General features: G+C 39.5%; 2 protein-coding genes across 6 annotated transcripts; one reads left to right on the forward strand and one right to left on the reverse strand.

Annotated features, from left to right (window-relative positions):
- Positions 1-67,655: 67,655 nt before the first annotated feature.
- SIPA1L2 (signal induced proliferation associated 1 like 2) lies at positions 67,656-195,317 on the reverse strand. Of its 5 annotated transcripts, none has more exons than XM_054279500.1 (23): positions 195,294-195,317; positions 167,117-167,189; positions 138,756-140,464; positions 132,519-132,652; positions 130,948-131,136; positions 126,010-126,184; positions 122,160-122,263; positions 115,726-115,883; positions 113,609-114,185; positions 109,130-109,404; positions 97,976-98,233; positions 94,319-94,402; positions 92,712-92,815; positions 92,390-92,493; positions 90,585-90,973; positions 88,932-89,156; positions 86,873-87,026; positions 84,651-84,870; positions 77,789-77,920; positions 72,390-72,443; positions 71,311-71,434; positions 69,600-69,681; positions 67,656-68,895 (listed from the first exon to the last, which is right to left on the reverse strand). In XM_054279500.1, the coding sequence occupies exons 3-23, from the start codon at positions 140,218-140,220 to the stop codon at positions 68,749-68,751; spliced, it is 5,154 nt and encodes a 1,717-aa protein (XP_054135475.1). In that variant the 5' UTR covers positions 140,221-140,464; positions 167,117-167,189; positions 195,294-195,317; the 3' UTR covers positions 67,656-68,748. The 5 variants fall into 5 exon arrangements, with proteins under 5 accessions (XP_054135475.1, XP_054135474.1, XP_054135477.1 ...); XM_054279499.1 differs by lacking the exon at positions 195,294-195,317 and adding an exon at positions 192,096-192,284; XM_054279502.1 differs by lacking the exons at positions 77,789-77,920; positions 195,294-195,317 and adding an exon at positions 192,096-192,284.
- Positions 195,318-263,919: 68,602 nt separating this feature from the next.
- On the forward strand, positions 263,920-266,474 carry MAP10 (microtubule associated protein 10). The gene has a single exon (XM_054280157.1). It carries the CDS (start codon positions 263,923-263,925, stop codon positions 266,320-266,322), a length of 2,400 nt encoding a protein of 799 aa, XP_054136132.1. The 5' UTR covers positions 263,920-263,922; the 3' UTR covers positions 266,323-266,474.
- The last annotated feature ends 21,884 nt before the right edge of the window (positions 266,475-288,358 follow it).

Raw genomic sequence — 288,358 nt, forward strand, 5'->3', positions numbered from 1 at the left:
AGAGCCTGGCCAGAGCTACACCCAAGATGGATGACGGGTCACACGTTTTCACACTTTTATTAATTTTGGTCCATTTACGTTTTGGGGTTCATTGTTCAATTACAGCTTCAGGTTATGGAGTCCCATCTTCCAGTTTGCTCTCCTCAATTCACTGCTGTTTACACTTTTTGCGCCTGAAGCTGAAGCAGTGTCCTTGGTTCTCAGGCTGGAAAAGGATTGTTTTGTCTAACTAAACTGTGAGGAGAACTTGCTAATACTTTATGTGAAGCTCAGAGTTATATACTAATGCACTACAGAATCTGGATAATATGAAAGTTAAAGCTTAAGGCATCAATGCCAGCACATAGTCAGTTACCCTGGGAGGCTCCCAACAGGGATAAGAGTCAACAAATTAGATATTTCCATGTCTATGGTGGTTGTTTCTAGGCAGGCACTCTGCACCTCAAGGTCCCACAACACCTTACAGGAAGGAGGCTGGAGCCCATTATCCCAGAAATGGAAATGCATAGGTAGCTCTTATGACACCTTTTCATCCATAATGATCATATAAGACTTTGGCATCATTGACCTCATTTTACAGTTGAGGGAAAACAAGGTTTGGGCCTGAAGTGAGTTTTCCCCCAAGGTCACCAATGAGCCAGTGGCAGAGGTAGAAATGTTCCCAGCTCCCTGAAACTCAAGGTGGTGTTCTGTGCATGAGAGCACATCTTCCCCCAAAACCTGTTCAGTGCAGACATCCAAGCCTCACTCATTCTGTCTAGGCTGCAAAGGGAAGAAGGCAAACAGAGCATCTACAGATTCCTACTTTCCATCATAACTCTCTGAGGTGAGACTTTTGTCTGCGTAATTTCTCATGAAGGGATCATATTCTAATAGAAAAGAGCAAAAAAGCTGATCTGGCTGCTGCTGGAAGATGACAATACAGAAACAATTAGGTATCTATCCACCCTTTGTTAAAATCTTTAATAGCACATGTGGGGAACGTACCCACTCAGATGACTGGAAAAATAAATTTTCTGGTTTTGCAGATCTTTTATTTAAATCTTGCAAGTAGCAAGAGAAGCAGTTTTAATAAAAAATGCAATGCACAGAAGAATTGCTGCTTTTCCTCTGAGAAGTGAAGAATTTTCTTTATTTTTACTAATTTTGAATTTGATGCAGATATGATTCCAATGCTAATTATGCCCCCCATTGTCTCTATGCTCCAGTGAAATGTGACTCCCTGATGTTTCTCATTGTCTTTTGTTTACAATTATGAGAAGTTGATGGAAATCATCTGGTTTTTGCTTCTGTACTGCTGTGGGATTTGTACAGCAGCAACCTGTCAAATTAATGACCTCTAGCACGAGAAGCTGTGGCAAATTCAGGCTGCAGCCACAGCTGAAATCTTAGCATTGCACTGTTTCTCTCTCATCCCCCACATATCTATGAGGAAACAGTTCCTGCATCATGGAAGGCTGATCTTAGAATTAAAGGTAAACAAGTAGGATCTTCACAAGTAAATATCCATACCAAATTTTGCTAAATGCTGTCTTGCTCAAGTCCTCTTTTCCTCGTGCCTCAGTTTTCTCCGGGGAAAAAAAAAAAAAAAAAAAGAAGAAGAAAAGAGCAGAATAATGCAGATGTGTTCTGAGCATGATCTCATTAATGTTTCCAGTGCTTTGGGACAAACTGGAGACCAGAGGGTTCTCTCAGCACCTACGCACTGAATGAAAATGCCTATTATATAATTTGCTGGTGGCCTGCTCGTGACAATTCCCAGTCTGGACTGCCTGTGAATGTGTTTGCATTTTCTGGAACTGTATGGCTCTGTGAGGCATCAGTCTTGCATCTTAGGGACATGCAAAGCTAATGTTTTAGGAAGATAAATAATTTAATTCACCGCTGATTATATATAATATATCTGAACATCTTGTGCATAGAAATACAATTACAATCTTTGTACTGGCAATGAAAGCATTACCAGGAAAAGCATTCTGGATTTCAGAAACCAGGAGACAAACACAGCTCTCTATCTAAAGGGCTGGTTCAATTAATCCTTCAATCCCAATTGAAGTGAAATATCAGATTTCCTTCTGTGCAGAGGAACAAGCGAAGGCTCTTTTCCCTATTTCTTTGGGGGGTTTGTCCTACTTTACCTTAAATCCCATTCTCTTTTTCTACAGTTCCCTGTTCTCCCAGTGTTCCCAGTGTTGCCCTCCTCGCAGCTGGTGCTCTGGGCTGGCTGGTGGCCAGCACACACTGGTGGCACTGGTGCTGCCATTGCTGCAGGGCCAGCAGGGGCAGGCTGGGCCAGGGGTGGATGGCTGCTCCTCTGCAGGGACTGGGAGCCCCACTTACAGATGCACGATGCCAGTGGGCCTCTACTCACCTTGCTTCTGCATTCTCCCACTGACTTTCACAAAACAGCTGGGAATTTATCCCATTTTAGTATCCAAAATTACCTCTAAAGTTTCATCTAACATAACTGAAAAAAGGCTAACTTTTTGGAGAGTAAATAATAGCTATAAATGTGCATCCTGACATTCAGCCTGCTAGTTTTACTCTTTGTGGTATACACCAATTTATATGAAGTCCAGCAAGGGCAAAAACTGGAGGTTTGGATACCAGAATTGCTTAGTGGCAATTTGTCTCAGTTCAGCATCTTCGGCCACCCCAATGGGTCACAGTTACTTTACATAAAATATGAATATTAATAACATTTAATAAGAGGAATAATGATATCACCATCTGTATTTCATAGGTTCAGTTGGGAGCACAGATAGCTTGAATAACAAAGTCAAAACTGGATAAAGGTTTTAACTTACTGGAAAAATGTGGCAGTGAGTGTTGAATAGCAGACAGATGTTCCCATGACCCTCTGTTTTGGCATGTTCTTCCTTTAGAAGAAACCAGGGACTGAGCCAACATGGCAAACTAATCACTTTAAAATGCTAGAGGGTAAATCCGAAAAGATTTCAATTTTATGTTGCAACTTGCAATCATCCACACTTTTCCAGTGCTAACCTCCCTGAGACCGAAGGCACAGACCTTAAACCCACTACAGTTTCAAACTGGTGGTATGAATTTAACTTCAATGTATATTTGAGACTTAAGCTACTATAAATAAGAGAAAGACACATACCATCTTAAGCATACTAATGTATAAACATTTATGCTATTTTTTCCAAGAACTAATTCATGTGACAGGAATTTCTTCATAACCTGAAGTTTATGTCTGCATTTCTGACACATCTACACTTCCGTGGTGTCCTACTGTCATTTTAACCAGTTAAGAGTAATGAATGACCAGTTTTCTGCAACATTTATCCAGGTAGCAACTTCCTTCCAAGCACCAAGGATGCCAATATTCCTTATTCTCCAGCTGGTTCTTCTCCTCACTTTAAGGCTGTCAGAAATAGCAGGGCGTGTGTTTTGCTCTTGATGCACCCTGGTCAGCAATCTGACCTTCAGAAGGCCTGTCCCACCTGTCTCTACAGCTGCTTCACCTGGAACCACGCTCAGTGAAACTCACTGTCTTGTGTCCCACAAACATGGATCTGAAGCGTCTTCCGTCTCAAAGAGAGCGCGGCAAAACTGGGCCTCCCTGCACTACCCAAGCATCACAAGATAGATTGTCTGCAAGGAGGGAGGTGAAATAAAAGACAACTGGCAAAATCAGTTCTGTTGAACCAGGCTCCCTGCTGCTGGTAAGAACTCGAAATATGTAATATTTGAGGGAAAAATGACTTCCAGTGCTCAAGTGTTATCAACCCCTGCTGCTGTATCCACCTGCTGCTGCCCTCCTTCAGGCCTTTTCACCTGCTGGTGCCCTGATGCTTTATCCTGCAGTCCCCAGCACCTCCTAGCAGCCTGATGTGAACCTCTCCTGCCCTGTTTGCCTTTCCTCTTAAAAAGCATGGCCTGTTTCTGTTGGGAAACAACCACCTAGGAGCTGCTCACATCAGGGAGGTGTCTCCAATTTCAGTCCTAACATCTTTAGGTCAAACCTCTTCAGTTTTTGGAGGCTTTCATGTTGTCCAGCACAAGCAGCCAGGCAAAGCCCCCTAGTACAGGCTGGGCCACAAAGGGTCACAAAGTAAATTCAGTTGCAAGGGGAGACAAAGCTCAATACAATCTCTGTGAAAACGTGTGAAGTGGTGGGGCAGTGGCTGGGGAAGGGCCATATGAACCTAGGCCATGCTCCCAGGTGGGCACCTGAGCACCAGAAGTTCCCTAGGTGTCTGCTCAGGCTGTGCAGCCTGCTCCAAACCAGCACAAAGTAAGAAAGACAGTGCAGAATGAATGTTCTTTTAATTCACTCAAAATTAATTCTTAGTGACGTTGCTGAGCATCTGGGGATCCCCATTCTAGGAACTGACAGTGTCTTATCTTGTGAATCTTGGGCAGGACTTGCCCATGTCTCTGTTAGCAAACATACAGTGTTCAAACAGGATATTTGTAATTCATGTGAAGCAGAGTGTTTCACAAAGGACATGGAACATGATGGTTCTCACTTGACATGGGGTAAAAGAGGCCCAGAGACTCTAAACCAATCGCCCAAGGTCAAACAGGAGCCTGATGGCACATCTGGCACAGCAGATCTCCAGTCATTTAATAATCCTGCATTCACGAGATGGAATTGCCTCCCTAAAGCCAATATAATGATATTCACTAATGAGGTTGTTAGGTTTAATTAAAGCTAGTAAAGCACATTACGTAGAAGGAATGAAATTATTGTTTCATTATTGTATATTAAAATAATTACAGAATAACTAGACTTATACATTAACCACAGAAAAAGACTAGCCAAATTCTGTATCAGATAAATTTTTTGACAGATGACATAGGGATTGCAATGGACAAAAAACCTCATGTTCTCAGTGTCATCCTTAAGTGCTTGCATTCTTCTGGCTCACTGTATTTTTTAATAAATAAAAATAAAATTTAAATTAAAAAAACTTAAAATAAATTTAGTTCAAAATTAAATACTACTCACTTAAAAGGCTGATTCCCTGAATTTCCAGCTTGTTACTGGCAGTCTGTTATGCTCTATCTATTGCCACATGATAAAATATTTAGGGGTGGGAAGACTTCAAAACATTGGAATATGAGGTATAGGATTCTTTCATTTTTGAATAAGATATTCTCTTTTGTTTCCCATTCAAACTGAGACCTAGCTGGAAAACGTAGACAATTTAGGGAAAAGCTGAAGATAAAATGGCTATAATTGAAATAGAAGTTTTCTAAATTACTCTATTTGGATCTGTTTAGACCTCTATTATAACTTTACAATTGCATTGCTACAGAGTGATGTGTGTTCTTTTACCAGATGGATTTCCCCTAGAACCAGAGTTTGATCCTATACGTGTACTTTCAGAGAAGATAAATATAACTTGCACAGGAAGATCTGCAGTCCTTTGCTCCTTGTCTCTGAGGAGTGCCTTTTTCCACAGAAATTATCCCTGAGACTTTTTGTGCTCCTTTATGTAGAAAAGGGTGTCAGAAAGAAGTCCATAACTTACTGTCTTAACAATTTGCTCATCTTTATCCCTGAAACTCTATCTATCAGACAGCAACATCAATACTTTTTGCTCACATATTTTCTCCCTCTCCAAGACAGTCAATGCGAGGACCATGAGCTGGGGGATCAGAAACCATCACAGTGGTCATGCTTAGGTGTAGGCATAGTGTTGAAGCACAGCAATGCTGCTTGAACCATCTTCAAATTCCATGAAAATGGCATGAAAGGGAACAGAAAAACTAGTTTAGAGTCAGCAGCCTGGAGATCATACAAATAGCGTCTGTTCTTCCCTTTCCTACCCCTTCCATACAAACGAAAACCAGGAACAGGCCCAACAGACACAGGAATCATGCAGAATAGTGTTGCTCAAGTCCCGTGTTCCTTCTGGCAGCTAACAGCACAGGCAGTCAGAAAGTGCTGAGATGACATTGGCCCTGTGCAGCGTCAGTGCTCACACACTTCAATCCCCCAAAATAGGGCAACATCCCTAAAGCCTAAACACACTTCCCATATTCACTACCCTTATTGTTCACCTCTTTTCCTCCCATCTGTATCGACAAAACTTCCCATTTCTGTATGACTGCTCAGACTCTTATTGGTTCTCAGCTGAGTCACAGATATTTGTGGTTTATCTCAGGACTTCTTTTTAGCAGATCCCTTAATTCTTCAAGTACATTAGACAATTTCAGTCTCATGCTGACTGTGGTCAAAAACATGCAGACAGAAGCATTCACAGGCATGTGAATAAAGAAATTCATATTCCTGGGTTCACAGAATAACTGCCTGCTCGTGACAGATAAGGAAGTGTGCACTTGTGTCTACTGCTGGATTTGCTAGTGCAGTCAGGAATTTGGGTGTGCAATTTCCCAGCAGCTCTCTTGAAAGACCAGATTGAAACCCAAAGAACCACAGCAGAAAAATTTTAACTTTCCAGCTTAGGAATATGCTGTGGCCTCTGTTTTCTTCAGAGAGCTTTGAGTTCAATGTAAATCAACACCTGGAACAGAAATGCTCCTTAAATAACAAACATCTTATAGAGCACTTTGCAGAAACTGTGAGAAGTCTGAGACTGTCCCTGAAAGCCACCAGAAAGCAAATAAGGAACTCTGTGACCAAAAAGAGGGTTATGTGAGGGTGCAACATTCAGGTGTGTCTCTGCAAGTTTGAGCCTAGGCTGCAAATGACAATGATTCAGGTGTCACACTGATGTTTCCATCATCTGCATCCCAAAGCCAGAGTCTCAAAACCTGCCCAATGTCTCAGTCCTGTTTTTTTCTAAGCTAATATCCTCTCCCAATTTTTTCGCACAGACGGGGCTGGTAAACACACCCTTGGGAGGTCAAAGTTCTTCTGGAATGATGAACAATACCCTGTACAGGATTGTTTTTCTTGGACACACAGGATCAGGGTTTTGAACAAATGAATCTTCCCTTCCTGAGCCATACATGCCCCCAGCTTCACACAGCTCCCTGAGTTACATGGTGCTGAAGATCCAGTTCCACTTTCCCCCATCCACCTGATCAGGGAATCCACAGGAGCACAGGAAAGTCAACACCTGGTGCCATGGGTGTATGAAACCCAGAGCAGACCAGTAAAACTTAGAGGGAGAGATCCTGAAAAGATCCGTCCCTTATGAGTGGTGAGATCAGACAAGAATTGCCTGGGAAAGGTGAGACACGTGGTGCTGGGGGCTTTGGGAACAGATATTTGTTCCTGGAAATAGTTCTTCACAGGGAGAAAAAAGCCACAGCTTTCTGCATGAAAGGGCTGATCTAGCTCAAGGGCTGACTTGACAGATAAGCTTCATGCCAGATCCACCCCCTTTCCTCAGCATTTTGTTTCCTACCATACAACACTGATCTATGTCTGATCAGCGTGCTGGCATTCACAAATCTCATTCACAGCTCTTTCCATGAGTTCAGACCTCTCATGGAGCTTCTTTTCCAGTGCAAGAGGCCATTCCCTGGGCACAGGGCAGGAGCCAGGCCACAGCACAGTGTGGCAGACCGGGTGAGAGGTAACCCCAGAGAGAGCTGCAGGGCTGGATGAAGCTCAGCCTGACTCTTGCCAGGTCTCTGCATCCCAGCCCTGAATTCCAGAGGGCACCTGAGGTTACAGCACAGAGCCCAACCACCTGCTCCAACTAAACCCTTCTTCCTGCAGAGATCAGTATCAGCCAGCACACAGCCCATATGAGTGATCCCTGCATTTAATCCTATTACCTAAACACAAGGAGTTGAGCAGTGTGTCACACTGAGCCAGGAAATGGGGGAGCTTTAACAGTTTGTGTTTATGCAGGAAATGTTTCTGTGCCCATGGCAAATCCACATCAACCCACAACCCAAGACAAGCTTCCAAGAATGATGAAGATAACATCTTGTTAGCAGCAAATACAAAGACTTAATTAAATTATAATGTAGCAGCTTTTCAAAATGTCTGGGAAACCTTACTGGAAATTAAATACAATACAAAAAACAGAAAAACTAAATCTGTAGGTATAAGGCAGAGGAAATTCTAGGTATCCACACTTTTCTTATTCTTACTCTGTTCATCCTTCCCCTTACTTGTTCTTCTCACCTTCATCTTCTCTTGAAAGTGTTTGCACCACTATGAAGATGAAAGGGAGAGAGGGGGGAAATGGTGAGGAGGAGATAGATTCCTCATGACCTGGGTCTAGCTTCATAGCAAGATTGTTCATAATGAAAGTGTTAATCTGTGGCCTGGAGGAAAGCCTGGAAGGAAAACAGGCAAAGCAGGCAAAGAACCAGTAAAGCAGTTTAATTAAAGGTGTAAGAGAAATATCTTGAGCATCATTGCAACTCTAAATAAACTTCCATACTGGTTCTTATGCTCTTCAAGGGGTTGTTTCTGGTTCCATCCTAAGACTGAGAAGAAAACTCTTCTGTCAGATTTATACCTCAAATATTCAATGTCTTGTTCTTCAGTGCTTCATATTTATAGAAGAAGAAAATATTGCAGTGGAGATACACTGTGTGGTAAGGATCCAAGAGGGAATTTAAATTCATGACAGCTGTGATACAAGAAATGTATTTTGCTTTTATAGCTGGATTTATTTTTCACTTGAAAGGAAAAAAAAAAAAAAAGCAGAATAAATTGCAGACAAAAATTGCAGTTTTTCTAGAACTGGGCCACCAGTAGTTATTTCTTCCAAGCTAACCCCTCACTTACAGATACTATTCAAAAGAAGCACAGAAAAAACCTTTTCTTACATTACACAATGTAATAATTTCTTGCAAATGGATTACTTTGCACATAAAACAAAATTCTTACATCCACAGCGTAAATTCTGAATAGGATTTTCTGCCCTCCTATTCTGTATTGTGGAGCTCAATGATGGCAATAATGAAGCAGAGCACAAAAATATTATGACCTTTGGTAGGGACTTGTTTTTGCAATGTGAACCACATGTGCTGCTTACAGACCAAACTCGGGTAGGCATCCTGCTTGTGAAATGTCACCAGATTAATGGTATCAGCAGCAATTGGCAAAACAATGAAGGAGTCTGCTCTTCAGCATACCTGGAGGGCAGCTTCTCCAAAGCAGAGTGAAGACACATTACCAGAGCACCAGCTGGCCCAGAAAAAGCCTGCTGGGCTGGGCAGCCTCAGGATCTAAAAGCTAGGGTCTTCACTCAAACACTCAGGGCAATTCAGCGCAGTCTCTTGCAGAACATTTACATTTATCTAAATACATCTCTTAGATGGGTCTCTCACAGAATTGCCAGCTCTAGGTGTAATTCAGCAAGGTTTAGAATCAGATCCAAGCTCCTCTCCATCCTTATTATTTCACATTTTCACACAAGACTTCGTGATTATTGGTTTGGAACATTAAAATGCAAATGATAGAGGAAGCAATACATATTTAAATGTACAGTGTCAGCTTGGTATAAAAGCTCTTCTGGAACAGAATGACACTGTTTTCTTCAGTTACTTCTAAAAGTGGCAAAATAAAAATGAAAGGAGGGGGAAAAAACTTCAGGCCTATTTGCATTCATGCTTTATTGGTCATGCTGAAAGAAAAAGCTTAGTAAGCTTGGAGGGGGAGGCAGAGGGAGAAAAACAGTCATTAGTGTAAATGCAACCAGCAGCTCTCTGAGACTTCCCAGGCAGCATTAGGAGGAGGAGGAGAGCATGCCAGGAGCAGTAGATTTGGAACAAGGCTGACCTCCTCTCTACAGCAAAACAAAGAGGAGCTTTAAGTTACCTTGCCTCTGTCACTTCTGGAATCAATATCCTCTTCACGTAAACACAAAGGAGAAAAAGTGAAGAAAGGGCAAAATCAGGGCAGAATACAGAAAGCCTCTCTGCCTCCTATCCCATCCTTGTGGGATGCCCTGTTATTTTCTGAATTTAACTTCTAGCTAAAGAGTGACAGGAGGTCACTTATTCTCATGATGGTTTCCACAAAGCTTGTATGGTTACCAGGGCAATGAAGAATGTTTCTCATTTTACTTTTTTTAATAACACTTACCCACTGCCATATTCAGTCTTTCCTGAAGAGGCAAAGCAAGACTTTAGAAGTGTGGAAGATATTTTTCATAGTCTAAAGTGTCAGCTCACAGCTGTGTGCCTTTTCATTCCCCATTTTCTCTCCAGACTCGGCATTAGGACTTCAGTGTTACGTGCTGGTTTTTTGGGGGTAAAGGACTCAGGTGGCTGAGCTATCACTACAAGCAATTTCTCGTGCTATCATAAAATATCCATGCACTTACCACCATGGATATATTTTTGCTTCCCAAGGACGGACTGCAGAATTCAGTTCTGCTTTAGGAAGAGCAGGTGTGAATACAGATTGCAGACAGTCCCAAAAGGTAGCTCTGTATTTAGTCTGCAACTCTGCTGTGAAGCTGAGGAGCATCTGGACACAGGCCTGGACTGGCTCTCTGTTGTGGAACAGCTTGTCTTGATGAACTGACAAACTCAGCAGAAAATCTAATTCAGGCCCCTCTCCTGCATGCACCCACACACTCAGGCACAAACAGTCCCTCTCAGGTATACCTTAAATCAGTTCCCAGAATTTAGTCTTAACATGTCAAAAGTGTTTTTGCTGGAGGACTTGTGTCTGCATTAGCTTTTGGCAGCATAGTGAGGAGAGATGGGAAAGTAACACCCTTGGTTGAGGGAGCTAATGAGTTGGCAAAACTCCTGTCATGTGTACCAGCCTCTAGTGAGAGCACAATTAGGAGCTTTGAAACTTGTAGCCTTTGCAAGTATTTACATTTCAATTATCACAGGATTGGAAGCCAGAAGATTACAGTAAAACAGAATTGAAAGAAAAATAGGAAAACTTCCTCTCAGGGAGCTAGTCGCTCACAATTTCTTAGCTGCACTTGTTTCTAAGTTGCGGATAATCAAGTTTCAGAGGGAATTAGCTTGTCAGAGCCCACTGCTAGCATTTCCCTTTATTAGCACTTAGGCTGCCTTGTGCTCACTCCAAGGATGTGGTCACTTCAGCTGGACTGTGGCCAGCAGCTGTGGGTGGGTGCCTTGCTCTTTTCTCTGCCGTTCTTTCCCTTCAGTACAGGGAAACCTGAGACCCTCTATGTCTCTTACCCTTCAAAAAGACATCTTCCATTATGTGGATTTATTCTTTTAAATGGAAATACATTCCAAACAGTGCCATCCAGTCCTCTGCCCCATCCCTGCTCTGGCATTATGCAAGTGAAAGGCCAGCTGTTCCCTGCTGCCTGAGCTGCAGTCCTTTCTGCCCCCAGCTTGAGACAGGCAAAACTTGCTGCTCTGTGCCAGTACATGAATCACACTGGAAATTATGATGAGTGTGAATTAAAATAGCCCATGAAAATGCAATAAAAACCTCCTCTTCATTAGCTGAATGTCAGCAACAGGGTAACAGTCACCAAAGGGAATCCAAGGCTACATCCCGAAGGATCCAGCCAGTTATCTAATGTCTTTCTGGAGGCGACACTGTCCCAAAAGCAAGTCAGTCACTCATTTGTATTCCCCTCAGTAAGGGTCAAACTGGGTAATCACCATAACTGTTTCCCTTTAAACTAATAACCCCTTTCTAAAACTTGTTTTGGTTTAGCTTGTTCTGGAAATCTTTACAGCCAATTTCTGGTAATAAACTTCTTTCTGAGATGTAATTACAAACAGTACTGCCTAGGCTGCAGTTTATCACCAACAGAAGAAGTTTCTCCTGCTTTCTTCATCCTAGAGCCTTCTCATCCAGCAGAGTGCATGGTGGTATTGCCCTTCATTTGTACTTACACCTTTTTTCTTTATAAGCTGAGCTTCTTTTTTATATATATATATATATGCATGCATATATGTCCGTGTGACCATTATAATTTTGACATATGTTCATATGTTTGACTTTTTTCCTAGGTGTTCCATAGATTGCTGAGATGTAATGCATCTGCTCTATTGAGTGCTTCTGCAGCATTTCTCTCTTCCAGAACTCAAATCCTAGTACTTGAATTCACAACTCTTGACCTCTGTAACCACTCCATTATATCCTCTGCGTCTTTTTGAAGATCTGTTTTACATTGTGTTTCCTACCTGCTGTTGTTCTTTTCAATAAATAACTAGCTTGCAGTCTAAAGAGTGATGGAAATTTAAAAGAACCTACCTTGTATTTAGCTAAGAAGTCTCCAGAGGTGCAGTTAGCAGTTGTATTAGTGGAGCTAATAAAATGGAGCAAACTACTATTGACTTGAAACACTCTGAAATCCCAGGAAGGAAGAAGACAACAAGGTTCATTGACAATCAAAATGTAAAATTGAAGTATAGGTTGCTACACAGAGGAGCAAAGAGAGGTTGTACCAATACTGTTACATGTCCTTGTTCCAAAAATACCTGTTTTCACAGATATTTCATTGCAGTTACTCAGAGAGAGATACTGGTAAATGTCATCATCAGAGTACAGATCTGGTAGAAATATATTTTAGCTAATAATTAAGCATAACCAGAATGCAAACAAGACGTTTCTCTTTAGCTTTCCAGGATATGGGATGCATAGGACATCTGAAGCTGCTGAACAAAGCACTAATTATGCAATATGCACAATAACCTGATAGACATCTAGTCACATTACACCTTGATTTTAAAAGAAAAATATTCTAGATGTGTATATGGACTATAAAACCACTTGAATTTACTAAAATTTGAATTTTGGGGGTTTTTTTAAGCAGGAGTACACAGGTTTATGTTTCTATGGAGAAGTTTCATTATGAGTAGCTACAGTTCAATCATAGAGCACAGGACCTACCCCCCTTGTGCCTGAATGCCAGAGGGTAAAGATGATGGTATCCTTTGTGACTGAGGACCTCCAGGCTTGGATGGAGTGTGGATTGCTTCCCTGTGTTAATCATCAGTGCTGTACTTCTCTGCTCCAGCCTCATCTGGCTGCTCTCAGGTGGCTTATGCTTCCCCTGGGAAATTCACCCAAGCCTATTTTTCTTTTTCTTTCAGCATCCAGCTCTGTGTTCCCAGACATGTAGGGAATTGGCCCAGTGTGTCACAGGGAGACACATCAGCCTGCACATTAGGTGAACAAACGGGTTGGCTCAGCTCCCTCTGCTTTTGCTGTAGTCACAGGAGACACCCAGGCTCAGGGATCCCAGGAAGGTGTTCCCATGGGCCAGGGGGAGCCTGGCCCCTCAGCCAGCACACAGAGGGCTTCACCTCACCCAAATTTACCTGGCCAGAAGTGAAGTCTCTCAGCTGAACTGGTGTCTGTACCGCCTTTGTAGCCAGAGGCAATGGAGGGAGGCAGCTCTTGTTGATTCATCCCTTTGTATTCCGGGTACATGGGTAGGTGGGATGAATCATTGTCTGGCACCACCTCCATTGACTGCAGAAAGAATTAGGCAACCAACTTAGGTGAGATGCTTAATTTCTAAATGAGTACAGCGAGGTTAAATTAATCGCTCCCTGTGTTGCACTCTAATGGGGAAGGCTAATGACTGCACATTATTTGAAGAGAGAGGCTGTTCCTCACCTTAGTAAAACAAAATCACTTTGTTACTTGTTTTCAAGCTGTGCTATTTGTTCTGATGGGCGGATCACCGCTCTCTAATATAGCAGGTAAAATGAGGGGAGAGGTCTAAATCATTGATACAATATTGCCAAGTGCTTGTATCTTCTGCTGACATCTCACAGCCTGTTCTGTTTCTTGAAGCCTTAGGCATTGAAAGCAAATGTGAATACCACCTTCTCTTTTTTTAATATAAACCAGAATTTTATGCTTCTAGTCATGCAGAAAACAAGGATGAAAAAGCATGATCTGAGTATGCCATACAAAGAAAAAAGTTAAAAACAAATAAAAAGTACCAAAGATATACTAAAAATAACAACTCCCTCATTTTAACCCGTTTTCCAAGTCCAACACAGGATTGTCTTCTTTCTGCTTTCAGTAGTTTTGCTCTATAATAAAACAGAATGAACCCTTAACTTTTTTGTGAACTTAGAATTAAAAAACCCAACAATGTCCAGCTGGAGTATCCACTACAGCACAGTCAGTGAAAAACACCAATGACGTTGGCTTTGTCACCTGTTCCTTCACCAGATGGACCCTCCAAGAGTTTCCTTCTATTTTCTTTCACACATGCAAAGTTCAGAGACACCTCTGGCTGTTGCTTGTTGATTGGGCTGTTGTGTGAAAGTAGAAGAGAGTTCAGAAAGGTCGGGCTGTAACAGATGCCAGCGAGGTTTCACGGGTCCCCCAGTCACATGGAAGACTCACACAGTTGTGGGCCAGACAAAATGCTTCTACTTCTACTTGTTATCTCATTAGCTGTTCATTCCTTTAGGCCACAGGTCTCCTATAGTCAGCTGCAGGTTAAAACATTTGTCCCGCCCAGATCAAGAAAATGTATTCTATTTCAGCATGTAACAAGGTTCTTTCCAAATCTTGAGGAAGACAATAGAAGCAAGACTTTAAGAATGGGAATTAATGAAAGAATGCACTCTAGATATTGAAGGATAATTCAAGAAAGCACAACAAACGCCACAGTGAGCAGGTTCTTCACTTAGGGATTTGGCAGAGGAAAAACACATAGAAGTGCAGTTCTCAGTTTGGAAGCAATGCTGCATAAGCATGGGGATGATGGAGTAGGAGTCAAAGAGCTTTCTGTTACTATTTTTCTAACTTAGTAGGGTTGTTGGTACATGTATCTTAAAATGAAATTAGGAAGAGGCTTAATGCAAAAGGAGTGTTTATATCACCCAGCAGTTGGAGATTCGGGACTCAAACCTTGGCAGTCAACTTCTGTCTTACCTGGGCAAATCGCTGCTCTCTCAACCTTCATTAAGTAGCTACATTTGAAATGGACCTATTCCATTTCATCTTCCATGGATTGTGGATATTTTAAATCATCTTTGAAACAGTCTTTGAAATTCTGCAAGGCAAGGAATTATAAGCAGCGCAAAGTATGACTAATGTTTGTGTGAGTCATTGATCGTGCTACCGAAAATAGTTTGAGAGAAATGAATATGCACAAAGTAAGGCTGATCCTGCAAATTTCAAAGATCTCCTGCCATGTGTATGGTGGATGTGAGTACATCAAACAAAGTGCTGGGATTTTCCCAAGCGCCCCATGATAGCCTGCTCCAGCCTGCTGTCCTGAGAGGGAAGACACTGACTGCCAAGCCAAAGCTGAGTGCTTTGGATGTCCCGCCATGACCTGTGGGAAAACAAGGAAGCCTGGAAGAGGAAAAGTGCATCTCCTGCATAAGCAGAGGAAATTTTGGGAATACTGACCTAAGATGCCCTGCCTGGCCACACTGCGCGCAGAAGCACTGGTGGAGAGCTGACCCCGACGAGCCAGCCATCTGGTACACGCAGCGTGCTGCAGCGGGAAGAAAGGGGTGCTGTGTTCCAGCAGCACTGTGGCCAAACAACCAGCAGCAGTCTGTGAAATGGCCTTATTCTCCTGGCAAAAGCTTCTCCATGTATACATGTGTCTGTTCTCTCACCCACCCCCTGTCTGAATGAGAAATCAGGGCCTTCTTGACATGAGGCAGCACATGCCAGATGCCGAGCAGTCAACAAGACAGATGCTGCCAGGAGGACAAAAGAGGTAATCATATAAATACTTAAAAGCTCCTTTTAATCAAAATGTTCATTGTACTTTTTAAAAGGAAAGTACTTTTTAATAGCTATTTGATTCCTTTCAAAGGCAAGGAAGGGGTGGAGGAAATATTTCTTTAAGAGGATGAGGCATGCCCTTTTTTCCCCCATAAATATAATAACTTATTTGAAACTTTCTTCCTTTTCTTTTCACAGTGTTTTTTGCCCATGGGAAATTATAACAGAAGCAAACTTGGGACTACTTCTTTGCACATACATATTTCAATTTTGTGTACAATATGAATGGTGTGTATTCTGAGGAAAAGTGTTCTCTGGACAGGATGGGAGAGCCTTGGAAAGAACTGATCCCCCAAAATGCCCCCAGCCTTCTGCAACACCCCAAAATCTGCCAGGGGCATTAGGCCTGCAGAAATCTGCCTAACAGTCTCCAATGTCTTCTTTCATTGTATATATCTGTATTTATTTCTAATACATCTATTGACTCACAGTCCTGATTGTAAGGGCAAATAAAAGGCTTATGCCTTTCCTCAATACAGAGTAAGCACGAAATGGAAATGGCCTGCCTCAACATGCAGTGCTCAGACCATCAGACATCAGCACGGCCGCTGCTGTTATAGATCCTACAGGTCAGTACTCACTGGAGTGGGATTCTTTGCTCTCCCATACCCAGGTATTGTTGCAGTCACTGCCTGGGCTGCCAGAGAGGACAAAGATTTTACAAATAAGAAGTGGATACAACACCTACGCTTGCTGCTCCCTCACCAGAGCACCTCCTTGCTCTGAGGAAGGCAGGGCAACAGCTGTCTAAAAGTTTCATTTTAAGGCCCAGCTGCCCTCCCAGTCTTTGGGAATGGCATCATTGCCTCTGCCCTTTTCAGCTGTGCAGAGAAAAGCAAAGAGGGACAGCGGCAGCAGGACGTGGCGTCCCCAGACTCCCAGAGGCTCCTTTCTCCCAGCCTCTCTGCTTCCCTCCCCTCTCCCTGTGAGGATACTGGCATGGATCATGAGCAGGCTGAGGTCCCAGGGGATGGCACCATCTGCAGTGAGGCTGATGAATTAGATTCTGCTCACCAGTGGCAGGCGGCACAGACAACACCCTGCCTACTCAGCTGAGGCAGAGGTAATGATGGGGGAAGAAACCTTGTTTTGTCATTGTGTCTCTTCCTGAACACATTCCAGACAAATGTTTCCCTACCTTTTCTCATTTGTGAAGGCAGTCTCTGCAACGACTCCCACAGCAAATTCACTGCTAGCTTCCATCTTTAGGACTCTGCAAGTCCTAAGCATGCTCTGTCACCCTTTGGGTACATAAATAGCATAAGATCAGAGTCATGTCTTTTTTTCTCATAGTTTGTCTCACTTTTGTGTAAAGTAACTTTTTCATGTGTCACAAAGAATTCAGAAGTAGTTTGTAGTAGTCATGTCCAACACAGGTGCTCTTACTCAGGTTTTGCTTTGCATTTCTCTCAGAAAGGGATGCTAGACTTTTATCTGGTGATGGATGTTGTCAAACCTGTGGAAAGCTTTGCAATGCGACCCCAGATGATTACTCAAGAGTGTGTTCCAGATGTGGCACATCTCCATGACTGATGGCTGCCAGATGGCTGCTTAGGTGAGGGCAGAAAAAAGTACCGTTTTAACATGTTTTTGTCTAACATCACCCCTTGATCCTCAGGAGAAGGCAGACACAAGAGGCAGTGTTCCTGCAGAGTTTAAATACAGAAGATCATTTTGACTCACACCACGGTCACTTTCTATGCTGTGTCCCAAATCACGAGGGCTGGTTTCCTGCATAGCCAAGAGCAGAAAAGCAGGGAGAAGAGGAAAGCCAGATTGTTCCCATCCTGACAGGAGCTGAGTCTTTGCAGCACACAAATCCCAACAAAACCCTTTACAGAAATCACAGTGAGATCACTACCAGGGCAGATGCAGCCCTTGGGGGCTACATCTCTCCTCAGTGATCAGAGGATGCTCAGGTGGTGGGACAAGGGGGCTGCCAACTTCTCAGGGTCCTGCCATGCAGGAGGGGCATGGCCCAGCTACAGCTCCAGGCTGGCCTGATGGGCTTCAGTCACTGTTTTTCTCATAGCATCCCTCAGTCAATAGGAAATGTCATTCAGACCACTTTCACAGAGGAGGAAAATGCTAGGAAAATACCAGCTGATATGAGTATTGACATATTTAACAATTGCTGTTTAATTTCACATGACGCCCTCCATTCTGAGGGACTGCCCCTCCTAAACTTCTTAAATTCTACATGAAAAAAAAGCAGAAAATCTGGAAAAAATTATTTGATTTCTATTCAGACCGAGATCTAGTGGTGATATTGCCACTAACAATGTCAATAATGAAAAGCAGTTTGTCTTTCTGTACAAACCTCACTACCAGCAACTCAGTTGAAGAGATCAAACCAACTTGTTCCAGTAGAGACACCATGAGTTAACAAGGCATAAACCTTCCTGTAGCAAAACTTCCTATGCCAAGCTTTTTTCTGTGCCAGCTAAGTACACTAAGAAGTATTTAATGTTCAATGAACAGCCTGGTTTGATAGAATACCAAAGAGCTGAAAGGTGCCTGTTAATAGCAGAGAGCCCTACTGTATGGGGGTAGCACAGAGCTGTTCCCATCAAACCTTCCAGAAGGGTGGTCCTTCTACCCACCCTAACCTACCTCTTGGGGCTGGGGCAGGAAAGCGCTCTCACCTCCTTTTTGCCTCCAGACCCAGGCTGCTGGTTGAGATTCTGGGGTAGCTTCCTGCAGGGTCAGAATTCAATCCCTCTAACATGAACTGTCAGGACTAGAGCACCTTGAATTGTTTGCTGTTACTAAGCTATACAACGAATGCCACTTATTGTTCCCATTCATGAAGTTTCTCAAAGAGGAAGTGACTTTTCAAGCATGGGCTTTCTTACAGGAGTTTGCATTAGTTCAGGGTTTGTTTTAGAGTTCATGGCTCTGAGCATTAGAAATCTTTTGCTGTGCAAGCTGTGACCAAAGCTGCCATCCAAGTTCTCCTTTAGTTGGGACAATCGAGGAATTGCAACTAGGACTTGCATTCTCTCCCACTTAAAATTGTTGAGTACGTGTACCATGATTTTTAGAGGTTTAATAAAAATAGACGCAGGAGTGTTATGTGGGCACAGCTTTTTTTGTCTGCTGGTATTTATGATGCTTGGCTTCTGCAGTAATTCTGCAAGTCAGAACCCATTCATGCCTGTAAAAGGTAATAAAAGGGACTAGAGGCACCAGCCATGTGAGTCAGCAGCTTTTATTTTTACAGGCATTTTTGAATACTCATTGGTTGTATTAACCAAAGGGTCTTTCCTGCCAACTGAACAAAATGTGGCATGTTGTATGGTAGAGGAAATACTGTCAAAGAGGCTGTGTGCAAAGCCAGTCCAAGCAGAGGGCCAAGTTAGGTGTGTACTCAAAATCCTTTGTGGTAGCTTGAGATAGAAAACTGATTGCAAAGTGAGCATCCCTCCAGCCTTTCTGTCCACTACCAGAGGAATGAATGGGTCAGCAGAGGGGATCCAAAATTGCTGCTTTGCCTCATTGAGCTCTTGATGGTTGGCCACACTCCCCTCACAGCTGCACACAAATGTGGAGGAGGCACTTGCATACCTCTTCAGCAGTTGTCCTGGTAGAGCTGACAGGATTCAATGCACAAAATCCACACTTCTTACTTCTCCAAACAGCACAAGTGATGTCAGTGATTCCTATCGTGTCCTGACCTGGACACTGTAAAATCTCCAATGACATCTTCTTGAGTTCTGTGGAAGCTGGATCAGTTCAGACTTTTCCCTTCCTATCAACAGCCTTTCACAGTTCTGAAATGCTTCTCTGAAGTCTTAATTTCAGGTGTGTTTATATTTTCAGTGTAAAAACAAGGAGACTGCAGATTGACTGTGCCTGCAGTAGCACGTAAGATATTCAGCTCTTCCTTGCAGTAGGAGGCAGCTGATTCATGCTTCATTAACCTGAACAAAATTTGTAATCTCCCCTCTATCCCTAAGCAATAATTAACAGCTGAGTGCTGTAATGACTTCATGTTTTACTAAGGCTTCATTTTTTACTAAATATAAACCAGCACATTTACTGGCACATTGAGGAGTATTACCATTAATAATTAAAAACTGAACTACAACTGTCCAAATAAATGAAAAGAGCATGTTTTATAATGCATGATTTTTGCTCCTATACTGCATTTAGTCACTTCCTAATTTGCAGCATCTACTGGTTAACTGCAAATTAATGCTATTCTGATGCACATACGTTTTAGCAATGAATTTTTAACATCTGTAGTTATTCTCTCTCTTTGAAAAGTACTGGTGAATACAACTGGGAGGGAAAGTAACTGGCCAGAAGAAAAGAATGAAGGGTAAACAGAACAGAAGAAACCCACAAGACGCCCAGGAAATACCCTGCTTTGCATTTTGTCTTTTAATCACCAGAACTCACCAGAAGATATTTTGCTTTGCAGGATTTCTGAGTTCTTAGCCTTGTGGAAAATTACAACAACCTCATAAGAACGAGACCTGATTTTGTCCAATTATTTAGAGAGCAACACACAGATTAACATGTGGACTTGGGAGAAAAAAAATGAGATAGAAAAGAAGATTGATAATCATAATTAAAGGTCTATGAGACACATATTTGATGCTTTGTTACTGAGGTAGGTTGTATTGTCTCAGTGCCAGTGGAACTTAACAGCAAGTCATTAAGCATCAAATCACTAATACTGATTTTAAATCAAATAATGTCTCTTTGAGATTTATCTGTAAGAGCTTGGGTGTCTGAAAAATAATGTGGTACTTAATCATTAGACCAATTAAGGGCTGCAGGTTAAATATGCTCCACAAAAGAGAGCCAGTGTTTTCTGCAAGATAGAAAACTCTGATTCTGATTTCATTTACCAAGAGAACTCCTGCTAAGTCAAATATTTTAAGTCTCATCTATGAAATCAGAATTGGACCCAATCTTTCAGATTTTTATCTTTTTTTCCACCAGGAGATTAAAGACAAGACTTCATTACATGTGATGAACTTCTGAGTGTAAGAAAGAGACAAAAAAAAATAGATTTAATAAAAGCATGTGTCTTTCTTTTTTACCTTCTAGTATAATGTACATATACTCACCTTCCTGTTTACATTGTAAAAATAGCCAAAATCAATGAAAATAAAATCACTTCCTAGCTAGAACTTTGAAAGAAAGCTTGAGCCTGGAGGAAATTTCACAGCTGAGCCGTAGGCTCATGGGGAAAACGAGGCTTTATAACACCAGTGCTGCTGACACAACCTTCAGTGCAGAGATGCTGGCAGTTCTTACCATGTGTGCAAGGTCTTTTAGTTTAAGAAGTGATAAAAAAAATTGAAGGCAGCTGCTTTCAAAGGCATGACTTTAGGTCTTGCTATGAGTGGGTTGCAGTGAGGGAGATACATAATTGTAATGCATGATATCTCTCTTTCTCTCTCTCTCTGACCAAACCCTCTTTAACACTTTTTTTTTTTCAGACAGAATTTCTTTTGCAGTGAGGAGTAGAGAAGTTCTGAACAGAGTATTATAATATATAGCTATACAGCAAATTGACCAATGTAATGGGGAGGACCATAAAAGCTGCAAACACCAGCATTAAGAAGGAAAGAGGAGTCCCAGATACAATTCTTTCTCTGCTTCCAGCATGGTACAGATTCTCTTCCTTGCTACATCTCCGTGGAGGATTCAAAACACAATCACAGTGCAGCCAACTGTGCTCCTGCCACTTGGGCTGTACAGTCCCCATGCATCCTGTGGAATGACAGATTTTTCTAGGAGACACTGCAGCTCTCTTTCTTTGCTCAGTGGAAAAAAAAAAAAACCCACCTAAGTATTTTATCCCAAAGGTCAAGCCCAGGAAGAAAACAGAAGAGTGAATGAGGACATGGATTTACAGATTTTCCTACTATGGCTGCATGTGCTTTCCTACAGGGCAGTTCAGGTTAGCACAAATACGGCACCTTTTGGTGCCTCCATAGAAATTGAAATAGCAATGATTGGCACTTCTCATGCTCTTTTCCTGGGGGTAGCTCTAAGCTGTTTAATGTCACCTCGCTGAAAATCCACAGCAGTTCTCTCTCTAAGATGCATTTGGCTAACCTTTTGCAGCCCTCCAGGCAGGAAGGCTCCAGGAGAGGGGCAGGAATTCGAGGTGGGTGGCAGGGGCACAGAAGCAATCTTACATGATTTTACAGTGAGATCCTTGGGGAATACAATTGGGTCTCCATGACAAAGAGTTGCACTGCTATAATGTGTGCCAGAGTACCAGGAATGGTGCTTCCCACACCACTGCCCTGCAGCTCCCCTGACAAAATGCAACACCAGCCACACAGGTGTTTATTCCTGTTGCCCCTGGGCTTATTGGTTTAGTAGTTCGGCATGAATCATCATAATTATTTCCCACTGGCACCTGCTTGTTTGTGGCACATCCTTATAAGAAGCATAATGAAGGAAATGCACCCAATCCACAGCAGTGTGCAGCACATGGTATTAAACATATTCCCTTTAATGCCACCCGAGGGACTCTCATCAGAATACCTTGCAGTACATCAGCCAGGGACATTATTCCAGGCCTTCTTCTTGTTGGAATCTTTGAGTCTGAATAGAGAGCTGAGATTTCTGAAATTATAACTACCCACTGCCAAACCCACACCAATTTTCACGATGTGAGCTGTGGGCCACATTTCTAGATTACATGTTTGTAATCTAGAAAGTAGAAATCAAAGATCTCCTTACCTGTCATTTAGCCTCCAGTTTCTAAAACACTAGCTTTGGTTCTCTACCCTATTAACTGTTTCCTCACTATTTATCTGTTACAGGATTTTTGCTGTGGGGAAACTTTCATCTTTTACACCAGAATTTTGCAGAAACCAGCGTGGAGCCTTGAGGGTATGTCTGGGAAGCAGGCGATGTCTGCCGTGTCACTTGGTTTCACATCTCTGGGAAGTCACGGAGCGGTGAAGGCCTGAAATGGAAATGGCCTTTCCCATGCCTGGGGGTTATGACCCCATCTGCTGCCTAGGCCACCGACCTTCCACTCCATACCCTGAATGCCCAGCTCTGCTGGAGCTCCTGCCTCAAGGACTGACTGCAGATGGTCCATGGGAGCCATCCTGCTCCTTCTCCTCTTGACTCCATCCCTTCAGGGAGGAAATGCAGACCTCGAGCTGCGAGAAGAGTCAAGGACATGGTTCATCCTTACCTTAATTGGAAAATGCTGGAGTGACATAGCCAGCCATCTGGCTTCTCCATCAGGTTGTCAGCACTGTTTCACAGAGGAGTCTTTTAAAGTCAGGATCACTGGTGAGGATCACTGGATCACTGGTGAGGAAAGGAAGGGGCTACTGGCCAAGCATTTCTGATTTCAGCTTCTTGTGACCCCAAGAATACCACAGATCTTTGCTGAGGGTTACAAATCAGCCCATCAGAGAGAAAATTTTTATTCAGAGACCAAAGTTACTTTAAAGATCTGGATTTTGGAAAAGAATGAAACAGAGGTGAAAGATTCATTCCTGTTCAGCATTTCTGTCCATCCACAAGAAGCCCAGGAGTTAGTAAATCTGTCAGAGTTGTTTTGATAAGTCTCAGCTAAAGCCTAATTCACTAAATCTGTCGATACAGAAAAGCTTTATTGCTGTGGAAAAGTAGATCCACTTAGTGCAAGCATGTATTTTGCTAAATGTAGGAGGATTATGGACATGGATAATCTCCTACTTTTGATGCCAGTTTATATTGTTTATTACCTGTCCTGTATTCCAGAAATCCCTCTTCCCATTTGCCAGAATTTTGTAGTGTATGTGTGTAATTACACAGAGACATCTGTACACACAGAGTTGCACATAAATGTGTACCTACATGGAGAGTTTTCCACATTGCTGAAAGTGCTGCCCAGGCATCTCCATGAAAAAAAGATAAATTATATCCCTCTCTGAAATCTCTATCAGTTGTTAAACTTTTCGGCTGAATTGTGGCAAATTTGAGCAAGTTGTTATATCTCTCTTCTTAGCTCCATGGCTGGAAATGGGAAGAACAGACCTATATATACAGCTCTTTAAAGTATCTCAGGTGCTGGAAGGAGGGCAGAAACTCCCAGGATAAAAATAGAGGACATGACCTGGGGCATGCTCAAGGTTACACACAAGTTCCTGGTGACTGATGCAGGTGTTTCATCAGGATCTGCATGAGGCACCAGGCCGACCATTTTCAGATAAGGCTAGAAAGAAAACCAGAACAGGTACACTGTTCATTGCACAGCTGCACAGTGTCTGTCTTTCCAAAGGAAGAGCTAAAGCTTCTGACAAAACAATTATGTGAGGGGGAAGTGAAAATCTGTGTTTGCATTGGGTATATCCACACATGCATGCACAGGGTTACTGTTGTAAAAACTCCAAGGGCAACTCTGTCACAGTCATTTCCCTGCAGCTTTGCAGCCATGAAAACCTAAATGCTCTTCTAATATTGGACTTTTGCTACAGTGTTTTATGACTTCATTTGTCATGTAGTTTTTTCTGAGGTACTGCCTTTATTTTTGCTTTAAACTGGAGGATATATTGAGAAGGGGTGATAACTTGCCTATAATAGGGGGCAGAAAGAACAATTTCTCTGCCCACTTTTGCACAAAACAGAGGCAAAATATTCAGTGTAAGAGAGTTTTGATGACACCATATCTTTCAAGTCTTTCTCATATTTTCCAGTAATGGTGCTATTATGTATCTTTGATTCCTTTTATGATTACAGTGTGTGACATCCTAGTGCAGTGCATGAATTTATCCTTTTGCAATGATATGAAAGCTTTCTTTTCCACTTCAGTGCTTCCCTTATCTACCAGCTGCCCATCATTCTCTGTCTCTTTGGTGCCTTCTCTTTTTCTTCACTCCTTACCCTCCTTCCCCCAAAAAGAAGGAATAAATTTTCCGTTGAAAAATAATCTTGGTGTGATAACTTTCTGACCCTGGGTGGAAATACTTGTTATAAATGAGACCTGCTTGCCCCACATCCATGAAGGGGAGATGAGCTAGACAGCACCTAAAATGGAGAGTGTGTAGAAGTCCCACAGATGTGCAGCAGGAGTTTTCCATGCAGGACTAGGAAGCCTGCAAAAATATCTGTCCCTTTGCTCACATGGGTGCTGCAATCACAGTGGCCAAAACAGCAACGATTTCCTTTATAGCATGGTAAGGGCACAGGTGGCCTGGGAAAATGATTATTTTGGTGTTGCACAGGAATGACAATAACTGATACATCAGAGAGCTCTGATGTGTCCTAACTAAACCCAGATCCCTAAACCCTCAAAGAGTGCTCTGCATGCTGGGGAAAGGGAAGGGAATGGGGAAGGGGAAGGGGAAGGGGAAGGGGAAGGGGAAGGGGAAGGGGAAGGGGAAGGGGAAGGGGAAGGGGAAGGTGCCATCGATGTGGCCCATGGACATGGTACTGACCTGCTTCAGGATGATCACACACTCCAGCTGCAGGCAGCTAGTGGGATGAATTTGGATCTCTATTTTGAGGAAATCCTCTCACCTCTCTGACCATAGACAGAGTCTAGGAACAGGTCTCTAGCCTTGGCAAATAAACTAAAACACTGTGAGCATTTACTCTTTCAAACCTCATTCTTCTTTCCCACATGCTAAAATTCTTTTTAGAGAAATAGTTTATTTTCATTTTATGGGATTTTTATGTTTGCATGGGGAGGGGGTTGTTTGGTTTGGTTTTTGTTTGGCTCTTTTTTGTTTGTTTTTAAATAACAAGGATAAAAAAGACTGAGGCAAGAGTCAGGCACTTCTGACTGTATGCAATGAAAGGCACTCCCTGTAGAAATTTAACTCCCTGTAGGGATGTCTGCGGGTCTGAACCTCAGTCCTATAATCTGCCTGCCCTAAGCTGCAGAAAACTGCCAGTGGTGGCTGGGCTTGTGCTTTTGGGGATGATGCCACTGCTCCCCATTGTCACCTTGGCCAAGTCCCTGGAACACTCCCAGTGCCTCTCCTTGCTGCTGTTTTACTGGACCCCATCTGCTTCCAGGAAAGGGGAGGATGGTGCCAGCCCCAGAGGGCAGAGTGATCACCACAATTCTCACCCAGGGAGGTGCCAAAGTGAAAGCAACCATGACACCCTGGCAGTGGAGCTCCTCTGCTTCTCCTCTCTCAAACAGCACTCAGCAGCCTGCAGACCACAGCCACTCCTGCTGTAAAAGGCTGCTCCATTGATCCCCGTGAGCACTTCAATCCTGTCCACAGATAAATTAACCACAGGTGTGTTTTATCTCCACATACTTTTCTGGAGTTACACAAGGCCTTCCTAGAAGTAAATTTGGTTCATTGGGTTTTATCCTTTGATATATCCCCTTACGCAAAATGTAGCTTAGAAAATATGTATTTATCATGTTCTCAGTAAAAGTAAAGAGAAAAAGCCACAATTTCTTCAGAGGAAAAAAAAAAAAAAAAGAAAAAGCTGCTCAATCTTCAAAATTTCCTGGACGAAAATGAAATAATCAGCTTACGTTCTATTTCCTATTCCCTTCCCCAGAATAATATTAGTTTCTGCTTTCACAAAGCACGTAGATCATCCTCAGCAGGAAGCCAGGTAGAGTACATTAAAGAAGAAATGATAGAGTGGAGTGGGGTTTATGAAGAGAAGAGCAGTACCTGGTGGTCTAACCATGAAACATTGTCTGACTGAGGTAGGTTTAATCTTCTGCTACACAGACACCTTCTAAGCAACTTATCTACTTATGGGATACTTTTAATAGCTTTTTGGAAGCAATGAATAAGATCTTTCTTAGTGTCATGCAGTGATCCAGTATACTGCAAATAATTCCAACTAGTAAAGGTGCACAGACCTCAGTATTTTCACTTTTAAAATAAACATTTGCTCACTGAATCTTGCTTAGAGCTAGCCATAAAGCAAGGTACTACTCCAAACCAGAACTTTGTAACTACAAGTCTAATTTACATAGATACAAAAAAACAGAGATAAAATCTGGATTCCTGTCCAGATCAAAAGCAGACTAAATTTAAACATCATTTGATTTGAAGGCCTTTATAAAAACATGCAGTAACCATATATTATAGCTCATATATAATTTCAAATAGATGGTGGGAAAAGAGAGATGTTTATGTCTAATTCAGGCCTAACATTGAGATTGGCCATGTTTCTGATGAAAGGTATATCCATGTTCTAGTAAGAGCTGGAAGTGTTGTGGAAGAAGAAAGCAACAACCCTTATAGCACAAGCAAACCAAAAAGGTTGTTGCTTGTCAAAAGGTTGTCAATCAGGAAATGTCACTCTGGGCTGTGTCTCTGCTTTTCCATCATTTACCTCCACCAACGTAGATCTGAGGACTTGACTCCAAGAAGAAGCCTGGGACACCAGCCCCTTCAGTATCATGTCCCAGAAGATGATGAAGGTGCTGGGTGGGTCTTGCACTTCAGCTCGTGTGATTCACAGGGACCTTGTGCTGGTGCTGACAATACACCAGCCATGGGTGCAAGGCACTGTTGGAGAGCTACCAGCACCACGGTGGGCCACAGACACACTTGGGCCACAGCTCCCACCTGGCTGGTGAGCTGGTGGCCCCAAGGAGCGGATCCATTTGGTTACAGGCACCAAACACCCATGGTCACCCTGTGCAGAGCTGTTACCCCCCAGTCAGGCCTGGAAGTGCATTTTTCTTATCAAAACTGAAAGGGCCATTTGTGAAATCAGCTTTTTCTCATCTTGCTGCTGTTTTGGGCCATGATACAAAAACAACCAAAAAATTGTTGCAGTTGGATACATCTGAGTCAGCTTCCCTTAACTCTCTTTACAGTCCAGGGAGAGAAGAATCCATGTTAGGTTAGCTAAGCTTCCACTGTTTCTGTGTGTTGACACCTTTGAAACAAACCATTGGTGACAGGCTACTGCTTTTATTGCCACCTTCAAAATGGAAAAATACTGTTGCCTGTCTCCGTCTCCCAAAGGTTTCACAAGTCTTAATTCATCCACTCCTCTGCTCACTCCTCTTGTAAATGGCTTTGAGATTCCTGAAGAGTAGGAAATTAGCAGATATATGTAAGGTCATTTTAGCTCACCCACCCTTTGTTATGATGTGGCTCTGTGTGATCAAGTTTAAGAGGAAATATTGTGCTCAAACCAGTGCTAAACTCAGCAGGAGTGAAAATCTTGCACTGCTTAAAAAGTAATGTTTCTCTTTTGGCGTACTCTGATATACTCATTCCTCATAAATGTTCAAGTTATCACTTCTGCTTGCTTTGAGATCTCAGCTGTAAGTAAAATCATTGCTAGAAAAAAACAACAAAAGAGCTTTCTGTACTGATCTATAATTTCCATTTACAGTGTTGCAGTCTGTGTGTGTTGAGGTTTAGAGGGTTTCCCTGGAAGCTGGTCTGAGGAGTGTCCTTTTTCCTGCTCTGTCTTCATCTTTATGACTTGTTGTGCTCTCCCACTGCCAGCCCAGGGGCTGCCTGAGTGCCAACAGCACCTCATCCATGCTTTTGTTCTGGCAGCCTCCGAGGGCCGGTGCTGTCAGCAGGCTGGCAGTGGTAGGACACATCCAGCAATGCCCCAGAGAAAGTGCTCTTGTCAGGAAGCATTTTCATGTTTCTTTTTTGGCTGTGGTTGGTGGTAGGGACACAGGCACACTGGTGAAGCCAGGCAAAGCACCTGCTTCACTCACTCCAGCCCTGTACCTTTCCCTACCTCCCAGTCCAGGTGTTTTCCAACATGAGAAATGGGGCTTGGGCAGTCACACAGGAAGATGTGGGATGCCAGTGACTGCCTGCATTCTGAGAGACCCTGCAGCTGCCAGCTGTGACCTGCCAAATCCAAACCTGAACCTGAGTTCTCCCAAGGGGGCTGAGCATGAAGACAACTTGTGCAAACTGTCCAGGTCCCTTGTTCCCCAAGGGCAGGTGACTTTGCTCCAGCACAAACCCTACACAGAGTTTCCTTGGGTCTTGGTAAATGGTGTGGCGTTCCTTCCTCCCTCCCAGCATTTAAAAAGAAGGAAAATAACAGCATCATGTTTTTAACTGAGGCAATTCTGGTTGGTATCAAGTTTTACTGTCATCTATGTTGTTGGTTTTTATGATAGAGCCACTGAGCTGGATCCTTCACTGCATGCACACACTCAGCACTGGCTTGGCTGGAGCTCTGGCTGCTGCCCTGGGTATGGGTGCTGTCAGAAACACAGCAAGGATGCAGTCACAAACCTTTACTCTTTTGCACCTCCAAGATAAGAAAAGTTTATGAAAACTATTTGAAAATGAAATATGAACATTTTTTTACTTCTGAGGGCTTTATTAGTCTTTTCTTCCAGCAGGTTCCACATAATGCAGTTAAACCAACATGAGGGAAACAAGAAAGCAGATATAGGGTCACAAAAATGGCCAGGATAGGGCTCATTCATGTTTCTCTTGGCTTCCCCTGTGACAGTGTTCACAGGGGTTCTTAGACTGGGGAAGAGACATGGATGTTTCAGAAGGCTTGATTTATTATTTTATAATATATATTACATTAAAACTATACTAAAAGAATAGAAGAAAAGGTTTCATCAGAAGGCTAGTTAAGAATAGAATAGGAAGGAATGATAACAAAGGCTTCTGTCTCAGACAGAGAGTCCAAGCCAGCTGACTGTGATTGGCCATGAACTAGAAACAACTCTCTGAGACCAATGACAGATCCACCTGTTGCATTCCACAGCAGCAGATAACCATAGTTTACATTTTGTTCCTGAGGCCGCTCAGCTTCTCAGGAAGAAAAATCCTAAGGAAAGGATTTTCCATAAAGGATGTCTGCAACAATCCCCTGTATATGTGTGACAGAGTTGGTCTGAGAGCATTCACCTCTCTGTGAGAGCAGATATGTACTGCTTGGGCACAACTTGCCTTTTGTAGGAGGGGGCTCTGGTTCTTGGCAAAGCTCCTAGAGCTTGGCTTGCTCTGGGAAGCACTGCTAGTGCACCGAGTTTTTTCTAGGGGAAAAAAAAAAAATCATCTTTTCAGCTGAAATTACCATTAAGAACCTTCTGCTGCCAGGCTATATCAGTTTATATGTACACGAATTTAAGGTACCACCAAAAGCAAATCTACTGCCATGAGGAAAATGTCCGAGGAGATTACAATGCCCACTAACAACGATCCCATTCATTAATGGCAAGTGGCACGGGAAGGCAGGTTTGATGCGGGACCATCTGCTCGGAGCTGCGGCAGTCCTGCAGCGTGGGGCGCGCAGAGCGCGGGAGCCGTGAGTAAGCAAGGTCTCCCCGCTGCCCTCTGACGCAGGTGGCTCTGGAGCTGAGAGAGATTTTTGAAGGACATGGGAGTTTGCTAATTAAAAAGATAAATCTCCTGAATTGCACTCCTATAATTACATTGTCATTACAGCAAACGCAGCAAAATTAACTTACAGGAGCACGGCTTTTGCCTTGCCCCGTTATGTTTATTTACAAATCCCTCCATGTAGCAGCCCCTCAGCTGCTTTGCTGGCTTGTTCAGTACCATATGTTTCATCCTGTACACTCCAATGGGCAAATAGAGTCATCTTAATAATCCCAATAACTATATCACAAAATCCAGAACATTGATTTTGGTCATATGGTGCTGAGTCTCCACAATGACAGGAGAGTCTGACTCACTGCCTGAGTTCAGATCACCTGTCAGAACTCATCTTTTCTCCTTAAATTGTTGCATTTGCTATTCTTCTGCCACAGCAATACACTCAGACATTTTCTTCCTGCAGAGATCAGCCATGATTCCCCACAACTCACAGCTGTGCCTTGGGATGGCTGTGCAAGGTGGCTGTGATTTAAGTGAGGGTGATTTGCACCATGGGAGGCAACACAAGTTGGTGTTGAAGCTGAGGAAGGAGGGAAATGTTCATATTAGGAGTAGAGAAAAGGAGCAGTAATACTAAAATCCTGGGCTTTGAAATGAGAAACACAACCATGGTTAACAGTCCATTTTTTCCTCCTGTGCCATTTGGGTGATGCTGTCAGACTGTGAACTGGCAGGAGGGCATAAGGGATGTGCTGCCAGGAGCACCATGTGGGACATAGAAAGGCAACACCTTGTAAATGTGTTTAATATCAAATGCTAGGAAATAAATGCATCTGACTTCCACAGAAGGATATACATGAGACAAATAACAATACAATTCTAGTCCTCTTCCCTCTAATGATAACTTTTAAAAGCTTGATAGACCTAAAAAATTGTTTATCACCATAAAAAGGTGTTAAACTAGTATTGGCCCGAGATGGTCCTGTAAAGCAAGGTTCCATTGGAGGATGCCAAACCCACATACCTCTGTAAGAGCTGGGTTAGCTGTGGGCTGCCAGCTCACTTAGCAGCTCACAAATGCTGAGGGCAGCACTGCCTGCCCCAGCTCAGGGAGCCCACAGTGGATGAAGCCTCTACTGATGCCCAGCATGGTCCAGCTGCATCCCCTGAGCCAAAAGCAGTTGTGGAGTCACTGTGAGGGCAGAACAAGCTCCCCAGAGGCTCCTCCACTGCCAGGCACAGTTTCAAGGGCACCACTGGATGTGCTGGCCAGAGCTGAGCTGGGAGCCAGGCAAGAGGGGAGCAGAGCTGAGCACTGCATCCCTGGCAGCCTGAGGGCAGTGGCCATAGCTGCCTGCCACTGCTGTTGGCAGCAAATGTGAGGCCTGGGACTGAATCCTGCCTCCCCATCTCCCCTGAGTAGATTTCTGATGTAGTGGAGAGGGGAGCCACTTTTCAAAAGCCTTATTAAACTATCTGGGTTCACAGAATGTAACATGAGGGGTTAGGAGTCACATAAATTTCTAATCCCAAGATTTTTAAAAACCTGGCACTAGGGAGGAGCCTTTCATTTTGTGTTGCTTTGTGGACTAAAATGTCAGTGCAATAACAGCTTCAAGTTCCTTGCATGCCTTTGCAAATCTTTCTTCTCTGAAATGAAGCAAAGCAACAGGATGATAACTCTCATTGTTTGGCTGGCTCAACATCCACCTACACTTCAGAATATCCATAGGTCACACTCATACAGGGGAGACTCCCTCACTGTCTGCACTCTTTTATAGGCATAGCAGCTTGGTTCTAGGATGCAGGATTTTATGCCTTGCATAACATGCTGTTAATAATCAACAAAGTCAGATGTTCCACTAGGATGGGGCTGTGGAGTAATCATGGCCTTTGGTAGCCAGGTTTCAAGAGAAGTGACACTCCCCTCCATCCCTTCTGCTGCCCTGCAGGAAGTGTGGGTGGATGGAGAGGAGAGAACAGCAGGAAGGAGGACAAGGAAAGCACCAAGGAATCATTGCTCATAAAGGATCTGAACCTGCCACACCTTTTCCAGCATTTGGCCTGCTCTGAAATGGGCAAGTTTGATTGTGTCATTTAATGGTTCAGGCTTCAGAGGATCTGAAGCTGAGTGCCAGCCTGGGAACTTCCTTCAGATAGTTTTATTCCTTCAGATAGTTTTATTTCTGACCTCAAAATGAGAAACAAAAGCTGAATGTTTGGTTCTGCCACTGCTATTTGCAATGGTATTTTGTCTTGGGTCACTTTTGTCTGGTCCACTGTCTTCGAGAGCTTCCCTTTGTGTTCAGTGTTGGCAACTGCAAATAATTTCTTCTTCCATGCAGTTTTTCCTATGGGATTTAGAGAACATGGTCATCATAAAGAAGAACAGGGAGGTCACCACCTTCGCTGTTAACTTGTGGACAAGTCTATACATTGCACACTTCACTGCCCTTCAGTGTCCATGATGAAAGTAAATAAAGGAAGCTTTGCAGCGCTGGAGGTGCACAGGTGCATAAACTGGAGACTCAAAAGCACAAATTTCAGTTCCCCTGTTTCCAGGAGCCACACACAGAAATCAGACAAATGATAGCTGTGTCAGCTTCTGGCTTCATATTTCTCCTCCATAAGTGCATCCAAACAGGTCAACAACACAGCCCAGCACAAGCTTTTCAGCACTACCTGTAAATATCCTGGAATTACCAAATTGTCCTGCTGTACTCATTCCTCACTCGGCAAACCAGGGACCTTTGCAGTTCCTCACGCTGCCGCTATGATATATTTGTATCTCTGCATTGCCCACCAGCTCTCCCCATGAATCCCACAATTGTTAGCACCATATGGAAATAAAATGAAAAATGATCTGGCATACAGATGGAAATAAAAGAGGCAATCATAGGTGAAAAGTCTGCAGCAAGGATAAAATAGAAATAAGAGGCTGGTCTGAAAGCAGTCAGTGATGGCATTGTTCTTGCCCATTCTTCCTTCCTGCTATGAGGCACGGGCATCACTTCTGACTCCCCCTGGGCTGAGGGCAAATAAGGTGCTATTCTGATTGAGGAAGTGCCTCAGGGCACAGTGTACTCCCTAGCTGTCTTTGATCCCTGGAGGGCCCATTCTGCAGCTGTCCTTGGCCAGGAGGTGAGGCCTTTCTCCTCTGCTCAGCCCTGCTACCAGTTCCGCAATGCTGACTGCTGTAGGCACTGCCAACATATTATTCATGACTGCTCCACCTCCTCCCCACTGCTCCCCTGGCCCACCTGTGTGGCAGGAATCAGAAAGGCAGGCATGTTCAGCACAGTCACCTTCCAGTCACTTCTCCTACATGGCAGCATGGTAGAGGCTCATGCCCCTGTCCCATCCTCAAGTGATGGAGCTGCAGAAATAATCCTGGTGCCTGGCAGTTCATATGGTGACTGAAAGCAGATTCACCCATTAGGAAACTTCTGCAAACCCCCATTGCAGACTGGGGCAAGGGAACCATTTCCTAAGGGAAGTGTCCATGTACTGAGGCATGTGTATGCTTCGGTAAATACTCAGGCAATGTAGTTACTGTCAGCCACAAAGATGGAAAAGAAAAAAAAAAAAAAAGGAAACAAAAAAAAGGGCAGGGAGAAGAAAAACCAAGCATTTCCATGCCCATCACCATCCAGTGAAACAAGTCATGCATTCAAATATGGCTTCAGGCCTGGGTATTCTCAGAACAGGTTTTTACTTACAGCATTGCTCCATTTTTATTCTGTATTTTTGTACAGTAACCCTGGCAGTGGAAGGAGGAACAAGTCCATGTTCCTATCATGTCCTTGCAGTCTGATGTGACCAGCACCAAGACCTGTGCTGCTGTATCTGCACAACTACCACTGCTATGAGCTGCTCAATCCAGTCCTGGCTCAGGAATCACACACTAAACTCTGCTGCCTGTCCCAGCCAGGCACTGCAGGAGTGCACTGGGAGCATCCCCACCCCAGACTCCTGGCCATGAATCCTGAGAGCAGGGTTATCTCCAGTAGATGTGGCCATGGTGGCCAGGTGTGGTCACCTTTCCCCTCCCTGAGGGAAGGAAGAGCTTGTGATGCAAGGGTCAGACGAGTGGTAGAGGCACACCGTAATGCAGATTTCCATCCCTCCAGCACATCCATGAGCTGCCCCTTGTGTGGAGACCCAACACCACTGCCAGAGCTCTTCAGCACATTGTGGGGGTCTTTGAAGAGCCCCAGGAAAGAGTTTCAAGCATGGACACAGCCCTGCCAGGAACACTGTCTGTAGTTACTGTTTGCCAAAGCACACAAAGCACCTGGCTGTCCTCAGACCTATTCAGCTCTAGTGTTCCGCCCATAGGGTCACAGCTCATGAGAATCTTGATAAGCTGTGGTGCCCTTCCTCATAAAGGTTTTTTAAAGACAAAATGCAAAAGTCTGGAATATGCTGGAGATGCATGCTCCTGGAAACTAAAAGGCTAGCAACAAAATTGGTAAAGTTTCACTGTCTTGAGTTTTTAAAGACAAAATCATATTTTCATGCCTTCATTTCACTTAGTGAGCAGCAGCAGGCTGGAAAACTTTTTTTAATGTATTTGCAGCCAATGTGCAGAGCTCAATAGTTAAGAACAACACCATATTCAAGACACATTCAGCAAACCTTGATTACTATAGAGTCTTCTCCTCAGTTTAAACTCAGTTGAATCTATATTTAACAGGTTTTGTGCTATTGCTATTGTCATAGAAAAGTTCTTGGCAGTTGCAGGGACCATGAAGAGCTGGAAGAAGGAGTTGAGCTTTCCTTTCACATCCTCTCCTGCTAACTTTTTCTTCCTCTGCTGCCAGAAACCCACACACTTCTCTGAGAGGTAAAGTACATAAGTACTGTAGCAACTTAATCTAGCAGAGTATATGAGGCCTTAAAAAAATCTATTTTAGATGTATTTTAAGCTGAACTGGTAGAATTATTTATTGTTGAGGCCACTTATGCTTCATGATATAAGCCCTTTCTGTCTGCTGCTTAAAACTTGGATAAATGCTTTAGGTCATGAAATTTTCCATGCTCCAGTGTCCTTGCCACAGTGAAGGAGAGATTCAGCAAAAAAGTCTTCTCTGTTTTTTAAAAAAACCTCCAAAACCAAAAAGAGCGTAGCCAAGCAAATACCTTCCTCTAAAAAATTACCTACTTGGGGTTTAAGGAACCCACAGCATCCTAGTTCAAAGTCAAAACCTGAAACCTACAGCAGGGGTTGCCTTTTGTGAGGGACAATTTTCATTGTATCATTCCCATCCAAAGCTACCTCAATTTGACCATAATGTCAGTTTGATGAATCTCATTAAAGACTGCTGGGTCCTGGTTAGCTGTGGGAGGGTCCAGCCCAGGGAGAGCAGGACGTCCCTGCTGTGGCTGCTCTGTGCTCCCAGCAGCTGTGGCACAGTCCTGCCCTCCCCCAGAACATCTGGCTGCCTTACACTGGTGTCGTGCCCCATGTCAAGTCCTCTGCCCCCTCCATGTGGCCTCAGAGGGGCTGATGGGGCAGAGCTCTTGCACAGCAGGTTTTGGTGCAGAACCTCTGCACTTCTGGGACTCTGGAAGATCTTGCAGGACCCTGTGGTGCCTCACAGACCTCAAAACATCCTCGTTGCTGAGAGGGAAAGCAGATGGCTGGGCTGTGGCAGCCAATCCTTTCAAACCTTCCTGGAGGCAGCAGGAAAACCTTTGGTGGGCAGGGCAAGGTGTGCTGCACCTCTGGGCCTCAAGCATGGGCAATGGCCCCAGGCTGCACAGCTGAAACTTCATTGTTGCCACTGCTGAGTGTGAGGGTGCTGCCCATCTCCAGGCAAAATGGGCATGGAGAGTTACTCTGGAGAAGCAGGAAAGGCAGGGGAATGAGAAAGATTGAACTAGTCACCACACCCATTCCCCACCATACACCCCCAGACATTCCTCAGTGCAGAAAAGGGGATTCAGAGCACAAATTGCAGGTATTCAGAGACTAGAAGATGCCTGTATGAACCCAGTTTTTTAGTTTTGTGTGCTTATTAATAGCATACAATCTTTAGAGCCATTGATTTGGCCCCAAAAGCACACAGTATGTGGACATCTTGTGGATGCCTCACGGCCAGAGAGAGAGGGAGGCTCCTTTGGTGAAGAAGCTGTGTAGCGAATGAGGGAGGGAAGGCACTGCAAGAGGAGAAGGAGCAATTTCATGGTGGTTAGCTGCTCTGAATGTTGCCTAGGAGCACCAGATGTCAACACTGCCTTTGCCACAAGGTTCCCACACAAAGCAAAGGTCATGGTACTTCCTTGTTTTCAGTGTGTCTGACTGGAAATTTGGGCCCGGTTTGCTGCAGAGATGAGCCTTCAGAGGCACAAAAACCTCCTTTTGTTTCCTGTTCCTTATTCTCACAGAGCAGTTCTGGGAAAAATTTAATTGATGTCTGAAGTTGTCCCATGTCATACTGATGAGTCCCTTAGAAAAGCCTGGAGGAAGCAAATAGCTCCCATTTGACAACAGTGCTTACACAGCAAACTGCAAATAAGTCACTGGGCCATGTGCTGCACAAAATAGCAGTCTTCCTTCTGAGAACACTCCTATCTTTTCTGTGCACTCAAGCAGGCAGGGGTGTGTAAAAGCAATTTAAAATTTCTCTTCCTTGCAATGCCTGCAGGAATTTTGACAATGATAAGGAGACTGGTTCTCTAGGATCCTGGCTTGCTTGCCAAGCTTTCCTCTTCTTCCCCTCCCTCTCATATTCAGATCCATTGCTTGCCTTGTCTACCACTTTGGGGCAGGGATGGGGCAGGAGTTGGCTCTGAGCCAAACAGTGGCCCCAGCTAAAAATAAGTTCCAAAGATTATTTCTGCTGTGATTCATGGGTCTGTCCTGTGTAGGGCCAGAAATGAGACCTTAGTGGTCCTTGTGGGCTACTTCCAACTCAGAACAGTCTATGATTCTATGATTCTGTGCATGTATCTAATGACTGGGATAATATAAGCATGTACACAAACCTCAGGCCAATCTTCTCTCTCGTGTGTAGTTTCCTCTTTGTCTCCTGTTTTCTCCCTTTGTTTCAGGGAACCTGTAATGTTAAACTTGGATCACCTTAGCACTCTGGCTTATAGCCAGACAGGGAATGAGTTGTGATGGTAGAGATGGCAGGGCACGAGGCTGCAGCAGGGCAGGGTGGGCATGGGAGCAAGGGCAGCTCCATGTGCTGCTTAAAGCAGCATGCAGGAAACCCCTGGAGTGAGATTTGAGTCTGCTATCTTGAGAAACATTAAATGAGAGCCTCAGATCTTGGCCTAGTAAAACTTAACATCACTTTTTATCTTCAAAACACTTCATAAACATCAACCATTACACCATCATAACACCACCCTGAGCAGGGTGAGGAAGTCAAAGGCTCAGTAAGGACACAGATGAAGGAGCTGGATGCTTGTGATTGATTCCTAGGGTTTCTAAATAATTTAGTTCCTCTGAAGTGCTTCACCAAGAGTCAGATTTTGAGATGGGCACTGAATGCAGCTGCAGACCTTCAACAGGGCTTCAGCAGTGCCTCCTGGAAGATACTTCTGGGACTATTTGTCTCCAGATCAGATTTGCACAAGGAGGCAGCACTGCCACCTCTCACAGAGACAGCTTGTCCCTTCTCAGGGACAGCTCCTAAGGATTTTTTTTCCTTTAGTCTTCCCCAGTTCTCAAAGTGAGAGCCCTTCTGGTTTCCCCACACTGAGGGTCACTGACCCCCCCGCCCTGTGCTGAGCTTTATTATGCAGGAGCAGTGCTGACACCAAAAAGGCCTCTCAGCATGAAAAACGTGCCCTCTGGCCTCTGGCTCACCCTGCCCTTGTCATGGCAGCATTTCCTCTCCACCACTCGAGCTGTTGCACCAGCAGAGCAGAACCTCATTGTTCCCCAGCTTCCTGCGGCCTGCCTGCCCTCTCGTAGAGCTCGGGCTGTGAGGGCAGCTCCCTCCCCTCGTTCAGCACACAGAACACAGCAGCATGCTCATGCCGGAAAGATCCAGGGCAGCAAGGGCTTTGCAACCCTCTCCAGCCTGTGGAGAGGTGAGGAGAGGACGAGTCCAGGATTTTGGCATTGGTGAGAATAATAATACCTAAATAATTTTCCATTTTGTGGAGTACATCCTGAGTGTGCAGCCCAGCTCAGGGCTCCTCAAGTAACATCTGAGGCCATTACTTTCTTCCATTCTCATCCCAAGGGCCTCTCCAAAGTCCAAGGGAAAGAGCCAGGGAGGCTTTTCAAGAGCCTGAGCATGCTTTTAAGTGGAAGCTACATTTTGTCTGCAGCTCCCAGAGGTTCAGTGTGTGAGAGCTATTGCACTGAAGAGAGGGTAAGCTGGGACACACAAAGAGGGGCTGGCCCTTCCCACAGAACACATAAAGGAAAGACACCTCCAGGAGCTACACCTCAGTGGGACACAGCAGGTGGGATGGGATTTGGGAATATTGCAACATGGGCAGGGGTGCTGAGCAGAAGGGGAGAGAGCCTGCCAAGCCTCACACATCCAGCAGCAATGCATGGATCCAGCAGTGAGAGAGGCTCCCATATTTTTGGGGTTGCATACAGTGACCTATTGCAAATTTGGGAGGAATGAGGCAGTCAGGCAGAGAGACCTGCCTTCCCTCCACAGAGAGACCAGGAAAACTGCAGTGGGAGGCAGGGTTCTCCCTCCCCTTGCAGGGATCTCAGCGCTCTCAAGCAGCCACCTACAGACAGCTGTGCTCACTCTGCTCAGGCACCAGCTTAATTGGTGACACGGCTGTTTATCTTCAAAAATACACACTTGCCCTTCCCATGCAGCCTGTCAAGGAACACAGCAGCTCTGACCTGACCTAGAGATATCAACAAAAAGCCCTTCCCTTGCAGTTCCTCACTCTCTGCCTGCCTTGGTGTGGGGTTATGTCTTGGCAAGCCAAAGCACAGTCAGCTGTGCCACTCCACAGGGAAAAATTTGGCTGGCACACATCCCAGTGCTGCACCCAGGAATCACCAAGAACTCTGACATACCTTACAGAAATGGTGCTGCTTTCACCCAGCTCATGACTTAAGGATGGCTTTTCAGAAAAACAGAAATACAGAAATACATAAATATTGCAATTTGCAGATAAGCAGCAGCTTTTCTTGAAAATCCACTAGGCACCTACATGCTCTAAACCCTTAGGTTTCTAAATACTTTTGGAAATACTGTTCCAGAGATGTTTAAGCAGCATTCCCAATAGCCCTCCCTCCCCCTGCTACCCCAACTAGCTTCCACACATTTCTCAAACTGACCCTTGGCAGCTCCCAAATGGACTGAAATGCTTTGCCCAGGCTGAGATTTTTAAGGAAACAAAACAGCAGCTGAGAACATCAGTCACAACAAAGCCTGTTTTGGCAACATAGAGAAACTCTGGGTTAGGTCATGTGCAAATGCCACATGTGATTGCTCTTTTAGTCACAAACTGAAATTTATGTGTCTCATACAAAAACAACATCACTTCCCTCCTTTGCTCAACTCAGCATTATAGGAGTTTTTAAGTTAAAACAGCAGAAGAGGAGATGATGTGAGGAGTGTTTTCAACATGTAATTAAGTTGTGGTCCTCTCATGTGTCACATGTCTCATGTGAGAGGTTGGTGAGAAGGATTACATGGCAAAAAAACTCTCAAGAGGAGGCCACATCCCCAAACATAGCCAGGCAAATGTGTGCATGTGTATATTTGCCTGTGCATAATGCACTGGCAGGATCCAGCTGTGCCTGCTGACCCTCCAAGAGGTACTAGAGCAAGGTTTTTAACCAGGAAAATGACATGTCTTTAAGCCAAGAGAGAGGCAGGCATGGAAATTAGGCAGGGCAAGTGAGATCCTTTAACAGCAGAGCGAAGGGAGAAAAAGGTGTTTTGCTTTTGTGTCTTTGCAGGAAGACTGGCCTTGCACATTGCAATGTAATGAGATTCTGCACCTCTTCTCTTTTCCTTTCCAGTTTTGCTAGTTTTGCTAGTTTTTGCTGGGGAAGTGGCAGGGCCCAGACAGCACTCTGCTTACAGCACAGTCTGTGATGCAGCCATTACAGAGACCCTCAAGGATCCAGGGTGTGCAGTGACATCTATCAAACCATTGCAGCAAATGTGAGCCAAATACACATCAGAAATCTGCGTCACAAGGCTATTCCTAGCAAGTGCTACTTCTGTCTCATTAAAGGTACACGTCAGAGCTCCTGCACTGTCTTGCTGCTACTCAGGAAGGGACCCTGTCTTTCCTCCCAGATGCACAACATGGTGCAGGATCATGGGAAGGGCTGAGAGGCAGGGTGGAGCAGAGAAACAGGGTATGTTTCCAGTCTCCACGGGAGCCACTGAATGGAAAATGCAACTCTTCCAGTCCTGGCATGCAAAGGACAAAGGAACTGAACTACTCCCTCGAAAAGTGTAAGAGAAAAATTACAAGTAAAATCACTGTTGTCAGGACACCTCCTTAGGATGAGATTTTTGTTTCATTTTCCTTATTTATTTTTCACTATCCCAGTTTTGTTTCTATTTTACACCTGCTGTGTGGCTCCAGCAGTACCTTCCTGCTGCAGGGATCAGACTTCCAGAACCCACAACCAGCCTCCATGGCCAACACTTGCACAGGGCTCCTGGGACACACAGCTGGCCACCAAGCATCCCATGGGATCACCAAGTTTCCTGTTGGGGGTGTGAGAACTCAGTCAAGTTGTGGCCCAGGACGAGCCCAAGGCCAAGTGTTTAATAAGCAAAATAGAGGCCCAGCAAGTATCTGATGTTCATAATTCAATACCTAGGCTGTAAACCTGCTGCTTGGATAATGATGCTCTTCCTTGTGTCTCAGACAAAACACCACTGAAGTCTCACAGAATCAAATTATTGTCTACTTCTTCCAGTGCCCAGCTACAAAAAGATCCAAGATTGCTGGAAGGCTGGAAGGACACAGTACTGCAGCCTATAGCTCCTTTAATTAGAAATTATTTAGGATTTCTGCCATGTGACTCCTGACAGGAAAGCAGGCCACTTGGGCTGAAGGGTTTCCAAGCATCCAGCTCTACCCACAGCTCCTCTGAGGTTACATATTCAGTAGCACAGCAAAGGAAGGAGTGGTAGGGTCACCAAAAGGGGACAAAAGGGTTGGAGATGGGTAAAAATCAGAACCCCACCAGAACCTCTGCCTGGTTCTCTATTTCCCCCAGTGCCTTGGTGGTAACACAGCCACCTCTTGGGCCAGGAGTAACATTCAGGTTTCAGCACTAGAGGCTGGAATTAACCTCCGTCCTTTTGGGGTTTAAGGTTCAATCTGCATGGGTGCCCTTAAAAGCTATGGGAGAACAACAGACAATGACTTGTAAAAGTCAATATATGTCACTTATTTGGACAACCTATTTTATGAAATAGGTGGGCTGGTGAAAGGATAAGCTTCAGAAAATAGATTCAAGAAGCTAAAGGACCTCTGTAGATAAAAGAAGATCAAACATGAGCTGTATCTTTCAGACCTTCAGTTTGTCACTGGCCACCAGCAATATCATGGGAATGTGAGTCTACATAACAAAATGAGCTCTCTGTATTGGACTGCCCTCTAAATTAAGGAGGTGCAATTAAATGACTGAAAAAAAATCAATAAATATAAAGGAAAAGAGATTTCCATTCATTCTGCTCACTAGAAACCTCTGGGATGCCTGTTGCATTAGTGATGGACCAAAATGTTATTTAGTTGCCTTGGGAAAATGGCAGACAAGCTTATAAGAGCAAAATATGAGAGCTTAGCATTGCCACTGCAGTGACACTGGCATGCACAGGAGAAGAAAATCATCAGTTATTCTGCTTAAGGGGAGAAAGGCAAAGTCCAGGCCAATTACCTTCAAGGTAGCTCAGAAAACTTGGCAGCTGCACAAGGAAAGCAAAGAAATCAAGAGAAACACCAGGCTGTGGGGGATCAGCCATGAGAAACACAAGCCAGGTTCTCAGTCCTTCTCTAAATAATAACTTTGGAACAGAGTTAATCTCTATGACACTGATCTAATGTAATACTATTGCTGCTCCTGAGCCCATAGCCAGAGATGGTTCTGCATGGGACTGGAAATAGCTGATGTGAGCCCAGATTGTAACAAGGCAGAGCATGGGCCAGCTCCTGGTCTGGACACCTCCAAGGTGCTCCTGGGAAGAGCTGGCTCCAGAATCGGAGATGAGAAAATCAAACTTTGAGTTCACAGATGAAGTAAATTTTTGTCACCTGGAAGGTGGCAAGGCAGAAAAAGATTCTCCTTAAAATTCCTCTCTGACTTGGAGCTCCTAATATTCTTCTTCTAGCACAGCTCAGTTATACCAAGTTTTTCTCTCACTGGACTATCACTGAGTGTTGACACCTACACACAAAAGGCCACCTACTTTTCCTGGTGGTGACACAGCCTTCCCTCCCCTTTGCTTTGCTCTCACTGGGAGTTTCCATGAAGCAGCTACAGCAGATATTACTGCAAAAAAAGGGAAACCCAGTGAGTGATGTCAGCCACTATCAAGCAGAAAGAGGCAGAAAGAGCAGGGAGAGCTCTGTCCTTGCTCTGTGGCATTATGGAAGCCACTGTGACATTTCTCCATCACAGCAATGCTAATCATAAAAGAGTTTGGTTTGAAAGGGACATTTAGAGGTCATCTAGTCCAATCCCACTACAATAAGCAGGGACATCTTCAACCTGGTTATATTGCTTAGAGCCTAAACCTTGAATGCTTCCAGGGATGGGGAATCCACAATTTCTCTGAGCAACCTGTTCCAGTGTTTTACCACCCTAATTGTAAAAACCTTCCTCTTTAAATTGAATTTCAATCAACCTTCCTTCAGTTTGAAACCATTACTCCTTTCCTATCACAACAGTCCCTGCCAAAAAGTTTGTCTCCATCTTTCTTTGTGAAAGGCTGCAGTAAGTTCTCCCCAGAGCCTTCTCTTCTCTAATGATGAGCTGCTGTCTGCATCTCAGTCTTAAAAACACTGGATATCTTCAGCTCCTGAGTAGCTGTTATATCACTTTTATGGTCTCACACTTGTGGGATGCTGGGCTGCAGCATCCAGCCAGAGACAGGTACTCCACACCACTTACCACCACATCTCAGAACAGGTGGTGCAAGGAGATATGACTCAGATTGAAATTGAGGTGTTTACCTTAGGGAAAACTGCAAGGAAAAAAAGCCCACCCAGATTTAGAAAGCTTTTAACACCATAAATTGGAGGTGAGCTCACCACAACAGAGCTTGGGGTAGGTGCTGGCTGTGGGAATGTCTCTGGAGGGGAGGATGGCAGGCAGGGGCAGCATTCCAGAGGACAGGTGCAGTGTTTCCCCACTCTCCCCACGCAGGAAGGTGCAGGCTGGCTGCAGCTGTGAGCAGCCTCTGACGCCCAGCAGGGCTTCCTTGTCCCTGGGATGAGCAGGAAAACTGAGTAAACAGCTCCTTGGGTGGAGCAGTCTGTTGATGATTATTTCAAATGAAGTAACTGGGGAAAGCTTGACCCTTTTTTTGCTGCTTCCAGGCCGTCCCTGATCACAGAGCCAGAGCCTGACGTGCCGTGCTGGTTAGCTCTGCCCAAGGACTGCTGACTCTGCCTGTACCTCCAGCTCTGGGTGATGGCAGTTCCGCCAAATGTTGCAAGGATCCCCTGGGGAGCCCCAGTCCTGCTCACCCACTCCTTGCCCCTGTGCAGGGGTTAAAGCAGAGAGCCTGCCACGTCCCCAGACTCTGCTGAATTAGCACTGTGCCTCATCCCTTTCCCGAGGACAATCTTTGCTGCATTTAGAAGTGCTGCTTCCTTATGAGCACAAACAGCTGCTGTGCTTTTCAGGGGAAAGCAACAAGCTGTGCCTGAAAGCTCTCAGGGGACAAGGGTCTTGTGTCACAGAGGAGAGGCAGACAAGAAAGCAAAGCTGTGAGTGACAGCCCAGCCATCAGGCCAGAGGAGGGAGGTCCCTCTGGGTCTCGCTTCAAAGAAGGAGCTGAGAAAAGACCAAGTGGAGAGCAGAAGCACTGACCCAGAAGGTGCCTGGCACCTCTGCAGGGGCTGGATTGGTGGGAAGGAGAGAGGAGAAGAGTCTGAGAAGAGGTTGGGGAAAGCAGACATTTTCTCACACTGTGTTTAAGTGGTGTTTGGTGCCTCTGTAGCACTGCATTTAAAGTATTCAGGTACTACTACTAAAGTTAATATCTTTGTGCTCTGTTAATGAGCTTCATGCTCCTGGTTATTGCAGCCTTCTCCTGGGGCTGAACAAGCACCTTTAGCAGAGGGTTTTGTGCATTTCTGGTGAGTGAAGCTGTGCTGGCTTCTTGGGGCGGGTTGGGCTGGAGCAGATGGCAGCACCTGTGTGCTGTCACTATGACAGAGCAGGGGGACACATTTCAGGTTTGTCATCCCTGTCCCTCCAACACTGACACCTCTCCTTTCTTAGGAGAGACTCAAAGCTTGTTCAGGGGAGGCCTGGAACAAACTTAATGCTGCTGTAAGTGTCACTGCTTTCTTCTACCAGAGCCCAACAGTTTTGTGGCTTGGTTGAGGGACAAGGCCTGTCATCAGCTGGAGTAGCCAGGGGATAATATTCCCCTCTTTGTACATGCCTTTATATGTATATTTATGTGTATTTTCATCCCATAGTGGCTATCATTGAGATGCATTTGGCAACCAAGAGAGGATGAGGGTTTATGCAGATGTTGAGAGAGAAGAAAGCACCGTTAGACTGAGGAAGTATAGGCAATAGTAATTTTGAAGAAAACAATAACAATTTTAACAGTAGCTGACATTCTATTTGAAAAGACAGCAGGAATATTTGTTATCTTTTCTGCCAGTGGCCAAGTCCTGATGTATTGATATTATCTTGAAGATGACAGGAAACCATATTAATCTACTTGAAATGAAAGCTTGGGCTTTGAGAACAGCCATAGACACTTTCTGAGGGGTGAAGCGATTGAAATCAATCATATTTTATGACTCACAGCATTTTCTGTAAGCAACTTGAAGATCCAGCTACCCTGCTAGTACCAGGTTTCCATGAATGGCTGCAATCCAGCTCTCAGAAACAGCTTCTCAGTACAAGTTACCCTTGCAGTAATAGTGGCAAACGGACAGAACCATGTGACCTCTCCACACAAATGTCTGGCCAGTATTGCGAAGATGCAGATCTGGCTGAAGACTACAGAATTTTTCATCCCAAGACTAAGGCATACAAGAAGGTACTCCTGGCACATGAAGGGTGAGCTAGAGGGAGGAGAAAAGGCTGAGTTGTGCAGGCTGCAAGTGGAATGGGAAGTGATAGTCCAAAAACATAGCCATGGAGTAATTTTTTGTGGAAGGAGCCTCTCAGTTCACCCACTTCTCAAAGAGGCCCAACTTCAAAGTAAGAGCTGGTTGCTTAGAGCCTTGACAAGCTGACCTCTGAACAGATCAGTGGCCGCTGGCACAACAGAAGGAAGAGATGCCATCCAGGGGGACCTGGACATGCTTGAGAAGTGGGTCCACACGATCCTAATGAGGCTCCACCAGTCCAGGTGCAAGGTACCCCACTTGGGTAGACACAGCCCCAGACATGAGTACAGAGGGGGAGAAGAACCCATTGGGAGCAGCCCTGTGGAGAGGGACTTGAGGGCTCTTATGGATGAAAAGCTGAACATGAGCCAAGAGTGTGCACTCACAGTCCATCCTGACTGAAACAAAAGCAGCATGGACAGCAGGTTGAGGCAGGGAATTCTGATCCTCTTCTCTGCTCTGGCAAGAGCCCACCTGAAGTGCTGCATCCAGCTTTGGGGTCTGCAGCACAAAAAAAGAGCATGGACCTGTTGGAGGGGCTTCAGAGGAGGGCTATAAGGATGATCACAAAGGTCTCTTCCAACCCAGGCCATTTTATGAATTCCACCAGAGAAGGAGGTCCAGCCTCCTCAAGGGGCAAAATACTGTCACTGCAATTTCTTTTCATGACACTTAACCCAAATTTCCCTTGTTGCATGTTGTGATGGTTGCATCCTGTCCTTTCTGTACCTTGTAAAGAGTCTGGCTCTTATCTCTCTATAATTCCCCATCAGCTCATGGGATCCTGTAGTTATTTCTCCATCTAAACTGCTCTTATCCAGGCTGCACAAGCCCCTTGCCCATCTCTTTTAGCCTCTTCTCATTTGTTATGTTCTCCAGCCCCTTAACTGTCTTCATAGTCATCTTCTGGCTTTGTCCCATTCTGTTCAAAACTGGACACTGCTTCTCATGTGCCCTCAAAAGTGCCAAACAGAAAGGCACAATGTTCTCCTGAGCTGCTGCAGGGCTCTTGCCCAGAGTGTGGTTGCCCTCCATCTCTGCTGGGAGGTCCTGCTGGCTGCTGCAGCCTGTGCTCACAGTCCTCTTCCACAGAGGCTCCTGAGGCAGGGGGCTCCCAGCCTGTTGTATGAGCTTGTTCTGTTCTACATGCATTTCTGTGTTGGTCTTCATAAGGCTTTTATCAGCCCATTTTCTTTGATAGTTGAAGTCCCTCTGAATGACAGTCCTAAAGTCCAAGCAGGCAATGTCTCCCCACCAACATAATTTGCTGTCATTCACATCTCTTCCAATTTCTATCTTCCTCCATGTGTAGTCTTTTACTTGGTTTAGTATTGCATGTGAAGATGGACAAAATGACTGACAGAATGTGCAAATGTATCCTAGCATCACACATTTTTCCTGCAAAGTAGCATCTCCATTTTTATGTCTGGCAGCACTGCCTGTGCAATTCCCTTCTGATTTATTAACACTATCAGTGGGAGACATCAAAAATTCCTAAGAAATACAAAACCCAAGACAGTTGTCTCAGCAGGTACCAACCTCACATGCAATGCACATACTCTCCTCTAATGCTAAAGCCAAAATGTGGCTGATTATTAGTTCTTATCAACTTATTTGCATATAGATGCGCAGAAGTCCCACTCAAGAGACTCAAAGAACAACTTTTTGTTTATCACGGGTCCAAGGGCAGCAGAAAACCACCTTCAGCATTGCCTCAGCTCTGAAACCCAGGGACTCTCTAAAGCATTCAGCTTCACATGACATAAGGTCCCACACTTCCACGGTCATTAATCAGTGCTTCACTATCATGGTGATGTAGAGCAGATTGAGGAGAGATAGTGGAAGACGAAAAGTGCTAATTAGTGCTAGGTGAGGTACAAGCTCCTGCCCACCATTACAGAGACTAGGACTCTATTCCTGCTTGCCTGTTTAAAACTTTGACTCGTTTTACCCGTTCACACAACACGTGTCTTGCCGGGTGCTTAGATGGGGCTGACGGCAATCTGAGCTGTCTGCTGTCACATGTACAGCCACAGCCTGAGCTGATGGATCTGATACTATACCTCTGACCCCTTCTGTCAGCAAAAAGTGACAAGGACAGCATCATGGTAAATCCAGAAGGTTAACAGGGAGATAAAACACCATTTGTGTATGTCAGCTCTTTACCGTATACACTTACCATGTCTTTGCTTATGAAGTGCAAAGCACGCAGGTACCGAGCACAAACATTTTGTTATTTCCATAATCTTCGTCTTATAAAAAGTACACCTGATTTATATTGGCTGAAATCAGAGACTTCAAGGAATTAATTTTAAGTCCACACTGTGCTCTGAATCAGTTTTGATTGAGCAAAGTCTGTTATGTCAGGCGCTCTCCCTGGGTATGCAAGGAGGAATGCAGGAGTATGGGAGGGAATTAAAGCCTCCCCATGCCTGGTGCACGTTCTGCAGCCAGTGGGGTTGAACACAACCATCTCATCAATGGTGTCTGCTTGATTGGCTTTGAGGCAGCACACTGGAATATCAAAGTACTTGGATCAGGAGAAGGTACGAGCAGGGAGATGAGGAAAGTAAGGAAAGCATCAGCATGCTGCTGCAGCTGCCACAATGCAAACCTCAGCCAGCGCAAATGCACATGCCAGCCTGCTCACATACTCAGCCTGAGAGCTCCTCTGAGTGAGAGCCACATAATTAATTAATTAGTCAAAAAATACACACTTAGTTACTGTCTTTTGGTCACCAGTCATCATGTGGAGATATATTTACCCAATACCACTAGAAAGATACCACCAGAAAGCCTTGACCCCACCCTGTTGGGGGTGACCTCAGCAGAGATCAGGTTTAGGGACTGCTGCATACCAGTGTGACCAGCTGTTCTGCCTTTTGGGAATGGTTGAACCAATCCAAACCTTTGCTTTGAGGAGATACTTGGTTGAGACATAGGTCAGTTTTTCTTATGCAAATTGGTTACCGTTTTCCATCTGGAAAAGTTGGACCCAGCCCTTTAATTCTCATGATGCTGACAAAGGGATGCCAGTACTTCTTCATTTTCCATCAGCAGGAGTTTGGCTAAGTGGAGTTGATCACCCACTTGCCAAGTGCTCCCTTTCCCACCTGCACAGGAGTGTCAGCTCCATAGCTGAAGACCCTAAGAACTTCCTAGAGGATAGAAAAAACTGGTTACTTTTGTGTCCTGGTGCCTCACAACTGAGGCTGCAGTAAATAAACATTTTAATACTTCCCATTATCTTTGCCTTGAAGAATGTCGTAATATTCCATAATCCATTTTAATTTGGATAGGAACAACATGGTCCTGGAATGCAATGCTTCTCATGCTCTAATGTGCTCACTCAACTGCAATATTCAGAGAACTGAGAAATAGCAGCAATGTATAATCCTAATACAAACTGTGTGGTGGAAGGGTAATCTAAATTGTGTTTCTGAACAGGTTCTTTATTAAATTCAGGTAAGACTGAAAAGAAATTCTTGGCTTGCTGCACAATAGCCAGGCCAGAACATGGCCTTATGTGTTTTGAGTTAATTTTATCCTGAGTGAACAGAAATTTGTTGCTCTTTCCAGAGCAGCAATGGTTATCATCTGCCCTCTGTGTTTTCTGATTAATTTATTACACCCAAGGTAGCATTTTTAATATATGACTCAATTTTTTTCCCCATTACTTTGTTTCTGTCTCATCAAATGGACTTGAGCATATTATTTATGGCTCAAACCCAGACAGTTTTCAGTGTGTATTACACAGACTTGGTACACATGTAGTAATTAAGTAATGAAGTGATTGCTGTGGATGGAGCATGCCTTCAAGCATCATGCTTGGAGCACTTCTGCCCACTTTGCAAGCCTCATCATACATCAACATGCTCTGTCACAACACATTCAGAAGTTGAAGATGCCTGTACAAATTTGGAAAAGACATATCATCTGTGCCTGTAAGCACAGCAGAGGCTTAAACTGACTGGACCCAAGGCAGGAGAAAACCTTTAGCCCTGTTTGACACCAGAGGTCAAATGTGGCAGCTGCTGGGCTCCATTTGAGTCTGACCATTTATGAATCAGCTCTGTCTCCCTATGGAGAGCTAGGCCTGGTCAGCCTGCAAAGGAAGAGCAACACAAGTGACTCATAAGAGATGATTCACTCCTGCTGAGAATACAGATGTCCTCATGGAGATGCTGCAAGTGCTGAACTGTGGAAAGCCCTCAGTTCACCAGAGGTTGTTGTCTGGATGCTCCAAAAGAGAAATGCCAGACCTTACAATGCATCTATATCTACAGTGTTTTCTGCCTCTGTAATCCAGGGCAGGATTGAGTCAGAGCCAAAACACAGCTGGTCTTGTTTAGTTTGTGTTCACCACTTCCCCCCTGAAAATAAAGAAAGGATCCCTTACCCAGGCACACTTTTTCTCACATGCCCAATTTTGTGCGTCCATTACACCAGGTGCAAAGCAGCATGGCCACCAGTGCCCTGAGAAGAGTCTCTTGCTTTTCCTTTTGGGGTATTTCAGGTTCTAAGGTGATGTCTTAGCCTGAATCTTAACACTTTATAACCCCTTCTTGGACCCCTGTTTCAAAACCACTGCAAATCCTACACTCTGCCCTTTCCTCTTTTACAAAGGGACAAGTGACAAGAACCTGTACAAGATAAAACTTACTGAGTTTCCCGGTGAGGCATTCCTGCTACAGCAAAAGACCTAGTCCTTGGATGCTGGCCAATCTGAGAAGAAGGACAGGGTGAGAATGTGAATAAGTCCCCACAGAGAAAGAAAATAATGTTCTGGATCAGTGAGAGAACAGAAAGAAACATTTATTAAGGTGTGTGATAAATTGTACCTGTAAGGTACTCCCATTGATTATTGCTATTATCCCACTGCTATCCCTTCAGGTATTGCATAGGAAGTTCCTTGAGAGATGATTATTTCTGAAGTTATCCTGCTAGTTTCATCCATTTTATTATACTGCATGCTGTCCAGTCACCTTGAAGACAACTGTTTGTGTTGTAACACAAAGTCATTAAAAATCAAACAAAAATACAGAGCCTGTCCTTAGCTACATTATTTCTGCACTTTTATCTGGCCAGCCTCTGTACTGCAGGAGGCAAAGGTCCTGGGACAAACCATGTGTGACCAGACTGCTGCCTCTGGAAGACAGCCCAGAAGCCCAAACCACAACCCAGCTGCCTGGAAAGTTTGAGAGGTGTGGGCAGGGTTTAGCTCTCTCATCCTTCACCACCCCTAGCACCTGCAGGTGCTGAAACCTGCACTTAGCAATGGCCATGTTCCCTGATTTTTTGTGTTGCTGCCAGCTTTGGAGAAGGTTAATGAAGGAAAACAACATCTGTAGCAGTTATAAGTGAGCTAATTCTAGAACAGAATGTGGTGGGTGAAGACAAGGTATATCTGTAGATCAGCATCTCTCCAGATGCCAAATTCTAACCATCTCCTATGGGCAATTACAGAAAAATAAATCCTTAAAAAAAAATAATTTCTTGTATAGGGAAACTGCAGCAGCCCAACTATGTAGTTAGGTATCAGCAATCCCCAAGCTGTACTATTTATAGAAAGCTTAGGAAAATGTAGAGGAAAGCACCACACATAACTCTTGCTTTATTTGAGTTCCTGTTTTTCCAGTACCAGAAGAAGAATGATATAAAAACCTGCCAGTAAAAAGTTACTTGGATATTTCTTTTTGAAGAAATTCAAGTCAAGCCAGTGAAGGTGTTGTCTTTGCTGGCATGCAAACATTATTCCAAGGCATTGCCATGCAGATTTGAATCTTTCTTACTGCAGCCCACTGGCTTTTCTCAATAGCCTTTTTTTGAGTTTTCTGCATGCCTGTGCATTAACTGCTGGGAGCAATCCACACAAACCCTATACAGGCAGCACTCCTATGTAGGTGCTGGCAAAACTCTCAAGTGTTCTACAGGGCTTTCAGTGCTGCGGAGATGTCTGAGGCCAGAGACCACAGTGCTGAACTAGAAAACTGGAGAGGAGCTCTTCAGACTGACAATCAAGAAGGCCAAAAAGAAAAGAAAAGAGAAACAAAAGAAAAACGAAACTTAAAATATTATTGGGAACTCTACCTCACTGAGCACTCAACAGTATTTTTAATATTTTAATAAGGACTCCTATGACATTTGGGACAGATAGATCTTTAGATCTTTCTTCATACCCCCCCCCCCCCCAACACATACAAACACACGCTTTAGGACACAGGGCAGTATTTTTCTGTTGTCAGATCTCACTGAAGATTAAAACAAGCCTTTTTACTAATATATTATTACTGCCATTATTCAAGCAATTCCCTCTTTAGAAGTTATGAAATATGGATAATAAATAGAATCTGAATAAGCACATATTTTCTTTGTTATGTTAAAGGCCTGGCTGAAGTCCACCAGGACAGTATTATGTGTGTGACTGATTGCTTTGTTTCAAAACTCTGGATACTTTATAGGAACAGGCTCAAAAAAGGGCACTTTGCACAGACCTGCTCATTTGGTGCTACTTCAGCCAGGAGAAGACCCCTGTCTGAAAACTGTTTTTTCAACCAAGACATCCTTACAGTAATGAAAATAAATTCATAATTGGCACTTGGGGAAAAAAAAATTCTTGCAATAGGCAACAGGAGACGTGTTGAATTCTGAATTCTCCTATAAAATAGCTTATTTCTTACGTTGATCAAAGCCCAATCCACGGACAAGAGATGATTCATATGGATGAGCCAGTTACCCAAAAAGGTCCTAGTTTCTGGAATATGAAAACTTCACCTGACAATGAAAGTACAGTTAAAGGACAAGCTAAAGCAATGGGTATAATTCCTGGAGGGGACTAGGAATTTGGTCACTAAATTCTTTCAAGCTACGCCACCACCTTCGTTTAGAAAAAGTGCTTTAAATAAGTTTCTCCAAGATTCACAGCATTTTTTTTTTGCCTGATTTGAATAACACAACAGTAAGAATACTCTCAGTTTTTCTGCCTCCCATTTTGGTGTCCTTCCTTTCAGCCTGTCCCTGATCACCATCCAGGTCTATAACCATGTTTTCACAGACTTCAAGTTTTTAAGAACCTCGCAAAAGACCATCATGAACAATTTTTTCCCAAGGAGCTGGTCCAGCCATTCAACTGAGTCCTGTGCAATGTTCAAACACCTGGAAATGGAGGAGATGTACGTGGCCAAAAAAATATAACTGCTCTTCAGTCTTTGAAAATTTCCAGGAGGAAGTGAGATCATTTCCTGAAGTGTTTAAATGGCAAGCTCTTTTCATCCACAAAATAATCCTGTGAGCCCTGGAAATTTGCTTTGCTTTAATGAGTTGATTGCATCCAGCAAGACTAATAAGAGAAGCTACCCCAGATAATCCCTCCTGCCACATGTGATGTTCACCTCTACATGTACTTACATCTTACCAGAGCCTCCAGTTCCCACTGCTGTGTGAACTCAGGCTGGTAAACTCACCAGCAACCTTCACTTCTGTTTTGTTTCACTGGCATGGATGCAGAGCTCGTGAGAGCCTCCCCAGAGCCAGCTGTGACACAGCAGCATCACTGCACATGGTCACACAGAACATGTGGGGCCTGAGCAGGGAGAGCAGAGCGAGGAACTCCCTCACATCTCATGTCTGAACTGGGCAAGAACATTTGGGTTGTGTCCAAGCACACTTGGGTTGTGGCCTGTCTGTAAGTCAGCTTTTAGCCTCTCTTCCCAGACTGACAACAGAAGTGCCCACTAGCATGAGTTGTGATGCTGATACCTGGTAGAGGCATTTCTAGCACCTAGCTGGAGCATGAAAACATATTGCCTCACAAATCTGGGCTACCAAAACCCTGCTGCTGTCTGTGCTCCCTGCAGCTCAGGGAGGAGCACTGGAGTGGGGCAGGGAGGAGGAGGTAAGAGTGTTGCTCTTAGAATGTAAGGCACATTCAAACTCCTTGAAATCCTCCTCCTTCCCTGTCCTTTACTTTATTCTCAAGCCAGGAGTAGTTACTGTCTTTCTGAGCACAATATTAAGCCATCAAAGGTGCTGTGTCTGCCAAATTGTTTACTGAAGAGGGAGTTCCTTTGGGTGATGCTTCTCTGAAGCTATTGTCTCCTCAAAGCACAATGCTGACACCACACCAAGTAACCAAATAAGAGAACTAGTTCCCAAGGATTTGCAGGTTGTGAAATCCGACTCTGCTTTTGCATCCCTGTGTAAATCAACAAAAATGCCTGTGTGACCTTAGATCCCAGCTCCCAAGTGGAGACATTCCACCTCAGCTCTTAAGAAGAAAAGGCACAAACCCTTGAGCTATAAAAGTGCAAGCCATTTGGTGAATTTTCCCATCCAAAAGTTTCAGAAGACATAAATACAGACCTGTAGTTTCCCTTTGGGCTGGACAGATGCCATGTGTCCAAAGGAGACACCTGGAAGTAAAAAGAGAGAAGGATGAGCCCATGTTAGACTTTTCACCCAAAGCAAATGCTGTCTGTAGTGCCAAAATTGTTGTTTCACCTGCTGTGTCCTGCCCGCCCTTTTCTTCTTTCAAGATCCCATGCTGGCAGAGACGAGTGAAACTCTCTGTCTGAGCTGTCCTGTGGGTGAGAAGCTTTCTTCAAGGAAGTTATTCTACTCAGGGAACCTGGCAGTCCATAAATCACAAGACTAATGCTCATTCCAAATTAATGCAGGATCAGCCAGGCAGAAAACTCCAGTGGCTATAACATTTCACACGATATAAATAGGAGTAGTTGCTTTGTACAACATGAAATAACCAAGGAACAATAAGACATCTCTTAAATTGTGGCTGCAAAGACTCCTTCCATGCACCTGAAAAAAGTAATAGCATCATTTATTTAATGATCGATGTTTAGGCTTCAAAGGAAAAATCAGCTTCTTCTTCTTCTTGGCTGATCTCAGGTGAAATTGAATTTGTTGTTCACCTCCTGCACTAGAGAGAGAACAAAGCTTTATGCATTGTTCATCTTTTGTCATCATGAGAAAAAAAGAAACAACAAATTTCCATATAACTTTTACCTGGCTGTAATTCATATCAAAGTGCATTGAGCCTGTTAACAGGTTGAGGTTCAATGACAGACCAATGGAACCATCCAAATCTGACCCACGGCTTCTCCAGGGTCAAGAGAGAGCCCTAAAGCTCAGGCTTGGAGCAGGTTGTCAATGGAATATATGATGGGGAAGGCAGTGGCTCTGGCCTGCAGAATGGTCTCTCCACCTCCTGCTCAGTTTAATACAATTTCCCCTCCCAGGTCTGGCTGTCCAGGGCTCTGGCACAGGCAGAGAAAACACTGAGACAACTCTCATTTATAGTCCATCACCACCTCAGCTGTCTGCAGCTTCAAGCAGCAGAAATCAGCTGTTGAGGAAAGAGGTATAGCTTGGGGAACAAGCTGGATGTCTGGTATTAATGAGTTGTGTCATTGGTTTTCATTCTTTAAACAAATTTTGTATGCCTTTATGCACAGTGATGGTGCTTGCATCACATCTGGCTAAGGCAATCTGCATCTTGGGTACTCCTGGGAGGTAGCACAGCCTGCTCCACCTGGGATGGGAAGCCCCATGGGACCCCCAGCAGGGAGGTTGTTGTGTAAAAACACATCAGGCCAGAGATCCAGGAGGAAAAACCGAGCAGACCCTGTCACTTCCATGCTCTCCATTGCCTCCCTTTTGTGTAACTGTACTTGTATTCCCCTAGCCTTTACCTTCTGTTTTTAAAAAAAATCTAGACATTTACAGTCAACTGCCTTGGAATCTCCCCTGACCTTCCCATGTGTGCACAACTCTTGCCAGTGCCTTAAACAATGAAGTCAACATCAGCTCAGTAAAAACTCAGATGAACACCTGCAAACAGGCAAAATGGAGGCAGCGTTCGCACTGCCGAACATCCAGAGAGCAGAGAACAGGTGACAGTGACTCTGTGCGGAGGAATCTGCTTTCATCGCCCAGCTGTGGCTCTATGGGTTTTGCATCAGCTGCCAGCTTGACCCCCTATTTAAATAAGTGATGTTACTTATGTAGGAACTAAAAGGCACAGCAAATAGGGAGGTACCCAGCTCCACTACAGTCAGTGAGGGCTAGATGAGAAGGAGCAGAGAATTCAAATGCTCTTGCTGTATCAGGTGAAATGAAGCTTCAGGATCAGCATGGGGCTCCTCAGCTCTCTTAGCTGACAAATGTGAAGGAGTTACTTGTCTGGGACCACTTGGACTGTGTGGTTGCAAATGCAGCATGGGGACTGCCTGGGACCCTGCACCCTCCCACAGGATGGTAACTGGAGAGGTGGAGATGGCACCTCAGTAAATCTGATAGCTCACAGATCCACAGAGCAGAGTTGTTTTTTTTCTCCTTACTTGCACTCTTCTTTATTTTTGAGTGTCATATTTCCCTCAGCAGTGGTGCAGCTTACTCCCAGACTGTCAATGAGCTCTTCTTGAGGCCTCAGGAGATGAAGTCATTCTGTGAAATCCTACACTCTCTAAATCTAAAAGGACATTTGATAAATTGGTAGGTATTATTATAAAATATACATGTCTGGTCCCCAGTTTGGCCTTGGAAAACTCTTGTATTCCTTCTCTAAAAGATTGGAACCCAATATAGACCAGAAGTCAGGTACAGTGTGGCTCCCCATACTCAAAACCGGTCTCCTCTACCATGAGACTTGCAATGTGTATTTGTACTTAACAACAAAATGGGTGGGGGTGGAAGAGAATGGTGCAGATTTCTGCACTAGGAGCCCAAAATATTACATTCAGGCTTCAGCTGGTTTGGTTTTCTCCTGCAGCAGTGCCTGAAACAGCTTTCTGAAAATGGGAAATGGACATTTTCTCAGTCATAATCAAAGAAACTCATGATTTCCCAGAGACACTGTGACTGTGGCTGTCATCTGTGTGCAATGAGGCAAGCAAGAGAAACACCATGTCTTTTGCTACTTATGCTTTCAGTGTGTCAACACATTCACCCATCTGTACCTTACATCACCCTGTGTATATTGGCTCAAACACAATTATTTAGAAAATCTGTGGAAAAGTTGTGTGATGGAAAAGCTGCAATGTGGTATAATCCTAATAACTCTTCGGTAACAGCACAGAGCTCTTATCACAATCTCTTCACGCATTTGATTTTGCCACTAAATCCCTCATGCTCTCTCAGGCTAGTTATCCTTAAAGCCTGGAGGTCAGGTTGCATCCAGAATGGAAGATTCTTCTCTGATAGCACGTCCAATATGAGGGAGATTCCCTGCCTTCAGCAAGTCTTTTAAATGAGATTATTGATTTCATTTTGCAAGTGAATCAAAGTAGATCACCTGACCAAGAGTGCTGGGATTTCATTATAGGGGTAAGGACAAAAGGTGAAAGTTTTTTCCATGAAGTGGTGAGCAGAAGGAGCAAAGAAAGACCCCTCCAGTTTTGAAACTCTCAACTCTGCTCTGGACATTTTTGCAGAAAACCAAGAGTAACAGAACCTCTGGTTCTTTTAGCAGCTCATTGAGTTGCAGTTGCTTAATATAAGTTTTCCTTTAAGACATTCACCTTATACTAGGTTACCTTCCCTACACTGGTTATCAGATTTATGAGATATGTAAGTTCAAAAGGGCCTTCATCTCTGAAATGGTGGAGAACATGAGAGGAAGGTAAAATCATATGAAATACAGGATAGTGCCAGAAGGAGATTCTCTGTGAGGTTTGACAGATAAATTGATGCATCCCCCCATAAATCCATCTCTGCTACTGAAAAAATACACATAAAGGAAAAAATATTTTATAGGCTAAAATTAGCCTTGCAAAAAGGAACTCATTTTGGAGAAACAAATATGGTGTCTTCACAGGGGATTTCACACATATTGTTTCCATAATCGCTGTTGGATTATGGATCATTTGTGCCTGGCACCAGTACACTCACCTGAGGGGTAATGGGCTCTACCTGCAAAACCAAAGATGCTGTGCCCTCTGTTTTCTGGAGGGAGTGACAGAAGAGCTCAGGCTCCACAGAGCTGGGCAAGTTTTCCTGCCCCAACACCAGCGTACATCAAAGGCCTGATGGTGTTTCCTGCCGGATTGAAGGCAGCGCTTCTTGACGCCCATTTCTATTTAGGGAATGTGTGCAGCTCTCTCCAGGCTCTGATGAAAGGAGACTAAACTGCAGCAGCCTGGCCTGCCCCAAGCACAGCCCCATTTTAATGTCAAAATAACTACATTCCCAGCCAAAATCTTCCATAGGTACCAATGGAAGGGATGGTGAGCCTTAGCCTCTCCACATGTCGGTGGGTGAGTCACTCCAGCCTGCTGGGATTCCAGCCCCTGGCACATATCCTAGCTGGCTGCAGCAAGGAAGCCCAGGGCATGAAGAGGGGGAGGCAGGCAGACCTGTTGCTCTCTCAGTTACTCTGGCTCTTGTGATCCTGGCTCTGTTCCCCAACATAATTTCCATTACCTTGAAGAATGATCCAAACAACTTCAGTAACATGATCAACTGAGTATGAAAAAGATGCAGAGGTGATTCAGTACGTCGGTGCTACGGAGGCACAAATGTAATGGTGAATCTCAGTAGCTCCCCTTCTCTCCAGTTCCTGCACAGCCAAGGGACTCTCAGCACCAGCCTGCCCTGCAGTAACAAAGACAGCACAACCCCCTGTATTTGGCTGCTGCATTTGGCTGCTGATGGCTTCCTCTGGAGAGGGAAAACCTATAAATGCTCCATTGTTTCGCATTATTGTGCATTAGAAATAACCAGAGGATTTAAGTTCAACTCAACACAGAGTTGTTAGTTTTGTATATTTTTGCTTTTTAGGAAGTTTTACCTGTGGAGTGTAAAACAAAGACATAGCTAAAAAATCCCTAGTATTGCCTATTTTTTTGTTTGGTGGCGCTTTCTCCTTTGCATTTTGCTTTTGCACTGTCATTTACAAACTGATCACAACAATGAATTAATTTACTTGAATCATGTAGCATATTGAGTTTCATTACAAGTATCCACAAAGCAGTTTTCCTCAGATAATCCTTTATGGCTTTAATGTTTGAGGATCAATTTGTCTCACAAGATGAAACAGAGGTCAGAAATGCAATGCAGTGTGACAACACTGTGTTATTCCACTTATTATTATGGCAACATCCTCTGGTATAACAAGTGTTAAGACTTGCATAAAAATTCCAATTTGAAATCTTATTTTGAGAGATCTGCAGCTCAGTCATAGAGATTTGCTGTAGGCAGAACTTGTCATACAAATATTCAGCCTAGAACTAATTTTCTTTAACGTGTTTTAACATCTTCCAAAACAAACAAAGACTCAGCACTTTTAAAAATACAGCTCTCTGTATCTTGATCAAAACACAGGACTTGATTCAACAATGAATAGCTGTAGTTTGAAGCTAATATAAAGCATAGCAAGGTTAAGTGAAGTGAATTTCTCTAGAGGCAAACTAGAATAACACACTAGTAGATCAGGCTCAAAGTCACTTTGTTTATTAGATACTCTGTTAGGGCCTCCACCAGATTTTACTTTAATACCAGGTTGAATCCAGCTGAACTCTGCTCCTCAGAACAATGTGTCCAAAAAGGATAGCAAACCTGTTTTGTAGAAGCCTGTTTCCAGATGATTGTATATCATTTACTGAGGCATCCAACAATGCTTCAAACCTGTTTCAGCTAAGACAAATTGGGTGAGTGCATCTCACATCTCCTGTTTTCATTTAATCAAAGTGAAAAATCACCTTCAAGGGATAATACCTTGTGTCAAACACAAAGCAGGCTGACTTCAAATAATTCAAACACCGATCTAGCTTGTAGCTAAAACAGGTCAGGGTGTTTTGCATTGTGTTCAAGATCTTCATAACATTCATTTAAACATCAAAGGAAACAAAAGCAATGAGAAATTAAGAACTTCAGAAAGCATACTATAGTGCTGAACTCCACACCTGTGCTCCTTTTCTGTGCTCCTCTTGTATTGAAGGGAGAGAGAAAGGAACTGTCAGTGGGTGACTCTGGGATATCATCCAGCTGAACCACCTTCTGGAAACCCTTGTTTTCCTTCTCCAGCTGTTAAGAAAATGTACATGGTGAGTTCAGATATAGGGGGCTTCATCCAGACAGATCTTTGAGAATCTGCAGCAGAAACACAAGTGAGAGGATTGCTACCAAGCAATCTTTCTTGGATTTGCAACAAATAGCAACAGCAAGTTCGAAAACAACCTTGAACTAAAGTTTATTTTTCTTTCAGTAACCACACTCCTCTGAGGAGTTTCAGTGAATGTGCATCTCACAGAAGGTGTACATATGTGTTTTTTTATTTCAACTTCTGCCCAACACCAACATTTTTGACTGTGTCTATCAAGAGTAGGTGTGCCTCTGCAGAGGTGACTTTGTGGCCATCTCCACAGATTACATCAACAGCAAAGCATCAAAGCATCTGCTTACCCCAAACCGTAGCCAGACAAACTCTCAGAGGTAACAAAAGGAAAAAAATTAAAAAGCTGCATGTCCAGAGAGCATTGAGGTTGGTGGGAAAGAGAAGGAACAGTGCAGAAACTACAGGTGTGCTGCATGTCCCTGGAAAATTGGGTTAAATAACTGTCTGGTAAAGCTTCAGCTGGAATATTGTGTTCTTTTTTGGTCTTCCAGTAAGAGATGGATGATGAAAACTGGAGAGAGAGCAGCAGAGAACTGCTAAAATGGTCAGGAGCCTTAAGGAAAAAGTGGCAGTTGAGAGAATTGAATTGTTTAATCTTGTTTAATCTGATAAAGAGACTAAGGGATGATTTAATAATAGTCTACAACTATTTTTGGGGTATTTACACAAATGAAACAAGACAAAATTCTGGTATTGCCAGCAAGGGGGAACATTCAAAGATTGTGGCTGGGATGGATCTTAGAAAAAACCTCCAGCTTTTGTCAGGGATAATGCAGGGTACTCAGGGAGGTTGTGGATCCTCTGTCCTTGGAGGTTTGTAAGATTTAGCTAGACAAAGCCATACCTAACGTGGTAAAATGGCAGTGCTGCTTCAGGAGGTTGGACCTGATGACCTCCAGACATTCCTTCCAGCCAAAATTTCTGTCACAAATTTTAAGTCCTGTTAATTGACAGTGAGTGCAACAGCTTCAAAAGGAAATGTGGTTCCTCACAGGGGAGGAAAAAATATCTCTGCCTGTACGAAAAATGGACTTTCAACTTTCTGAATCCATCAAGACCAAATGATGTAAATGCACTTGGAGATGAAAGAGAGCATTTACTTTTCTAGAAATGTTGTCTTAGCAAGTTTAAGGTCACCAGATTATTTTAAGAGAACAAAAAGCAGCCTCATTAAAAAACAGAATTCTCCATACTTCCTGCTTAGAGTGAGAACATAAAGCCCCAGTTATAAAAGGTTCATAGAGAAGGGCATTTTTAGACAGTGTAACACTTAATACATATTGGGAGTTAAATATATTTTCAAAGGGATAGCTATTCAGCTGTACAGGCCACTGCTTTGGACATTAGAAAAGATACTTCATGCACTTTAAATATAGATATAGCTCCTATGGTTACCTCCAAAATAACCTAGGAACCCTGAATTTATTTGTCTGCCACTAGAAAAAGTTCTACAAAATGTTTGAATCATCTCATAGCTTCTGCAAAAGTTTGTTTAAAACTAAAACCATATATTAAAAAAAAGGAAAAAAAATCATGTGTAGCCAGTGAAGATCATGTATCCAAGAAATAAGCCGTTCGTCAAAGTATGTGAAGTTTCTTGTGCCACTTTTCCCTTTCGATGACTTTCATCAGACAAAGCTGTTTACATTTTTTCAAGCCCGCTTGATTTCCTGCATTTCCAGCTGTGATCCACTGAACTTGTGCTCAGCACTGGTAACACCAGATTGCCCAGAGTTACCATTAAATGACCACAAGGAAACGTTTCAGAAACACTTAGGTAAGTGGGAAGGACATAATCTCCTCTATTTCACAGAATACCAGGTTGGAAGTGACCTCAAGGATCATCTGGTCCAACCTTTCTCGGCAAAAGCATGGTCTGGATGTGGCACCCAGTGTTAAGAGTGGGCAGTTTGAAAGGAGGACAGCACAGGGGCTTCTGCTTTACTCCAGCATGCAAGTAAGCAGCTGCAGCACGTGGGCCAGATGAAGCCAGTGGAGGACAGGGGGCAAAAGAGAGCATGAAGCTTGCAAGCCAGCTGGGCACTCAAAACAGGAATGGGAGACTTGTCTGTAACAAAAGGACTCATAAAATAATCTGAAAGATGCTAGGGAAAATGGCACTTTCCTCAGGTGCCAGATGGGACCATGCAATTTAGGAAGCTGCTCAAAGCTCCACAACAGAAGCAGGAGGAAAAAAGCAGCCCTCGTGAGTGGGGAGGAAAGATTTGATTGTGAATATGGGGTAAAAACAATCTGTCTCCATCAGAAGACCAGAGCACCTCTGCCAGCAATTACCTTGCTCTCATCTGTATTCTGATCAAATCAAGCATTAGACACTAGACACCCTTTTGTATTTCTGGCGTATTTCCTTCAAGGAGAAGGTGCAGGTGTATCTACAACTCTGATCTGCATCTGCATTTAGCATCAGCACAGCTTAGAATGAGCTCAGAATGCTCACTCTCATTCACAACACCAACTAATGGATGCATGCTATCAACAGAAACTGAATATCTCCATATTACTCTAAGAAGTGCAGCTTGGGTATTTCTGAGAACTTCCCTAGAGATGAAAAATAGTGATTTTTATTGAAGGAATTTGTAGTGTTTCTTGTAAAATGTGGACAAATCATTATTACCATATGGTACCCATTCACTGCAATGGGGTTTGCTGTACACATGGTGTGACAGAGAAACTGTGGTGTGTTGAGGAATGATAGACTGGCTGTTACATATGCAAGCCTAGTCATTTTTCTCTTCTCTCTAAGAGGATTATGAAAGCATCTCTGTGACAATATAAAAACATTTTAAAAGGATGCTCCTCTGTGTTAGTCTGCAGATTGATTTCCCTCTCTTTCCTTAGGTTTCTTTCAGACTCTCTTCTAGTTCATGTTTAATTTATTTAAAAAAAAACAACAAAAAACAAAACAAACCAAACCAACTAAAAAGTAATCAGCAGCTGAGCAATGCTAGGATGTTCTGCAATAACAAACTAGGACAGACTGGAAAAGAAGGTACTGACACACAGTCATAGCAAGAATTCGCACTTTAAAAACCCAAGGGGATTTTATGCCTGAGCCTTAATAAGGCTATTTACAGATGATGAAACTCTCCTGTCAGCATCCCTTTAAAGTTTCTCTGTATACATCAACAATCCTGCTGGACAATTGGCGAGACGTTAGGAGGCTTATGGCATGCTGTGCTGTAAAGCTATCTAGTTTTAAAGAGCAAATGACTCATTTAATAGATATGGTTCTGTTGAAAGAACATTCTTCAGAGCTTAGTAAGATGTTCAAACCACATTAACATTAGAAATCAATAAGCCAAACCACTGTGGACTACTGAGGTCACGGTTAATAAAGAATGACTTCAATTTTATTTTCATATCCTGTTTTTGGTCTAATCACTTGACCTCATTTTAAAATATGGTCTGGATGTAATTCACCATTCCACACAAAGAGACTGATTCTTTTCCCAATTTTACTCTCTTCAGTAATTTCTATTTTATTAAGTCTGATTTACACCAGAGGAACTGAATACATTTTCTCATATTTTTAAAGGAAATCAGCCTCCCAGTTTACAAAGCACAGCTCGATTTAATGGTCCCATTTGGACCTTTTCTGGCTACATGATATACAGCTTCTGTTTAGTATGTGACATAAAAATATGTAGGAATTGTTTGCCCATTGAAATTGAAAAATATGTAGGAATGAGCCCATTGTTTGATTTCTCCTTTTGAGTGGCAGGTAACTCAATTGTCCAATTCCTCATTGTCCAAACTGCATAGACTGCAACTGATGGAATAGCATTTCCCCCACTGGAAGCAAAGTTGCCTCTGGTCTGCATACAGTCTGAAAGCACACTGAACATATTTGTATATTAATTAGAGCTCGTGTGGAAGATCCCCTACCCATAAACAAGTATCTCAGTATTTCAAACAGGCTTTGAATTGTTCAAGTATTGAGCCACCCTGAAGTTCCTTGCTAAGCCATCTGACAGGAAAAGACACCGAAAGGAACATCAAAGGATGTTTGTACCTGTGCAAAACTCTATGTATTTCCTAAAAAATGAAGATGCTGCCAGTCTGAAAGAGCTTTTTGTTTTGTGCTTGTTTTTACTGAACCCCCCTACTGAGAAACTCAGTTTTTAGCAAACAAAAGGAAGACCAAGAATCTAGAAGCTGTGTGGCAGAAGACAGAGAGTCTGCTGTCTGTCCTTCAGCACAAACAGCTAAAAATTGCACTACTGCTAGAATATACTTCCTGGAGCTCTGGCCTTATACACAGGAGAAACACTGCTCGTTGGAAAGAAACACTGTGTCTTGAGTAAGGAATATCCATCATCTTGAATAGAATGTCTATGCAGAGGCAGAAACACAGCACTGACAAGAATGCAGATACCTCAGGTTGCCATAAAAAATCCTTCAGAAAATATTATCTATCAAACTTATGCCTGATCTGAAAGCAAGACTATAATTTAGTGGTAACAAGAATCTCAGATGATCAGACTATTATTTGCTACTGGGCAGCCCTGGGGTCATTTATTTATTCTATTACTAACAGCTCTTTAGTTACTCAAATAATCATACATTTTCATATGTTTCAAAATAGGAATCAAAGAAAAAAAGGAATGCATTTCTAACACTTTAAATTTGTGTTCAGTATAACCTCACAGCTGAAATTCAGTCATAACTATCCGAGTTTTGCAGACCTTCTCCCATGATTCTTGTCAGGACTAATACATGGGTTTTCTCAAGGCAAGCTGACAATTGTTTTCTGGGTTCCAAACAGTGGATTTAGAAAACATAAAACAGGTTGTGAAAATTTCCTATTCTTTTAAAGTTCTAGTCTTTGGACATAGAGTCATCATTTAATATATTGCCCATGATTACTACTGCTGCACTTCACATATCCCACTTTTTACATGCCATGGTTTTGTCTCCTTACTTTCCCATGATCACTCCTCAGAATTATTTTAAACACCTCCAGCTGATGTCTACACACATGGGCACCTGAATCAGTATCAACAGCATATTCAGTAAATTATAATTTTTTAAAAATTTTTAATGACTTTGTTCAGAAAATGTTCGTCTACTGTATTTTGGCAGCAGCTCAAGCTGTGTCTGTGATAGTGCACTGTGAATAAATGGCTTCACGGAACAAGACATCTGGGACTCTGTCTTGGGAAAGCTGGGGTTGCACTGGTGAGGAAATATGGTCTGTGCCAGGGGGATGTGTGGGAGCCAAGCAGGGCACCTGTCAGCTTCCTGGAGCCACCCTTTGGAAGGGGCTCTGGTGCCAGCAGTGAAAGTCTCTTGGGAGTGTGACTGCCAGGGAAACTCATGAATGGGTAGACTGGGGTGTTTCCTTAACAATGACCTCTACTAGAGTAATTCTGTGATGTATAGAAAGAAGCTTTTAAATAGTCGTGGTAAGAGGAGGACAAAAAAATATGAAACAAAGGACATAATACAATTTCCCTTGAGAAGTCAATAAAATAAATGGGATTCCAACACTAATAGGTTTGAAGCCTTCCTGTGATTTCTGAATTAGAAGGCTATGAGCAATTTGGTCTCTCATTTCATTCCCTACAACCTTTTTGTACCAGCCTTGCTCTCTGTTCTGTGGCCACTGTGGAGCTGATCCAGCAAAATACTTTGGCTCTGCCACTCTATGGCTGGCCAGACCAGGCACCTAACACAGAACTTTTCCTTCTACCATTGGATTCTCCATGAGAGAAAATAAAGGCAATATGGTGAAAGACAGAAATAAAGGAAGTGCAAGGAATCAAAGGAAAAATAGCTGTGGGCATGGATAAAAGAGCAAAGATCAAGATTTGTATTTGCTTTTGAGTTGGAAGATATTATAGTCTTTGCTGTAGAAGAAGGAAGATGGGATGAAGAATAACTTGTTTTGGCAATAATTCATGGCTCTGATGGTTTCAAATTGTACAACACAAATTCCTGAGTTTCACTGACTTTCTTCTACATTAGAACCAGTCAGCATAGAGCTCAAGTGCTGCAACGACATAATGCACATAACAATTCTCTTTTTTTCCATACCAAAAAAATTTTTCCTAAACATCTGTTCTACAGTTAGCTAGTTTGCATTACAAATATTCTAAACATTGTCCCACATTACTGGATTTTAGGCACAAAAAAAGATGAACTATTTTGAGAATTTACATCGACTAACACGCAGAGGACTTAAATAGTTTCCATATAAAGCTTTCACATGCCTAAATCAAATACACTACCCTCTCAGAAACAAAAAAAAAATACTTGAAATTATCCCTATGTTTGTAATAGTGGCCTCAGAAAAAAAACTGTACATACAGTGCACATTGTGACAAATGTCTCAGTAAGGATCCCTTCAATAAAGATATGCATATAAATCTTGATATGTCACTTCTAGGGCAGAAACAGAACATTTTGTAATTTTCCTTATTGGGGTTTTTTCCTCTTACAGAAGTAAACATCTGCATCAACTTGTATTTGATTTTGGCCCCTCAGTACTGCATAGCATGGCTTGCTGTGCTGGGAGGGCTTTGTTGATGTTTTAAATATTTCCACATTACTGTTTTAATTCAGATCACAAACACAGCTTTGAAGTCAATTTCCCAATCACCTCCACTACTTGGCTTCAGATCATACAGAATGGTCTTAAGAGCACAGAGCCTTCAGACAGAGCCAACCCAACATGATTTCAGCCCCTAAAAGGCATCCAGTCATGGAACTGGAAAAGGAAGAGCCTGAATGATCTCCAAAATCTGAGTTAGCCACACCCTGAATTTTCCTGGTGCTCCACACTTGTTGCTCATGTAAATGTAGTCTTTGCCTTCATGTGTCTAAACCAGGCTTTTTTTGTGAGTACAATGCTTCCAAGAGGATTATTCTTAAAAACCCCAGTTAATTAAAAGGTCCAATTAAACATCCTTCACCTATGCCAAAACCGTATTATGGTCTCTGATAAATACTGTATTCCCATGTCATCAAATCACTAACAGCCAGACTAAAAACTTTTCCCCATGGTGAAGGTTAATTAAAGAAGAACCATGTGCCCCAACACAACTGCTTTTGTCAGCAAAAGAAATAGGAGCTCTGTAGACAAAGCTTTCTGTCACTTTTGGAAATCAAACATTTTCAGTTGGATGGGAAAAATGGAAAAATAGGTACTGGGAGTCCTTTTTGTGTGTGGTTATAACTGCTGGTTTTCAATAACTGAGATAAAGAACTAAAATGAATATTGGACTATAAACTCTTACACAAACACAAGTGTTCCTTCAGAAGCAGCTTACCCTCGAGTTCATTTCTGCTAGCACAGCTTTTCGAAGGGAACAGACCAATCCTCACAGAAACGTGTTCACAGACAAATTGCCCACGCTGTTCAGCACTGGTATTTGGCAAGGTCTCCAGCCAGATGGGTTTGCTAATGACTTCTGTAAGGTGCTTAAATCAGAAGCTACCGTAACACATGACTGCCATGTCTAATTACCCTGCTAATACAGCTTAGTGGATTTTGTTTGGTATGTAAAAGTCAGAGTTTTTGATGAAAAGTACAGTACAAAATGGTCTTTTAAATTTCAATGTAACCAAAGGCTTGATTGTTTGCCCATATACAACCTTTCCTAAGAACCGTCTCTCAGAACAATTGTTACAGCAGTGACAGACATTTCTTCAATTTATAAAATATTTCTCAGCCAATGTGCACTAACAATAGACATGGAATTTTAGTTGCATGAGTCAAATATATTTTTTAATTATTCAATAATTTTCCATAGGTTTGCCTGAACACATTCAGCAGCCAAGAGGAAACTGGGATAAAACTATGGTCTTGGACTTTTTTTTTCATCAGGGTAACTCAAATGTGCTCATTAGCTTCATGTCATTTTGCAAAGGTATCCTTTTTTTCATGTAGACTTGAAGCTCAGTACTGTACACATACTGTTACATATTTGCACATATGCTAACACTGCAATCAAATTCTCAGTTGCTGGCACAAGAAGATGGCAAGTTATTTCCTGCTACAACTAACATATAAGGAAATATGAAGAAACTAAACCTCTTTTCAACATTTTCTCAGGATGTGTTTGTCAGCAAAGCAGGATTTTTCTTCTCCTAGGCCACTAATCAATGCCTATGACCAGCCCAAACAGCTTTTGTTCAGACTGGGGAAGCCAACTCCTGGGTTCCAGGACAGGATGCACCAAAGAAAATAACTGGTAATGGTGATAATGGTGGCAAACCCTCCTCAATAACAAGGGATCCTGACAGCTCTGAGGGGTGGAACTGCCTCTGGATGGAGAGCCCAGGGACTGAGCTGAACAGAAACCTGAGTAGTTACTGGTAACAATGACTTCAGATAATACAAGATAAAATATTTCAGGTTTAGATTTTTAACATTTATTAAAAAAGCAGGATGTATGTTCATTTCAAATTAAACAGTTAAAAATGTTAAAGCATACAAACAAATCAATTGTGTACTAGCAGCATCCAATTGTTAGAATTTTCTAGAACTCCTCCGTACAGTCTTGGCAAGCTCAAAATATTACAACTTGCAACCAACTGACCTCACCATAGTGCAGATAAAACAAACTTTATAAAAACAACAATTTAAGGTTAAATAAGCTTAAATAAAGGTGTTAAATACAAGACACTTGATCAAAGCTTCTGTACAAAGATAAACAAATTTGGCATTGTACAACTGATTGGTTGGCTCACAGCATACATGATTTCCATAGTTAAGCAGTGTAGCTGTTTAGCTGAACATCAACTATACAAAAGTAACTGAAGTTGGGAGTGGGCTAACCCCAGTGAGCCATTTACAAGGCATGTGTATTTTTAGAAAATCAGAACACTGTTTATATTCAGGCACCATTTGTTCCTGCAAATAAATAATCTCTAATGTATCTGCATCCAAACTAGTGTTAAACACGTCAGTGCTAACATTTTATAAACACAGCTCTGTGACTATTCACTATACCTCCATTCTTATTGCTATGACAATGTGGACTGTGGAAATAAAACTACTGTACATACAAAAAAATAGAGCACCTTTTAAACATTAAAGTATATGTCTGGTTATTCTTTTTATCTTACAATACTGAAGCCCAAGCTAATTTAAATTGCTTTAACATCTTCACCAGCACACCTGAAATGCAGGAACTAAAACCCCAAATATTCCTCTTCAGGCAAGCCCCAGCCAGAGCAACTTCTAAAAATGTCTAAAATGACACTAAGGATTTTTTACATTCATCTGCACACAAACAAGTATCTGCTATTCTCTGCTTTCTTCATATGAATTTAAAGACAGGTTGCCACAGTTCTCTCTCCTTTTCAGATGAATAAAGCTGGACAGAAAATGTAGCAGAAACACCTAAAATGGATTGTGAACACAGTGAAATTATTACCCTGCTATTTCAAAGATACAGCTGTTAGGTTGTTCAAATAAGTATTTTGCAGGGCCCCAGCCATTAGGATTTTTTGTCTATCGTATTAAAAAACCATTCTGTAAATTTCCTCAGTTGAGCAGCTGCTGTTTGAGACTCTTCCTGAAGTCTCATGTTATCTTGTCTCAGGTGCTGCACCTCTGCTTGGAGAACTGCCTTGTCCTGTTTTTCCTGGTTAACAAAGATACAAGTTGAGCAAAGTGAGTAGTTGTGATGACAACATTTATTTTTTTGTTAATATTTCTATGTGAGTCACAACTGTTATATTTTGTTGAGCTCCCTAATCCATTCTGACAACTGTTAACTGTAAGTAATAAATCATATGTGAGAGCCCAAGTTGTAAGTAATCGATTTCAAACAAGGAAGAACAATATCTAATTTCAAAATTTTCCCTTACATGATTACTTTCCTACCAAAAGCAGCCTCATTTCTATTATCCTGGCAATATCTCCAGCTCAGAATTTTGACAGCAAATGAGGCACAAATCAAGTCGTTGCTACATGAGCAAGGTAGCACAAGGCAATAAGTATGACAAAACTGGGGTGCTTACTACTTACCAATGGTGCCCTGTCCATATCCCTATCCTATGGTAAATCCAAAGTACCATAAATAAAGATGAAGTGTTTCCTTTTTTCTGGGGTATGACTATTTGTAGGATTGTTGTTCTGAAGTAAAGAACCATAAACTACTTTGCCTTGGGCCAATTTCCCCACATAACCATTCCCACAGGACCTTCTGCACCTCAGTGCTCCGAGCAACCACTGAGTCCTCCTGTCTAGTTTAACTGATGTACTTCTTTCATGCCCTTGGTGATCTCTCTGCAAAAATAAAACTACTAAAACTGGGGAACAGTTATGGTGCTTGTGGTCTCTTACCTTTCTCAGGTCAGTTTGTAGCTGCCTGAGGATGACTTCCAGCTGGTTTACTTTTCCAGTCAGAGTACTTGGAGCATGTTCCCTGTAAAGTAAACCACTACCTTCACTCTGAGTTAGTGAAAAACATCTTCTTCCCAGCTTTAGCAGAGTTACACTTTTAGTAGTAGCAAAGGAAACCAATCATAGTTAGGAAAATAGAGACAAAACCAGCATCAATAAAAGACTATTACTAGAACATAGAGTCCAACAATATCTGAAATACGGCACTGCTTCTCATGCAAATCAGGCAGAAGTAACAATGATTTTAAGAAGCAATTTTTAGGAATGACTAGCACATACCCTCACAGTGCAAGTCACACTCACTGCTCCATGGTGTGCAGGCACTGTGGTTAACAAGCTGCTTTCTGATAAGCACTAATCTCAAGCAAGATGCAGCAGCAATTACTGCAAACCAAAAGAGCTGTAAAAAGTTCTTTGGTCTGCTGTGCAATAGTGTCATTTGCAGTAAAGGATAAACCTATAGCTTAATGGAGACAAATATTTTGTTTAAAGGTCAAAACATAAAATATTGCCACAGGTTAATCAAATGCATGACTGAGGGAAAATACTGAGATAGCTTCTGTTTTCTGAATGACAATGAGTACTGTGGGAGACAGTCCCGTGTACATTATAGATGCAATTAGCCATCATGTGAGTAATTGTGTCTAAAAGAGAGCAGGTGAAGAGAGAGGCTTTACATTCAAAGCTGAATCAGCTGCTTCATGCAATTGCACAAATCTGACAGGTTTGCCATGGCTAAAAGGGAAAAATCTTTAACAGCCTTTTGCAGTCCTTACTGATCATTAGCCTCAGGAAAGATATGGACTTAAAAGTCATTACAATAAATGTGCTTTACCATATAAGCAAGCTAATTTGTGTAAAATTGGTTCAAATTAAAATGTGATAGTCTAACAAGCAAGAAGACTGTTCCCTCTATTTCCCATTCTTCCACTCCTACAATTGAAGAGCAAAACTAATCAAAGATGTGTTTTTCTTTTAAAATGTAGTGGTGGACAGATTATACTGCTGAATCTATAACAAGAATGATCTTTAAATGAACAAGTACACTCCTTAGAGCAGGATAGGTGGAGAGTCAGGGGGAAAAAAAAGCAATCATTTCTCTCACAGCACTGGGAAGAATTTGGAGAATTGGGTAGTTTGGCATAAAATCTGCAATCCTCTGTTACAGATTCTCTTGATTAATTTACCTCCGTATAAAAGAAAAATTATAGGTTTGCAAATAGCAAATATTTGCTAAGATAGGATAGACCCTGCTCCAAGGTTTGAGATACTTGCTGCCAATTAGATTATTGCATCCTACAGAGTTGAGCTCCTGTTATTAGTTCTATGAAAAAGAAAACAGAAATAAATGTAACAAAAATTATTATTGTAAAGGAGGAATACAGTAAGAAATTTGATTATCTGAAATTCTGCATCTAACCTTGATCTGCATTACAGACCTATTGCAGTGAGACAGAAGTTGATTTGAAGAAACAAAATTTTTCAAAATTAAAGAAATTATAAGTCCAGGCAACAAGTCTGCCATCAAACAGCCATGAAACATGCATACAGGCAATTTGACATGCAACATTAAAAGAAAATCTTTCCTTAAAATAAGAAAAATTAAATAAATCATGCATTTTGAAAGAAACATGCCTCAATTCTGACATACCCCGCATCCTCAAGAAAATCTTTTCCATCTGGGGGACTCTCATCCAAAGGTAACTCCTGTGCTCCTTCCAAGCCCTGAGCTTGCGGCATATCATTCAAGGTGCAGAAAGACGCTACTCTCTGATCTGTAAAAAAGTAACATAAGGATACCTCTAAAACTGGACAAAATAAAAGTCTATATTACAGCCATTATCCTGGTTCGGTTAGCAAAAACGGATGTAGGCTTCTACATCTCAGCTTTGAAGATAACCAGCAGACGTATGCACCAACTAGTTGGCTTCCCCACACCTGCATCCAAAGGCAACCCCAAAGCAATTTTTTCATGTCTATCAGCAGTATGACAGTTTTGTTCAGATCACTTAATGCTGATATGAACAGTAAATTGGTTTTGATGAAATATGCAGAAAACCATTACAGAATTCAGGTCCACAACCAACGACAGTAATAATTCAGCAAAAAGGTTTGCATTTTTTCCATGGACCTAAAGCCCTCAGATTCCCCAGAAATCTTCACTTTTCTTTTCATACTACTTTACTGTCTCAAGCATTTGCAAAAGCTGATGGTAATCTGCATACTTGAAGACCAATAAATTCATACTATTTTTATCAATTGAGCTTTTATTATAGGTATTACTAAAGCACTCTGTTATCTGCATTGAATTTCACTAGAACATAATCTAACAAGCACAGATGCAATTACCTATGGATATACAGTGTGGTTGCCAAAATACATCAGTCACCACATAATAGAAGTATGCCATGCAGATCATCATTGCACAGAACAGGAGTAAATGATGCATTCATTAGGATTTAATTTGTCTTCTTTAAGGGAAAAAAAAAAACAAAACCAAACACCCAAAATCCATATTCTGTGGAGATTGATTTAGCTTATTTCTGCCAAACAAAATCCATGTCTGTAGGCTTGTATGAATTCTGGCGACAACATGCCTGCCTTTCCCTTTCTCCCCTTGCTGTACCACCCCACCAGGCCCAAAGCTTGCATTATCATGCAAACGTGCAAACATAGGAAGTATCAAAAAAAGTTTACAAAAGGCAAAAGCCATCAATCCCAGACCATCACCTAGAAACGGCGTCTGATGACAGAACGGCCCAAATTCTTCATCTGAGTCAAAACCTGGAATAAGATTTAGAATGTTCCTATAAACAACAGAGTCCATCTCCACTGGAGCAGCTGTGGCCCTTGCAGCAGTGGGATGTTCCCGTGCAGTTCCTGCTGTGCTCACTCCCAGCCTTGCCAGGCCATTTCTACTCAACACCAACATCACAGTAAGTATGAGGCGCCGCACCCCACGTCTCTGATAGCAACACCCAGTGTTGTGACGCAGCCTGGCTACTTGTCAGGCTACATAACAACAATCCTTCAAACTCTTAAGGACACAAACAGTGAATACAGGCCTGATCTCTGCAGACAGGAAGGACAAGTTCTACCAAACAAAAATAGGAAATCACTAAAATGCTCTTTGTTGGTTTAAAAAACCCCTTCAGCATAGCACAGATCGCCAATTCATTCTATAATACAATGAACAAAAGTTGCATTTCTGATTTTGTCCAGTTTCAAGACTGCAGCACATTTCCCCTGCTTTTAGCCTTATTTCTGACTACTGATGGTTCTCAACAAATATGAACATGACTATTCCATATGTGCTGACAATAAGGTAAGACTGTAATTTTAAACACATAATCAATGACATCATTTGCAGATTTGAAACCTACTAAGATAAATAGATTTACTTTGTACAGATAAATAAAACTTGGTTTCCCAGAACAAACACAGTATGTAGCCCAGAAACAAGACAGTGTAAACAAGTAGTCTGAAGTACACAGATAATTAATTTCACCTTCATAGTATTAACATTTTCATTAAAACAACTAGTTTTGATAAAGAAAAATTAAGTGTATTTCTGGGTATGATGCTGTAGACCTAGATTCTGCTTCCTCCAAATTACAGATACCCTTCCTATTCAATTGAATCAAAATGTATATACTAAACAGAAGATAATACATGTAAATCTCAGAGGTCTTATTTTTAAATGAGATGTCCCTGCCAAACTCCAAAGAGAGTCCACCCACAGAAAACTATTTACAAATAATATATTGGTCTTTATATCAAAAGTTTAAACAACTGACTTAGCGAGACCAAAGATGAGACAAAAATGAATGTTTAAATTTACAGTAAAAGAGTCATACAGCTGTAACCACTAAGAGTTTGAAGCTGTATTTTCATTGTTCCAGACCACTAACAGAGGCCAGAAAAAACTCCAGGCAATTTTGATGTACTGGAAGAAGAAAAGGCTAAAATGAGTATAGTGCATGAAGCCACTCTCTCATTGTTAAGGTAAAGTCTACCCACAAACATATACTGACATATGCATTGAAGCAAAAAGAGTTACACATGCATGCCCTAGAAATCATCAAATGTTAACTAAATATTGTTATTTTTTCTTTTTCTAGCAGTTTAACACACTACTTTAGTTAAAATAATTATCTGTCATGCTAAATGATCCACTTCTTTCTCATTATATTATGTGTAGCATTACATTTAGCTATGAAGAATTTAAATCAAAGTATTAAAATAACATTAATTATAATAGCACAGATGTTTCTGCAAAGATAAATTTGCATTAAGAAACACTGCATTTTGATTGGCACCAGTAGACATTCATAAAAATCACCTGGAAAAAAAATCAGGAGTTGAAACCACCAATTTTAATGAACAGGGATGTCAGAAGGACTATCTTAGGCTTTTAATGCTCACAACATGACTTATCAAACACTAAATAATTATATTTTAAAGCATAATAAACCCACTTTGAAATAGAACAAATAGTACAAAATTCTACTAATAACAATATTCAATATTTGGTTTTGTGTCAGTTGTCTTTTATGATTGCAGTAGCAGGTATGGACATCCAAAAATGCTTCTCTTTTTTGCCTTTTCCAAAACATGGAAAAGATGGAAAAAGTCATCAACACATGTTGAAAGCCAGTCCTTCTTCCCTAACTTGAAGATCTGTTGGAAGGATAATGTAAAAAGAGAATTGAAAAATTAAATAGCTGATTTTCCCTTAGTCTTCTCTGGGATTTCTACTTTTCCAAATTTGGCATTCCAATTTATTCTCCCATATCTTTATCTTTACTCAGTTGAGTGTGCTTTCTTTCTTTTTGGTTCTTTACCTTCTTATTTTTTCACCCCAACTACTCTCCCTCTTTTGCTGTACAGTCACATAGAATCCTATCTATTTTTTATTCTTTGCTCCAGGGATGGACACAGGAACATTACAACAGAGTATTTCCATCATGTGAACTCCTCCCTGGTTATGTCTCTCTGCACTTCCCAATTAAATAAGAGACAGAACTGGAAGTAGCTGATCCATGTATGGCAGAAATGGGAGGATTCCCCTTGCTACTGACTGGACTTATGTTAGCATGCATGCCAAACATAATCTCTGGAGAGATATCAGAATCAAAACCATGTCTTGCAAAGGAAGAAGTGCAGAGTGTTAAAATAATGCTCCACTGTGCTCCAGCTTATGGGCACTGACCCTCCACAGAGGCAGCTCAAGCAAAGAACCCTGCAGCTTCTGGAGCTTGTGGATTTAATGCATGCACAGCTCTCCATTACACTGTGAACACCTGTCTTAGGAATAACAGAGGATTTTCAGAAAAAGCTTGAAGTAAAATATTCAGCTTTGCACAAAGGTTTTTCTCAAGCAAATGCAGTGAAAAATTAAATCCTGACAAAGAGAAAAGCATTACCACCATACTTTCAATTAAAAACAAAACAAAACAATAGTAATAGCATCTTCCATCAGGATCAAGGCTTCAGCTGAATAAAAGCTACTACTAATAAACAGCCTTGTCCACTCTTCCTCTGAGGAGAGGAACAAAGTGAAAAATGAGACTACTGCTCTTGCTACACCCACACGTAAACTCTGAGTATGGATGATGGTAGCAAAAATCTTCCTACTAATTTAGTTCTTAATCCAACTGACGGCAACAATATAAGCACCTAAAAAGTCTACATCTAACACTAATCAAGATACAAATGCTTTTTAAGACAGAGATGAAAGATCATAAGGCCCACACTAGGGTTGTTGAACTGATCAAATGATATAAATTGTCAACACATAATCTAGAGAGATAACAAGGAAAAAAGTATGACCTTGGAATCAGATTGGTAATACTGATAAACTCATATTAAGAAAAGACATTGTACAAAGAAAAAATTAAAGACCAATTTTTAAGACCAATATCTAGGTTCTAGAAGAGAACACAATTTCAAAATATCAGGCTGGCAAAGCCAAACTAGAGAAAACCTCTAATTTCACGGGTTCAGTATTAAAAAATTCTTATCATTTTAGTGATCCTTTTCATTGAAAGTGGGGAGGCAGGTATTTTGTTTACTTTTTTGGGTTTTTTAATATGGTCCTATATGAAATGTCGTCCCATTTTCATCGAGTTTAAAAAAAAAGATCAAAGCAGTTTTATATTCAGAAGTGGACAAACTTTAGAATCATCCACTCTCTTTTTCTCATTGATGGAATGCAGAACAGTAATTCCAAGCTATTTTTAAAAAGAATGTTGAAGCAGCTTCTAAGTAAACAATATTAAAATACACATGGAAACTGTACTGTTAATTCATATGCAACACATTTCTTTCCAGTGATCTTTTATGACATGCCATCAGTTATTCTTTTTTAAATTACTTTCAAATTGCAAGACATAGGATGAAGTTGAATAAGGGTTTAAAAATTCCATTCCCTGAAAAGGTTTCTAGTTGCAGCACTATGAATTTAGTCAAAACATTGTATAAATCATCTACCATATACAGAGATATTTGTACTGTAGAGTCCTAAACAGAAAAGAATTATATTCCTTCATACAAAAATAGATTATTATTTACTACTCAAAATCTTACAATAAACCAAAAAACATATAATAAATAGCTTCTGTCTTACAACTCAGACCATCAGTTCTTCAGCATTATCTACAGCTATATCTAAGTTATTTGCAATTAAAACCCAACAAGTCAATACCCTTCCTCCCTAGGATACAGCACTGTAGGTTAGCTGTATTGTTCTACCTCTCATTCTCAAATTCAAATGTAATTACACTTACATAACACTTAGCAAAGTGAAATTATTTTAATCATGATACTATGTAGTAAAAAGAATGAAAATCTATTAGTTTTCAAAGAAAGCTAAAAATAGAGGAGCATAACTGGTACAGAATGATCTTTCACTCAGCTGAAATCAACATTTTTATTAGCATTTTAAAATATTCTTCAAGTACAAAGTTACAGAGCTAGTCATTTACTGATGTAAACCTTTTTTCAGTAGTTGAAGATGTCAGTAACAAATAGCAAGGTGTTCCCTGAGCGATTGAACATAGGAATGCATGGGAAGAGCTGTCAAGATTCTCAGTGTCACAGTAGTTCCTGCCAGCTACCACAGCCATGTTTGAGCAGTATTGAATAGTAATGAATGCACATCAGGTCAAGAAATAATGCAGTTCTTCAAATTCCTAATCATTGCTGTTGGTTTGGGTTTTCACAATGCCATTTAAATTAGTGCAACAAGTAGTTCTGAAGAGCTTTTGGTCAAAGTGTACTATAATCACTTTATGCTTTGGGAAGGAATCAGAAAACTGATTAAAAGAAGTTAAGAAAAGATCCAAATCACTAAGTTCACAGACAGTTTTCACAAAGTTAAGACCTGTATCTTACACAATGATGACTGTGGTAACGTCATCCCTTATTCATAGATTACATTCAGTAACGAAAGCAACACCAGTTAATGAGGGCAGCACTAAACAAACACCTCTCAAACAACAAAACACCAACACTCAAATGTGTATATTCATATAAACACTCAAACCAACATCTGCTTTCTCTGCTTAGACATTAAGTGTAGGTTTAGCTCCCAGAGGCAGATGAGGTTTTTTTCCTTGGTTAATCTGGTTCCATAATTTAATAAAGCACACCCGGTCTGCATCCTGTACCCCAAATCCTGCTACTGCAAAATACACTGTACATTTCTCCTGGTCTTCAAGGGCTTATGAAAACTGACAGGGAGACAGGGATCACAACATCATTTGGACTACACATGCCCGTTTATAAACACAACACAACAAACTCTGTGTCATTCCCAGTTTCATTTTAAACATCTAACTTAAACTGTTTTGAATCTCTCCTTCAAAGATCTGACCTTGCAATTGATTACAGAAGACACTTAGGCACTAAAGTAGAGGAATTGCATCTAAAATGGATATAGAGAGTATCATGAAGACCCCAAATTTTCAGTGACAATCTTCCACACTGAGAATTGATATTGCCAAAAGAACTAAAGGGCTACAGAGGCAAACACTATATTTTTGCAATTCAAAATGTGGCTAAACAATATATATTAAAAAAAAAGTTTGTGTACTGAACATTGATCTTTATTCAAATTTTCCTGTTACCTTCAAACGCTCGTGCAGCATCTACCAGGTGAGACCAGTCTAGCCCTGTGGCAGTGTCTGGCAGGGGCATCAGGCCAGGATCATTGAATTTGGCTTTATCAGATAAGGACCCATCTGAGAACCAGAATTCATCTAAACAATAAACACAATAATTAGTCTTCCTATAACAATTATGTACAATTAATTTTGAAGCTACTATAATGATCTGTAAAAAATGTATAAGCAAAAAGTGCTTGCCTTGATTTGCCTTGTGTTTGTCTTTTCCTGTTCAATACTCAGTAGGGGTGGAACAATCTCTAAATGTTGGCAAAGTAAGATGGCACAGTTTTAAGGGGTATTTTTGGTGCCACTGCACATGGTGTGTCCCTCACATTTTCATATGAACGCTATGTGAGCAGGCAACATCCATTCTAAAGCACAGCATGTTACACCTGAATACTGAGCAGAAAAGTTGCTACATACACCAAGTTATATTTGTGAAGCAACATGAAAGATATATACATGCAGAGTTTTACTCTGAAACTGTAAATATTCCTGTTCCAGAAGCAATTAAATAAACCACGTGCTTTTCTTTTAATGCATTTGTAAATTCTAGCCTATATCCAAATCTCCCTTTCGCATTGAAAACATTACCCTATTAGTTTAACATCTGCAGCTGTATCTCTGAGGATGTAAGACTTGGTGAGATTTCAGAGTGAGCCGTAACACACTGTAAAAGGTACACAGATCATATATTAAATGAAATGCATACACTATAAACTGTTCAAACAAACCTCTCAGTTATGCACATTCTAGAATGTACTACAAATATACATTTCCGTATAGGAGATGCTAATTTTCGTAATTTTCTTGAATATCTTCACATGTTCCTAATTTGTCCATAGCAATCTCCACTCTGATCAATGTGAATATGTTAAAAAAAAAACTGAACAGACACACAGTTTCTTAAAACTGATCATAAACCAAAACTATTGTTTGCAATCACATTTCATCTTAACCATAAAGCCAGCAATGGAATATAATAATTTCATCACATAGTATTGTCAGGCAAAGAGAATTTTTGTTTCAAACATATCCACTCCAATGAAACAAAAAGGTCAAAATAGTAATTTTTTTCTCAAATATTTCAGGAGGAAATTTCCATCTAGTCATTCCAGTGATTTAAACTATAATACTGAAGATGAGTATTTTTTTCCCAGGAAAAGACCAAACACAAAAAACAATGAAGGAAGAAATGCATTCACACAAGTGGAAGATACATTAGCGTTTAAGGAAACGGCATGCTGTCATTGTCCTGATATTAATGTCCATTTGACTTAAAGATTCTGACCTAAAAATCCAAAGAGAGTAGGCTGTTACAAACCATTCCACTGCACAGAGCAATGATTCACACATATGATATGCTCTATTCTTTCCAGAAACCTTGCTTAAAAAGAATACAAAATACGAGGAAAAAGAAAGTGAAGGAGGGTTACAATCCTCTGTCAAAAATTGGAAGTCCCTGCAGAAGAGGTTGCAATTCTCTTTACTGTGGAATTTATCTTGTTCTACACTTTTATGAAAGATGCAGTATTGTTACATTACATTTGGAAGTGGCTTGACAAAACTCTGTAGAAATGTCCTTCTCAATATCTACTCTCAGTATGTAAAAGTGGATGTTACATGACATGGAAAATATAATATAGACATATATTCTACTCATATATCTGTACTAAGATTTTATTTTCAGTTCTGTATAAACATACATAAAGCCTTATCTAAGGCTGCCTTTGTGCAAATACATTGAAAGCTGAAAGTCAGAGCAGGCTCTGAGATTCTGTATATGACTTGGGAATGGTGAGAACCTTATTTGTGCAAGTACAAATGTTTCATACATCCCTGTTGTGGAAAATAGACAGAATACCTTATTTGAAAGACTGGCAAGCCAGCTTTTGGTTCTAGACCAGCAGGCAGGCCCTAAGGGACAGCCCTTGCTTTTGTGTGATCAGCCTGAGAGGCTGATTGTGAAACCTGTCAGGAAGAAGCCTGCTCCCAGCGCAACGCTGCCAGCTCTCCAAATTAAAGTGTAGGAGTGATATATTCACCAGTAGTCATCCTTCCTTATGCATTGTCTCTGTGAGAACCTCAGTTCACCTTAGGGTGGATCCTATTCAATCCTGCATAAGCCCTGACAGAGCCACTCAACTGCAGAAAGCCTGCCAGGGTAGAGATTTGAATATTGATAGCTCTGAAAATGCAAGTGCTCATGCTGATGGCTGAAAGTCTAAGTGGAATAACTGAACAGGCATAAGTATACCACCACAGAATAATTCATTTTCAAGACATAAATTGTGTTCTTCTGCAATGGGGGAGCAAAAAGAGAGGGAAGAAGAAAAAGAATAAAAATGCCAAGCATGAGCTCTAATAACATGGGCCTTGGTGCCTTTGAATTTCAGAGAATATTGTTTGCATTCCAGGAGTGCTCTGGGCGAGATAAATTATTTGTGGCCTCCTGTACTTGCATTTCTTCTCTGCTCCTCTTTACCTTGCTGTTGCCTTACTCTGTCTGTGTAGGACTGCCACATCAGCAGCTGTTGCCTCTTTCCCTTTTTGATTTGTGCAAAGGTGACAAGTGATGCTTAAGCATTCCCACCTCTGTACATCCAGAAGGACATGCCTAATCTAGTAGGCCACTACTTTACTGTGCACAAGACTGACTTTTGAAGCAACAAAATTTCCTTTGAGGAAACATTTTCAGTGTTGTCTTCAGTTTTAAAGATTGTTTTATTTGTTGTACTCCTTTTGGCATAAAATTATTAATCTTGTAGTTTCCAGTCTTTTCAGTTGTGTCACTTCCTACACTTAGGAATTCTATTGATTTTTATTACTGATGCATAAAAGTATAAAGCACTATCAAGAAATATTTTTAAAATTTTGTGGTCAGTTCAGTTTCCAACACAGCTCCTGAAATTGGTGGTTATTGGTCCCACATACATCCATATACAAAAAGTAACTAGTTATGCAGAAAGAAGAAGGATTCACCTGACTTAACCTATATTACTTCCAAGACAATTATCCTGCTTTAGTTGGAACTGCTACTTTTATGCAGAGACTGTAGATAATGAAAAAACTATCATCTGCTAAGTACTCCTTGCTTCAAACTAGACATGTCATTTAACAAGTAAATTCTCTCCAAAGAAGCTGCGGGTGAAGAAATGTATCAAATCTCACACAAATGTAAATCCCACACTCTATGGGATGTCTGTTTTTCTTTCCTGCAATCAGTAATTATATCTCTATAGTCCTCTTATGCAAAAAAATCCGTCTGCTGAACCCTTTCCTTCTTTAGTTTTGCCCAGGGTTCCCCTGCTTCAAGGATGCCAGCCTGTTCAAAGGCCCTCAGGCACATGTGCTCCTGATAACTGCGTTTTCCTTCCCTTCTCTTACTGAAGACAGCCTCATGTTGTAGTAAGGTGAACCATTCACTGTGTGAGAACAGGTAACACCAAACATGCTCTCCTTCAGTTGTGTGAATTAATCAACAGCCTTTATCTGCTTGCTGACAAACTGATTTCCAAACTCCTGCCACTGCACATCACCAATATACAGTGATGCTCTTTCATTTTAATACTGCTTCTTATCAACAAGTTTAGTTTTGGATTGAAGTTAACATGGGCAGTAAGGCAGTTTGAAGATAAGACTTTCATCTATGAACATAGTTGCAGAGACAGTTCCTGCACTTCTGGCATCTTTTTCCTTATGCCATGTATAATCTGAGAACTTTCAGAATTTGTCAGTATGTCACTGTAAAATATTCCCTTCCTTATGACCCTCTTCACTGCAACAGTTCTGCACCTCACTCCTTTCCTCACAGCACAGGAACATCCTGCCCTTATCACTTAGGGCATTTTCTTTCCCCTCTCTTTTTGTGCTTCATGATAGACTGAACCATGGTGCCTGATGTGTAAATCAGATTGTCTCCATGTGTTTCCCTGGGTTCCCCACCTAAGTTATTACACTAGTTCAGTATCAGTGGTTCTCATTGTTTTAATTCTTTCCCTGCTCATTCACCTGCCATGAATTTGCAAGAAGGGCATAGATTTGTACCTGCAACTGCATGTTAGAATCACTCAGTAGGAACAGCACTGTCTCAGTAAGGGAATCCTTAATGTCTCCAAGGTAAAATTACAGAGTTCTTACCTACACAAATTCTCCTTTCTGGTTTCATTTAAAAATAAGATAGAATTAAGTGAATATTTCTACATTTGTGTACTGTTTGCAATCAACAGCACTTGACTGCCAGACTTTGCAATTCAGGCTTTACTGAAAGCAATTTGTTTTTTCATGTCGCTTCCCCAGTGATAAAACAATAATTAAAAAGCCCTATAGCTTCACTTTTCCCATCATTTTCTTACAGTCAACATCACACACAGATGAAGTTTCTGTTTCTTTATTTGTGTGGTCATTCTGTCTCATAATTCTGATTTCCCAGTAAACTGAAAGCCTTCAGGGTCACCTATTACTCTTTGGTTTTGGTGCTGCCTTGCTTACCACCTATTAATCACACTCTTTGCCTTGCTAGAGGGGTCTCATGAGATTTGGTGCTGCCACAGTATTCCATGTGGCTAATGTGCAAGAATATACCTTTCTAAAATTGATTTCAGTCAAAACCATGCTATTTCCACTGATATCTATAAACATTAAATATCAGTAAAATTAAAATGCTTTGAGATCATACACAAAAGACATTATCATGACAGGATATGAATCCTGATATCTGAAACCATAACCTTATGTTAAAATTATAAATGAAAAAGAAACCTCTCACATCACTGCTGTAGAATGAAAATGCCTACTAGGCACTGACTACATACAGCCTTCCTAAAAAGAGCCAAATTAGTTTCTCATATGGAGATACTGACTAAACTTATTTTTGAAACATAAGTGGGCAAGCCATGATGTGTTTTTTTCAGAGTAATTACAGATAACCAATTAAATCATCCTTGAAACAAACACCACAAAAGATCCTATATAGGTGGCATTGATAAGCACTTTTAAAACACAGAACCAGAAGCAGAAAAATAGAGGTTGCATATGAAAACAGCACGAATTGCCTTGGATCAGTTTTTGACTGACAGGGTACTGATTTAATGGGGTTTTTTTCCAGTTACATGTATGTGTATATATAACTTTCTGTATCTAAGAAGCAGCAAGAATGAAATATTAGGTGTCTAAGACAGAACTAATACAAAACCCACTAAAATATCACTGCTGGAGGAGCCGCATAAAGCTTGGATGTACACAGTTAATTGCCTTGTGCCAATCTCCTGAAGAGAAGAAAGCTGAAGCTTTGATCTCATTGCATGTTTACATGCACAAGAAATGATTCTAAAAAACAAGGCCTAACATAGAGGAAAACAAAAAAAGAAAATACAAGCAGGATGCCTGTGTACTATACAGCTCCTTCACAAACAACAAAAATCCACTGAATTAATCTCCTGTGAAACAAAATGGATCTCCACTTGCTATCCATGAAGGAAAAGAATCCTCTCAGGTTAAATTTATAGTAAAGAGTTTCACTCTGATAGAAGAATATTTTTAGAATGGCAAAAGGCACACCAAGCATGCATTCTCACCTGAGGCAGGAATTTAGCACTTGTCTGAGATACCAATTTAAAATTAACCAGTGGTTAGTGACCAAAACTTGGTCTCATGGCTGAGGCCACTCTAACAAGAAAAGTGTTTTGTATATAAAGCTTATTTCTCAAAGTTAGGAGATGACTGTTATTTCCTGAAGGACATGATGAATGACAGAGCCCTTTTTATTGCTACTTCTTTTAAATCATCTGGCCGCATTCTACCTGGACATGGGCCTAAAATGTCCTTAATGCTTTCAAGAAATTCACCCACATCTTCTTAAGTACGGACTTCAGAGTCCATTTTTTAAATTGCAGTCAGCTGTGATGCAAAATTAGCGTAGCTAAAGAAAAGAGGGATTTTTTTTCAGATTCCACGTCAACTCCAGGTGTCCACTAAACATCAGCCTAAACTAACTGAAAAGCATATATATTCAGCATTTTTGAAAAAACAATTCACTCTTATTAAGTAAACAAAAATAGATATTTAACCTAAATATACATATCTGTGTTGATTTGGGCTTTTCATTTGATTTTTTTTTAATTGCTACAAACTTCACAGTTCATCCTGGAATTATTGCATGCTAAGCATTAATAAAGGTCTCACGTACAAAAACTTCAGAAGTAAAAAACCACATTCATAAAACAGCTTTAACTTAGCACCTCAGACTACTCTTCTGCTACCATTAGAAATGAAATGTCATTTGTAAAGCTTTTACTAGTATGTTTAAAAAAGTACTAGCAAATTCAATTTGGAAATAGAATTCAAAGACAACATTTATTGCACATTTCCTTTTAAGAAGTTACTAAAAGGATCATCTAAACAAAAGCTGTTCCATTTAGCTATTGTTTCAAATATATTTGTGAATATTTCAATAATTCAAATGTACACAAAATTTAAAAAAAAACCAAAACAACAAAAAACAGGCCAACTTGGCTTAATTAGGTCACCACTGGAAAATAAAAGGATAACTAGAAATATCTTCAGACACAGTTCTTTGCATATCAGTGGTGTCATGAGAATTTTTTGGGAAGTAAAGTGAATACTGTCTCCAAACATGATAAATATGAAATAATGGCAAGCATGAGCATGTACCGCTGACCAAATATGTTTTTTTACTAGGGTAACTAGAGCAGTGACATTTCTTAATTTCACCTTAAAAGTAAAATCTCACATAATACCTGGTGATTTGTTTGAGCATACTACAAATATTCCAAACTCAGCAATGACAGTGACAATGACTTACTTCTCAGATTTCCCATTCCAGGAGTCAGGCTCATTCTGGGAGGCAGAGTGCTGTGGTATGGTGGGGTAGTGCTGAACAAGATGTCATTTGGCAAGGCCTGGTCTATCATGGAGCTCCGAGAGCTGGCATAGGAAGATCCCCTTCGATTGCTACATATGCTTTCATCAGAGAGCGTGCGGTACAGTGTCCTCCGGGGGGAAAGGTTTCCATAACATGAAAACTAAAGATAAAAATAAGAGCATGTATTGCTGGTTGAAGTGATTCATACAATCATATCCTCATCACCAGCTCTTGGGAGTGTTTTCCTGGACAGGCACTCTGGAATTCTTGAACTAATACAGAAGATCAGAGATTTCTTCTGCCATATCAGATCTACTGGGGCCTCAAAGGAGTTACTGAATTGGATATTCAGACTTCCTCCCAATATTTTGGAATATATCACCATGAATTCATCAGATACTGTGCTGTTTTAGTAATCACGAAATGTTAAATGAAAACTTCATAGCCTTATGACAGCAGTGTTTTACAGAAATGTATATAAGGTTACCAATTCTGGCAACACATATGCAAGACTATACACAGAACTGTTTGATTTTAATTTGAAATGACTGTGCTTTACTGTTAAGCATTCTGAACTGATATATGTTGCCACATAATTCATTGGATGATAAAAATTACTTGAAGCACTGCATCTCTATGGATATCACATAACAGACTTAGAAAAGAGGGTAACAGGGTTCAGTGAAAACTGCTTATGCATTTCAAAAAGTTACTTCGGCCACAACCCAAATATCTACAGTAAAACAAGATGCTACTTTATTGCAAAGCTGGATCCTTCCACTTTGTACACTTTGTAAATCATTTCTCTGCACTGCAAATACAGTTTTCTTTACATCTACAAAGCACAGTTAATGCTTTAATTATTCTACTGGTTTGTCCTGCACACAATTACATGTTTCCTTTGTGATTAATTGTGTGTTCTTTGTTTCCTATGCAGATCAAATACTTAAGAGGAAACAAACACTGTATATACCATAGAATCTTTTTGGAAACACTGAATATACCATAGGATCTCACATATTCATTTCTGACTTCACTGTCAAAGGTAACTGGCTCACCAATATCAAGATTATTATCCTCTATGAAGGCATAGCCAGACTGTCCACTGCCAACTCCTGTGGCTGGGGCTCCTTGTGGGTCAGGGCCCACGGTCTCACTTACTTAACTTTTGTCTAGGTGCCTTGGAGAGGAAGGGACAGCAGTAATTTATCTGAGCCACACCTCCTCTCTCTTAGTTGATTCCTATTTAGGCAGCCAGAAACACTGGCAGTTCTTGGAATCTCCACAAAACCCCTCCAATTACTGTATCAACCATAAATCATAAAAACCTCTAGGGCATGACCCACAAAAGCACGTATAATGCACACATAACATACCCCATATTATAAAATATATATGATCTGAATTTTAAATTCAACTCTGCACTTACAAGATTCCCCTATGTTACTTTTGTTCAGACATGATGATTATGCTATTTAGCATATTGTATAAACACAGTAGGTTAAGAGAGCATTGACTTAGTATGGAAGTGTGGCAATTATCTCAAGTAATTTAATTGCTTAGTTCTTTATTCCACATTAAGCACAGCATTTAGAACCATTTATTTTGGGGAGCAGCAAATTTTAAGATCACTATCCACTTACTGTGAAACTATTAAGCATTACCAACTGTCTTCATACTATAAGGATTAGATCCAGGCTCTCCAGTAGCACTGACAATTATGCCTTCAGAGCACCTGCCACTGATACCCACATGAAACTGATTTGGATTTCTAGCAAATTGTTGGTACTATTACAGGGCAGAGGAAAGTGGGCTACTTTTATTCATGTGTTTTGATATCACACAAAATGTACAAATTTAGGTCCCCTTCCATGAAAATGTCACTTTTAACCTTTCAAATTATAATGAAGTTGCTCAACCTACACTGGTCAAGCTAAGCAAAGACATACTTAAACAAACACTGGATTTTATAAATAATCATCAAACAAACATTTCTCATCCTCATGGGAAATGATATTTTGGGATTATGGTCATCTCCATAGAATAAACTTAGCTTGTAGAAAACAATATTGCACTCTGTATAGCAATTTTGGGCATACCAGAAAACCATTTCTAAGGTTACTGAAAGACTGAAACACATGGAGCCAAAGGAAGTAGCCAACCTTTCTTCTCCCTTCCTCCATAGAGAGGCTGTCTGGCAGCATCAACTTCAGAAAATCTTCTTTGGACAAGACTTGCTGGCCTTCAACAATAGCATTCCTGACAGAAGTTTGGAGTGGACTCGATGCAGACACAGCATCAATATCATCATACACTCTGTTGAGAAAATGGATGTTTTTAGCAAGAAATCGGATTTGAAAGACTGCAATAATTTTCTGTCAAAGTGAAAATATCTCCTGACACAGTACACTGTTTAGAAATTTTTTTTGATCTCTTAACCTTTATGAAACTGTTTGTGGGTACAAAATGAAATTCTTTAACCACTGAGAAATGGAGCTTAGGAATTCTAAAGAACAATTTCAAAAAGCATAATCCTTGTTTCACCTAGCTTGCCTCTCTCTTTTTTACACACCACACTTCTCTATCAATACAAAAGTTATATTTTTTCCAACATTTCCAAAGGTTCATTGCAAAATACTTTAACTTTTACTTCCATAGCAAGTAAACAACCTGATATTTTATAATACAATATTGCATCCAGCTTCACAATCTGGCAAAATTACTATGGTCATCACAGCAATGTTTGAAGTGTATTGGCAATCAATTGGCCAGTGTAAGTATATTTTATTATCAGCAATTTCATAAAGCTATTTAGATAAATTAAACAGGTGTCTTCTTTAACTATCAGCACATAAAAATCTAGTTACAGTCAACAAAAGACTGTCAAACTGAATTATTAGCCTTCTGCTCCTTCCAGTGAGAAAGCAGAGACAGGGATTTAACAGGCTGAATGTAATGGAAGGAACTGGAGACTGCGACTCACAGAGAGCACACACTGGAAGCCATTGCTCTCCGCCAAGTGCAGCCTCATCAGTGCCTGTCTTCAGCAGAGAGAAAATAACCTTTGCTATGGTAAGGTGTAATTCTCACTGAATTATAACCTACAGTGGCACAACATTCAGCAATTGACCTGATATTCATCATCACTGCTAATTAGAGATGCTATTTTATTTCAACATAATTATCCTCAGAGAGATATTTCCTCTCTGTGATATAGAGAGCTTTCCCAGAAAGAAAGAGGTGAGGAAAAATCTGAAAATATTTTTGATATAGGAAGTGTTGTCATATTCAATTAATAGTTCTTGAACAGAACTTTCTCTTGAAGATAATTTTTCAATTTTTAGCCTAAATACCCCAATTCATGATGCAATTTTATTTTAAGGCTGCCATTCAAAATAAGAAGACATTGTTTCAGTAGTTCATTGATTTCAAATATTTGTGGGAAAACCCTGAAGCTAGCCCACTATGACCAAACAATTTATGTAATTAAAACATTAATTAGTGGGAGAGAAACAAAATCATTCCTCTGTTAACAAAAAGGAACACATATAACCAGAATATCTTCTCCTTTAAGAATTATGAGTGTAAGAGCTTAACTTCAGATTCATATTTCATAGCATATATATTCTAGCATATGTTTTTAAATATTACTTTTGCCATAAAGTAATGCACACATATGCAAAATTAGGTATCACATAAAAATAACCCATTCCTATTAAACAAAAAATAGTCCCAATTAAACATTTGAAAATGTTACATTACATCGATTGCAAATGTTACATACAGTACTGCATGTCATCTTGTCAATTTATTGAGATAGACAGTGACTGGCTATGGTTTATTGAGAAACAGCACCAAAAAAAAAAGGAATCACAGACATTATCCATGAAGAATATTTTTGAACCAGCAGGAATTTCAAGGTCAGCTTTAACCAGCAGATTCAAACATAATTTATTACGGATGCACCACTGTGAAAGTATTATCTCTCTATATTTGAGGTTCTGTATGTTTTCTTTTGAGTTCAAGACTTTTTCTTCTACCTAAGAACAACACATTTCTCATGGACTATTCCAATGTTAAGCAGCATTAGATACATAAAGGTACAGAAAAAAACCCCTGAGCATTTAAAGGCAAAACAGAATTTGCAATTTTTTTCCATCCTATTTTAAAATTGATTTTCACTACCCTTCTTCCCTCAATGAAGTAAAACAGAGTGCTTACTCATGACATTCTGAAACTTCAGATTCTTCAGGTGTAGGACTTCCTTCCGATTTTTTCCATCCAATGACATATTTACTCACTGCTCCTTGTCTGTGGTAAGGTTTTGAAATCGACCCAGACATCTGTTGACTGCTATTCTGTGACACTATATAAACTTTGGAGGTATCTAGGGAGCCACTCTTTTTAGAGCAGTGTGTTGATGGGCTTCCTGAATGATGTGACCCACTGGAAAAGTGAACCAAACACACAAAGGGAAAAATTAAATGTGCTATGCAACAACAAATCAGAAACGCTTTGCCTGGTATGCGGCAATAATTCCCAGTTAAGTTTTTCTGAAGGTTAAAATCAATGAAGCAAAATTGGCACAGTAATTTTCTACACACCAACTGTGTACACATTAAAGCTCTTTGAGAACAGAATTGTGATGAGTTTCTAGAACAAACAATGCATGGAATTCAGCCTGCTCAAATGCCAATGCAAACTGATGTGAATCAAAACTAAAAGCCTCAATTCAATATATATATATATTCAATTTGTGTGTGCAATTTTAAGTAAATGTGTACACACACATTTACATAAAGAACTACATAGGGAATTAATGAAATATCTCCCTAATCATAAAATCTATGTGCTTTTCCATTTCACAATAATTTTGCCAGTTGATGCAAGATTAGGCTGTGCCCTTCAATCACACACACTAATATTAAATTACCAGCAAATTTAACAGAAGTAAATTTCAGTTCAACAAGACAATCCTCTGGATAATTTTAACAACCTCTTTTATTATGAGTAATAGCACCAGTAGGTACTAAGACATACTTTTAGTGAAGACTCTAAAACCTATTTCAAATAAACAAAATAAATACTTCCTTGAAGAATAAATTTCTTCAGAATAACCAGAGAAGACAAATTTACTCATGTCAAGCACATAAGTAAATCAGTACACAAGATATCATTTGGTTATTTTCCTGTACTGATTGACACTGAAAACAGGAAAATCAGAGGGAAAGAAGAACAAACAATTTCCTTCTATCCTTTACAGAGTAAAAACCTTAACACATAGACCAAAGCTTCAATTTCAAAGTAATCATAAAATGGGAACTGGAAGACAAAGGCAACCAGCTATAAAAGGGTACTTTCAACAAGCTTTACAACAGATGTACCATGCACATGTTTCATTGGTATTAAAAAGAATAGCTGAAAATCAATCATAAATGCCATTCAACAAGCAAAACTGTAAAGCATACATCAGAATAATGTAAATCTGGGGGGATGGTATGCAATGCAGTTTCTTTGTATGTAAAAATCATCCAAATTTTTCTGATTTCCCTCAGCAAAGCAAAAGTATGTGAAATAAGTTCAAGTGCAAATGTCCATTTTATTCAAGGATGCTTCCCAATTTTAAAAATCCTTGCAATTTGCAAGGGTCACGTATAAGGCCTCCATCAGATCTGGGAGGTCTGGCTATGCTGCCCAGGCAGATTCACCAAAAATTGCTTGAAAACTGCTCATACAGGCATTTGAATACAACAAAAACATTAACATCTTTTAAGTTCAGTTTCAAAGAAGGGCAAACAGAATCAAACCAACACAGAAGCGCTACCTGTATGTTAACCCCTAATCCATAACCCCTGTTTTGTAAGAAACACACACCTGGAATGAGAGGAGATCTCGCTCAGGTCCCCCATGCTGCCCTCAGCCACGTGGCTGGCGGAGATAGCAGAGGCGTAGCCATGGACAGCGTAGATCTTGGCTGGCTCCTCGTCGGGCCCGGGCGGCTCCGAAGGCTCCGGCCAGGGCTCCGTGTGGCAGTGCACTGCGGACCTGCTGCCGGCCAGGTGCAGCGGGGCCAGCAGCGGCGCCGGCATGCAGGGCGCCGTGTCGATGCCGCTGTCCGTGGAAGCTCCCTTTATGTACGTCAATCCCAGAAGCTCGGGATCCATCAGGTCTCCAGAGCCAAAGTGCTTCTCATCGCTGTTGCTGGATGTATTGCTGGATAAGGTGTTGCTGCTGGAGTGGCTGGAACAGCTTTTGTCCCCAATCTTAACAACAAGAAAACAAACCAAAAGACATCCCCCTCAAATTAAATAGTAAGAGATCTATTTTCATATAAATGACGGCATTTGTGCTATTCAAAGACCATTTTATTATTTTTTTTACAGTATGCTATCATATAACTGCAAAGTATGAAAAGAGCCAATTATACCACCAGTTTCTGTGAAATGAATTGCACAGCTGGCTAGACACATTAAAGGTTGATGTCACTGCAAATAAAAAGGCTCTAGTTCCATCTTCAATCACAAATCTTAAAATCAGAATTGAGTTTTCTGATTATAGGACCTGCTTAACATCCATAAAATTGCATTTCTGAACAGTTAAAATAAGCATTTGTTAAAGCTAGAAGCCTTAGTTATTATTTGTTTAAACAAGCTCTACTGCAAATCTGAAAATCACCAAAGATTGAATTATTGTTGGCTTTTTCTCAGTGTGGGTGAAGTATGCAGTTCATTGGATCAAATCCAATTGGATGTGTGGCTAGTTAAATTGAAGCCAATTGTGATGTATGTGTACCAGATGAAAGTAACTCAAGTCATAAGGCCCTAAACTAAGCATGGCTATTGAAGTGGAATAATTATGTCAGACTTTTGTGCCAATAAAGTCCAGGGGTTTTGTTATTTACCTTTTAAAATAAATTTTATAGAGAGCTGGATTAACTTATGTCTGTGACAGTAGCCAGAATAAAGGCAGATGGACTTCTACTAGGGCAAATGGACTTCTTTTAGGTAGGATATAAATGGGAAGGGTGACTAGCTTTTTCATGAGATCCTTCCCCTAGCAGGTACTAGAAGATGCTGTTGCTCACACATAAAATCCAAGTTTACAGTATACAGACTCCTACTACATATAGCAGATTTTCCTGGTAACAAATATTATGTACTTTCCATCACTAGGCTGTCGAGGATTTTGCCATTACTGAAGACAAGCTACTAAACTAGGTAGACTAGAAAATCTGTTCAGCATTCCCAGCACACAACTTACATTTTTATAGTGCTTATTGATAATTACACTCCATGGGTATTTCACATAAGATGAAAGCAGTATGGTAAATATAATTTTATTTTCTTTTAAAGGATAATTAAATACTCCACATCCTAACCAAGACAGTATAAATGAAGCTATAAATTCACAGTTGAGTAGAGACCATACTAGTTTTATCTACTCAATGCCCCAGATCCAAGGTCTCTTGGAATTCTGAGTTTGTAAACAAAGATTAGGCATATTAGATTCAACCCATATGAGCATAATGTTTGCCTCCCAAAACACACAGTGGTCTTTATAAATAACTAAAATGTATTTTTAAGATTTATTTCTCTAAGTCCAGAGTAGTTTTTTGTTGTTGCTATTTTGGGGTTTGTTTGTTTTTAGAGTTCTGAATGACATCCAAGGAAAAGACTTACATGTGAAAGCTTGTTTGGCGACTCCTTGCCACTGCCTTCCTTCTGTAAAGCTCGCTCTTTGTAGGAGCTCAGGACTTTGGTTGATGGTGCATGCCACTTGGCTTCTGCCAAAAATAATGGAGAAAGGCACACCACTCAGCATCAGCTTTCAAACCTGCACACTCTGCAATCAGACACAGGTATCTTTGCAGAATGTTGTAAGTTCTACTGCCACATCACACATTCTGTGTGAGTCAAACCTCCACAAGGGGAGGTGGCTGCATTTCAACAGGCACTGCATTGCAAAGAACATGTACTTGAAAAATACAGTGGGTTTTATTACCAGAATGTCTAGTTCCTTCCAAAGTTTCCTCTCGTTCTCTGCCTCCTTCACACTCCAGTGAGCCTGAACCTTGGTGATGTTCATGGAGTAAAGGGGACTGGCATCTTTTAATGTAAGCAGAAAATTAGGCTGTTAAGGTTTTTATTCTGTAAGATTAGCTACATGATGAACTATGCCACTTTTTACTCTTAAAAGCAAGTATTTTGTGACTTTTAATAATAATCATAACTCCCAAACATTTCCAAACACTGCATAGAAATATTTATATGCCATTTTTTCAAAAGCACACTGCTATATCTGAAGTGTGAACATGCCAAGAAGAGACTGAACTTTAAGATGAAATGTATTCTTGGGGCTATAAACCCAAAAGCTTTTGCAGTAATGGTAATGGTAATACATGCTTAAACTCCTTGTGATCCAAGCCCCACAGAAAGTAATCGTAGTTTTGCAGGGTTTCACACTGAGAATATTTAAGTTAGTACCAGATCCACTGTTTTGTATTACACTGCAAAAGTTTAAACATTTCACAAAGCAACAGACTAAAACCTGGATTGTTATTAGAAATAACTGTGCTGGAAAAAAAATGGCACAATATGCATTTTGATGAGCTGACTGTCAAAAAAAAAAAAAAAAAGAGCTACGGTTTTATTTGAATTATTACCATCTATTTAGCTGCCAGAGATTTCACTGAGTTATGTGAAATTCCTTGAAGAGTCTACAAGATACTGCAAATATATCTGCTACATGGAATATCCTATCCACAATCAATCATGCCAAAGCATTAATAAGCTTCAAGGAGCGAAGCTGATGCTTTCAATATTCACATTTTTTTCTCTGAAAAGTAGCTTCTGAAAGCCACTTGGCAAGTCTGGAATGCTTTTATATTACTCTATTGTAGATACTGCCATAGCTCAATATTTTATAACAGGAGTGTTTTCAGTAGCTGTATATACACAACAAAGTCCTAAATTTAAACTAGTTTAGAACAGATGTCTCACATAATATTCTTATGAGATGAGTTATATTGGAGTGGTCTTTTATATACAGACAGCTAACTTCTGAAATTTCAGTACCAAGGGATTAATGGGGATGCAAACAGACCATCTATGCACATCCTTTTAGAAAGAAAAAACCTCTGAAATTCCTACTTTTTTGAGGACATATGCTAGGGAATGGGTGTCACAAAAAAAAAAAAAAAAAAACCAAAAAACATAGCAGAAAACAAAACCTTTAAAGACCATAAAGATTTTTTTTATTTAGTCAAACACCTTCCTCCTGAGGCAGGAGGAGGAAGCATTATTATTTTATTCTAGTTCTGAGTTACTAGCTGATTTCTGGTCTTTCACAGGGAAAATACATCTAAGAACCATTTCTCATTTACCTGAATTTAAAAATATGATCCTAAAGAGATAAATTAGGATGACTTTAAAATTGCAGTTGCATGCATCTTACATAAAAAAATCAGTAAACCTGTACATCTTAAAAGATACTAACAGTGTTTGAAAAAAAATACATCTAGAAGACCCATACAAATTTTGCTTAAGAAAGCAAAGATGCATAGAAGCTCTTGCAAGATTTAAAAAAAAGCTTTTAAAAATCACCAATACCCGTCATATCCCACTTGCTGTCTCCAGTGGCTGCTCCCGCTGGGCCCTGGGTCACTGGATGAGGACTGGTTGCTTGGAGAACTTCTGTAATGTTGATTTTAGAGTCACTAACAGTGCACTGAGGTATTTTTGGTGCTTCAGATTTGAACTGGGCTGTGTTTTTTTTTATCAAATACATTCATTTTCATAAATAATACACATGCATTATGAACAATTAGTTACATCCATTTGGGGAATTTAAAAGGCTTATCTCAGTTTCATAAAACTTTAACAAGAAATTTGAAAGTATAGTATTTATTCACAAATAAAATATTTCAAACTGAATATATAAAAAGGCACAAAAAGAGAAAGACTAAGTGCCAAATCCTATTTTCTCTAGATCTGGCTTTAGTTCTGAATAAGTGGGATTACTTAGGAGTCAGAGCAGCTGGATTAGGTCTCTAAATTCATGTGTGGGAAGCTCTCATAGTGGATCAGAAATGATTGTTAGTTCCTTGGCACTTATTCCAATTTTAAAGCTAGTAAAATTGGAAGAGGCAATTCTAATACTTCTAAAATTTTTATTTTATTAATCCTTTGACATAGAAAAGCAACAAAAAAAATTTTCTTGAAGGGTAGTATTTTGTACTTAATTATTTAAACTTTTAAGCCTCATGTCTTAACAATGTCTCTAAGCAGTTTTGTTAGATTTCCAGACAGTTGAAATTTAATGCTTAAATTTGGATTTGATCACATCCATTCCTTCACTTCTGTGCAAATCATTCCATAACTACAATACAATTTCCTTCAATTGAAATTATCTTGAATTCAATTCCCTGTGTTTATCTTTTTTGCTTTTCTCTCCCCTCTTTTCTTTTTCATGTAGAAATGAATGTATGTACTCAGGGAGGAAATGAAGAGGTGTTTTTTTCTTTATGCAAAATACTTTCCCAAGAACGTGACCTTTTAATAAGCAAGATTACTGCTCAGCTTGAAAATTTTAAAGACAGTAGCTATATATTTTGCTTTTTAAAGACATTAGGTGTTACATTTTGTCTAATAGCCAATGTACAATAGTGTAGTACCTTATTTTTCAGCATGTCTTTCTCTGAGAAGTATTGACAGGAGTGAACGTCTCTCAACTAAGTGAAGTAATCAATAGGCTCCAGCATAATTCAGTTCCATGAACTTGTAATTACTGCCAAGAATTATGCATTTTGTGCACAGATTAAGTGACCCAGTGTTAAGGAATGGATAAATTATGATCTCCTATGTTTCCATCCTCCAGGCTGATGTTTAGGACATTGTCCTCAAAGCCGGGATATTGCTTTGTGCTGTTCCAAGGCTGAACAAAACATGTCTACCTCCCATTTGCTGGGCAAGTGTGAAGCCCTTAGCCTAGTAAACAAGGAGTAGCCACAAAAGGAGAACCACAGAAATCCAATCAATGACTGCCTCACACAGTTCCTTCACACAAAAATTACAACCATCTGCTCTCAGGAATGCATTCCAGACTCCAGGTGATAGGATGCATTGTCAACAAGTGTGACTCAGGGACTAAAGCACACAGAGGCTTCTTGGTGCAAAAATCAGAAGAGTGAGTTCACCTAAAGCTTCACTTAGGCACATGCTATGAGTAGCTGTCACAGAATTAGCCACTTTGCGAAAACAGAAGAGCTTAAGGATAACCTTGTATTTCTAAGTAGAGGAAACTTATGAACAACACCAAAATACTTGGACTGCCTTCTCAAAGCACTTAATTCTCAGGAATTGTATTCAGAGCATAAGCATTCAGCTCTCAGTCTCTAATTTCCCTCCAGGGAATGGGCACCTAAGTATTATATGTCACAGTAGTTGAATTTTTGCTGCTTAAGTCTCTTAGTGTATCTAGTCCACATTTCTTCTGCTTCTCCCTCTTTTTATTTCTAAATCAAACAATTTTATTGCTGATTTCACCCTTAGCTTATTTTCAGATCTGCTGTTGAATCTTCCCTGTTTTATCAATCTGCTTCTCCCTGCTTGCACGCTTAAACCAATTCTGGGTCTTTGACCCTCTAAAATCTCTTCATCATTTTCCTAGCCTGAGTACACTTTCACGCTCGCAGGACTACTAATAAGTACTACTGCACCTTACTTCAAACTCTTCTGTTTTAAGCTCATCTCTCTGCCAAATCATCATACGCCTCTTCCCATGTGGAAAGACTTTGCCAATTAGGTACCTTTCTTTACATGTTTCATGACCTACAAGCCAGAATCCATAATTTTCCTCTCTTTTCATTATTTATACTCTAAATAATGTCATCCCCATAATAGCACTTCTGCTATTGTTTTGCTTAAAAGATACAGAAATTTCTTCATGACAAGAATAGACTCAATCTAAGCATTTTTTTCACATGCTTTGCTGAATGTTACGAGAAGCACAGCTTATGTTTGTCTTTTTGGAATTGAGTAGCATGTCAGAAAGCTTTCATTTCTTTTCTGTATCAGTATACAGTATGCTTAATAAGTTTCATAAATTATGAAGTATTTCTAGACATTTGATACATTGTCTTCTTATGTTAGATGTTATCAAGAATTTAATTAACAAGATACTTAGGTGAAGGTTAGGTTCTACAATGGTATTTAAATGCTTACAGAAATGCACCTCTCAGTTTTTCAGGGGATAAAGATGGGGGTAGAGGAGAAGGAGAACACAAATTATAAATAGTCATAACTGGGAGTCTTCCTTCCCCAGACAATAAATGAGACTTATTTTCAAATACATACTACTATTACTGCTGTACATTTCAATGTAAGAAGCCATTAATTCTTTTCTACTAAATAAGGTAGTCAATGTAGCCATAGTGGCATTTAATGATTTCATCTAGAATTGTTTTAAACCCATTTAAGACCAGTATTTCAGATTTTTGTATCATTCAGATATTTTCAACATGCAATAATTATTTCCTTGGAAATTAGAATTACATCACCCCATAAAGGCATAAGCAGAAATAATTAGAAACAATAAGACAAGACATATGGTTTTCCTAAATAATTCAAAGGTCAAATGTATTTGCAAATTTTTATCTTTAAAAACGAAGTTTCAGCTTACGAAGAATTATGATTAAATTAGAACAGAGCTAGCATTTAAGAACACCATCCCATCATCTATGAGGTGTTACATATTCAAATCACAAGCTCTGCTTTGTTTAATTAAAAGCAAAGCAAAGCATAAGGGCTGGTAATGAGTTACAGAACCCTTTGAAACTATGCCAATACCTTGGTAATGAGATTAAATAATTAATTTTTAAAGGAATGAGTTCATTTTATTTACACTCATTTGTTTAAATTTACACTATTTGTTTAAATAGTCTTCCAAAAGGTGGGGAACAGAACATTATTAAGATTCAAAAGTTATAAGGCAGTTTCCCACTTCACTGATTTGGGACTAAAGGGAAAGGTCAGCTGTCCTCAGCAGTGGGGTCCTCAGTACAGCCTGCTTCCAACACAAACACCAAAAGCCACTTGTTTCAAGCAGACTGGTCCAGTGAATGCTACTTAATACAACCTCGGAATTCAAAATATGCCAAAACTCAGTAAAATAAGTTTAAAAAAGAAGACATCAAGGTTCTAGAAAGCAGAGATTTCAAAATTAATACCATTAGGAAGGTGACAGGCATTAACCAGAGAGAGCATTACCTTGCACCATCTGGCAGTTTTCTATCAAAGGAAGTGCTACGAGGAATGGCTGTCTGAGCCTGCTGGAGAAGCTGCTGGCACTGCAGTCTGTCAGATGTTCCTAGGATTGGAGAGGCACGAGAGAGAGGCTGCCCAGCGGGAGTCGGCACCCGATGCCAAGTGGTATTCCTTCTGAAAGGGGTTTTATACTCACATGGGGTGCCTTCACTGTCAAGTTTGTATTCCACCATGGGGATACGACAAAGTTCTGAACAACCCCTGTGGGACAAAGGAAAATGCTCATCAGACTCACAGCAGGGAACAGAGAGAGGAATCATGCATTCACGGTCAGAAGTATATACATATTTTGATTTCAGGTGCCCAAAGGTGTTTATGCAGCATTGTACTTTGAACACTTCAAAACTGTCAGGCCAAGTAGGTAGAGAACATTTCAAAATAAAATATTTGCCATCATGTGCTCAAAGATCTTTGAACTTTCTCTTCACCCTTCAAAATGGGGAACATATTAAACTTTTATAAATTAATCTGCAGCTGGAATTTTACAAAAAAAAAAACTTTTAGAGACAAGGCATTTGGAAATCATAAAGCATCAAGTTCTTCTAAAAGAGCATTGATTTGTTTAAATTTCAGAAATAGGTGCATTGCTTTAGAGCAAACTAAACATTTCTTGGTGGAGTTGCAATCTCCCCTTTAGAATCTCACCTTGTCCCCACCAAATGACAGAGTGCATAGACTACAATGCAAATGAATATTTGGCACCTAAATATTTTTCCCTGTGTTTTCAAAGTGTACTTTCTAATGTCACTTTTCCCAGGATTTGTAAGCCTGGATGATAAATGGGGAAGTGGAAGGAAGAGACAGATCAGAAACAGTCTGCCTTACCTCCTCTGCCTGAAGTTTGCAGTGTGGTTAAATACTAACAGTATTCACAGACAGTGTAAACCCAGGTAAAAGTACTGGTAGTGTTCCACAAAAGATCAGTGTGCCTTTGGGATATTTGCTATAGACTCAGACTGCACTCAATAATTAAGCGTTACTGTTTCAGAAATTGGTTAATAGAAGCCTCACATACGCTTTAAGTCAACACTGATTATCACTGGAGGTTTTCTATAATCTCAACATTCCATCTCCATTTTTCTGATAGGCAGTGTGTACTAAATCAATATCTATGAAGAAAACACCCTAAATACTTCCAAAGCAATACATTAAGTTTAAGTAAGTAACAGTGGAAATTTGCTCCTCTGTCTCAACTACAATTCTGCTCCATTCCTTAGCTGAGTCTTGATCAAGCTTTGCTTGAGTTAAAAACTCAACATTTACCAATTGCAACTAAATTAAAATCACCTAGAGAAAGTGCAATAGAGTGTAAAGAGTTTACAGTCTTAATCCTGAAAACATCTTGGCATAAATGATGTAACAGAAATGTGCAGTGCAAGTAAATTGCATAAACTCTCACACATTAAATAACTGCGCACTAAAGCTTCTGAATCAACCCTCCCAAAGAATATTTTTGTTATCTGTATTCTGGTAAACAGATTAGAAGAAAAAATATTAGACAAAAAAGCAAACTGCCTATTCAAAGTTGTTGAAGGGAAAACCCATGAGCAACAGTAGAAATTCCATTCTAAATATTCTGTATATACATAGTCTGATCCAGCCAAATGTTTCACTCTGCTGAATTTTTTAGTAGCAAATAGGCCAGTTTATCCTGTAGCACTAAATCTCTCTCCCTGGTGGCACTCAAACACATGAAAAAGTTAAAGAACTTAAAAATATAGATGATGAAAGTATTGAGAATGAAGATCAACAGCCAATATAGGGTGGAAGACACCTTGATGAAGATGAGCTGAAGAGCTAGAATGTTCCAAAGCAGAACTCAGAATTCTTGGTTTTTCAGTGCTACTTTTTTATCAGAAATATCATTGTAAAATGTACCAATAAAATCTGACACGTCCAACCTCTGCTGACAAATCATAGCTGGACACGCTGGAGGCATCACAAAATTCTGCAATGATTTTCTGGTTTGAGCTTCTCTAAGGAGGTTAAATCACTCTAATAATCTCTTCTCACAGACATGGAATGGTGCTACAGAGAAATCACTGTTATAAAACTATCACATCATTTCAAAGGGTCAATTTGGTATCTCTCCAGCCTCTTCCACCCATCCTGAAATGCCATAGTTATTCAGAACACCACTTCAAACTGCCTCAGTCCATGTATCGATTTTTAAAACTTTTTTCACACTTCTGAGAATCACATGTTGGGCTCTTAGAATGAGGAATGCCATGAAAAAAGGTCAAGTTAATTGCACAGAATTATGCAAATTCTTCTACTGCTGAAGCATATACAGAATATATTTTTCCAGAGTAATTTTCAACTGTTTATGTTCCAAGATCATGCTTCCCTTCATCCTCATTCACTGCCTGCAAGAAAGAAGGTGTAGGAGACAACAGCCTCCAGCAATGTAACCACGATCCTTTTTTTTTTTTCTTTTTTTTTTTTTAACTAAGAAGTTTTACATACAAAACAAACCAATCAAAGAATGCAGAAATGGCACAGCTAGGTTACTATTAGTTTGGTGCACAACTTTTCATGTGACCAAATATACACAGTTTTGCATTATTTGAGGAAGAAGTTGAACAATTATGTAGGCTAAAATTTCAATCTCCCTTCGGCTTATTTCTTAGTATTTTTTCACTCCCTTCTTCATTCCTACAGACTTTAGGCATTTGAAACAAACCAACTCCTCCCCAACTTTTGTTAATAAGATATCAATTTTACAGTTCACCTCAGTAATTGAGGAAGTTATAACATGTATTGTGATATATATATATATATATATGTGTGTGTGTGTGTGTGTGTGTATACTCCCCATAAAGTCCTCTAAATGCTGTAAAACAGCCACGGGTTTTGAAAGCAAAAGGGACTGTTACTACTGTTTAGTTTGACTAAGCTTGCTGACTAATTAACAAAAGCATTCTATAAAAATAGTAAACAATAAGCTTTCCCACAATAAGAACTGAAAATGTCTTTTTTTTTTTTTTCCTGTTTGTTTGTATCAGGAAAACATATTCTTCCTACAAATTTAAAAAAAAAATTGAGGACACAGTTTCTGCAGAAAAAGGCTTATAAAACAACCTCGTTTCAAATCAGTATGAAAATTCAACAGTGTTGCTTATGAATTCAAAACAGAGCCCTAGAATGCCTGTTTTAATTGGTTCAAAAAAGAATTTCCATGGTTTCAGATAGCTTCTTTTGTCACATAAGGCTTTTAAACCTTAATTTAAAAGTATCAAACCAATCACTCCAACATTTATATGAAAAAATATGCTTCACTGCTTCACAAGCACTGCCTAAAGAACAGATACTGCAGCATACTGAGATAGGTAAAATTGTAAATGTAGCTGCCTCCTGTATCAGGAAGACAGAGAAGGAATTACTTCATGCCTGCAATCCCCACCTCCACTCCCCACCATGGATCAAATTGTAAGTTATCGTTCATGAAATAAACCCCACAAAAATAAATTCAATTCCCTCTTAAATATGTCATTTGACCTTTATCTAACTTTAACTTATTATTTTGTTACTTATTCCACCAGTGCAAGAATACACATTGGCACTGGTATTGAATGATAGCATATCATACATTTCTTTTAAATTCATTTTAAAGGATACATAAAGACATATCTCTATTTTATGGTTTTAAAAAGATAATTAAATTTATATTAAAAATGTATAGGATATCAAATGTCTTTCACATTTGATAAATGTTACATCCAATATAATATTTGAAAAACAGACTCACAAAATGTAACAAGCAAATGTGACCATATTGTAGCCACACATCAGAAATTATAGCACTTCTTGCCCTTCACCATAGTTTGGTATTAATTAAATCAATGCTTCAACATAAAGCACAGGTTCCTACTAATACCTTTGGCTCAAGAGTCATATTATCCTATTAAAAATTTGGTTAATAAAACCTACTCTGCAATTTAAGAGAGCATGACTCTATGATACAGCTAGCGGGTCACGACAACATAATAAAATTTAAGAGTCCACTATAAAATCTGCAATATTCAAATGTTCCTGCAAGAAGCATTATGTTCTGAAAGAATTATCAAGCAGTCCATTAAATTTTTAAAACTACATTAGCCAAACCTTTCAATATTAGTTTCAGATTCCATATAAAGGTTCTGTAATAGACCCTGTGAAAGGCCTACATTAGGCAGGGAGTCTAGGTAAGTAATAAAATACCCATCTCCATGGAAAAGACAGAAGCTTCCATGCACCATGATCAGCATCCTGTCACCTTGATAGCTATACAAAAACCTTCTTTTCTGCAAAATCCTAGAACTATCATCTACTCAGTACAACTTCAGTATTTGGATCCCAGGCATCTGCAGATTTCAAGCATGAAGAATTTGTTAGGGTGTCAACATAAGCAGAATACCTGGTTACAATTTAACTTCCAGTTCAATGTATTGCAAGGAGATGTAGGGATAGAGAAGGAATCATTGGTGTGCATCAGTTTATTACACTGATGAATTATCCCTTTCTATCACCCTTTCAATACCAAACATCTAATCCTGCTCTAGAAAGAGCCTTTATCCAGCAGTACAATAACTGCAGTCTGCTAACTCAAACTCTGTTTTCGAAAACAATCACTTCTGTCAGAGTGCATGCTTGTTCTCACACTACAGTAGTGCCCAAAGTGACATAACGAGCCTGAGGACTCATTGTGCAACCTATTAAATCCACATAATAAAACACAGAAGCATTTCATATAATTGTAGAGATTTAAATGAAAAGCAGAATTTAGTTGTTTAGTTTTGATGAGACTCAGAATGTAGTTAGTTAGGACCCACATAGATTTTCCCTCCCCTGACACTGAGAAGCACCTCCTGGAGGTAATATTTCAACTCCACTGATCTCCTGTATCAGTCACAGCACAAGTCCAAGACACTGCACAATACTAAAATGGTCTAAGAGAATTTTGGTCAAAAAGTCAAGAAAAAAATTCCAAGTTCTGACATCTCAGAAACCTATTCACAGTGTTCATGCATAATTCAAAAAATGTTAAAAACGAAATCAATTTTATATTTAAATAATTTCATACCACAACAGATGTATAAAATTGCTTACAGCAACCTCAGACAGGCCTGCTGCCCACCCTATCACTTTGGTTTAAGGGAAGTGATGACTCTGACAGTCCCTCCATGGAGCTAAAGAGTTGGAGCTGCCAATCCAATCCCTCCCTCCTGAAGATAAACTCATTATCCTTCTGATCTTTATTACTATTCAGTTTTTACAAGAACCTTTGTGTTGGTGAACTGACAAGCAATTTAGAGGCTCCTAAAGAGCCTCTACATCTGTACTGTTACATGAAAAAGAGAAATAAAGACAGAAACTAGATGATCTTTAAGGTCCTTTCCAACCCACAATATTCTATGATTCTAATATGATTCCATGAATAGAAAGAAGAAAAGAAAAAAAGGGGAAAAAAGAGTCTGGAACTTTTCTTTGCATCTCTCCATAGACACAAACAGTGCTTTCCCAGGCATTTAGGGATTTTTTTTTTCTGCTTGACTGTAACAACTGTACACATAATTAACTTCAGCAATTATAATTAATCTCTACTATAAGTTCATTCATAACTCAGTCAGAAAAAAAAAATCAAAGACTTCATTTGTATGAGAAACACAGTTAAGAATTTTCGAGACTTTTTTTTTGTTGGGTAGAAGGGATTAACTTTTGTAAGTAGCACAGCTTCCAGTTAGTATAATTACATTTTCGTAGTGGCAGTTCTTTCAGTTACTTCTACAGAACATCAGAATCTAGACATTTCAGATATTTGCATTATTCTTAGATTAGTAGCAGGGGTGGTAATTAAAAGGTTTGGTATATCCAAATTCTACTTTTATAACCAAACATTGAGTTTCAGGTTTTTCTGCTTAAACCTGCCTCAGGTGATGTTAGACTTGGCTTCTTTCTAGCTCAGGTGGCTTAATTTATTAAATAAGTAAATAACTATTAAGAATCTGAAGGCCCTGTGAACTATCCCAGCAGCTCATGGCAAACACCCCTGTGACAATAACTGAATTCCACCACACAGCCTCTTCCCCTTCCTAAAAGCACTTTCCAAACATTCTATAGTCTGTTGGCTATCTGTTACTTTTAAAAAGCCCTAGAAAGATGATTATTTTAAAGAAATCATAATCATTTAAGGGGAACAAGCTCTAGGACTGAAAAATAAGTCATTACATCTATTTTATTTGTAAGAAAGAGTTTGCAAGGTTCAAAAGAATAAAACAACCTCAGAAGAATTGCAGTAGTACTTAAAAATGGCCCACAGGCAGTTTCAGTCATAGTTACTACAGTATTTCCATTTTCAGAACTACCTACAACAGCAGAAAAAGAGTCTCTCACTTGTTCAGACCAATAGAGGAAACTACTGCTCCTACAGCTCTCCAGCTTTTGTTTATAGTCAGCCCTGGAAATTTTGCTAAAAGTTTTGTTTGCTTTCTAAATTTCCTAGAAATTGTTTCTTAATCGGCTCTCAAGCAGTTTCTCAGTTTCTTTTTTTATATAAAATGGTAGTTGAGCTAAGACAAACACATAGGTAAAATGTAAAGAAAAGAATCTAGCAAAATCTACAGTTTAAAATAGATTTACAAGTGCTTGAATTCCTTGATTGGACTTGGCTGATTAAGGATATACTGTCCTTCAACACTACCATAACACCACCAGCAAAAGCAAATCAGAATGAACATCATTATTCTCTTGTTCAGAGGCACACAATCCCAAATCAACAATTCTGAAGGGACAGACCTAGCACAGAAACAAATATTACACAAGAATACTTTTTCAGATCTGAAAACAATGACCAACGTATTTGTTCTAATAACACTTTGTCATTTAAAGAATCTATGTTTTAAATAGCAATTTCTTCTTTCTATCAAAATATCAGCCGGATGCCACACAAATAATTTTGATTTCTGCATTAATTTGTGCATGATTATTTAATTGCTGGAGCAAACTGAAAACAGCAGGAGCTTTGTCTCAAGTTCATTAATTTTACAGGATAGTAAATGAAAGGCCTTATTCCATGATTGCTTTTGCATATACTACTGTCAAGACTTCAGTAGAAGGATCTACATTAAGTAATGGAAGACATTTATCGAGCAGAATTTTCCTCTGTAATTTCCTAATCACTCTGTAACATTTCTTTGTAAGCACCTTACACATTCAAATAGTTTATTTTCATGCTGAAATAAATGAATACAAGACAGTTTGCAAAAAAAAAAATCCTTGTTAATAGTTTATTGCTAATAGTTTCTACTCAGTAGGTGCACAATTACATCTTGTTGGTTTTCTTTTGAAATGATGGATTGAAGATTATTTGTGGGTAAGCTAACAAACAAAAAAAATCAAGTCAAGAACTTGATTAAACATCTCCACTTAGGCCGATTTTCTTTATTCAAGGGACTGCTTTGGAAACATCCCTGCACACTTGAAACCCATTTTCATTTGAAGGATACAATTCCCAAGACACTCCATGGCACTCATGTCCAATCTGTGTAAACTCACTTCAGAATTTGATCCCAGCAAGGAACAAATGCTAGTAAGCAATTCAAAGAGAAATTCCTCATTGCTTTGTATTCATAAAACCCAGCAGACAAAGCTAAGCAGAAACTAGTCTTTCAAGAAGTGGATATCAGCTGATTAGTTCAGAAAATGAGAGACATTAATAAAATGATACATTTGGATTTTTTCAAGAAACTCTGGAATTTTTTTTTGCTTAAATTTGCTTAATTTTGCTTAAATTATATTTATATTCTTGCAAATGTATCTAAATTTTTAATGCAACTCATCCTTTTTATACAAAGATGAATGAATTTTTATATCTATGCGCTGTGGGCAAAATCTTAGTGGCTGAACTTGAAACCCTAGATTATGGCATTTAAATTAAAAAAAACCAAAAAAAACCCAAAAACAAAAGAACAAACCACCAGTATGTACTCTGAGAAAGCAGGCTAAAATACAGAGAAGAAAAGCCTACCCAATGCCAGAAGATCACATACTTGGTAGGACAAGTCAAACTTTCAAGCGACTTACTTTACCCTCCAAATGTACTTTCCTACATAGGTCAGATAATCTGATGCATCATTTCCTAGCAGAAAACCTCTAAAACCAGCTGTGAGCAAAAGCAACAAGTACTGGAACATAGATGTAAAGCCTTTTGCTTTTTAACCATCGTTCTCCTAGACACTTCTAATGCGTGGGTCAAGGATGGATGGATCCCCAAATATGACAAGAATATCTGTATGTCTGCTTTGAGTGTTATTTGATAATTATTACAGCTACTTGATACAAAAAAGTTCCCTCCTGACAAGCTGTCACAGCTGCCTTAAATGTTTATCACAGGTATGTTTGCAATCACTCACAGAGGCTTGATTCTATCCATGCATGGACTCTCCATGGACAGGGACATTTCTTGTCAAGCAAAGGTGAAATAGATTTTAGTTCTCCAGATACTCCTGCTTTACATCCAAAAACACTACCTGAAAATTTCTGAGTAAACCTGATACCAGAGTACAAGAGAGACATGAACATATGGAGCAGGTCCAGCAAAGGATCGAAGACGATTAAGGGATAAGAGCATCTGAAACACAAGGAGAGACTGAGAGCGCTGGTATCATTCAGCCAGGGAAAGAGAAGGCTCAGGAGGGATTTTATCAATGTGTACAAAATATCTAATGGGGTAAAATTAGGGAAAAAAGATGACAAACTAAGAATTGCATCCAGTGAAAACACAGGAGGCAGGGCGCAAAATTGAAGTACAGGAAATTCCTTTAAAGGACACAGAAAAACTTTCTTACTGAAAGGACGACTGCATACCAAAATTGAAATTCTGAATCTTTGAATCTCCTTCCTTGGAGATACACAAAACCCAGTGAACCTGTCCATGAGCAATCTGCTCTGGCTGACCTTGCTTTGAGCAATGGGGTTGCACTCAACTTGCAGAGGTCCTTTCCAACCTCAGCTATTCTCTGCTTCTGTGACAAGAACCTGCAGAAGGCTAAGAGAAGCAACTGAGCAGTAGACAGGGAGATGGATTTGCACAGGTTTTAACTAGTAAGAAGCGGTAATAGGCTATCTTTTTTCCACAAAATTCTGATAATTTATCCCTTTCTGCCCTCTCCTCCTTTCCCTCATTCATTAATATATTTTACAAAGTCAAAGATCATATTTGTCAACTGAAATTCTCAGACCTGTCATGCAATATCTATAACTGCTTTCTGTTTGCTCTGTTTAGATTATAAACATTGCAAAAAGGCAAGCTCAAAACCCTGCAGAGACTGGACAGACAAAATCACCTGGGGATATACAAGTGAAAATGAACAGTTTTCTGTGGGAAATTGATATTTGAGAGAAAGAGACATTTCTTTTATATATATATATATATATATATATATATATATATATATATACTAGAAAGGTGAAGCTAAAAAAGAACTTAAACATGTTTTTTAAAAAATTTTAGAATAGACACACAGTGTTAAAAAATTCATTTCTCTTAGTAATTCGTCACAATTTTAAAGATGGTAAAAATTATAAAGAGGAGCAGCTTTTGCAGATTTTTCTCAGTGTGGTAACTCAGTTCAAACTCCTCCTACACATACACTTGGGTGCTATGTACCACACTGATCTGGGATTTAAACATTTTATCTCTAGAAGAAGATTTATATCAAAGACAATATAAACAATTCATCCAGTATGTATTTTTCTATCAGGGCCTATAAAATACACGTTTTTACCTTCAGTAGAAAAGGATCAGCTCATTAGGCTCATATTCTATAAACAGCTTGGAAATGTATACCAAACAAGTCAGTGAAAATTCATACCCAGAAGCAGATGGTGAGAATAGCAAAGCTAAGCAAAGAGAGGCTTAATTGCAAATTTCTACCCAACTAAGCAAAACGGTGGTATTTTACATTCACAGGCATTTTGTTCAGAAAGGGAGGCATCACCATGCAGGTTGAGGCAGGGGACAGCCCTTGTGTGTCATACATCAGGCCAATGACTACTTGGAGAATTGCCACCAATTAAGCAGCATTCGTATACGGCTGGCATCGACTTCACAGTGCTGCACGCTACGTAAAATTTTATTGCTTGCTCTCTTGCCAAAAGCAACACATCTAATGTTTTTTCTGTTGAATTAAAAATCAACAAGAGATTTAAAGTTGGCCTGCTAAAAGAAGACAAGTAATTAAATTTACTCTGGTACAGTTCTCATTTAGAATGAGCCAAATTAACACTGACTAGACAAGGTGTGTGAGAAATAAAGTCACACTGTTACGAAGTTTCAATTTATTCCTACTTCTCTGCCTCATGATATTACAAAACAGAGTATTCCTTTTTGTCACCAAAAAAGGAATACTGATGACAGAAAAATGCATTTAATCCCTGAAAATACTGGTACAGTGACTGTAATGATTGCTATTACAGACTTTCCCTAGGAATGAACATGTATTTCATGTTGCAATAAGATTTCACAGCTTTAAATGACAAAATCATTGATGTAATTCACCATTAAATGTGAATAAATTTGATATCTGTAGAAAGTGAGGAGAACTCTAAGACTTGGTACTATGTACGTCCAGAACCCACTAATTCACTATTTTCATTAAATTTCAACATAACAGAAAAAAACCCAAAACAACCCAAATCTTTCCAATAGTCAGGAGCTGGAAAAATCTCAAAGATGAACAAGGTGCAATTTCCTGAAAAGGATTCTACATTTTTAAATTCAGCATTAAAACATAAAGCTCTCCGGTGGAAGAAAACATGTAACATCAGCTTCCAGGATGGCTCAGTCAGCATACACCAAAATTTACTTCCTACCCTTTTAAAGTCATATCAAGTAAATTTCTTGTAGGATCTTATTTTATCTTCTATAACAAGTCAATATGGGTTTTGGGGAAAAGATTGCTTTAAGAGCCTCGACAATATTATCACGCAACATGATGGACAATATCCATTTACTGAAGGCCTTCAATAGAAGAGTCATCGTTTAAGCAGGAGCAGAGGAAAAAAAACCCAGACAGACACAAATTTTACTGAGAACTGCTGCTCACTGAGAACTGTTACCTTCTGGGTGCTCCATCCTCGTGTGGTTGAATAATGACCACTTTTACTGTCACCGACGTGCGCAAGAGGTCGATCATTTGCTCGTGGGTCAGAGTTGCCACAGCCACTTTACAGATCTCGACCAGGCGGCTCCCCTGCCGCAGGCCTGCTTTCCATGCAAATCCAAAGGGCTCCACGTCTGCCACTATCCCTTCAAAGTTCACGTGGAATCCGAGCTGGCCCAGCCCATTTCTCCTCAGGGTCATTTCCGTGGTTTCGCATCCTCTGGTCACTATCTGAGGAAGCACCGGATTGTTACGCCATTGTCAGGGCACACAAACATTATATAAAGTTATGTATGGCTTGATATTGCTTCTCTTTAATATATTAACATAAAATTATCTTAAAATTATGTTTGAATGAGGGTTTCTGCATAAAACAAAGCGAATGACACATTTCACAATGCTAAAAATCTTCCATCTCCAGTGACCCATGTCAAGTTCTTCCCCCTTGCCCAATGTTAACACAATGCCATTTATATCCTACCAAAAACTTTACAGCTGGTTTAGTTTCAAAACACAAAGCAAGAAAAATGTTGCCTATCAATTACTTAGTTCTCTTTTGGCTGACTGCAGGTGTGCAGGCGTTTTATATTCAGCATTAAACAGTATTAAACCTGAGATATAACATGAGTCAAATTGAGTGAAGTGCCTCAGTTCTAGCAGCTTGTTTTCCTTGAGAAAATAGCAATGAAGAAAATATTAATTTATTTTGCTTCATAGGCAGATTATTATCTACCATTATCTCCAGATGAGGATACCACTAAAATGGGATGAGAGTTTCCATGTCACTGGGAAACTTAGAAATGAAAAAATTACTTTCCTCATATTCAGTGAAACGTAACCGTCATTATACAGAGCAGCCAAAATCCTTCAAATTCAGCTTTTGCTAAGCAGGCTCATTTCTACATGCTGTGAAACAAGTTCTCAACAGTTTTGCCATGTAAATCATAATCATACAACAGCCTGTAAGCTGGGATACTGCACCACACTCAGAAGACAAAATTCTAGCCTGCATTACAAGGAAGTTTGAGAGTAACCCCAGTCTTGCCTTTTGTCAGTGTCACAAAACCAGATTCTATTTAGCTTTATTAGTTCAATTAGAACAAAAGCTTAACCACTATGAAACACTATCAAAGAACAAAGTGCCACAAACCCATGAGTTATTTTAACTTTGCTGATCTGGTGTATGCTCATGCTTTTAACCTGTAGGGTAAGTAAATACAATTAGCTCTCATTCATTAAGGGATAATCTTCTGGGAACTGTAAAATATTGGAGATATTGCAAGGATCAGATATTCTGAGTATTATTGCTTGGAAATTTTGATTCATAATCTTTCCAGTTACTTCTGAAGATGTAGGGTTTTAAGGTTAAAATGTGAAAGTCATTATTGAGACGTCAAAAATGCACTGAGGAGACTTTGTTTACGAAGTCAGGTTCTGAGTTTTCATAACAAAAACAAAACAGATATTTCCTTTGTCATTTTTCAGCTCTGAGGTTTTAGTGTAGTTTAGAAACTTTCCTTTTAAAGTAGAACTTTCTATTGTGCTTATAACTCTGCATATAGTATTAGAACTACATAGTATACTGGAAACTTTAACATACTGTTAACCTAGCTCCCTTACAACTAAATCTCAGTAAGAAAAAAAACTTCCATAATTTGTAACCTAGATAAGGGAAAATGAAATTTTCAGCTCTTCATCAGCTATACTTCCATGACAAGTTTTGAAAATATAAATTTAGTCATGCAGTGAAAAGAAGAACATGCTATTACAGGTAGGAGCCTAGCTGAGGGATGGAATTTTATCCTTATTAAGCTACATAATATTCTTTTTTGGGGGCTGAGACCTCCTTATCATTATGCCACAATTATAAACTACTGCAAAATGAATGCACCAGCCAAAGTATATGGATTTCTCCAACTCAGAGCATTCAAAATCTCTTCTTCAAGTTAGTTAAATATTCAAAAGTTAAAAGATAAGAAAGATAAAGATTCCTGCCAAAGACTCATCTATTCCCAAGGGGAAGTATTCCAGGAGATCTAGTCCTCCCCAAGTGTATATTCCCTAAAAGGTAACACTGCATATTACATAGTAATGTCACATTAAACATAGTGCTGCTCCACTTCAAAACACAGCATTCTGCTGACTTGGTTGCAGCTTCACTGATCTTGTGGCCACAAATGAAATAAGAGCTGGCTTCTCTGAAAGCACTTAAAACAGATAAAAGACAGAGATCCTGTAAGTGCCATGAAGAAGATGAAGAGGTTTTTTTTAATATACAGGATACTAAGGAAATTTTGTCAACTCAGATTCTTATCTTAAGATCCATTCAGTGTTTCCATTTAATCTTTTATCACCCTGCCATTCTCTGTTGCTTTTCCTGCCTCCCAACATAACCCTCCAAGTCAATCTATAGCTTGCTGCTTTTTCTACTCTCTATAACTAGATATTCTCCCCCAAAAATACAGATTTGTCTCGACTGACAAGTCACAGCTCTTTTTTCAGTCCTAGACTGATAGTTTCAGTTCAAACTAAAATCATGGTCTCAGCCAGCTTTTTACACCTTTTCTTAATCTGGATATTCAGTAGTCCTTTTTACCAGCATGATTTAAATCCAAGCAATAAAGTCAAGTTATTTCTTTGGCAATCTCATTTAGCAATTGCAATGTTCTACTCACTAGTTCTAAGAAATACTTTAACTCATGACTGAAAAGGGTTAATCATCTGGTCACTGAAGATTGATATTACATCACAATTTGAGCTTTCATGTTTAGCATCTGCTGGCACATATGGCTGTTAACCTCAGCTGTGTTCTGAGTCACTTGAAAGGTTTTTAAAGTTTGCACATGAAGTGTGGCATCAGAGTTTTAAACACTTTTTAGTGGTTCTAACGGTTCTATACCAAAAATATATAAGGACTGTAGAAAGCATTCAATGTGATAAATCAACCAGGAAATAACATCAATAGGCAGCTTTCAAAAGAGAAGAAGAAGCAGGAGAAAATGAGAAAAAGATGAGGCCAGAAACATGGACAAAAAATGTTCTAAAACAAGTATTGATAGTTAACTCTTAATTAGTATGAAAGTTGGATAGGTAGCAGGAGAAGAAAAGGCAGGCAGAGTTCATGGAATAGACACTTGAAGTTAATATTCAGGTAAACTTAGTAAGAGCTGATGCTGAATTTGAGGCTTAAAACCAATTTGTCATTATTTAACCACTTATCTGGCCATAACAAGGAGGAAGTAGTAAAGTAAACATAGACAAACATTTCATTTTGTGATTTTAATTACCAAATCTTAAAGATCTGTCTTCAGGAACACGGGCTATTTACAGGCTTTGCAAAACCAAGTAAATGCAAAATAGCAAAAAAAAAAAAAAAAAAAAGTCACTGATGACAGCAAAACTTTTCACTAGAACTTTAAATCTTGTTTTTCACTTGTGTTAAGAAATTTATCCTGCTCGGTTAACAAGACCTAATGGGAGCACTATTTTCTAGAAGGGAAATACCTGCCTAAGGAAAGTGAAACTGAAGACATCAATTGAAAAGGATAATATAACAGTGGCAAGAGTCTTAAGACATCCAATTCTTGAAATAGCAACTGTACTTTGGAAGAAAGTTATTATTTAGAGCATGATGTTAAGCAATGCTAAATGAGACTGCAGTACTAGAGAGGCCCTAAATCATCAGCTGCAATCCAACTATTCCAGTGTGAAAACTGTAAGCAGACTGAATACTTTTCAGTGCCGAGCCTTCCAACAGAAGAAGCCCCTAAGACCATCTAAATCACTTAAATTAAGATCAAAGAGTGAAGTGCAACCACTAGATGCATCAGCACATTTACCTTGGAGTTATTGTCATTTCATTTGGACTGACTGAAATAGCTACAGTACAGTAGTACTGACATGGTCATCAAGTGTCTGAAAAACTTTATCTCCAGCCAGCTGTTAAAAGTGGAATTAGTTGGTGTAGTTTTCTTTACTTCCTGCACTTTCTCAGTACAGAGGAACAAATCAGCAGAACCACTTAGATAAAATTTTCTGCTAATATTCTCACAGGTTATTACAAAAAGTATATTTTACATACTAAGATTTTATAAATTTTTTAAATTATCATACTTCTACCTACAAGGGTGTGATTTGAGAACAGGCTACAGTAAGAGGTGGCAAAAGCTTTTCAGTCCTGATTTCAACACTGGAACCATCCATGGCCTTGGGCAAGTTATCAGATTAATGGTATCGGAAACCTTAACCCTGAAAAACAGGTTGATAACATTTATCTCCCATGCTCTTGTGAAGATTATTATTTGTAATGCTCTCTGAAGACCAAAACCACTCCTGAACTATAAAGACAGAACATTTTTAATTATATCTCAGGGGAGATGTAGACACATAACTGTTCATTAAAAAAGTGGAATTCCAGTTTAGAAACTGTACTTACTTCAAGTCTTTGAACAATCTCTCTGATGTCTTCAGTACAATTATCTGCTGCAGACAGAAGAATACATTCTCCTCTTTCATAAAATATTTTGATGCTCATTAATCCAGATGTCCATCCAATAACATCTCTGCAGGAGCAGTTAAACACAACATTTTTTGATTCCTTTTCAATCAACATGATAAACTCATTGGAAATTCCGAGGAGACATTCAATGTCAGCAGACTGGCCAAAATCTCGGGCAATCACATTCCACATAATCGCTCCAACACTGAATAGATGTGCATCTTTCCTCGGTTTCACTTTTTCCTTCTTTTTTGCCCCTAAAGTAATAAAGCTGAACTTGGCTGAAGTATCCACTGTAGCTGTGGTAACAAAGTTTTCTGCCAGATCTTTCAAGTATTCTTGACGCGTCCTTGTGGCCATGGCTCGAAATTTTTCTGACTTATGTGCTGCATTTTCAGCATTAATAACTTTGGCTAAAAGGAAGTCCCTAAAGACTGCAGACTTGGGGAAAGTTACTCCTTTGGGAATGGGTGGACCAAATGAGGGAACATCTTTTGATCGTGAAACACCAACACTGGAAATAGAAGGAAAAAAACAACCAACAAAACAATTAATTCCCTAAAAAAAAAAAATAAATCATATGATAAGCAGAACTGTGATCTCTGCAATCCATTTACACAATTAAGTACAGCTTTGACATGCCAATTTGCAGACATTTCAGACACATCAAAGAAAGCTGATTGTCTGTTTTAGAATGGCTTTCTTCTTTTAAAGATATAAAGGACATTATGAAGGTATCTTGCTAAAACAAACAATATCGAAGATAACTTCTTAGGGTGTCAACATCTCCTTTCCTGAATGTAATAAATATTAAAATGAATTGTGAGAAATAAAGGAGAGAAATATTTTTAAAAATTATTTTTATGTAAATCTGTCATTTCACCTGTCACTCGGTTGCATCATCTTAAAACTAAGCAATGTTAAAACAGAAACAGAAAGTAATTTTTATCCTCAGATCGTCTTCTACAATGAAGTTTGAATTCAATGAAAAAATATTGGTGTCAAATGTGACTATAATGGAGCATTCTCCACCTGTTCAAACTGCCTACTCTATGCTCATAAAATTGGAAACACAATTCTTGAACTAGACAGTTCACATCCAAATGTAAGAAAAAATAGGAATTTTTCCTAATTGATACAATTATACCTCTAGTTGATTGATACAAACATAATATATTTCAACTGAAAAATAATTTAAAAATACTGCACACAGTAGGTACAACTGCTATTTGCTTGACTGAAATATAGTCAAATTTGGGATGACACATAGAGTTTAATAGTAAGAAAAGTATAACTTAAGAAATGTCATGTATTAATCAACACAAAGCAGTTACTGAAATGAAATCAAGTCCTAAAAGATAGTTTAAGTTCTAGCAGACTGCTAAAAGACAGTAACATGACTCACCCTCATTATGTAATTGATTTTCATTCTAAACAATGAATAAATAACTTTTATAAATACAGCTCTGTAATTATACTTCATGCCTTTATCACTACTTGCACAATTGCCAATCCATTCACAAATGTGATTTCTACCTTGGTTACCTTGCTAAAATTCATGATGCAGTGACTTAAATGTGACAGTTAAAATAATCTGAAATTTATGGGTTTTTTCCATTCTTCAAAAGTCTTTGTTTATGTGCTTAAAGGCTATGACTCATCATATTGTCATACTCAGGGATTCATACAGGTTAAAGGACCTTCTGAAATGCTTTAAATAATTTTCTTTTAAAAAAGGAAACATGCAATACACGTTCTAAATTAATTTCTATTGGTGTGTCTGCAAATCTTATTTTCACTAACTTGTTATATCCCCATTCTGTGGCCATAAATCAGCAACATGGAATTCTGCACATGCACCTTTGAGTCTACAAATTGCGCTCCATAACTCTACGTGTGTGTAAGGGACACACTGGGGTTTCAAATTCACAGGAAGTGCGGCAGAAATTTTAAAATTGAGTACATAATAGCCATAAGAAATATAAAACATCCAGAAAACAGAGTTGCATTGCAGTCTTAGTAACAAACTTATATAGTTATAAGGTTCTACTCACCTATAACACACATTTTCAGTGCATGGATTATGCACTTTGACAATGACAAATACATGTTGAAAGTGGGAACGAATATTTTTTGGAGTAAAAGGAAGTGCTCCTGGCTCTTGGAAGACAATGGTAACTATGTCATTTCCTATATGCCTTTTCCTTAGCAGCTAGACAAGAAACATGCATTGAAAAATTAGTTATTAAAAAAAAAATTTAAAAATCATAAATTCATTAGCTTAGGGGAAAAGAAACACCCAAGCCAAACCAATACAAATAAAGCATAATTTTTCAGAAATAACTTTTATTGCATCATGGAGAACAACATATAAAGGATGTCAGAACTGCAAAAATATAGGGGAAGGAAATTAGGCTAAGTTCACAAAAATACTAATGAATTTTCTCACATCCCCACACTAGTTCTCCATAGTTTCTGCTCATTTATATTTTACTCTAAAAGAAAAATGTGTTTCTCTTATTCTTACTAATGCAGCACTTCAGTAATAAAAAAGCATTGCATCACTTGACATTTCTCACTATCCAGAAAACAGTACATCCATTCCCTCTTTACAGTGTAATATTTGTCTCTATATTAAAAATATAATGTTGCTTCTATGTCTCAATCAAACTTCCTTTTCCATGTCACAACACTATTAAATATTGTCCTTAGTATTATGATCTTAATTTAGAAAAAAATATTATCATGAACATCCATCACAAATGTTAACAACTGCATACTTGAGGAACAGAACCAAGACTCATGGAGAAACGACAGCTATTAGGAACTCTTAAATTAAAAATTTGTTCTTGTAATTGGTAGCTTTTATCATCAAAATATATTTAAGAACTAATTTAAAGTACTAAATCATTGCTATAGGCTAACATTTAATAAAAATTACAAAATATATCCAGCAATAAGGGACTACTATTCTTTCTCCCGCAAAAAACCCAACAAAATAACACAGTAAAACGATGCTCACTTTCTTCATGGAAGAATATTGTAACTTTCAAATTTTGTATATTAACAAACAAAAAAAGCAGTCTACTAGGTGCTACATTTAAAATATGAGATGCTACATTTAAAATATGAGGCGCTACATTAAAATAAAAGATCTTGCATTGTCAACTAATAGCATAAAGACACTTCCAGCTGTACCTCAGCTCATGTGTAACCAAAAAGGATTTAAGAATAAATTTACTTGGAAACTTAATGACAGAGCAAGTGAAAATTTCTCTGTGAAGGTGATTTCATGGAAAAGAACCTTTCTAATAAGAGCATTTTGTTGCATTTTTCCAGTTCCACTCAAAATTAGTATTTCAGCTACCAACAACAAAAAGCGAAGTTGCACATGCTACAGCCTAGAATCCATAACCCTTTCATTATAACTCTCAAAATAACATAAAGGATGATATTCTGAAGGTAGGCAGAAGGGCCAAAGCCACAATTGTAAAGCACTAAGTACATCTATATTATTTTAAACATAATAAAAATCCCAAATACAGATAAAGAAATAAGACTTCTTATGAAACTTGAAAACAGACATAAGAACAGAAAACAATATTTGTTGTGTGGCTCAGTCAAGTTCTTAGGTTTTTAAGACTAAAATGATTATTTGAGCCATTTAAGATGCACAGACTGTTGCACACAGAAGTACACTTTGAGGAACTGATCACAGAACTTAGTGTGTCAGATATTCTTTAATTTGCTCATCTAGTGAGCCACACAATTAGATCATAGTAGGGCAGCACAAGTTAACATTTAGAAGTCATTACTATCACACAGGTTGGAATTTACAACTCAGTTAAATTTGTAAGCAACCTTCCAATTAGGAGGTACACGGTGATTCATTTCTGCCCTTGTTGTACCACTAAGTGCCCAATTACTTGTTCTTGCTACAGTGGTTCATGCCTATGCATTTCCATGGAGTAAATTATAAAAATGAAGATGCAATCCTCTTTAAAGGTATATTTATTTTTCAAGGTAATCACTGCTTGCAAGAATATTTTCTGCTTTTGTAGACCCCTTTAGGAGGTTCTGCTTGCCATCCTACATAGCATAAGCAAGAACAGCATTCACTTAATTGAAGGCAAGTTTTAGAAACGTTTGAAACTAGCTAAGACTTTTTAAAAACATGACAGTGCCTGTATCCTACCCCTAGGATATTTTTCAAGAGTGGAAACCTCTACAAGGCGCAAAAAAAGAAACAGGAAGACAGGTCATTATTTTTAAGAACATTACCAAGACTGTAGAGATCTTAGTGACTTCTTCAGTATAAAATAAAACCAGTGTAACACTTATAAATAGTTGTCATGCACAAGTGATCAGTCAACTTCAACACAATGCAAAAGGCAAAGCACAGTTGTGGCTGTGCACAGAGGATCATAATGCAAAAAACTTCTAAAGTGGGGAGAATTAAATTGGGGTGATCTGGAACATGGAAAGAAGTGCTCTGGATAGGATAAAGGAACAGGAAAAGAATAAAGTATTGAATGGAGAAGAAGGAGGGAACACATACCTCTCTGGGAAATGGGAGATAAGGACAGCATACTGAAAATGAAAAAGGAATTGAAGGAAACCAGAACTCAACAAAATTATCTATAAGAAACCCTTTTCTAGTTTCCATTCTATAGCCTAGATTTTTCTCCCAACTTTTGCTTCCTAGGTTGTTTGGGTGGTCTTTTCAGGTTCTTAGTTTCCCCTTCCTCTCCCATTTTGAGGTCTGCTCAGGTTTGGGGGGTTTTGGATGTTGTAAATTTTTTTTTTAATCTGCCTTTCTAACATACTCTAAAGAATCTCATGCCAGTGTTGAGCATTGATGTTGACAGGAACTCTCAACTGGGTGCAGAGATTACAGAGAATTACTTGCAGTAAAGGAGCCATCATTGTCATGTTAGAATTTGAAAATAAACCTAATCAAGTATGATAGGCAGCCAAAAGGAAATCAGTCAAGTGTTATGTAAGAATATAAGACACAAAAAGGGGACTCCAGTCAGGAAAATATGTTAGAAAAGCAGAATCCATTAGATTGAAGTTATTTCCACTAAATGACAGTTATTATATTTATTCTCAGATTTTAGTGACTCAATTCTTAATTTTCAGATATGCATCTCTGGAGGAAAAAACTGTCTTAAAACTTTACATATTAACAGCTTGTGCTTAGCCTTAAAAATCTATCCACTTCATTAGGATTAATTGCTTTGTCAAACTACAAAACAACAAGGAATTCTTGTTGAAATAGCAGTGAAATATACTCTTCATTCAATTAAATTATGAAATGTTAAGAGTCAAATAAGAAAATCACCAAACTTATTTTAGCACATTTCTAAAATAAGTGGTTTCAAAAGTTTTATTTTCAATTTGGTTTCTTAGCCAGTACCAAAACCAGAAATGAATGGCAAAAGCTCTTTCAACAGCTCTGATCAACTGAGTTTGGTACAACCACAGATATTGTTACCTAACTATTTTAACAGTAGTTAAACGCAACAAGCTTATTTCATAATTGCATATCTGTTTAATTTTCAAGTTTTCATAAAACCAGGTGAAAACTTATTATTTGAACAGATTTGGATTAATCGGGTCTGACCATGTGAACACAAGCAGACTGCAAATGTGTGAGTGGGAAACTTGCAAGGGAATGATTTGGAAAGGAACATAGCAAAGGTAAAGTTTAAAGGGGAAAGCCTTGAACTGCTTTGAAGAAAAGGCCAGTAAAGGAAAAGGAACTGGCCATACCAGGGCTGGTTGTCTTCTCCGTCCTAGGGAAGGAGCAGCTGACTCGAAAATTCCCAGCCTACGTTGCAGCCAAAATAAAAATTACCTTGCTCTTTGGATCTCCTGCTGGTTCTAAAACTAGAGGGATGTCCTGATCAGGGACCAAGCAGGGCGTAGTTATATCCTGGAAGAAGCAACAAACAGTTCTGGTGCGGCCTATTTTTGGCTCACAGGTATTTGGAGCACAAGCAATGCTCGGTGCTTGCTCACTGAAGGTCACCATCGTGGATTAGGAGGGACTGAATACCCTGCCCAGTCATTACTAGACAAGGGACATGGGGAAAGGATGCAACAACCTCAGCCAGTACACTCATAATATGCTATTATGAATGTAATATGAATGTATAAATAACTATTGAATGGGGGCCTCAATCCTAACATAACCTAACAGGAAATTTACTGCGATCTCCAACTTCCCCTTACTTGGGTATGCAGTGAGCCAAACCCTGAAGAGACTTCAATATGTATTTTGGAGCTAAACAGTAAGAGAAAAAAAATAAACAGTTATTATAAATCTGTTTCGCACATTAAGGCTGGCTAAATTCTAGTAATTTGGGTGCACTTGTCACATTTCATTAAGACAGTGTACATGCTGTGCAAACACTGATAGATCTCATCACCTGAAAAATAATGTGGTGGGTCTTCAGATAGACATACTGCTTGAACTTGGAAAACTGCCACATTATTTTGATCCCAAGAAAAAAGAAAACTATGAATAACAACATAGTGCTTCTGCTAAATATTGAACCTTTAAAGGGACAATGATGAGAGCTTACTAAAACACTGTGGAAAGGAGAGCTTGTTGCTAGGGAAAACCATGGAGTTAAAACTGAAAGATTTTTCTGTACACAAGAATCAGCACCTGACTATAAAGAAAGACATATAAGGAAATTATAAGAATGAAAGGAAGGCACTGGAAGAAGTGAAAGGACAGTAACAGGGGGTGGCTGAGCAACACAGCAGTGAAGATGACAGACAAACAGCAAAAAACTATGAAAATAAGTGGATCATGGCAAGGGGATATCCTTTGTTCTCACAAACAAGGAAAATTCACGAAAGACAACAAAAGTACTAAACTCCAAGTAAGGCCATATTTACTGTCAGTGCCTGTGATTTGCTACAAAAATATTAATTTTTTTCTTTTAAGGCAAGCTCATTCAGTGTACTATATCATCTCAGTAGGGTACAGTTTTCCCTATTTACATGCATTTCCAGTCAAAGATTGCTAGACTGATTACAGACAGAACAACTCCTGGTGTGTTTACCAAATTAACCCTGTTTGGTAATAAGATGCAACTGGAAGTTTAGAGAAGCAGAACAATCTGAAATCAGTAATGAAGATCCAATCCCTTGATTACTAGCTATGTCACAGTTGAGTGTCTGATGAACATTCTGTCTCCTAAAAGCCACACATTTTAGGAAGTGAGTCATCTAAACTTTGTGTCATTCATATGGTGAAAAGTTTGTCTTTTGATTCCTAATTTAGTTCCTTTAAACCACATCTAAATACTAAGTGTAATGTCTTAACTGTTCACTCAAAACAGCTTTTCAAACTGTTCAGAGCTCTATGCACAGATTATTTCAAATACATGACACGATATACTTCCTTCCATTGTTATTTTTATTTATCCCTTCTGAAGAATTTCAGTACTTTTACCCTTTTCTTGCTGCCTAGACACATCTCTTTCTGCTCACACAAGACCTATTGATAGGACAGACATGAAAGATTCAACTCCCATATGGTTCAACAATCGATCAGTAAGCATCTTTTGTGAGCTGTTCAAAACCAAAGTGAGACAGCATCCTTATTTTATGACAACTTTCCACAGTGGCTGAGATGATTGTACCTTGCATGGCAAGGTAAGAATATCCCAAAACTAACTGCATAAATCAACACTTACTTCTGCATACCTGGAGGAACATAGAGTAGTAGCACAGAAAGTTACAAACTACCATCAGTCTGATCTATGAGCAATTCTAGTGCTTTTCTAGTTAGGCATTAATACTGATATATTATACCAAATGTGCTTGTACATTTTAATTAAGTCACAAGAAATTTCTTAGACAGGCAAGACAGAGTAACCTTACTGGTGCACCGCACACTTTGGATGCTGTGCTGGTTTTTAGCCATCCTTAATGCTTTGAAAGCATTCTGAATTATTGCATAAGCAAAGGGAATTCTCTAGAAATAAGACAAATACATTGCAATTTTCTGTTTTCACAGACACCTCGAAGGATACGTTTAAAACTACTACTAAGCTCACACATTAATAAACATTTCAAGATCTGTAATACAAGGATTAAGTGGAATAGTTTTAAAAATCTTATTACATGCATATTTTAAGCATAAGACTATTTTCAAGATTCATTCCACTCAATGTTTAAAACATACATAAGATGTGAATTCAGTCTAAACCGAAAATAACATATTCACGAGAGGCAATATTGCCTTTTAATAATATAATGAAATAGGGTACATGGGATAAGTTCCTGAATTATACAGAATAAACTCTTACAAGATTTCTAACGTCTTACGCTATTTCAAGAGAATAAATATAATTGATCGTATTTCTTTTAAAACAATTCCATTTTCAACCAAAACTAATAAAAAACCCCAGCACACAACGTCAAACATTCATAATGTAAAATACAATAAAAAGGTAAAGAGACATACCTGTTGCCTGTTACTGGGCATGTAGGGAAGCATTGTTGATACATGAAACATTAATTCATAATCTTTATAGGTAGTATAGAGGGAATGAGTTCCTGTTGAATCAGCTGAAAATTAATTTAATCGCAAGAAGGTAAGTAAATTAGAATATTCATATTACTATTTAGGACACCACTCTGCATGCTGTGATTTAAATCTATTTAAACAACTTCTATATTTTTTACAATTGAACAAAACCAGTTCCATCACCTAAAAATCTAGTCTTTATTTCTGTATTATGACATAGAGGGGTCCTGCAGGAAAAAACCCAAAGAGTTCGCTGTCTCTGAGACCTAAATAAACTAATTTCAAATATATTGGCATTTCACAGTAAAAACAAAACACTACACTACTTCAGTGTAGTTTTATATAACATGTATTTTCATTACTTAAACAATAATAAGGACAATTGACTAAACCCATACTTTACCAAAAGTGAACTGGCTATTTCAAACCTAACATTAAAACACATGTTGCAGATCAGGCATTTTTAAAACATAAAACATGTGCATACTACATATATTTGAAAATTATTTAAATAAATGCAATATATTATATGACTTAACACTTTCTTTTATTTAGAAAGTTTATTAATAGTTAGCATTTTGTGATGTTTACAGTAAATGAGTTTTATACTGTAGTCATGAGTTAATCCTTTTTATTCCTATTCTTCAATTTGAACAGTCTATTTAAGCAAGTACAATGAACTTGAAAAAAGTTTAAGGTTTAACTCTACTGAACACCTTATTGAGTGAAGACAACTGCCAATTTTTCTTGTCTTTTTCCACATTCGATTATTTTTTAGCATAATTTTATGCTATCTGTAGCAATAAATATTCTCCAGTACACTCTTTAACATGCTGTTTAAGGTTTCAGAGTTTTGATCAGTTTTGAAGAGTATAACTATATTCCAAAAATAAATCAAAAATCAATTAGCCATGTTAGTTCTCCAGTTAAAAGTATATAAAAGTATATCAATATACACTTCTTTATCTGCAGCCCTAAATCTAAAAATATTTGTGTGTATACAATTAGGAGTGCATACATTTGTGAGTGTGCTGGGTTTATCAGTTATGTCTGTATGATAATTAACTTCAGTTATTAAACACAGATTACAGTTGCATAAGAAATAAAAAGCATCATTTCAACTGAAGTTTGTTACCTAAGTGTTGCAAAAAGAAGACCTTATTGCACTCTTCTATTTCAAAATCTTAGTTAAAAATCTAATTCCATTATAACCTTTCAGTGGCATTTTAGAGAGACAGTTTTGAAGAGACAGAAAGAGAAAATACGTTCCAAAAATAAAACATTTTATCTCATTTCCAGTAGACTGGTATGTTTTAAAACATGTACTAAACAAATTATATAGTATTGAATTAGTAAAATTTCATTTAATTTTCTTATTTCTTTATCTTGGGGTTTGGAACTGCATGCCACTATAACTGCACTAAAGAAGGGCAGAAGATAATTTTTAGTTAATACATTCCATATGTTCTGAACACTTGCACTGGGCCTGGCTTGGATGCAGCTATAATTCTTCATGGCAGCCCACATGGTGCTGTGTGCTGTCTGTGTGACCAGGGCAGTGCTGGTAACACACCGATGATTCAGCTGTGGCTCACAGGGCCTGCACAGCACCAGCTCTGCCCCCACACTGTCCCCTGTCCCGGGAAGTGTGCTGGGCTGGCCACGGGCTTGGGAGGACACAACCCATCAAATGGACCAAAAACATATCCCATGCCCTATAAAGTCATGTTCTGCAGGAAAAACTGGAGCAGGGAGAGTTTTTTCATGGTTGATGTTGCTCAGAGAATGGCTGGGCATCAGTCAGCTAATGGCAGGTGGCAAGTGATTGCCTTTGCCTCAGTTGTATTGCTGCCTGATGGATGTAGTGGTGGGTTGTGCTTTCATTGTTGATTGGGTGTTTTTGTTGTTGTTGTTTGTTTTGGAGTTTTTGTTTGTTTGGAAGGTTTTTTTGCAGGTGTTTTCTTCCTTTCTTCCCTTCACTCACTGAACTCAATCTCGACTCACAAACTGGAGGGTGGGTGAGCATACAAGAGGTGGGGGCTTATTTGGCAGACAGGGCAACCCATCACAACATTCTACTTTCTCTGTTACATAAGAAATGGACTAATCACTTATCCAAATATTAAATAAGCAATTGTTTAAAATAAATAAATTCTAAAAAGAGAACTTTTTAGAGAAAAACCTCACAGCTCGTCAAGCATTTGAGAATATAAAAACGTAATAAATTTTACTCCTACAAGAACTAAGCAAGATTTTTTACTGAAACATTGTGTCTACCAAAAATACAGCTCCCAGAGACTACATTATCACAACCCTCTGAACCTACAGGCAGTCAGAACAACATGTAAGTCTAAATATGACACACAGTAATACTTATTGCATTGTAAAATATAACAAAAATATGATACTTAAATGTGATACTAATGTGATACACTAAGTGATACTTAATGTAATTTGCATTTAATATAATACTAAAGACTGTATCTTTTTGAATTCTTAATTCCATTTTGCCTGTTGCAAACGATGAGGACACACTATGACAGGACAATATAGTTAATGGCACAGAGACTTTGTAAAACATTAAAATCATGTTACTGACTGATACATACACAATGCTGATCAGCAATGTAAGTTCATACAGAAGCACAGCAAATATAGAAACTGAATTTGCTGACAGATCAGCATTTGTTTTCATATGTACAACTTACTAGGTGATATTCAGTCACATTCTGATTGGGGAAAAAAAAAGCAAACCCAAACATCCCTTATTCCTTTTAATTTTTCATCCCTATTTATCAATGCATTCCAGAAGTCTGATATACACAGCATGTTAATATGTATTTCCACAAATTAATTTGAAAAATGATTTGTTATTTTTCTGTACTGAAATAGGATGCAATAGTCTCTAAATTAGGATGCAATAGTCTCTAGCTCAAATTATTAAAGGGAAACAAGCACAGATTTAAGGAAAAAGGCAATAACATTATTGGAAATAAATGTGGTGCTTACACTAGGTTGACACTATGTTAAAATGAAGTAGCTTAATAACTAGACATCCTTAGATTACAGCTCATATGATCAGCCGTCAAAATTCTGCTAAAACATCATTAAACTAAGAATTAATTTAAGTTAAATTTAAGGGCAGCAAAAACAGTACTAATAAGGAAGAGTCTTAACATCTCATTGACTTTTTTAAACAGCAATACTTCAGTTCCTATTTTGCTGTAAAATCCAACCAATTTGTACAATTAAATTTTTATACTACTGCACTTAAGGAACTGGAAAGACCTGGGGAAATGGCAGTACTAACACAGCACTGAGGTAGATTAAAAATTATCAGCTGACAAATAAGGACATGCTTACTGTGCATGTGTGAGAAACCAGAAAACTTGACTGCTTGTGTGTGTTGGGTAAAAGCAAGCATGTATGTTCAGCTGAAATAAGGGAAATTACTCCATATTTTGAAATACATATATTTTATTGCCTTTGAAAAAATAAGATGCTTGAAGTGTACCTGTGGAAAAATTACTCATGTAGTATGATTTTAACTAAATTAAAACAAATGAAATAAACTGCTTTGATATTCAGTTCTACTAATGCCACAGAAAAAGTAAATGACCTTTCAGAAAAGATTTGATACATGTTCTTACCATATGCTCCATCTTCCTCATTTACCATATAATCCTACTAGTCAAAACCCGAAGTCAAGAGCAGGAAAAGACAACATAATTTACAGAAGGTCAACTGGATTTTTACCCTTTGTCCCATAGCTTGAAGCATAACTTACTTTTATTATCCAGCTGAGCCCTGTATTTACTGAATCCTTTTAGCCGTACTCTCTGGCCCAGTAGATCAAGGAACTCTTCAAAAGCTGGTCCTGCCATCTCGTTGTTATACATTTCTTCTTCTGTGCTTTGGCCTGCTTTGCAGTAAAGGATACCAATCTTATGTTGAAAACTCAGCTGAAATCAAAAATTAAATAAAATAAAAAAAGGAAAATTTACAGAAGCAAAGTCAATACTAGAATAAATATTCACAATTAAAATATAACACTGTTATAACCCCCAACAGAAGGCATCTGAAAATGAAAAATAAGTGTTCTGATTTGGGAAATTAAATCACCACAGGACAAAAAAAAAAAAAAGAAAAAATCCACAAAAGACACCCTCCAACTCTTGAAAGAAAACTGGATTGGCACTATTCAAATACAGATAAAAGCAGTACAAAGACTTTTCACTTTGTTATCTATAAAAGCACACTCTACTTCATGCTACGGTATGAAAAATTTAATTGGCAATATTTGTATATTGGTCTTTTTTTCTCAGCTTTAAAAGAAGGTGAGTTTATCTTCCCTCATTTTTACCCTTTAAAGTTCACTGTAGTTCAGTTAAAACAGGCCCTCAGAACAGTCCTTTCTATGTCATCTTTTGCCTTCCCCATAAAATCATGCACTGTTAAAAACTAGATGCCATTTTTAAAATATACGTAAAACAAGAAATTAGATTGCAGTCAAATAGTTTTGCTAAAGAGATTCTCAGTTATGGAACATTACACAAATCACATCTATTCAAAAATAAAGTACAAAAACCATAAAACATTAGGCATAAAGAGAGATCATTACTTCTTGAGCAGACCATCTTCCTCTTAGCTTTTATGCACACTTAAGCTGACAAAAAGGAAACTCCACGTGGATGGATTTGTCCTATTATTCTTAACCAACACCTTCCAGAGCTTCACAAACTGACAGAGGCCATGAGTCACACCTGATTCACTTCAGGCGCTTATCTATATTCATGACTCAATTCAACTCTCCAGCTGTAGACCTCTCCTAATCAAACTTCAGGATTAGTATCCAAAATACAAGTTATGCAAAGGCTGGATGTGTTTCTGTTAGACCAAAGGTGACAATAACAGCCTGCTTCCCCTTAGTCCTAAGGGAATAAAGGCTTTGTGTAGCGGTGAGCCCTTGGGGAACCTGCTCTGGCAGAATTCCCTTGACCAGAGAGCAGTTAGGAGTGAAGGACAGGAATAAGGAATAAGGTTTCACCTGGCCAGCCTAGAAGACAGGAGAGTCAGAAGCTGTAAGATGGATGACCATCCGAGACAAAAGGGGATTCTGGGTTATGGATGCACTATAGGAGCTGCCTGAGTCAGACCCATGAAACCTGGAGCTACTGGTTCACTCCTGTCATTTCCTTTTGACTGGCATTAGGTGCCATCCCTACCCAAAGTGCTTCCTTGATCCCCATTTTAAAGAGAGTTAGGTATTTAACAAAAGGTTCCAGATTATACGCTGGGGACTATTTTATTCAGCAGAAAGCTAGCATGAACAATTCATGAAGGAAACTGCAAAATAGCTGGTCAAACAAACATTAGATGTCAGAAAGCAGGGCTGTTACTTCACATATACCAGAAGACTTTAAATGATGGTGACCACACTGTCACCTTTATACCAGCCCTGTGTCCAATAGTTTAACTTAAACCACAGGGGATTTAAGTTGATTTCCTTGACTTCACACTAGAATTGACAAGTAAAGTTAAATGCTAAACTGAGCCACCAAAAATAGAGACAAGAACTAAGAGTAAAAGGGCACCTGGGCAAAATATTTGGTCTAGTCACACTTTTTCATTCTGTGGATGCCAGTCATTCCTGCATAATATTCCAAACAGGATTGAAGTATATGCCTATCTTAAAGAACAATCCAATATCTCACAGTTTAAACATTGAGCTAAGAGACATAGAAAATGAGGATCTGAGACTCACCAGCCCAAGATATGAAGTAATCCTGGGATTTGACTTCGTGGACAAACAAGTACTGTGAACACTATACAGTTCTGAACAAAGCCAACACTATAAAAAACCACTATTGCTAAACAAGCTGCAAGCTCTTTTACAGTAATCTGAACCTCCTGCGTCTGTGCTAAAGCCCTTCACAACTATGAAATCAGAACATCTGAGTAAAAGGACTCTCAGCCAAGATCATGGTGGCTGTGCAGAAGATCAAGGTACATTTAGAATGTCAGTGTCTAAAAGGGAAATAACTCAACGAGCTTTGGCAGGATCTTCTTATGTCATACATTTAACTTGCATGAAGAACTATCAGAATATTTAAAACTGATAAAGTTTGCCAGTTTTGAAATGGTACCACATGCTTGTTCAAATTTTTTTGAGAAAATAATTGCAGACATGGTTCCGATTTCATTATTTCCAACTCACAAATTTTACATTTAGTTATATTTTACACTGAGAACAATTTAATAACATGACACCACAAAAAACCTGCTAAACCCATTTAGCTACTTGAGTATGTGATATGTATTGAAGGTGCACATCAGTCCTTCCTGACTCAAAATGATTGTGTTCTTGTCAGAATCACTCACTACTGAATCTTGGCATCCTGTCAAATTTTTGCACAGATTATTTATCATGTAACAAGAACTTGTTGACTTCCATCATTTGAAGATTTTAGATTCTTTTCTATCAAGGAACATCAAGAGATTAGACGCACAATTGCCACTAAATATCACTGCAACCAATCTTAATTTCTTTGGTCCTTTTTAAACTTTATCCTACAGCTTAGAGAGAAGTGAACATCCCTACAGGGATGTTAGGGGAACCAAAAAGCATGTACAATAAACAACCATTAGCAGAAATTGAAAGGGAAACTAGGGGGAAATTGGAGAAAGCTTAAAAAACCAACAGTAGCAGATAAAATGTTTACTTTTCTTGCAAATATACAGCTGAATTTAAGGATGAGCATCATATGGCAGAATACATTGGGAAAGGGCAATTTCTTAATGTATTCAAATTAGGCCAACCATCCAATTTACAACTGGTTTCTATAGCCATTTTTAGAGACAAAATTTAGCCACATATTTCCTTCATAATCCATATTAGATGTTACAGAAAAATTATCTAACAGGTAGAGAATTAAATCAAAACATAAAAGTAGTCTTCAGTTGGCTATGGAAATAAGAAAGCATTTAATACTCCATTAGACAAAATTCATATCACTCTGGTGACAGTACTAATCTTCCAGATCATAATTCATCTTTTTAAATTCATAATATTTCCACCAGTCATCACCTTCACTTGCCAAGCATAACTCTTTTTGTATTTACTTGATTAATAAACTGAATGCATTATGTACCTAAGAGTATTAAGACCAAAAATGGATCTCATGCCAGCTCTTTGCACAGCTTTCTGTCTATGTTCAAGTAATTACCTTGTAGTAAGTGGCACATAAGGTATATTAATATTACATTTTGTCAGCTGACAGCCCATTTAATAATAGGACTGAACTTCAGAACTGATCATGCAAAATAAAAGTGCTATATACTGCTGCTTCTCCAAATGAGGAGATGATGATTAAAGAATCACTTTGGTCATTTCAACGGACAATCTGAATTTCCATTTTTTAGGAAATACTGTTAGTGAGTTTGAGAAATACTCAAATCAGATCAAACACAGTCATACTCAATACTGCCTTGAAGATATTGCCCCTCTGAAGTGAATATTATTTACTAGATTAACCTAAACTCACTCTGAAGCTCAAACAGCAGAGAGCAAGAGCACATCAGGAATTCTTGGATTCAGAATTCAGTGCCTCTGATTTCCCTGTATTGTTTTACCAGAAAAACTGACAAATACAGAAGAAAACAACAACATTCAGCAAAATCAACACCATCCTCAGACATCAATGTGAACAAAAGTACTAAAATTAGCTTAAGTAAACAGTACTAAAGATAGCTTAACAATCCATCCAAAAAAAGCCAATTCTGTTCCTCTGACTACACATGCTTTGTTCCGAGCAATTGTTACAGGCACAAGGAATTCTGGTAGACACCACTAGTGATTAGATGCAATCACTACATTTGAAACTGAGTCAGCAATAAAAAATTAACCATAGCACCATCATATTCAACTGGTTCAATCATTGGATTGGACTTCAATGGGTAGATACTAACTTTCACCTAGAAAGTAAAATCTTCAATTTAAATGACATTTTTTAAAAACCATCACAAGTGTGTCCTTCACAAAATATTTAGAAACCATAAATTTAACTACTAGCTTTGAATGAAGCATATTCACTTTTATTGAACCTAATAGACCTTACCATTTTCTCTCAAAATTTAAGCCATTCAAATAATATTTTATTGCCATGCTTTTAATTCAGTTGTCTCAATCACAATTTCAGTTCTGCGAATATAGAAGTATTCTATCCTAGTTAGAATACAGCAAATTCATAAAATACAAATACATATTATAAAATCGTATTGTAAAAAATAACCATAAATTTTAGATGCAGAGACTTAAGACACAACATGCTTTGCCTCCTTACCCACACAAAATACTACTAGTGTTAGATGTATTTTCATGTGCATTCATGTGTTAGACGTATTTTCATATTTAAGTGCAAATACAGATTGTGAAAATCCCTTCTTACTGATGTTAAAACTTAACAACCTTTCACTCAGCCATTGAAAGACAATCTCCATAGACCAATATTTATTTCCTTCAGCTGAAATGTATTTTAAGAACTATTTGCTTAGAAAAGCAAACTTCATTTTGTCAGCGAAAAATAGGCAAGTTTCTCTAAAACCAAGAAATGGAATGGTTTGCATTACAGATCCATGTTAATTAGCATTCTCTGCAAAATATTTAATTTTTTTTTTCTATTTATCTAAGGAACAGTCTTTAAAAGGAAGGCCATGTGCTACATACCCCTTGTTCATCCAGTTTAAGCAGCTGCTCAGGTACTTTGGGTGAGCTGGAAGCCTGTCTCAGGCACTGGATGCTCAGCTCTGGTATTACATACTCCAGCACCTCTTTGAGAGGCAGACCTCTTGCCGTGCCATGACGAGCAGTGGATGGTATAGCATCTTCTAAAATTGCTCCTCTAAGTGTAGTAAGCTGCAGTAAAGGTACAACAAACAAAACATTTTTAGCTATAATACTCTAAACCCTAGAGATAAAAACTTCAAGGTTTAGCAAAAGCATGGGAAAAAGAAATGGAAAGAAAAATATCCTCATTTTAATTTATTTTTTTAGCCAGTAAAAATATTATTAAATAACTTTAAAGAGCAGATAAGCTTTCAATTTCTAAGTGACAAATACAATTTTTCTTAAAGAAATTAATGAAGCATGTTAACAATTCATTACAACTGCTAAGAATATTCCCTTTCTGGGGGAGGGGAAAGTATTAAAGACACCAGTAAACTAAAACCAGTTAACTCTGCCTTACTAGCCTAGCAAACACAGTCATCAAGTGTGAGGCTGGACACGTGAGCTAAGCTACAGCCAATCACAACTTTACTTAAACCATTCACCTATTATTTTATCTATGCTGTTCTATCTTCATTGGATGTGACAAAAAAAGAGTAATTTCTTAGAACTAGGTCACCTGGACCACCTTTCCACATAAAGATACATGGACACCCCATTTTTGGCTATAAAAAAAAACAAACCTAAACTGTAAACAAAAATTATATCTACATCTATATCTGTTTTTACATCTGTTTGCAAAAGCACAAGAGCCCAGTAATATCAGGAGGTCTGGCTAACACTTCTCTATATCGCAGGCAAAATGAAAATCAGTAGTTCTAAGGATTCCAAAAAATTTACATATGTTTGCTACAATAATACCATTGTATGTTTTCATACAAATCTAAGGTAGTTGCTGTGATAAAGAAATTTTTTACCAAGAGATATTAAATTGCTTGAAATTGAAGTTATGAGACTTCGCACACAACAACCACAAGCAAATTCTTCTTCAAATTAGACCATTATTTTATAAATATATTAATATTACTTCTGCAAATCATCCATATAGAAGTACATAGAAACATGTCACAAAAACGCTTCTAAGAAAGTATTTTTAAACAAAATGAAAAGGTACAAATAAGTCATTATACTAGTTTTCCTATTTTACAGCTCCCTTTATCCCTACATTTCTTAATCTTTCATTTCCATCATTAGAAACATAACATCAAGCAGCCTGATCCACACTTAACTTTAGCTGTGTTAACATCTGTTCCCTTGCTTGCACCTTGCAGTTCTCTTCAGCCAACTTACCTCCTTTTTGGGTGCTCAGCCAAAAAGACAAAAAATTTATGTGGTACAGAAAAGGAAAACTTTGCTCAGGAGCAACTACATTTACTAATGGTACAGGAATCTTTCCCACTAAGAGATTTACTTTCGAAGTTAGTCATGTACTCCCAGACAAAAAAAACCTAGTATCCCAAGCTCTAAGTCAACTTTTCCATTGCTTTGCAGAATTATGGAATGAACATTACCTCACTTGTCCTGAAAACTATACGATAGTTGAACTGAGATCCTTCTTTCTCCTTAGCATCTTCAACCTTTTCCCTCCGGATGCTGACTGCTACAGGTCCAAGATTTTCATCTATTCCAAAGTAGTTCTGATGCTCTTTTACAGGAATGAATGAAGAGATAAGAGTAAAGTATGAATCCCCTAGAAAATTTTCATCAAATCCCAAAAACATTTCTGCAGCAAGAAAAAGAGATCATTTTTAATTGAACCATGAGGTCTGTGAATACACCAGCTGGTGATCTTCTGAACTGTACAATAAGTCCATAAATCACAAATGCTAAGTTTGATGAGCAAAATGGTCACTCATATCACATAAATTACTGCAACTGCTGCTATTACAAAATATTTTTTCCCCTTTTTTACTGCAAAATTAATATTTTTGTTTCATGCTATAGGAAACTAGTTTGGAGAAACTATATCTACATATAATCTTGAATAAAAGCTAGGAGTCTTCAAACAAATAAGATTTATTCTTATTCTTATTTACAACTTTACATTCCAAGCAGCAACTCAGTCTCAACAAGGGAAAACTGAGTCTAGTAACTCTTAAGTGTTTGATGAATAGTTAAATTCATCCTTGAGGCAATTGGTCCAGTCTGGGAGAGTAAAGCACTGTGAGCTGAAGAGAAAGATTACATTAGAGACCATTTAAAGAGAACAGACACACTCAACTCCATGTGACCAATCAGGACCTGTGCTGAGGCTCCTTCTTAACACCTTTGAAAGGTCATAGTGAGTAGCTACAGTCACCTGTAAAAAAGGGCAAGAGGGTCTGGGAAGCCATAGAACAGCCATGGCAAATTTTAGTTCCCAGGGAGATTAAGGAACAAATTCTCAGGGAAGACATTTCCAGGCACATGAAGGACAAAAAGATACTTGGAAACAGCCTGCATAGATTTAAAGAATGCAAATCATGCATGACCAATGCAGTTGTATTCTGCAGTGATGTGACTGGCTTTATGGATGAGGAAGGAGCAATGAATGTCACCCACTTGTGCTTTAGCAATGCTTTTCACACAGTCTCCCACAGTATATCTGTGTAGCTAAATTGGAAAGACATGGTCTGGACATGCAAATTATAAGCTGGGCAGAAACAGCTGGACAGTTAACCTTAAAGGACTGTGGTCAGTAATACAAATTGCCATTAGTGGCCAGTTACTAAAATGTTTATCAGAATTTGATGGTGGAGGTGTTATTGTTTAATAGAGTTTTACATTATCTAAATGATGGGATGGAGTTCATCCTCAACAAGGTGCTGTCCATGACCAACTCTAAAATAAGAGTTCATGTATTGGGGGTTAGGACTGCAGATGGGTGCAACAGATGAAGGGGAATAACCAGCAGGCTTTTAACATATCAGGAATATGTGCACAGCATAGACATGGAAATGCATAATCCTTGCAGTTCTAACAAAAGCAGGTAAGGGCAAAGCCACACGAATCCTGCAGCTGTAGGGTGTCTGTGCTTCACTTCCCACTCTCCTCTTCCCCTGGAGGCAGCTACTGCTGAGCTGTGACAGCTGAGCTGCATGTGAAGCAACTCTTAAACCACTTGAAGTTTTCAACCTCACAGTTTAAAACAAGCTCTCATTTTGACAATCCAAGAAAACTGACTGAAAAGGCCTTATGAAGACCAACACAGAAATGCATGTAGAACAGAACAAGCTCATACAACAGGCTGGGAGCCCCCTGCCTCAGGAGCCTCTGTGGAAGAGGACTGTGAGCACAGGCTGCAGCAGCCAGCAGGACCTCCCAGCAGAGATGGAGGGCAACCACACTCTGGGCAAGAGCCCTGCAGCAGCTCAGGAGAACATTGTGCCTTTCTGTTTGGCACTTTTGAGGGCACATGAGAAGCAGCGTCCAGTTTTGGACAGAGTGGGCCCGGCCAACAGACAACTATGAAGACAATTAGAGGGCTGGAGAATACAACAGATGAGGAAAGGCTAAAAGAAAAGGGCTTGTGGAGCTGAAGAAGAACAGATTAACAGCGGAAATAACTGCTGGATCCCACAAGCTACAGGGAGGTTGTAGAGAAAGGAGAAACAGACTCTTCTAGAAGGTACCAAGTTAAAGAACAAGATGCAACCATCACAACATGCAACCTCTGAGTGGGGGAATCCAACACAAACAGGTCTCTAAGAGAGATTGTGAAGTCTCCATCCTCAGATATTGTAAAAAACCTAAAGCCACAGCTAAAGGGAAATAGGTTTTGAGCAACTTATTCAGAACCTGCATTTAAAGGGAACTTTAAAGAGGGAATTAGACTAGATGGCCTGCAGAAATGTCTTCCAATCCAATTTATACTATAATCCCATATTTTAGATAACAATTAATTTACTAATTTCTCCTTAAAGATTGTCTGGATTTAAAAAAAAATTTTTGGTAGCATTTTTGAACTAGTTTATACTTTTTTTAAAGTAACGTATTTATAGAAATGTGAAATGAAGTTTTTTCCAAAATGTCTTTCAATAAGAAGAAGTTATCCATATCTTGGAATTAATGCAAAAGAATGAAATAATCTCTACATAAAGGACAGTCTTATTTCTCAAATCAAGTTTAAATTAAGTTTCTAGTAGTCTTTCAAAAATCTATCTATGATGTATGTAGGTGGTTCCAGTCCATCTCCTAGTGGAAGGAAAATGAGCATCAGCACATTACAACTTTTTTTGGAAGGAACACCTGGAATCAAAGAGGTGCGGGCATTAAAATATCTCCCCCTGCTCTCCAACTACATTCCTTTCCCAGTCTGAGAATTCTATCTGCATGGATAAATAATGTACACCTTATGGACTTCCCAGTGTTAAATTAAAACTTTGAGTCTAAATGGGCAATTTTATTAAATGGAACAGGACTTTACAGAGAACACAAAGAAAGGGAGAGAGAGAAGTTCAGACATCAAACATTTCCAATAATATAAAAGCTCCCCACAGCTGCGAAATTCAGGCTTTGACATAAGGTAAACTCCTCAGTTAGAAGTCTAGAGCTTTCCATTCTGATGTAAATCTAGAAAATTATTGCACGCAGTTGCTAGATTTCTTGGCTGCAGTATTACTGAGCAAAAAAATACAAGTGTGTGCAGATACCTACAAATTTCTTGTACAACATGAAAGACACAAACCCAAACACACTATTTATGTTCATTAAAAATAAAACAGATAAACCAGAAAAGAAAAGTAAGGAAGCTGAATTAAATTGAATAGCATGGCTACTGATATACTGGGATTTGGGGAAAACATTTTCAATTCAAGACATCTTTTTTTTAATTTCAAAAAGTAAAAACTCATTAAACTCATTTAAATGTGTTTATGTTGGTTTAAAAGAATCAGTAGGGGAGAAAAGAAGAAAATAAGTGCTATTTTCTAGCTGATATCTAGAGAAATGCTTAAATATTTGTCATATTTTACTTTTTCATTTAGAGGAATAGTTGTCAATTTTTCCATAACACAAAAGTCTTAGTTGTACAAAACTGAGTTAATATCAATACCTTGCTAAGCCTGTACATTTCTTTTAGGACATTTTTTCAATCCCATATCAGCAGATTAACATTAAATGGTTGCAAGCATCCCTCAAATAAAAAGCATGGTAATAATAAACAAGTCTCAAGGAATTATGAGGATAATTGTGCGAGGGGAAACGGACAAATCAATGAAAATCAAAATAATGAGATAAAAAATATATTCTAGCTTTTGCAATTCTCAACTGAAAACTGAGACAATATATTGAATAAATATAACATATTTTATATCAGTTGCAATGGATTTGATTTTAACAATAGTTACAAAGCTTATAAATATGCAGTATAAAACTACAACTCATTTCAGAAAGCACTGAATCCCAAATCTCACATTTCTTGAAAGGGAATGGAATAATTAGTGCTACACATGCCAGGGTGTTTCTTCCATGCATCTTAAAACAGAAATAAAACTAGTATGATGACAAGTGCCAACTATAAAACTGTGAACAAAATGAAATGTTCAGAAAGTAATTTCTTTTTCATATATATTTTCCTAAAGGCAACAGAAATCAGTGATAGTATGTAAAAGTAACTATTGTTCGCTCAATTGTTGTTTCATCCTACCACAATGATTTTCACAAAATTAAAGTGCGCAACAAAATCTAAAAATCAGCTAGGAGAGCTCACTGTCATGGAAGAGCATCACACAGACCCAGTATGAACATAAATGTCAATTTTTCTTTTCAATATATAAGGTCAGGCCAGCAGCAAGACATCTTGGTGCCCAGTGCAAAATGTCTGGATTATTTCCTCTGTCCACACTAAGTTTTCCTCTGTCCACACTAACTTTTGCTTAGGTGAGAACTGTATTCAATTAGAATTAATGAGATGATTCCCTATGTGCTTGATCCCTTAATAGAGCAGATATTAAAAATTAAGATTTTAGTTTCATCAGCTTGTTTGCCCTGACTTATTGCATTATAAAAGCCATTCAATACAGATTTCTCTCATTTAGCCTCTGTTACTGCTCGATAAAAAGATAATGCAGAACAGGCCATGGCTTTCATATCATTGTAAAGGTGAGAAGGTAACAATTCATTGCTGGATATTAAATGAGTCATACCATATTTACTTTTGAAGAACTCTGCCTAGAGAACAATTAGTAACAATTCAAGTTTCTGAGTCTTACACTATGTGGGACAAAATTCTGAGAAACTCTGATACTATTTCAGAACAGAAGTTAATAAAAACTAATTACATGCACATCAATTTTCCAGAAAGGTCATTAGGTTTGTTCATAATATAGTATGTAAAGTGGCTTTGAGTATGCATCTGCATTTTCTTTTTATAATTTCTCTGACAAGATTTTTCTTCACAGAAGTGTTCCGCACTTCAGCACTTGTAACTCATCCAAGATAAAAGCACTTCACAAACAAATCCTCTTTCATCTGGCTTAATTCTTGTCTCCCCCTGCCCATCCTGCCACCACCTTTGTCTACTGACAGTCTTCCTTCCATTTTTGTGAATGCCAATCTTTTCTTCTCTCTGCCCCTCAAAAAATGTGCCACCCTTTTGTCAAAAGCTCCACTTCATTGTCTTGCACTCTGACTCCCCCAACACTTTTTATATCACTTACAACCTGTCTAGCTTGGAATTCATTTTGAACCTGTGAATTTACTGCCCATTCCTTGCTTAGTTGTGGGTCTTTTTTTTCCTCTTCCATCACAGATCCAGATTCTTCTCTTCCTTGCCTTTTAAGCAGTTTTTTTACAGCTAATATATTCTCAGTTTCTATTGTATTGTGACCAGCACTGTACTGGATCCTCTTTTGAGTCCCTTTTAAAGGGTTACAGGAGGAAGGAGCAGCAGCACCGTGCTTATTTCCTGATGTTCAAATATAGTTAGAAAGCAGAGGAAGTGTGATTTCAAGAACAAGAATTGAGCTGTAACAGTTCTTTAAAAAAAGAAGCAGACTTTTTCTTTTAGTAAAAGCAAGAAGATCTAGCTGTAATTCATAATACAGGAAGGACAGAGGTATTTTGGAGTTCTCCCACAGAACCAGGGATTTGATCACAAAGTTGATCACAAAGTAGAAACAGTTTATCTGAATAACGGTTAAAGCCAAGATAATTACTATGCTGACAAGAGTATCCTGGCAGTTTGCAGACTGAACACATCCTAGAAGAAAGGGCTATAAGGCTAGGAGAAAGGCATAAGACATCCTTCTTTATGCTGAAAAACTAAACATCAGAAGGTCTCTATTTAAGAAGTATGTAAATGTGCATACAATAAGAAAGGCCTCAAGACACACTTGAAGACAGTTGAATCTAGAAGAGAGTCAGAAGCCTCAATAATAAAACTTTCTCTTATGGAGTCATCTTTTAGGAAATAATTATTTCCACTCTGAGTATCAGTTTTTCCAGTGCATTTACTGGATATAAATGACATCTTTTCCTCCTGCTTATTAAGAAAGTTTGGGTTGGAGAAGTTAACTTACATGCTATTTTATATGACAATTCAGTAAATCACTTCATGAACTCACACAGTTATTGCACAACCATACATAACCCACTGCTTTGCCCTGAGAGAGCAAAAATAACAGGCTTGATTTCAATAAAGACTTTCAAGATTCTCTGGAATACCTAGGTCTCTCCATAAAGAAGAAGGAAAACAAACTATAATCTTTAATAAACAACTTAAACCTGATGCATGGATACGTCAGAACAGTTGCATTAGAAAAATTTACCTTTTCCATGGAAGAACTTGCGGTAATAATATGCTCCAAGATCAATGTGTTCTATGATGTAACGCTTCACTTTCTCTCTGTGAATGGACTGGTTTTCCCTTGGTACTTCCAGTACTGAAACACCAGCATTTGTGCAATGGGAACTCAGAGAGGACTCAAAAGAACAACTTTCACCTGAAGAAAAAGATGCTGAATTTGCCCTAGAAAGTGCGATCCGTCTATCTCCTTCCCCACCAGTTTCATTCCTGAAGTAAGGGCAACTCAATACTAAATCATTGCTTTTCCCATCGCCCTCATCAGCATCTAAATTCTCTTTTGAATTGAGGTCCTCTTTGCTTCCCAAAGGAGATTCACAGTTTCCAGTCTGGCCTGCTGGCATCTGAGTCTGTGACGCAGCTGAGGCCCCAGTGGTGATATTTTTTCTTTTTCCTACATTTACTCTGGTAGCCATTGCTTCATTTATGTTAAACAAAACGCTCTGAACATCATAATGTGCAAAACATTTCTGACAGTTCCAAGAACGAACATTTCTGTCAAGTCTATCATCCAGGTCTGATGAAAACTTAAAAGTTTCATGCTCGCTTTTAACTGTTCGCAATTTTCTAAACAGAGATGTTTCAACTGCTTCTGATTTAAGTCTCCTCTTGAAAGATTTCTCCCTGTCTCGACCAATAAGTAGGGCACTATCCATATAATCCAACCCAGAAATCCTGACAAATTCTCCCCTGGAAATCTGTGCAGCAGCATGTAGACTTGGAGAAACTGTAGGATCACAGTGGAAAAACTCAGAAAATCCAAAAGGAGCAAGGGTTTTATGTTCAAAATTTTCCACTCTGTATCCTCTCAGCATTGCAAAAAAATTTTCTCCAGACAAGCCTTGTCTATCAATTGAAGAAGTACTGCCATATTCTCTGTGAAGAGCTGCTCCAGTATTTGGGTTAACAGCATTTTGGTCTAACACATCTTCAGCATCAATATCACTTATTGTCACATCACTGTTGCTCCTTTGCCTTATGGGATGAAGACCCCTTTGAGGTGAATGAACAAAAAGATCTCCAATTGAATATTTTCCCTCTGTAAATTCCAGTTCTAGCTCTTCTTGCTGTTCATCACTTTGGTCGTTTTGTCCATTTGGAAGTACGGAGCCAACACCTTCATAACTGGCTGGAGGTCTGTTTTCCCAAGCAGCTTTACTCAGCTCCTTAGAACAATCCTTTTTGGGAGGCCATTCAGATACCCTTGCTCGAACACCCATTTTAGGCACGGCTGGTGTACCATTTGTTTGATTATTTTCAGCTTTGCTAGAGGCATTTGAAGGAACAGGAGGACCCATGCTACCGTTCAAGGCTTTAAGTTTCCTAGCGAAATAATCGTCAGATTGCATGCTTCTTGAAGACTCCCTGAACTTGGAGGAAGTTCTGCTAACCTTGTGCTTATCTTCTTGCAAAGACCTTTGATCGCTCATGTCCAGTCAGTGGGAGGGGAACCACTACTATTGCATAAATTTACTGTTACATTTGTTATTACATATCGTCTTTTATGGGCCAATAAACTGTGATATAAAAATACTGTTACAGTCTTCCCACAGGTGCAGGCAGGAACCTCAGTGTACCATTTTTGTACAATTTCTATCAGGAGAGCAATCTGAAAACATTTCCTTCAGTTCAGATGCATTCAGTTCAGTATTAGTCCAGAAAAATTTCTTAAATCTGTTCATAAGGAAAAGGAAAAAAAAGTGTTAAAATGTTTATACTCAATAACAGTAAGTTTTCACTGTTTCTTGTAGACTCATAACACCCCATGAAACTGGATGGACCTAAAGTGACTTGCTTTGTATTATTTTCTATCCTTGGACTCCTTAAAACCCAGTAAATGTAGTAATTCCAAGTTTTTCACACAATTCCACAGGATGTGAGCAGCTTGAACCTGCATCTCCCATGGGCTCTCCAGTACATGTACAAGCAGAACAGTCGCAGACAATTCTCTCTGCATTCCCTGCAATGCTGACAGCAACTCAGATGCCTACTCTTCATCTGATCACTGAGGTTTGTTTACACAACATCCAAGATGCTCTTTTCCAAACTTTCCTGAAAATGGTTAATGCACACAGGAGTGATGGAGCAAGACTGGTAGAAAACATAAGTAAAATACATGGAGCAGATAGGACCTTATAAAGAGAGACATGTTTTGCCCCATTTAAAAGAAAATTTAAAGATAAGTAATTGTACCACTATGATTAAGTCAGTGAATTAATGTATTTCGTTTCCTTCCCCTTCTCTCTTCCCAAAGGGGAGGTTTACTTACATTCCTTTCTTTGGAGTGCAAACCATTATTTAGCTGTGTAAAACAGTTACAGTTGTTTCTGTTATATTATATTCCTCTGGTTGGAAACCCAGACTATTAACCCCGTTATTGTGATAAAGAACATGTCTCTTTTCTTCTGTAAATAAGAAAAGATATCAGCTCTATTGATAAGCCCCAATTTGATTACAAAATTGGAACTGTCAGGATATAAAAATACTCTTCAATAGTCCATGACTCATGCTGTGAAGATTCATATGCAGGCAGAGTCCATCCATTAATCCATTGCATAAAAGCAGATTAAAGCCAGAGACAAGACAGAATGCTGTGTACTTCTTCAGATTTTATTCCTTGAACAAAAATTCCAACATAACAATCTTTTAAGATGCTGAAAATAAGGACAATATGCATTTACCAGAGACTAAAAAGAAGTCAGGTTAAATTAGCTTGGAATATGAATTCTCCCTTGATTTTAATTATGAGATGAGGTAGCAAGAGGAGTTCAGAAGATGAGTGGTTTTTCTCCTATATTTAATTCCTATTAAAATTCCTTGGAGGATGGGGAGGAAGGATGAGACGAGGGACAAGGGAATAATATAAATTAAAATGTGACACCTTACTTTTTTCTGCTTGTCAGAAATCAACTGAAATTGTGTTTGATATAGCAAACTTTAGAAGACTTCTGCAGTATTGAGGTAACAAACACAAGTTATCTTTCAGCACTCCCATAATGGCTATGGTTTCTATGTGACCAGTGGTAGAAATTGCTGACAGTTTCAATGACAACGTACCTCTGCAGCCTACTTTCACTCCATAGAAATTCCTTGCTGGCCAATGAAGACAATTAAATTGGTTCCTTACAGAAGTCCAAAAGATTACTTAAACAACTGACATATTCAGAGAAACAGCACTTGAAAAAAAAGAAGTGGTAAGTAAGATTTTTAAACACTGACTTATGAAAATACTATACAAAAAGAAAAATAGTGGTCAAAGAATCATAGAATGGTTTGGGTTGCAAGGGACCTTAAAGATCATCTAGTCCCAACTCCCTGGCACGTACAGGGACACTTTCCACTAGACCAGGTTGCTCACAGCCCCATTCAACCTGGCCTTGAACACTTCCAGGGATGGGAGATCTGTTGCAGTGCCTCACCACCCTCATAATGAAGAATTTCTTCCTAATATCTGATCTCTTTCAGTTTAAGACAGTTAATCATCATCCAGCCACTACATGCCCTGTAGAAGTCCTTTTCCAGCTCTCTTGTAGGCCCTTTTTAGGCATTGGAAGGCCAGAATTAGGCCTCCTTGGAGCCATCTCTTCTCCAGGCTGAAAAACCCCAACTCCCTCACAGTCTTTCCTCACAAGAGATGTTCCACTCCCCTGATCATCTTCATGGCTTCCTCTGGACTCACTCCAACAGGTCCATGTCCTTCCTGTGCCAGGTATCCCAGAGCTGGATGCAGGGTTCCAGGTGGGCTCTCACCAGAGCACAGCAGAGGGGCAGAATCCCCTCCCTCACCTGCTGGCCATGCTGCTTTGGATGCAGCCCAGGATGTGTTTGGCTTTCTGAGCTGCAAGCACACACTGCTGGGTCATGTCCAGCTTTTCCTTCACCAATAACCCACAGAGTTCTTTGCAGGACTGCTCTCAGATATGTCAATATGCTCAACATTTTTGGGGCACAAGTAATACTGCAAAGTTAAAATAAAAGAAAGTTCCTTGCAAATTAACATGAACAGCTGACAGCTTTTTAATCACTTCTTAGGCTGTTCTTTTTACCATCATAGAAGTGGAAGAAACCTTTGCTATATAAAAACTCTGAAGGAAAACTAAACTATTCCAGAATCATCTTTTCTATTTCTGCCAGAATACAGAAGAGTGAGAACACACAGTAAGTTTAATTTCACACACTGGGAAAGATATTTAACTTCTTATTAAAGGTTAATACAATTTTCTTTGAAATGATGGTGAATTATATCTTGTAGCCTCCCTGCCCTTTTCTACATAAAAACCATTCATAGAAGTCATTAGTTTATGCATTTTAAAATTTTAAAAAATCTCTGAATAATAGGAAAAAAGACATATAAGGTAAGAAAAGGCTGTCTTGCAAAAAGTCCATTCTTTTCTTCTCTTGTGTTAGCCTTTTTCCTATCATAAGCATTTGCAGTGTAGCATTTCTCTATCAATCATAAGCATTTGCAAAAGTAGTGAATTGGACCAGGAGTATAATGAAGGTTGAGTTGAAACTGGAGATGAGGTGGTGGGAGGCAGAAGGAAAGAGCTATAGATGGACACTACCAGCTCACTTATTTTAAATCCAAATCCACAATGTGATTTAATGTTTGACCTCACAAACATCTGCATTTGTGAAAGGCATCAGAGCCTGAAGGCCACTGGGAAGCAAGACTTTTTTTGTTTGTTCTGTGGTAGTGGTGGTAGCTTAAATACTTGATGAAGTATGGCCTGAATATTTTAACACAGGTACATTGCAAAAGACAGTACTTTAATAGAGAATTAATTTTCTTTACAGTGCAAAGCTGGTGTGACAGAAGACTAAAGAAATGCCTCTTTGGAAATGAAGGTTGATATTTTATTGTAAAAAATGAAGTAATGTTTGAAGAAATGATGCAATATATTTAAGACATATTGTTAATTTTTTTTTCTTAATCTGAAATGGGCCTAATTGAAAAAAAAAAAGTCTGCCTGTTTTTTAACATGACAGACCTTTTCTGTAAATTCCTATAACTCAGCACAGTAGCATGTTCTGGCTGACAGCTGACTTATGCTCATGGATGGCACTATAGTCTCATGTTATCTGTTGTTAAGGATTTTCTCTCTCCACAGTAAGAATTTACCAACTTGCAAATACTGCACTAATGTTGACACTATTTATTGTAAACCTTTTTTTTTTTTTTCTTTTGTTGCTGAATTTAGTGAACTATTACTTCCACAAAGAACGACGTCAATGTAATCATGAGTACTCTTCTCTTTAGACCTGTACAACTCTTTTGGTCAAGTTCTTCACTTCCCTCTTTTCATCTCACCCTAGCATTGAAGAATGGAATGAGTGACAGATAAGGTCAAAAAAGAAAAGCTGGGTGCCTACCCTGCTGTTGTGCTCCTGCCAACCCTTCCCACTAAGACTGCTGGATGTTATGCAAATAACTTAAGTTCCTTCCACACAGCTACAAAGACTTCCTTCTGAGCTCAATACAGCAGCTGGTTTGTTAGCTACAGTTACAGTTCTTTAACATGGAACGATTCCAAGTTTCCTGGGGACCTGGATACGTGCCCACAAATGTTCCTGTGCCAGTAGAAGAGCAATGAATGAGAACTGTGCTATTGGACTATCCTGTCAAAAGGAGGTTGTTTGGTAACGCTGCCTCATGTCAGCCTTGATAGATGGAAATGAATTATTTAAAAAGTCTTTCTGTGATCATTTTGTTGATCAAGACTTTGGAAATCTGCCCCTATTATTATGTAATGCTATCATCCTAAAAAAGAATGCATAATTTGGATGAAAGCATTAATCTCTACTATTTATCAAGATGACAATTCTATACACCATGACTCTCAAGCTCTACTAATCTTAAAAAAAATGGGAAGTGCAATTTGATAAAACTGGAGTACAGGCAGTAATAATATGCCAAAAGCTGAAGACCTGACATTTAATTTGCATTCAATTGGTTCTACACAGCATTTTCTGTGTCTCCCTCCAGTTAGTTTCCAGTCTTCAGAGAAACACAGAGTGGTGCAGTATTTGGCCAGTACAGGAGAGCAGCAGCTACACAACTGCCGCTTCATGGGAATCTGAAGTTTGCAAGAAAATTCTGCACATGCTTTCAAGTGCAATGAAAAAGAAGAGTTCAAGGGACAAATGAACATGGTTCCTAAGCTGCCTGTATTTCCACAAGTTCTAGAAGAGATAACTCACTGAACAAATGTGTCTCGAGATCTGTCACAAAGATCTGTCACAAAACTAAGATCACCATTGAAAAAAGTAAATAATTTTTGAAAAATTACAAAATAGTAGAAGAAACTTTTAAAATTCAAGTTCCAACTTGTGGGTTTTCTTTTAAACAGACTACGTTAGCAAGTATTCTTAGATTTATGTACTTTAATATATCTGTTAACAGCATCCATTTCTTAATGATTTCCTTAATATTCTTAATAGTTCCTAAAAGAACTATGCAATTTTCAGAAGCAAAGTGACAGCCATGTCTGGTTTCCAAGCAATGTTATTTGTGTGTTCAATTCAGGGAACTCTGATCACACTAAACTGTGATATCATATCACATGACAGTTGATTATGATGTCACACAGGAGACTTATTACTGCAGATAGTAATACGAAAAAGAAAAATGAAAAATTAGTTCTTCATGTTTTTGCCTTTTTTTATGCAAATGTCTTTAGAAAACGATGATATTTAAGCATAATTGTCTTTAAATAGAATATTTCTTTCAAAGTTTTCCATAGGGCTCAGTGAATATTAAAGAATAATGCTAAACTATAATTGAGCTACTTATTCAGATTGCAGCTGTGGAAAATGGATTGGAAATAATACAATGATCAAATTATGAGCACAGCTCATGAAAAAAAATGGTTCAAATTATTGTACATCAAATTTACAACTAAAGCTATAACTACTACAGTATAAATGGTTACCTCAGCTATGCATATTTCAGATACTTGATTAATATGCAGACATGGAAAAGAGGCAGAAGAACGATGGGAGGATCCTCATTTGGCAAATAGAAATACAAATGAGCTGCTCTGTAGTGAATATTTGTTGCACACTTCCTTAACTATGCCGTATTTCTTTACATTTATAGTCTCTGTGAGTGAAATTTCAAAGTAGAAAACTGAAAAAATCCCGTTGTTGAAATAGTTACAAAAATGTATCCACAAACAATCACGAGGAGTGGGAGGGAGGGAGGGAAGGAGCTATAGCTAAGTGACAACAGCCTACATGATTCTCAGTGCTGGTGTAAGACCCTCACTTTTCTTAGCAAAACAGTGGAATTGCACTAATTTTGGACTGGTACAAGATTTTGGGTAAAAAAGAAATAAAAAAACCATACTCTGTTCTTCAAACGTAGTTCCCTCCTCAAACAAAGAAAATGGCAGATGAACATAAATACTGAGAAAGAGATGCAACAGAACTTTGAATTCCACATCTGTTTGGTGCTGTTCAGTGAAAGGTATTTTACTTTTAAGGGAGAGACCTCTCCACCCATAACTTTCTCCTTCACCAACAGGCTGAGAAAAATCTGATGACCATGTGTAGAGATAATTGTGTATGGGGTAATAGCAAATAAACCCTTTGAAATGCTAGACTTGTTCATCCTATGGTCAAGATCCCCCAACTGTCATCCTGGCATTTTCGGAGAAAATATTTTAATAAATCTCTCCTTCCAATTGCTAAATACAAAACTCAGTACTATGCATCAGTTTGGTTATTTTTAAATATACTGCATCCATTCCATGAAAAAAAAAAAAAAAAAAAAAAAAAAAAGGCCATTAAAAAAGATGCACTTTCTTCAGTGTAACTCATTATACCAAAGAATATCACAAAGTTCCCGCAGCTTCCCTTTAGCTTATCTTCTATTACTTTTCCTGCATATTTTATCTCAGTTCATGCTTTGTTTAGTTAAAAAACAGTGCTTAAGTTTTTCATCCATCAACCTAGGTTATCTTTCAGTGAACATCAGTGTTTTATACAGAGCTGTTACTGACCATAGCCTTACTGTCATTTATTTTAAACCTTGTTAGAAATCACCTTCTGTTACTAAAAACTGCATTTAGATAAATTTGTGACTGTTTCAGCACTGAAATTTCTTAGACTATTAATACCAGTGTTCTGTTGTTCCATTAACACAGGACTTGACAGAGATACATTAAGGCTAGTTTGATTTCCAGAACCAATTGGATATCATCCTATTCTTAGAGCTCTTATGCAGAGCTCATCTATAAAACTGGAACTGAAGCTGTATCTTATTCAGGTTGAACCATGTAAAGTAGCAGAGTTTAAACAATAGCAAAACTGCCACTGAAAAATACACTGAGAATATTTCATTTGCATTCTTCCAACTCAGTTCAGTTATTTTTAACTGAAATTATGAAACTTAAAATACAGTAAAGCCTACAACACAAAATAATTAATGAAGTAAAAAGGAAACTTTTAACCCGGAAGTCTTAAACCAAAGAATTGTTCCAGGAAAAGGTTGAAAATATATACATACATCTTCTATATATATGTAACTGACCACCTATTATTCCAGGGGGAGGGGACATGCACCAAACTCCTCATAGACTATTATTATTAACAGATACTATTTTTTTACAATCTTTAATAATTGCAAATAGAAGTTATTCAACTTATCAGTCAAATTCTGGTATCAGTGAATTTTTTTTACAATCTCACATATTCTAAACTCTCTTTGTTTTCTTTCATTCTTTCCATACAAGAATCTAGATATCAAAGGGCAGGAATAAGAAAAAAGTACCCAACTTATTGTTTATTAAATAATCTGGCTTCTTTAGAGAGACTAAAAAGACATCCAGTAATTTACATAGAATCATCAAGTCTGACATACTAAGACACTGCCCTACTTTAAAGAATTTAGAGATACTTATGCCTGTTCCTCCAACATTTCACAATAATTGCAATTTCCTCATAAATAGAGTCATCCTTAAAATACTAGTAAAGCAGAATTTTAATTCTAGTTTCATCTTTGAAAATGAAGAGTCTTCAACACATAATGATACAGATGCCTTATAAACAAGATTCACACAAAAAATAGAAGTCTGCAGATAAATACAAATAAATTTTGCATAATACTTGATACGTTCAGTGTAGTTCAAGATTTTAGAAAGAAGGAAGCAAAATCTGTTTGCATTACGTGTTCTTTTCCTCAGCCAGAGATCCAATTCAGTTATGGAGTTCACATTAGACAAAGCAGGAATTATTCTGAAAGGGTAAGGATGACTCATTTTCAGTTATAATACAGAAACACTGTATTGAAGCAAGTTCCACTCAAAAAGAAACAACAACAAAAAAGTGGTCCTCTCAAACAAGCTGGACAACATCTGAAACTACAGTGGAAAGAGAATTGTCTATAGGCTCAGAAATTGTCAAAAGTCAGACTGTCAGAGGATTGTTGAATTGGCCCTTCCTGCATGAATGTATGCATTCTCATTTAAATTGCATAATCCACAAGGCAGGGACCATTCCTTTGTCCACTGTACAGGATGCCAAACACCATGATAACCCACATGGCAAACAACAAGTGGGCCAAGTCACTGTCAAAGGCAAAGCTCAGAAAGATAAAGACAGGACTCATGCAGCTTGTTCACATTATTGAAGGACAAAGAAAAGGGCAACCAATTGTATGAGCGCCTGGATAACAACACCAAAAGAGAAATACAGCCCCTGTAAATCACATAGTAGAAGAGTATACAGAAAGGACCATATTCATATTGTATGTTGAGAAAGAAACATACATGTGCTCCATTTCAAAACAAACTTTTTACCTTTGAGTTGTTAAGAAACATTTGCAAGTACTACAAATGGTGTATTTCATGCAGTTCTTATAGAATACTGGCAGAAACAAAAAGCAACTCAGCAATTTAGAAGGGTACAGGGTACTGCATTATTTTAAAACAAAGAAAAGAACACATTGTACACCTTTTCCCATAATTAGTCGCATCAGAAATTATTTCTTCTAATTCTAGCTCAGTGCACAGAATTGAAATTCCAATTGAAAAGCACTCTGCCTAAGAGCAGGCATAGAGAAAACTACATGAAAAACCCACAAGAAGCAACCCACTTAACATTAAGAAATGTCCATTTCATAAAAAAAAGTCACACTGTAAGAATTTTTAACAAATTGCTACAGATAGAATGATGGGATTGAAAAATTAGAAGTAGTTAAATAATATCATTATCTGAGTTATCAATCTTCAACATTTAAGTCTTCATGAATGGAGACAGATTTCCAACTGAAAAATACGCTCAAATAAATTTCTGACAATGCACTAGCACTGTATTTTCTAGAGTATTTTTCTGTAGCTTTTGGGACATATATGTCAGGCTGTTCCCACATAGTGCATACAATTGCTTTTGATTATTCTGAAAAAAATAGGAATTCTGGAGTTGGCAGCTCTTTAGCTATCTGAAGAAATGGGTTTTAATTAGAAGTTGATAGGAAAGTAGAAATGTCCTAATATTTTGACTGTTGTTTCACATTCTGAGGTAGAAATTTGGAAGCAGGTTCAGAAGCTGCACTGAAGTTGAACAAGGAGTCTAGTACTGCAAAAGGAGATATTGTTCAGAAAGAGAGAACAAGATTGCAAGCTTTGGCTTTTCAGAGTCAGTATGTCACAAAAATTTGTGAGCCAATTCCACTTTTCATAACTCTAGAACAGTGAGGCCCAAAATAAAGCTTTTTCATCCACTCAGTGAAAAGATAAAACAATGCATCTATTAAACAGCTGAGGCTGCCTATTCCACGAAAGAGGTTTCAGATGCTGACACTACTCAAGTAAGTTTTTCAAATGTACAAAGCCATTTTTAGCCAGAACAAGAAAGCTCTTTTACATATTTCCATTATAACTGCATTCACAGTAAAAATGCTGCTCAGGCAGGAGCACTGATCAAGCCTGCCACGTTCACACCAGTGATGTCAGACCCAAGCACTCACTTGGATTCCATGGTATGACCTTACAGACCCAAACACTGGGCTTGGCTCCAGAGATCACCAAACCCCTCCAAACAGCAAACCACTTACAACATCAATGCTACTTCTACCAGAAATACTCGCTCCAATGGCTACAGCTTTTAAAAGAATCTGATTTTTTGAAGCAGAAAGGAAGAGCCTCCCTAAAGCAAAGACACACCCAGTACATCGGTCAATGAATGAGACAATCAGAGACCTTGCATGAATTTTAGTCATGGCTACACAACAGCTTGAAAACTCACTATTTCAGCCCAAAAACTTCTGCTTTGACACACTACCATCAGTAAGAATCCTATTATCCAATGGGAGCCAGCATTCCAAAAGGATTTTAGAGGTATAAAATGAAAGGACTAAGTGATAAGTGATAAAAGGTTAAACTGTCATTCACCTCATGTTCGTGAGAAATATGTATGCCATCCAGCAGATTTCCATACACTTACTCACAGCAGACCTTGGTGGCTTAAAATAACAAGATTTTTGCATTTAAACCATATGTAAAAAACAGATAACCTTTCAAACATCCATTAACTGTATAAAACTTTTGGTACCAGGGAATATATGGATATGATACTTATACTCAGTGCCTAGAAAATTACAATATTTTGCTACTTATACTATTTTATCCAATCTCCTGTTGTACATAGAAATTTGAGAGAAAACTGCAGTGATTAAAATAAGATTTGAGGAACTTTGCTAAACACACATTTTGGTTATATATCTCCTCATATTTCACCCCCGATATTAAAGATATGTCCATGTTCTTCTTGAGTTTTCCTGTAGTAACACTTATGATGATAGTTGAGTTTTTCTACTAAAGGACTTCAATTTCTATTGGAGTCTATCTATTAGAAAGGGTCACAAAAGGACTTCAATTTCTATTGGAGTCTATCTATTAGAAAGGGTCACACCAAACTAACACTGGTCTTTCCAACACATTGCAACACCTGGGCTAAGAGGAAATCAGAAAGGGTATAAGTACAGTTTTAGAAGTTCAAGTTAGTTCATTTGTAGAGGAAAAAAATTGCTTGAGTCCACTTCACTTCTAAAGCAAAGGAGAATTTGAATAACCTCTCTCATTGCAAAAGTTCACAGCAATGAAAAACACCCCAAACCACTGTCTATGACAGCAGAGAAACACTGCCTGTGACAACTCAAAACATTCCAATGTTCTAGCTAAGAGTTCTTAACTGTTCACTAAGAAGTACAGAAGCACATGCTAAGGAAAAAAGAGAAACAAAGCTAAGATTTCTCTTATGTTTTCAAGAAATTAAAATAGGAAGTAGGTTTCCTGTCATGTCATTTGGCAGTAGAGTGGATCTGATACCACAGTTCTGAATTATTTTTAGTCTTAATGAAGGAAGTGGTTGATTAAAATAAAAGAAGTTTTTAAAAAAAGGAAATGTGAACATGAGACATTGTTTCTTATGGAAACCAGTTTAGTTTGACCCTGATTCCTTATCAACTGGCAGGAATTGTGAGATAGTACAAACTGATAATATTACTGGCCAGTTTTTCAAACTTTAGCTTCAAGCTGACTGAGGATCTGCAGTTTCAAAAGCCACCACGTAATTTCTCTGGTACTTCTGCATCACTGTAGAGCTCTAAACTGTCCCTTCACATCACTGTGCATCAAGACCTTTTTAAAAAATTTATGTTGTGAGAACAGAGGTTTCACTTTTTTCTATCCTTCCTCTCAGAAACAAAAGAGCAGGAGTTCCATACAGAAATCTATGATGGCCATAATGCACCTGATTCATACAGTCTTACTACTTACAAACAATTTTGTTCTTAATTTACACTGCAAATTTGGAAAGCAGGCTTAATAATATTAATATACACTAAATATTTTGGCAGTTACCAAATAATTTGGTAACTTGTGTGCACATGACCTTTCCAAGCACATGCAATTGGACCTGGACCACCTGGCACTGAACAATTCAGCTTGGGCAAACAAGTGCCTCTCTGAGACAGCCACCCTCCAGGCTGGTTGGTTCCACAGCTTTGTACAGTAACAGCTCTTTTTCTGACGAATAAAATCTTTTTACATAATTCTAGATATAAACAGAAGAACAGTAGCTGGAGTGAGGGAGCTGTTAGCAGAATATTGTTCTTCATTTTTCATCAGTCCACTCAAATTTGGCACAACCTGATAGCAATAAAATGTCACTGCCATCTGTTCAGTAATCATTTGAAATCCATCTAGAAACAAATTGCTATTAAGCTAAAAAACTTGTTCTCAATGAGATTAAAGAGGGCTATAATTGAAAATAATTTTGTTAAAGCTTTATGTCAACTTTATGGACTCCTTCTGCTTCCCCCTCAAATTAAAAAAAAACCACAAAACAACAACAACAACAAAAAAAACTAAAAAAAAAAAAATAGCCAAACTCACCCCAAACAATAAGATTGCATTATCATTGCTCTACAGATTTGCTTCAGTTTACTAAGTTATAGCACATGTCTGAGAACCTTCTGGAGTTGTCCTGCTGAGAAAATATGCTATATATTTTCATTTCAAAAAGGAAAAAAAACCCCTGTCTTTATAAATACAGTATGGAAACACATCTTTCAAATATTCTGAGTCAGAGAGGTAAGATCTCAATTTTTCTAGATTGGAAAGAAGACACCTTGTTGTATATATGTATTTTCCAGACAAAGTCATCATCCTGACTGGGGTTAAGGAATGCAGATTCAGAGTTGTATTCTTTTATGTTAGAGACTCATTGGAGAAAATGGCTATAAGCCTTTCTTCATTCTTAGCTGCAAGCCACCATAAGCAAGCTGATATCTTCTAAATTTACTGCTTTATGAAAAGGCAAAAATGCTTGAAAATGAAGTCTTGCTTTAAGGTGACTTACTAACATGTTCAATAATCAATAATTTATCTTTAAACAGATCTCCAAGCACACTAAGAAACAGCACTATTTGGAACCATGAAAAACAAAACTGTGGTCCACTTTTGGGAAGCATGGGGAATGCTAGTTTTAAATTCATATTCATCTGGAATGGTTTGCTTTTATAGGGCCAATTTTGTTTTAACTTTTGCTTTTAAAATTCTGGTTACATAACACCCCATCCAATAAATCAGACACTGAATTTTATATTTGATTTATCAAGTTCTGCTCCTTATGTAAATGAAAACGTTCAAATAGGAGGGTATAATTAACTGATCCAAAGTGTTCACACACAGGCATAGTAATGCAGTGTAGGCATTGTAAAAAATCTGCCTCTGAATTTCATTATTGGCTTTGATTTAGCACAAAGTTTCGGGTCAGCCAACAAACTGTATATCATTTATACAGACCACACATTTCTGGAGCTGTGTTTTTACTTGCTGTCAGTGCATATCTCCCTCATTTTGAAACATATTTGCATTATAGAAACTACAGATCTATTTCAAAATCCAAATTTAGAAAGGAACAATCACATTTGCCATGTTTCTGACTGTTAGAAAGCTCATATTAAATTACAAAAGAAACTGCACATCTGACATATAAACTACCTCAATGGCATTCTCTCTCCTTCCCCACACACACTCAACTATTTACCAGTAAAATCCATAGATTCTTTTTCCCCAAAATACAGATCATTATCAAATAAATAGTATTTTCTTTATAACCTAAATAACCTTTATAACTGACTGAATATCTGTCAACAAATTATGAATTGCTTACAAAGGGTCTCAGCTATTCATGTCAACATTATGTATGATCCTTTACAAAAAATATCCTTACCTAGGGCAATTCATAACGTGACTGATTTTAAATATTATTCCAGGATCTGCCCAGCTAGTTTTTCTAAACTCAATAAATGTACACGAAGAAAAAAAAAAAGCCAAATCTTGAGCAAAAAAACCCAATGCTAATGTCTCATGAATGGCTATTTCAGCACTATTAACCAGGGACTGTTCCTGTTTCACTGGGAAGGTTTTTTTAATGCATATTTATATTTCAAAAATAAATAGCTTGGGTACAGCTTTCTTTCCATTCAAGGACTGTGTACATCTGCATGCCATGTTTGGTATACAACACCAGCAATTCTTTGCCTCTCATAATGTGGTTCCCGTCCATATTTATTCCAGTGCGCTTCTTCACTTCCTCTTTTCTCTATTTCCACATACTTGGCACCATGCATTCACCAAATCATACCCAATTCATGCAATATTTTCCACCTCAATCCATATGTCCATCATCCTCCATTCAAGGAGCACAAACCAGACAAGTGAATATGTGTTAGGCCCATGACACCCTTTGGTCTGGAATGAGAGTGCTCACAGATAACCCTTACTCAGGCACAGCTAGGCAGAATGAAAGCAGGCCAATGAGGTAAACTATGATGCTAGGCAAAGTTGGGATGGCAATGTTTGTCATCAACCATTTATTTAATTTGTAGGCACTCAGAAGCCAGCAGCTTTGCTGATTACCAGTCAAAAGCTCTCACTCCATCTTCTATTTTCCACCCAGAAGCCACAGAGTGGCTTCTGCTCACTGACTGCTAAAACTATCCCCAATCCAAACCCTTGTCCAAAATAGTCTCTTATCAAGGAATGATCTGCTTGGTCCTGGCAAGTTCAGTCACCTAAACCATCATGAAAGGAAAAGAAACATCCTATATCATTGTCTTAATCCAAGACCATTTCTTCCTCTTTTATAAATATACTTTTCCTTGTCCTTTAGACAGTTTACTAGTCTGACAAAAGTCCAGCTTTCCAACTCAGCATTTCAGTTCATCTGACTCTAAAAGCATGTCTTTGCTGTAGCCTTATCTAGAAATATTCATTTGGGTTCTATTTAATTCTGCCATTTTACTATTCATTCCCTCTCTGAATGTTTTGTCCTCTTTGATATCACTATTACTCCTCTACTGTCACTTCCTTTATTTCAATATTTTTTCTTCTCTTTAGTATCTTTCTAAAGTTTCATAAATCCTTTCTTTTCTCCCAGGACACATCTTTTTGCTATTCACGTCAGTCAGTTGAGACACTGTACAACAGTACTTGTATCAGTTACCTCACTTTCCTTTATCCTTCCTAGGAGACTAGGAAAGCTATGGGATTTCTTTTTAAATGTGCACTATGCTGTATGACTATTTAAATGCTTATTTTCCTCTGAATAAGAAGGGTCTGTACCTACATTCAACAGTTAATACAATGTGTTACTCTTAGGTGCTAATCCATTCCTCCACCTCTTGTCAAAACCAAGGCAAAACAAATATGTACTTCAATATGTTCTTAAAGCTAGCAAATTATCTAGTTCAAACAATAGTCTAGAAAAGATTCCAATGAACAAAACCTTTCAGAGAATACTCTGTCATCAACACTGTCAATTACAAAAATAAGTAAACAAATAAGGTCCTAAAGATCAAAAATTATGTATTTTTAGTATAGATAAACTAAGACAAAATCATAAAAAGGAAAATAGAATATATAGTAGCCTTTGTGGTACTATATCATACTTTTTAAAAATTAGAATTATTTTTTATACTGTTTTTTCATTTTTCATCTATTATTTTTAGAAGAAATATAACAAATATATAGCCCTTGCTTTAAAAAAAATTATTATCAAATACCCTCACAAACTCCTTAAAGCTGCTTGAAACTGTTAAATTAATATTTGAGTTTAAACACAGGTTGCTACTTAAAAACTTCAAAGATACATATCAAGCCATCAAATAACTCAAACACAGGGAACATGTATGAGAGAAAAAACCCAAAACCACTTGTATCCAGGATAAAAAATACCTGTTCTTTTAAGTATTTAATGAATGCCAGAATTCACCTTGAAGCTAAAATGAAAACGCCAGATTATTCTGCCACATCTTCCTACAAAACTTATTTTCCCTTAGACTACTGGGGCTTCATTTTGTTCCCCATTTATGTCTTCAAGATTCACCCTGTTCTTCAGGGTACCCAAAGAACATCTGGTCCAGCTGTTAAAGACTGAGGCAAAGAAGGCATGGAGTACCTCAGCTTTTTCCTCATCCTTTTCACTGTGTTTTCCCCTACTTGCAACAAAGGCTGGAGAAAGAACCTCAGTGTAGGAGTTCTTTTCACATTTGGTTCTCAAACAAGTTGTAAGGAGTATTTGCCAAACCTCTTAATTTTAAATAAATTTTAATAAACCTAGTTTTCCAAGCAGATATCAGCAACATTTGTAACTGAGTTAGAAAAAAGCACATTATTAAACAAACACACGAAAATTGAGTTCAATTTGCTGATATACAATTAATTGTTCCTACACACACAATGACTCCACTTTTGAATGAGGCAGGATTCAATGCATGATGCAAACTTCTTTGCACATAAAAAAAGTTGGGTGAAACTACTATAGTAGCATATTGTGCTTAAGCTAAACAAGACAAGCATTATTTCCATTGAACTCTACAGAACTCCAGTGACAGTGTGAAGTAACTGGGGAAAGAGTACACATTAACATAAAAATTCTGAGTCCACTGGAGAAAAGCAGCTTTGTGGAAACTGTAGAACCAAACTACAAATACAGAAAGAATTATCTAATAGTGCTATACAGTATAACACAGCAAACATCCTCCTACCCTGAAATACTCAGAGAAGGATATAAATTTGAGTTTGACTTGTTTTGATACTGTTAGGGTAGGGGTTTATGTTGGGTCTTTTTGTTTGTGGGTTAGTTGGTTTGCTTTTTTGGGGGGAAGGCTATTTTATTTTTGTTTTAAGAAAAAAAGTTATTTTATTAATCAGAAAAGAGTACAGTCTGTTCAATATACAGCTTGCCTTCCAAGCAATATCCTAAGCTATGCATTCCTGTTTTGTTGCAATATTGTTTAGATTCCAGTAAGAAATAAGCTCTCATGTCTCTATGTAATACCAGAAAGGAAATGAAATCTTAGTGGATTTACAAAATGGAACTTCAGCGATCAATGTGCCAGTGAAATACTGAAACTACCAGGCAACTGGCTACTATGAAGTGGGAAGGCATCTAGAGGAAAGTTTGCCTCCTCACCCTCACCAAATACAGAAACAATTGGAAACTAAATTGTTCACATAATAGGAAAACCAAAATCTTCACAGTTGTAGCTATAATCAACATCTAAAAACTATAGACAAGACAACAGAAGCAGATCTTGAGTCTGGGCAATGGACATGTAGGAGGCACTTTACTGGAAATGTTTGCTTCCAAAGAAGGAATGAATACTACTTGACAGACCACATATGTGGTCAACCAAATGATTTTTTTTAAACATGAATCAGTATCAAAACCAGATGTCTTCTGATTCAATTAATAAGCAGATTTCATAGCAACTGAATAAAGAAAGTACCACGTTACAGAATAAAGCAAGTATGAATACTACAAAGACTCATCCACAGAACACATGCAGACTCTTCTGTCCTGCTTTTGTAGACATTTTTTATAAGGTGATGCAAACTAAAAGCACTTAAAAAACCCAACAACTCAACCCCAATCCATCATATAGACAGCCTTCAAAAGAGGGTATGGGATACCACTAAAGCCTTTTTCCAGAGCATCTGTCTTTCCACTGCTATGAAACAAGGTAATTTGACAATATCCTTAATTTAAACATAAATAGAGAAGCATCTGTTTACACCAGGCTTAGCTCTGCTTCTGCTACCTAGAGAAGATGAGTGAAAAAGCATTTTAGTAAAATCTTCACTGAGCAGTATACTCAACATAGCTGGGCAGTTTCTGGGCTGAACACTTCAAGGAAATACACCATGTCAAAAGGACATAGTGGTAACAACTGAATCTAAGAAATGGGGGTTGCTGTCTGCATGCAAATGAGCAGGGTTATCAAGGGTTGAAAAGAGACAGGAAGTATATTCTAGTCCAAGCTGACACTGAGAAGTCAGTAACAGTAATTTAAAAAACTAAATCTGTTCGTTAGAAAACCTAATCTGTATGTTAACATTTGAGGCACAGGGCTGGAAGAAGGTGGGGAAAACCTTTTGTCCCCCTCATCACCCATCCATTGATCTTATGGCCGGTACTGAGGGGTTAGTATGAGAAACTGTTTTTTCTTGCAAAAGAAAGCTAAACAAATAAATAACTAACCCAACCTAGTTTAGTTAAGATTTTTTCACTCAGCACTACAGTAAAAGATGGGAAAGGAAAAAATGCTAAAACAATTTCAAATCAACCAGAGGAGTAAAGTATTAATACTACATCATCCACTTCACCTTGATATTCACAAAGAAAAGAGATGAGAGACCAGGAAACCCAAAGCTTCCAACAATGAAATAATTGCTTGAGTACACAGTTCTGGAAGCTCTGCACACAACCTCATAGTACACACACACCTAAAACAATGGAGAACTCTATTTTAGCTTCCTGTGTGAACTTAATAACAAAAAAATACAAGGGCAACAGAAATACAAACATGGAAGGTTCAAGGCAAAAGCAATCCTAATTAAATACACTTGTCAACTATAACATAATTTCAGTACACAGTTTGTCAATTTTTATATTTTCACAATTACTTCTTTACAGACACACTCTGCTAACACACACACACACAAAATCATTTAAAAATACCCTTCATTTTAACTCTCTAGCTACACAAAATGTCAATCCCAACAACTCCTTCTAGTGGTAATAGACATATGATAGAGCAAATTTCCTTCCTACTTCATCCAGTAATACCATATTACATCAACTTGAAATCTATCATGGTTACAAACACTAACCCATTTGAGAAAAACAAAGTATTTCAATTGCTTATTTCTAGTTTAGGAACAGTGTTTCTAAGTCAAACTATATGAAATGCAAAGTAGGAGAGAACCTAAGTTTACATTACTAAAAATACTGTAAATTCTGGCTGCCCTGGTGACAAAGTTACCTGAAACAAGTTCAGCTGCCATATAATCCACACTCTTCCTCCTGCTCAGACAAAGCTACCAACTGCCAAATGTTATCTAATAATTATCATACGTAAAGTAAAACGGCTGGACTTTGCCCTCAGTTTACCTGTCTTTAGACAATAGTTTTGAATTAAACCTGCAGCCCACTCCAACCTTCCAAGTTCTAAAAAGGCTTGCCAAAGAGAACAGAACAGGCAAGAAAACCCCGAAGAAATCTATTTACAGGTGTATTCTAAATTCCAAAAATGCGCAGGAAGAAATTTCTAAACATTCTGCTCTTTAAAAAAAAAATAAAAATCCTACTTTAAGGAAAGATGAAAATAGAGCCAAAAATCAAAGTCACATTCTTTGTATCTGGTTTCTAAATGTGATACAGCAATAACATCAATCCCCAAGTAAGAGAAGTTAAGTAAATATCTGTGAATGGTGATTTGGAGCCAACTGAAAAATAAAGAAAGGCAAAGTAGAAATAGTCTATCTAATCTGTCGTTCACCCAAACATAATTAACTGTTATCATCATTAACAATAACAAAGATCACTTTTCTGTAATCTGCAAGAGACAAATGACAAAAGGAAGGATGTCACATACAGAAATGTCTCAACTTCTCTTTTCTTCTAAGCCATTAGTATATATGCTTAACAAACAGAACATGAAATGGAAATGTGTGCTCCCATCCCTCTTGGAAATAACCCCTTCAAAAAATGTTTACAAATTTAGTTTCTATTTTTGAGAAAATTTTGCTGCAGTGGACTTTGATCTTCAGCATTTGATGGCATGTAGCCCTGCCCTTCCTGAAGCTGTCCAAAGCAGTTAATGTCACTGGTCTTAACTATGACCAAAAAAAACTTAAGAAATTTCAGGAATAATGTTTTTCTTTTTTATTTGTTTTTCAACTATTATTTCTTTCCATCCATTTCACTTTCTCCTATTTGCAGTAAGATAAAACAAGCAACTGTATACAAGCAGACACTTGATGAAGTGGAGGACCTGGGAAAAGTTTGTATTCCTCCTTCCCTCTCCTCACAGGCTGCCATGCAAGACAAAGTACACACTCCATTCACGGGGAAGAATTTGACAAGGCAGCAAATCAGGTTACCAGGCTAAATGGCTGAAATGAGATGGCAAAACAAAAGAAAAAACTTGCAAAAAGAAAAAAGCCTAACAGCTAAGAACTACAAAGTATTTGAATGATATTCACAGCAAATGAATAGCTTTTTAGAGGACCATAAAAGATAACTGAGAGTACTTGTGGGGTTTCTATTTTTGAAACTAGATGCTTCCTCGCCTCTTGCCCCCTCCTCCCCCCTCACTTTGCAAACAGACAGGGCTCAGAGTGTGCTGGTTAATAACCAGACCAGGTCAGCCTGCAAGAGATTATTTTAAGCTGTCTGTATTTTTTTAGATAGGAGTGGATGTGACAGGCTACCCAAGAGAAGATCAAATATAACAAGAGGTCATCTGTATCATATTATAAATATTTTAAGACTAAAATTTACTGAAAACAAAAGCTTAGGCCTTGCATAGACAGGGTAAAAAATATTACAGCACAGCCAGTTTCACAAAATTCAAAGCTCTCATAGATTTCTTAGCCAATCAATTTTGACCCTGAATAATGCTTATAAAACCTCATAAAATCTTCTCCCCTCTTAATTAACTGAGCCTGAAAAATATTCTGAGTCTATTGCCCTGCTACCTAAGCTCACTAACCAAGGAATGAACGACCTGAGCATTTTCTTGATTAAGAAAGAGCTGCAGGTGACCTTGACTTCATCTTTTAATTAATGCAATTTATCAATGTGTACTAGCATTTTTTCTGCTCACAAAATATACATCAGCTTCTTCCCTTTGCCCACGTTCTGAGAATCACACAGAGTCTTTGAGGTAGGAAGAGACCGCTGGAGATTTTCGACCCCAACCCCCTGCTCACACTGGGTCAGACAGATTAGCCAGAAACCATTAGATAGAAACCATGTCCAGCCAGGTTTTAAATATCTTCAAGGATGAAGATACAACCTCTCCTGTAAAACAGTTCCAGAGCCCAACTACTCTCAGAAGCCTTTCCTTATGTTCAGATAGAATTTCATGTATTTCAAATTACACTCATGGCCTCTTATCCTGTCACTGGGCACCACTGAAAAGAGCCTGGCCCCATCCTCTTTTCACTCTCCTCCAAGAATTTATACTGATTTATACTGATGAGATCTCCCTGAGCCTTCTCTAGGCCAAACTGTTCCAGCTCACTCAGCATCTCACTGTATGAAAAACGCTCCAGTCTTTTAACCTTCTCTGTGGCCTGCACTGGATGCTCTCCAAAATGTCCTTATCTCTCTTGTACCAGGAAACCCAGGACTGCACACAGTATTCCAGGTGTGGCCTCACCAGTGCTGCCACAAGGACACTTTGCTGGCTCATGTCCTGCTCGCTGTCCTCCCAGACCTCCAGGTCCTTTCCTGCAGGGCTGTTTGCAGGTGGCTGACCTCCAGTACATGCTGGCTTTTGGGGTCATTTCTCTGCAGGAACTGGCATTGTCCTTTTTTGAATTAGGAATGTTCTTCTCTGCCCACTCTTCATCTTGTTGAGGTTCCTCTGGATGGCAGCCCAGCAACCTGGGCTATCAAACACTCCTGGTTTTGCATCATCAGGAAACTTGCAGAGGGTGTGCTCAGTCCTAGCAACAGGGTCACTGAACAAGGACATTAAACAGTGTTGAACCCAGTACCAGTCCCCAGGGTACACCACTGGCCTCCCACTGGAGCTAGTGCTGCTGATCAAAACCCTCTAAATCTGGCAGTTCAGCCAGCTTTCAGTCTATTTCACCATCCCTTTATCAAGGCCATCTCCCCTCATCCACCAAGCCAGTCATTTCATCATAGAAGGGTATCAGGTGGGTTAAGTAGGATTTTCCATGCTTCAATTCATGCTCACTACTCCACGCCATTCATGCATCTGGAAATACCTTCCAAGATGACTTGTCCTCTCACCCTCACAGGCACAAGCAAGGCTCATCTGTCTGTACTTCCCCAGACTCTCTGTATACTTTTCTCCAGTCCTCAGTAACCTCTCCAAATTGCCTGACCTTTAGAAGAAATCGAGTGCTCTCACACTGCTATCAGTCAACTCCATAGGTGCATTCTACCAAGTCCCATGGGCTTCTTTATGCTCAATTTGTTAGAATATCCCTTGATTTAATAACTCTCCACTGAGGGTAAGTCCTCCTTGCTCCACACTGTCTGGGATTTCCGAAGGCCAGTCTTACCAGGGAAGAATGAAATGGAAACTGTGTTGAACACTTCAGTCTTTTCTGTGTCTGTTGTAGATCCCCTACCCCAGTACCAGCGGGCTCACATCTTCCCTAGCATCCTTCCACTCTTTATGTACTTGCTACAGGTTTTTTATTGCCCTCCACATCCTTCATCATCCATCATCCATCACCAACTTTAATTCCAGAATGGTTTTGGCTGTCCCCAAATCATTTTCAAATTCTTGAATTTTTTCATTTTTTGTTTTCCTATGTTGTTCCACATTCTATTTCTCCAATTTTCTCTGAGAATTCTGTCCTTCACATATGCATAACTCTTTTTTCCAACTTTATCACTTATCCTGCACAGTTCTAGTAGTAACCAAAAACAAGCTCATAGAATATGTTTTTGACCCCTTTTGCAGTTTATCTTCAAAAGTATTTGCATTAATTCTTAATTATTTCAAATATTTTATTAGAAGTCGTTTTCTGCATGAGCCAGAAACAAAGGATTTCAATTAAGATAATTTACTATTAAGCTTTCACTTTGTATAAAACAATAATACCACAGCATTTTACTGAAATAAATTAGATTACATTATTTAAGGAATCAGGATGGTTTGCATCCTTTCCTCCCTCCCTCCCTCCCAACAACTTCTTTTCAACTCTTTTTATTTGTTTATTAAGCCATTTTTTTGGGTTTTATACATCTGTTTAGTTAGAACTAGTGGCAGTTCTAACTAAACAGAACTGCCACATCAGTCTCTTCCTCAAAGAAAAAATAAATACTACTTTTACTGAGGGCTAGGGAAAGAAAGTTTAACACTAGCTTCTCCCAATTTTTTTAAATTAGCCATCTCTTTCCCTTCTAAGACTCATCACTCTTCAGTCTATTCTTGATGCTAACTATCCTAACCAACCTGCCAACAGTCCTTCTTTTTTCCCTCTATTCTCTCTCCAAAACAGCTAACCCAAAATGCATGTTAGTAAGCTCTTCCATTTTGTTAACATGCATGTTATTTTACCTTGACTTTTATGTTGGAGGACCACACTAATGCTTTTTCTTACTGCTATCTCTTTATTATTTAGAGTGATACAGCATTTGAAGAGGTGAGAGAGTCGTACTTCTTTCCAAGCTCCAGTAAGTTAAATGGGAAGATCCAAACAAACTAATAAATCTTTCCAGAACCACAAACTTTGTGTAGCACAGGGCACAGAGACATAACATAGCACAGACATTTTTTGGCTCACTGCCTTTAGGAACCAAAATAGCCCTCTCCCTGAACTGATCAGTCCTGCCAGATTTGTGGCAGTCAGGAGGGAACCAGACTGGGAAAACCAGCTCTGTGGATTAGTATTATTTTACCAACACAAACAAACAACTCATAGAATTACTAGTATTTTGTACTATATGACCCAATAACTTTTAAGCAAAACATTGGTTCACTTACCCTACAACCTTTCCACTCAGGTGGCAGAACCATTAAGACTATGAGCCATTCCAAAACTGAAGCACATACACCTTGTAAGATAAAGCAGCTTGATATTTTATTTATACCTAAGTATATTTTAATTCTTCTTACAGAGGAAATAAAGAATAACAATTTGGAGATTGAAAAGGTGTATTTGAGACATCAAACACCATACAAAATTGCTGAATATATTATATTGCTATTGACAAAAATGGTACGTGCCTATCAGCATTCCTAGCTAGTTATTTTTCACTTATTTGTTAGAGCTAAAATTCCATCATCAGTCCCTCATCCCATCTGGAGTATTGTGTTCTGTACTCCCCCAGTACAAGGATGACACAGAAATATAGGGACAAATCCAGAGAAGTGTCACTAAAATGACTGAGGGATTGAAGCATCTTTCGCGTGAGGAATGGCTGAGGGGGCTGGGGCTGCTCATCCTGAAGAAGAGAAAGCTCAGAGAGGATTTCCCCAATGCCTAACTGGGGCCATGACAGGCAAACAGACTCTCCTCATGGGTGTTCAATGCCAGGATAAAGGGAAATAAGACAGGAAATACATGAAACTCCACCTACACATAGGAAAATGCCCTTCGACTGTGAAAGTCAGACAACAGAACAGGTTGCCCAGACAGGTTGTGGAGTTTCCACACTTGAAGATATTTAAAATCCAGCCGGCCTTGACCTGTAAGCAGGGATGGTTGACTATGTGATCTCAAGAGGTGCATCTATGTTTCAGCAATTCTCTGAATTTTCTAATATAGTTTAGCTTCTGAAAACAATTTGCACCAAATGCACACCATGTTTTCTGTGAAAAAGTTACATCATGCCATACATATATTATCAGGCCAAATTTACTGCTACACATTTTTTGTTTGCATTAGTTTCTGAATATATGGTATGTTTATGCCCAAACTACATTGTCCTATATATGCCCATATCACAACTACCAACACACACAAACTGTCAATAGATTATGTTTTCATTAACTCACATAAACATGTAAGCCTTTAGATGCCAGTTCATGCCCAGATCACAAAAATACTTCCAAAATACCAAACCATAAGATTGGATTGGTTGCCTCATGTACACATGTCCCTATGAAATAACTATCAAAATTATTACAGAAATAGTGCCTCAGTAGCTAGTAGAGTCCAGTCTATCAGTAACTGGAGGCAAAGAGGAGTGGGATTAGTTTTAAATTTATTTATTATTATGAAAAGGAAACATGCTACTGGATGCAAAACTAAGACTAAATGCTGCATTTAGGTTTCCTGATTCTATATCTACGTCATATATTTGGACACATCCTCCCAATGAAAACATATCCCTCAAAGCTGATGATGACTTAGGCAAATGTAATAAGTTTATCACTTGAATCTGACATGTGTATATTCTTCACGGATGCACACCCTTCAATTTTATTATCTGTTCCTCTGCCTTAAAAGTACCTCTACAGTGCAACGTAGGCAGCTGCGCAGTTGCAACAGCTTAACAACGTCGTGTAAGTAATTCAGATTCCTTTTTAAATTATTGAAACTGTAAGAACTTTTCAAACATTTAGTTTTGTGTAACCAATTTTAAAATGCCTCTTAAAGAGAAACTTCAAACGTGTTTTACTTTTTAGTGTTACCATTCTTTAATAAATCATTAACTATTTAACTTGGGAAATAAAACCACTATCAGTTTTCTACAACTAAAATAATTTCCCATCTATCTTCTTATGCCTGTACTTATGATGATAAGAAAGAGCGAATAAATTTTTATGGTCTACAAAATCACATATTTCAAAGTCCAGATTATCAAACCTGCTAATCAGTACCACTGCTACCATAATTGCAAAATACATCAAAAGAACTATTTTGGCATAAAGGTTTTGTCTGGATTATATGGAACAAAAAAAAAAAACAAAACAAAAACCACACCAAAAAAAAAACAAAAAACAAACCAAAAAAACTGATGTGTATTTATTTCAGGGGTGAGCAAATCACAAGTTTCTTCTCCTAGCTTAAACAGCAATATTCCTTGTGTTAAATACTTTTCAAATTATGAAAGAAAAGCAATGGACCTTATTAGACATCAGCAACCATCATTCTTTTTGCAGCATTATTATATTATACCTACTACTACCCTAAACCACAAAAAGAGGGCCAAATAAACAAATTATATTTTTCAGGTTCTTCCAGATTTCTTTAAACATCTGCTATGCATTGGTCAACTTTACAGCCAAAAGATAAAGCAAAGGCAATACAAAAGTGGTTAGCACACAATTCTAGACTAGAAATACTAGTGTTCTCTTTCACTACATTAGCTTATTCAGATGAAGATATTATTGACAACACACAATGCAAAATATGCTACAATATTGTCCTCTAAAGTCTGACTATTTTCAAACACCTTGTTTATATGAAAAGTAGTAGGTAAGATTTTCAGAGATATGTTCTACTCTGCCATTAATAAAGCAGAGCTTCATCAGGCTCAGTAACATAGGAGTCTTGTGATATTATTGTGTATTACAGAATTGACCATTTATTGAAAAAATGGAGTCTCAGATGAGAAGAGGAAAAAAAACTATTAACCTGATGTGAGCAAAGGGAGCCACTTAAAATCTGATAAACAACAACACAGATATTGAGCATCCACCTAGTTTAACAGCTGCAGCACACGGAGGGCTGAGGGGCTCAGGTGGCTGAACACAAAGTTCAATCTTTTCTCCTGCATCAAAGCATGTGGCCAGCATGGCAAGGAAGATCAATTATTCAGACTCTCCTAAATCTATGATTCTTTGAATAGGTTGACAAAAACCAATTATCTTACTTTATACAAATCTCTGAATGCATCATGAATTTAAGATAAATTTTTTTTAAATTCTTGTTTCAGAATTTTTTCCTCCCTGAAACAATATGTAGTTGGAAATGAAAGTTAAAATTTTACTGGTGTCAGAAATATGATAGAAACAAAACTACTACACTGAATGTCTTCAGATGATAGACTGTTCAGCCAACATGAAGTATTTCTAAGCCTGAGCCATATCCTAGAACTAAAACCAATCCAGTTGAGCTAGATTAAGGAGTTTGTAGAGATAGGAATTTGGCTTCTCTGATGCATTACAGAACACAATAATCCTTCTGTATAGTAACAGCTGTATAGTATTGATTATACCCTACACTTCAATATTAATGAGAGGCAATCTGCCAAGTTACAGATTTCAAAAAAAAGGCTGAACTTTCTCTAGAGACAGGTTTTGTTCAGCCTGAAGACAGAGGACACCTTACAGCAGCCTTCCAGTAGGCAAAGGGGGTTACAAGAGTTCCAGAGAGGGACATTATACAAGGGCATGCAGTGATAGGACAAAGGGGAATGGCGTCAAACTGAAAGAGGGTGGGTTTAGATTGGATATTAAGAAGAAATCCTTTACTGTGAGGGTGGTGAAACACTGGAACAGGTCATACTGAGAAGCTGTGAAAGACCAGGTTGAATGGAGGCAGTGGAAAGTGTCCTGCATATGACAGGGATGTTGGAATGAGATGATCTTAAAGTCCCTTCCAACTCAAAGCATTCTGTGATTCTTTAATCACTTGTACATCCAGCCACATAAATGATTATCTTAGGGGTTTTTAGGGTGCTTTAGGTATCCCTAGGAAATACCATTTGTAAGATGTCAAACATCAAGAAAACAGCACAAATGCATTTTTACTTAAAAGTACTACAAGCATAGTAAAAACATATTTGCCATCAGCTAGAAATTTGGCTTACCTTTGGCTAGAAGGGTTCACAAAGGATGCCAACTTCAGTCACTCTTTTTCTGATATCACCAAAATGGAGATACCTGCAAGTCAAATGAGAAAGATTTATTGGTTTTGGTTTTGGGTGAACATGTCTCCTTATGATATTAAAGGATAAGTTAAAAAAAAACCTTCAATAAACACTAGTGTAAAATTTAAATCTACTAATTTCTACATAGAAATAAAATATCAAGAACAATTCACTGGCTCTAAAAATCAGCTTAGTTTCATATGTATGTGTTACAACAAAGAATTTAAAGGTGTTATCTGTGCAAGTTCCTGGCAATAACTGGAAAAAAACTGTTGCTAGGGCAAAGGGTCATAAGCCAGTAGGTGCTGAACCATCAGACTGTTTCATTATGGCTCTGCTTCAAAGGTTATCATAAAGGGCCCACAGCTATTCCTGTAAAATGCAAGTAGCCTAATGGTATTTTCAATTACAGGGATGAGGAAAAGTCATGAAGTTCCATAAAATGTTTTGAGAGAAAAGAGTAGTGAGTTGATCCAGAAGGTTTAGAAACATGCTCTGAGATTCTGTGGGATGACTTACAGCCAAGAAATTATCTAACACTGCAAACTTTACATTTGACAATTTTATATTTGCTTCTGAACAAAGGAAAATAAAAGCATATGCAAAATAAAAATATTTTAGCTAGGTCTGTCTGATCGACGTTAGAGAAAGAAATCACAAAACTATCAGCAAGGCGATTTGTCTATTTTATATCAGAGCCAACAAAGTTTCAAAAGGAGTTAGCTTTACCATGATCTCAGACAGTAAAATCTGGCTTGAAAATACACAATGTTATATTCATACTGAAAGAAAGGAAAAAGAACACACACACCGCAGGAACAGATGTTATTTCCTGTACTAAATCACCACCATAGGGACAAAAATAATTCTAATAGGTATTTTACAGAATAGTGCATACAATGGAAAAGAACACAAAGCCTCAAAATCAAACATCAGCTGCATATCTAGGTGTTATAGACACCAGTAACACAAACAAACAAAAAGCCCATACAGATGGAATGCAGGACAGTTTACTGTTATCCTCATTCTAGGTCTAGTCAAAACTATGCAACCCCTTAAGTCTACTTTCACCAGTATGCTCACACTAGCAAAAACAAAACACCCAACTCCTGGTGCAGTTACAACCTAAAACTGCACCAACCAGTGCAGTTCTCATAGTAAAGCTAAAAAAATCCCTAAACTCTATCAGTAGCAGTGTTGACCAGCATCATCAGGAACTAATCTGTTTGCCAACAGAAGGCACAATTAAAAACCCCAAGATATTAAACAGAAATTTCTCATTCCTAACCTAAAAATTACACGTGAAGAAAACAAATTTCTCAGATAAACCTCAGTCTAGTAAAATCTGAAACTAAAGTCATAGTAAATACTGAAAGTAAAAAGTAAAAACATTAGAAGAAAGGAACTGCAAAATTAAAACCAATGGGGTTTTTTTAGAATGACTTAGGAATCTAGTCCATTTTCCAATAGAAACTGCTTCCAGTTTTATTTAAATAAGGTTATGAGAATATTGTAATTATTAGCATTGCCTTTCTCACAAAAATAAAAAAGTAATCATATATTCAAATCACTGGAAAAAGCAAGCTTCAAAACGTCTGTCTGAAAGACAATTTTTAAAATGTCCATTTATCAGAGGAGAAAGTGGAATCAACTGATCCTCAGAGTAAAGTAGGATTTAGAGGATTATGTTGCTCTTTTGTGAGGCAGCCAAATGGGAAAACATTAGGCCTTGTCCACATACTAATTTTTTTCTTTAATCCAAAATTCTTATGCAGAACACTGAATCAGGAAAAGAATTTAAGAATTGAGAAAAAAAATGTTATATATTCCAAAAATAACTTATTATTTCACCAGTATTTAAAAGTTTTCTTTATAACATCTCGCCTCCACATTCATTAAGGTCTATAAATGGAAAATAACCTCAAAATTTCAAGTAATGTAGGTTCCTTTAAACGCACATAAAGTAACAAATTACAAAGCAGAAATTATGATATGCCTATTTTCTTTCATGTACTTCAAAACTTATTTGTAGTATTGGACACAATAAAGCTGCTGCACAGTAGGTGATTATCACAGATCTGTTTGTCCTGGACATATAATCTTTTATTGCTCATGGAGTTATACACAGGTTGCTTTCTTCTCCAGGATGCAATAATGCATTTCATTTGTTGGTTTCTTATTCTTTATCTGAATGTCTACTGGAATTGAAAACCAGTACCTTGTTCCTACAGGAATTGTCACCAAGGAAGTCAAGTTGGCCAAACAGAAGGCAAAGAAGAGTTCACACTGAAAGATACTGAAATTCAGGGAGAAATAATTTCTGCATAGGAAAGTCAATCCTTATTAGTAGCCCTGTTTGGCAAAAAGTCAGACATTCCTAACTGTGGTTTGCCATATACTGCACCTAATTTTCAACTACAAAAAAAGTATTTTTCTGCATGAATATGTAGTATTATTTATGGCCCAATCTTTTAATATTTTCTATTCCGATTTTTTTTCTGTTATAGGAAAAGCAGAAAGACAGAATAATATCAGTACAAGTTCTCTAATTTTCCCTGGGCAAGTTTTCTTTCTCTACCCAAAAAGTTTTGTCTATTTAGAAGAAACTGATTCCAGAAAGAATGGGCAAAGAGGCAGGATCCTCATCAGGAAAGCCTAGTTCCAAGCGGCTTCTTAGTGCTCAAAAACGCTGTACAGATGGTCACTGCTGAGATAAGATCCACAGCATGTCCAGTATGTCCAGAATATCAATCTGACACAGTCAATCTACCCAGCGAGTCCAATGTACCATGGACACACTCAATTTACATTGTAGGAGCTGCATTTTTGGTGGGACAGCCAATTAAAAATAAATTTCATGAAGGACCACAAAGGCTAGCTAATGCCTTGTCAAGTCACTTGTTCTCAACTGTGGGATATAGCGACATCAGAAAGTGTCTTCAGCACTCCAAACTTTCAAGAAGAAACTTTGACCTTCCCTCTACACCTAGACCAAGTCTCATAGATGACTGTAGGACACCTTTTTGTAATAAGAGGCTTTGTTTGTTCAAGCCCCTGCCTTGAACAAAGAATTAGAAAACTACAGAGAGAAAGCAAACAAGCAGACTGACAATTCTGTCCCAGAAGAACAGAAATCCAAATACAGGCAGCAAAGGATTCCTTTTCTTCTGTTGGGACAAAAACAGGGCACATTCTCCTTTCACCAAGACATGCCAGAAGATACACAACTCTCGGCTGCCTTTGACAAACACAGATGCACATATGCAGCCTTATTTGCCAACCTAGGCTGAAATACCCAGAAATCAGAATTTCTGTGTGAGGAACTGGACCCATCACACAAGAAAAAAAACCATCATTTCTTTAACAGCTAATACTGCTATTAAAGCTTTTCGTATTTAAGTACCCCTTTTGAAAAAAATGGAGTTCAGCATCTATTAAGCAAACAAGATTTTTTACTTTCTTCTTTCCCATACTTACAACTGCCTTTTCATGATATTCAAGTACTAAGAATCTTGAACTTAATATATAGAGCAAAAGAAATGACAAAACCTGCTATAATACATTTCCATTTTCAAGTATGACTTAAGTACAAGAACTGCAGATAAAAGTGATACAATCAATGACAAGATTTTACCTACTCAATTTTATTGGCAAAGCTATTGTCAGTCCTATCATCTTATACACCCAAGATTTCAAGAAAGCTATATTATTCCATAATACTTAGGCAGAGTTTAGAGTTAAATACCTCATCCACAATTCTTACTGGTGATAAAGACTCTTGCTGGTGCTACACAAGATAAATGAAAATCAAATAGCTATTCAGAGAAATTAATTTTATAACACAGGCCAGGCAATCTTTTATAAGATTGCCAGGTTCACACCAGAATTTAGTGAATATATTTCATATGTGAAGCAGAACTTTGAAAATATATACACTCTACAAGTACATTGGAAACCATTACTTCCATGAAAAATCCAATTATGACACTTGTCCAGCAAAGACAACCATACTTCAAAGAGATCAAAACCAGATGTGCAAAAGTAACTTGAACATGTATCTAAAAGTACAAGTATCAAAACTGCTTGTTTATAAATAAAAGCCATACTGCATCAGCTCTTAGTGTAGTCTCTCTCTGATCTAGTTCTTAGAGTGATCACAGGTTACACAAAGGATCTGGGATCAAACCACAGCACTCCATGTCCTACCTCCTGCTTTGATTTCAGCAACTAATGGGAGCATCTAGCACTTTAAAGGGGCAAGACTGAAGTGATTTCATGTATTTCGCCATGTATTTCCTCTCCAAGTACTAAACTCAATTTAACTACATGTAACTTTCCATATTCCCAACACAATAGACTGATCTCTGTAAAGGCCTTTTCCTTCCTTTCATACAGAAAATATCCTGTAAATAGCTTATTTCCCACTCTCTAAGTGACTCCTGTTGTTTACAGGAAGGAAAAGGAACAGAAATCTTCCCATAAAACAGTGAGAGCTAAAAAGTTCTGTTTCACTTCCTCCTGTGCAGGTGTTTCATACAAAAAAATCTATTTTAATTCTTCATTTCAGGGAGAAAACATTTTGCTTCTTTTTGAAACACAGACTGAGAAACAGAAAACAATAAGGTTAAGGAAGTAGCAGCACGCTTTACTGTGAAACAAAGCAAAGATATACAATCACCATTGCCATAAAACTTGTGAAACCCCTGACTTTGCAGACAGCAATTATTTTACACGTTGACTTGTAAATTGGGCTTTCCTTCTAAATCCATAAGTTCATTCTTAATTTTTTGCTGCCCAGATAAATGTGTAGAGGTCAATGTTGCAGATATCTTTGACACAAAAAAAAAAAAAAAAAAAAAAAAAAAAAAAAAAAAAAATCCAACTCCAAAACAACACAAGAAACAATACCAAACTCCTCCCTTTTCTGACAAGGTAGTTGATTTTAATACCAATGCTGCCCACAATGCTACAATGTCCATTTAACACCCAGAATGGAATTCCCTAGCAACAGATCCTGCTTGAACTCTATATTCTAAACTAAAGGGACAAGGACAATGAAAAATAACTTGTGTTCCTTCAAGATGTATGGCATATCTGTTTGTACACTTGTTTTTCAGTTTCAGAAATACCAACATCCACCATAGTAAGAATTACATTCATCTCTCTAAGAGCTGTAATTCTCTATTGCCCACTGGTGTGTGGAAAACTCAAATTCTAAAAGAAGTCAAGCACGTGAGGGCACTAACCATCTTACAGGCCACACATATCACCCAGTTCAAAAGGAAATTGAGAACTTTATTACATAATATCACAGCACACCTATCACAGATGCTGTCACAATATAAAATTACATAAAATATAAAAATATTATCACAAGCTTATATTTGCCTCTCTGAGGAAGGGATACCTTATTTGATCCAGGCTGGCTGAACCTCACCAGCTACAGGTCAGATTACAGATATTTCCCCATCACAGTAAATGCTGTTCCTAGTTCTACATACCAGTCCCTGTACAGGCAGCAAAGGAGGGATGCCTTCCCAGTGGATGCACTTCCAAACTGTTCTAGCTGAGCTGCACAGGGAACAACATTAATTTACCAGAGAGAACACTGCCCAAACACCCATTTCCTATCTTAAAGCAACAGTAAGCCAGCTGGAAGGATTGGATGGGCCCAAGATACACTGAGGGTCATCAGATAAATCACCACTGTTTCAATCAAAGCGCTTCCAGTGAAACATGCAATTACTTGGAGTTTGTTAAAAGCAGCTTTCCATATTTTGTGATCAGTTACCTGGGAAAACAAATTACATCACTGCACTGTGGATACTTAAAGAAAGATTTGCTAATTAAGCACAATTAATTACACAGCAGCACTAATTTGAAAAGCAATCTCCATTCATCTTTTGTCTGCTTAAGTCTCAGATTGACTGCTGAGAATAATTATTTATAGAACCTGCAATTTCGGATGATCCTTTCTCTGAGAAAGATAACAAAGAACACTGGCTAAGAAACACATAAGGTGAACAGCAAATATACACAACTAACACACTCTCTAATATAAGTGCCAGCATAAATAGATCTATCCTTAGGCTATCAGAATTTTCTTACATACAATCAAATGCAACTATAGCTTCATCCTGAACATGACAAAAAATCCACTAACCCTGCTCTGACCTGAAAGAGCTCTACCACATTTAGAATATAACCCCAGGTAAAGAACATTCCTTATTACAAAAACAGAAAAGGTAATCTTGAGATAGGTTTACCTTCTGAGCTGACTTTTTAACTAGGAAAGGATCTGTGCTTAACATCAAAGTTATTTTGTCAAAAATGAACAGAACACCCCACAATGCCCATCATTTCCATAGATGTCTTTTTACTTGCAATAAATCTGCAATTAATATGGAATGTAAGTATCTTTAATAAAAGGTAATAAGCATAGAGCTTGATCTTTCTCATTTGTATTTTCAACATGACACTCCACACACTGCTATCCCCATACATAATGTGAACATCATCTTCATTCCCACCTTTATTTTTCTCCTATGAAACAATGTTCAGCTCCAGGCATCCTTTTCTCCCTTTGTAATACCTCATTTTGACAGCACAGCAAAAGCACGTAATAAGCAAGATCACAAAGAAAGCACGAAACAATATCCATTCTGGCACCACCAACTATCAGGTTTGGACCACCAATTATAGAAAATACAATAGATGAGAGAGATTAAATAGTATAGCTATTTTCAGGAATAGCTCAACATTTAGCCCTAATAGTCTTTTGTTCCTTGTTTGGTTGGGGGTTTTTCTTAGGGTTTTTTTGGTGTGGTTTTTTTTGGGTTTTTTTGGGGTTTTTTTTGTTTTGTTTTGTTTTGTTTGTTTCTTTGTTTGGTCTGGGTTTTTTTTGTTTGATTTGTTTTATTGTCAACTTTGCATTATGCCAAACTTAATCACAGAAGAGATAAAGGGCTTAAATGTGAGTAGTCTGGTATAACCACAGCAAAGCTGAGTACCACACCTCACAATGAAAGAGACAGGGGCTCTTGAATTTCGTGCATTTTCAGACTACAGCAGTAAGACATGTGCAGTACCCCCTGAATACAAAAAAATAGAAATATCATGAACATAAGTATGCTGAAAATATTAACGATAAAGGAGAATTATCAGCCTGGAACTGAAGTTACTAAACAAGGCAGAAGTTATTGGCTTCATCCACAGAAAAGCAGATTAAAAAAAAATCAGCTGGATGATGAGGTAGCAACTGACTATTTCAATTAAAGATAAGTGAAACATGGCAGCTGACTTACAGCAACAGCTTAAAAACAGGAAAGACACAAAAATTACTCACAAGTCATAAAATGGGTGTGAAAAAACCCCAAAACTGTATCACGGTGTTGTGAATGCTATTCACAGAAATAGCATGAATACTTTTCTATATTGCTTCCATGGGTCTGCTTAATACTTTATTTATCATTGGCATTTCTCTGAGGTGGAAAAATACTTTTTTGCCATTTTTGAGTAGAAAGTAACATATTAAGTACTATGCAAAAAACCAAACCATTTCTTTATCAGCTCTGTTTTCATCAAGCATGAAAAGTAAGATGATTTTCAAATACAATCAGTGGAGAGGAATTTTTTTATTATTACTGTCTCTCAAAAACAAGAGTAGAGTTTTGTGTATATCATTTGTAAATGACTTCATGTTTGTAGCACATGCTTTTTGACAGTGTCGCTTGCTTTTTCAAATATACACATGAGCCAGTCATTTCAGAATGAGGTAATAAAAGGGCTAAAGGATGAACAAAAATCTAATAATCTTAAGTTTTGGAGTGGCTGAGAGGCACTTCTGGAAGTCATGCAGTCCAATCTTCTGCTCAGAGCAGGACTCTCATCAGAATGGAAATGGTGAGGCATGGGCAGGTCTTGCTGAGTGTTCAAGATCTCCAAGGATGGAAAATGCAGCCATGTCTCCAGGGAGTCTGTCCTGGGCCTGTACTGGCCTCCTGGGAGTGTGCTTCCTCCCTCTGACCCCAACACACCATTTGGGGCCAGTCTGGGGACAGTGGAAAAAATCCACCTCTATCCTTTTGTGGAACTACCCTCAAGCATCTATGGGATACCCTTGGGTTACTCAGGAGCTGCTGCTTTGTCAGAGTGAGCAAGCCTTCTTTGTTTACTTTTGACTAAGGAAACATTTTCACTACATTTTGGATTCCCATTGCAACTAAAGCCCAATATACTTACACTACAGGCCAGGTAGGGTATACTCTGTTTGCATGACCAAAAAAAGAAAAAATTTTTGTTCACCACCCTTTTACTCATCCAAAGTTCCTGACCTGTTACTAAATAAATAATTGATATAACCTGTTGGGGGGCAGGGGAAGCTATTGGTTTTGTTTGGGGTTTTTTTTTTGTTGTGTTTCTCTCCTTCTCCATCCTCAACCCCCAGGCATTGGTGCAGTGAAGTCTCCTTCACAAAGCATTTCAAATGTGGGCAATTACAATTACCACCTCTACTGCTATTTCCCAGAACTTTTTTCTTTACTGAATGGCAAAACCAAAGTTAAGTAAAAACTTTAGCTTAGTCTCTGGTCAAGATTACCTCATTTTGATTCCTTTTCCATTTATGTTTGACAGATACTTTTTCTCTTCTATTACAAAAAACTACCAGAGAATTTTGATTGTACAGGTTTTCCAGTTTAAATTTGTAAGGTCATTGTTCTTGCAGATGAGACTTCAGTAACTTATTTCAAATATGGCACAGTTTGTGCAGTTCTGAACGAAAAGCAGTTTGTATTTCAGACATGCCTAAATATGCCAGCCTGCCAATCAAACCAAAAGCCTCCCAAAGGCACTATTGCACAAGAAGAGAGATGAAGAGAGGCATGGATAATAGCATGGTTCCTGTAAAAAAATTTCTAAGAGCCAGGTTTGTTTGCTGTACCAGAAATATGTGAAAGCAGTGTTTTTCAGGAATTTTTTCAGATTTTATTGCCTGGGGAAAAAAAAATACAACATATCTAAATTATTGAATAATTAGCAGGGATAAAATTTTCACTTCTCCATGTGCCACATACAGTAGTTTTTCCTCCTTCAGTAGGATAGACCCTGGGTTTGTGTATTTAAAATGGCCATCTGCTTCTGAACTTAGACAAATGCACTTAACTGTGGAGTAGTTACAGATATTCAGTGTTTGACAAACAGGAGTAATAGCCACCTATGACAGCAGTGAACAAAACAAAGTTGGCCAGAAGACAAATCCTCTCCCCATAATTCTACACACAATTACATGGTTTAGATACCAGCACACATCAAAGCAATAAAAACAGTGTTAAAAAAGGCATTTACACTCTTAAACTTAAAATCCACCAGTTAAGATTTTACAAATTTCAGCACGATTCACATACGACCTAATCTACATCTAAATAAACAAACAGTAAGCAGATTTAAGACATATTTATTAAAAAAAAAGCAAAATAAAATACTAGGAGCCTCATTTGGATAATATCAATATATTCAAATAATTTTTCTGTAAAAGAAAATTAATTACTACATTTATAATAAGAGAACAACACATTCTCTGAATGTGTGTTTTTTAAGCCACAAATTTTAATTTTTTTACCCCTAAACATTAGTTACAGGCATTCTGCCACCTAGTAAAGGTTGAGCATAGTTTGGCACCAGGCCATGCCACATCTGCCTCAAAACCAAGTCTCCCTCATTCACCCAGCACATTGGTCTGCCATGCTGTTGTGGGCACAGGCTTTCAATCCTGTTAAAAAATTCAGTAAATCAAAGGAATTTAACCTAACTTGAAACAAACTTGCAAGGCTGCTGAAGTTCTAGAAACACATCCTTTATCTCAGCCATTGAATCTAAACTAAACAAAGACAAAGCTTTCTATTATGAAGCTTCAATTGCTCCTAGGAAGAAGACTGGAGTAAAATATTGATTTACAAATACCTCAAAACTGTGTTTGCCACCACCAGATTTTATCTCAATAAAAATTATATATTTATATAACAATTTATACTCATTAAGGTTGTATGATTTATTTCATGCTGAAAACAGCAATAAAATTAAAGAGTAATAAAAATCTGCAGCCAAACAGTATAACATTTCTACCAGGAATAGACATCTAGAAATAAAAAAAAATAAATTCTAAATTATAAACATCACAGACCAAGGATCAACTGTCTCCTTTTGCTGACTTATAAACCCAAGACCAACAACAGAAGTCTCACCAGTGCCGTGTTTCAGACCTGAGAGTTTTGCTTCTTTTGCCCACTTGGAACAGACAATGAAAGAGTCACACATAGTTATGCCTTATTTCTCTTTCTGCATTTCCGAGGTGTGCACAGGCACCCAAGCATACACACCCAAGCCACTCACCCCTCTCACTTGTGGCAAAGATTTCCCTGCTCCCCAACCCAAGATCATTACTGTTGTTTTATTTCTTTCCATGCTCAAGACAAAGGTTCAATTGCAGTATACACACTTTGCCTGTATCACAAATCTCCTAAATATCACCCACCACATCTTCTCCCTTCCCACTAATGGACAGGATTTCTTGTTTCAATCATGATTATCACCTGTAAGATTTTTAAGCAGCTCACGCTTTTAAGAAAAATCAGGTACACAACTGTTTTCTGCAGAAAACCAAAGTCTTTTCAAGTTAACCTACATTTAGAAGTATAGACAAAAAGAAACAAAGAAACAAAAGGAACATAAAATACTATATAATATACTTTGGATATGAAGAGAGCAGAATATTTTTGCTTGAAAATTTTTTTATCCCTTGCCACATGAGAAAAATAGCATATAGCGTTAATTACTGAAACAAACATACTTTGAAAACTGACCATGAACTTAGAAAACACAGAAAGGTCAGAATGGCACTCCAATGGGACAAATGGTCAATAATCTTGCAGGCTTCAGACTCTGCTTTAGATAAAAATCAGACTAAGACAGTGGGAGTAAGTCCAGGCACAGGCTTTGTCCCCTTTGTATTGAAAGTGACAGCTGAAAAGAATCTGTATCAGCCAAGCAGGGCAGTGACAGTTCTGTACAAAGAGAGACTCACTTTGCAAGTTTTTCATTTTTTCTCATATATCCCTCTACCACAAAAGACAGTGTTAAGTTTCAGACACGTTTTTTTGTTCTGTGAAGGCTGCAAGGTTCAGGCATGCAGAGTAGTTACTCACTTGTGGACTACAAGACAAACAGACCATCATTTTGTTACAAACTGCTCACAATATAATAATGGAAAATTATTCTTGGAAAAAAATATAGGAAAATGACATACAAAGCAAGCTTGCAGTGTGCTTGGTATAAATCCCTAATTCTCAAATATTCTACTCAAAATATCAATAATCATAAAATACAGAGCTGCACTCCCATCTGTAATTATCACAGAGCAGTCAGGAAATAACTGAATGGCATTATTTTGATAAAAGGAAAAAAAAACGCAAACCCACCACCTAAATTCATCTAATCTAGTGCTTAATGTATTTAATCTAGCAAAAACTGAGAGCATTTTGTATAAATTATTATTAACATTTTCATATTTTCCATATGTTTTTATTCACTTCTCACCCCCCTCAAGAGCACCTTGAAAGCACAAATATCCACTTACTCTGCAGCCCATCAGTTTGTGGAGAGAAACTGTTGTTAATATATTAACTTCCCAGAAAACATTGCCATACACCTTATTGCCTCTTAAACATTACTGTTATCAACTCTTATAATAAGATAATGGCATCTTTATTAACTTTGTTACTCTGTGTACTTGCAGAGTGGAAGTTCCACAAATCGTTCATCTTTGATTACAAACATAATATTAAAACATACCAGTGGCTATGGTAGTCACATAAAAGTGAAGAAAAAAGAAAAGTGAAGCTATTTCTGTCAAGTATATCAGAGTTATCATGAAATTTACGAACAACTTCCAGAGTATATATACTAAATGTATGTTTCAGGCAAGATGTTAAAATAAGAAAAAAACCCTGATTGTACATGAGACAAAATCTTTCTGTCAAAGTAATTAAAATATTGATGACATAGAAGCTCAAGAGGTTTTCATTGCCACCATACTCAAACATCACATAGTTGTTTCATTTGATTACTTTATCTGTATGATAAAAGGTGCTAGTCCTATAGGTATTAAAGAGGGGGGAAAAATAAAAATGACAAGATTTGTATCCTGAAAAGTATTCAGGCATTTGAAGTCCATTAAATACACAATCCCTCTCCAACCCCCTCCTCCACCACCACCTTTGTGAACCATATACAGACTTTCTAGTCTTTGGAACCTCCTGCAGAGTTTTTATTTCCTCTAACTGCTGAGATAGAAAATTGTTTAAAGCCCAAGTTGTTTGAAAGGACAGAACACTCTCTATGTCTAAAAAACACTCTCCATCTACTCCTCTACATCATGCTCCATTATTTTAAAATGCACAGCTGGAAAAGGAATTTCACCAATTTGCCAGTGGTCAAGGGACAACCTGTGGTGTTGGACTACTCAGGGGCTGAGAGCACATCCTCTTGGCAGCAATAAATGGGAAACCTTAAGGGTAGGATGCAAATCTTTATACACTTCCCAGCCAGAAGGTGCCCAGGAGCTGACAGCCAGCAGTCTCACCAGGAGGTGTGCTCTGCCTCCAGCCTCCACAGGGATAAACCACACACACTGGGCCCCTTTGGGGACAGTAAACCACCCAGGGTTTCAGTGAGCTGTGCAGCTGTACCACAGGCCTACGCTTTCTAAGCAAAGAAAAGTCATTTTTTGTTCCACAAGGGGGTAATGGCAAGTCAGTAGAGGGGCGTGGGAGACAGAATAGAGCACAAGTGAAGGGCATGAAAACTTTTACTGCAGAATGAAAGACTCCATGTGGGAGGAGAAAAGTATTAGAGTAGAAATTATGTCATTACAGTTTAAGGAAAAAATGCATTCTAAACAGATTTTTTGGGTTTTAATTTATTGCCAAAAAGGTTGAAGGCCATAAACATTTTATTAGAAGCTCAGATTTTAGGTTTCAAAATATCTCATAACTGCAAGGCTTTATTGTGGTCAGCTCAACTATGAGAATTTTTATGTTGTTGCTATAAATCAGCTGGGCTACTGGCAATTAGTTGCAATTTTGTTGAAAGCTACTTTAAAAGAACAAAAAAAGCCAGTGCAGAAATAGAAAAATACAAAGCAGATATAGCAAGTTGTGTTTTTATTTTGTGCAAGTAACCAAACACTGGTATGTGATCAAATCTGTGAGTCAAACTACTATAGCAAGCAAAAGCCATAAAAATTAAACATTGAAAAAGTCACCATTACAAGATAGTGCTCTGTGATCATTCCATTAAGATTTTATGTAACAGCCATGCTGCCTTCATGAGGAGAAAAGGGAGGATAGAAGAGGGGACAGCCCAAGGAATATGCACTTTTTCCACCTCAAGCTGAACATGAAAAAAGCCTGAAAAATACCTAAAGAGCAAAGTAGATGCAGCTAATGCATCAACAGTTCTCAGTCACTTTTCTTAATAGTGTGAGGGGTTTGGTAGGTTCTGTTTATTTTAAGTACCCTTCCCATTGAGTAACCATGTGTCAGATTACTCAACTCCATTTGAGTGAGCTTGACAAAATGAAGACACAGTATTGTTATAATTCTGTCCAAGTCATAAGAAGTTAGAGAAAATATTTACTTCCTGAATACTGAGAAATAAGTGTTTACTCCAAAAACTTTGTTTCATCTTGCTATTTGCTTTCTTCTCAAATATTCACCTTAAAAATTTGTAAAGCACATCAGCTTCAGCAGTGTTCTTTTTAGCTTCCATTTCTCAATTGTTCTGTCACACTGTGTAGCATTCAGAACTAGAAACACAGTTTATGTTAAGGTCAAAATTTTATTTGAGTTAGCTTCATGAAAAATATATTTTAAGTTCTCTAAAATTTCTCCATCATGAAAACAAAATATTGTTGAGTGAAAAGATCAGGAGATAACCCTCAAAAGGTTAGTCCTGCTCCAAAAAGAAAATGCCAATGAACAGACTTTTTAAACTTACTAATGAGTTAGTTCTGAAGGTTTTAGTTTCTGAAGACACTGATCTGTACCTATCATCAGTCTTAATGCAACAGTTTTGGAGATTCATAAGTTTAATAGAATTAATGTTTTAATTCATTTTTTTTTGCTGAAAGTATGGTTTAAAAAGGACATCTGACTGAGCTTTTCCATGTTCTTCCATTTTCAGCAAAATAAAACCTTCAAAAGGCAAGTCCCAGCTTTCCTTGCCAATTGACAAGTACTATCTATCATGGTTATTTTAACTTAAAGGAATTTTACCCTAAAGGAAATTCTTTCCATTCCCTTTCCTGTTTGTTTTGATTATCTCAGTACGTATTTGCAACCTTGTTCATACTGAAGCTGAATGTTATACAAACACCTGAAATTTTAAACACTTAATAAAATGGATTCCAAAAACCAAAACAGGGATCTGAAGGTCTGGCTCATGCTTTGGTAAACACAGAAATACTTAAAAGTGTAACCACTGTGAAGCTGGATGAGAAAGAGCAGGAATCATCTCAAGCTTCTGGGGTTCTGCTGGGTCTTGTTTATAGCTAATGAAACTAAGAGGTTAAGGCTGAACAAAGTGCAAACAGAAGATGTTTCCAGAACTGAACCATTTTAATTTGGACTTTAAAATACTCAAACAAATCACAGATTTTTTTTCCCCAGCCACATGGGTACCTTTAGCATGGGTTATCACAAGTTTTATTGTACTAAAATTAGTAGCCAAAGCAAAAGAACCAAATACAAATCTAAGTGTGACTTACTGAGAGCCAATTTCAAATTCATATCCTATTCCTTAACATTAAAACAATCTTTTGGAAGGGATCCAATGGAATTGCTCAATAGAAATTCACACATTCAAATTCTAGTATTGCTAAACATGTTTTAATCAGTGACAAAGTCAGCAAAGTGTATCTGAAGCCAAACCTGAGAGGACATGCTATTGTCTTCAAGCATTTATTTTATTGTTAAGTTCTGGAATTGTAAAATATTTAACTGCCAATAATTTATTTGGGAATTCTTGTCTACTGGTTTAAACAAAGAAGATACAATATGAGCCTATAATGCAAGACCGTAAGGAGTCTTGTAAAAAGATCTTCACAATATTGTAATAGAGAAATATTCTGTGCAAATTCTGAAATATGATAAAATGAAATCACAGTATGCTGGAATAGCAACTAAAATTCTCAATTATCAGAGCAACTGATTACCCCAAAAAATGTTGTGATATTTCATGGATTAATTCACACTGGAAGCCACAACAGCACTGTATTCAGACTGACTTGCTTATGGCTTTGCCCAGTTTCGTCTTAAAAAATATGGAAAGGATGTGGATTTTACAACCTGTGCTACCTATTCCAGCTCCTCAATGTCCTTAGGGTGAATTTTATTTGCAGGTGCCAAATCAGAACCTCACCTGTTTTAGGCTGTGACCACTGTCTCTGTTCCTCCTGCCATGTACCCCTGTGAAGGGCCTGGACATGTGCTCTTGATAACCTCTTAGGTATCACCTTGTGAGGTATGCATCCCCTGAGCTTTCTGATGTCCAGCCTGTACAAAGCCATTTCTCTCAGCCTCTCCTTACATGCTCTAAACCCCTCATTTTCCTGGCTTTCCACCAAATTAGATTCCATTTACTCAATGTATTTGGGGAACCAAAACTGGATGGGTGTATCCAAAGTGGTGGCCTAAAGAATACTGAGTTTTGGCAACTCACTGGCTCTGCTTCTGCTCATCCAGCCTAGCATGCTGCGGGCATTTGTCACTGGCAGTGAAGCCTGACATGCTGGCTCCTGTGTCACAATGTGCAGGTCCCTTCCCAGGAAGTCACTCCCCAGCCCACCCTGTGCCAAGGGGTAGGAAGACGCATTTATCCTTGTGGAATGTCATGGGGTCCATTCCACCAGCCTCTCTCAGCTGCAGAGCACTGTCCTCAAACGTGTCAGTTACTCCCACAACGTGATGTCACATGCAAATTTGATGAGAATACACTTCATCTCTTCCTCCAGATCAAGGTACTAAACAAAACAGGTCCCAGTACAGTAGTCCTCATGTAACTTGTCTCCAGGTGGAATACAAACCACTAAGTGCGATGTTTTGAGCCTGACAATCATGCTTAAAGCCTGGATAAACTGAAGATAAATGATGGTCCAACTGCCATATGCAATATTAAATCTGATCTGATGGCACTTACAGTTTCAGGAGTACACAAAAAGGTCCCATGACTAAAAATAAGTATATAAAAGATGCTCAGAAACTTCACACAAGGCTATTTTAATTACTGCTTAAGGAAAAAAAGAAAACAAAACTGAACACAAAACAAAAACAACTTCAATAGATTCCTTCCTAACAAGGAAGAAAACATATGACTAAAGAAAAATATGTTTACAAATGAAATATACATGATGAATGGGTTTAAGTTTCAAAATCTGTAAATACAGTCCATGAAAATAAAAATTAATTTCATCACCCAACCAAGGAAACCTAAAGTCATTATCCACCTTATACATGAGTCATGAAATAGGAAAGTCTTCACACGGTAACAAACAAAGCAATACAAATAATTTCTTAAAACGAAGTTTAAAGTTATTTATCAATTTAATTGATTCAGTTATATTATACCTATACCACAAATATATTGACCCCTACTTATGGGATTTCTAGTTGAGCAAATCTCTACCCACAGAAAACAACACTTGCTGAGAATGGGTTATACTGTGGAGTATTTTTTCATTCTTATAACTGTGGCATTTTTTCATTCTTATAACTGGTTGTTAAGTCACAGAGACAAATAACAGATTTTAGATATTTTTTACTATTACCTTTCCCTGCAGTGATTACTGTAGCTGCCATAAAGAATACATACAACTGCACTGAGAAATTCAGTTGAGACAGCTGACATAGAAAAAAAGAAAATCTCTAACTTGCAACTTTAAACACCTCTGACCTACAGGCATACTGAACACTGGAAAATGAATGTGATACTGATACTGAAATTGATACTGTTGGGTATTGCCTACATAAGAAAGAGAAAATCATTACTATTAAGCATCTATTTTCCTCAGGAGAAAGAATTTTTATAATGTATATATGTACATACTCTATTTTAACACTCAGCCCCACAAAGCAAGGGTAGATACTCAATTAGCAACTTGTGCATACAAAGACACAGTTTGTACACCTGTTACCAGGCAGAGGTACACTCTGTACATTGATAGTTATAATGTAATTTTATATATGTAACAATACTTTGTATTTTATTGCTTTTTTTTTAACATAAAACCAAAATACTTTTCAAATGTAGTATCTATTTGCGGCAGATCGGTACAACAGAAAGAATGATCACCAATTTTTATTTCCTAAGGAAACAAGGCAGTCATACAGTGCAATACCTCCCTCCACCTCCAGATTTGTTGAGCCTATTTGACTCAGCAGAATCTGATAAAGTTACAAGAGTAGTTATGCTCCTAGAAACTTCATTTCAAAGATCAAACTATCACAGAGAAAAAGCACAAAGCATTCCAAGTGTGAGAGAAGCAGACATTAGCAAAATTACCAAATCTGACAAGCACACAGACTAATGAAACTTCACTCAGAACTATCTCCACCAGAGGCAATGATTTCCAGGGGTCCAGGTTAAGCAGCCTGGCTCAGAATGTCAGTAAAACCCTCTGCTCTATCAGTAGAAACTTCATCTTATACAGAAAATATTTGAGCTCAATTTGTATTTGAGGTTTTTCAGTGTAGCACTCTGAGCAACCACCTGTACAGTTCTTGGCCAGTTTAGATAATCTCATCTATTCTGATCCCTTCTTGTAACAAACTGCTCAAATCCTACATTTAAAGAAGTGGAACTGAGCAAACATGCTCACACACTGTTATGGATTACACCAATCACTGTATTTACTCCACCTCATCTCAACAACTCCGAAAATAACCTTTTTGAAATGGTTTCCTATGCAAACAAGATTGTGTAATTCAAAGACATGTATGAAGATACCAAGAAAAGTTTGAGGTGAGGGGATAGAAACAGCAGAAGATCTGAGAGGAGGAAGACACCACCTCTGGAATACCTGTTCTCAAAAAAAAAAAAATAGTAGCCAGACAAGGGAGAAAATGTTTTGAACACTGACAGGTTTATCCCAATAGTTTCTAATTCTGCCAGGCAGCTTCCAGGACTGAATGCAGATGCCTGTGTATCTTTGCCAAATTATTTTGTGAATCGACTGTTGTTTCAGCTGTCTGAAAAGGGAACTTGAAATAAAAGGTTACAGTTTTGATAAAAGGATTTTAAGTACCTGGACATCACTTAATTACTACTACACTTCAACCCAGATAAAAGAACTTGGATCAAGCTAAAAAAATCCCACTATAATAATAATATAAAGGAGGCTAAAATAAGTCTCATGTTTTAGCATATTTTAGGAAATAAAAATTTTAAAATCCTCAGCTATTTAAAAGCTTTCTTCATGTGATCTTCCCTGCTGAACATCCCAACAAGTTTCCCACATCTGAACATCCCAAGAATCTAAAAGTTGAAAATATTTGCACCTCTTACATAAAATGACCATACTCAGAGAATGACTTTGTAGCTATTAAGGCTTGCTGTATTTAACAACATACATTCTTTTTCTAATTTACCATGTAACAAGAACAGAACAGTAGCTCTTCAAAATGCCAACACCTCAACAGTTACTGTGTGGCTTATCACTGAACACCAAGTTATCTCATGTTTTTGTCAAAAACATCACAAACTCAACCTAACAGAAACCCCAGTTGATTTCACTTGTTACCTTCAGTGTCAGACTGTAGCACACTGACACAACATAGCTTTAAACTAATTCCTACCTTGTCTCAACTCTTATCACAAGTTCCATACTGTCAAATTTCAAACATTTTTCTCTGAGCCTCAGAGGGAAGAGAACAGAAGATTAATGACAATACTGTGGAGAAAACAGGACATGGGTTTGTAAATACAATGGGATGTTTCACATTAGTCCAATGAAGAAAAATTATTCTCACACTGGGTTTGCATTCATCATCAATTAGAATTTTTCACAACAAACCCAGAGCATCCTGCTGAACCCAAATCACAGCTGGCAATCCTGCAGCCCAGTGAGGCAAGGCAGCCACTGCCTTTGAAAAAGCTCCCTTCATTGCTTTAGGGAAACACCAAGAGGAGCAAGAATAATAAGCTGTTGTCCTGACAACCTTACAAAATAAAACCAAGGCTTACTTTACTACAGCAGAACACTACAGACAACCTGATCACTGTAAACTGCTCCTAATTCTTCAAGAGCAGCTGGCAGTGCAATAAGCAAGACCAGCACAGCAAAATACATATGCTCACTTACACACTGTTGATGATATGCACATGAGGCATGAGAATGCATAAACAGACACAGCCACACTCTTCTGGTCTTTTTTTCTCCTCACACTTTGTGTCACACTAGTATTACAATGATGTTTCAAGCTAAAGCATATCAGGTATTTATTTTCAGTGCTGAGAAGCCAGAAAAACACAAGAAGCAGTGGAGTGCTCTTTTCCTTGAATGCACTTTAGGTATCTAAAAGTGGGAAGTAATCAGTTTTGAACAGAAGACCACAAATGAGAACAACCAGAGAAGAAGAATGATTAAATAACTTGCAACTCTCAGGTTGAAAAAATAATCAAAACAAACCTGGAAAAACCCTAACTGACTGAAATGTCCTATCTTCCACAAACACCTTCTTCACAAAATATAGGAAATAGAGCTGCTTTTTTGCAATTACTATTTTGCTAACTATGCATTAATTTCAGTACTTCTTTTTACTCCCCCACATGAAAGGGAAAAAACTAGCAAAAAATATTTTAACACTATGTGCACTTATAACACATACTTTAGAATGTTTCACTCCACCCTTATTCACCTTAATTGCCATTTCACTGTACATCCCTTCACAATTTATCAGATTTGACTGAAGTGACTGTAAAAATCCAAAATGGAATACAGAGTGGCGCAGAAACTCCTTTCCATCTCATGTATATGGAACAAACAAGTGTAAAAAAGAAAAGGCAACTCAAAACAAAACACCAAAAAAATTCCAAATCACTAGAAAAATTGTATCGAGGTATTAAAAGACATTCCATTTAAATTAACCTGCCACAGAATGCCTGATGTTCTCAGAGTACCTTTCCTAATAAAAACCTTTTAAGTATTGTAATCTGTTGTTCCTGTAATTTGTAAAATGGTTCTGTCATTTCATCACAGTTTGTATCAGGTTTAAAAAAAAGGTGGTGAGGCTAAAGGGAAATGGAAGGGCAAATTGATGAGTTTTATGAGAGTTTTGTATCTTTAGTCTTTTAGGTAGTCTTTGAAGCATAGGTATTCCACAATATGACTTTTCAGGTGTAAGTTAACTGAAACCAATTTGATGGGATTTATGTTAGAGGACACATGATACACATAAATGCAGGCAGGCATTATCACAATCCACAGCCACTACGCCAGTGAGAATTCAGGCAGCCAAGGGAGAGGGGGAGGAAAGAACAAACAGCAAACAATACAGGAGCATTGCACAAATATCTGCAGAGCTGGGTATGCGGCTCTGCAGGATCCAGAACAAAAAATGAAGACATTATATAAGAAAAGACTCAAAGTCAATGGCAAAACTCCAAGTCCTGTGCTCAGAATTTTATTTGAGCTGCTGAGGGGGAGGGGCAGCCAGACAACTTCAGCTATTGCCACCTTCCAGCCTCCCAGCCACAGAAGCCAATTTACTACTGCTCCTCTAGCCTCCTTCTACATTCCCTCACTTTCAAAAAATAGCTATGGTATCTTTCTACATTACATGTCACAGCTTAAAAAAACCCCAGAAAAAGTAGTTACACGTCTTTTTCCAAAGTAACACAGAATCCCCAGTTAACAGCACTAAAATAAATGCCTACTTCATTTCAAACATCTACAATTCTTAAAATGCTTTACAAGCATTGAATCCAATGAAGCTGCTTGCCTGCATGTCCAAAAAGATGGGACAGCAGCTGCTTACATTTATTACATGTTCAGAACACTACCTCCATAAGGATCCAAGACATTTTTTAAACAAAAACTTTAATTATGTATGCACTGCTCATTATTTAAGAAATTCCAGAAAACCAGAAGAATCCACTTATAAATCCTGAGTAGCTAACTGCTGATGTAATTACAGTTTCATGATCCAAACAAGAGCCTACATATCTTCTAGTAAGAACTATGGTGCAAACTAATCACAGTGACATTTCTGCCTACTGCTGTCCTGTCTAACTAAAAACTAGAAGAGTATCACCAATTATAATAATCCTTTTCAATCTTCTGCTCATTCAATTATGCCTCAAAGTGGTTTCAAATCTGGGGTCAGTGCTTTACTACAAAGGAAGGCAGGTTCTCTCTCATTTACTTCTGTCAGGATAAATCAGATGTTTAACATTAAGTTTGCTCTTTCACAACAAACTAAAAAAAAAAAAAAGACAGTTTTTCATGTGAAATCCTCACAATTCTTAAAAATCTAACCAGTCACCAGTCGTATGACATCATCACTGAATGTCATCAGGAATTAATGTTATCCTTAATGAAATTTATGTAAACAACTAGTGTTTAACAAACAAACAAACAACTGTGAAACATACTTTTCAATCTACTAAATACAAATTCCCTTATAAATTCTTCCTATTGGATTATTTGATTTGGTAGACAGTCCTCACACTCTTCTCTTAAAATTCAGGTAGAAAAACCAGGGTTGAAAAGAACTATGTGGGGCAGCCCTACCTCAAACTTCATTAACTGTCCAGATTCACAAAAGGACGAAAATTGTGCTGAAAATAAAGAGATAAACTGAAGCTGATCTTAACTTTGCAAGAGGCCACATTTTCAAGAATCAGATACAAATTATGTTACCTAATACAAAAAAAATTCTACTCTGAGGACAATATTGCAACATACAGAAAATAAACAGCCGCCTCCACTTTACTGATCCACAACCCAATTTACCCAAACATTTTAAAATTGCAAAGCATTTTAAATTGCAAAGCAAAAATCACATGGAAAAAGAGCACTTGTCAAACCCTGATTTCATTTCAATCTGTAAAAACAGCTACTGTTGGTAATCTTGGATGACTAACGTGAGAAACTAGATAACCCAGTGCCCCACCCTCTTTCCACAATCTATAACTTGCATTATCATAGGAGCATAGCTTTTCTCCTTCTATATTACCAAACTAGATCTCTCAGCAGTAAAAGGCAGGAACCTACTGAAAATATTTTAACATACAACCATCTAAATATAATCCTAACTCCAGCCAAGGCAAGGAGAAAATACTTCCTTTCTCCTGCAGTTTGAACAGGTGATCTGCAGATAAAGAGCTTAGGTGCAATGCCTGTGCCCAGTATGAAGCTGGAAGTAAAAAAACAAACTGCCTCAATTCAGTCACAAAAGTCAAAAGCAGCAAAAAAAGGGGGGGGGGGGGATGATTTTGCCATCTGTTTGACCACTGCTTTGCTTAGTTCCTCATTTGACTCTCTTCATTTGCAAGAGTATTTCACAATGCACTTGAGTAATGGCATGTCATAAATGCCTACAAAAGGAAGACCATATTATCTTTCTTTCAGGAAAATGAAATATAAACCTTTAAAAATACTCTGATATGTACAGTAAGCAAATACCAGGTACAAAGAACTGAGGTTTTGTTTAGTTCTAAGCTTCACATTATATCCTTGGCATATATGAATGAAATGATCTTTAATTGATCCAACAGGATTGGTGAAACAGTCTGGCATCCTTACAAGCATTCCTTCTGGTTCCATCTAAGTGCTACATGACCTGCTAAGGTAACCCACTGGGCATGCAAAACCAAGACAATACATTCAGAGATCTCTCTAAATCTAGCTTTATATGAATGCTACATGAATTATAAATCAACTGTTGTGGACCCTAAGTGATGTTTAAATATCTATAATGCATTAGAGCTCTTGATGATTTAAACATGTTTGCATTAATAATACAAGATGTTTCAAAGATCAAATTTGAAGATTTAAGAATTTCAGAGCCACCACTGAAGAAGCGAATGGAGGGCAAATAATACATTCCCACTGACAAAAGGCACAGTTTTGTGAAAACACAAGAAACACAGTAATAAGGCATCAAGTCTAGGCATTTCTATATCCAGCAGGCTGTGAAGCACTATGTTTCTGAATCCAATTCCAAAACGTTTCAGTCTAAGGTAGCTAGGTTCAGAATCTAGGGGGAAAATAGCTGAACAGACAATATAAATGCACTATGGTCCCTTTTAAAATAAATCCATCAAACTAAGTAACAACTGAGACTGAATTATTTGTTTTTCCCCATTTTCAAACATCCTGCGTTATCCAGCTGCTTTCCTTTATAGCAATGTAAATATTATGCAGAGTTACCTTCCAACTAAACAAACTTTCTTTAGATATTAGTAACACACATGTAAAATAAAGTCTAAAGAGGCAACATAAGCTAATCAAAACAACAAATTCTGTCAGCTAGTAGGCAAGTTTCAGATCTGCTCGTGTCTCATCGGTGCAGAACTGACCAGAAGACAGTTTACTATTCACGTGAAAAAAAAATAATAAAATAGACAAACACAAAAATAGCAGGCTGCAGAGACAGATTACATGCTTCCCTCCCCTGCAGGATAGCTGATATAAGAAAGCCATCTAGTGTTAACTTTCAGAAGTGAAAACTGCGCACAAAAGAGCTCGGGAAAATTTACATGTGCAATTCTCTTTAACTTTGCATGTCTTTTGCATCATAAAAAAAAAAAAAAAAACAACTCGTTTCCTCTAGAAACGAGGCTGAAAGCAAGTATTCAAACTACCGATGTATTAAAATAATGCAGCACCAAGCACTAAGGTAGTTTACTGACCTACTTCGTGAACCTTAACAGCCATATCTGAGATTTGTCAGCTTCGGAGTTGCCTTTGTCAAGCCTGTGTAACGCTACTTCCCCATTCGCAGGGGCTCGCACAGCGCAGCCGAGCGCTGCCGCCCAGCACACAAGGGCTGCGAAGCCACCAGCATCAAATCCGAGGCAAAGTTGAGCCGAGCTGGCTGCTATTTAACAAACCGAACGTCAACTTTGGAGAACGAACCCCTGAACAGCTATGGGAAATAGCAAGGTAACAAAGAGTGCAAAATGATGCAGCCTGCGCCTTGTATCCAGCAAGCAAAAAAAAAAAAAAAAAGGGGGGGGGGGATTTAAATCATTTAAGGAAACTGCGCGGGCTGGAGAGGCTTTTCCTCTGCTACCCCAAGCGCTTGGCGGTCCCCGCTGCACCGTGCCCGCTCTGAGCAGCAGCTCTCCCCAGAGATGTCCGATCCGGGCAAACTTACTCCGCGATTGCCATTATTCTTGGAGTGAGACTCGGGGAGGGGAGCGGGGGGCTCGGGCTGCCTCACTCGGCGGCAGAAGCGCCCCGCAGGTGACTGGCGACCCGGCGGACGCCCCCGCGGCCATTCTCCACGGGGCGGATCGCATCGCTATGTATAAAGGCGACGTGCGGGAGCGAGTCGCCCCGGCCGCCACACGGAGCCCGCCGCGCCGGGGCGGGGTGGCTGCGGCCGGGGCGAGGACGGGGTGCCGCTGGGGACGGGGGACCGCCAGGGAAGTGGGGCCCGCGCCCCCCGCTGCTTTCCCACCCGCCTCAGCCCTCCGTCCTGCAGCGCACACCGGAGAAGCCGAGCCTCCCTCCCTGAGGGAACAAGAGCTGGGTCTGCCCTCACAGCACCCCCTTCCCTGAAGTGCTCCCGAGCCCTTCCCGGGAGGGAAGGCACTCGCACGCCCGCGGGGCGCGGACGCGGTGGCGGGCGCCGCTCCTTACCTGGTGCTGCCGGGGCCGCCGCTGCTGCCCGCGCTCCGGCTGCTCCGGCCGCGGGACCCCCATGCCCCCCGCGCACACGGGCTGCGCTCCGCTCCCTCCCGCGGGACCCGCCACCCGCGGCGGCCCGGAGCCCTGCACACAACCGGGGGCCGTGCGCTGGGGTGCTGCGGGGTACTGCGGGCTGGCGTGAGCGCCGCTGCTCCTCCTCTCGTTCCCCCGCCACCCCTTCCCGGCGCTCCCCCGCGCTCCGCCCGGCGCTGGGTCTGGAGTGCGGCTCCGCCGCCGGACGGGAGGGCGGGGCGGCGGCGGGAGGGCGGGGGCAGCAGCGACACTCACACCCGCGCTGCCGCCCCGCACGCCGCGGCCCCGCCCGCCCGCCCCGCCTCCAGCGGCTCCGCCGGCGCGGCCCCGGGGACCGCCAGCTCCGCAGCGGGCACTCGCGCTGTCGCTAATCCCGAACCCCGCACCCCGCGCCCCGCCTGACACCGCCTCCCCCGCCGCGGCGGGGCGCGGGAGGGATCCCCGGGGCTCCCCGGGGACAGGCGGCCAGCTCGGGATCGGAAGCGAGCAACAGGTGGGGAGCGGGACGCAGCGAGGCAGAGCATGGGGCCCGGGAAGGGCCCTCCCGGCAGCGAGCCGGGGAGCGCCCCGTCCTTCAGCCCGTCCGGGCCTCCCAGCCGAGTGCGGCGGAGCAGCGCCGAGGCAGAGCGGCCCGGCACCTGCCCCTGCCCCGCACGGGCACTCCGCTTTCAAGACCCTGGACAACGCCGCCCGGCCCGGGCGCTCTCAACCCCTGCCCTTGCCCCTCTGCCGCCTTCGGGCCCCTGAGACCCCCGGCTCCTTCCCGCGGGAGCTCCCCGAGTGGCGAGCAGCGGGGTGACCGGGACTCAGTGTCATCCTACAGGCTCTGCATTGCCTCCGCGAAAGTCCGTCTGAGAGCCCCTGGGCTTGCGGCGGGGCTTCTGTGTCCGCACCCCTTTAGTGTGTGCTCTTCCCCACACCTTGAAACCGGAGATACCTATAGAGAAGAAACGCATGGCAGTGGAGTTCTCAGAATTGCCCTCTGTGCTCTTAAGTCTGTGTGCACTCTTAAGTTTCACGTGGGTCAGGAGTATGGAGCTTTCCCTCTGTCTTGTGCAGCCCTGAACAGATTCGTTTGCCTGCCAAATAAGCCATGGCTAGATATCCACATTTCCTCCACCTCCCCCACATGTTCTGGTAAGCAAACCAAAGGCTGTTTTCAGAATTTGAATTTCCCTATTTCTGCTCTGCAGGCTAGTTCTGCAAAGAGCTGTATCTGTAATCATAGGACCCACTTCTACATAGAGGTTGCAAAATAGAAGATGTTATCAGGACTAATGTGGCTGCTCCCATCTGCTACCCCAAATGATGAGGCCTGCAATACTATTGGAATAAAGTCTACTCCTACAGAACCCTACAGAAACAATCCAGGATTCTTTTATGTTTTTCCAGTCCTCTCTTGCTTTCTTTCCCCTCCACCCATACCCACATCTCATGGGTAAGTAAATTTCTGGTTGTACCAGTTCACTCAGCTCTGGCAAGCAGGCTGGATGTTGACATTTACAAGTATTCCACTGCTTAGTAAACTTCTCCTCATTGCCTGCCTTTTGCTGGAAGCAGAGCAGAAGACTATAGTGGAAAGGAACTGCCACGTGTATGCTAAAGATCCAAAGGCCAAGTTTTGGATTATTGCATCTAACGGTTCCTTTAATGCACATTTTACATCAAGAAACACAGTCCACAATGATAAATGCAGGCTTAGGTTCATAGGTTCATGCAGGCTTACTAGAACAAACTTTGAGGTGTCAAGATTAAAAGCACTGGCAACATTACATTCATTAGTTAGGGTTTGGATGCCTGCTTGAGTGTTATTGTTTTGGTTAAAATGTTATTTTAGAATGTTACCATTTCTACCCAAAATCACTAGTCTACTTAGGCAGCAGACTGCCTCTGTACTGACAGGACCACAGAAATAATATTATTATTGTCCTAACAAAAAGCCTCAGAAAAATGCACCACAAGTGAAAGGAACGGTGTATTTTTAACTTTGTCCTGTTATAGGCAGTGTCTTTCCTGGAAGGTTCACTCCTTTAAAACGGAATGAAACGACAAAATGACAGAAAAATATAAGTGGAAACAGAGGGAATCGGGAGAGGTGTGAGTGGGCACAGAGTATGGCAGGCAGTGCTTGTCTCTGATTTCCGTGCTGACCAAGTCCTCAGTGCTAGAGGGCTCTGGCTGCTTGTTCCGATGAGTCCCCCTCACTCCGAGGACGGACTCCGCAGCAACTGCTCAATTTTCTCTCCTTGTTGTCATTCCTCTCGCTCGCCGCATCTCTTGCGCCGAAGGGAAGCTGGGGGAGCAGAGCACGGAGGGAAGCTGGGGGAGCAGAGCTGGGGGAGCAGAGCACGGAGGGAAGCTGGGGAGCAGAGCTGCGGGAGCAGAGCACGGAGGGAAGCTGGGGGAGCAGAGCTGGGGGAGCAGAGCACGGAGGGAAGCTGGGGAGCAGAGCTGCGGGAGCAGAGCACGGAGGGAAGCTGGGGGAGCAGAGCTGGGGGAGCAGAGCACGGAGGGAAGCTGCGGGAGCAGAGCTGGGGGAGCAGCGCATGGAGGGATGCTGGGGGAGCAGCGCATGGAGGGATGCTGGGGGAGCAGCGCACGGAGGGAAGCTGGGAGAGCAGCGGCGTCGCTCCCCATCCCCCGTGGGGCCGGCGCTCGGCTCCGGGAGCGCCGCCCGGCGAGAGCCGCCCTCGGCCGCCAGGTGTCCTCTGGCAGCCGCCCGGGGCCGCGCTCTGGCTCCGCTTTGCTCAACTCGCCCGTGTAGTGCCTGACCCACCTCGGCTGCGGCTGATTTTCTCCCGCCTGCACCCTCAGTGCAGCTAAATGGTTCTTTCATAAGCTTGGCTACATTTCACGTGCAAACTTAGGAAGGCGGTAGCGCACTGTACTAATAAAAGCAATATTTTGTATGCTAAGAACAATATTTGCATATACTTACTCTGTTTTCTTTTAAAGGATCGTTTTAGAAAGCACTTTGGATGCAAATCAGCTTCCTCCAAGAATATTTCGGCGTTTCACCTACTATCCTAAAGAGCACTATGCTTTAAAAAACCTGACATCTTATCTGTAAGTCATGGCATTTCCTTATCCTCTGAAAAAATGCTACTCAGTCCTTACCGACTGCAGTGGTGAGATTAACTCCTTCCTGCACATAGGGTGCATTCACCCCTTTGCATACTGTCGTGTCTAAAGGGACTTCATCTGGATGTGAGAAATGCTTAGGCGTTCTGCTGTGGGGTGCCTCCAAGGCTGACATCCACCATTAAAGAACAAACTGTGGTAATGCCTGTGAATAAAAAAAAAAAAAAGATTTCTCAGCTAACAGAATGTACTTCATGATGGAACTGTGATAACTGACTTACTTAACAGGTCTAACATTTACAGCCAACACACTAAATGGTATTTAGGTTGCATTCCCAAAAATAATCATTACCTGTGTCTTGACAAGATCCAGCACACTGATACGTATTAGGGTTTTGCTGTTAGGACAGTCTGGAATCTTGCTGTGATCACTGCTTTGCTATTTTTTCCCCCTTTATTTATTTTTTTACTTTTTTCCCCCTCTCTGACTCCTTTTCCTTCTCTCTCACTCTCCTCTCACTCCTCCAGTATCATTCCTTTTGGCTTCCAGGCTACCATCTGTGTACCCTCAGGGAGTCAACAAGAGAGGAACAAGGGCCAGAAACCAGAACACAGGTGAAAAGAGGTAAACAGAAGCTTCTTGCAATAGTTAAGGAATGTTCAAGCCTCAAAAGCACAAGAGCAAATGGGGCAAGAGGAATCTCTTGCCCAAATTAAAAAACTGATAAACCTACAATTGAAATTGGTGGGGGAAAAAAGAGGACTCTGACTTTCCATTCAGGTTCTAATTCTTGCAGGATGCATGTATTTATTTGAATCACCTAAGTGAAGGACACTTACTTGCTGCAGATTTGGGATAAATCACAGCAGGACAGTTCAGCCTTTGACAATATGGATCCAGAAGCAGCTCAGCTACACAAATAACATGCAAGCAGAAATCAGACAGAAGACATCCCACAGGCTACAGGTTGGGCAGCTCCTATTAAGACAGGTGCCAACTTTTTCCTGCAGTACATTTTCCTCACTTCTCCTGTTCATATTTAACTTCAAAGTGCCCAGCTCAGCCACATGTAAAGCTAGTCTTCAGGCACTGTTAACACACAAGGAATTGTTCCAACATCACCTACTAACTGTTTGTTTCCAGTGACATAAAGACAACTCTAACAACAAAAGTGGACTTTTTCATTCGTTCTTAGGGAAGTGGGTCCAACTGGGATCCTTGGAAGTGGTATGGGAGGTGGAAAAGACATCCGGTAGCCACATGACGAGGCTTGTTTTGCTGACACAAGGTAAACAGAAATAGGTAAGCTGAAGAAAGTTTACGTTTGTTTCCTCAGCCTTGGGCATAAGCCTAGAATCCAGATGAAGTAAGCGCGTGCTGAGCACAAGATTTCACTGATGCATAAAGATGTCATCTCACTCACAAATCTTTTTGCTGAGGTTGCTCAGTATTTCCTGATGCAGTTAACAAGGTGAGGTGCTCTGTTTGGGAATTCTGGCTAGGTCTTTGGAGCAACTTCAACTCTCTCTGGTAAACTAGAGGAAAGCTGTGAGCAGTAGCAGCAAGGCAGCTCTGGCTTCACAGGCTCCCAGTGAATCACCATGCCATCTGCAGGCAAATCCCCAGACTCCATGTTTCCACAGATCCAGCAGCCCTGGAGCCACACTTGTATAGCCTGGTGAACACAAGAGCTCCTGTTCCAGTAACTACTATGATTTGGCAGTTTCTTGTACCTTAGAGTAGGCTGAGTAGATTTTGTTCTTCTAACCCCAAGCTGCCCTTTCATTTGGACGTTATATGGGTGAAACCATGTACTCACACTCTGTAAAGTGCTTATTTTACATGCTGCTGTCAAAGTGCAAGCAGAGTTTACCACAATACTAATATTTCATCCCAGTGGCTTCCCTAAGATACGAGCAATTCAGTGAAACAAAACATCCTCTGTATCATCTGAAACTAGTTTTGAAAGCCCAGACGCAGAAAATACCATTGGTTTTAATTAGCAATATCCTTCACGTGAATCCCCTATTAACCAAAAGAGCATACTATATTTCATCTCACTTCCTCTAGTTTACTTACTGCTGCCTCTCTTCTCTGTGGTTTACCAGCAGGAAACCACTGGAGGGGACATACCCAGATAAGATTAAACAACATAATATTATCATCTTTACTATAACCAGGCTGACAGCTTTTTTTGCTAGATGCTGAAATGAGATTCACAGCCATTTTGGCTTCCATTCACTGTGGAAAGAAATCATTCTTATAAGTCCACAATACTTCAATAATTCCTGAACTATTTCACTTGTGACAGACCATTTTATTTTCTTTCTTTTTTTTTTTTTTTTTCACTGAAATGCACTTCAGACAGTAATCCAGGTTCACCCTAGTTGAATGTAATAGGAAGTGGAAGCAGGGTGTCCTGGAAGTGGATGTATCTCCAAGGGTAAGACTGTCACAGAGCAAGGTTGCTGTGAGTGCTGCTCTGCTGAGGAACTATTGGAAAGTCATCAAGTGGCTTCTTTTAGTGGCAGTGGGACAAGAGTAAGCCTGGCTCCATACATGTCTACCTCAGCTTTCTCCAGGGGTCTTTTAATGGATACAAAACCTCAAGAGTACATTTGAGAAAAAAGAGAAGCAGACAGCAGAGGAAACAAAGATATTTTTTTCTTGCCCCATGCTAATCTCATTCTGCCTTGGATATTCCCAGTCTGAATTCTTTATGCCTTGTCGTGCTGGTTAACATATAAACTCCCTGCAGCAGTGTGAGTAGAGTTGCATAAAGCCTGTGACATTTCCAGCCATTGTGTACATCACTTTTCACTGAAACTGGAGCAATATTAACCAACAGCTAACACGGATAGTCACTTTCTACTTGCAAAATCTCCCACAGTTTTTTATGGGATCGGTATGGTTCTGCAGCTCTGGCAGAATGCTGCTGTGGTCTTTATGAGAAACCTTCAGCGTCTTGAAAAGACATCGCTAATCCCTTAGCTGTTCCACAGATACCGAGACCACATGAATTCCTAAGGAATTTCTCCTGCCAGGTAACAGAAAGTTCACCCAGTAAGGGAATCTCCTCACAGTAAATAGGTTGCAACATCCAACTGCTGAGGAGGGAGGGGAAAAAATTGGAGTAAACTGGCATGACGAGGCGTGTGAATGAAGTCAGCCAGGGAGAAAAAACAGTCTAGGCATCAAAAGACAGGCTGCTTCAGCACATCTCCAGGGCAACTTCTGCTAGCAACTCTCTTCATGTCTCCATCTTAGGTCAGGCAAACTGATAATACGCACTAAAATTCCATTATAATTATCATTGAGTTCAGTTCTTAACATGACCACTCCTCTTCTTTTTTTGGGTTTTTTGTTGTTTTTGGTTTTTTTTCCTGGTTGCTATTAATTTGACAGGCATGTCTTCTGGGACTGACATTTTCCCGACATGGTATTAGCACATGACAAGTTTTGAAAGATGAAAGAAAATCAGCAGAGCAATTTAAGCATGTAAAGATTATTTTCCACATGGCCTGCGCAAAACTTTTGCACTTGATGTAGCTCCAAAAAATCTGAAGTTAGAAATGAAACAAAATTATTTTTTAAAAATACTTAGTTCGTAATGGAAAAATGTTCAGAGCTAATTTTTTAAGACATTTGAAGGTTTTGGCATTTCTTAGTTGGCAGTTTTACTATGTTTGTTAAATTTTCAATTTAAGATGCTGTAATGAGATATAATTGGCTGGGTTGTTTATCAAATAGAATAAAAGATTATACATATTTAGACTAGACTAGATTATATCTATTTAGACTAGTTCTTTCAATAACTGAGGTAGGGTGAAGAAGAGAAAGCACTATGAAATCACTATTGATCTCAACACACCAAACTAATTTATTTGGGAAAGACTTAGGACAGTACTGAGAAGTATGGAAAATCCATTGATAGATAGAGAAATTGATCTTTGTTAGGGATATTCTACTGGAAGAAAATTAGTTAATACCTTTTCAATGTTCCATAAAGTCCAAGACTTTAAATCTCCAAAGGCCCATTTTTGATAATCTACTCTGACCTCCTCTATATGACATGTCATTGAACTTCTATGAATTAATTTTTGTTTCAATTATGTGTCTTCTAGAAAAATTTCCAGTCACTATATACATATTCTCACTAAAGAAAAATTCACTGGAGTCCTTGGTACATTGTTTCAATTACTTTCAGTGTTAAAAATGTGTGCCTTATTCCTAGTTTGAACTGTCTACTTTTCAGTTAATGTATCTTGTTATACTTTTGTCCACTATACTGAAAAGTTCATTCACGCTGTGTGCTCAGTGCTGGTACTTACTGACAGTAACTGTGTTACTCCTCAGTCCCTTCTTTTATAAAGGAAATAGATACAGCAGTGAGAGTTTTGTGCTATGATCTGTTTCTTATTTCCCATAATAAGTTTCGTGGTTTTTCTCTGAATTGTTTTCCCTCTGAGCTCGTTCTAAATTCCTGAAATGTAGGAAAATGTAGATGCCATACTGTCAAGAACCCCAGGGAGATGCCTTCTGCAAGCAAGGATCTTTGTTAAGTTGCTATTGAACCATTTCTGTTACTTTCCAATTGTGCCATTAGAATCTAAGCTCCTATTCCATCTCACATCTCTCAATTCTCATTTTAAAGTATTCCATTTGAAACAGCAGAAAGACAGGAAACAATCATGACTTATTTTGTGGGCCTATTATATAGCATTGTTCTGCTGACCACCATTTGGAGTGGAAATACGGAATATTTTAATTCACAGGAGGAATCACAAATCTCAGAGAAGTCATTTGTTTTAGCTCACCAAACTATTTCCAGTGTAATCAAAATGCAAATTCACTTACTTTTGATGGTTCTCACATGGCCCAAAGCTGCATTTAACTCTATCTTTGGTGTTATGTAGGTAGGTGATGAAGCCTTTCTTGGATCACGTACACATGAAACACATTTCACTGGTTAATCTGGCCCACATGAGAGAAGCAGAGGTGAATATTCTTGAACCTGGGCCTCCTAATAACCTCAGAACTTTTACTTTTGTTCAGTGCTACAACATCCACTGATAGCACTATTTTCTACAGTTTTCTAGCAGAAAACACTTTCTGCTCCTAAAATTCACAAAGGATGCAAACTGAGTATCACAAGATAATCCATGTCTGCTTTTAATTTGGTGCCAGACCCTGCTAGTATCTAATGTACCTGCTGGTGGTCTTTGGAGAAGGCACCTGCTTCTGCTCACAGCAGAAAACAGCTGGAAAGAATGGTAACTTGGATTTAATTGTTCAAATGCTTGAAGAACCAGGACACACCCTGTACCCACATAGTGTGTCTCCTGGTATTTTTAATTGATGTATCTTGTCTTTCATCTACCCCACAAGCTGCGGGCATTTTTCACAAATTATCTCTTCTTTGTCATCCACAGCTCCATTTTCTCGTTTTGCAGCCTGCTAAATTGGTAACAGTGTAGCAGGAAAGAAAGAGTTTCTGATTCATCTATCATGAGTCATCTAACAGTTTGGTGAGGTTTTGTTTTTCTGCTATGACTCTGCACCTGGCACTTGGAGTAGTACAACATTACCTTTACATTTCTTCTGACACTGCATTGAAACTTGTGAATTCATTGAGCATTCTCCTCAGAAATGAACAGGACACAGAAGAAACCTTGCTAATACCCTCCAGCTTCTTTGTGTTTAAGTTGTGATTCAGACCTGATTTTCTTCTGCACCAATGGGCTGTTTGCACTACTCTGGCAGCAAGGCTGGGCACCCCAGGAGAGCCAGGGCTTTGCTCAGATGTGTGTCTGTTCTGGGCAGACTCTCTTTGCAGGGGCAACAACAAGCTTGAGCAGTAAAAATCTGGGGTAGTCAGCCCAAGAGGGAACATGACAGCAGAGGCTTTATTGCTCAGTTTGCTGTGTCACTTTGAGCAGCTCTGCTACCCACAGCTACTCAGGTGGCCACAGTGTGCAAAATGATCCAGCCACTAGGAGACACACACCCTCTGCCAGGCCTGGAAAAGAGGCTTTCTGGGCTGTTTGATCCTACTAGTGGGACACCACAGGGAAATTCTGACAGACACACAAGGCCTTAGCTGAGTCTTGATATTGCCAGTTGTAGCTACTTGATCATTAACTACTTGGGTAATTGAGAAACTTAAGAACAAATCAACTGGTTTCTTTGTTTTTTTTCTTTTTCTCCTTGGTTCTATCATTTGTTGCCTTTGCTTTTTCCATTTTTTGTTAGAAGCTTATTTAATGTGGATTACTGGACTTGACAGCCTGCCACTGTGGACATTGGATAACTGGAGCAGACAGACAACCACATAACCTTGCTCTTTTGGTGTGATTGAAAGCTCATTGATGTTGTAGAAATCTTTTCATTTTCCTCAGTGCGTTTTCTACTTAAGTCTTACAGCAAAATTCTGATAGATAGAAAAGGAAAGAGAGGTAAGGTACACAGATTTCACAGATTTTCCTCTTTGCATAAAAAATGTCACACTGGTTCAGAGCTTGGGTACATTTACAAATCACCATGGATTTGATGTAGAGCTGGGCAGGCTGCCTGAGTGCCAGCACAGCAGCTGTGCCAGCCAGGCAGTGCAGGACAGTACCTGAGGGGTAGGTCTGTGCAGTCTGGTAGAGCAACAATCACAGGGTGTGGGGCTTTAAGGGCACAAAGATCCATGCAGGGCTGTATTTAGTCAAATACATTTCTCAGTGCAAACTTGGTCAAAAGCATGTCTTTGCACGGTGCCTCAGGACAAAGCAAACATCTCCATCCCCTTTTTTTTATGGTTTTTCTCCTTTTACTTCATTTTACAAGTCCAATGCTGAGAAAATGAAAAGGTCATTCATCCATTAAATAGATCTGTGAAATGGTAGCATTCACCATGGGTTTCTGCCTGTTTGACTGGCTGGTTGATAATGAAATTACTTTCAGCATAATAGCCAAAAATGAGCAGGCATGTGGATTGAGTTTCCAGTTTTTCACAGACATGGTAAATGAAGTAGTGATACTCAGGTAATCTCCTAATTATTGTTGCTTTGAAAGGTTGGTATTTTGGTAGATACTATCTTCTAAATTTTGTTGAGCAAGAGTGACTGTAATAGGAGATTTCCTCTGGCCTACTTTCCTTTTCACACACACATTACAAAGGGATATTCTGGCTACTCAGAATATCTCCCTCAGTACAGTGAGCTGTACTGCCTCCCACCTGTCAAAACAATGTCACTCCATGGTGACTTACAGAAAAGCTGTAAATTGGCTTTTGTTTTTGCACTGTGCTTTTCACTTTTCCCCAAACAGGAACTCCCACCTCATTTTGCATCTGCTCTTACTGTGGATGGAACCAAGCCCAGATACTGCAGGTGATCCCCTGCTCTCTGCTTCAGATTACTCTAACTTGAGAAGGGTTGGGAAAACAGTTCTGAAGGATCACTGCACCACTCAGTAAAGGAACAAAGACAACTCAAAAAAGGAAAATCCATTTTTGTCTGGTTATTTATTTTGGCAGCCAAAAGCTAATTTTAATTATGCCTAATGCCTCATGAAGTGCTGTCTTACAGCCAGTTGAAACAGGCCACTGTTGAAATAATGAAGACATAGTAACATGAGATAATGCTTCTGTGCATACTCTTAAATCTGTCCTGAGCAGATCCATCTTTTCTCATGCAAACTGAGGCTCATTCTAGTTAAGTGCTAACTATGGCAAACCAGGTTTAACTCTGTCATCTCTGGCTACCTCCATGAGCACATTTCCTTTCACTGGATGCAATGTGGCAGCTCTGGTGCCAATCTGCCTTGCACTGGTGAAGGAAAGACAGGAGCGTAGAGGAAGACAAAAGCACCTTTAGAGGAATGAAGCCTTCTTGCAGAATGGCTTAGCAAACCCCAGCATAGGAGATGTTAATTCTGCAATCTGCCCCTGGCTGTGAGGACTAGTCAGAGTCTTGTGTTTTCAGACAGAAACATACAAAACATGCTTGCCTTCCCCAGTGCTCTGAAAGTTATTACTTTGCAGGAAATGTTTCTCTTTAAATATCACAGCTAGTCCACCCCAGACCCATTCCCTGTGAAACTAGCAGCAAAGCTCCTATCACCTCTGGTGGGAACAGGATCAAGCACAGGACAGAGGTAATATTTTGAATCTTCAATGACCCCAAAATGCAATGTTTCATTTACATATTTTAGTCTTCTTTTAAATGGCTACACACATTTCTTGCCTGAAGTTGAAGCATAAGAGATTCATGACCAATAGATGATACCCAGGAGCCTCACATGCGTTGAGAGTGCTCTACTGTTGGGTTACAATGCACCAGCAAAGGAGAAGAGTTCTCTTTTTGAAACTATTTAATTAGGAAACCGGAAACACTTCTAGAAAAGTAAAGAGTACTATAAAAGAAAATTGGAATAAATTTTGTCCTGTATAAAACTAGTCCCAGCCCATTCATAAATAGTATTACCAGCATTATTTTTATAACAGTATTTGAATGTTTTCTTGGATTTACTTTAACAATTATTCTGGAACATGTTCTCCCTATTTTACAGCTGGAAATAGTAACAGAAGATAAGGACATATTCAAGGTGACAGCCAATCCCTGACACAGCTGAGAACTGAACGCAGGTCTCCAGTGCCTCACCCTGCTTCCTCCCTCTCTAAGGCTGCAGTGCTGGGGCTCAGCAGGGGCTGTACAGAGGGCAGGGCTGGGCCCAGAACAGGAAGCTGCAGAAAGCTGCAGAGCCATGATGCTCTACCCAGTGATGTTTCCTATGGGTCTAGGCAGCAGACCAGCTCTGTGCTAGCTGTTTTATTAAGTTATGTTGTTTTCAGTACCTCAAATAGTTTCTTGGCAATTGCTGTAGGCTCTGGACACTGGAAGATGAGCCAGCACTGAGGAACCTCCAGGTGATGTAAAACCAACATGTTTTGCTTCGCTAATAGTACCTAAGTTTTACACCTGATAGCAGGTTTCATTACTGTAAGATCCCATACAGAATGATTTGAAAAGGCAAGGAGCAGTGACAGAGTTGTTCCAGAGGACGGAATGTGCTGTTGAAACAGTAGACAAGACTATCAGAAAATCAAAGGGTAATGGAGAAATGAGCATGGGGAGTGAACAAAATTAAGTGCACTGAGTGAGTCTGAAATAAGTTTACGTAATGCTTGACAGTGACACACTTCTTCATACTTAATATTATGTTAGTATATGTAGGGTAAATTATTACTGACTTGGGGGCATCAAAATCACATCCATCAGGCTCTAGAAGTAAGAAAGCTACTGTCTGGAAACATCACCTAAAATTAACAAGTCAGTGAAACTGCTTTAGCTTAGGCAAACAGGTCAATCTGCTTTGAATTTGTTAAGCAGCAATACTTTGAAATGGCTGTGGTTGAAGCTTTTAAGGGTGATTCACAGATATGCTTTAGAAGCTATGCTTGAATTGAGAAAGAAAAGGGAACTGCATATTAAATGTATTCCAAAAGAGAGAGCACACCCAAATTTAGCTTCAAGTTTTCTTTTTCAGTCATCTGGCAGCAATGGGAAGCCATGGTGGGTACAATCATCTCATGTAGCTTAAGCTGCCCAAAAAAGGAAAAGAAAAGTTAAGAAAAAGCTATGCACTGTATTTTGTCTCTAAAATATTTATAGGCAAAGCACTAATATCTAGCCATCTGCTATGTTGCATTTGATAGTTCCTCCAGGTAAATAAAATATTTGTTCAATGAACTCAAAAAAGTTGACTCAAACCCTTTAGCAACTCTGATTATGCACCTCTGAATTTTCTGAGATTAACACTGTCTCTTTTGCCAGGAGGCTGCAAGGAGTGCAGAATAATGTGTACATGCTACATTTTGTTAAATAAGCCTCACAACCAGCACTGTGGAAAGAGGAAGATGTATAAAAAAAATTTGTGGATGCAAGCTTATCAAAACTTGTTATTTCAGCAGCTCTCAGCATGAAGGAATGTACTTTACTGCAAAAGAAATTTATACTAGGACTACTAATTTATCCTCTTTTTATGGTACCTTATGCAGGTTCATAAACTGAAGTTTACCCAGAATATTTTTTCTAAATACTAATACCAATTAATAAGCATAGATGTATTTCTGTGTGTGTGTGTGTTGTCAATTGTTTGATTTGAAAATTTCAAGAGCAGAGACCTACTAATTAATGCAGAAACCATTTCCAAACTAGGGAAATTGGAGTTCAAAAGGACAACTCGGATGAGAGAACATTAAAAGACTTTAGGTGGAGTGCCTGTCAGAGCAGGGCAGTGAGCACCAGGATTCCTCATCTGCATCCTGGTTAAGGCATCCACTCTCCCAGACTGCACAAGGGAGAGGATGCCAACCCACCTCGCAGCACTGGCAGCCCTCTGCTCCTCAAACAAAGCCACAAAAGCCATGTTGAGGCCAATGGCGGGCATCAGGGGAAAATCAAGCAACTCCAGTCTGCCAGACAAGATAACAACACAAGGGGAAGATGTGGAAAGCATTGCTAAAATGGTTGGGAATGCTCAAAGTGAAGAAATTGGGTAATTATTGACATAAGGCTTAATTGTCCTGTCATGCTGGTATTGTGACAACATAACTCTGCTGACTATGAAAGAGTTGCTTCTGATTCAGACTGAACTAAGCTGAGTGGGAATCATGATGAGAACCATGAGAAAGTCTGAGCATGATGCTGAGCTTGGTACATCTCTGTGTATCTGAGTCATGAACTGGCATGAGAATTTGGACTTGAGGATCCTTGACTCTTCCTTACCCACTCTCCTGACTAGACAAACCAAGCTAGTACTCAAACTGCTCTCTGCAGCAAGACCAGCTGAACCCTTTCTGAGAATACTTGTGATGGAAGTCACAAATTTTCTTTTTTTATTTAAATCTGCCAATTTTCTTTATTTTCTGTAGCGCAGAACCAAGGCCAAGGCCAGTCAGTTTTCTCACCTGTCTCCTTGCTCTCAGTGCCTCCCTTGTACCAACACCAGTGTTGGGCAAGCATGTGCAAGTGACCCAGCAGATAGTAATTTCAGGTGAGGCACCTTTTGGTTCCATCTGTTCTCCCATCTGACTCATCACAAATCATATCAATGTTCATGTCACCACAAAAGAGGCAGCAGCAGGCACAGGTGGTTAGTGAGGGTTACGAGATGGAACATGACCCCATGGCAGCACAAATGGCAGCACAATTTATTTTGGTTTAAAGTAACCATTTAAAGCAACATGAAAGCTTAGTGAAATGCAAACTTTTTGTGTTGTTTGGGTTTTTTTTCTAATTAGCTTTTGAGAGAATATTTGTGACTATAGTTTTACTAGTGTCCTAGAGACACGGAGAAATTCTGGCTTTTGGAAGTTCCATGGCAAGGGCATTTCTTCCTCTCCCCTCCAGGATAGCTGCTTGTGTGAAGCAATAATACATACAAAATCAGAGAGCTAGTCAGCCAGAAAGTGCCAAATTCTATACCTACTGCAAAAATCTCAACTGTTATTTAAATTCTGCAGGAATTTAATATGAACTATTCTAGTCCTCTGTGTCTCTCAATCAACACCACACATTAAATAACACCTATAACAAACACAGTTTCAACTGAAAATTAGCATGCACTGAATGTGTCACATACAAAAACAACTAAGATTTTAATTTTGGCTTTAAAAAGGCAGAAATGCTACGGTTTGTTTATCTTGGCATTGCAGGCGCATCCCGAGGCAAATAACTCAACCCAAGGATTTCCAAGAGACAGCTCTTATCTAGACAACAAGAAATGGAAGTGTTAATAGCACCAATGTACAGGTGTCAGTGCCACTGCAATAATTGCACTACAAGTCAGAGACTGACACTTTCATAAAAGATAGTGTCAAAACAGTAGAAACTGGGGCTGTGAAATTTTCTTCACTCACAAGAAAGGTCTAAAACAGGTATTCAAATGTTCAGCTGGAATTTGCAACTACATTTAAGATGACAAAACTGACCTCTTTGCACTGAAAAAAAAAAGGCATGAAATTGTCATGTCATAATCAACATGACAGAAATAAAGGAGGTAAGTGCAGTAGGCATATCCAGGTGAGAGGCACTCATAGGCTATGAGACAGCAGTTCCAATGGAGGGAAGGCTCTTTCTCACTATGGGACAAAGATATTTCCAGTGTTTCAGGTGGAGTTACTTGGAGACCAACATTTTTTGTACAAAAAAAAGTAAAATAAATGTATCAGTTGCAAAAGAGAAATATTCACATATCTATGTAAACTGCAGTCTTATCAAAATGGTGTCTGTAACTCTAAGGAGATGCTCTTTGATTTTTTTCCTTTTTTGTTTGTTTGTTTTCCTTTTTTAACCTTTGTTGCTCTTATTCCCTCTAATCAGAATTGACCAGAACACTTAGGACTTATGTCTGCCATCAGTAGGTCTTTCATAAAGAACTTTTAGTTTATTTTGTGTGACAACAAAGAAATTGATTACTCTCTACCTAAATTAGGTAGGTAGAAATTAGGATCTTAGCCCAATTTGAAGTCAAAAGTAATTATGTGTGATTATCTGATCTTCTCAAGGCAAAATGGACACAATGGACTAAGACAGATGATTTGTCTGATCATTTTCCTTGACCTTTGATGCAAATGTTGATTTCTTTATGAGAGTCTTTTGGATTCAACTCTTTCGTCTCTGCAAATTGGAATTCATAAGCAATGAATTTTCTTCAATATAGAGAAATAAATCATGGGGCAGATGGGATTATCATACATGAGCAAGAGATAAAGTTACATGTTCTAACTCTGCAAATACAACTGCTGAGAGCAGACAGATTAACTTTACATTGCCTGCTTAATTCTGCTCTCTAGGGTAGCAAGCTGTGATGGCATTACAAGATATCATGGGCATGGAGTACAAGCCCAGGGAGCACTTTGTAAGGCCAAGTTTTGTGTCTTGCTCTGGTAACTGTGCTGTTCACACAGAGTTGCCAAGAGATGCCATGATGAGGTAAGCAGATTTTGAGCGGATGAGGAAGCGACTTGTGAGAATAAGGAGAAAGAGGGTGGGAAAAAGAGGGAAATAAAGGGGCATGGTGAGAGAGAAAGGTTGAACAGAGGCCCATTTGGGTCTTAGCACAGTAGAGCATGATGAAATCAGGGAGTCCCTGGCATCAGTTCAACATCCACATGGTCATGGCCCATGCCTGCCTTTCCTTCCCCCCTGCAGCTGCTGGGTGACTAAGGGCCTCTTTCTTAATGGCCTTTTATTCCACCCTTGGTTCCTTGAGTAATGAAGGCTGAAGACATATGCTAGTTACAGACCCAAGTCCTTACTTAGTGTAAAAGCACTGACTTGTGGTATGCCAGCATGAAGAAATTCTTCAGAGCACTTTGAAAAGTTCTTTGCAGCCAGGTGTCCACCTACAAGGTCTGTTTATACTACAAAAACTTCAGCACATTTACAAAACCCCTAAGTCACTGATGCAAGTCATTAGCGTGCCACTCTATGTACGTCACCTCCCAGAAATACTATCAAAAGTATAAACTAAATATCTGAAGGGGGTTGCTTTCCTCATTAGTCAGACAGATGACTTATGTCTCTGGCTGAATGTTCAGAAAAATGCAGACAACCCTCACCACATCACTGTTCTTTCTAGCTGAAGAGCGCCTGTGGAAAAATAGCTCTCTCATTTAAGAGTCTAAAAGACTTTAGGCACTTTCAAAAACTGAGGGAATCCTGTTGTAGGCCAATTCAGTGGGATTGGAACTAATGAGACATCCATTTGAATTCAAATTTCACCTGTACAATTAAGGGAATCCGTGCACAGAACTTTGATTAGGGCAGGAATGAGGGATCAGCAGCATTCTGGCCTCTGCAGTGGGGAACAGATTGATGCTTTGTGTGAAGGTGACACCTTCAAAAGCAGCAAGTGCAGAACTGCAAGTGTAACTCCTCATTCCCCTGACATGGCTCTGTTACTGTACTGATGAAATAGGATTTATTTCTGGATGTATTTCTAAAATACGAAATGGCTCTTATATTTGAATATATATTAGAAAAGAAAGTTGTGAATGGAAAAAGCTCCCGAATGTGCCCCCACACTGCAAATGGCCACTAGATTAGCTTCCAAGGATGCAATTAACTTTCAGCTCAATCTTTCTTATAGACAAAAATTCAGTTCTGAGGTGGTTTATTTGTATTTAACATTTTTTCCCAGCTCTGAATATTGTATTCTACATAATTCTACATATCTACATAATTCTGCAGATTTAAAAAAACCTGCTGCAAATACTAAGTTCAGTTTCAAAAAAAGAAAAAAAAAAAAACACAACTGGGAGGGATTTTCATAGGAGTGCAAGCAGATATTCTGTTATTCAGTATATTCATATTTGGGATTGTCTATGGATTTTACATATCTCAGCACTTCATAAGGATTAATCAATTTTTCTTTACTGAACCAGGCGATGGGCCTGTATGTTCTGATCCCTTACAGCAGTTTCTGCCTTCCTTCTTATTTGTTGTTTTCTGCACCTCAGCCAATGCACTATTTCAGCAGGTTCTATTTGCTACAAACAAGTTAACCCTCTGTCAACACTCCTATGAGACAGGGCAGAGTTCTTATAAACAGTCACAAGACACTGCCAGCTTCAACACCAGAGGGACCATGTGCGGCCAAGGCAAAAGTTACTTTGTCTCTCTTGGATCTTGGTCCAGTGTTTCATCCACAGAACTTTGGCACCCCAGTAAATGACCAGCACAGCAGCAAAGTGGGGAGAGAGAACAGTGTAAGTCAGCCTCCCTGTGCTGACTGTACCAGCACCTCTCAGTCAAAGGAGAATGGTATGGATGACCACACGGGCTTACAGATTGTTTTACCCAGTGTCACAGCCCCAAAGCAATGAAACTCGGTGTATTTTCACTGCTGCATGCCTACATGAAGCTCTGCCCTAAATAAACTGGTAGTGTCAAACCAATATAAAGTAGAGAAGTGGTCAAGATGCAGAAACTGCTGTCACAACTGGTGTTCCCTGTCCAAAGGATCACTTAAGAAGACAGGGGTATATAGATTATTGGAAAGTGGAGACCAAAACCAAAGTGCCAGGATGGAGCATAGAAGCCTGCACCTTTGTGACCAGTGTCACAGCTTTCTGTGCATAAATAAAAGATCACTATCCTGGCTAGGAAGTTAAAGTATGACGTTCACCCAAGCAGAAGGAAATTTGAAGAATGAAAATAAACAAAACCAAGGAAGAAAGTCAAAGCCAGTGAGTGACAAAGCTGAGTGAAGTTCCCAAGAGAACCCCATGCAATGCTAGTTAGGCACTAACAATGCAAAAAACCATTAATTGCTTAAAAATCATTAGTAAACAAATATTCTTTGACTCATAGAGTGCTGCTGTCAAGACCTCTGTATAGAAAATACCCCACTGATTTGCACACAGCTGAACAGTCACCAATTTTGTCTTCCTCCAGACTATCCCAAACCTGGGCATAAATCTTGAGCCTCTCCAGCTTCAACCTCTTTTCCCTCTGAGATGCATGCTTTGATTTCTCATGCCCATGCTATTTTATGGTCTCTGCCTTTCCTTCCTTCTAAGCTTTGACTTTTTTCAAATAATGTAAAAGAGGTATCATCTACAGCAGAAAAATCTTTAGCTGTCTCATTCATTCCAAACCATTCCAAATGGTTGGTAACAGTTAAATCAGGATGAGACTCAGTTACCTCCAAAAAGTTATGACCTTATACCAGTTAAAAAGCAGTCCTGTTTCTAGACTATCAAATAGTTTCCAAGTCAACGTGTCATTTAACATTTCTTCCCTCAGTTCAAATATTTCATCTACTCTGTCATGGCCTGAAGGATTGCAGCAGTTGAATATTTATCGTGATTTTCATACAGCAATGCCCCAGGGCCTCTAGCAGAACTAGAATCCTACTTTTTTAGTGTTTTTAAATGTACAAGAAAAGGAAATGGGTCAGGAAAAGCTTACAATCAAATGAGTAGGCAATACCATTGGGCTTGTTTGAACAAGAGAACTGGGAAGCTTACCAGCAGTTCATGCTAAGTTGGAAACACCATTCCAGTTGGTAAAATGGAGTGGAGTAGGAAAACCTGCCAGCTCTTTTAAGGAATCACGTGTACTTACCAAAAAGCATAACTTTACATTCCAACTCAACTTATTGAGTGGAAAACTCATGTGTAAAAAAAAAAAAAAAAAATTAGGATCCTTGTTCTCCCTAGTCCATTAAGTTTCTTCTGAAAGATGCTATAGCAAAATGGTTGTAGCTCCAGATAGGAAGTCTTATTGATATGAAACATGAGAAACCTTTAAAAGGCAAGTATTTGGATGAGAGACACACAGGTTAAGGAACTTGGCCTATTGTCTGTCAGCTTCCCCTGGTATGGTCAAAGTACCCACTGATACGCAGGCCAGTATATCACACATTGACCTTCTTTTTAAAGGTGTAAGTTAGAAGGTGCAGACAGTATCAAGAAAATCTTGCACAAAATGGTAATTCTTTTTCAGGTACTTTTCCCTGGATTCTAGGATCATCAGATACTTCTTTAGTGTTTTCTTGTGACACAATAAAGCCAGCAGCTTATTTTCCTATACTAGATTTTGCACATATATGTAGCTTGATTTATGTACAGGGAAAGAAAGACCATTAAGAATAAAAATAATTGAGCACAAGAGCAACAAGGAGGAATGACATAAACTCACCTGATAGAGTGATTTTCCTCTCCTTACAATCACTTGCATGAGATTTATGAAATTTAGGATAAAATAAAACTAAGGGTGCAAAGAGACAGGCTTCTGAAAAGAAGAGGAAGAAGACTTAGATCTTTATCTTAGCCTTTGCAACCAAAAGGCATAGAATCAATGATCTTATTTGTTACTTTTCATTTTCAAATGGATCTGCATTATTCCATCCTCATTATCACTTTCAGGGGAAACAATAATACAGTGTGGTTACAACAAAGGCTTTGCACAATTTGTTTCAACAGTTTCTTCATAACAGTAGATAAAACTACCTTCTACTTACTGCTTGCAACAATCTGAAATGACTCTACCTATGATGCAGTATTTTATACATATGAGTGTTTGATAGGTTTGGGGTCAGACTGCTTTGTTCCACAGTCTGCTTAAAGGTGAGTAAGTCATGTCTAAATCAATGAGACATAGGTTCATCAGGTAATTTCAATATATGCCTATATAAGTTATGTACCTGATTTAAATTAGGGTCTCTTGAAAGAATTTTTCCTGTCACCTGCTGGCTAGAGAAGATTCAGCAGAAGGACTGGGAAATTTTTAGGGAATTTTCTGTTCATAGCAGATGAACATTGCTATCTTACTCAGTTGCAGGGATAGAGAAGTGTCTTGGGACAAGAGGTGCAGGGATAACACTCACCTCCTTAAACTATAGAGAATTGCAGTGTAGACTGGTACACCTAAACTATCCCCCAACATCTCTCTCAGTTAATGGACAAACAAGCCTTTGTAAGTGCAGCTCTGAACAGTCTCATCCTAAGACAGATGGTAGGACAGAGAAGATCAGTTATGACCCTTAGGCCCCTCTTTCACTCCACTTATGCAGTAGGTTATCTCAAAGGCAGCCACCTACACTGCAACTGTCTAACATTAGGTGAGATTAGATACTCTCTTTCTCCCAGGAGGAAACTCTTAGACAAAGGCCTGGAATCACATTTGTATTTTCCTTGAAATAGTTTCAGATCCTACTTTTGCCTCTATTCATCCATCCATCCATCTGACTTAGGGTCCTCCTTCCTGATCCTGTGTCATTAAAGACCCCCAAATGTGAGCATGACACTGGCAACGTGTACTGGCCCATGCTTTCTTTTATGACAGTGACACTACAGACAGCAGCACCTGAGACCAGATATGTCCTCAGGGTTCAGTCAGAAATTTTGCAGCTGCAAGAAAACTTGGTAAAACATTTAGAAACAAAATTTCTGCAAAATCCAATGAAGTGCAGCATCACTTGTCCAGATCTATATTCTTCAGTACCAAAAATACAACCCTGTCAATAAGTAAATAAACAAATAAATTGCCAATTTATTTCTATGTGTGACCTTTTCCTACTTAAATTCAAAGCATTTATAGAAGTGTCTATTCTACTTTGAGTACCTTGTATCCTGGATATTCAATTTGCTCAATTTGGTCAAACAGCACACTTTCCTTTTGAGATATGAGTCACATCCTAGGTGAAATAACACTTAATCTAGAACTAAAAGGAAACTAAAACCCAGCCTCTGTGGGGTTCAGTGCTGCTTTTAAAATATACAGTTATCAACCTGGAAGCTAAAACTCTGGCTGGCCAAAGACTTCTTAACTGTAAGCTGGACCTCTGTGTCCAGAGATGTCAATAGGATTGTGCACAATGCCTGATACTAACTGGAGTATTAATCTTGTCAGATTGGTTCTTAGATACTCAACCCCACAAGGTTCTAGGCATTCTGGTTGTAGTCTAAAATCAAGAGAACTATTCATGTCATCTACTCTTTTCACTTAAACGACCAATAAATAAAAGAAATCTATTATTCGAGGTATAGAATTATATACTTAGAGCCCATCCTTTATATGGTAAATTTTCCTCCCACAGAATTAAAACTGAACTTATGAAACTCAGGTGACTAAATTAGACGAGTTGCTAGCAAAAGGAACCATGTTCAACAATGGGGATTTTTTTTCCCAGAAGAAAGTATTAAGCAAGGGAATTGCATCAAGAATGCATATTTCAAAAAACACACTCTGGTATTCTTTCTGTATTGACTGAAATTAACATTCTGTTCAGCACTCTGATGAGTGTTTTATGCCATAGCTGAACCAACTTTGTTAAAGTAAAGGCTTTTTTACGGACAACTTATTTTTCTCCTGCCTTGGTGGGAATATTAACTTGCATCCTGCCAATTTTAACATAGCAGCATCATCATGTGCAAAATACATGATAATATACAGGTGCACAACTCTAAGGATGGTGACTGTGTTTTAAAAAAAAAAGAGGTCAAATGCGGTCATGGGAATTTCCTTTAAAACTATATAAAGCATCAGCCATATGCAGTCTTTTGTGACAATTTTATGCTCTATCAGAATTTTTCCCATGTCTAAAAAAGCCTACAGAGAGCAGGAAACATCATGTTCTTTTAGTGCTGAGTGTGATGTTACTAGCAATTTGGTGAATTAAGGCTGATTTGTCAGTTGTATCTAATTTCAACAGCTATTCCCTCATTCTAAATCTGGAGCTGGCACTTCCTACAAACTGCAAGTATCCTCAGTTCCCCTTTGCGTTCTTAGAGCTATCAAGAGTGGGATTCACCAGACCTTAAGGCATCTGTCAACATACATTTACAACTGAGCTAAGCTAAGCTAGGATCTCTTCATAAGCTTTGGAGAGAAATGGATAGTTTTAGGGAATGAGTCATCCAAGCACTTTTGGATCCATGAAAGGAAAACACTTCTTTAACTTTAAAGAGAAGTTAAGGTTACTAACTCAGAGATGCCTGCTCAGAGAAGCTCCTTCCTAGCATAATTTATGAACTACATCTATTGATTTCTCATAGCCCGGCAGAAGTTGAGATTGATTCCCTAGAAGATGGAATTTACTTTCCTACAGACACATGTAAAGTGACGTAGATTTAAAGATGACAAGCATCCAATCTATATGACCAGTGGCAAACTAGATGAATCCCTGGCAAATCCAGGGGAAATACTGGCAAATCTAGTAAAAATAACTAAAAAAACCCCAAACTATAAAAGAAGGTCAGAAAAGGTTTTCATTTTACTGCCTACTATTTCTCCCTCTCCTACTTTCAAGATCCCCCAACATGACTTTCAGGCCCTGCTTTTTCACCTTCTGATAAAGCTGAAATTTCCATAAGTTTCAAATGTGCTTTTGCCAAATACCCTCAGCCTCAGCAAGAAATGGCTGTCAGAAAATGGCAGCACTTGCAGAAATTAGAAATGTTCAGGTGACACCAGAAATCAAAAAGAGCACAGGAAAGAGTTTCTGCCTCCACTGCTCCCTGTGTGCATAGCTAATCTTCACTGAACAACTGTGTTGCTAAAGAAAAGTGAGATTTCAAACTGAATGTTCTTCTGGGCTTTTGTCAGTAGCTATTTCACTTTTTCATTTCTCATTTTTGACAAGGGGAATGTCATAAATTGTATGCATAGAAAGATTCTGGAAAAAACACCCAAAGGCAACAATAGGTTTACTCCAAGATCCCAACGTTGGTTGTGGAACTAATGAAAAAGATAAATTCTTTATATAAGTGTCCAATGATGCAACCATCCTGCTGGGTCATGTACCATTCAGAACCACTGCCAAAGGCAATCAAGCCAAATACACTGTAAATGTATTTCACAGAAAGAAAAAGAAGACGTAAGTCTTGAAAATAGTTAATAAAACAAACAACCCAACTGCTGTGTGATGGAGACTGACCTCAGAAGACACTTGCTCTGAAGTCGAGACCTGACAGCTAATAAGAAAAAATCAATAACTAGGCAATAAAAGAGTTTCTGCACATTTCAGTGGAGGAACCCATGGACACATCCAGAAGACTGGCCCCAAACAATCAGCTGCTGTGCAAAAAATACTGATTTTCTTCTACTGAAAGGTATTTCCCATTTGCATTTCAATTAATTACCCTGGGTGTTCACATATGAAACACAAGGCACAGCAACTAGTTTTGCAGATTTTTTTCCTAAGGTCATTCTCTAAAAGCCATCTTTCTTTTCTTCCACATTTATCATCATTTGCCTGCAGGGAATCCGAGACCAAGGCAAGTACATCTCTATGTACTCAAAGTGTGGCTGGCCTTTTTGCTCTAGTGAGTGAGCAATAAGAAAAATAAAAGAAAGAAATAAAAATAACCTGAAAAGCATCCAAATTATCAAGCCAGCAAGGACTTTCAGACTGGGACAAACATACTTCTTGTTTGCACAAAGGCATACACAAAGGAGTGCTGCCAGTGCTTTGTGGCTTTATTCCAAACTTACATCACCGTAAAATGAGAGCGAATTCTGGTGCCCAAAAAAAAGTTGAACAAAGGTGAAGCAAGCCTGAGGCTCATGTAGTGTGCTGGATTGACAGAGTACTGCACTTCAGAGGCAATGTACCAAAGTGTGCCAATAATAATCAACTAACAGCAGGGAATATCCATCAACTTCAAGCTTTTGAGGCCTTGAACTGTATGACTCAGTGATGCACCACAGCTCCATTTAGTTCAGTGAAATTGCACTGACTTGTGCCATCTTGCAGGTCTGGCCTTTTCTCTTTTATTGCTGATTCTTAAATCAAGGTAGTGAAATCAGCCAAATTCCTGCAGGCAAGTAGGTTTCATATTTATCACTGATTTCTGAATATGGCTTTAAATGTTTTTTCAAACCTTCTTGCAGTTTGGTTGGCAAGAATCAGCATGCCTTACTCCTCAGAACAGACTTGCTCTATATGTTGTGGCAATTTCCATTACACACTTGTACAAGGCTTGGGATGTAAACATATACTCCTTTATCACAGCCCAGAAGAGGCAAACATGCAGGTACCAGCACCCAGTCCTCAAAGCACAGTCTGCCAAGGCCTTTGGGCACAGATCAATGACTGCCACCCATAGCTCAGGCACCACAGCACACTGAACTGCTCCGACTCCTGCCACTAAAGGACAATTTGCACTGTCCCATACACCACAGTGACTACAGACAGCACAAAGAAAAAGGCAGGCATCCTTCAGAGAAAGATCTTTGCTCTTCCAGTTTAGCTCAATACACAGTCTTCCCAAGTACAAAAAGTACCTGAAAATCACCAACAGCCATTGAAAGTCAGGAGGAAGTGAAGATCTAAAATATTCCTCACTATACATTAAAGTACACATTACTGCTACAGGATTGCTTAAGGAACAAATCACCAAACCATCCTGAATTCTTCTCCAGTGAAGCTTTTGAATAAGGCACAGAAATAGTTTTGAGTTTTGCCTATCCTTAAGAGAATGGGACAACAGATGATGAGTCTGCAGGTAAATCCTTAGGGGGATATCTGGGGGTGAGAACACCAAGCTGCTGTCAGGGCACCCCATTACTGGGACTGGCAGCTTCAGGACAAACACTTGTTTATACAACGAGATGTAAAAGTATGACTTTCAAGGTTAATTTTCTTAGCATGGCTCTCAGCTTGCCATCTCACCCATGGGGTGGCTCTGTATGAACCCAGATCTGGAAGTGCCTACCCTGGAATTATTTCCATTAGGATAATGGGTTAGAGTAGTCATTCAGAGTCCACTGGAGACACACAGGTGCTGCTTTCACATCATGATAAGTGAAAATCTCAGGCAAGCTAAGACAGGGTAGTGACAATCCTACCAATGTGGATTCAAAAGCAGCCTTGGGATTCCAGTTTCAGAGTCGGGTGTGACTGGAGGCATTGCACTCATAATGTGTTTCTTATCTGAGGATGAGCTGCAGTCCAGTGACTCATACTGAGAGTATCTGCACTACTATTTGTCTAGCAGGGAATGCTGATAGTTTGTGGGGAGAGAATAGCCTTATTGCAAAGGAGTAAAGTAATGGTACAACAGTAATAATAACTTACTTCTGCAAAGTGCCTCTTATTGTAAAGAATCACTCAACAGATTATATCTGTGTATATATGGGGATCAATCAGTCACCTCTGCAGGGTACTTCGCAACTATTCTGCACCAGCAATGCTGCACAGAAGCATTTCAGAGGAGAAGTGAAGAACAGCTTCTCCAAATACGCACATAGAAAGAGGATGTTGTGGAGAGAAAACCACCAAGACACATTTATCAATATCTGTATCTTCAAACAGGAAGCTCTCTGTTTTCTCTGTTTTCACAAAAACAAGGCTTTTTGTGAGCTTTAAAAAACACACAGAACATGAGAAAAAACCTGGGGCACAAAGGAAAACAATACATGCCAATTAGAGAGATGAGAGCCCAGCAGCCTACCCACATTGTTACATCCAGTCTCATCCCCATGGAACTGCGGCCCACAGAGCCAACCAAAAAGCCTTGCCTTGACAAAACATGAAGGTGTTGCAGTTTAGCCCCTGCTTAGAGGACCCTGTTAGATCAGACCACTAAACAAAGAGGGAACCCCCTGTCTGAAAATGTGCCTTCCACCTATGCAAGGGCAGACACCATCCCTCCCTCTCACACTTGCCCCTGGTGCTCAGCAGTGCTCACACAGCCATGAAGGGACAGAACTTTAGCTCCTTCAGCAGGAGATAGAGCATCTCCTCTGGACTCAGTGATTTTGTCCCCAGTTAGGCCAGCTGAGAATATCATGTCTCAGCTGTCACCCACCACCAAGGCAGGAGCCCAAGCAGGCAAGGGTCTCCTCACCCCAAGCAGCCATGGTGCAGCCTCTGGCCTGCCCACCAGTGCTTTCTCTTCATTCTCTTCAGCTGGAGCCACTCCACTGGGGACCAGGGTCCTCTTGCACCCTCTCATGAGGTTCCCAGGCTCCTATATCCCTGAAAAAAACTTACTTGAGCTTTAGGACTGCTAAGTGAAAGGGGGTGAAGCCCACCTTCCTCCCCACCTCCAGAAACATCCCACTCCCTCTTCCTCTCTGCCGTTAGTGATCATCAGGCTGCAGGGCAACCAAGGGAACAGACAGATAAATAAAAAAAAACCAACATATATATATATATATATATATATATATATATATATATATATATATATATATAAAATAAAATAAAATAAATAGCATTTGTCAACTCTTTTGGGTCCCCAACCCAATTCACAGTGCAGGGGTACTTATGCTGGCACAGCACAGCCTTGGTCACCACACCCTCTGCTTTGCATCGGATGAGCAAATCCACCAACTCTTGGTTCAATTCTTAGTCACACCTGAGGAACCTGTGAGAATATCATAAGTGGGTGCAAGTCATCACTGGATAGTGGTAGGAGTGCCTCAAGGGAGGGTCATATTTTCTAGGCAAACTGCTTTCTTCTTTTCACAATAATAACTGTGCTTATTAACTCTGTGTAAGGTGTTACATGAACACTTTGCCATGCTGGCTGCCTTTCACACCACAAAAGGGACAGGAAAAAAGTCCCATACAATTTAGAAGTTATTCTATTCCTGACCATTACAAGTAGGCTTTAATATAAGAATTGCTGCAGTTAATGTATATAAGCAACCTAAACCATAGGAAAAAAAGCCAGTTGGTCTCTGAAGACAATGCCAGCCAAGCAAACAATAGATAGCCAGTGTGGGAATTCAAAGACAACCCACAGTGACCTAATTGTTCTCCTGTCAAAGTCTATGGGGGTTTTGCTATTGATTTCCAATATAGCTACCGTTTGCATAAACTGCAATTTAACAGTGGGGAAAAGACCTTTCCTTCACCTTCAGTTTTACAGATTGCCTCTTCCTGTTCATAACTGTGGAGTGCTTTTTTTCATGTCAGCTCAAGAACATTTTAATATAGAAAAGTCATAACTATTCAACCATATCAAATTTTCTCTTGGTTCAATTTGGAAGCTGGAAGCAAGGCAGAAAAACCAGTATCATAGACTCAGGAAAAAAAAAATCAGCAGACTTTGCAAAATCCCTCTTCAGAAAACCACATGTACTGTCTGATATGTATTCTTTACAAAGTGCTACAAGAAATTTTAATCTGGGAAGATATGAGATGGATTCATGAAATGTTTGACTTTTGGGGCAGAAAAAATAGGTAGGAGCCTAGACTGTGATGCTATAGCAGTCCAGGAACCATTGAGACCAAAATCCCATCAGATTACCATCACAGTTTTATGTCCAACACACTCACACTTATTTATATGAGGTATCACACTCCAAAACCTCCCAGGAAAGCACATTATATATTTGTACAGCAGTAATGGCTCAAAACTGTTGGCCATGGTGGGATTTTTAATTTGTTTCCTGCTGATAGGAATGCCATGCTGGATGGCACATGAAAGAATTCCCCCACAACAAGTAAGAGCAAAGCCAACACACCTCAGAAGGACAAGGTGAACAAATGAACAACATGTGGGTATGGGATTTTGCCATCCCTCTGCTTGTACAGTACAGCTACCCACCCAACCAGAAGATACTTCTCAGATGCTATTTAGAATATTACAACAAATGCATGTTTATGTAAAAATGTTAATTGTGACCATGTAAAGGAAATCAAGATGATATTAATGATCCCTCTGCTCTTGCTTTGACTTTGCTTTCATTTGTTTCATTGAGTTGCCTCACTGTGAGTTCCAGGGTGGCTGAGACTTAAAAGCACACATGATGGATCTCTCAGACTGAAGTACCCAGCAGCCTTTGTAGCGAAGGTCACGTCTTAAACCATTCCCTTGCTCGTAATCATGTCAGAGTCAATAAACACTCATATCTGAATACCAAATATAGCAGTGCTGGTGGTTTAGATTAAGGAGGGAGGAACACAGGTCAGGCAAAGAGACTGCTCTATTGGTTTTCTCTGTCACAGAATCTTTGATCGATACCACTAGCATCTCTCATCACCCGTCCCAGCACGGGAGAATATCCTACCTATCTCAGCAGAATAGCTTGCCTAAAGTCTCTTATAAAAAGAAATAAATGTGATTACTCTCTTGGTATTTTTACAGAACCTTGAAATAGGATATGTTCAGGTTTTCAAGGTGAGACATGATCTTTTCAGCCATGAATTTGCAAAGCTAACAAAACAACTCAGACATGTTCATGAGGCTGTTTCCAATGTCACCAAGACAGATCATAAATTTCATTGCTTCTGAGAAAACCAGGAGATAAGCTCTAGGCTAAATTGCAAAGTCAGCATAGTCAGCTCAAGGCTGAGCCCAAATGCTTCTGACACTCCTGCACATATGTTGAAGTACACGTAGTTAGCCTCTGGATTTCAGAATTGGCATTTAAGTAGCTAAAATCTGTGCTCCTCTGGGTCTCAAATAAATTTTACTGAGTGGAAAATAGAGTATGTAAATTATTAGTCCCAAGATTTGGGTAATTAGAGGTTTAGCCAATTTATATCAGCAATTGCAACCACAAACAGAATGCTTCAGCATGCCTTCTGCATCTTTCTGGACCAATTGGTACTTAACAACAGTAAAATTCAAGGTTCACTGCTGACAAGCCAGTCCTCCCAACTGACAGCCAGAGCTTGTGAACTGCCTTCTGTGATTTTTCTGCCAATGCTGTGCACAAGTTGCTTGAAATCTCACCTTTGCGGGAAATTGGGGAAAATTAGGAACTCATAACTTACTGAGTATTCTCAGACTAATTTTTTTCCAAAGCAACATCTGCTTTTAAGTGGTTCCTGTCACCCATTCAGAGCAGCCACTTGAGGAATGTGTTCACTGTGGCAAAACAATAACAATTTTGGAAACATTTTCAGTACATTTCAGTAAATTTGGAGTACTCTTCTGTGTATTCTTCCTTAGCTCAGTTTGTTAAAGCTTGGTTGTAATAATACCAAGGTTGTGAATTTGATCCCTGTATAGGCCATTTACTTACGTGTTGGACTCAATGATCCTTGTGGGTCCCTTGCAACTCAGAATATTCTGTGATTCTGATTTTTGGAGAAAAAGAGTAAGCTGAGTCTAAACTTCCAGCACAGTCCAGTCAGCGTCTCTGTGCAAGCTGGGTGTACCAGACCTAAAGCAAATGTTGTTGTGGCAAAGCTGATGTCTTCAGTGCCATGGGCCTTACAGAGATATTCATACCAAGGAATACTTGTAAAAATTATTCTCCTACTTTATAACATTATATAGGACCCCTTCTGTGCTGGTAGAAATACCAACGTAAAATACAGAGCAGTAGCAATCCAGACCAGTCACTGTGATAGCTATTCACCTGAACTCCAAACATAGCTCCCCTTGACCACACACATCTCTGCTATTAATTGTTATTTACTCACAAGAGAGTCCATTCACCTCAAAGCTTGGGAAGCCCTGGGAACATGGACCAGTATTCACTCTTCCATGCTAGCAAAGACACCAATGACATCTGAAGTTATGTCTTCAGCCCCCTTCAAAAATCACACTTCATCAGGATTTGCATCCGTCCCCTCCCATTTCTGGTGTTTTTTGATTTGTTATGCTCTTCAGAAAGTTCTACCCACCAGCACCATGAAGTTTGGTTAAGAAATTCTACCCCATGAAATAGACAATTTGAACACCATGGAAATTTGATATTTTCTGCCATGTTTGTAAGAGCCGCAATTAGGGGGAAAAAGAAAGGGAAAGAGGAGAAAAGAGAGAAATTAGAACTCCCTAATTGATTCACAAACCAAAAGGATCAAGAATGCTTTGGATTATTTATTCATAGTTAACGATTTATCCAGCCCTAATTACAGCCACTAGAACATTTTCCTTGCTGCAATATTAATTATATTTCTTTCATGGCTGCTATTTATATAAGCAAAAGATGAAATATGCAATTAGGTGATCAGATGCTGCAGTGGTGTTACTGATAATTTTTTTCACAATAGTTATTATCCTCTTAAAAGGATGGTAAAGGTTGGGTGTAATTGCTGCCTGTCATTTACCACAGAGTTCAGAGAGTTCCAGAACAGCCCTAATGGAGCTGGCAAGTGGGTCTAAGGCATCCCCTGTCCCAAGAGCAAGCCCAGGTCTCCCAAAACAAAAACATGTGTGCAGAACGCCTCCTTCAATTGCAAAGGCTTGAGTATCAATTACAAACATGAAAAGAAATAGAGAAGCTGAGGGACAAGGCTGCCTATAAACACCAGATCAGAGTCAGGACAACAAGGCGCACAGCCCTAAAGAAAACTAAAACAAAGAAGGTTCTGCACCTACATGCTGAGTGGAAAGGGGATCAACACCACAGGCAAGAGCGCCAACCAGCTGGAATCCCTCTGCCATCAGAAAACCAAGACTCTGGCTTCACAGAGAAGAAGAAATTAAAAGAAACCCTTGATTCCATCACCATTTTCTCTGGCTCTGGGACCAATCTATCATGACACTTTATATTTGGCTGAATGCTTGCGTCAGAAAGGATAAAAAACAGGAAGAGCACTAATATCTTGATCTTTTATACTGCTCCATGTATACTGGCTTTCATAGGAGATAACTTGCTATTTTAATTTTGTAGGCAGTAAAGCTGAAGTGCAAAAGAAAATAAAAATATGCTAAAGCATTACTGCATGATGTAACAGAAGAAATAATATTTCTATTATAGAAGCTACTATAAAATCTATTAAAGCAATAAGTTCTTAAAATTACTTTTTATGGCATGCTAAAAAAAGAAAAAAAAAAGAACAAAGAGACAGCATATTCCGTAAAATCTTGGAGTAAATTATCCATCTACAAAGATACGTATTAATATTCAACAGAACATATAGTGGCATTATATCTGTTTATTTTACATCTCATATGATTTCTTCCCATAAAGAAAAGAACAGAGGAGATGCGTCCCAGGGCTTCAGTTCTCTTACTTGCAAGTGTGAGAAGGAGGGGGTTGCAGACTGGTTTTTACCCCATTCTTTCATCAAAAGTCTATTTTGGTCATTTCTGTGAACCTGGCTTCTAAGGTTAGTTGACTGTTTGCACTTTCTGTGTGGAAAATGAGAACAGTACCATAGATTCAAGGATTTCCTTTTAAAAAGAGAAGTATAAATATAAGAGGATTATCACATTTACTATTTAAAGACCCAATGAGCTGCAGGATTTTTTTCTATGAGTGCTGTTAATTGTCACACTTCTAGGAAACAGTAAAATTTAACTAACAGAAAGGAAGCTGGTTTGCTTGTGTTTTGCTTTAACACAGAGAATCAAGCCAAGCCAGACACTGAGTTATTGCAAACACACATTTTTGAAGGCCTGAAAAGACTGAAGAAAGTAGAATGATTTTGGTCAGAGATTTATTGCTCTGGAGGGGCAGCTGTGGGGCTGAATCTCAAACTGGTGAGAGGGTGCCTTAACACTTGCCCTTTTGTAAGAAACACCAGTTCACAGAGTAATTGTGACCAGCCAGATTTTTGGTAAGAACATGCCACTGGTGATACACACTTATTACAGTAGTGCAGGTCAAAAAATATTTGGTGGCCAAATGTTCCTTTAGAGCTTCTCCAAAAGTGAAACTCTGAAAGGGAATCCAGTGCTTTGGAACAAGTGTAATATAAGTGAAAGCTTAAATAAATTTCCACAGCATTTACATTAGCTACTCCATCCAGTTAAGATGAAACTGTTCTTGTGATGCTAAAGTGTTTACACTTACCTGATTATTTTGGCTATTTAAAATAATAAAGTATTTCATTTAATAAATTACATTAAACTATTGTAATATAACCAGAATGAGATGATTACATATTTTCCAATTATTTTTAAAGCAGGGATACTTTTAAATACTTCTAAAACTTTGATTCCTATTTAGAGTGTAAGTTTTTAAATACTTGAATTTCTACTTTCTAACCAATTTTTGTCAAAGTGCCTTATGGCACAACCTAATTTTCACTGGTTTTTTGTCCATTTAACAAATAACTCCTACCACTCACTCAGAGTTCATTGCTAGAATTGTATGTCTGTAGGGACTTCTTTTTTATGGCCATAGCACTCTTCCTTCCAAAATTTCACTTATTGAATTCCTTTTGTTTTCTTAGCTGACTTGAGCTTGCCAAGGAGAAATATGTATCTTAATATATTTGAGGCAATAAGAGCCCTCATGCAGCTGATGAAGCAGCAGCAGTGGCTAAGGTTGATGGGGAGCAAGAATCCCCTTAGAACATGCTCGGTGTGGTACCATGGAAATCAAAAAGATTTCGCTGAGCAAAGAAGACATTTTACTTTGGACATTGCCTCCTTCAAAGCAAACTAAACTCCAGTCCCTCTTCTCAGAACCATGTACTGCTTTCTGTGAAACACATGATGGATGGCTCACATTGTTTGAAGACAAAGCTGCTTATAAATATCTCAGCTTCTGACAAAGGGCTTGATCTCACTTATAACAATTTTAGCCCAGCTTTACATTAACTTACGTGAAAGAAGATCTGTAACATATAAACTCTGGAGAGTAAAGCTCCTTCCAGAAATGTGATCTGCTTCCTGTATTTAGAAGATATTTATGCTCCCTCTGTAGCAGGCTGGAGTCTGCAGGGATATTTTTTCCTGAAAAAAGATTGATTTATGAAGCTCTGTTCATGTTGCTATGCAGTCAGTCCCCTCTGCATTTAGGTCTTTACATTTTTACCTTCACCAGCAGGACTTATCAGCAAATACATACAGCAAAAGGGGATCACCAGGATGTGGCTGTCACCTGATGACCTCAGGGCAGACATTTGTCATGCAAATTTCTGTATCTCATAACACAGACTGTGAAAAATAGCAGGTATATTGATACAGTACAACCTGCCCTCATTTTAATCAACATAAGTAATTAATCTATCTTCCCAATTCCTGCTTCTATGCCCTTGCAGCTCATTGCCTCCTTGCCCTCCTTTCCAGGCTTGATGAGAAATATCCACAGTTTCTCAAACATGTACCAGTCAAACTAGATTCATATGTCTGAAAACCAGTGATGAAAGCAAGCTGGAAGATTAGAGAAATGCTGCAGTAGGTCATCCAGAAGAATTGGCTCTGGAGGGGAAAGCAGAGTCCATTAGTAACAGAATTGTTTCTTTCCACTTCAGAGCTCTCAAGGTGCAAAGCTTCAGATGTGCAAGACTTGACAGGCCTGCGGCACTTACAATTAGGGTGTGCAGACTGGGGCATTTGGCACCAATGAAATGGTTTGTGGAGAGAATGTGCCATTTCAGTCATCCGAAAAAGGGAGCTTTAGACAGTTGTCACAGGCAGAAATTGGAGGGAGATGGCAGCTGAATGAGGGCAAGGACACTTGCAGCCAGGTCACTGAGAAGGCTAGAGTTTAGGCAGTGGGAGAGGAGTGTCTTGGTGATCAGATACCCAGAGAAGTAATGCATCTCTAGGGAATGTCCCAAGGAAGCAGCAGCGCAAGAGGGGGAAGAGGGGTCAGTATGGCTGAGCCAAAATACAAGACTCCTGAGGAGCCAGAAAAAAAAAAGACAGTGAAGCCAAAGTTGAAAAGCAGCAAGCTCCACCAGGGCTAGATTTACAGAAGTAGGGAAATGTCATGAATTTCAAGCCAAAGTCAGGGCTCAGCTCTTCCACGAGGGAGTCTCTGAGCAGCTGCCTACAGAATGTGAAGAGCCCATGCAAAGCTTGGCTTCTGCACCCACTCCTAGGGAAGCAGCACTGGGGTTCTGTGAGAGCCAAAGGCACAGGGACAATGCCTGATTGGTATGGGACTGATGGGTCTGGTTTATCCAGTCTGAAACCCATTTCTGTTAAGTTAGCGTTTAGCATTTGCCAATTAAAAAAAGAAAAAAAAAACAACAAAAAGGGCAGAAAATTCACACCTCAGACACAAGCAACATAATATTACTCAGCTTCCCATCTAAAATACACTGTAGGACTCAAAATACTTGGGTAAAACTCACCAATATAATCCCCATAAGTAAACAGAAATGAGAACACTCATTCAAAACAAAGACTTTGAAAGGGAAATTGCTTTGTTATCACATATTATTTTCTCTTTCAGCTCATGGAGGGTTTCTTATTCCTTATTTCAGTGTGATAAGAACTTGAATTTTGGTTGTGTTACTTTGTTTGTTTGTTTTGGGTTGTTTTATCTTTATAATCTCTGCAGGGCCAGATTATGATATCACTACCTACACTAAAGTTTTGTTGGCTTTGTGGGTCTACAAGCAGTAAAGTTTACTTTACAAGGAAAATCTAACTTCATCGTGTCATTTCAGAAATATTAACAAAAGATTACTTTATCTAAGTCAGCTGTCTAGTGAAAGAGAGCAAAGGAAAATAAAATATCTGTATTTCTACCATTGTTTCTCCAAAGCCTGGAGACACTGAATATGTATTTTCTCTATTATTTCTTCCTTTATCAAAAGCTATCCTAGTAAAACCCACCTATATATCTGCTTTTAAGTAAACTACACCATATCAAGATTAAAAACCCATCTCTTGAATTGTTTTGAAGCACAGACTTGACTTATATCTACTCAACAATGCTTACTTTAACACATCGTGAAAGTACTTGTAAAAATATATTCTGTCTCAGGGAAAACAAACTGCAAAAGACTAGATGTTGATTTTATCCATTCTATCAGTTAATATAATATGCATGGCAACTGTACATACAAAAGGATTTCCTGCAGAAATGTGGACTTATTTTTTTAAAAGAGGAAAATAAGTGAGCCTTATTAGAGCAGCCAATGTGAGAAACATAGACTAACAATGTGCTTGGCACTGAAATTGCACTGGTGTAGAGCTGATTCACTTCTGATTTATATTAGTGAAAATTCAAACTGGTTGTGACTTTCTGGTTAATGTGATGGTAAAACTCTCTCTCCAGTCACTGATGCAAAGTGTTTCCCTCAAGGCAACTGTGACAGAGTGATGATTTCAAGAAGGCTGTTACCTTTATGGCTCTGTCACTGTCCATAGAACAAAATGAGTCTCAGAAACCTGAACTATTCTTTAAACTAGTGCTATGCAGAACTGGAGAAAAGCACTGTATGAAGAAAACAGGATAGAAGGCCTTGCCTCTTTACACAACTGTTTTCTGAAAATAATTGAGAATAAAAATAGGGCAGTATAAAATCAGACCTCTCCATTGGTCTATGTCATTTAGACAGTTTTCTTAACTGTCTTTCTATCTCTTCTATTGCACACTGGTGAATCACTTCCTGCACTCTTGCTACACACTCTTTAGTAATGGTGACGTAAACTACTGCTGTAAATGACAGAAAAAAAAATATTTCCTTTCCTTTGACAAAGAAATTGAAGTCTTCATGGAAAACGAAAAACTCTGATTATGTGGCACCTGCAGCTATGGCAACCTTCCAGAATGATTATCTAATAAAGTACAGAACACTGGTAAACCTCTATAGCAGCCTGCCCAAATCAAATAGATTTTCAGCATAGAACAACACGTACCTAAAACTCTGCAAAGTGATGTGAGATTGCAGCGGTGAGCAAAATCAGAGCAATGTGTCACAAGCAATCACACGTTCTGGCCAGTGTCCCAGAAGAAAAACAGACATTTTATCTCTCAAGAGGGCAAAAGTAATGAAAGGGCTTAATCTATTCCTTCTGTTCTCAACAACAGGGACCAATTCTAGCATAATATCACAAGCAGCATCTGTTTCATGTTGGCAATCAGTCATTCATCAGCATTTAAGCCACCATAAATTCATCAACCTGCAACACACCTGAGGGAAAACCCAAGACTGGAAAAGCAGGAATGTGGGTGAACCAGATAAAGACACAATGACAGCTCAAGTCAGGAAAAGTCCTGGGCCCCAGTTTCAGGACCCCTCCTTTTAAACTTGTGCTACCAGAACTCATCCAAATCCCACAGGCACACATATGCAAACCATGTAAAAATCTTAGACCTTTCCAAAACTAAGGAAAGGACCCTTTCCTATATCCAAGGAAAATATGACCTCTTCAGGCCTTGTCCAGCCTTAATGACTCTATGACTTCACTTCCTTTGCTATCCATTGCAGCAGGATAAGCAAACCTGGGAACAAGCCATAGTCCACTGCCTGTAGGCAGCACACTGCACCTCTGACAGAGCAAGCATCCACTGCTGCCTGCCAGATTCCCTGGAGATGTTTAACCAGAGCAGCAGGCACTGCTCTTGGTGCCAGGGTGCCATAGGTTGGCATTTACTTTACTTCTGCCGATATGAGGAAGATGTCCAAATGCTGGAGATGAAAGGCAACAAACACACTGGCATGGCAGCAGTTTCTGTCCTTAATAAGCACTTATGAAGGCAGGCAGGGTGGCTGCACCATGGCTGCCTTTGGAGACAACTAGGTTTAGTGTCAGATATATAAAGCAGCCTAAATAGTATTTTACTGGGGCTAATATCAGGTACTTCCATATGAGACTGCAGATCTTAACTCACAGCAGTCAGATTGATCACTTACATTTCAGGAATGTACTACAACTCCTACTCCAATATATGTCCTACAATTCCTCCTTTTACAGTGACAGTTCCCAGGAATGCTTTGCTAAAATTAAGCTGTATGTGCTCAAGGAAGCAATGGTTTAAATTCATTAAAAGCATTTCAATTACTCAAATTTCTGATTTCTTTCAAATGTTTCCTCTGTGGCTGGCACTAAGTGCACCATGGCTGGCTCCAATCACAAACGCAGCTGTGAGGCAGTTAGGACTGACCTCCACCTTCCTCTGCTTCACCCTCCCCACCCAGCAAGCAGCAGGCAGCCTGGCCTGGGAAGCACAGTGCTGAATTGCAACTCTATCCCCGAAATTTAGACCTCAATACACCAGCAAATGCTTTTAGAAACATACTACTTATCATCTGCACTCCTCACAATTGAATTTTATAGGACGCCAAACATGGTGCTACTGAATGAAAGTCTTTAAAGGTTTGTTTTACTTCAAAGTTTTGTCTGCCCTCTTCCTCTGCCACAGAAAATCTAACATTTCCCCATATATTCGTCATTCTCAAGCAAAAATGCACATTTGGTGCACTTACAAAATTTGATTAAGAATTCATATGTATAAAAAAATTAACTGAAACACCATTTGGTTTTACAGCTTCTTTTAGTACCAGAGAAAAATACTGCTATTAGGCAGGTTGGCAAATGGTTAAAAAGAGCATTCCACAGGTGCTACAATGCCATTTCTTTGACTCAAACAGCAGGCTTTGGAATTTTTTCTGTTGAGGTGAGATATAAAGGATTGGATTTATCTAGCACCATTTCAGACCTCCTAGGACATATAAGCCACATCTGATGCAGGGCTTCTAAGAGACCATTGCTTAGTGGAGAGGGAGGTAGGAAGTTAAGCAGGATACTGTTAGAACATCTCAAAGATGGCAAATTGCTGAATTGTTTCACATATCTTGTTTCTTCCATTGAAGAAAAGTAGGTAGTCTCCTAGCTGTCAAAATCTCTGCTAACTATCCCAGGAGACTCCATATCCAACCCCTCTCTCCCTCAGCTTCATTTTAAAGCAAATTTTACAGTAGGGACAGAAGAACATTTCCTTAGCTGCTAGGTTCATTTGTGTGTTCAAAAACCTGGAAACACCTCAGTTCATATGATTTAGTTCTGAGCTGCCACTGAGTTCTTCACCTTCAGAAGAAAATTAAAAATCCTAGCAACCTCAAATAGATAACTGATTACAAATGTACCTTCTCAGATTTGTGGATGCATGTGAAAGAGCTCTGATAAGTTTTGGATGCCTCAATATAAAAGGCCACTTAGAAATTAGACATTTGCCAAAAATATTTAAGGGTGTTGCAGTATATTGAGCAGTAGCCTCATATATCCAGCTATTTTTACTATTAAAAAAGCTCTGTTGAAGCTGAGAGCAAATGCTTAACTCTCATAAGCTGATGGCTCCTGGATCTGAAACTCACTTATTCACAGTAGTTAACATTTCTCAGACTAAGAGTAGATTACTAAGAGTACAACAATGTCAATGTAACAATGTGTAACAACTCACAAACCAATTTCAGTGAAGCATTTATAATGATGGATTGTTACCAGTTTTAAAATACTTGTCATACTTCCTTATGTCTGGAGTTAGGAGGTATCATCTCAGGCTCCTTGACTAATTTAACAAAACACAGACCTTACTAGAGCTGCCCCTGAGTCGCTGCACAGACAGCAGAGCAAAGGAACACATGCAGGGCACGATGTTCCTGTCCTGAAAGGACAGGGCAAAAAATCTGGCAAAGAGCCATAAAAGAGACTATTTCTCCCCTCAACAAAAACAGGTGGGCAGTGTGATCAGCATAGCTCACAGAGACTGTAGACTTTCACATGCTGCAAGAACACCCCACTGGGAGTGCCTGTGCCTTCATTTTGGTAATAGCCCCAGGGGCTATGACAGATTGAAAGGGGAGATACACAAGCAGAAGGCCAAGGGCTTGGCCTAGATTATCTAAGACATGCTAAAGAATTGCCACTCTTCACATACATTTTCTTCTTTTTGAAGATGAGAAAGTGTATCATTACTTTTTAAATGTAGGTCCTTTTCCACAGCTGACAAGGACAGCCGTGGATGAGCAGTTACACTGAAACACAGGCAGACATCCTGCTGCAGGCAAGGCTGGGATGTTTGTAAACAGGAAAACAACTTTGATTTATGCTGTTCAGGAGAAATGCCTTTGTTACTAGAAATACAGCTCTTCGTAAAGTCAAAATTTCTGTGGGTACAAGTAATTTTTCACTTTTTCATTAGACACAGAAATGAAATGCCTTTGAATCATGTCAGTCTTGATAGAAATGTCTCAGATGAATTTGTGGGGTGTCAGCTCAACACTAAGCTGTGTCCACTTGAACTGCTGCAGTGCTGCACACAAGGCTGCAGCACAACATAGGCATTCTCTTGGGGGAACTCCCTCATGCTGCCCCTTTGGCTGCAGCATGACACACAGATGGGCAGTGCATGGCTGTGGTGTGGTCAAGTAGCTTCAATTCAATCAAAACCCTCAGGCTGGGGAGAAATGTTGAAAGCAGAGGAGCTAGAAGGAAGAGTCCCACAAGACTCATATTCTCAGCCTCCTGGACACATTGAAGCTAAAAAAACCAACCAAACGAAAGATGAAAAGAAGCATTTTATTTCAGGGGTATTAAACAAGGGGTACAATAAATGTGAGACTGGAAAGTTTGGGACTTCCCTAAACCATCTCAACTTTTCATTTCAAGTAATGGAAAAGAAAAATTAGAAGTATCAGAGTTTTTCACAGGATGAGAACCCTGGTCTTATGCCCACCCACAAGAATGACCTCAGGTTTTCTGCATTTAAGATGGATGTGGATAGGAAGTGAAAAAACCAGCTTTTTCTTTCTCAGTATTAGTATTTCAATTTGTCAATGGTTTAGGAAGAACAGACTCAACTGATAGACATTCAGAAGCAGCTTTTTCAAAATAAAAATAGTCAATTTTTTTTTTTAGATTGAAAATTATATTTAGCAGAAAATAAAAGCAATATCCTACATATTTCTAGGAGCTATAATTACAGTTCATCTCTTTTCAAAATAAATTAAATCCATCACTAACTAATGCTTTTGCTAAGAACCAAAATGGTATTTAGACCATCCTATGCCACAAACCACCTTCTTATCTATGTACATTTCTAAAGATGAAACTCTTTCATATGTGAAAGATCCCTTGGAGGACATGTGTTTATAATTGAAGTGACAATGAGAAGTTGATTATATTCATGTTAATTTAACAAATAATGTAAAATCCTTTAACAGCAATGATCTTAAATGATAAAATATTATAATATTTTTTCTTTGATTTTGAAACAGGCCAAATAGAGCTGTTACTTTACATTGATGCTTCAGGCAGTCTCATACAGTCCCTGATCACCTTAATATTTTATGTACAGGTGCCATGCACACTTACTTGCACTACATGCCCAAGGGTGAAAGTATGGTGCAGGCTGTCCAATTAGAGTTATCAAATATTTATGCAGATTTATAACTCTGCTGGATATGCTTTAAGTGCTCCAATGCAAGAAACAAAAGGTGTGTGGAGGAAAACAATCTGCACAAAGATGATCCATATGTAACAGTTGCTGGGAACTCTGTTCAAACAATACTACCCACCTTCTGCTTTTTTTAACCCAGGCTGTCAAAGAAATGGTGTAACTGAAAAAAAAGAAAGTAGCAGATTCTGGATTTCTGACTCAATTCACTCCTTTCTAAACATTTATATTCTTAAGTGGCAATACTTTTCTTCTAATTCATACTGCTGCAACTTGATAAAGTGATTGTACATACAGAGACAAGGTATTTAAAAATGTACCGGCCTTGATCATAGGTAACTTCATTTGTCTTTCCAAAGGGCAATAGGTGTCCCCCTCTGGGATCCAAAGTCAGACATAGTTATTTCCAGATAATTTATGAAATGATTTTATAGTCTCAGGTTCCCAAATTAAGGTGTAATGAGGTGGAGGAGATCTATGTGCTATCATAGCTTTTTGTGATAACTAGCCTTCAAAGGAGTGTTAGATAAAATGGTCAGATCTGTACTTTACCTGTATTGGTCTCTGGGATCTATCCCCAACTCCCCAAGTCTGGAAGAAAGCAATGGGCAGTTTACTTGTAAAAAGTATTCAATGGCAGAAATGTCTGGCTAAGGGGCTTTCAAGGGGCACCTCATCATGTAGTGGCTGGCAGCCTGGGATCTGCAGACATGCGGCAGGCAAAGTATCTTCCTAAAGTGACCACGAAAAAAGGTTAAGGAAAACAAGACTATAAAAGAAAGAGGGTTATGTACCTCAGTACATCTACTGGAGGATGTATCTTGGCCATTAAACCAGAATTAAGATTACTCAGCCTACTCTAAGTCAGTGTGTAGAACAGTTCCATCTTATACAGTAAAGTAAAAGGATTGCCTCCAGAAGAATTAGAAAAAAAAGACATTTAATTACAGTTGTTTCTAACACATTCTCTGGAATAACATCGATCTCATCTTTCAGATTGCATACCATTCATTGCACTGTCATCTTGCTGCTGTTTTCATTCCAGAATTAACTGTGCAAATTTACTCTTTGTCATGAGAAGCAATGGATGTTTAATTTTGGTGTATGGCTGTGAAGGCCAAGATTTTCACATAAGTGAGAGCCACAGATCCTTTCGACCTTGCACAGCTGAGTTTGTAATCAGTAGCTAGAGTTCTTTGCAACTACTTCGTCTGCCATAATTTTCAATATTATGACAACCACTTTATTTTGTAAAGGGCACAGTGACTGATCACTGGCTATATTTTAAAACCTCCCAGACCCTCATCAACTGAATACATTTTCTGGGCTCTCTGCATACATGATTGAATTCTGCATCCCTCCCTTGAAATTTTGCTTACTTGTATTCAAGGTCATTGCCCACCTGGCTGTCTGCAGGCAAATGCAAAAGCCTAAGGACATAGTGGCTCTGGGAGTTACCACTCCTGAGGAGCTGTGTTTGAGCAGGGTCTTTGCACCCCTTAAGAGCAGGCTACTTGGTGTGATCAGGTCAGAGGGGCAAAGCTCTGCTTGGGACTTCTCACAGCCACAGCTGGATGGAGCAGGGGACTGGTATGGGAAAGAACCTTCTTCCACATCACCTCTATTTCCCTTCTCTCTCGTGGGGAGCAGAATGGGAATTGTTATCTCTATTGATAACTAACAAGCCCAAGGTGTCACTGAAAAAGTATCACACCCAGCTCTGGTGTAACCCACTTGTGACCACTTCAGTTTGGGCTCGCACCAAAACTGGCTCTCACGTATGTCCACAGGACTTGTGCCTGAGAATCAGAACTAAAGTGCTACACATATATTTTGGGAGATTCAACACGTGCCAGAGTATCCAGAAATGTGCTTCTCTGTCAGAAGTTATACAGCACCAGCTTGAACCAAAAATTCCTTGTTGCTATGGTTGCCACTTGTTCTAAATCTTTTTACTGCTCCTCGTTGAAAAGCAGCAAAGGAGAATAAAAACACACACAACAATTGTAATTGCCTGGTGTGTATTGTAACATTTCTCTTTGGTGGCTGCTTTAAATTATGCAGTAATATTGCTGGCATGTTTCTCCACTCCCTCTTCCCTAAGAGGATACATTTTACAGTGGTGAAATTGGACACTGGGTGCAAGAATCACAAATTTGAATAATTTTTTCAGGACTAGACGTGTCACACGTAATGTATTAAAACTCAGGCTGTAAAAATTAAGTGGCATTTGCATTCATTAGGCATACATGAAATTTAATTCCATTAGGTCCAGCAGCATTAAGGTCTGTCTGTTGCTGCTGATGTTACAGCTTAAGGACATTATATCTTCTGGCTAGATACTATTTCATAACCTAGTAAAGCCAAGAATTACATCCTGGCTTGATGCCTTTGTAAATCCAGCTCAGTGAACATACAACATGAAAGCTGTCAATGTAAATTATTTATATTCATCATTTTCCAAAATATTAACTTATAAAAAAGGTTTAACAGATTAAGAAGACTACAGGCACTGTGCCCACAGCAGAACTAATTTAAAAGACAACAGTATGATTTCCTCAAAACAAACCTCACATCTAATCTTCCCCCTTTTTTACAGATACAACACAGAAGAACTGTGAACATTTCAATGAGGCCATTTAAGGAATCAAAAGCTTACATTACATTTCAGTCTATTTCCCAGAAATTTTGATAAACACAATCTCCCAGAAAAATCTTTAGATTTTGACATTCTTAGCTGATATAAAAACTAGGTAAAGGGAGACAAAATATGAAAATAATTGAATTGCAGCTTTTTAAATTTGTTCTGCTGAAAAAATATTTTGGATTCAGTACAAGCCTAAACATAGCAAATAAACTTATGAGGACAAATATTTTTTCTCTGCATGAAGTTTCATAGAAGACATCATGACTGGGAACACAAGACTGCCTTCCTAACTACTCCCAGATAAAATCAATCATTAAAAAGCATGAATATTTCAATATGAATAAAGGATGACATTTTTATTGGCAATTTATGTGAGATGAATACAGGTGCCAGCATAAGTTTTCATTAAGAGTCCTTAACTCCCAGCTATCGAATTAGCAAGGGTTCATGAAGTACAAGTTCCTACCTTCCAGTCTTGGATTTCTTTTCTGGTTGTTACTAGCATCATCCAGCTAATCCTCCTGGTCGAAGTACCAGCAAAATGTTTATTTCTAATGATCTGAACAACAAGCCTATTTCCATGGAGATGTGAGAAACAGGAAGTGTTTACTTAATTATGCCTTATTTTCCTGTAAGTAACTTTCTAGTGGTCTAAGATGTTAATTATTTCAGAAATCATTGTCATTTCAACGTCATACAATGGCATTTCAATGGCATAAATGTTTACTATAGGCATGAGACAATATTTTTTCCTTTTCAAGGACATTTTGGGGGGGGAAAAAAAATAAAGCATGCTAAGTGTATACATAGTATTTGCATATAGTTTATTGATATATATATATCAAAATTAAAATATAATATTTATATTTTATACATATACTTTTATACTTTATGTAGCTATGCTTCCATTTCAAAACTATTCTGTCATCTCTTAAAAAAACATGTCTCAAGCTACCAAAATTGTCTTTGAAATTCTTTAGCTCTAAGTCACTAAGCTTTCTGCATAGTCAATGGACTCAGAAAACAAATTTTATCTTAAAATAGGTGTCTTAGATAAAGGACCTAAGCCATTTTGGAGTTTGCCCTGTAGGCAAGTATGCACTGGACAGCTTAGATGAGTAACTCTTAGAAAGCTCAGTTTAACTGAGATGCCACTTGTTATCTGCTTCAACTGGAATCCACTTCCAGACCATAGTCTCAGCAATATGTTTTCTAGTATTTTACTGCAATTTTAGGGGAGGAAGCTATGAGCAATAAATCTCTTATTTATGAGTCAACATAAACTATTTCATCCACAGGAAAAAAAACACATGGGGGATGACTTAGCAACAAATGGTCCAGACAGCATTGTATCCAACTCCAGGAAAAAGCCATAATGTAAAGTTTCAGTCCTACTAAGGAAGAAACTAAGTAAATAAATTTTTGTGAAGTTAAAAAAAAAAATCTTTATTTCATTTTCTATTTTCTATTTGTCATGTTTTCACATTGGTGTCTGTCTGGAACTTGACAGACCACAAAATACGAATCTATTTCTCTGACACTTAAATCTGGAGAAATGCAAAATGCTGTGATCAGAGGCTTTGCACAGAAGTGATACAAAATGTGCAGATAAAGCCCTTTAGGGAAAGCTCATTTTGCTCCTGTCTGCAGCTCCTCTGCACAGTTAATCTGCAGCAGTTCATCCTGACCTTTTCTCCACAGCAGTTTGTGTCACACCTGCGTAACAACATTCACCTCAGCATGGTGACTCAGCTGGGAGACATTTCGGGCCAGGGCGTACTGGAGAGGAGGGTGATTTTTCCTGGGTACTCACAACTCAACTTACTTTAAAAACTGCCCCTCATTTACAGAGTGCACTTACCTTTCTTCTCCTTCCCTCTCTAGCCCAGCACAGAGCTCCTATGTGTAACAAGAGAAGCATGTTTTATGTAAATCACTTCCCAGTGGAGTCACTCATTATTATTGTAGACAGCTCTAAAGAGAGAAACCCATGGCATTTACCAGCAAAAACTCTTAATGAAAATGTCATTAAATAAGTCAATCTGCAAGTCACAAAATGGCCTATTTATCTTTTCTCTTTTCCTATCTTCCACACTTCTGCATCTCTGGGTACACTTCACTCAAGTCAATCTTTTTTAGCACCAAGTTACAGCTTTCCCTGGAAAGGAGCACCCCTTTCTGGCAAACTAGTCATAATAGAGAGGAGGTGCTATTTAAACATTGTGGAAATGTGTCAGAAACACACTGGGTAGGTATGGGGCTAAACAGCAAGGCCAAGGAAGAGGAGACTACAATCCCTGGCTGGCTGTAGTGAGGCAATTTCCAGCAGCAGTCATCTGGAAAGTACAACATAGGTCCTGCTTTGCTATGCATTTTGCAGAGTTCATGACTGAGCCTCTCATTTAGGACTTGCAAGGTCCTCAAGTTTGTAATTCATGTTGTTCACTGGAGTATCTTTCTGGTCACATGTACATCCTTAGGATCTACTTTGCTGATTCAAAAAGCCTAATCCAACAATTCTGCTAAAAATTTCCATACTCCTTCAAACCATTTATATCTCATCATAATGGACTATATTAACCCAAAGCAACTGCCTGATAAACTGACTTGGATTGGCAGTAGTGCCCCTTTTTAATTTATTTCCTGAGGCCTTTCCATTTCCACATCTGAACATTGAGAGTTTTCCTTGGAAAAGGGAGCTATTGGTACCAGGGAGAGGTCACGCTTGACTGGGTGCACATGGCTCACATTCCTAACCTATAAAGGAATTCACCTTTCTCCTTAATTCTGAGAGCTATCAGGATCTGTATTGTACATATGTGGCTATATTAAGCCCAAAATATTGTGGGGATAAAGTCAGTCTCTTTTATTAAAACATCTATCATATTTATAAAAATACCTAAGATTTTAGGTGCGCAGAATGTGATGAAAGCATCTGTTCAAAGCTCTGGCCATTTTTTTTTCCTAACATAATTGGTCTAGTAAAAAGTAAAACTCCTCTACTCACAAATCTTTTCTCCCTTCTGACCTGAAAAAGTTATGGCTAGAACAATCTGAAGTCCATAAGCACAGGATCATAGAAGGGTTGAGGCTGGAAGGTCACCTAGTTCAAATTCCCTGCTCAGGCAGGACCACCTAGAACTGATTGCCCAGGACCATGTCCAGATGGCTTTCAAATATTTTCATGCATGGAGACTCCACTGCCTCCTGGGCAACCTGTGCCAGTGCTTAGTCATTCTCACATTAAAAAGTCCTTCCTGATGTTCAGACAGAAACTCATGTTTAAATATACTGTTCAAAGGGTACATCGACCCTTATTTGTGCTCAGTATACATCATCCTGGTTGGACAGTACATTCCTTTTCACATCAACATGGAAACAGATTCAGACTTCTACACTTTTGTATTACAGCCCAGCCATAGCCAAAGGGAAAATTATTAACCTGTTTTTTCTCACACAGAGCAGCAAATGAAAGAAGCATATTTTTCCCATTTTGCAAAGAAGTGGAGGCATAGAGAGATTGCTACCAGCCTAAGCTTGTTCCTCCTTCCTTGTTACTTGGCAAGAAGAAGGAAAGAGTACTGAAAATATTCACACCAGGCAATAATAGACAGCCAGCGATGGGCAGGGAAGAGCAAAGCAAAGCTGTTTCTTGCTGAAGTGTTAAGAAATAAATGTAAGTCCAACAGACAGAAAAAATGTAACGAGCATTTCAGGACACTGCTCCTTTTGCCTTTGAAACTTGCACCCATTTTGGCAGCTGGCACAGGGGAAGGCCACTAGCACATCCTGACTGCTGTGGGATTCCCATGGGACAGAGAGCAGTGCTGAGTTATAGCCATAGTGACTTGCAATGGACTGTCCCTGTATCCAGCTGCTATTTATTGTGCAGGACACATATAACATTTCGTCTTGGCGAATGTATTTCACTGTCATGCCTAATCAAAAACGTTGCCTTGGAGCAATCTTAGCTTGAGAGAACCCCAAGCAGTTTTATAAGCAAGAAGTCACCCCAAGGTGACACTTGAGAGGAACAGCATTAAAGTGAACTCATCTCTCTTGTGTCCCTGGCTACTTCAGAAGCTCACAAACAAAGCCTAGCTCTGCTAGCTACTACTCAGAAGGGGAAAGAACCCTTATGCCCTCGTTCATGATGTATCAGCACTTCCTAAGTAGAAAGCTAACTAAAAATGCTGACTCTAGTCATGACCACTAGAGTTTTGAAATAAGATAGCTAAGTGAAAGATTTATTTTGAGGATATTTAAAAGTAAGGACAAAAACATGTAAACCAGCTTACATGAGCTCACTCTTTCTCAAACCGAAGAAGAAACCAACAGCACAGAAATGACACTTCACATGGGATCTCAAGGCACAAAATAGTTTAGTTGCACACAGAACAGTCATATACCCATACACACATGCAGGCAATTCCCACAAGCAATGCAAGCTGCAGTCTCCGAAGGATTTTCCTTCACCCCAAGGAAATGTCAAGGTAAGAAGCAGAGATGCCTGAGCTAGCTTCAGAGCCAGCAAAAGCACAGGGAGCACAGCATCTACTAAAACACCTGGCTGACACAAGCCAAGTGCACGTCTCCCAGATGCAGGACTGAGGCACCATCTCTACACCACCTTGCCCAGAGACAGCCTTAGTGTGGGGAGAAGGAAATGCTCTCCCCTTGAATCTCCTGGATGAAGACAGTGCTTCTGAAATATCCTTCTGGTCAGCACTGCTGAGACCACACTTTCCTGCTCCTTGATTCCAGCCTGCCTACATCCTTACTGTTCCACTTAAACTGATTTCCCTCCCATTGGCACAGCATCCACAAGCACACAGGCAGATTAAATTCTCTTTAAGCTTTCTCTTGCTAGGCTTATTCATAAAAGTAAGACTCAAGCAGCATCTTATAGCCCTCAGTCAGCTCTGCATCAAAATCAGGAACACAAATCCCGATAATGGGCTGCAGCCAGCAGCCAAAAATGGGTTAAGTGAGTCTCTTGGGCAAAATGAAAAATGCCACTTCTCAGTAACTGAGATAGGATTTGTCTTGAGCAAAAACACTTGGGATGGGGCTGCCAGTGTTATTTATGTCCTCAGTATGACAAAGACTTGAAGGGAAGGATTTGCTAAAGATTCATCAACCTTTCTCATTTGTTTAAGAGCTGGGAAATCATAGAAAGGAGTCCTCTAAGCAGACCTCTGCTGAACGCAGAGGAGAACTCTTGGGGGAGAAAACAAGAGAGCCAGTTTGCTTAGGAGCAAAAACACCTCCATTTTTCAGATGGTATCAACTTTCTCCTTTCCCAACCAGGTCAACTGAAGAATTCCTGGTATATGCTGTGCCAGAGGTCATCACAGACACTAGAACAGCCTCTCTGCTTTTACAGTTGATGGAATTTTTATATCTGCCCACATGAATCCCAGTGAAGACAACAAAATTACCCCTTGTAGTCAGCTAGCCCAAATGCTTCTACGGCATCAAATACTCTATTAGATTTCTCTTAATTCTATTAGAAAGGGGAGAAAATACCTATTTCCTCTCATTTTTCATCCACATGGAAGTGTAAATCTCTCACAGAGAAATTCAGAAATTTAATTTCTTTTCACTACACAGTGCACCAGGGTTTTGTGTTCCAAAGTCCTCTGAAAAGCTAAGATATCAAAAATGCACATCAAATACTAGTAAGCCATATAAAATTGACCACCCTGGAAAATAAAAGGGTATTTGGAAATCTGCCAAAAGACTTCCATCTAAAATACAGTAAAATTAACTTTGTTTTTCTGAAAACTTTAAAAGCCCAACGTTGTTAAACACCTAGAGATAGTTCATAAAGCTTTCAATTAAATGTTTTTTCATCAGAAAAAGTGGCAAGTGACTGAAACAAGTGTGCTTTCTGCAGGCAAACATAGCAGCATTGCCAAAACTTTTTTCAGAAAAGATTTTTCATCTCTAGGGTGTGATTTATGATCAAAACCCAAGAGAGGCTTAGAATCAACAATAGCCTAAAGTCCTGGGCTCTCACAGACCTGAACTTAGGACCCCTGTGTACTAGGCAGGCACTATAAATTACCAAGCTATCAACTACCTACCAAAGCCAGCCTCTTACTTTCACAGGTTGGCACCATTCCATTTAGCATTAAAAAAAAAAAAAAAAAAAGAAAGAAAGAAATAAAAGGAAAAAATAAAAGAAAAGATTATGAAGAATATCCTTAATATTTCTGTGGTCAGAGAATGTTTCTGGAATGTGGGAGGCTGGCAATGTTGAATCTTTTTCACCTGATGTGAGCTGATTAATGAACTGTTGGCTGTGCTTACTAAGGATCTTTTTTAATTTTTTTTCCATATAGAAGGAACTTGGTTTCAGCCCCATGTGGAACAAAAAAGGGCTTGGGGATTTTTTAAACCTCAAAGTTGTGTACAACTAGAAAATCATCTCTCACCTAGCTGTCAGAGATGACTCATCCCTGTGAGATGGCCATAATTTCCTTTTGGGAACATCTGATGACTTCCAAGTGAGCAGCAGTGCAGCACATAATGGACATGGCCTGAACTGGAGGGGCTTCTAAATCAAACCCAAACTAAATGAAGCTCCTTGGAGTTTGGTAAGAGAAATACACTTTTAAGATGGACATAGAGGGAAGGGCTGTACCAGCTGAGAAGTTGCAGGGTTTTTGCTTAGTCTTTTTACCCGGGCTCTTCTGCTTCATGTGCAACCAGGATCTGGATTCAGGAACAAGGCAGGTTTTTAAGGCAGCCTGCTTTGGATATGAGAAATGAAATGCAACATTTGTTGTAGAGCAAGCACACAGCTGGGGTGAATCTAGGTTCCATTTTAGCTTTAAATCAACCTTGGGATATAACAGTTCATTCTAGTCCAATGCCCCTGCTTTCACCTTACCACAGGTTAACTGGGGGCCATCACACAACCAGTTATTGTTTCATGTAACCTGCAGTAAAACTACCTGTCTGGATCGCTGCACACTTCTATATCAATGATAGGACATGATTTAGGAGTCCTTTAGGTCCTGCCATTTCAGATATGAAACCTCAATGAAGCATACCCACTATGTCAAAAGCTGCTCTTAGGGCCAGGATTTGGACAAAGTTGTGTTTACCCAGAAGACTCGAGCTTCACATATCCAAATCAGCTGTTTCAGAGTTGTGGCATTGCAAATACAGTCTACATACACACATACACACATACATACTCACATACACACACACACACATACATACATACATACATACATACATACACACATACCTACCTACATACATGCACACATACATGCCTACATACATATGTGCACATCCAGCCAAGTGATGTGGGAACAACGGCCTGCTGCCTGTGAGCATCCCAGGATGAGCAAAAGAAGCAGGCTACCTTCCACAGGGCACCAGGTATATGTGCAGCCCAGTTTGCTGTGACTCCCCTCTAGAGCAGAGCTGGAGGATTGTGCAGCATTACACTTCTCATATCTCTTCCCAGATTATCTGAAATCTCCTCCTTCTCCTTAAGCCCAGGCAAACTTCTCCCCCCACAGGCCCTGAGCAAGATGCCTATGGTCAAGTCTCACTCCATCATCTCCACGAGGGAAATGTCACTTCTCTTGCAACCACTCGGCAGGCATAAGGGCATTTCATGCCTGGATGTATACTGTTACTCCTCTCCCTTCACTCTTTCACACCTTTTACATATTTTCTCAAGCAGTCCAAGACAGGGGGAAAAAAAAATAGAAACCAGCAACTTTATTAAAACTATCTGCTTCACCGGTAGCAGGAGTATATTCTACTGAGGATGTATTCCCTTTGCAGCTGCACAATTCTATAGGATAGAATAAAACCAAGTCCCCTTCAAGCAAAAATGTACCTAGGTGTCTAGGGATCTCCTGAAAATCTCCAGCTTATCACAGCACTGAAACAGGTGGAGAGCTGAGAGAAAACAAAATAAAAGTAGATGCTAATCTACCTTTCCCAGTCAGCGCCCACCTACATCAGCCCCACAGAAGAGCATGCAGCTGCCCTAGCATTCCTCTAGCAATTACTTATCCTTTTCTTGAAGACTTCAAATGGCTGAAGGCACACACTATCCCTTTGAAAAGCTAGTGATAGTTGTCCTTCCCCTTTTATTCTTCCAAAATAACAGTTTTAGACTGGCTCCCAAAACCACAAAATACCATTTTTCTTCTGAAAACTTCTAAATAACTCCTAAGACCTGGGAGTTGGGCAGAAATTCTCTGGGATGTAAATGGTGCTGCCTTTATTTCAAGTGTGCTGGCTGACAACTGACATATACAGACAGCAAACATGAAATAATACAACTATGATTACCTGCACATAGTATTTAGCTTGTGGCCATCATCACAGTAGATGAAGCTCTCAAGTCCTATTTGGAGAGACAGGTAAATAGATTTAGCTTAAAACATGAATACCAAGCATATATAATATTTCCTGTGTGACAGATTGTATGTGGTTGTGCATATGTGCATGACAGACAGTACTGGAATATTTTAAACACTGAACTGCTGCATACAGTGATTGGCAAATTAAATAGTCATTCATTAGTTACCATAGTGATGCAGGTGCAAAGAAGGAATGGGGTGGGACAGACACAGACACAAACAGAACAAATGCTGACAGAAGCACAACCCTGCACTGATTTTTATTAATATACTTTTATCTACTAAATTCCCCTAGGTGCAGTATCTTTTTCTATATTCATTGCTGTTTCACCTGCCTGCAAAGGGAAGTGACACATGCTCTGATACAGCCTCCTAGAGCCAAATCCTGAGCTGGAGCAAATTGATGTAGCTCTATTGGCTTTGGCAGAGAGCAGTCAGTTTACAACAGCTGGTGAATCTGGCAAAAAAGAGCACCTAATTCTCTTTAGCTTCTGCAGAAGCTAAATACTACTGCATCCTCTGCTACTTTATAACTTCTTGCAGCAGGGCTCTCCAGTAAACAGAGAGAGGGAAGCTGGCATTCCCAAAGCCAGCTGGCAGGTTTAGGCGTGCAACTGTCATTGATTTCAGCTCTACAGCTCAGTCTTGAGAATCTCATCAATAATCCCTTTGCTGCTGATAAGAGACACAGCATGGGATTAAGAATATCACAGAATCATAGATTTCTATAGCTTGGATATGACCCTAAAGATAATTTAGCTCCAACACTCCTGCAAGGGCAGGAACATCTTTCCACTAGACCAGGTTGCTCAGAGCTCCATCCATCCTGTCCCTAAACACTTCCCAGGAGGGGTATCCACAGCTTTTCTGTTCCAGTGTCTGCTCAGGTCAGGTTTAAGCAGATGTGCCACCTTGCCCAGGCCCTGAGTCCTCCTGCTCCCAGGTAGCACTGCACTCACGTGTGTTTTCTGCAGCAGCCATGCAGGAAAGCTGAAGCATCTGTATCTGCAGGAGGCTGAATGAGAGAGAAAGATGACTCTGCCTTCCTTTGGGTCACTGGCAAACATGTCCATGGTCACCTGCCTGATGACACTGCTAAGTGACCAGCCTTCTGAAAGGCCCATTAAAACTTCCCAATTTAGTATTGCACATGTATTTGGGTAGAAGAGAGGGAACCAGTAGAGCGAAACTGTGCTGAGACTAATGTCAACATCTGGGCTAGAGACCTTCCCCAAACCAGGGAACTGCTCCAGCCCTGCCCTTTGCCATAAATCCCCTTGCCCCAGCCAGTGGCAGTGGGCACTGGGCACCTGAGCAGATGAGCACCTGGCCTGCCACCCTGCACAGGAAAGCAGCAGTGAATGGCAGCTCACACTGAAACACCAACACGAGCACCTGATGTGCCTGCAGATCTCTTGGTTTACTCCATCACCACTTGTTGGTGATGTCCTGTGACAGAGGAATGGGGCTGATGACAGGGACAGTAACAGCTCAGACGAAGCAAACACAAGGACACTAGAGCACATGTGTCAGAAATTGAGAGGCCTTAGAACAAATCTCCATCACATCCTGAGTTTGTTGCTTTTTTTTGGAATGGATTGGCCCTGGTCTGGACTGAACACCCAGAAAAACACCGTGAGCTCACACCTGTGGCCCACTGGGGCCTAGGACATGGCATTTTCCAGCACAGGAGTGACTGATAAGAGACTGAGCGAGCCAAGTTACACCCCACGACAAGGACTTTCTGAATTTGCCATCTCTTCTGAACAGCTAGTTTTATTGTTTAATAATATCACTAATTGTTTATGCTTGTGAATACTTTCCTTGTTAGATAAACAGGTTTTTTCCACTTTTCTCCAAGGAAATATTTTCCTGAACCAGCAGGGAGAGGGGCAGCTTGAATCTGCTTTCTGGAGTGACCCCTTTGGAAGTTTCCTCCCAAATTTGCCCTAAACCAGGAGACACAATACCTCAATATTTCTATCCCAAGTGATTGTCAGTGACTAGTACATCAGCTATCACTAACCATAGGGCCAAATAAGCACATTGTGAGAATGAAGCTGGGCATCTTCCTCTGAGCTGCATTGTCCAGATCCCCACAGTGAGATCAGGCATTCTCCAAAATGTAGGAAGGAAGGAAGACAGGTTGAGATACATTCTCCCAGGTATAATTCCGTGCTGTAAGGAAGGAAAGGACCACAGAGGCATAAAGGAAGCCCCAAAATATCCAGTGGCTATCCCTACTACCAATGGTGCGAGAAGCAGGTGCAAGTACCCTCATGTCCCCCTAGCAGGCACTTGCAGACAAGCCCCAGCCAGAGGTGTGAGATTCTGCACAATTCAACAAAGCCTGTTGGAGTACAGCTGAGGAAGGGACACTATTTTCTAGCAGCAGCAGCCAGACACTGAGAGCAAAGTAGTCTTGCTGCACTTTGGGTATCAATTCAATCCCTGCTCTTACTCTGTTAGCCTAAGACATTTGCTCAGTAATGTCTTAAATCCCTTAGCATCTCACAGATTTCATTTAAAGACCCAGCATTCTCCAGCCCCTTAGGTAAGATATTAAATCTGCTTAGACATCTTCAATACAGTAAAAAATCACCATCTTTATACAGGAACTGTTTTGATGGGGTCTTATCTGGAGGTAAAATAATCAGTATTAAGCTTTTTCCCACTTCAGTGAAAAAAATAACCATTGCAACATTGTGAGCAGCAAGAAGAGAAAGTATTATTACAAATAATATTTTTTGTTACATTTTAAATTATTATAAAGACTCTACATATAGTCAGACTCTATATACAGGCAGACCTTTTGTAGCCCAGTCTAAAGTCGGCATTTTTTAATTTCTGCTATATGTGCAAGTGGCTAACAGCTTCAAAACTCTCTCTTGCATTCACAGCACCCAGAAAAGCACAAACTCTGAAAACGTGGTTTCTCCTCTCTCACTTCCACAGGTACTAACTGGCAGTAGCACTGCTGAATGCAAGAGGCAAGAAGTATCTCCCACATACAGCTACAGCCGCTCTGCCCACACTCTGCCATTTGGACACCAATGTTCCCTGGGGATATGGGGCCTTATGGGCCTTTTACTAGGACTCACCTCTGGCAGAAAATCCTCCTTCCCCCACAGCAGATTAAGTGGCTTCCTGTTTCCCTTTGTAGCAAAGCAAGTGCCTCTCCACAGCCAGGCTCCATCCACAGGAGTTGCTGTTCTCCAATGTGCTGTGAACATTCCTCCCACTTTGCGCTGTGTCCTGTGCTCTAACCCTGCCGAGCTGGATAAGGGAAGCACATCTGGGGAGCACACTGACCTTGCTATGGTTAATGACACCACCACAGAAGGCATGTTTTACACACACATGGGTTATAATAATTGTTTGAGAGAACAACAGGAGCAACATATCACAAATTGGCCTTCTGTGTGCTTCAGCAAGGTTGCTGTCACCATCCTGTCCAGGCAGCACACAATCTCTGATCCCGAGGGATGCAATGCTTTCCACAGACACTCTCTGTACATAACTGTTGATCACACTTAAGACCAACACACGCTCTACAGCTGACTGCAAACCCCAGGGCACTGCTTGATCCCCTCCCTGCAGCTTTGCAGCATTCAGGGAAGGGAGTGATGTGGTCTCAGCACGGCATGTCTTGCCTTTGACTTCCCAGCCAAATGGTGAGCTACTGACTGCAGGTGTTTGGCAGCAAGAGGCCTTCATGTGAACCAAGGGAGGCATTAACTGCTGAAGAGGCATAAAAAATAAAAAGTGACTAAAACAAGAGATTTCTCTTCCCATTCAAAACCCAAAGGAGGTGGTAGGGCACTTCTTGACATCTTTACTTGTTAGTCCTGTTTCAGGATATTTCCAGTAGCAGTCACGACTTTTTAATGGTTTTTTGTGATGAAAGCCTTTGACAAGAGCATGTGTCACAGAAAGTGCAGTGGTGAGCCATGGCTTTCATATATATGTTAACCAGCCTTTATAGCATCCCAGAGCCTGGGTGACAGAAGAGTAATTCACTTAAGCTGCAGCAAAGTACATGAATTCTGTACTGTACATCAGAAGGTGGAGGAGCATGGATCTGAAAGGTGAACAGCCATGGAACAGCCAGCTCCAGGGTGTTCCACAGCACCCGGTCAATATGGAAATGCCTCTGTTGGAAACACATGGGACATGTGCTGCTGGGACCACTGTGTTGGGAAAGCATGCTGTGAAGAAAAGCCTTTCCAGCCACAAAAGTGTTTATGCACAACTTAATGATGAAATGAGAATTTGGGACAGCTTGGGGCACTGAAGAATATCAAGTTTCAGATAGCTAGATTTGCCCACAAACAAAATTCACTCAGAGACAATATACAAGTGAATTTGCCTATCCTTCTGATAACGTCCTTCCCACTGCTCCCTCCCCCTCCATGTAAGAGGAATCTCTGACTGGTGTAAATCTGCCTTTGAATGAAACTCATGCCTCTAAACTCCTCAGGAGTTGTTTTGAAAATGTTTCTTTAAAATTCCATGTTTTCACCAAGATAACAATTGTCTTATTTGAAAATGACAATAGACTCATTGTGTCGTCACATTTGCAGTCTCTAAGAGGAGCTACTGAATAAATGCAAGTACTCTTTCTTAGTGTTTTTAGTTTAGTACTTTCTACAGTGGTTTAAAAAGAATCATCTACTCTAACATGGAATTTTGAGATCAACAGAATAAAACAGTATAAAATCAAACATTTCTGAGCCATTTATTGGACTTCTATTTCTATTTCAATTAGGGTAACATAATTTGCAAAATGGTGAACAGGTAATCAAATTGCAATCAGCAAATCTTCTTTAAAAAAAAGGGAGACTGAGAAAAGATTTAAACAACAACCATTAATGATAGGAGAAGAAAAGAAATTCACATCTACAGCCTCATGGGAAAAATGTAGATGTAATCAATTCAGGGGAAAATTTAATTAAAACACTGAGCAATGGGATGGGGGACAAAATACAGGTATATAGGAAATCTTTGAGAAAGACTTCAGCAAGAACACAGTAAGGTTATTATTATTCTGCTCATACATCTCTAAGTAATTTGTATACATGCATCATACCACTAATGGGGAGAAAAATAATTTTGTCCTGCTACCCAAGCAACTCCCAGCTTAGAGGTGTAAAAAGAGCATAACAACTTCTTGATAACATTCCAAATATTTCTGTGCCTATACCCAAAATAGTAGCTGGTTTATCAGTTCTGCTTTATTTGAATCTTAACTCTTCACTGTCCCGTCACACAATTTTGTTTGAAAACAACCTAGAAATTACAAAGATAATTACAAAAGAGGGGGAGAAAGACAATTGACATTCCAAGTTTTCTTTAATTAAATCCTGCTATTGGGCTCCACGGAAAGAAAACCAATTAAGTAAGGCACATAATTCATTATTAAAAGCAATCTTGTAACTCATAAGGAACATTAAGTTAATGTTAAGTACAAATAGCAAGGTATGTAAAACTGCATCAACTTCTTATATACCTATTATAATCCTAAAATTTTACAGCTCTCATAGAAAACCATGGGAAATGCCAACCACTTAAACATAGTGTGAGGAAAAGACATGAAACACAACAAAAATGGAAAAGAGTCTGATGTCATCCAGAAACTGTTACATTTGATTCAAAAAGCATGCAAAAATCAATCATAAAATGCCAAGAAATAAATTACTTAAACCCTTCACTGCAAAGCACAGATTACATACTGCAATTCATTTATTGGATTCTTTCTGCCAGGACACTGCAGCACATGATGATCCAGATCCTCAACCAGTCATACCTGCTACAAACCTGTGGCTCAGCTCAAAAACTGGCAATGCACACAGAAATGCTGAGAGTGGACCAAGCAACACACGAACAGCCCTACACCAAGAGCATGTGGAGCAGGTACAAAAGGAACCCACCAGGTGGGACAGATATCTCCAGACATCTGAAAAGAGCACACATCACCTTTGAGGCAATGCTCCAAGTTCAGAGGATGGCCAAGCAAAAAAAATTAAATGCTTCAAATTTTCACCCCAGCAGAGAACATTTTGTCAGGAGACTAAATGTACATTTTGTCACTTGTAGTAGGGAGAGTGAGAATGTGCAGGAAGATTTTCACAAGGCTGGCTGGTTCTGCCAACTGTGTGAGGTCACTCACAGCATGCTACTCCCTGGGGACTCTTCCAGCGCAGAAACAAGTACAGCCAGTGGTCTCAGGCCTCTACACAGTGGACTTCTGTGGTCACTGGCCAAAATATAAATAGCTCCTCTCCATCACTAGCACTCCTGCAGATCACTAGCTCCTCAGTATATGACTTCCCTATCCTCTCCTGGTATGCCTATGCGTTTACAGAGGCCTCCAAATCACGCTGTAGTGTGCAGGTGCATGAGGAGGGAATTTATGGATGAAATTCATACCCCTGCCCACATCAAACCCATTTTCAAGATAAATAAAGAGCTGTCTAAAGAGTAGCCACCAAGATTTTCAGATAAACTAGGAAAAAACCCATCCCAATCCTAATTTCAAAACAGTTTTGCTGCTGTACACCCCTGATTCCTGCACATGTACTGGAGTTCTGCACCTCTATGATTAAAAACTGGGCTGTGCCTTTATTGTACAAGGACAGGGAGCTTGGTGATGTGCTGGGGGCAAACTTTGAGTCTAGACAGTGAGAAAGCTGTCAGAATAAGGAAGTAAAAGTGGAAAACAAAGAGAAATCTATCTGCCTAAATTCTCAGTGAGTTCCTTGCTGTCTTTGTAATACTAGGAGGTAAAACATTTTAGGCAGAAATGTAGACTTTAGAGTTGGGAGCATTCCTTCAAAACTCTGTGTTACGATGATAATGAAGTGTCTCCTGTTTGTGCTTTCTTGGCAAAGGCTTCCAACATTCAGAAGGGAAATGAGAGACTTTGTAGAAGACAGATGAAAATGTTTCTCATTGACAGATGCAAGGAAGGCACTGTTCTGTTTTGTTAAAATGGCCTCTATAAGATGTTCATCGCCCATCAAATGATGTATCAAATTATTGATAGGGGAAAACCAGCAGGCAGCACTGCACTCAGTTTGACTGGGGGGGGCAAACATCCTGGCTGGTAACACCAAATGTAGAAAGTGCCTGATTCACAGGAAGCTGTTCCAAAGGCAAAATCATTTTTAAGGAGAAATTTCTACATGAAAGGATTACACTTGTAAGAATAAATCCTGCCGCTCTCTCACTCCCACTTTCTCTGAGTAAATGTATATGCTAAAGGGCTTTTACTTCAGCTGAAATGGTGTATCACATTTGCATGGTTTTAAAGCTTGTATTCTAATTGCTAGGAAAACACAAGTAAAAAGTTAAAAACAATAAAAAAAAACCCAGCAAAAACTCTAACAGTTAACAAGAGTTATAAAGCAGAAGAAATACGTATAAAATGTAAATATATCAAATATTTGCTGGAAGCCAGCTGGAATTATGGATGTGGTGGAAAACCCACTGTCAGATTTTGCTTAAAATCAGATTACAGTTCAATGTGTTATGGGTTGTGTGTTATAGAATGTCTTAAGAATTTAGGCCTAAATATAAAAAAACTCATTACACCAGATATATATTGGAAATTTCACCAGTGTGGCAAGAAGTTCAGCTGAATAAAAAACTGAGGTGTATGCTCTGTGTGTTGTGGATAACCAGTGCACATTGCCAAACTGAGATGTGTTTTGAAGCTCACTCCCAAGACAACACTGGGGACGGTGTTTTTTCCAACCTAGAAACTCCTTCTATTGATTTTCTTCTTCCATTTAAAGCAACCACTTACCTACCACATTTCAAAGGAAAGGGTCCCCCCTGCAAAAATTCTTGGTTTTGTGCTGTTGCTTTCCCAGGGTCTCAGTAGGAGTGCAGCTACACACTTGAATGTGTATACAGCAGGCCAGTACATTGCTCAACCACTGTAGAGACAAAATCCCTGCAGGCAGGCAGGCTGGTCTTACTGCTAACAGCCACTGCAGAATAAAAGATTCCAAAGAGCTAATGAAAGCCCTGCTGAAGAAACCAAAGAACTTTTCAGACCCTATTAGAAAGTAATCTGTAATCAGGTGTATAATTACACATCAGGGTTCACTTAAGAAGTCCTACCAACCTCTGGCCTTCCTGTCCTTCTCTTCACCCTAAAATCTTTCTTTTTTTTTTTCCTTTCTCTTTTCTTCTTTTCCTACACAAACTATGCTCTTGGCCCTTTGAGTAGATTTACAAGATCTACTCCTGACCTACTTTTCCATTGTTAGTCCTGCAGCTCCTGTCAAGAAACTTGGCAGAACCAAAATGCTTAGTAGCAAAGCAGCGAAGTCTCCTAATGAGCTACACCAGTGAGCAAACCTTCCCCAGCCTCACCCTGCCCTTGTTTCAGTTCCTTTGTTATTCAGGTCAGGAGCAAACTCTCAAAGAAAGAAGCCTCATCTCCCTCATGGAGTAAAGACTCCGGAACTAAGCTCTTGAATTTAACCAGAATAGTGGTCCAAAGAGGACCCTAGGAACAAGCAAGGACATTTTTAACTTTTAGGGAAGAAACCAAACTAATTTGTCTCATTTGGAGATTTACTACTTTGAGCAGAAACGTCTGATTTTGGGTACCACTCTTAGAAGCTGATAACACGACAAAAGCTAACAATAAATGCAAAGATACAAATATAATAAAGGACAAGGAAAAAAAAAACCAAAATGGGCAGTTTTGAATTTTCTTCTGCTCATTTACTTTTTGCACCTGGCAGAAATTCATTGCTTTTTCACTCTTTCAACTCTCAACTGTTCTCCATCCCTGCAAGACAACCCATACATCAGGTGCACACATGTGCACACAGCTCTCCTGGGGCTCTGACTGGCCTGCACACCAGCACAAAGAAGCACCCCATCAGCCAGCAGGCAGGATTTGCAGCATGATTAATACGTTTCACCCTTGATGAAAAGGTCCTTAACAAAGCTCCACTGACCTCTACCATTCCCAACTAATAAAGAGAGGAAAAAGAAGTAAGAAAATGAAAGGAATTTTAACAAGAGAAGCCAGTGCATGCTCTTGTTTTACAGGGTGTTATACTAGACATGGAAATCTTTCTGCAACTTAAAAAGCAGCTAGACAGGAAGCATAACCAACACCAACACTTCTCACACTGGGGAAGCTTCAGCTCCAGATCTGGAGCTTTGCTCTGCCTCTAGCCTTTACACATCCCATTACAGCATCAGGGCTCTAGAAGGTGCAACCACCAGCAGAACAAAAATAAAAGTATTGGTTGACTGGGCAAAGTTGAGATTTCCAGCCTCCCTACTATTCTTGCTAGGTTACAATTTTAGGTACTGCTCAGGAAAGAGAAGCCTTTTATTATTAACTGTAGAGCACAGCTTATTTTCTTCAAGCAAACACAGAGGATGTGTAAGTGGCTGAAATTATTGCTGTAAAAGCTAAAGTATATTTTCATCCACAGTGTAAGTAGAGCCACTGACACTATAAGCAGCTCTTGGTACCTACATTATACTATTAGATCTCTTGATCCTTGATACAAAAGTAGAGCCTGTCAGAGACACACAAAATTTTTGGCCAGAAGAGTCTATTATGATAATTTAGCTTGGTCTCCTGAACAGTGCTGGCAATGTCCATTCATCCTTTCAAGAGTACCAGCAGAGGAGCCAATTAATTTTATCTGTGGTAGAAGTAACTGTTTGCAGAATGGCACCTCTCAACTGTTAAGGACTTCAGCAGCCCCCCTTGTTTGGGGCCAAGCCCTTCAAGCCCTTCTTTCTCTGGTATCAGAAAAAGACTTTGGATACAAGTGATGGAACTACAGAGCCAAACACAAACCTGTGAACAACAGCTGAAATCTCTGTAGGTAATTACTGGTTCCCTGGGTGATCTAACATGTTAGTGATAAAAAAATCATAGCCAACATGTTTTCTCTTAGCTGGCTCTAAGTACCTGCAAACTGTGATTTCCTTTTCTGGGAATATCACATATTCATGGAGCTGTTAAGCTGATAGCATCTTTTATTCAAGTTAACATTGTCTCCTTTTTGCCTGTGTGATTTCAGAGGAGTTTCCAACACACCTCACCACATCTATACAAATATCCTGCCACAAATTATATTGATGATATGTTATCCAGCTTGCAGATCAGATAAGATCACAGCACATTGTTTACAGATCTGCCTTTGTGTGTTATACAGTGACTGTGCCAATCAACAGTACATTGCAAAGCAAAGCCTTTGTTTATGAAAGAAAAAATAATCTCCTACTGAAGATCTTTTGAACACAGGAAATCATAAGAGTAAAATTAGAGCAATACCGTTTAATAATTAAGGCTGGCATTTTTCTTGAACAATACACTTTTCCCTGATCCCCTTTATCTTTTTTTCACAGAAATTTAAGACAAAGGATTTTACTTCATGTTGGGTCAATTAAGGGCACAAACATGGTCACTGAGAGATGCAAGGTTCATCACTGTGCCTTGAGGTATCAGCATCCATCAGCTGTCTGTGCTTGTTTGCATGCACAGGGCTGAGCTAATCGCCAGATTTGGAACTGGGAAGCAACCCCCTTTCAGATTAGCTCAACAGGGACTGCTGGGTTTTGTTTATCTTTCTCTGCAGCACAGTGCAGGGTCCAGAAGCATCTGCAAATGTCACCCAGCAAATCTCCTGCTACTCGGGAGGACTTAGAAGTGCCCTTGATCTCTCCTGTTCTCCTCCTGTGACACAATTATTGTGGCATTTTGTCTTCTAGCACAGACTTGGAGTCTGTTGTGAGAAGCCTGGAAATGTTCAGCATCCTGGGGTGATATGAGCTACAGAGCACATGACTGCACATCTGCAGCGTGCCTTTCTGCATTTGGAGAGGCACTGACTGGACAACTTGGGTGGTGCCATTCGGTCCTATGTCTTCAGTTTATCTCTGTGGCTCATCCCTTGCTCTGGAAAGACTGCCATGGAGAGAACCCTGCAGGGAATTGTGGATGCAGTCCTAGATGCACATAACTACCCCTGAGCTATTAGCTATGGGTTCATTTATAGTAAATAGTAACAAGTCAAACAGAATTTTTCAGGGTTCATCTCTATACAGTTCTGCCTGCATTTGGCCAGGCAAGCTCCACCTGCAATAACTCTACCATTTCAGGCTCCACCTCTGACTCTCAGCCTCAATGTGCTTAGTTTTGCTTTACGCTCTGGTTGTGAAAAATACTCTTAAAATCTAGTGCAAGGAGAACAGAGCAACTGACTGCTCTCTTTGTCTGCCAACCTCACCAAAGATCAAAGTGTAGAGCTCAAAATCACCGCAGTCAATTGCAGATATTTAACCAAGGCAGCTAAACACATCTTGGTTCCTGTACAACCAACACACAGCAGGAGACTACTCAGAGAGGCAGTCTGCTAATCTGAAGCCCTGACACTTCTGGAAGAGCCTCTCATCTCTTTCAGCAGAAGGCCAATGTGGCCAGGTTGCTTCTACTAAGTAGGATGAATGCAGGCCTTAGAGCAGAGATGAACAAACGGGGTAGACATGCAAATGAGAGGAGCAGAGAGTGAAATGAAAGCTCCTGCAAAGTTGATACTGTGTGCAGTGTTTTCCACACACAGATTAGAGGTGCAGGGGTTTCAGTCTGCTCACCTCTTGCTAAGAATTACACACAGCCATCCCCTCTCTTGCTGTCCCACCACAGCCAGGCACTCATTACAGGTCACAGCACCACCTGCCCGGTGCACTCAGCAGAATGTGCCTTTTCCTGATTAAGATCAGCCTACAGAAGCACAGCTGAGTTTTCAGCAAGTGTTTTATTCACTCCTGCTTGCAATGATACAGACAGCTTTCAACAGAAGTGAGAAGGTATTAGGGGGAAGGAATCTTCCTCTGAGAATTTCCAGTGTTAAGGCCTTCATGAAAGATGTCATTATAAGGAAAAGAATGACTGCATTTGTCACCCTCTGAGAGGTCTCAGAATGGCTTCTATTTTTATCTCTTCTTACCCCTTGAAGGAACTGAGAACTAATATTTGTGATTCCTGACTGAGGATATTAATGTTTTAAAAAGCTGCTATTCCTTCCAAGGCAGTAAAGTGAATAACCTCTTCAGGTTTGTCACTAGTTTGCCTCTTGAAATAAAATTTTGGTGACTGTGTTTCTAGTAAGATGTGTCTGCACAACCATCCAAACCTATTCCTGTCTATTTATCTGGGATTGAATCTTAAAAAATCTGAAAGATGTATGATCAGCTATTAACTGTGCAAAATATGCTTGTTTTCTTTTCTTGAAGTATTTTTGCTGCTATGCACTGTTTAGTCTGAACTTAGAGAGCCCAGAGAACACAGGCTCATGTAAAATCATATGTGTTTACTAAAGATAAAGGGCTGAGTGAAAAAAAAAAAAGTAAAAGGATGCTTTCAGAACAGAAAAATTTCACGGGTAACTGTTACATTGGTACTAAACCCTCTGAGTGTAATGATCTGCCTGCCTGGAGCAGAAGCGTTTTTATTTATAATCAGCACAGTGAGAAATCATTAGTCCAGTTACCAGTACATTCATGCCTTGAACAAGTGGCCACAAATTTAAGAAGGCTTTTTGAAAAACCTTCACCCACTACTGCAAGACTGGATGAGACTTATCTAAAAGACTGTGGATGTTGCATTTGATGAAGCAGATGGGTCACTGCTGAGCACACACTATTACCTTGCCAGCGGCTGGGTCTATTGTCAGAGCAACACTTTTGGCCTCCACTGGCCCAAACAGCAAAGGATCAGTGCAGAAATCGAGACTGGAGATCCCATCAAAAGGAGATAGCAAGGGCCTTGCTTCATAAGGTTATATTCTGTGGAGCACAGACTTCACATATATGTTCAATCACTGCATTTCAAATTTCACTCTTCACATGAAAGCATTACCAGCCTAGTCACATGTTCACTGTCTCAGGATTTAGCATGGAGGACAGGTTACTGCACCCCTGAGTGACCTAGTACAGAAACACAGCAGGCCTGCATTTTTCTGAACTTTTTCTTCTTGATTATTTCCCCTGTAAAATTAAAATAAGCAATTTAAAAACAAATTTAAATTAGCATATTGGGGACAGTTTATTATTTATGAGATGGAAATCACAATCTTGGATGACTGAACTCATTAAAGACACTTTGGAACAGTTCCCATGTATTTCTTCCATGGTACCCACACAACAAAAAATTCACACAGTAATTAATGCCACGTCTTCCCAAACAATACATGCTTCCGACAGGAACTGCTGAAAAAGGAAATGCAAGAAACTGCACCAAAATAGCAAGAAGCTTAAAATACATACCAGCAAAACCAGGAAGTTTTGTGTTAGGGCAATAAGATGCTTTAGCTGAACTTACTGGGCCAAAGACATCCCTGAATAAGTTCACAAAAGGTCAGTGGAGCTAGCAAGGAGGGAGTTTGGCCAGCCAGGCCTCTGCACTGGCACAGCTTTTGTCTGACCTTGTGCCAGGGGCTTGCAACTGACAGCACTCTGTCATCCTGCCGCACAGACTACACAGCATACAGCAAGAGAAAGAAGTCTGTTTTCGTTCCTAGCTGTAGCCCACTGGGCTATCTGCATTTCAGTGAATTAAATACTTTTCCAGTATTGTGACTGTAAGAAGTCCCTAGAGGCACAGTCACACTCTGCACCGGAGCGCAGCGCTGGGATCCCCATCCAGGGCCAGCGGAGGCAGCCGTGCCAGCACAGCGCCGTGCCCGGAGCAGCCCTCCCAGGAGCTGGGGAAACAATCGGCTCAGGCAGGCTGCCACATTATCAGTGCCTAAGAACTCTGCATGGCAACACGGGGAACATCTCGGTGGCTCCCCGTGTGCTGCAGGGTCCTTTCTGAAGCAGGGGACAGAGCTGGGCGGGTCCTGCAATGAGGAATTGCTCGCTTCCATCTGCTCTTCGCCGCTGGTGAAGGGCTGGTGGCCTCACCACCGTGCTGTGGTACTGCATTTCATGGGCAAGCAAAACAATCCAGATGTTAGCCACTTGCCATCACTGGCCAGGGAAAGGAGCCTGCGGGGTGGGCAGGGATGCTGTGTTCTCAGCAAATCACACATTTATTCCCTTATTCACTCAGCACCTCTGTGAAACACTGGTCATGTTTTTTAAGAGGAATTCAAGCACAGAGAAACTAAATCTTCTCAAGAAGATCTATGTCAGAAGAGAAGATTGCAGCTAGATCTACAGATTCCCACATTTATCATCCTAAAATACAGTTTATTTTTTCTTTCTGATCAATAAAGCCATGTAATGGGCCAGGATTTTTCCCTGTCCATACATTTCAGTTTCACATCACAGCCACTACGATGGTGAGAAACAGCAAGTTACAGGCATTATCAGGAGACCAGAGAGAAATACTCCACACTTGCTGCCTGGCAGAGCAAGAGCAAGGACAGAAGGTAGAAGGGATGAAGCATGAGGGAGGGACAGCACTGTTGATATCCTTGGGACATGTTAGCCCAGAAAAGAACCTAACCTTTCCACTAGAAATCCCACTGTAGGCAAGCCAGGGACAAACTTTCAGGACAGAGCCACCTCTCTCACAATCCACCTTACTGAACCATGGGGTTTCCATCATGTCTCCTTGGAAAATGAGAAGGGAGATGAAAAATACAGGGCATATTGGCTCTTCTTTCTGCAACCTCAACAAGCAGCTTCATAAGTCAAATTCACTAAGTGGGATGGAATTTTTCTACCCCCTTCCCTCCAGGCACAGGCAACTGGACATAACTCAGCCTCATGCACATCCAGTGAGGAGGATCTGGTCTGGCTCTGCACATGCCTGTCTCTTTTTATTTTTGTCTCTCTAAAGGAGAGCTCTCAAAACAGCCCAATTGGTTTTAAGTTGTTTTTAAAGGGACAAAGGAAACGCCAGAGGTTGACAATGCACAGCGAACAAAACAGCTGTACTGTAAAACAAAAACTCTGAAAAAACATACTTTACAATGGTAATTATGACAGATTAAACAATGAGTGTCATCAGTGTGATGGTACAAAGCACACAATACTGTTTCCTACTCAAATATTTGCAGACATCTCTGATTTTTTATTTTAATGAAATCTCATCCAAGTATTGAACTGGTTTTAAGAACCATCCTGAGGCTCACAAGAGCTTTCGCTGTCAGAAGCCCTGTCAGATATTTGAACTGCAATTTGTCTCCAATGGTTCCCAGCTTGAGCTAGAGCAATGCTGTAAACATAGCCTTTTTAAGAGGTGACGAGTCTGAAAAATCACTGCCTGCAAAGACAATATCTCTGAGAGGAGCTGAGGACCTCTCTGGCCATACAGTTACAACAGGAATTTTAAGGATCCCCACACCCTGACAGAAACTTTTGCTGCAGATTTTCTGTGCTTCTTAAACATATCCAGGAACTGCTCTGTTGTGTGATTAAGCTGTCCTCTTCGGATGGCTAAGCACCTGGAATCCTCTCCTCATTCACTACATATGTGCATGTCAAGTATGGGCTGCAACCATGAAGACAAAGGAAATCAAATCCTTCTGAGGACTTTTGAGAGCTTCACAGCTATTGGATGGGAAGTGACACAGTTTAAACAATGATACATTAATTAATTATAAATGACAGCATGTGAACCCCTGGAATTTCTGTTAATACCAAATGAGTTTGTGATGGTTTATATAAAATAAGAAACTGATAGAAAAGCCTCCATGTGCTAGTAACACGCAGATATTTAAGGAAATTGGCTTTGAAGGTTGCTGGGCATAATACAAAGAATATTCAATGAACTGAATCCTGAGGTTGACCCTTCACTATTATTTTGTTTTAAGCAAAAATGTCTATTTGCTTTAATAAGAACTCTTTTCAAATAAAGGAAATCACCTTAGATGTGACCCTTGTGGATATGTCTACTGTCATGTTCAATATAGTTGTCTGAACTCCTGTATTTGTGACAACCTGCCTCCTGTTGGCTCTCACAGTACTTGCCAGATTTTTCCTTGTTTCCTTTAGGTGTCTACTTGGACTGAGTTTCGCTGCACCTAAGAAAGATGATTATGACTGCTCAGCACAGAAGGAGAAGCTGTGCTTTGCCGCAGTCCCATTAATCCCTGAAGAAATTTGGAATCAGAAGACAACCTGGCATGGGTTGTATTCCTAAGCTGGCTGTGAAAACCACATGCATTTCAAAGGCCAACAATTTCCCCCACCAATCCTGCGTGCCACCCCTGCTGACTTGGAAGAAGTAGCTCTGCCATAAGCCCCAAGTCTCACCACTCTGAAAAAGTGAAATACTAAGGAAAGCGATGAAATCATTAAAAAGACAGGAAACAGACGGGTGTTTGCCAAATGGAGAAGGGCCACATGACTAGGCAAAGAATGTTTATTTTAGCACTCCCAAAGTCTGCTAAAGATAGCAGAGAGTGAAAATAAACGTGAGAGCTATCACACTGAAGTAAGAGGAGTTCACAAGCATCTTTAGGGTAGCAACACAAGGGATGAATTTTGGAGCTGTATGTCTGAGTAGGTTCTGTACCAGCTGCTCTGACCACCCAAACAATGGGGCACTTTGTGGACAGGCAGGTACATACTGGGAAGTGGGGCAAAACCACAGTATCCTTCATTTTGACGGGTAACAAAATGCCTATGCCAATAATACCATTGCAACTGTTCCTAGAATGCTCCATACATCACTAGATCTGGGTCAGCACAAAATTAAGGATCATGAAGTAGAATATGGACACAGAAAAGTTCCCTGCAAGACTCTGCACAATATACTGAAACATATGCAAATAGCAATAGAATACATTCAGCTCTCTTATTTGACCTTATTTCTTTTCAAAATTCCTTCTAGATTCTTCAAGAGAGAAACCTAAATACATTGCAAAACCCTCAAATGCTTTGCTCATGAATTTTATAAATTTTCATATTTTTTCTGAACTGATGAAGAGAGTTATCGAAAACTGCCATGCTAATTCCTGAATTTCTTCCCGTTTATTGCCCTTTCACAAGTGGCTGACTCAACAGACAACTGAGAAAAGACTAAATAAGTTTTCTCTGGGTGGCATTTTAAGCTGGAGTATTTTAAGAACTGCTATTATGTTGCAGCTGAATATTCCAGCAGACTGTCTGACTCCTTTCTGAATCAGAGTGCCACCAGGCCAAATATTTGCACAAATTCCATGCATTGCCCTGTACAATCTGCACAGAGAAAAGCAATTTTATATGCAGGTAAACAGTGGCTCTTTATGCCGCATTTGATCTCTAAAAAAATGCAATCTTTAGAACAACACCAGAATAGGCAGATTCAGTTGTGAATCTAGCAAAATCCAGGCTTTCTCAAGAACTTTTTTTAATGTCCTATGTCTCAATCCATAGACAGACATATAATTCTATAGACAGATCTTTTTGTGAAGAGAGATCAATAAATCTGAAATTGTACGGGAATTAAAGGCAAAAAAAATGTATCTCAAAGCCTTCCAAACATAGATTTGAACCAAAGTTGCTGAGTTGCTGCTAATGACACCAATTGTCTGGGTTGGAATTTTTTGAAACAGAAAGTTGGTACTTCAAACATCCAAACAAGGTCACTGAAAGATTTCACTGAACCAGCAAAATTCCTCAGTCTTCCAGTCTTTTAGAAAAAAGCCAGAAAATTTGAAGTCTATTTATAAGAAAGGAGAACTGAGAAGAAGCAGAGCTATTCTAAAAAGATTACTAAATGTAACTAATTTAGATTTGAATATGTACCTTGGAGTGGTAGAGGTAATGAAACTTTGCTCCATAACCCTACTTCTGCAGCATGACTGTTTTCTAAATCACTCTTCAGTGATACACAATCTAAAGAAGTCTTATCACAAGTCTTACCTCCTTGAAATGGTGGTTAGTAGAAACTAAGACTATTAAGAAGAAAAATAGGGTTTTTTTCTCCTAACTTGCAAATCAAACTTGTTTTCTGTTTATTTTGAATAGAAGTATGCTCTCATGACCAGCGGATTGACTTCATAAAACACACCAACTGCAACAAACTTAAAATTCCTTACTCCTTTCTATTTAAATAATTGTTTTGTCACTAGCTTGCTGACTGATCTTACACAGCTTATTAACACCTATATAGTTTTCACAAGTATTCTGTAATTTTTATTTATATTGTCTGTGCAGAACAAAATACAGGAATTGTCTGATTTTCAGGGCCATGAAACTGAAAACTTCAACGTGCAGAGATCCAGCATCTTAAAAAAAGATTATGGTTCCTCCATAATTCACCCCCAAACTCCAGTTGCAGTTACCATGCAGAAAGATGCATCCTCCTCTACAAAGATGGCAAGTTTCAAATATAAGAGAATAGAAATCATGGACTAAACCTCACAGTCACAGTAACATCCATCTATAAAATGGGGAAAATGCTGATCCATTGTCTTTGTGCGCAACCTCAAGAGCTCAAGAGTGACCATTTTACCACTGTGAAATCTCTGTCAATTTCAGAGTAACAGAAGTCCTCTGCCATTTCTCCTTTATGGACAACATCAACTAAACTGGAGGAGGAGAAAGAAACACAAAAAAGCAGATGACAGATGGCAGGACATGAATACAGTAGTAAAACAGACTGGCCATTTGTCTTGTCTGCCACAATGCCAGCACAGTGCCACACGTGAATGCTGGCAGCCTTAATGGCAGGAGATGGGCAGCTCTTAGATTCATGTGCTTAGAACAGTGGCAGCAGAGGAACTGAGAACTCAATTATGTAATTCTTGAGTCCTCATCACAACCCAGGAGTCAAATTCCTTAACTCTCTTTTCAGATATAACAGCAAATGAAAGGTGAAATAATAATCAAGGGATCTGACCAACAGGGAAGAGTTGGATTTTTTGACCACCTCCTGTTGGTTTCTACTTTTCTAAAGAATTGTGAATTGACACCTGAAGGAAAATGGGGGCAAAATGAGGAAATAACCAGAAAGAGAGAGGGGATTGGTTTTTCTTTCAGTTACTTTGCTGCTGGTAAATGATGAGGGTGTACCGTAATTTTAATCCAACATCCTCAGTTAAGATGTTGTTTTAGAGTCAACTTACTAACTGAAGAAAACAATACAATTTTCTTTCTATCTCAGCAGGTATTCCTTGTGCCTGCAGCAAGGAGACTGTGGTGTAAGGGAAGCTGGCCAGAGAGGGAAGGGCACTCTCTTTGCCAGGCAGCAGGCTGAGGAATGAAATTCTTCACAAGTGTGTTGACTTCAACTCCCACTTTACATGCAGACAGGAGAGAATATATGAGTTTATCAATGCATATCCAAGATACTGTGGAAAGACTCTTCAGTATATAGCCCTTGACACAGACTCCCATGTTTCTTTTGGAGCGGGAACAGGCTGCAACTATGGATAGGACAAGAAGACATAGTCTTAAGCTGTGCCAAGAGAGGTTTAGCTGCACGTTAGAAAGAATTCCCTAAGAAAAAGCGTGATTAGATATTGGGATGGGCTGCCCAGGGAGGTGATGGAGTCACCATCCCTGGAGGTGTTTAAGGCATGACTGGAGAGGGCACTGAGTGCCAGAGTCTGGTTGACATGGTAGTGTTCTGTCAAAGACTGAACTTAATGATCACAGAGTTCTTTTCCAACCCAACTGATTGAGTCTGCGAGTGTGAAAACAGTTTAAAGTCCCTCAATGCCTCCACAAACACCACTCCTGCTGCCTGATGGCGCACAGGGCCTATCCCACTCCGCTCCTTGTTTCTTGAGAACTCCAGTGGGGATCACACGACCAGGGTGTTCAGAGCCGAGGGCAGGACCTCGACGGCTGCTGCCACCACACACCATGCACTTGTGCTCAGACGCCGGAGAGCGCTTGTTTCCGTGGGCTACGACGGCTGCCCCCCACCCAGTCACCAGGCAGGCGGCCAACACGTTAGCAGGAGGCACACTGGAGCCGCTGGAGGCACACCCCTGCCGGTGGGACGCGGAGCCGAGCAGCGCTGAGGGCTCCGGGCCCGAGTTCCCTCCCAGCTAGGAGCCCGCGGCCCCCGCGCTGCGCCGCGCAGGCAGTAGGGCTGGGACGCGACTCTCGCGAGAGAGCGGCCGGCCTCGCCTGCACCCTGCATACACCCGGGCCTCTCGCGAGAGCAGGGCCCGCGGGAGGCATGGAGCGGCTGTTCGCGCTGGAGCTGCTGGTGGAGGCGCTGCGGGTGGCGGAGCCCCCGGGGCCCGTGGAGCTCCCGGGGCCCGCGGAACACCCGGCCGTGGCGCTGCGTCTCTTGGACTTCCCCACCCTCGTGCTGCGCCCCGCCGCCGCCGCGCCGCCCCTGCGGCCGGGGCAGCCCTTCCCCTTCGGCCGCGGCAAGCGCTGCCTGTTCCGCTGGCGGCCGGACGCGCTTTTCGCCGCGCTCCGCCGCCGCCCGCTCCGCGCCCTGCTCCTGGCGCTGCCCGCCGGGCTCGCCCCGGGACCGCCCCGCCTCCTGGGCAACTGCGCCGTGTCCTTGGCCCCCGCCGCCGAGCTGCTGCAGCGGCCCGGGGCGCCCTCCTCCTGCGGCCGCCGCGGCCGCTTCGCGCTGCGGGACAGCGCGGGCCGGCCCGTCGGGGAGCTGCTCCTGCGCTACCGCCTCAGCAGCCTGGAGGCCGGTGGGGCGCGTCCCGCCAGCCCCCGCCCTGCCACACCGTCTGCCGCCAGCCCGGAACCGCGAGACGAGGAGGAGGAGGAGAAGGAGGAGGAAGAGGAGGGTGAGCAGCTGGAAGGCAACATCTTTTGCCCTCCGCTGCTCTATTACAGCCGTGAGCCGGCTGAGCCTCAGCGGCCGCCAGCAGCAGTAGGGCAATGGAAGGATGTCGAGCCGCAGAGACCGCAGGAGAAGGACAAGGGCCACAGACCACCGCGTCCCAGTGCTGGGCCCTCGCTGCTGCACCCCGCCAGCCCTCGAGAGCCCCAGCACGCCCCGGTGCAGCTGCCACTGCTCAGTGCCTTGCTGGCAGAGCTGTCGGTGCTCACCCGCAGCGCTGTGCCTGCTCCTGCTGTCCATCCCCATCTTGCCTGGCTCTACCAGGCCCCAGGGAGTGGGGACACGGCCTCACAGCCTCCCAGTCACTCTGCTGCCCTGAGGCCTGCAGAGACATCTGTGGGGCCTGGCAGGAGCAGTCAAGTCCCGAGCCCTCCATTTAAACAAGGCAGTCAAAAGGCCATCTCCCCAGAGTCTTCTGGGGTTGGGAGACGAACCAAGAAAGCTGTGCCTGAGGAACAGCCAGCCTGTGAAAGGAGCTGCAAAGCTAAAGAGAACAGACCTCCCAGAAAGAAATTGTTGTATGGGCTGACAAATACACTGAGGCTACGGCTACAGAAGACCAACCCAGATAAGCTGATAATTCATGAAAGGAGAGAGCAGTACAGAAAAAAGCAAATGGAGATGCTGAATGGGAGAAGCCCCTTACCCAAGAGAAAACTGGTCAGAAATACTGAAGAACAGCATGTGGTGTCTTGCAGGCATTGTAGCACAGGAGGCAGTTCAAAGCGGAATAATCAGTTGGATAAAATTGTTCAGACTTCATTAGAAAACAGTGCTCTCTCAGAGTCAATTTCTGTGACAGGAGATAAATCCCCTGGCCTGCAAAAACAGTCTGTTGCAAGTCTATCCAGGAACGATTCAATAATTACAGCCCCCTTACCAGAGGAAACTCTGTTAAAATCTGCTCATGAGGAAAAGTATGCAAAAACTCAACTCCCAGCAGCATTCCCATCAGATGCTAATGCAAAAGGAAGTTACAATGACGCAATAAACTTAATCCATCATAAAACCATGGAGCATGATGATGTATCTCTTATAAGTGGTCATAAACTAAGCTCCAGCAGGAGTGTTGAAAACAACTCTGAATTCATATACTCTGATGACTTTGTTGCTAGTCCAGAGAACACAGTTTGTTCAGAAGATTTCACCAATGCTGAGAGTACAGGCAGAGACTCGAAAGTTTGTGACAGCAGTCCTGAACCTCTGTGGCTTGAAAGACCAAAGCAAGATAGGTCAGATACAGAGCCAGAATCCAGCAGGTCCAGAATTTCAAAGACAAGTCAAAGAGCTCAAAGTACTTCAGATCTTGTGCCAGTTCCTTCAGCTTCATCTCCAGTCCAGTCTTTGAGGAGAAACTGTAACTTTAAAACCAGCATGGGAACTAGTGCTGAATCTGCTGATTCACTTAACCTTGCTGAGATGGAGGCATCATTATTAGAAGATGAACAGCAGAAAGCCCAACAGATGAGTAAGGAAGAGAACAGCCGTGATCGACATATTAAAGAAATATCTTCACCGAGAAGCAAACAAGTTAAATCTGATACTGGTCTGAATACAGGAAAGGGGCAGACCTCTACAGGACAAAAGCAGTCAGTAACTCAAGTTAGCTCTCACTTGCCATCTAACATGTCTGATCGTGAACTTAGTGTTCTGGAAAACAGTAGGTCAAACAAAGAAGATGATTTTCTGGAAAAACTACATGGCCCTAATCAGTACAAAGACATCAGTGAACTTGTAATAAACAAACTCCCAGGATACACAATGTAATTATAAGTTTTCACTGTCTGGATTAAGATACAATATTTGAACTTTGTAAATCCTGTTACATTTAGTTAAACTAAATTTAATATTTTATCATGTACACTTGTTACATCAGTGAATTTAGTTATGAGATTTTTTAAATAAATTACTATTTGAATCTCTAACAAATGGTGTCTACAGCCTGACTTCAGTGTCAGTATCTTAACACAAAAGTAATCCAAAGAGCGCATAAAGCATAACTTACTGTCAGAGCAGAAATTAAGACAGAAGGAGCAAAAGCAGCCAGTACCAACAAAAGTAGTCCAGGGTAGATGTAATATCATCATACCAGAACAGCCAAGTACAAAATTCATTCCTAACCAAACAGAAGGTTTTATTCCTCCTGAAAATTTCCAAGCTTCCTTTTCATTAGAATTAGTTACTTAGAGCATACAGTCACAGCTAGTAGCATCACAGAATTTTATCAGCTAGTCAGTATAATGATGTGTTTGTTTCCCTTTTCCATCACTAAATACAGTAACCAGAACTGGATGAGTCCTTTTAGTTTCTTAGGTTGAAGTTTCATTTAAGTCAGATTTTCACAATTTATTATTGAATAGTGTAAGAATTATTGGTGGTAGTAAATCTGTGTAATCTGGGCAAGCTTTAAGAGGTGGATGGAAGTTACTTGACCTTGAAGAATAAGGGTATGCAAGGAGTAGGGAAGAGCATAGTAAATCTTCAACGCTTCACAACTCCCTGATTGCATTCTCTGACTCTAGGGAAAGAGGTGGGGTCAGCACCCACAGTCCAGAAACTTGGAACAAATGAGCATATTATGTCATGATGTAAAGATGTGAGGTAATGAGAAATTTGCCATGTCTCCTTTGCCATTAAAATAGTTGAACTGATCTCTGCTTTTGATTTCAAGTTTGCTTTTTATGGCTTCCAGTCTGATCATTGAACTTAATGTCTTCTGTTTAACTACAGAGGTTTTTCTAGAGTCCATGTGCTGATCCTAAATTTTAGAGGTGCTTTTTGACTTGAATTCCTGCCTTAGTTTTTAGTTTCATGTACCCCTTTTTCCCCCCTCTTTGAGTAGTTCATCTCCTATGTCAGCTTTACATTGCTAACTATCTCCTCAATTAGGACAGTTATCCCCAGGGTTAAATGACAGATTTATCCACTCCCCTTTTCTTTATAATTTACAATCTGACTTTTTTACACAACTTTTTCATTTCTCACTGTAATTTTCCATGTACTTTACTACAAGAGCCAGTGATTACACTCTAACATCTTGGAGGAGCTTTTTCCTCCTACTATGTGTTTATTTTGTAGGAATGACAGCACCTCTCCTATTTAAAGCATGAACATCTGTGAGGATTATTGGAGTATCTAGTGTTGAATTCCTAAAAACCACTAGTAATATTTTTAATCTAAAGGTAAGCAGCTGAAATTACCTATATACCAAAGGAATCTCTGGCCAAAGCAATTCCTAAATCTTATTTAGGGTTTCTTTCATCAGCTACAATTTTAGAACAATTTTTTTTTCCCTTTTTCTTGCAATGCCATGGACTTCTTTGATAAACATGGATTCCAATTGTCATTTATACATGGCAGTTACTCTGATTTTATTGATGGAGTAATGTCTTGCACTTCTCATGAGCAAAACTGTCATTAAAATACAATGCTGACCAACCATTTCTACAACGTGGCTATTTAAATGAACAATTTGAAGAACATTATTTAAGAAAATTTTATTTCAAAAATAAAAGTTTATTTTCAGCTCCAAGCAGGTTGAAACTCAAGGGCAAATTTCCAGTCTCTTTTCTCTCCCCTATTCCGTCTTCAATTTTCAATTTTCAGAAGCAAATATGGTAGGACAATATCTCTTTTGTTTAAATAATGAAACTAATCTATTTTCAGCTGATTTTATTTGGAATAAAATTTCTAATGTTTACTGTGTAATTAAATTTATAATTTTATCAGGAGAACAATGAAAATTACAAAAAATGCATACTAGGAAGACAATAGAAGACATTACACTAGAACAAAACTGCAGCATCATGCTTGCATGGCTTAACTTGTTTTTTTCTTTTCAAATATATACTCCAGGTAGTGATTATTGCATGGAGAGATTAGCAGGTAGTTTCTGCCCCCAGGGACAATAGTATTTTCAGATATTACTATCTTGTTGTGAGAGTAAATTCATTTTTACTTAAAATTCAAACAGCAACTCTCAGTCAACAAAAATGGGAAAGAACTTTATTATTGAAAACTCATAAACCATTGTCTTAGCAAGAAATAGCTGCTTATGACAAGAGGATTTTCTGTCAACACAACAGAACAAAACATATTAATTACCAATATAAAATATTTTTAAATGGCCACAGCAGACTCCCTTTTGTACAATTCCTATAGTAATCTACACCACCATTACACTAGCTAGTCAGTTTTGTTATTTTAACTTGCAGCCTGTAGCCCTGTTATCAAGTAGTTAAGATCTGAGTTTTAATAAGAGATGTCTCTAATGGAGGTTTTACACCATTCTTTCATCATTTTTAAACTGTAAGGGCTGAATTGCGTGGATGATGTTTGTGCAGGGGATATGACAATATGCTGGGAGAAGCAAATAATAGCATATACACTGCAATTCTTGCACAGCTGTCCCAGAAGTAACATAAATACTTAAGGATACATGATCTCATTGACTCATTACATCTAAAAATTTCCTTGCTGCACACTTTTAAACAGGAAACTATAGTTACTTCAAGTTTTATATTGTTGTAAACTTTAAACTTTACTACAGCGAAATTAAAAGATGAGAAGTAATTATCTAAACTTATAGATCCTCACTAAACAAAGCCACCTGACTTCTTACTTTAGATTTGTTACTTTAACAAGATTGCTTTAAATTGGTATGATATTTTAGAAATATGTTAGATGAGTGTTCAAAAACATAGTTTCATTGCTTAATTTTAGGGTGGTTAAATCTGCCCAAATAAAATTGAATTTCATGTTTTACAACAAGACCCAAAACAAGAAATAAAGACTTAGATCTACACATTAATTCAGATTTTATGGCTGTTGCTGGTTTTCAACAGTTATTTCAGCATACTATTTACTAAATCAAATCTAGATAGCCACTACTATGTAACTGATAATGTGATGGGAAGAGCAGAACACTAAATACTGGTAGCTTCTGGCACTCTTCCCTTTCTATTGTAATATTTTCCTGCTACTAGTACTTCTTACAAATCTTATTACTTGATGGCCAAGAACAGTGCTAAGAAATCCCAGCCAGGCAGGTTTCCTCCACTCCATTTTTTTTTTATTCCTCAGCACTCTGATTAGATGACACAGTTTCTTCTCTGTGATTTCTATGATGACACTTCCTACCACCTATTTTAGTACTTGTAATCCCTTCATCATTCTGGAAATCCTTTTCCTCAGTTCTCTGAAATTCCATCCAGCCTTGGTAACAGTGCAATTGAACTTTTGACTTTTTCTTACTACTTTCATTTTTCTAAGCCCCAGTATTTGTGATGCCTGGTATTGTAATAATTTTGTTTCTTTCTGTGTAAGTGCTGCTCAGTCATTATTTAGATGTTAGTCATTGTTTAGAAATCTTTATAACTTTGCTTCTTTTTCTTAGCATTTGTCATCAGCATTTACTACTTGCTTGTCTTTGATTGTCTAAAAAGAAATCAAATAATTGAATCTTGTATTTAGACCTTTAAAAGGTTTCATTTAAAGACTTCTGCACGCAAGACCTTCACCAGTGGCTGTGTAACATCACTCATTCAGAGCTGTAGAATGTCCATTTAGGACTGTGAACATTTGCTCATAGTTATCATTTCCCATGGCAGACAGCAAGCTTCTCTGTCTCTACCAAACCCTGCCTTTTAAGCCTTTTTAAAGTTTTGATTTCCAAATTACACTTCTTTTAAGATGACTGAAGCCATCTCTGTGAGAACAGATGTTGGCTTTAATTTAGCATGCATTTAGAGCTAATGGCAATCACATCTGCTATAGCTAATGTTTGCTACCAGATTAGCTGCTTGCATTTTCCATCCTCTCTTTCAGTCAGTATACTGCAGAATTTTAATTTCAGTTTTGTTCACATTGAGGTTCTTCCCTCATGTTTAATCCCTTGTAGGCATGCAGGTATGTTGAAGTCACCCAGACAAGCTGCAGCTTCACTGTCTTTTCTTTGTTTGGCATTGACATTCACCTGCATTAAACTGTTTTTGCTTTAGTTTGGCTTTTATGATTTCATTTGTCTGAATTTTATATGGCAATCATAATGCAAACCTCCCCTGACTTTACAGAATTGCTTGCATATTCCCAGAAGTGTATTCTATGTTCTCTATTGTTTTCCAGAGGATAAATTTGAGTGTCTCATGCTGGGGAAAGCAGTATTAATCTTCAGTTCTGCAGAGACCTCTGCAAATGATTCATTTACCAATTGTTTAAAATAACATGGCTTGGTAGAGGAAGTGATTAAATAACATCTGAGATACATATTACTCCTAACTAAATGAACAATTTAAAGATTGATTCAGGTACAGAGAATAAAAAACCCCAAAGCCAAAAAACCCCACCTTTCCTCCTGAAACAACAAAAAACCTCTATAAAATTAAAATGTTAACTAAAACAATTTCAGATGTCTATTATATATTTTTATTCCAATTATAGACATTTTACAAACATTTTGGTTATTAGCCTGAAAATTTCATACCTTTATGTTCTCTATGTACCTATTAGCAGAAGGTAGCAGTTTTTAAAAGGAAGTAAAGGTATTTAAATTGTCAAATCCCCTGAAATTCCATGAGAATTAGTCACCTCAAAAATGGTTGTGGAATGGAAACCCATGCAGAGGACTAACTTTATTATCACTTGGAATGCAAAAATATTTTTGAAAGAAGATAAGTCATGCTTCAACAAATATTTGCAGAGGCATTTGGAAAGTTTAGCGGTATCATGATTGAAAGAAACTCCCTTGGTGTCAAAGATATTCCAGCCCTTTTTCTTTTGTCTTTAACTGTTGGCAGATTCAGTATTTTTCCTGTCCCTTATGCTTATGTAGAGAGTACTTAACCTTTGACTCCTCCCTAAATTTCCATGCTAACATGATATCCAGAACCTCATTTCTGAGATATCTTCTGCTCTCCCATCATACCTTTCATCTTGATGCCTAACTTGTTCCAGTTTCTCATCACATATTTCATGCCATCTTTAGAATTCATCTTGCCCTACTTATCATTAAGAAAAACTCCTAACACTTCTCAGACACTTTCACTGATTTGTTCTCATCCTTGATATCAAACTAAAGTTCTGACCATTGTCTGCTGTACTCTACATGGTTTATCCCCTTCCTTCCTCTATGAACTTGTTTCCTTCTCTGTATCCATTTCCATGTAACTCTACCTTCGTTCAATAAAAAAATATGGAAATTGCTGTCTGTCCTTCCTTCCTTCCTTCCTTCCTTCCATCCATCCATCCATCCATCCATCACCCCTGATCACCCTCTCTGTGGGTACCTGCATTGCCTAGAGTTCTTGTCCACAGGAACATGCCAGACATAAAAGTTTAGACAGAAGCCATCAGATCATGTCTGATCTTCTCTACATTGCAGTTCTTAACATTTTGTCTGCTTACTCCTGACAGCTGATGTCAACACTAGGATAAGACTAAGGTAATGATCAAAATTTAATGACATATGTAGGGAAGGAAACTCTTCAGGATGTATTGTCAAACCTTGCTAACATCAAACACAGTATGAGGGAAACTCTGATGTACCATGGCATGCAGTTTTGATTTTCTTATCCATAACTCTAATAAGACTCAGCAATAGAATTACTGTATGTATGAAAATCTGTTTGTTAACAGCCTTTTGATTGTTGCGGGTCTCTCATCTCCTGCTGCCTCTACAGTGTTACTCTACAGCCCTCCAAACATTGTGTGGCTTTATTTGTAAAGTGGAATCCATATATAGGGTTTCTTCAAAACAGCCTTCACAGGGCTCAATGAAAAGACAAGAACACAAATTCAAGGTACTTAGTACATTTCCTGCCTACCCATTTTTAATAACAAAATATTGGAGCACATTCATCATTATCAAAAGCTTTTATCAACAGGGAATTTGGTTCATTTTCAATGAGAGCAGCAGATTTGGTAACCTGATGCTTCCCTGGTATTCATCACTGTTAAAACACCACTTTTTAATTGCATCATTTTTTCAAATTTTTAGCTTTTGATTAAATTCTGTTAAATTACACACATGCCATGTGAATTTAGTATGGCTTGATACAGTCAAGGTCTTTATCAAGGAAAGCACTAATTGCAACAAGAGTCCTGACTGAAATTTGCTTTTTGTTTATCTGATACCTTATAGCAGTGCAGTAGTCAGCCAAAGAAGCATCCCTTGCCAGCTGCTGATTGTGTTTTCATGTCCAGAATCTATGTCCAGAACAGTGAGTCATTTACATGTCCAGAATCTATGTCCAGAACAGTGAGTCATGGCCAAACTTAGGGAAGCGTGTCAATTTGGGGGGTAAGTTCCAGACGTTCCTCTGAATTTTTCTTTGCTTCTTTTGAAGTCTTAACATGGAACTGAAATTTTGTTTCACCAGCCTCTATGGGATTTCTAACAAACAAAAGGGAAGACAAAACTATTTTTCTAGGAAGTGTCCCTATCTTCTTAAACACACATCAACCCTAGACACAGGAAAGTTATTCAAGGAATGTTTACAGAAACCATTCAAGAAATAGTTCCAAGCACTTTCCCATTCCACTTAACATCCCAAATAATTGGGATGAGAACACTGAGAACAGTGTCCTTCACTGTACTTATTACTTCTACTTCTGATCTCAACAGGAAGAACTGTATAGATACGCATTTTGTTTTGGTTTGAGTTTAGCAATAGTGTAGATCCCAGCATTCCTGCTTTTACTGGAGCCATTTCACACAGGCCTGCCAACAGTTCTGCAACTGGAGTAAATACCAAAGTTATGGATCAGATGTACACCAGAAAGCACGCTAAAGCTGTACTGATGCAATAGTAACAAGAGTTTGATCCCTGCACTCCAGGTCAAAGAAAGTATGTGTTTCTGGAACAGTTCCATAGGCCATTTCGACCCATGGGTTATTAAAATGAAGACAGACAATGAAAGGAAGGAGGAAGTAAGTTTTATAGGGATGAGTGCCTCTTGGATGGAGCCAGTTGCTTCTCCCTTGGCTAACTTAAACATCTCAACTGGTGTCTCAATCAGGTTCCTGATTGTACAAGGAAGAATTTGTCATTTACAACAATCTGAACAAAAATTGCTAATATATCAGAAATGCTATTTTGACAGTTCCTGCACAACACACCACAACTTGCTGATCTTTTTTTTTTCTTTTCTGTCTGGAAGTTGTTCTGCATAACAATAAGCAGTACACACAGAAACACACATATCACCACATACCCTTTGATACCCTAATTTAAGACAAAAGAGTAAAGTAAAAACAACCAAAGAAGCAAAAAGGAAATCCCTGCTACTCAAAGTCTAGAAATTGCTAGAAAGTCACCAGTGGTGACAGGGATTCCTTCTTCTTTCTTTTTTCATCATTTTTCTGACAGCATTGGGGAATATCAGCAAGAGTTTCAGGCACATTTAGAGGCTAAGTGCAAAAAATATCTCTTGAAGCAAATATATCAGCTAGGAAACCTCCTGTCCCCACTCAAGGAAGTGGTCAGGAAATCCATCAATCACCACATCATCTATTATTGCACTCTATTTTTCAAAATCTGTCTTTGTGATTGCCCTCAGTTCATATGTCTAAGAGGGCAGCTGGTTCTGTCTTTCAGTATCATGCTTGTTGCTTGTGACGTGACCAAAATAATTTTGTCCATTTCTGCATTACAGCTCCCTCTTGCCATTTATTTAGAGCAGCCCAGATGTCTGCTCTTACAGGAATCTTCTGCAACCACTTTATCTTCTCCTCTTCCATTATTCCACATATGGTCACAGAACCAGCTACAAGAAAAAAGGCCAACCTACCACTTCATGTGCACAACCAGAAGGGAAAAGAGCTCCAAGGACACAGGAAGGCAGGGAAGCAGGGTCCAATCCATGCCTGCAACTTTACCAGTGATCATCCTCTCTTTCTGCCAAGGATAGGCCTGGAGCTCATGACACACACTTCTAAGCCCAGCACAGTGAGTGTATTTCTGGGCCCAGAAGGTCGTAAGCAGGAGTTCCAGAAGTATGAAGTGTTTTGATGCACATCCTCTCAATGTTTGTCCTTTCTTACCTTCCATAAACCTGCTATACTCAGCAATTTCCTTCATTTTTTTTTTTTTATCCTTTTAACATCTACTCTAACTTCCCAGTTTGGGTATCCTATCCCCTATTGTGGAAAGCAATTGCCTCAGGATAATTGTTACTTATATTACACATACTGATATGACGAGACAGTGTGACTTGAATTACCACCCTCATAGGATTATAGCTTTTACAATCTCTGAAATTCTGATTTTTAATAAGTTTACTGAAGTGAAAAAGCTGTTTGGGTCTCGTGGAAATTTATTATTTTACATGGATTAATACTGAAGTGGTTCTTTTCACATTATTTAAGCACTAAGATATTTACATTAAACATTTGCAAAGTACATATAGCAATTGTCTCAGCAACATTAGCACAAACATCATCTGCTGCAATCCAGTACAAAATATGTGGACATAACTGTTAGGAACCATCTGGTGACCTGGCACTTGCTGGTACAGGAATGAAATTTTAATTAAGTTTTATTATCAGAAAGTGTAAGTGACAGCTCCCACTTGAAACCTCAGAGCCAGTAAACTGTCCACATAAAGAGAAGGATGTCACCCATTTAATGGGTTGGATCACACTGCTTGATGACATACTCTGTAAGTAATGTGCTCCTTCCCTATGTTCTTGGGCATAAATTGCTTGTGCAGTCAGAATTTTAAGAGGAACTGACCATATGGCAGGTAAATTGGGAATCACACTGCAATTTACTGAGAACAAGGCAATACAATAGATGAGTCACTCATTCCCCAGGTTTGGCATGCCAGGATTGCATCTTGTGCAAGATAAAAGCCCAAAGGAAAGACTGTAATGTAACAATAAGACTATTCCAGCTACCACTGCAGTTGCACTCAGGTTTACCTGGAACTGTGAAACAAAGCTCAGAAGTGTAAGAAAACTTCTCTCCTGCCCCAGCACTCACTGTCAGACAGTGATTCATTCAGGTGTTGGTCTTCAGGGTCCCAGAATAACAGCCCATCAGCACCAGATGAACAAGCCCTAAATTTCCTGTCTTCTCTCAGCCATTGGTAACTATTACTGCTATCTTTACCATTTAGTATATAACACTAAGCGTCTATAAAAAAATGTCACCTCATCCAAAAATGGTTCATCTTTTCTGTATTACAGTTGAGTTATAATTCTAGTTCCACTAAAGGCATTGGCTCTGCAGGTACTGACCCATGAAAGTTATTAAAGATCTCAATTTTGCAGTCAATAAACCAATTTGCGATTCAATCACAAGCACCTGGAGAAGGTCTGTCCTGCTTCTACCATCTCCAGTTGTCTAAACCATAATCAGAATTTGCAAATAAGAACATTAAATCCAAATTGTGACCCTTTGCACTTTGGGCTAATCCAAGAAAATTCCAGAGATCCACACTGCTGAAGAGTTAAAGTTTCAATCTTTGGAGAATTTCTCCAGTGCACTTCCACAAATATGCAGATACACTTGACTTTGCAACTTTAACCTTGAAGTGTCCATCAGTTCAAGAACTAGAGGATTTCTCTACATTCATTTTGAAAGCTTCAGCAATTCTCTTTTAGCAAAAGTGACTGCACAAACAGAAATCACTGCCATCCTCTGCACAACCAAACAATCACAGCCTTTAGATTAGGCTTCATTGCACAAATATAATATTAGTTAATTGTTTATATTTATGCTTTTGGGGTATTTTATGTTAAATAATCTATTTCTCACTCATAAAATTATTTTTTAGGCCCTATGTTTAGTAAGGCAGCAAGCTTTGTACAAACAGAAACTACTGTCAATGTTGAAAAACCCTAACATAAATTGACTCTACTCCTAAACTCAAGCAAACATCAGTAGCATAATCCTTTTCTCAGAGTAAGCTCTGCTTGGAAACTAAATAGCCAAAGTGCTCCCAAGGGCAGCAATTAGTATTTTAGCCAGTGGATTCATTTGAGGAGACTTGTAAATTTAATGAATTCCCCAGTAGTCAATCCATCATAGTCACTAATATGCTGGCAATCTTGCTACTGATAATGTTGCCAATACATTATAAGCCCTCATTTATTGCCTTAAATTTTAATTCAATGAATTCTGCATGTGAACTCTTCTCAGACAGTGATACTTTGTGCTAATGCAATCATAGATGGGCCATTTGGGAGCATAACAACACTGAACTCAGTACACTTGGCAGGACATTGCTGGAAAGGCAAGACATTTCTCACCCGAGATTCTTTATCTCTTACCTCCCTAACACTTGTGCTTCTAAACTAAAACATAATTAGATCTACCCCTTCTGGGCTTCATTTTATGGATTAGAGGAAAGCACAGGGGAGAGGTCTGAGTGAAAACTCAGGCTCCCTATATATTCAGCCAGCTTTCAGACATGAATATGGAAGTGCTGAATTCAGCAGTAACATAGAACTATAGGCAATAGTGCTTGAAGAAATCAAGAATTCATCTAACCAAACCCCTTGCCCTAAGGCAAAAATCAGCTTGTAACTATATCAGTCCTGACAGATTTTTCCTCTAGCTCCTTTTTAGAAAAAAAAAAAAAAAAAAAAAAAAAGAAAAATCAGTGAGGGAGATTATGCATCTTCCCCAGGCAGCATGTTCCTGTGCTTAATTATCTTGAATGTTAAAAGGTTTTCCCAGGGTCAAACCTCAGTGTCCTCTGATAAAATTTAAGTCCACAAATAAAATTATTTTCTCTCTTATATGCCACAGACAAAGAGAGCAATTTTTTCCCTTCCTCTTTAAGAGAGCTTTCTGCATACTTGGGACTTGTCTCTCCTTTTATTTTTTCTCTGGACCCAGCAACCAACGCTCTGTGAGCGTTCCCTCACAGGCCACTGGTCGTTCTTGTTGCTTTCCAATAAGCACCATACACACATTCCTTGGGATACAGTATCCCAAGCTATACACTGACTCTCCAGTGGAAGTTTCTCTAGGACCTCATAGGACCTTGCACACCTTTCAGTCTCCCTGTTTAGTATTACCTGCAAGTGTAATACCCATACTCCCTCTTTTATTAATTAATTTCTAATTAAAAGATTGAGTATGCCCAGAGTCATAGTAGACCCTTGCAATGCCTCAGTGCATTGCTTACCACCATTTGATCAGTGACCCATGGAGAACTGTGCACTAAGAACACAAAACCAGCCAATGAGAAATTTCATATCCACAGCATGTTTCCCCAGCTTATCTGCAGGAATGTGAAAGCATTCTAATGTCAGGGCTTGTGACATCTATTGATTCTCCCCAACAAAATAGCCTGTCAATATGGTCATAGAAAAAAATAGATATTAAAAAAAATAGAAAAAATCTGATATAAGTTCTTCTTGACAAATCCATGCTGATTATTATTCCTTTCCTTGTCAACTTCCAAGCATTACTACGACGTTTATGTGATTATTTGTTAAGGCATTTTCCCTCGTAGATTTCGAAAGAGAAACAGGCAACATGCAGATAATCAGTAGTAAGGACATACTGTCCAGAAAAACAAATGATCAGTAAGGGAACAAAACATACATCAGAGGCTTACGTCTATAAGAAGCCAAAACTCTACTAGAAGTGCAGTTGAATGGAAAAAAAAAGCCCAAAACCTTTAAGTGAGACTAAAGAAATAATTTATGCTTTTTACTCATCTTTAGTCATTGTCAAAGTAGACGCACCAGAACACACAAAAACTTAACAATGATAACATTAAACCATAGCAGTATGATCAGACCCCTTCAAATCCGTGAACAACTTTGCCTTGACAGGATACTTAACTGCTAGCAAACTACACTCTAAAAAGACACACAGTTCAAGAGGCTCTAAAGAGAAGTAAATAAAGTTGCATTTCCAGTAAATAGAAAATGCATTTCTATGTAGGCTGGAAATGATTTACAGTACAGATTTCTTACTATCAATGTTTGGAAAGAAATTTCCTTCCAGGTGTAATCAGGAAGAGCATCAAGCACCAGCTCTTGCTGGCAACAGAGGAACTCAAACCAGAAAGGAATTCAAATGCTTATGGTGACAGAGTACCTGAGATATGTCAAAAATAAGAAACTGATCAGGCCCAGAGCATAGACCTGTGCAGCTGTGCTGTTTAACAGCTTGCAGCTCACCAGCTGGGCTTTAGTTGCACCCAGCAGCTCTATCCCACATCTGCAGGCTTGGGCTAGGGGGCAGCATGGGCTGGGGCCAGCTCCCAGGAAACAGACCACATAAGACTGTCCCTGTCTAGAAGAAAAAGAATGTCAAGATGTTGAAATGATTGTGACTCTTCCACTTGACGATAGGCTGGAAGGTAAACACAGTCTGCTGTATTTACTATTAGATATGTAGCCTTGGAAACCAGACTGGAAACAGAAAAGGTTTCCCAATGTGGTGTAAAGCACCCTACTGAGAATTTGGGACAAGCTCAGAGCATGTATCTCCCCAGTCCCTCAGTGCAATCTCAATGCTGCATTTTTGGTTCAGGCTGGAAGTAGCTTGCTCTCTGCTCACCACACCAAAAGGCCAGGCTAGGCACCCAATGGCTCATATAGAAAGGGCAGGGAAAAGGACCCAAATCCCTACAGGCCTTGCCCACAGATCCAAGTGCATGCCTGTGTACAGCAGTATACCTCCCTTTTTTTCCTCATTCAAGAACTGCATTTTCCTGTTATTGCAGGTTCCAAGCCACAACCTAGGAGAGACTGGTATAAGCCTGTTTTCCCTACGGAAGGGCATAATCTCAAATTTACCTTTTCTCCCCAATGGCTGGGCCCCTCCAAATCCCAGCTTTCATGATAGAGAGTCTTGAATGTAGCTGGAAGGGCAGACATTGCAGCTCTTCACATGAAATTCAAAAATAAAGCAGAAATTTTCATGCTTATGGATCCCACTGTCTCCAGTCTTTACCTTTTTTTGGATCTGAGACCTCCAGAATTCCTCTTCATTCAATCCAATAGAACCAATTCGCTTAATCATCGATTGAACCTCCCTCAACTATTTATTTTCACTTGTGAATTCCTTGATTATCTTTTACCCTCTTACCAACATTTAAGCATTCTCTTTTCAAAACTGTACAAGCTCTTTCACAGCAGGACTCAGATTATATTTTCCCCAAATAAAAAAAGCTGCAACATCCTTCTTTAATTTTTAAAACTATTTCAATTCGAGACACCACTGTGTCCCACACTTCATGCAAAAGACAGATAGCTTTGCAGAACTTTTGAGTTTTCTATTCATTCATTTTGACCATTCAGTTGGCACTTTCATGCCTAGAAAACAATTCTTAAGGAGGACATTTTCAATTTATTGTTATCTGAAAAATGACTGTGTATTAAGCACCAGTATGAATAAAGCTGAATGACAGCTTGATCAAAGTCAAAAGTTAGGTTTTATGTCTCTGCAAACACTGATGTATCTATAAAACTAAAATAAGATTCTTTAGAGGGCAAGAAGAGAGTATTTCAAGATTTTTTTAAAATAAATGAACATTTCAATAATAATATTGTTAAGAAAAGCATATGGCAAACAACAGATGGGCTGACATCTGCATTTCAGTAAAGAAAGAGAGCTTTAAAAGTTAGGAACTGTAAAGCCAGCAGCAGAATTTGCAAAGCTAAAACAAAGCTACAGCATGCCTTCCTTCATTGCTTATGCATGACTCCAGCTTTAGTGGGCTTAATAAATCATTCTGAGCCTTGTATTCATAGTGAATTTTTTAAAATATCTGTCAAATAGATACTTAACTTCTGTGTTTAGAATTAATTTTGCTTTAAACATCCAAAATAAATTCTTTAAATACACACTTAACATGTAATGATTGGAATAGGAACTGCAATTTTTAACTTTAAATTTGCCCCACAACAATTGCAGCCCATTCCTACTTCTCAAGGGAAAAAGACAGCACTACCTGTAAATGTATTTTGCATTTTGTGATTCAGTTTGAGTTCACTGTTCATGGATAATCCTTAAATGTGATACAAGAGCTTCTTATGTTTTTTCTTAATACTTTCCCTATAGATAACTATTCCATAGTGACTGGGTTAGCATAGAATACATTTGTGTGATATGCTCTTTTTTCTATGGCACATCATAAGAAATTAACTTCTGACTCTAAACTTTGTTTCTGTTCTCAAAAGAATAAAGTACAATGAGCCAAATCTGAAGCAGATTTGCTCAGATGGTTTGGGATTTCAGTAACTATTGCTTTAAGCATGGATATAGAGCTTCTAATACAGCCCCTATTGCATTATTCAGGCTTGAATCTACTATAGAAAAAATGAATTTTTAACTTGTAAACAAAAGATAAAAAAATTCTTTACTAAGTCAGATTTCTCCAGCTCTTGGACTGGAGGCTTATTGGCAACAACAAGAGCTTTGCCTTCTGTGTTACTCTCCCTTAGGCAAAAAGAGATGGGTTGCCTGCTTTTACAGAGTGGAGATACATTCATTTGATGTCAACTCTTAGCTGGAACCTATCAGATTTAACAACAGAAGAAACTTGGAATTCCAGGAGCAAGTCCTTATATAGTACAAGCAAGGAGGTGGGGAGATACAGATTGGCAACAATATGGAGATTCTGTCAGCTCACTAATGCATTTAATAGGCATATTTTTTGAGTCAGCTATTCTTAGATTAATTTCCTTTGGGTGCACCACATTTAAAGGTGTTAGCCCTCAGAGCACACAAGTTCAAGAGTAAGAAGCTGTAAATTATGGAACAGATTTCCCTTCAACAGAGGACAAACTGGAGAAGTTATCACAGAGCCAGAGCACAATTAAGCCTGTCTTTCAAAGATAAGCTGAAAAGACCTTTCCACTGGGAACTAACTAACTTGGTTAAATAATGATAAGCCAAGTTTTACAAGCTGTTTCAGCTAGGACTTTATAAAGTAGGCTGTACTGGGTATAACTAAAGGTCCAGTAAAAGCTCTAAGAAAATGTCACATGTCCAATAGCCCTTCCTCAGCGTACATGCAGTCCTTGCTGCATGCATTGGCCCAGTGACACAACCTTGACAACACGCGGATGATCCCTGCAGGGCTAAAGGAATCATTTCAGCCAGCTGCACCCCAGACACCCTTGCTCCATCCTTTTATCCTGTGGGAAAGCACTCATGGGATTCTCTCAGATCCTTCTGACTTACTTTATTTTTGAAGGGCCTGTGGTGGAAACACAGCCCTTCTTGCAAGAGAGATGGCAAAAGCAAAGGATAATTAACAACACGCTCTTTAGTTTTACTTTTGGAAAATAAATTAGATCAGGCTAACTACATTTGAAGCACTGGAGATATTTTCAGGCTGACCTGATGGTTGAGATATCCCAGATCAACTATGAAGGATTTTAAGTTTAAATTAGGTTCCTCTAAATTACAGTAATTGTTCCCAGCAATTGACACAAACCATTAGTCATTCTTTATTTCTAACACTACTGTGGTGAACTTTGGGTCTTGAGATAAATGCTGGATTAACACAAAGATAGGCTGGGAGCTTGTGAGTAGCATCCTTTTCTGCTTTCTGGGCTGATCAAGAATGGCACTCTGTCCATCTCTTGGGTGCCAAAAGCATTGAGCACTCAGTTAATGTTATTCTTCTGAATGACTGATTCTTTTTCTAAGTTCTACACTGGCAATGGCAATGATCTAGAAGCCAAAGGAAAAGTTGCTCCTCCACAAGCTCAGTTGAAAATGCTCTCTTTAAAGCAAGAGGGGCTTATTTATATGGATGAGCCAAGCAAATGAAGAGATGGGGTTACTGAGTGCAGAGTGCTGGAAGAGCTCTGGTTTTGGAATAGCTGCTGGGAACATGAAGGCTCAGTGATCAGGCACCTCCATCCCAACCTTCCCACAATGCCCTAACCTACTATTAAGTTGTGAAAGGCTATGAAACACTGCAAAACTACCTGAAAGGAAAAAGAGATCACTAGCCCTTTAAAAGCTTCTGTAGCACTGGTTCTACAAATAGGCAGAACATATAGCTTCTGCCAGTCTCTTTTAGTCCCCTGAGAGCCCCTTTCTATAAAAAGACATTTATTTTTCTCTTAGATATCTCTGAGTTCAGAAACAATACAAGTTATTCATCACTGTCAAGTTTTGAACTTCTTCCTCTTCACAATAGATTTTTGAATAATAAATATTCATTTTTTGACCTAGAAAATCTGACTTTTTGCAGGCTTTTTTACTCATGGCAACACAATCAAATACTGCATTTCATCTGCATATTCTCCACCCTCAAATACTCATCCTTCTCTAAAAATACTATAGGTAACAACAGTAATAACACAAAAGTAGTCTCAAAAATAATTCAAACCCTTGAGTAACCACAACAAATCAAGGCTGAAGGGGTTTTGTGAGAAAGGCATTAGACCATGAGGGACCAAAACCAGGGTGATAAGATAAACCTCTCGGTCAACCCACATGGTTACTGTGTCACAAGAGTTTAATTCTTAATTCTTAACTTATATCTGGGGAAAAAAAGTTACCTAGAGAATTTAGTCTTCAGGTAAGCAGAGCAGCAGAAACCAGACACTAATAACTTTTTTCCAAACCCAAATCAGCCAAGTAGCTGTGAGAAATCAGCTCCAGTCTAGTTCCCTTAATTCTCCTGTAGTTCTCTCAGCAGGCAGAAATAAATAGCCTAAGACGTACAGAAGCATCCACTGAATCTCCACTCCATCACTCTACGTTCACTCAAAGCAGTGACTCCTTCCCTGGACACTGTCACCAGGGGACAAGCTGGGACATGGGCCTACCTCAACATGGAGGCCAGCACTGCTGCAACATGGCTAGAGCAGGGACTGACAACCCCAGGATTGAAAAGGGGCTCTGCATCATGGGCAGGGTGGTCCCAGGTAAGACAGACCAGGGCCATGAAGACCTATGGGTGCCTCCGGGGCTATGCCACTCTTCTTCCACCTTCCTTTATCCAGTACAACATGAATCTTCCCACTGAAGCAGTAGCTGGTGTAAAATTCAGAGCTACACTTTGGTGTACATTTCCTACTGCCTTTCAAAATGAGATTGCTTAAGAGTCTCAGGTGTTTAGCACAATCCACACAACTCTTCCCGGTAAGAGATATCCTCAGCCATGCAATGGGAGCAGCTGTAGATACTTCTTCCCCATCCAAACCTACTTGTGACTGCATTGACTCCTGGTCTTCCCTTGCCAGGACATAAATCCCCCTAATTCCTCCCCCACTGCCCAGAATAGAGGATGATGTGGCGCATCAGCTGCAGGTAAATGTAAATGTACAACAGGTCTGACCCTTGTAATAACCTCTCTGCAGATTAACACTCTGCTTCATCCCCACAGCATTTGGCATACTTAATCAGCTCTTCTTTTTTCCCATAGCTTCTCACAAACCCAGGCAAGGGAACAATAGTGACAGTAGCCATTTGCCATCTCATGGCACAGGGGGGTTTCCTGCAAATACAGTTTACCTAAATGCCATCTGCTCTCCCACACAGTCAGGAATGTTTTTCTTGGGTAAGGAGTTATCCTGGATCTAATTTATGTAACCCTCTGAGGCATGTTAAGGCCAATGCCTAATTGTTTTCAAGATGAAGATATATTGTTTAGACAATCAGGGTATAAAATGATGTGTCCTAAAGTCTAGTTGTGGTTAATTATAAAAAGGAGTAAGAAAACAAAAAATCTCTTGTTTTCTTCTTTGCCTTCTGACTGAACTCCCCCAATTTGTTTTTGCTAGCTGTCTTGTTTATAGCCTGCATGGATCTCACACTGAGCTGTCCTGAGATGCATTAATGCTTTCAAAGCACTCTGTTCCTCTGTGCATTCCTCACCCTTGCTACAAGAGTATTATTAATCACCTACAAGTCGCATATGTCCAAACTGAAGAGCCCATCAGTTCCTCCAGAAGCATGTTCCTAAAGTCTCACAGCCTGCCCATCCTCCCTGTGCCTTCCTCTGCTGACCCCTGAGCATGTACAAATTGTGCTGAGTTTTCAAAAGAAATGACTGCAGGTGCCTCATTCTTTGTTTATTCTGGCAAGGCTGAAAATAGCAACTGCTAACAAATATTTTGCCCTTCACGAGGCTTCTCACAGAGATGCAGCTGTTATCTCATCTACTAAAAGTGCCAACCCTAAGGGTAAAACAGGCACTTAATTAGGTTAGGATAAGCATCAAAAAGGTGACTATCTAAAATTATTACCCATAATGCTGTGTGGGCTCAGATTCTTACACCAAATTCTCACTTGTGTTGTAGGGAAAAATTATTTTAATAATTTTGTTTCCCATACTTGTTTCTCATGGATTGATGGCTCTGTTTAATCATCAAAAGCAGCAAGTAAGGTGAAAAAGCATGGCTTTTTCCAGAGGTGGACAGATACCTGGAACAAAACATTAAAACATTCACTTTCAGAGAATACGTCACCAAATATTTCTGAATTTAAAATTCTGCCAAGGCAAGATGCATTCAGGAGGAGTCCACTGCAGATTTTACAGTGAGACCATTGTGTTATGCAGAGTTCTGGGACTTTTGTCTGCATCCTGTGAAAATCCACACAACAAATGGTGGGACCTGGGACACCTTTTCTCCACTAAACATTAGCACCCTAAAACATGGAACTTCCTGTAATTAGGGACACAGTGCCAAATTTGCAAGGAACTATTTCATCTCTGATTCAATTATTAATATACATTTCAAAATATATGGGCTTTGGACAAATAGTCCCCAAAGTGAGAAAAGCAGCTTTATTTTCTGAGCCTCTATCATCCATACTAAAAGGAAAAGTTGTTCAAGCACATTGCCATTTTTATGAAATAATAATTAAAATAATTCTAATAGAGAGCACAATTTGTTTTGCAAACTGAGTCCTATATGAGAGCCTTGCCAAGGAACTTCTGTCTCAGAGTTCTTCTGTAACAGAGTCTACAGGAAAAGTTCCAAGAGAGACTAAGCAAAAGGTCAAATCAGAACATTTATAATAGCTTTGTTGAAGCATCACAAAGCTTTGGGTACAAACCTTAAATCCATTTTTGCAACATCCCATCGTCCTTTTTTATATGTACTCAAGAAGAAAGTCATGTGCCTTCTGACTTCTTTTTTCTATTACGCCTGCTCTGAAGGTTTGAAAGCTTGCCTCAAAAGTTTAGGACAACCACAGCAGCCTGTCAAGACTGTTTCCCTGCTCAGGTATATGAAACTGTTTTTTAAATGATGGGGTACTATAGCCTGGTTAAGAGGCAAAAGGGATTAAGCCTAATTTAAAACACTTGAGGTTAAACTGTGTTTAATATTTAAACAGAAAATACCTTTCTGGGATTTCATACAGGCTATGTCAGTTACATCTGTAGTTTCATGCAAACACATGACACATACACAAAATAACTTACTGCAATTAAAAATAAATACACTGAATCCTTGCATCAGTCCTTAGAAAAGCAGATGTAAAGAGGACTCCAACCTGGAGTTCTGAGTTGCTAAGATTTTTTTTAAATGGCTTTGACTATTATTGCATGGATAGAGAAAAGATTAGAAAACCAAGCACTTGTATCAAATCAGAAAAGACACCTCAATGCTCATCTCTGACTTTTGACTATGATCCTGCTTTTCTTCAAGTTTGCAGACTTTTGTGCCCCTCTGTTGCTCAGGAAAATGCTTATTGTAATAAGGATGGAAATATTCCCCTGCAACTGCCCCATGCAGAGTAAGGAAATAAAAGAAATCGCCTTCTTTTCTCTGGATAGATTCCAGCCTCCGTATGTTTTTATAGTTAAAACAACAATAAATATTCAGGTCTCTCAATAAAATGAATCATTAAAATCCCACAGTTTCTTCTCTCACCAGGGGAAGAAAATCAGTCTGAAAATAGGCATTATTATGGAAGATCACTGGGTAAGTATAGTAGCTTCTCACCCAGATCATTTTTTGTAAATGGCCAGGGCCATGGTTCTGCATTTTCCACAAAAAGCATGCAGTAGAAAATGTTTGGACAAGCAGCCAGGATCTAGGGCCATGTATTACAGAAGAAAAATGTGCATCACAACTATCAGTCATCATCAAGGAGGGCTGGAAGAAGCTGTGGCTCAGAGTTCCCTCAGACCAAAAGCAACACCCATGAGTTGCTCTGGACTTAGCCTGTACTGGATGATAGCTCAGGGACAGGAGCTGTCTCACCCAGTTCTATGCTGTTACAGATAGCAACCCACACGTGTTCCAGTTGCTCCAGCTTATTCTCTCTACTTTGTTTCACAAATGTTTGTTTCACAAATCATGCTGTGATTCATGACTGGATGGTATCCAGAGTTCCCTCTTGTAAGGGAGCCCAAAATAATGAGCAAGAGCTGTTTCAGGGGTTCCTGACTGAATTGGCTGGGCTCACTCAAACAGTTCTGTTTCAGGGCTCCAAGCAGGTCTGTGAGCTGAGCACACAAGGAAAGATAACTCAATTGCTTCATGAAACTCCCACAGCTGCAAAGACTTCTGCACCCCAGGACAAGACCAGATGTTGTAACCTTTCAGAGTGCTGGCAAGACACATCTGTTTCACTTTTCAAGGACATACCCTGAAAAAATCACTGCATCACAGAATTTGAGAATTTCAGTATCAAGTAACTCAAAAACACCTATATTTACTTCTGTCAAAGTTTGAGGGGCTAGAAAATAAGTAAAGAGAGCCTTTAAATGTTATTCAATACAGTAATCACTGATAAATCTTGTCTGTAAAATATACATTGCTGAGGTCAACTGACAGCTTCAGTCACAAACCTGAGTCTTACCCCAAAATCATATCAAATTTCAGACTTCTCAGTGAGAATGAGTTAACTTTGCCTGAAACTTAGCTTTTGGCACATCTATTTAAGACCTATTTAGAAGAGCACTTTATTTAGATGCAAACAATCATTCTTTCAATACAAAAGGTAACAAGTATAATCATTCCTGTTGCTAAAGTACAGAAGGGGCTGGAGTTACACTGGGGAGCAGACTGACCCACCATCTTCCAGCTTTAAATTAATTACATGAGGAAATTTACCATTTTCATATTTTATTTTTACAGGTCATTAAATACCAGTGTAATTGCTGCTCTGTTTCCTTTCTAGAACATGAATTCTAATTAATAGTATTGTAGTAAGTTAATGTAATATGGTAATGACTTGAGAATAGCTTAACTGCTGTCATTATAGAGTACCTGCAGATGTTCAGCCAATTGGCTCATTCATTATCTGGCCATTCTCATGCATCCATATATTGAGAAAACTTTGCCTGCAGGAAGGGTAATGAAGTTATTTCCAGCATTACCACTGGAAAAAGCTTGGATTTTTCTAAAGGTAGAATGTTTAAGGGAAAAGGAGGAGGTTGTGGTGACATAGTAGAATTTCTTTTTTTTTTTACATCACTGACATTTTAGGAAGTTGAGCTATGTCTCAATGTCTGTAACCAGAACATCCTGTCCTGTGGTACCTTTCACCTATGGCTATTGTAATTGTTTAAATTCAGCCTGACATTGCAAATGCCCACAAGCTCTGTATAAGTTAAAACTGGACCAATTCTACATCATTTCAAGCAAATTTGCATGTGGACATGTTTGAGAAAAACCAGATGCACTATTTTTGCTCCACTTAATGGTGCTTATCGAGATGTAAACAGAATTGTTTCTAGAGACCTAAAAGGGGGAAAATTGACAAATATACTTTAAAATTTCAATCCTTATCATCAAGAAACCTCTCTTTTTTTAAGGTGTTACAGCAGTGGCAGGGTACTTGAACTATTGGCCTGCCATTTTTTTCAGTATTTGCCTTCCTAGAGATTGGCATTTTTTTCATGGTTTGTATAT

This window comes from Melozone crissalis, unplaced genomic scaffold (genome assembly GCF_028551555.1).
Source record: "Melozone crissalis strain CALT ecotype California unplaced genomic scaffold, PUWL_Pcris_2 ptg000027l_1, whole genome shotgun sequence".
Classification (NCBI taxonomy): domain Eukaryota; kingdom Metazoa; phylum Chordata; class Aves; order Passeriformes; family Passerellidae; genus Melozone; species Melozone crissalis.

Coding starts and splice junctions, on each gene's coding strand:
- SIPA1L2 (XM_054279500.1), bottom strand. CDS start 140,220: ATGAGCGATCAAAGGTCTTTGCAAGAAGATAAGCACAAGGTTAGCAGA. Junction 84,871..86,872: donor TGGAGGAAGGGAGAAGAAAG/GTTGGCTACTTC, acceptor TTTTATCTTTAG/TTTTCATGTTATGGAAACCT. Junction 69,682..71,310: donor GATTTTCTTGAGGATGCGGG/GTATGTCAGAAT, acceptor TTTACTTTACAG/GGAACATGCTCCAAGTACTC.
- MAP10 (XM_054280157.1), top strand. CDS start 263,923: ATGGAGCGGCTGTTCGCGCTGGAGCTGCTGGTGGAGGCGCTGCGGGTG.